The sequence below is a fragment of the Corvus hawaiiensis genome, chromosome 2 (genome assembly GCF_020740725.1).
Source record: "Corvus hawaiiensis isolate bCorHaw1 chromosome 2, bCorHaw1.pri.cur, whole genome shotgun sequence".
Classification (NCBI taxonomy): Eukaryota; Metazoa; Chordata; class Aves; order Passeriformes; family Corvidae; genus Corvus; species Corvus hawaiiensis.
Window position 1 is genome coordinate 5,553,846 of NC_063214.1, and position 235,193 is coordinate 5,789,038.

The 235,193-nt window shown below is 46.8% G+C and overlaps 7 protein-coding genes and 2 long non-coding RNA genes across 24 annotated transcripts; 5 read left to right on the top strand and 4 right to left on the bottom strand.

The window, feature by feature from the left end:
- Positions 1-7,653: 7,653 nt before the first annotated feature.
- On the top strand, positions 7,654-31,500 carry LOC125321409 (T-lymphocyte activation antigen CD80-like). Of its 3 annotated transcripts, none has more exons than XM_048294208.1 (7): positions 7,654-7,739; positions 7,883-7,987; positions 20,468-20,791; positions 22,194-22,475; positions 24,464-24,589; positions 27,420-27,546; positions 28,997-31,500. In XM_048294208.1, the coding sequence occupies exons 2-6, from the start codon at positions 7,900-7,902 to the stop codon at positions 27,524-27,526; spliced, it is 927 nt and encodes a 308-aa protein (XP_048150165.1). In that variant the 5' UTR covers positions 7,654-7,739; positions 7,883-7,899; the 3' UTR covers positions 27,527-27,546; positions 28,997-31,500. The 3 variants fall into 3 exon arrangements, with proteins under 3 accessions (XP_048150165.1, XP_048150166.1, XP_048150164.1); XM_048294209.1 differs by having other exon boundaries at positions 27,420-27,543; positions 28,989-31,500; XM_048294207.1 differs by having other exon boundaries at positions 27,420-27,543.
- A 1,642-nt stretch (positions 31,501-33,142) lies between these two features.
- Positions 33,143-40,393, bottom strand: TIMMDC1 (translocase of inner mitochondrial membrane domain containing 1). Of its 2 annotated transcripts, XM_048294211.1 has the most exons (7): positions 40,271-40,393; positions 39,975-40,140; positions 38,571-38,659; positions 36,402-36,469; positions 35,452-35,530; positions 34,335-34,445; positions 33,143-33,945 (listed from the first exon to the last, which is right to left on the bottom strand). In XM_048294211.1, the coding sequence occupies exons 1-7, from the start codon at positions 40,363-40,365 to the stop codon at positions 33,846-33,848; spliced, it is 708 nt and encodes a 235-aa protein (XP_048150168.1). In that variant the 5' UTR covers positions 40,366-40,393; the 3' UTR covers positions 33,143-33,845. The 2 variants fall into 2 exon arrangements, with proteins under 2 accessions (XP_048150168.1, XP_048150167.1); XM_048294210.1 differs by lacking the exon at positions 40,271-40,393 and having other exon boundaries at positions 39,975-40,245.
- Positions 40,394-41,050: 657 nt separating this feature from the next.
- Positions 41,051-55,235, bottom strand: POGLUT1 (protein O-glucosyltransferase 1). 2 transcript variants are annotated; one of them, XR_007201581.1, is made up of 12 exons: positions 55,130-55,235; positions 54,842-54,932; positions 52,896-53,039; positions 52,344-52,479; positions 49,581-49,702; positions 47,974-48,033; positions 46,892-46,991; positions 46,038-46,096; positions 44,051-44,218; positions 43,480-43,536; positions 41,893-42,856; positions 41,051-41,738 (listed from the first exon to the last, which is right to left on the bottom strand). XR_007201581.1 is itself a non-coding variant. In XM_048294580.1 (11 exons), exons 1-11 carry the CDS (start codon positions 55,206-55,208, stop codon positions 42,700-42,702), a joined length of 1,173 nt encoding a protein of 390 aa, XP_048150537.1. In that variant the 5' UTR covers positions 55,209-55,235; the 3' UTR covers positions 41,051-42,699. The 2 variants fall into 2 exon arrangements, 1 of the variants encoding a protein (XP_048150537.1); XM_048294580.1 differs by having other exon boundaries at positions 41,051-42,856.
- A 16-nt stretch (positions 55,236-55,251) lies between these two features.
- LOC125321547 lies at positions 55,252-82,169 on the top strand. Its single transcript, XR_007201582.1, has 3 exons — positions 55,252-55,626; positions 80,987-81,054; positions 81,548-82,169. It is a non-coding gene; the product is annotated as an uncharacterized LOC125321547 (long non-coding RNA).
- Positions 82,170-88,252: 6,083 nt separating this feature from the next.
- On the top strand, positions 88,253-146,121 carry BCL9 (BCL9 transcription coactivator). 6 transcript variants are annotated; one of them, XM_048293686.1, is made up of 10 exons: positions 88,253-88,437; positions 114,818-114,998; positions 131,400-131,482; positions 134,486-134,792; positions 136,365-136,681; positions 137,593-137,782; positions 138,249-138,348; positions 138,753-140,982; positions 142,590-142,850; positions 143,921-146,121. In XM_048293686.1, exons 4-10 carry the CDS (start codon positions 134,740-134,742, stop codon positions 145,036-145,038), a joined length of 4,269 nt encoding a protein of 1,422 aa, XP_048149643.1. In that variant the 5' UTR covers positions 88,253-88,437; positions 114,818-114,998; positions 131,400-131,482; positions 134,486-134,739; the 3' UTR covers positions 145,039-146,121. The 6 variants fall into 6 exon arrangements, with proteins under 6 accessions (XP_048149643.1, XP_048149648.1, XP_048149645.1 ...); XM_048293691.1 differs by having other exon boundaries at positions 136,368-136,681; XM_048293688.1 differs by lacking the exon at positions 114,818-114,998.
- A 5,151-nt stretch (positions 146,122-151,272) lies between these two features.
- On the bottom strand, positions 151,273-159,601 carry ACP6 (acid phosphatase 6, lysophosphatidic). 2 transcript variants are annotated; one of them, XM_048295371.1, is made up of 10 exons: positions 159,446-159,601; positions 157,426-157,554; positions 157,202-157,332; positions 156,516-156,595; positions 155,691-155,778; positions 154,133-154,265; positions 153,310-153,410; positions 151,932-152,027; positions 151,566-151,731; positions 151,273-151,451 (listed from the first exon to the last, which is right to left on the bottom strand). In XM_048295371.1, exons 1-10 carry the CDS (start codon positions 159,593-159,595, stop codon positions 151,311-151,313), a joined length of 1,215 nt encoding a protein of 404 aa, XP_048151328.1. In that variant the 5' UTR covers positions 159,596-159,601; the 3' UTR covers positions 151,273-151,310. The 2 variants fall into 2 exon arrangements, with proteins under 2 accessions (XP_048151328.1, XP_048151327.1); XM_048295370.1 differs by lacking the exon at positions 159,446-159,601 and adding an exon at positions 158,990-159,288.
- A 13,427-nt stretch (positions 159,602-173,028) lies between these two features.
- On the bottom strand, positions 173,029-191,597 carry GJA5 (gap junction protein alpha 5). 6 transcript variants are annotated; one of them, XM_048295358.1, is made up of 3 exons: positions 191,510-191,594; positions 186,251-187,820; positions 173,029-175,872 (listed from the first exon to the last, which is right to left on the bottom strand). In XM_048295358.1, the coding sequence occupies exon 3, from the start codon at positions 175,821-175,823 to the stop codon at positions 174,711-174,713; it is 1,113 nt and encodes a 370-aa protein (XP_048151315.1). In that variant the 5' UTR covers positions 175,824-175,872; positions 186,251-187,820; positions 191,510-191,594; the 3' UTR covers positions 173,029-174,710. The 6 variants fall into 6 exon arrangements, with proteins under 6 accessions (XP_048151315.1, XP_048151320.1, XP_048151319.1 ...); XM_048295363.1 differs by lacking the exon at positions 186,251-187,820 and adding an exon at positions 188,097-188,232 and having other exon boundaries at positions 191,510-191,590; XM_048295362.1 differs by lacking the exon at positions 186,251-187,820 and adding an exon at positions 188,097-188,235 and having other exon boundaries at positions 191,510-191,587.
- LOC125321924 lies at positions 185,506-195,546 on the top strand. The gene is made up of 4 exons (XR_007201766.1): positions 185,506-185,821; positions 191,297-192,720; positions 193,864-194,305; positions 195,468-195,546. It is a non-coding gene; the product is annotated as an uncharacterized LOC125321924 (long non-coding RNA).
- Positions 195,547-199,499: 3,953 nt separating this feature from the next.
- On the top strand, positions 199,500-231,953 carry GJA8 (gap junction protein alpha 8). The gene is made up of 5 exons (XM_048295520.1): positions 199,500-204,401; positions 204,876-204,969; positions 223,036-223,216; positions 227,011-228,198; positions 229,558-231,953. The coding sequence occupies exons 4-5, from the start codon at positions 227,021-227,023 to the stop codon at positions 229,640-229,642; spliced, it is 1,263 nt and encodes a 420-aa protein (XP_048151477.1). The 5' UTR covers positions 199,500-204,401; positions 204,876-204,969; positions 223,036-223,216; positions 227,011-227,020; the 3' UTR covers positions 229,643-231,953.
- The last annotated feature ends 3,240 nt before the right edge of the window (positions 231,954-235,193 follow it).

Here is a 235,193-nt window from a genome sequence, read left to right on the forward strand (position 1 = left end):
GTAGACAGTGGACTTCAGTAAGGCAGCACTTTCAGTGCTACAGGCAAAGCCATTAAGCTGGAGAGCCAGGGGATTAATGTGAGCATTGTAAGGATTTACCTAAAGAAAGGATGTCAGGATGTTGTGCCTCAAGAGAAGCAAGGTGGGTGGAAAGGGGTTATTAATGATGCTTCTCAAAGGGGTGATCTTGTTTACCCAGCAGGAAAACAAGCTGTAATCAGATTCGGTCAGATTTGAAGGGCTAAGTCACTGCAAGGATTTCTCCAGCTACAGGAAGAAAAGAACTGATGGCACCGAGGACTGGAATAGGGGAGATAGGGTAAGAATCAGCAGCACAAAGTGCAAGCTTGCATGTGCAGACAGTAGCTATAAGATGTTTTGGTCCCAGCTTTTCCTCTGCCATTTGAAAAATACGGGGTAAGGCGAGTTTCGTTGATGATGAGTTCTCACCATAGTGTAGCCAAGAAAAAGAGGAAGGTGAGCACATCTGCTGAAGAGGCCAAGCACAGCACCGGTGCTGCTGTGGCATTGCTTTGTCTCTCCTGGCAGCTTTTCATGAACACATTTAGATCTCAGGCCTCCACCCAGTCTTTGCCCTAAGTGGAAGACAAGGTACATTGATGGAGGAGCTGAATTCACCAGACAGCCTCACCTGAGCCTCACAGATAGTAAATGTGGCCTCTGAAGAAAGGCAGATCCAAGTCAAAGGCACCCATGCCCCAGCAGTCTGAGGATTTCCATAAAAAAATTGTGATATCCATTTAAAAGGGGAAATCCCATGGCTCACACTTACAGAAAGTTACTCTCTTTATGTTCAAATGGAAAAGAAACAAACTAAAGCTGGACACCACATTTAGGTTTGAGGTTCTGAGTGTTTTCAGGTTTGGTTCTTGTTTTAGGTATTGGGGGCTTTTGCTTTTGTTTGTTTTCTCCTGAACTCCCCCTCCCACCTTCAAATGTCAACCTGGCAGGTTTCTGGAATTGAGTCCTTCTGAGCTTTGCTTCCTGAAAGCCCTGGATTTGCACTTCCCATGTTGCTGTCTGATCTGTGTGTACACTACAGTGAGCTGTGTCTGCTGATGCATCAGCAAGGGCAGATACATAGCTGTCTCTAAGAAAGCAAATCTGCCAAGAAATGTTGTGTTTGGCAAGAAAACTGCTTCAACGTGAAGAGTAGCCAGTCCGTGGGTTGCCAGCACAACCTCTCTGCAGATGGAGGTTTTGGAAGTTTTCTGTACTGATCCCTCTCCTGAGCACATGCAAAATGAAACCAGCTAATGCTTCCTAACACACACATGGGCATTATTTTTCAAAGGGTTGGAAAAAGCAGGGGCCCTGGCAATGCTCTTCTGGCCATTGAATTCCTTGTTCTAACACAGAAACAAGCCAGAGCCCAATAAAGATATACAAGCACAGCCTCAGCATAAGCAAAAAAACCCTTTATTTTCTCACTGTTAGTGTAAGAAATAGATGTTTCTTTTCTTCTTTTTTTGGTGGATTTTTAATAGATCCATCTAAACCATATCTGATGTAAAAAAAAAAAAAATTAATCCCAGCAGGTTAAATTGTTTAAATGAAGCCTAACCACAGCCCAAGCAGAGGACAACAATGCTAGCAGCACTGATTACAGGTAGTGCTTTCAGCTCTGCTTTTAACAGAGCGTGTAATTCTGCTTTTTGAGCATGATTTCCACTGCACACAGTGTTGCATTATATATGCATATCTGTGTCAGAATGGTATTCACACTTACAAATATGGTACTTGTCCATATGGGAAAATTGCAGGTAGGAAGCTGCAGCATGCTCATTGGCTCTAATTAATTCCTTGATTACATGCTCCTGTGGGCACCAGGGGTGATTTACCTTGCTTCACTCTTAAAGGCAGGAGAGGTTTGAACACAATGATTTGGGGGAAATTATATATAGCATTTGGAGCTGATTTAAAGCCTATATTTTGTCAACAGCCCCTTCTCTCTTCCTTAGTCCACCACTGATGAACTGCTGCTGAGGCTGGTTCAGTAAATCAATGCAACTCACAAAGATGGCCAAGAAAAGTAAGTTTGTTTAATTTTTCTTTCTTTGCAGGATTAGCATGTTGAACCAGATTCCAAGGGGGCACTGAGGGATAAATGTTCAGGGGTGAGATTTGTCCCTGCCTCTGATCAACCGAATGGAAATAATTCTTGGGATTTTTTGTAAGCCTGCATCTTAGAAACCAAGCATCATGGGAATCAACTGTGGATTACTAAAATCAAAACAACGTTCTGATGAGCAAAACACACTTACAGTTTGTCAGTCCTCTGTTGTATTGACAGATTCCTCAAGCTGGCAGGACAAATGCCCAGCAGACCTCAGGGAGAAGGCAGCTCCAAAGTGCTGCTTCTCGAACGCCGTATTTCACACCTTGATGCGTTCCTTTTGCAGGAGCACTTTCATACCCCTGTGCCATCATCTTGGCACACAGGCTTGAACTTGCTTATGTTTGCACTGCGTCGGTTTCTCATTGCCACTGTGGTTTCGTGCTTAGGTCAGTGTGAACTTCTGTGGATCTCTGCAAAACCTCTAGGACTAAAGTCCTCAGACCTTTCCTCTGTGTGATCCACTCTGAAGCCAACTCAGAACCTTATGCTTTTTTCCCCAGTGAGTGCATGGGTAACACAGAGAAATACAGTCCTGGATAGGAAACAGCTTGAAAATCACCTTCCCCTTGGTGCAGTCGCTTGTGCCAAATAGCAGAATGCCTGATTAGGCAGGCTCTCCAGGGATCCGCCCGTCCTCAGCTGCACCCCGGCACTGCTGGCGCCCGGAGCAGGGAGCGCAGGTGCCCTGCCTGCAGGGAGAGGCAGGGCTCCAGCAGCCCTCCGAGGTGGGAGAACGGGGCAAGGAGTGTGCTGTGAATGTGCACCCTGTGCAATGCTTGCTCCGGGTTGCATTTACATTTTTCCGTGTAATAACACCAAAGGAAAAAAAGAAAAAAGCTTAAGCTGCTTGTGAAGACAGGACCAAGGCTCACATCCCCTTGTGAGCCAGCAAAGCCTGCAATGCACCCAGCACAAACAGTAATTTAAGTCACAGCACAGCCAGACGCAAAGTTTGAGCTGCCCATGTGCTGAAATAGTTGGTGTGAATATTAAAAACCAATAGAAATCATCCTGTGTCTTCTTCCCAGCCTAGTGCTGCCAGGGACTGTGACTCTCTGGCACGAGCATTGCAGGCAGCACATCCTCCTTTTGTGAGGGAAACCAGTGTGTTTGCAGCTCTGTCATCACTCACAGGGGTGGAAACCACGGGAGATTGCATCCTCCTTTATGAGCACCTCTGCTACAAGGGAAGATCTTGCAGGAACTGCCCTGGAGGAAAGGTGTGGGTGAGGGCAGCTGTGAGTGCCAGCTCACATGCACAGACCTGTCACTCTTCCTGCACTGACTGTGTGAGCACGGTGATGCCTCACTACAGCAAAGGACAGCAATCCAGTGGATTCCTTACAGTAGTTTTCTGTGAGGTAATTGAAGAAGGTTAATCCCAGATTATTAAGGAATTTCGTAAAGAAGCCCCAGTGCTTTGTGCAGTAAAAATCAAATATCCACCCACCCAGTAATCGGGTCAAAGTTACACTTGTCAAACAGTGTTGGTGCATTTTGCATTTGCTTTGCTGGGATTGGTTTCCTACATTTCCCCCCTCTCTGTTTCTGAGTTCAGAAGATTTTTTCAAGTTTATTGGTCACTCCTGATTTACCATGACACACCAGACATGCTACCTGTGCTTTCAAATGTACCATGTCACCAAAACACACATATTACTCCCTTCCCATCCCTTCCCTTCCCTTCCCACAAGACGATGCTTGTGGCCCAATCTGTGCCAAGATGAAAACTTTACTTCTTCAAATCTTGCCAGTTTTAGAATCTGAAGGTTGGGGAGAGCTAGAGGGAAAAACAAGAGGTCTCTGCAGCTATAGGAATTTTGTTATTGTTATTTTCCTTTGTAAGATGAAAAGGATTTACTGTAACCTGAAACCCGTTGGATTTTCCTCTTACTTCACAAAGTTATTTTATTTTGTTACTGATATTGCATAGGAGACAATCAATCTTTGTGTGAAAGGCCTAACTTCTCAGGATGCTGGGACCACTTTGGTAAGGCTGCTTTCTGCCCTTCTCTTACAGGAAAAGAAAAAAAGTTGTCATATAATTCCACTGAGAAACAGAGGAGTAGTACTAGCTGAATTCAGTTCATTGTCCACATACCCTGTATTCTGTGTGCTGGTACTGGAACCATCAAATGCTGACAGGATAAGAGGAAATGGCCTCAAGTGATGCCAAGGGAGGTTTAGATTGAATATCAGAAAAAATTCTTCACCAAAAGGATTATCCAGCCCTGGAACAGGCTGCCCAGGATATGAGTCTCCATCCCTAGAGGTATTTAAAAGACGTAGATGTGGTGCTTAGGGACATGGGTTAGTGGTGGACTAAACCCAGCAGTGCTGTTTTAACAGTTGGACTCAATGATCTTAAAGGTCTTTTCCAACCTAATGCTGTGATTCCATAAAAAAAAAATCCCTAAAAATTTTACTCTGCTTTACAATGGGATCATTTTTCTGACAAAGACATTTTTAGGGCACTTGCAGAACTGTTTTTTGGTGATGTACACCTCTGGCAACATATCTTGGGTAATTCCCACTAAACCTGGACATTTTGGTATTAAAAGTGTGCTTTTAGTTCAGGTTAGCACAGATTGGAAAGCCTGTTTGCCTTGAAAACAGTGAAAGGTATCCCAGTCCTGTAGGAGGGAATGTGGTTATGAATCCTCATTGGAGAGTAGGTGCTGTGTTTTGGATTCCAGTATTTACCCAGTTCTGGCCTTTCTGATATTTCTCTGAGATGTCGATTGAGAAAGAGAGGGAGGTTGGGATTTTTGTATGTTCTTACCAATCAATAAATGTTCAAAGTAGTGGCGTTTGACTGCACTGGAAGTGCATTTCTGCAGAGGTGGAAAAAATTGGTGATGTCAGTGGGTCTACAGGAGAGCGCTAGCAGCAATGTATTTGAAAAGACTTCCCTTTGAGTGCAAAGGATTTCTACCACAAGTGCTGATTACTGGAATTAATTTCCCCTACACAGCACATATGCTGCAAAATTTCACTTGTCTTTTCTGCTTTTTCCTTAATGGTTTTCTATGAAAGCAATGGAAAAATGTAGTGTGTGTGATGCTCTCACATCTTCCTCTTTTCTGCAGTAAATGTTTTTAGCAGAATTGAACCACCCTTTCTTATTAAATCTTAGCTTCTCGTTTCAAGTTGCAATACTTCTACCTATTTAAAGCTGTTTCTGGGGCACATATAGGTGAAATGCTGAAGGCCTAATCAAGTGCAGAAGAAGCTTATTTTTATGGGGATTTTCACTGTGAACTGGTGGGCTTATATTACCCACTGCAGTGCTCAAAAAAAGCAGTGTCTTCTGTACTGTGACTTCAATATGTACGAGTCCTTTAACTTTGTTAACATCCTAAAGGTGCATAATACCTCTTTCCTTGAACTGATGGATTCCAAGAATCAAGGATATGATATGTGCTTAGGGAAGCTTTAAGTGATGGAAAAATTATGACTTCTGCCTCTGATCAAAGCACAACTGCAAAGCACTTGGCTGCTCCCCTCTCTCTGTTATTGCAGTCTCCTTGCAATCAGGGAGATCTCCGAAGGAGAAGGAACCAAGAACTGTAATACCTAGGAAAAGAGAAGGAGCTCTGAGTGAGAATAGCATCCTTGAGTTCAGCTGTCTATCTAAAATTTAGGCAGCCTTAACTGGTCCAGGGTCTTCTGTGTGTGATGAGGGGTTGTGGTACTTCCTTACTACAGTCTGGCAGATGATGAGCTCAATTATTTTCCCTGGGACTGCTCATCCAAAAGCAGGGTTAAGTCCTGAGGAAGAAATGCAGACATAAATGTAACAGGCTGGAGTTTCCTTCCAGTTGTAGTATGCTAATGGCAGAAATATATATTAATAAAAGCTTGAATTTAAAATGAAAGCGATTTAAAATTATAAACTGTACAGCTGTAGCGGGGTTGCCAGTAACTCTGTAATGATAAAGACTCCTGATTAGACTACCAGGAGAAAGTTTGTTCCATCTGACTCACAGAGAGGCAGTCCTGCCCCAGAGCTGGGGCTGTGACTTGGGGAAGCAATGTATGGCTGGCTATATTAACGATACTTTCTTCTTCTCTGAGCACCATGAAGACACTTCTGTGTGAACACATGGTGCTACTGTCATCTGCATTTGCAAACCATGCTGGTAGAGAATGCATGGACAGAGTACAAATGTACAGGATTTAGATCAGAGCTCAAACCACAAAACACAGGCACTCAAAACCCTGCAATGGAGAAAGTCCCAGCCTGACTCAATAACAGACTCCTCTCAGCCATTTCATATACAATGATTTTCTCTCTGCAGAAATGTTATAACCTGTGTTGGATTTCTCTACAGAATACCATCTTTTTAATTATGTCAAAATAAAATTCTGATTTGTAATTCAACCCAGTCCATCTAATCTAGCTAATTCAAGGAACCTGTACTGAAGAAAAGCTGGAGCAATGTAGTGGCAAATCATTTCTGATAAAAAGGATGCATTTCATTTAAATCAAAGTAATTTAAACCAGCAAACCGGAAATATGCATTTAAATAGATTATTTTACTCTTGATTTGTATTTGCACTTTTTTTTATCTCCTTGAAGAATACCAGGTTTTCAGTGGTGTGCAACCCTCTTGCTGGGATTATTACAGCAAAATACAACCCCTTACACTGTAACCTCTTACACTATGTCAGGGCTTGTTTTATTTTGGAGGAGGGTGTGCAGTACAAAGCTACATTACTTAGCATGCATTTACTCCCTCAGGCTCTTACTTACTAAGTGGTTTGTTTTTCTGCCCAGGATTTGCTCTGGACTGGCTTTGGTTGTTTGGGTTGGTGAGGGCTCTGCCCTTCCAGGCTTTAAAGCAGGGATGGTCCATGCCTCTCCCCTGCCCCATCCAGAGCTGGGGCTTGGGTGAGCAGTGGGTGCCTTCTGGAGCAGGCAGGACATGATGCTGGGGAGGCAACTGCTCTCTCCATTTCCACAGGGCTGGTGGATGCTCTCCAGTGACACCAGGACCATCCACATTTGGCCTTGCTGTCACATCCTGCTCCCTTGTCCAGGTGCTCAGCCACAACATCCATCACATGCAGCCTAAGCAATCCTTCTTAAATTTTCTTTGGAAAATCCATTTCTTGATGGATTCTGTCCAGCTGGGCCTGAAATGGTGGTACAGGCATTTGTTTTTATTTCAAACATAATTTTATACCGCTACTCCCGAAGTAGCATCAGGGTTTCACTTAGTTGCATTTTAACTGGCACAGCCCCCAGCACCGCCTGACACTTACATTCACAGGCAGGGCCCTTCGGCCTGAAACCCTCCTGGCTGAGGAACGCCCACAGCATCCCGAGGGATGAAGGCAGCCCCATGCCTCTTGGGGCGACGGGGGCGGCGGGCGCTGCATCCTGACCCACGCCCTGCGAGGAAGCCGTGGGCGGTGTGAGGTGACTTAGGAGGCTGAGCAGCCTCCCAGCACCAAGACTTCCCCCTGCGCCCTGCCAGGGAGAGTTTCAGCAGCCTGTGACAGCAGCCAGGCACCCATGGCCTGGCACTGAGCCCCCTGCCTCGTCCCTTGCCTCAGGGGTGGCCTCGGTGCCGCTCGACCAGGGAAACGGCAGGTACCAGGGGAGGAAGCGGGGCAGGCTGGCCTTGTGCTCGGGATTTTTGGTGGTGGCAGCAGGCAGGAAGGAGAGGGGCACGGAGCAGGGTGCTGTGACTCCTCAGGCACCGTTCCCTAAACCATATTCCCCTCTCCTCCCAGCCAGGAGCTACAGGAAGATGATGTGCCTGCCCGTCTCCCCACCGGCGCCGGCGTTGAGGACGTGGCTGAGGCTCGGGCTCTTCGTGCTGCTCTGCCTTGGGATAGGTAAGCAGGACTGCCTGGAGTGTGGCCGTGGGAAGGGGTTGGGTCCCAGCAGCAGCACCCATGTGATGGTCAGCAGGGATGGTGGCCCTCAGGACCCACCTGGTGCCTCCTGCCAGGGCTGAGCCCAGGTCAGGGTTTGGGGTGGCTGGCACTGCACTGGGGAGCCCTGAGCTCTCAGCGTTCCAGGTCCATTGCACCAGGCTGCTGGCTCCCAGAGGGGCATGGTGATCTCCCATCCCAGCCAGGGGGAGAGAAATGAGGGTGTTTTTGGTCACCTGATGTCTGTGGGGAGCATGTGGCGCAGCCCCTTGGGCTTCGGTTTCAGCGGCGGGGGTTTCTGCAGCTTCTGCAGCTTTTTGGATGGTTAGAAGTGGGTGCATGGTGGGAAAGACAGGGAAAGGTGGTAGCTTGGAGTGCTCTGCACCTCCTGGGCAGCTCAGCACAGAGCAGAGTGGGTTCTTTCTCCACCAACACAAATCCCTGTTGAAGTCCTGCCTGGGCTGTCCCCTGTCCTTTTCCGGGGACTTGCCACAAAGCTCACACAGATCGCTCCTCACTTCAAGAGGCTTGAGATGAGGCTTACATCTTCTCAGATGTGTGAAGTGTTAACCTGGAAACCACACAAAATTCACTTCTGAGCTGGAGTTGGTCGTGGATGCAAAATAAGTTGTGCTTATTGTCAATTTTAGTGTTTCATTGCAGCTAATGATACTCTAGAGCAAACCTGGGCTGAACTGAGGCTTTCGTTAAAAATCAAGTGATGCAAAATTAGGAGCTTTTCATGCTGCTGTTGTGAAACTGGGAGATATTTGATGCCGGGTTTCATTTTGAGTTTCAGTCTCAGAATTTTAAAACAAAACTTGGAGAATTTAGGAGGGAATTAATCACAGAGCTCACTTGTAAAGAAAGCAACAACCTCAAATGTCGCTCTGGGATTTCTGCTCTTCCTCTTCCCTTCAGTCCTTCCCCTCCCTCTGTGCTTGCGAAGCATTTGTCAAGCACAGATGTAATTTGCCTGTATTTGCATCAGGCAAACAATCTATCATGAGCAGAACTGTTTCTCTCTCAGTACTTTAAGAGCTTGTGGTATGTTAATAGTGTAATTACGAGCATATGGTAACTCGCCAGTCATGTAATTTCTGTGAAAAGGATTCTGGTTCCTTGGCTAAAGGATGTATAGCTGGATGTATAGTTTGATGCATGCTAATATCCACTACTAGAAATAGGAGCTTGGTAATAGAAAACTAAGTGTTCCTATATTTGTACTTTTGGGGCATAATTTTTGGATGCTTCTCATGCAAAACGTTTGTGAAAGTCCCAGTGCCTCAGAAGCAGGGGCTTGGCAGACTGATAAGAGCAGGACAGCTGATGCACTTATTTCTCTCTCTGTGTGCACTCACACACACTCTGAACCATTTCTCTCTGAAGATCAGCATTCCTACATTAGAGCTCCTTGAACATACGTGGTGCAGTACCCACAAAGGACTGCATTTTAAAAGCTTTACTGGTGCTCTTGGGTGATGTCTTCTCAAGGCTGCCCACAGGGACCACTAGGACTGAGTTCTGACCTAGTTGTGGCAAAATAGTGGAGCCCTGGGTGTCTGCCATCCCCCTGTCAGTGACCTCCCACACAGTACTGAGCGAGTCACCACAGCTGGCCTTTACAGGGTCGACCCCACGTGGGACTGCTCATGACCACATCAAGGCACAGTCAGGGCTGGCTGTCCTTGGGTTAGCCCAGGTGTCCTGATGCTGGCACACCTCACTGATGTAGCACTCCAAAAAGTCAGGTAACATTCTAGGATGGAAACAGGTGCCCTCTGTAAAGCCCATGTGAGTGAAAGAGTAACAGAGGGAATGTCAGGCTGAATTTTCACATCATAGTAGTGGAAGGCATTAATGGGGAACTTAATTAAAAGGGATGGTTTGAAGGTTGTATTTCATAGGAAATTCATCTATGTGCAAGCTACGTAGATCCATTTATTTTCCTTTGAATTGAATTTTGTTACTCTGACGTTCACCTGAGGTGCCCCACTGAAATGCCAGTGTAATTTAGAGCTGCTTCTGGGATGTCATCTGCTGCTGGAGACACTGATGTCCACGAACAACACCCTGTTATCTCAGCACAAAGTGGCAGAAGAACCTTGGTTACACAACAACCATGTTTTTTATTTATGATCTGAATGCACTGCTGGTATCCCCGTGGGCTTGGTTTTGTCCTGCCATTGCACCTTCACACCTACCTACAAACTGTAGGATGTTCTCAGTCCCGGCTTGTTATACTAGAAAAATATAGCTTGAAGTCCCTCAGTGTGACCTTTCCCTGCCCTGTGTGCAAACAAAGCATAGACACTGACTGCAGGGACCCGGCAAGCCTGGCTTTGTGTCCATGGAGTATTTTTAAATTTCCCTGGAGTCTTTTCTTCCAGCTGGGGACCACTTAGCTCTTGGTTTCTTCCCAGGGGTGAAATTTTCTGGGACGTTTTGAGGAAAATTCCCTACAGCTTTTCTAAGTTACTGGAGAGTTGGGAAGGGAGGGGGAATATCCATTTCTGTGAGCAAGCACTGGCTCACAAGTAACTCACTCTGGGAATCCCCTTCCCTAGTGTTACTCCCAACAAAGAGCTCAGAACTGGGTTTCAGAAAGGGACAACAAGGGCTGAGAAAGATTCCCTGTTTTGTGGCCACCCCTAAATATTGAAGTGTCTAGCAATGAACTTTAGGTGCTTGGTGTCTAATTTCTGTGCCAGCTCTGGTACGGGTTGTGCTGGGGCAGATTTCATGGCGGAGATGGCAGAAATTTTTCTTTACGTACCGGATTTGCCCACTCGATCACTGGATGCAAATTCAGTTTCTGACTTATTCCTCTTAGTGCCTTCAGCTGTTGTTTTAATCTCTTTTTTCAGATGAGTTTCTGTCTCCTTCTGCTCCAGACATGCCAGGGAAAAAAAGTCTTTATTTAAAAGCAAGGGCAGCGGAACTAAGGAACTCCTTTTTCTGTCTGTCAGTCTATCCAGAGTGAAACCTGCTGTAAGAGCTTGTCTGGAGAAACAGAAAACCAGCTAAAGCCTACTGCTTTTTCTTATAGACTCTTTTATTTCTTCTGTTGTTTGTTTTTTAAATGAAAGAATTCTTGAGGAAAAAAACTCACAGAAAATTAAACTTACTCAAGCTACATTTTTACACACAAAATACAGTTAAAAGCCTAATTACCAAGTTTGTTAAGGCTGTGGGTCAAATGTTCCTTTCACCCACATCATTTCCTTTTTCCAGTTAGATCACAATGAACCCAGATAGCTCCAGTGACTTCGTGTTGCTCTGACAGCAACAGCTTTTTTTGCATTTCTTGGATCACTGAGACATTTGTATCCTTTTTGCAGTGTGCACGTTGGGCATTCCTGCATTTAAGCATGCAATGTTCGAGGTGGATGCTTTTACTAATTGGGGTAGATAACCAGCAGAAATTATGCCCTCACACCTTTCCTGCTCATCGCTTAATTCTGAGTTCCAAGTGTGGTTTAATGGGGGTAATTAATCTGACATAAATGACTGATGTTATCCCTCTGCCTCTCTTGTGGTGAGTTAGTTTTGTCAGAGCCAGTTTGTTTTTACACTGATGCCGTGCACCCCGGAGCGGGACGGATGCAGGCAGGCATCACAGTTGAGGGGTACAAACAGGTCATTGCCACCAAAAGATGCAATCCTGCTCCTCTCTGGCTATGTTATCCTTCTCTTCTTTGCACATGTCTGATCCTTGGATGATCTACTTCACCTTCCAGCTTAGCAGGAAGTTTCCTTTTTTTCTTTTTTTTTTAGGCTGGTGTATTGAACCACGCTCTGGAGAGCCCTGCAAGGGGGATTGGAAGGGAAAGGGGAGCTAGATCCGCTCTACTTCTGTGGGGGAGGCATGAGATCAGTGAATTTGTTGTCTGGCTGCATCCCAAGGTTGTGCCAGGCTGGGGGAGAATTTCCACAGTCAGAGAAATTCTCATAGAAGTATAGAGTTTGTGTTGGAAGGGATCTTAAAGGTCATTTTGTTCTAACCTTCCTGCCATGGACACTTTCACTAGACCAGGTTGCTCAGAGACCTATCCCAACTGGCCTTGAACACCTTCAGGGCTGCGACATCCACAACTTCTTTGGGCAACCTGTGCCAGCACCTCACCCCCCTCACAGTAAATAATTTTCTTCCTAATATCTGATCTAAACCTTCCCTCCTTGAGCTTGAGGCCATTCTCCCTTGTCCTATTGCTACATGCCCTTGTGAAAAGTCCCTCTCCAGCCTTCCTTCAGGCTCGTTTTAAGCACTGGAAGGCTGCTCTAAGGTCTCCCTGCTACCTTCTCTTCTCCAGGCTGAAGGCTTCTCCTTCCTTTTAAACATGTGTTTCCCAGTATAAATGCTGTGCACTTGTGGATGTGGTATCTTTCCTAGGGTGGCAAGGCAGGTGTGCTGGACGCAGTGAAGTCTGTTCACTTGGCAGAAGGAGGTCAGTTTTGTTTTAAAATAGATTAACTTTATGTTTAATTGTAGCTATTCTGTCCCTTTGGAGGGGCATCACCACTGGGAGTCTCGGGAGTTCATTTGAGAATACGTAAATCTTTCCCAACTCGGAAGTGCCACAGGCTTTGCTTCTGCTTTTTCGCTGTTATGCTTTTAAAATATCATTGGTCCCAGGGGACTCTCTGACTGAAAAGAAAGTGCTGAGTGATGGCTAATGGTGACATTTCTACCTATCCTGCACTCAAAGGACATCCACCTTTTTGGCGAGCTCCAATTTCCTCCATATCACATCAAAAAAGTTGTTAGAAAAGAGGATTGAAGGAAGTCTCTCTGCACACCGCTGCTCTCGGCTTAGCAGCTACCCTCTGGTGCCGTTTTAAATGCCCTGCAGACAAGGATTTGATCCCTGTGCCGGGGGAAGTGCTTCAGAGAGAACAGAGCACGCTGTCAGACACTGGTTCCTAAAAGCAGAGAGAGCCCCTTCCCTGCGCCGCCCTGCCCTCAATCCTCCCGGATGGTGCCTCCAGCAGCACCTGCCCGAGCCTCTCATTTCACTCCCTCCACAGCTTCTGTAGCTTACAGACCCCTCCGGACTGCTCTGGTCTCGTTTCCTGAGTGTCCTCCAGTTAATTGCCATTCTCCACTGCGCTTGTATCTGGGGCTGTGTAATCTCTCCTCCAGCCAGTCCTCCAGCTGCGGGGTGACTGTCAGGGCTGTCTGCAGAGCATCCGTGAGTCGGTGCCTGAGCACAGACCAGTTTTTCTAACAAGGTAATGGCTGGCAGCCCTGCAGCGCTGTTAGCTGCGCTGGTGAGTGTTGCTATGGCTGTGGGCAAGAACTTCAGCAGCAAAAAAAAAAAAATATATATATATAAATTTGTAATTTTTCGACTTTGAAGTGGGCTTATGTGAGAGGTATCATGCTTGGTTTTCCTAATTACTGGGCACTTTCACCTTTTATCAGTCTCAAGAGAGGGCTGGCTGCTTGGGGAGCATGTGGGACAGAGATTTAGTAAGCACTGAAGAAAACTACAGCCTTAAGCAGTGGGGAGGACCTCAATTTCAGAAACTGTGCTGTGAGGACAGCAGCATGCATGGCAGTGGTATTGGAGGAATTAGGAAAATTATCTGAGAACATCTTCAGCTGGGAGATAAATATAGAGGAAGTACAAAGTGAGCCTGTCAGCAAGAGACAGTCTGCAGGGGAAAAAATTAACAAATTTATTTTTGTCTGACTTTGTGACAAATCTCCCCCACAAGCCCATCTTACACAAATGCCACATCTAGTTTCTGCCCCCAAACTGGGAAATCGAAAGAGTGCTGAGCAAGATACAGGAATTTAATCTCTAAAGGAACTAAAATATGCAAATCTTCTCCGGACATCCAGATTTAGTCCTCCCTCCCCCTTTTTTTATTCTAGCAGGGTCACATTCCACAGGCTGGGAATGGAGAAAGGGAGAAGGTTCAGAAGGACTCTTCCTTTTGCTCCTTTCTCCAAGTCAAAGACGTCCCCACGGCTGTATGTCCCTGCTGGTTTGCAGCACGGGAGATAAGGGAGGTCTCCATCCTCTCCTCCCTGAGCAGCTCCCATGTGGAGCACTCTGCAGCGGGGGAAAAGATTTAAACACGGTCTAGTCCCCATCCACAAATACCTCTGGTTCCATATCCAGCTCCTTGCTTGGATCTGACCTCCTGCCTGGTGCCAAGATGAGAAAATTGCAGGTGACTTTTGCAGAGTTGCGATTTAACTCATGTAACAAACTCAGCAGACTGAACATAACCCGGGCAGCGGACTTGTCCCAGGGTGACTCAGAAAGCAGGAGATCCTTATCTCCACAAGTATCGAAACTTGATCTGGAGCAAGAGGTGCCAGCTAGTTGGAGCTGCCCCAGCGCTGCAGCGAGCCCATCTACCAAAGTATTTCAGATTCCCGTTTGTCTTCTCAGATGCTAATTGCAGATCGTGCTCTGCACGGTGGTTTTCACAGCCACTTCATGGCTTCAAGGATTTCTTCACTAAAGGTGAACATGTGCAAACACACACAAAATAAATCAGCATTAAAATGGAATGAAGGCTGCTGATGGAGTGGGACACCAAAACACCCTGGGAGTGTTATAATAATTGCCAAATCAACAGTATAGAGCTGGGCAAACCAAGGTGACTTTTGTTTAGGAGGGATGTGGCAGCATGAAGATGGGTAGCACTTAGAACCATGTAAGGGGTGCCATGCCCTTGCTATGCTGCCCCAAGCTGGGCACCCCGAGGTTACAGCACAGAAGCAAGCAGGGATGAACTTTTAGAGAAACCTGTTCAGACCATTTCCCTACCTCAGACCTGCCCTGACATCATCATACACTAGGATTAATCCTGTCACAGGGAACTGAGTGGAATCACTGCTGAATGAAGTGCATTGCTGGTTTTATTTGGGACACCTTCTTTTCTGCTCCCCTCTCTAACCACATTTGGGATGAAGAAGGGAACTTGGCCTGCACAAAACATCTGGGTCTGCGGCTGCTTTGCTTTCCCAACGAAGCCTAGAGAAGCAGCAGGCCCATGGTTTGAGATCTAAGGTTGAGCTTGGGGTTGCGTAAGGGGAAAGGGCCACTCCTCCTTTTTAGGTCTGCCAAGACCTCTCTGCATGCCTGAACTTGCTGTGAAAAAGGAGCCTCAGAGGCTTGTCAGGCCTGGGTTAATCTTGAAGTAAAGAAATTCAGCCAAATTAAATTTAATAAAGAAATAGATTTTATTCCACGGCACTTTATTTATAACAATCTGCAATCACAGACTCTGTGAAAACAACAGCCAGCAGGGCCTTATAGCACCCACTTTTCTCTCTTTCATGCCATCTTTCTTAGTGCACAGGGTCTTACAGCGAAACACAGAGAAAGGCAGAGGTTTTATGTTCTTCTGAACCAATGTCTCCACACAGAGGTTATCTGGGCATCTAACAGAATCTTTCTGTCATCAGTGTATTCACAGGAGTCACTGATTTAAATACAAAGCATGTCATGTATTCCCATGTAGCACAGGATGTCTGCTGAATTTTGACTCCATGGAAAGCCTGGGGAGAATCTCATTCCTCATTGGTAAAATCACCTGTTATAAAGAAAAGATCAAGGAGGAGTGTCTAGTCTTTGAAAGATTCAGCTTTTCAAAATGTCTTGATTTTTCTGATGGTCTGTTTTGCTTGGAAATCCCTGTAAAATACTGCATTGCCCCCAAAGGATAAATCATGCGAATTTGGGGTGTGTGCTATTCACAGAGAGGTCTGAGCTGCAGAATTACCTGCAGAGTAGGAATCCCAGGTGCATAGTCCTAGGCAGAGTCAGTGATGTCATTAATTGATGAGTAGAGATACCAGCTGCTGTTGCAAAGATAAATAGGGAACCAGAAGGAAAAAAAGCAAAGCAAGGCTCAGAAGGGCAGAGAAATGGGGAACACAGGGGAAAGAGAATGGCTTTGGAACTTCTGTTCACCAGGATTTATCAGGAGGTTTCCAACAGTTTGATGCTGCTTCTCCAGAGCATTGCTGGGTCTTTAGCTGCCTTTTATTGTCAAATGTCTCTGCAAGACTTCAGTGCCAGAGGAAATCTGCTCTCAGGTGCTGTCTGACCGCATGTGCGGTCAGGATAACAAAGCTCTCTGTGGCTGGGGAATTTCTGAGTCAAGGCTTGGGCAAAGAGTGCAGGAAACAGGGATACAGGCTCAACAGCTCTCCTGACTCTTGGAGCAAAAACAGTTCTCCTCTATACTCACCTTTCTGTTCCAGTTAGCCCTGTATGGGGAATCTGCAGCACAGGCATGGTTTGAATGAAGCAAGCTTTTCTGCCCAGGGAAGAGAAAGTCAGCCCTTCCAGCAGTTCAGCATTGCCACATGCCATGGGCTTCCAGTGGCAGAGTGATGTGTGTGCGCAGCAAGAGAGTGAGTGGGCTTCAGAGGGGTAGGAAGAGGAGGGATCTTTTTCTAGAAAAGTCATTAAAGATTATTTCCATGTTGAATACCTTCCCCACAGCCTGGCTGCAGAGAGCATTCAGCACAGAGATGGCACAGAACTGGGTTTTCATTTTTGCTTTGCAGTTCGCCTCTAAAGTGAAAGGGGACTTTTGTAGGGCTGAATGACTCTTCATGGACTTTGGTTCCTTCAGGCTTGCAGCATTCAGGTTGCAGTTTCAAGGGTGCAGAGCCTTTTAAGGGTAGACATGACATCAGCAGGAGTTTCCAGCCCCTGCACATGTACTCCTGAGAAGGTTTTTGTTCTTCTTTTGGTTGCAAAGGAGACTCTGAGGGGCAAGTAGGGAGAACCTCATGTAACTCATGATGTGATGTCACCCTGACATTTACTGTACGCCTACTCTTCCTCTATTGCTGCAAAGGAAAATAGAAAATGGTCTTTATCAATCCCAAAGTTTGACTGGATGTTTGTCTGGCTGCTCTTCTGAGTCTCTCCAACAATAGTAAGAGCTGCACTGTGAGAGCAAGCAAAGATGTGGTCAAAGATAAAAACACACATATATACAAATGCACACAGAGGTGCAGGAGAAAGAACTTCAAAAATCACAGCCTGAAGTGGGCTGCTTTTAAGGTGAACAGAAGGAAATGCTTTCTCACACAGCAGGTAATCAGACTGCACAAGTTGCCAGAGGATGTTGTGAAAGCCAAAAATATATGTGCATTCCTAAAAGGGCATTCCTTAAAGGGCAAGAACTCTTCCTGCAGGGTAGGTCTAGCAGTAGCATTTAAAAAGCTGATGTCAAGAAATCCCTGAATTTCAGGCTGCCAAAGGTTGGCAAGACAAGGCAGTTTTTCTCCTGTGTGGAAGAATTCGTTTTTCTCTCATTTTGCTACCGGTTGATGGCTGACAGGGGTCAGTGTGCTGAGCAGCTCCTGGTCTGCCCCAGTTTGGTTTCTCAGGATCTGCAATGCATTAGAAGGGGAAGTACAGGTAGTGGAGGGAAAAAATTGAAACTTTCCCTTTGGAAGACCAGTGGAGTGGAGGGAAACCAGTTAAATAAGAAGTTGCTCTTTTAATTACATATTCTATTTTACTTAATTAATATTAAAACATTCCGTAGTGTCACCAGGACCTCCACGGTATTTTTTGGTGTGTTTCCTACAGAATTAATGTAGTGTGTAAGTGGGACAGGGGTGGGTGTGCAGCAGGGGAGGGGAGTGAAATTTATTTCACAGAATCACAGAATTGTTTAGGTTGGAAAAGACCTTTATGATCATTGAGTCCAACCTTTAACTCAGCCCTGCCAAGTCCACCAACAAACCATGTCCCTAAGTGCCACATCTACATGTCTGTTAAATGTTCTGTCCCAGGCTTTGTGTCTGGGCTTTACTCCAGCAAGCAGCCCCAAGATCCAGCTGTGGCGGGGCACTGGCTGAGCCTCTGCTTGTCTCCCTCCAGCACTGGCAGCTGTAGGATTGTGATCGAGTCACCGGGCTGTGCCACAGGGGTCGTGCTGTGACAGCGGCCCCAGGGTCTGTGAGTCACCCCAGGGTCTGTGAGTCGCTGCTAAGCAAATGAGGCCTGGCAGGCAACCAGCTTGCGGCTGCCTTGGACACCGGCTGAATGGGAATGTCGCAGCCTGAGTGCTGCACTTTGCCTCTGGATAGCGTGGCTGCAGTTAGGCTGCGACTATCACGAGGCAGACGGCATCAGCCAGACTTCGCTGGGGGGGTGGCAGTTCTTAGGCTCAGCTTTGTGCGTTGCTCAGCTCACATTTCAGGCGGAGGCTTTGCACGTTGGCTCTCCCCTGCACCGATGGGTGATGCTGTGTTGTCCCCATCAGTGACACACCACCTGTCAGGATCTCCTGCTTCCTCTCTCAGGCATGTTTACTGAGATGTGTTCTGCAGAGAAAGAAGATGGAATCTGAATCTTTTCTGTCCTGAAGACAGCTATTTCTGTGGGGAAACACGAAAGGTGGAAAGGATTTTAGGTGTGAGAAATAAGAGCAGGCTTCAGAAAATAAAGCAAAAGGATTCACCTTTGTCTATGAAAACTAGAAGAAGATACAGTTATGAAGCACCAAGGACATTAAAACAATGGGTAGGGTTTATAGGTTTGGCCTAGATAGATTTTGGAGTTGCAAAAAAATATGCTTATCTTAGCAAGATAGGTAAGTTTAAGCCTTATAATGGGATACTGTATATTGTTATGTCAAGGCATAACAAGCCAGTATTGTATTCAACAGCTGTACGTGCGCTGTTATGAATGGGTTAAGACAGCTGTCTGTAACTTTTAGAAGCATGCTGATTGGATAAGAAGCTTTTGTCTTTGTCTTCGTGGACAAATAGGACAGGGAGCTCCAGGAGCCTTTTATTATTTTATTCTGTTATCAGTCTCACACACCGAGTGGAGACAGAGTTGGTACAAAGCTCGTGCTGCCAAGGACATCCAACAACTTCCTGATTGCAAAGCATTTTTAAAAGCTTCTTATCCAATCAGCATGCTTCTAAAAGTTACAGACAGCTGTCTTAACCCATTCATAACAGCGCACGTACAGCTGTTGAATACAATACTGGCTTGTTATGCCTTGACATAACAATATACAGTATCCCATTATAAGGCTTAAACTTACCTATCTTGCTAAGATAAGCATATTTTTTTGCAACTCCAAAATCTATCTAGGCCAAACCTATAAACCCTACCCATTGTTTTAATGTCCTTGGTGCTTCATAACTGTATCTTCTTCTAGTTTTCATAGACAAAGGTGAATCCTAAATCCTTTTGCTTTATTTTCTGAAGCCTGCTTTTATTTCTCACTCCTAAAATCCTTTCCACCTTTTGTGTTTCCCCACAATTTCCTTGTTTTTCTGCTCTCAGTCAGTGGAGTGTAACAGATTCATATCCCACTTCCACCACTGGAGATGAGTGCTGAGGCAGCGAGGCTGAGGCAAGCAGGACAGACAGAAAGCAACCTGATCTTCTGGACTAACAAAGCTGGGTGCACATCATCCCCAGGCTTGCACTAACTCAGGTGAAAGCCCAGCCATCTGCCCTGTGGTGCAGCACAGGGCTGTGTGTTCATGCTGGGTCACCTTTCAGCAGCAGCAGGAGCTCCTTGCTAGGCTGCTCCCTCAGATGTCAGGCCCTGTGAACCTTTACCCACTGGAAAGAGGAAGGAGTGGGAAAGCAAGGCTGATTGTGGGAGCAGGGTGCTTAGAAGGGGAATTACTGCTCACATGGTCAAAGTTGTACCTAATTTCACCCTGCAAGGGTCTCAGCTTATTGTTGTTGGCACATGGCTGTACTCCAGGTATGGGACTGGCACAGTCACTGGCCAGGAGTCAGGGAACACCTGTGCTGGGTTCCAAGTCATCCCAAGGCAGGCCCATGGGCTTTCACAAAGATAAATTTGTACTAGCTAAACTAGGCAAAGCTGTTCATTTGCTAATGCTGGAAGGCTGATGATAGTGTGGCTGCAACCTTTGTTCATCATTGTAGGGTTGATTCTAGTTTCTGGGATCTTTAAAGTTTTGTTGTTTTTTTTTTTCTTTTACAAAAAGTAACTTCCAAAAATCCCCCAGCCCCCCTGAACAAAAAGTCCACTGTGACCCTGTTAGGTATGCAGGGAACCCACCAGGGAATGACACAGATTTTCCAAACACTGGGCTCTGAAAAGGGAGAACAGAAGAGATAGCAGTTTGTGGATGTGTGTTTCTATCCCTGTTTTTATAGGGGCCAGCAAAATTTCCGTTCAGACAAGCAGCTCTCCTGCCTTTGCCTTCAGCAATCCATGCAGCAATCCTTGTGTGCCCGCTGGGCCGTGATCCTGAGTAGGAGTGGGGCACGATGTTCAAGGCAATGCCCAGGGAGGGCTCCCCTCAGTGCAGAGCTGAAGCTGTAAAACAGCTCGGTGGGTGATGAGGGATGTGAGCAGTCAGAGCCAAAAGGGGTGAGCTTTAGGCAAGAGACCTGGCACAAGGCTGTACCACTGACTCCCTGACTTCTGTTTATCCCTCACCTGCAGGCCAAGCACTGGAGAAGAAAGTAGTCAAAAGCAAAGTGGGGGAAAAGGTCAGCCTGCCATGTTGTCATGAAATCCCCATCTCAGAAAGCCTACACAAGTACCGGGTCTACTGGCAGAAGAACATTACAGACGTGGTGCTGGCCTACTCAGAGGGGAATATGATCTCCAGTCACAAGCGGTACCAGAACCGGACAGAGATGGACCCCTGGAACCTCACCCTGTGGATCTCCCCCATGGAGATCCTGGACAATGGCTCTTACCAGTGTGTAGTTCAGCGCAACTCCGTTGTCGTGTGTGACGAGTCCGTCATCCTCTTTGTCACAGGTAGGTGCATTGCCTCCTGACACCTGAGGCTCTCCCGTGCCAGCTTCTGGGGGTAAAGGACACTCTTCCAAGCTTATTCATCCTGTAGCAGATAGACTTCCACCAGGAGGGCTAAAAGAGTGCTGAAAGTTGTGTTAACTGCTTCCATTCCAGCAGCCTCCCTTCTTACCTTTCTGAAGCTACCCCAGGTACAGAAATTTCTTTCCTACCACCAGCTCAACCTTCTTCCCTTGCTGCCTTCCTCTTGTGAAAGGATCCCTCCTGGGGCTCTCCCCAGGTACCACAGCTGGTGGGTGCCTGAGGCAGCCCCTGCTGTCTTTGGGGCAAAGCAAGACCCAGCCCTTGGTACCTGTCAAGCATTCAAGCCAAAAGAGGAATGGTGTGGCCATGGCAGCATCCCAGCCCTGAATCCAACCCCCTGTGGGGCCCAGGCTCTGTGGGGCTGGCTGCACCGCAGCTCAATAGCCTAAGGTTGAATTCATCATGGAGCTTTGAGGCTTTTTACATTAAAGAAACCAAGTTCCTTTGCTCAAAATGAACCCGAATCTTCTCTTAGAGGCCACAAAATGTTCCATTGACATTTTCTATTTCCACTGGTATTTTTGTGGCAGTTGATCTCAACCAAAGACAGAGGTACTGGTGACATATATAAATATATACATGCATTTGAATACCTTTAACAGCAGAGAGTTACATGAATCTTCCAGACAAGTCAGTGAAGGAGCATTCCACATCTGGAAGGAGATTTGGCAACAACAAAAAATAGACAAGCTCCTGGGGTTTGGCCATTTCCTGCTGGTCTGAGGGCATTGTGGGCATATGTGCAAGGAGACAAATTTAGTGATCTTTCTGGGAACTGGTATGAAAAAAGGGAAGTGTACTGCCAGCACCCTTTTTTAACTGTGAGGGGTGAGGAGTTAACTGCATGAAAAACATAAAACTACGGATCTCTTTTCCTGTCCACAAATACTGCAGTTTCTTTCCAGCCAGAAATCCCCTTGCTGTCTTAACAGGCCAGCTGTAATAATTGTGGCAGACTTCTGCTCCCTTTGGTGAAGTGGGATCAAGCTATGTGCAGATCAGGAAAGGGAAATGCTGGAATCAGGTTGGGATGTCTGAAGGGATTTTCCAGACTGGATGGCAGTGTCATATTGCTCAGCTGACAGTAGGCCTGGAAGGAAAGCTGTGTCTCTCCTTGCTTGCCGCTGGTCAGCCACGCAGTGTTGAGCAAGCTTCTTTCGCTAGTGACTGGTTGCTTGGTATCCTAGACCATGGGCAGCAGAAACCATGGAAGACATGGTGAATGCCCTGTGGGGGAGTCTTTGCTTTGATCGTGGGAGATCGAGGACTGCCACCCTCGCAGTGGCCTGACAGAAAGGTAACCAAATCTCTCTTGCTCCAGCTGACTTCAGCAAGCCCAACATAACAGCAGAAGTGTCCGCTGATTCCTGCGAGTCAACTGAGATGGTGATAATATGTTCTTCTCACGGAGGTTTCCCCAAGCCCAGGATCTCTGGAGCTCTCGACAACATGTCCATGGAGTGGAATGCCACCTGGGTGTCCGAGTCCAGCTTCAGCCCATACAACGTCACTGGAAAGCTGGTGCTCAATGTGACCAAGGATGTCAACATCACTTGCTCCGTTGAATACAATGGCTTTGCAAAGTCCACCAGTTTGCTTCTGAGTATGTTTTATTAATGTTTTTTGTAACAAAGCCATTTTGTTTAATCTGCTGAGTTGCCTCTGAGAATGCAGTAGATTTTCTGCAGATGTTCATGCAAGGATCACCCAATGATCCTGCCTGTTAACTACACACCAAAATATTTTAAAGGCTGGAAGACAGCCGGGGTGGGAAGGGAGAGTTACAACAGTGACTGACAAGCAGAGGCAGCTGTCTTCATGCTGCTCTACTGCAGCTGGGCTGAGAGCTGAACTGGATCCTGCTGTGATCCAGTAATGTGACACTTGGTGGATCCCAGAGGCTGGGGCTGTCACCATCCAGTGCCCCTCTGTACCAACATGGCCTTGCTGCCAGCTGTGTGACACAGGCCTGGTATTTGAATGGACTTGAGAAGCGCGTGTGCTTTAAAAGCCACAGATTGCACTTTGAAAGAATTTCCTAATTTAACAAGCGTGTTTGTCCCTGCTTCGGTGAAAGAAACTGTCAGCTGGGGTCTAGACAAAATTCTGCTTTCAAATGTAACGTAGGGTTAACTTGTAGGAAAAGAATTCCATCACTGAGCATGGCTTAGAAGTGATGGCATAATAGATAAGTCTGTGCTTTGAAAAGCTTGAGGCACAAGTGGAAACAGCACGAGGGAAGGCAGCACATGACATTCCAGATGTTTTGCAGCAGAAGGGGATTTGCAAGAAAATTCGTAAAACCAAAAGGATTTTTTTTAATGTTGTTACCAAAAAAGTATTCTGAAATGTCTCTGGGTTTGATGTTTTTACTGTAGAGGTAAGGGCACCTTCAAGGGAAGATAGAGAAGCAGTATTTTTCCTAGGGAATTGTACCTTATTCATCAAGGTATCTTATTCATCTATCTCACTAAAATCAAAGGGGCTTGTGGGGAGAGGTGCCATTCAGCTTCAGAACAAACGCCAGGAACTAGTGCTTTATGAATATTGGCTATTGCTGGATGTAGAGCATAATGTCCCTAATGAAGGGAGAATAAGATTATGAATAGCTCACTACATAGAAAAAGAGAGCAACAAAAAAAACCAGTGATCAGAGGAGGGTGCAGTCAACAGTGACAGCCACAGCAGTCACAAAGCCCCCACTTTTTGCCTTTTAGGATGTGGAACCGCTCCCATTTTGGTATGGTGTAAACGATCCTCCAAACAAACCTTTCATGAACAGTGATTTTCAGACAGAATAGAGCCTCTGGTAAATGTATAAGGCAACCCCTACAGTGTGAGGGGAGGGCTGAACAGCAGATCAGGCTCCTAGTCTTAGGAGTGGAATGATGCTTACCTGTGCCAGATGCAGATGATGGAAGAACTGAAGGTCTGTGCACATAGGTCTGGAGACCTATGGACATGCAGGAAGTCCTGTCCTGTACAAGAATGGCCCCGGTATCTACTCTAAAATCCCAGTGGTAGAATAGGATTTTCCACCATCTCCAATGGTGAAAAGCCAAAGGCTTCAGACCCACTGAAACTGAACTCTGCCACAGCACTCTGTTCCTGCCATGCAGAAAAAAATTTCTATTCTAGCCTGTTAAATGCATCATTCTCCTTCACCTGTGAATCCAAAGGGGAAAAAAAATAGATATAAATCTGATGAAAACAGTAAGGAAAGCTGCAGAGTACCTCTGAGAACAGAAGCTTTCTAGCTGTGGACTCAGACTTTTCCACCAAGCCTAGGTCATTTCCCTGAAACAGCTTGTGTGTTTTTAAATATTTCCTGTCACAGCCCTATTCTGGACAAAGACCCAGCTTTTTACATTCCATGGATGTGTTAAAAATTTCAGCCCATAGCAAATGTGGGTGGATGGAAGAAATTTAGGTGCCAGGTTTGTTTGCTTGTTTATTGAGTAGGTCCATTTTCAGGCTGAATATCTGAGTTAGAATTTGGCCAGAAGCACTGAAATTTACATACCTGCCCTTACATGAAAATGCCGGTGTCTTATTGGGCCCTTTATTTATGTTTTATTTCTCCTGTTTCAGAAAAAACAAACGACTGCTTTGTTCCTCCTGTGCCTCCACCTTATAATGTCATTACTGCTTCAATTATCATCGTTATCACCTTCATTCTGGCTATCACCCTGGCAGCAAGATACCTCCCAAGGCATGGTAAGTGCAGCTTCTTTTTCAAGAAGGTGTCTCTTAGTGCTGGTGGAGTGTCTATGTAGGATACACATTAATAGAAACTTTACTGTCACACTAGGTATTTCTGTACCTTCTTCTCATTTTTCTCATTTCCTTTTTTTTTTTTTTTTCTTCAGCATCCACTGTCACAAAATCTAAGTCTAGCTCATGATTTTCCTACATTTTGTGTTCAGGCAACACTCGAGTTCAGGTTTGAAAGTGAAGAGGTGGTGGGGAGTTTTGACAGCAGATCAAAATATTTCCACAATCAGGGGTGATGAAGAGGTTCACAAAGGTTCCTTTTTATGTATTAAGATGCTTTAAGATGCTCTAAAATGCCAAGAATCTTGGTGATCATGATAGATATGGCTGAGCACTGAGAGTTTCAAAATTGGATCTCTCTCCACACCCTGACAATCTCTCAGAAAGTCACTGAGCCAAAGTAACAAAAATACATAGTGTTAGGGCCACAGGATGGACTTCAGCATAGCAATGTCCTACTTTTATGAGAACACCAACCAGGAGAGTTAGATTGTATGGCTAAAAATGGCACAGGTAAAATGTCTGGTCCCATCCTATGAAGTCTTCAGTAACTCCAGACAAGTCTCCAAGAGTTTTTCAATGGCAAAGGGGACTTCAAATATCTCAGGGTTAGCTGGCAGTGGAGTATTTTTTTTTTTCTTCAATAAAATCCTATCTGTTGGCTGTTGCTCCTAATCATGTCTAAGCTGACCTTGCCAGAAAGTCCCTGAAGATGTGGGCAGACATTTAATAGATTTATAAAGGCAGGTAGGATTGAAAGCCAACAGCAGTAGATGCCTTATCCACACCCTGTGAGCAGCTTTGCAGAGCAGGCCTGGAGAATGACAGCACGCCTTGCAAACACCTGAGGATAAAAAACACCCAGCTGAGACCTGTCAGGTCACTGGGGACGCCATGTCATGAGACAAGAATCCCACACTGAGGGCCCTATCTTCAGGCCACTTACACCATCTGGCCGTGGTGTAAGTGACCACTTGGGAAAGCTCATTTTCTGGGCAGCAAGGACTCAGTCCACTTACAGACACCTGTACGTTTGTCATGCTCATGTCTTCTAATAGCTCTACTTCAGACAAGTTCACTCCCAAGTCAGAGGTGTGGAGGTCTCATTACTATTTTTCTTTTCCCCTCCTCATCAACCACATCCCTTCAACGTGAACCATTGAGTCAAGCTGGGCTAATTTCCTTTTAGTATTTCATCACAAAGAAAGGAAGCTTCTGGGACGCGGTGACTCTTGGTCACCCCTGTGCCCTTATGACACCAGTGCCAGTTCTCCTCCCCTGCTGTTCCCTGGGGCTGTGTCAACAGGAAAGCAACAAGCAGGCTGAAACCAAGAAAATCACAGTTGATCACAGCCTGTGCTGTTAGCTGCATGTATAATGAACTTCTAATTATAGGAGAATATGAGCTGGAATCGGAAGATTTGGCTCTCAACAAATGTAGGCTGGAAATTAAAAGGTTCCTTGCCATTAAATTAGCAAGATTCCGGAGCACTCTGAGATAGCCTTTTATATAGGAACTGAATTGCTTTTAAAGCAAGTGTAAAAAGCATACCCATGTGGTAGAATGCAATCACCTGCAAACAGCATGGCACATGGCTGCATTAACTGGAATTTCCCTTTTAGTCCCACTTCCATAATATTCACGGGGAATAGATTTGCAAGTGTCAGGTGGTGCTATTTCGTTCAGCCACTTTCCAGACTAAGCATGGAAGAAACTGTAAAAGAAACTGTAAGAAGCGTAAGAAACTGAAGCCAGAGCTTCCATCCAACTTTCCGGTTTGTGTAGTCGTCCCATTTCAGTGCTGCTGTGCATGGCCACCTGTCTGGGAAGGGAAGTATCTGCCCTAAGAGTGCTTCCTGCCGGTGCTGCTGCAGGTCACCTTTCAAGAGCTCTCGTGGCACCTCAGAATAGGTCTGAGAGTACCTCTGTTGTTCTGGGCTATGGAAAGCTGAGTCATGAGTTGCTAAGAGTGGTTTCTGAGCTCGAAAAGCCATGCTTCAAAGAGCTGAAGTGTGGGAGGGAAGAATAGAAAGGCAGAGCAAAACAAAACGGAAGTAAGAGTTCTCAGATGCTTGTGATTGTTGTGGTGAGCAAAACAATCAGGTGCTTTGTTGAGGTTCACAACCGCCTACTCGGAGGAGCTCACGGCCTATTTTGCAGTAGTTTAAGAATGAAAACACAAAGCACCACGATTAGAAGTCAAAAATAACTTAGGATTCATGTTGCATAATTTTGCGAGCGCAATTGCACAAGATTCAACTTGAACTACTAAAATTCAGTCATGGATGGTGAGATATTAAAGGGATCTGCTTGATCTGAATTCCTCTTAAAGCACTGAAAGAGTTAGTTTGTTTTAACACCGGCATTCTTTCACTCAGTAGGTAAACTGCATTTAGTGGCATGTAACTTCCATCATTATTTCCCCTTCTGACCTTACCTCAGCATGTAGCAACCTGTTTTTGTGCCAGGCTGAGGTTCTAGCTCTGTGCTAAGGAGAGCTGTTTTATCCATACGACACTATATAGATAATATTTATTTGTAACAGAGCTTTCTATGAGATCAGACTTTGACCATATTCAGATGTACTGCAGGGGTGAATCCTGCCAAGTTAGAATGGAAGTCACTAGACCTAAAGGATCTCATTTTCTTTAATTTCTTTTCTCCTTTCTTCCCTCTCTCAGTTATACTCAACTTTGTTGAAGAAGACATTTGGATTCAGCATTTTTGTGTCTTCTGAGATTCTAAATACTAACATGGGATCTTTTTTTTCAGTTTGTTCTCACTGTTGTAAGGGCCAGAATTCGGTGGAAGAGGGTGTGAAAGACTCTATGAAGGCACGCTTGAGCGATAAAGGGACAGCTGAAACATCATCTGTATGACCAGATTGCATTTGCAGGTAGTTTTCTTTACTCTTATCCTGGCAAAACAGCTTCTCAAATACCATTAGAGGCTCGTGCAATGTTAGCTCAAAACACCACAGCTATCAGGATCTGCAGTGATCCCCTGCCATTTGCCCCTGTGCTCATTTTATGGGCTTTCCAACTAAACACTGGGCAGTCTTTTAGTGCCTGTCCTGTTGGGCTAATTTTTAAGTAACTCATCGCTACCACAGGTGCCACTTGTGGCTTCACCCCCTAGAGGTTCCGGCTGATTCCCTGTGAGCCATGTGCCTGATCTGATGCCTCAACATGGGAGCATCACTGATGATAGAAATTAAGGATTGACCGAATGGTGGTAAGGGAGGGGGGAACAAAAGAACAACTCCAGCTTTCCCAGTATGATCAGCCTTGCCAGTCCACTTCTGAGATACCTCCATTCCCTTCAGCAGCTGGAGGAATGGAGAAGGAAAAGTCTCCTCCCTCAAACTTGCCCAGAAGACACTCATATTTTAAAAGGAGTTACTTTTGAAAATGGTGTGTTACAAAAGATGGGCTGGGGAAGTCTGGCTTGCCACGGTTTTATGATTACAAAGGATTATATTTGCTTTGGTTTGAAAGCTCAGCAGTTTTCGGGGCTGTGTCCTCCAAAAAGACACTTAAGTGAGGAGACTTAAGGGAAGATTAGCAGCTAACTGGTCATATTCACATCATTATCCAGGTGACTGCATTTTCCCTCTCTCACCGCAGCATGCGGAATTGCCAGGGTAATGCCTGCGGAATTGCCAGGGTAATGCCGTAGAGCAACAGCTGTGGGGTCCTAGAAGTTGCGATTTTGTCACGTTGTGCACTGCAGAAATCTAAACGTTTAATAGTTTTGAGATGGAAAGGAGGGGAAACTCTCATTCAGGCCACTCGTCTCATTTCCAAACCTGACCACCCACTCATGTTTTCCTCTGGGGAAGGCCCTGTCTGGAACAGATACTAAAGCTTTGGTTAGAATGAATTTTGGGGAGTTTTGTGAAGGGAGTGGCAGGAGTTCACCTACAGAACAAACCCATTCTCTTTTGTTAGAGAGGTTTGCCAGGATTTTCCTCTAGGTGGCTGGTGTTTCCCGACTCCAGTGCCTGGGACAGCTTCTGTGTGTGGACTGGGATGGAAACTGTGCTTCCTTAGTGGCCGACTGCCATCTCGTGATGCACCGAGCCGTGTCCTACTGCTGCTTAAACAGGAAAGCACGTTCGTTAGTCATCCTCACTCCGTTCCCAAGGTTTTTGCAGGGAGCGCTGGGCCAGGCTGCAGCTCACTGACTGCACAGTCCGCTCAGAACAGCCCCGAGTTTAGGGAACAAGAGCCCTCTTGTGGAGGGCTCTCGCAGGTGATACCTGTTCGTCGGCTCTGCAGCATTACTGGGGTACATTTAAGGTGGGAGAAAACAAAAAATCAGTGAAATCTTTTCCTTGAGTCCCTCAGGTTCTTCATGCTGTGCACTCCGCACTGCAGACTCCACTGTTTGTTGTACAACAATGCTTGCTGCATGGACCCTTTGGCTCTCTGCAAGGGGGTGCCAGCAGGAGAAAACTCTGCTCACCACAGCTGACAACACAACCTCCTGTGAATGAATGCAAACCCCCACCCATGCCACGGAAGCTGTGGGGTGGCCTTGTTACATTGGGGTCGCTGGGATTCCAACTGGGAGGACCCTCCGTGTTCCTGCAGTGGGGCAGAAGAATGGCATCAATGGCACACCAGGTCAAGACTTCAGGCACCTCTGGCTTGATGCTGCCTCTGTGAGAATCAGGGGCCTGCAGAGCCCTAGCAGGGAGCCCATGCCCACCTACCCCTTCAGTAACACGGAGCTGCCCTTTGGGAGACCCCAGATCCCAACACGTAATCTTGTCAGTTTGTGCCTCCATGTTGCGACTGGGAGCAGCTAAAACTTCTTTTCTATTCAGCCTCACACAAGTATCTGTTCTTCGTGCTGGAGGACTTTGGATTTGAACTTGACCATTACAGATACACATCCCTTCTCTCCTAAAGACGCAATGATGGGACACATATTTCATGCAAAAAGCCACCTTGGAAGTGAGTCTGTATGCCTCATGCTTATTTGCAGCGCTACGAGACTTTTTAGGGAATGATAGACTCTGACAGCACCCCTAAGAGCTGATTAATATTGCTTATCTACAGCAGTGGCACAAGTTCTCATAACCATTTTCTCCTGGAAGCACAGCCTTGCCAACCCAGGCACTGAGGTACGGCTCCTCCATGCAGTTGCTGTGTGAGGGCACACAACCTGTGCACACACATGGCCAAGCTTCCATGTGCATTCCTTCCCACCCACACCTGTAAAGCCCCACTGGAACTTGTGTGTCAGTCAGAGGTTATCTCGTGTGTATCTGCTGTCATCAAATGTAACTCGGGCCTTGCTTCATAAACATGGGTCTGCTTCTGTGTGTACATCTGCCGTGGGATACTTGTTAGGGAAAGCTCTGCAGATTTTTGGGAGTCTCTCACAGCAACGTAAGGATATTTACTTTGCACTGAACATTGCTGCTTTCTGCCAGTGTTCTCTCTACCCAGCCAGGACTAGAAGGAATTTCCCTACAGGATGCTAACATTGGACAGGACTCATCTGATCAGGGTGACATTCTTGCCTACTGTGTAGGAAAAAAATATTTCTCATTTTGAGGGGAAAGGAGGAAAATGCCCCAACCCCCAACAAGCTTCCTAAGCAACTCTGCATGCTGACCTAGCTCCACCGTGCCCTGAGTTTGGCTGTTATGTTTTCCCTTTTGCTCTGCAAGCTGTACCCATTCCCTCACTGTTCTATCCACGTTATCAGGGCATACCAAAGCATCTGAAAGCACGATGCCCTCCTCTTTGTGGGATGTGTTGTTACTTGAGCTGCTTATCTTCCTAGGGCACAGCAAAGACATATTCCATCCATTTCACTTTTTTCCTAGTTGGTACATATTGAGAAACTGCTGGAGAAAATAGGAGGATTAAAAGTGGTTTATAGAATATTGAGCTCTGAGATTAAGTAAAAAATAAGACACTGCTACCTTTCTACTCCTGCAGAGTCACACTGTTCCATCATCTTTTTACTGCTTTCCCATTGTACCAAGCATAATGGGAACTTCAGAACATTCTTACAGAGGAGTTTTTGATAGAGAAAAGGAGGAAAGCTGGGGAATAAGGAAACAATTGCACTTGTGTGTGTTCTGGTTGCAAACAGAACACAGGTGTTTCCAAAAGGCAGCCTGACCCTACTGCAGGACTTGCATGAGTGATGTGTCTCACACTCTTCAGGTTTCCTGTTCTTTCAGCCTCTGCTTGCTCCTTCCAGCACAAACCACCAGCTTCTTGCAGGCTGACCACCCTCTTTTGGCATTCACTTCCAACTTTGCTCATTTCCAACACTATCCTTCCCTATAACCACACTGCAATTCCACCTTGCCAGCCACACCACAGCTCTGCCAGTTGTACCAGCATGTTTTCCCTCTCACTATCTATACCGTGCTCTGCTTCTGCTCCTGACTAGTGATTGTGCAGCCTCACCGAGAAGGGTTTGTCTTTTGCACTGTACCAAACCTTTCTACATCACCACAGACTCCAGTAACACTTTCAGTAACTAAAGGAAACCAAAAATTTCACTGACAAGTATGTCTAGCATCGGGGGGTTTTTATATGCTTGATGGGCAGGTTATTTTGTTAGTTTTTCCTTAAGCACTAACATTCTGGATCATGTTTTCTACTGCCTTATGCTGTATTCAGTGAATTGCACACAAATGGTTTCTGTGAGACCTTCTCAGCTTCATATCTGTGTCACTGTAGCAGGTGAGCTGCTCTGTTTACCATGGGTGTTTTGTATATTATGTTTTTTCCTGGGGTTCCTCCTTTAATTGTATTAAAAAATTAATTGTAAACTCCATTTCCTTTCCTTAGTAATAAAAGATGTCTGTCTATGTGCTGGAGAGTGGTAGAACCTCTCAGTTACTCACATTAGCCCCAGCCACCATTTCTCAGCATCCAGGTAAGTGATGCAGCTGTTGACAAAGCTGCACCAGGTACAGCTGGCATCAGGCCACAGTTCTGTTTGCTGTGCTGACAGCAATGACAAAATGACACTCAGGTAACCTCACTGTCAGTTTGCCAGGGGTTAGCTGAGCAGTGTAGCTACAGATCATCCTCCTCCCTCCAAACAGGAGGCTCTCTGCAAAAGCAAAACCCAGTGTAAGGTGTTCTCACTGTACCCCTGCTACTTGGGTTACCTACTCTGAAAGTGGAAGGTTGACAACTGCAGTGCTGCACTTTTGCTGGGGGGTTGGAGGGAGTGGGGATGTGAAGAATCCCTTACAGGTGTATGTAAAAGATAAACTCTGAACCAATTCTTCCCTCCCCATTTGGGAGTCTAAGAAATAAGGAAGTGCAGGGAACCAAATTCAGCAGGGAACTGAGAAACAAATGGCTGCTAATCTTGAGTGTAGCTGGAAGTCTCTGCTTCCCCTGGCTAACAAGCAGCGCAAGAACATGTAGCAGCCCTCCCTTACACAGAGAGAAAATCCACACAACTGCTGCACCTTGGCTCTGCCTTCCCTCCCACGGAATAACATCCCTGCAACAATGGCCAGGCATGGGAAAATTAGTATTCTTTAGGCATCACATCAAATACCACCAAATAGGAATAGAGACAGAGCAATGACACAGCTAAATGTCATCAGAGCTGCTGTACAGATAAGAGTGTGGGATATTGGGTGGGGATGTAATAGCAAAGAGAAAGAAGATAAAAAAGAAGAAGATAAGGCATCGCTGTGTAAGCACAATGGCAAAAATGTGACTTAGAAAGGCCTATTTTCTTTTTTTGGGGGGGAAAAGGACACCATTACTGTCACCAACACATGCAGAGCTTAAAACAGGAAAAGGGAAAGATATATCCATACCTCTGCTTATTCAGAGCCCTCACTTACACATAGAAAAGGAAAATCAGAGCTGGTTGATGACAACCCTGAAACACACGTATTTCTTCAATGGAAAAATGAGCTACACTGGGGTGTTTAAATAATTCAATGCTCGTTTCAAGAGTCAGAAAACACAACACCTTCTTGGAAGCAAACTGTGCCAAAAATCTGCTTTGGGTGGGTGGAATACGCTCCGTGGGATCGACTGTTCATATTTCAATCAACACTAATTATCTGGAAAAGAATTCAACCAGAACAGATTCTTTTCTTACGAGAAGAACACCCGAAAATCCTGCCTGGATGTAATTCCTTTTAGTAGGAGAAAAATTTCCAACAAAGAAAGGGAACAGGAATTCTGACCTCCTGCTTTGGGGGAACAGTGATGGGCCACGTCACCCTTCTGAGTACAGACCATTTTACAGTAACTCCAGCACTACCCAGAGGTAACAGCTCTGACTTAAAAGCTCATCTCTGGAACAAAATAATAGAGCTGGCACTTTCCTGGCTCTAGCTTTGTTACTGCCTGGGTAGAGGAATGTCTGGTGGGATCTTAGAGCTCTTCTCATGGAATATCACTCAAGGATGCTTCTCTAGTACCAACACTGTACTAGCACAAGATACCAGCTGTACTGACATAAAGAGCTTATGGACACAGTCACCACTGCTAGATGGCTTTATTGGGCGTCTTAAACCACACTTCCCCCAGAGGTTATCCCCTAATTTCCAACTTTCAAATGAAATTAGAGGCTTTTTTATTGTTAAAACTGTCCACAGTGCCAAGTCTTCCACCATCACCACCAGAAGCAAGTCAGACCTCTGTTGAGGGACCCAAACCATGCCTTTTTCAGGGTATGTCTATATAATTCCCAGCTCCTCCACCCCTCCTCCACACTGACTGCAAAATACCCCAAGGAACCAAGTAAGAAGCCACTGTCAGCAAGTTCTTCAGGCACTGTCTGAAGAGCTGCTTTCACCAGGGCATAATTAACTTTTGGAATCAGGGCACCTTTAGCACACAATTCATAGGCTCCTTTACCTTGAGGATTTCTACATCGCTGGTGGTTTGGACATTTTCAGCAGTGAAATGAGTTCTAGATGAGGCTCTGGAGCCCTCACTCCCTGCCAAACCTAGATGACACTTCCTGTAAAGTCTGTATTTCCACCTTCTCAGGTGGAACAGGTTTGGCCATTCCAAGCTCTTTGTGCAGTGATATCCATCCCTGAACAATGTTTTCAGCAAAACACTTTTTCACAGGATACAACTGTGTTCACAGACGACTTCCATGATCCCTTCAGGGAAGGCTTTTACAAGCAGGATCAAAATGCTTTGTAGCTTCTTACAACAGAGATCTGGGAAAGACTCAGTAGCTCTTCAGTTCTCTTGCTCTCTCCATCTCTGGTCTTCCCTGGGCATTGTTTTCTGTTTGGCCTAAGACTTCAGTCACACTGAGCCTGGATTGCCTACAGAGAGAAGAGAGAGTGCAAAGCAATTTTATGCCTGTATCCTCCTGACAGAGACATGACTGCAGAATCCTGGCTCTTGAAAATTTCTTCTAGAACTAGTAGGTTTCAGTAATTCACATGACCAGTGTTATGGCCTTTCTTCCCCCAAGCCTCCAGCTATCCTCCTTCTTTCCTCTCTTTAATGCGGATGGAAAGAAGGCAGCAACAAAGGGAAGACTGGGAAGACTAAATGGGCAGTTCTCAAACTGGTATGTGAACAACACCAACAACCAAGAGAAGAACGGAGGTTTGGAAAGCCTACGGTGCCGTGGTTTCTTTAAATGTTTGAACACACAGACCCAGACACCCTCTAGTCCACTACTGGAAGGGGCAGAGCTGTTCCTCACCACTCTGCCAGCCTCTGTTCGTACAGCTCCCTGCGCTCACGACTCCTCTTCTCCTGCAAGGTCTCGCCAGCCAAGCCATACATTGCCATTAGGAGGCCTCCTGCAGGGATCCTGGGGGAGGAAGCAGAGAAGTCGTCAGTCACCAAGGGGACACACAACAGCAATAACTTACTGGCATCAGCAAAAGGAGCGTGCAGGGGCCAGATGTCACATTAGGGGAGCATCACGTTCCTCAACACCCACATCACACCACAGACTAAGGTATTCCTGTTCTACTGTCACAGCCTCTCTTCAGCTGTGACTCACTGGAGCCCCTGTGATAACATTTTGAATTTACTCATTGACAGGCACACAAAGGACTAAGGGGTGGAAGGATTTATGGTGCCCAGTGAAGACCCCATAGAACACCTAACCCATAATTCAGACAGTGACATCCCTGCTTAGCTCCCATCCAGCTCCTGAAGTACTTGTGTTTTCACTGGTAAAGCTCCCTAGGCTGCTTCCAAACATGCCCACAGTTGACACCATCCTGATGGTGCCAAGCAACACAAATAAAGCTATTCTCTTGTTCAGGTAGGATCCCTATATTCACTTGGGAGGATATTTACAGGTCAGCACTTTGAGAAGAAATCCCAGCCCTGCTTGAAAAGTCAGATTTCTCCTAAGCTAGAGGTTATCGTCCTGAAGGACAGGACCTTTGAGAGAGAACTATGGGTTCCTCCATACCCCTGGGAGGTTTAGGAGATTCATGACTGCAAGACACACACAAAGACATGTGTCACCTTACAGCCCAGCCATGCAGCTACTCCCTCAGTGTTTCCTAATGGCTGCTGCTCCACATTTCAGCTTTGGTGGAGCCTATGTTGTCTCCTCTAGTATGCAAACAGCAGCAAATAAGATGCCCTACTGAGAACACTGAGGTTTCACTACTGAGAGAGCAGCAAAACACATCAAGAAACAAAGAAGATAAATAAAGCAGTTTAAAAGTTGGAAGAAAAGTGATCATTATGAAATCCCAAGAGAGATACAGAAAATCTGTCAAGACAAGAGAGGAAGGGGAGCTCCTGTAGCCCCACCTATGATTCCAGGCTTGGTGTGTGCAGCAGTCACAACTCACCCAAACGCCGTTCCGAACACGATGCCACCTGCCAGGCCCTGCAGGCCCAAGTGCATTCTGAAAAGGGATCCAGTGAAGGCTAAAAAAAGAACAAACCCACTGAAACCAGAAACAGGCCCCCACAGCCACCTCACACTGACATACGGAGTTGCTTTGCTGCATTTATCTTCTCCATGAGCTGGTATCTGCTTTTAAGAGAGCAGAAACCAAGTGCCATGGCCAGTGGGATGGAACCTCACCACACAGTCACTATAGTCTCTGCACTGAAACATTGCACAAAGTTCCTTCTGCTTCAGAAAAACTGCTGAAGTTTTTCTCATAGCTAACAAGTATCTATGAAAGTAAAACCAAGCTCTCTCTGGGCTGCAGCATGATCTCCCCCCCCCTTTTTTCTGTTCAACAACAGCTAATAATAGTAGCTGCCATGTAAGGCAGAAAGGATCAGTAAAAACTGTATCCAACTGTAAGGGCAATAAAGCCTGTAAAACTGAACAAACAGATCACTTACTCAGGGCCCTGTTGCCAAAAGTGGGCATGCAAAACTTAGCATGAAAAGGGCAGCCTATAAACAGTGTGCTGAATTGTTACCAAGAGTGGAAATAAAAAATGCTTTCCTTGTTAAATAGGTGCTTAGGAGAGCAGGTTATGCACCAAGTGTTGCCTTTACCCCACACAAGCATTTATTTTTACACCCAAAATACTCCAGCAAGTATCTTGAAGATGAACTGATAACCACAAAACTCCCCAATGGTTTCAGCAGAGCATCAGTATCTCTGTTACAAATAAAGGCACGCAGCAGGCAAACAACAGAGCAAAGCCAATGGAACAAGAAGCAAAACCCAAGAGCACAGAAGCTGCTCCAGCCCAAGGGATGTGGATACCTGCTTATGCTTTTCTGCTACAACCCTTGCTTACAAAGAGAAAAGCACACAAGGTTACAGCACTCTTACCTCCTGCTGCAGCAAAATTACTGATGGTGGTTTTATCGCGGTACACTGACAGGCCCGTGCTCACCACGCTGCAAAGGTAAGGCAGAGAAGTCAGCAGTTGCACATGGAGAAAGAGAGGTAGCAAAACAGAGCCTGAAATAAAGCTGGATTTCATTAAGCCAGCCCTCAGGTTGCCTCTAACTGCCTGGCTGCCCATCTGTTCAGAGCACACACGTGCCAGCCATAACTTCTGTGACTTTACTGCAGGCAGCTACACAGACAAAGGCCAGGGAATATCAGAGTTCCTGAACTGGATCTGGGATATTCTTTCTATTTCTTTTTTTTAATCCAAGGGGTTTTTTGCCATCATTTAAAATCATAGAATCAGAATGGTTTAGGTTGAAAGTGATGTTAATGATCACCCAGTTCCAAGCTCCCACTGTGGGCAGGGGCACCTTCCACTGGACCAGGTTGCTCAGAGCTCCATTCAGCCTGGCCTTGAACACATCCAGGGATAGGGCATCCACAACTTCTCTGAACTACCTGTTCTAGTGCCTAGGAACATGTAACACAGTCAAGGATAAAAGAATTTGAGCAATGAAAAGGTCCTGTCAGTCAGTCAGTCCTGATATAGGACCTTTATCCCAGAAGCTGATCCATATGTCAGTAAAATCTTACACGGTCCCCACCACAACACCTAAGTCACACTCATGACCTACAGAGTCACCTACTCTTGTGGCATCAGATTTCCCTCTGGGTAGGTAAACCAGCTCCTCCAAAAGCATCAGCTAAGCCCCAGAACACTCTCTGTTCTCAGTTCAGCAGCCACATCCTGCCCAGCACTTCAGGGAGCCTCCTGTATGACATCAACAAGCCAACAGCAATCATCCTCTCCTTCCTAACACAGATAAACCAAAACAATTTGGGGTCTAAGTGTGAAACTTAAAGTTTTCACAACTGCAGGATGAAACTTTCAACTTGGGCTTTACAGAAACAATGCTGAGCAGCAAGTATCTTCATTCAGAACCTTTTCCAAAGGGCTGGTGAAAAAGGGGCTGATCTGACTGCAGGGGAGACACCTGGTGGAAGATGACGAGGTTACATGTCAAATCCAAAGAAATCTAGGAAAACCCAAAGAAATCAAAAGCTCCAGGAGAGAAAGCAAACAGCACGCTAACTAAGCCTAAAAACATACCAAACTAAAAACATACCATACCTAAAAAAATACCAAACTAAAAGGTGCCAAAGAAATTGAGAGAGAGCAAGGAAGAAACTCAGAAAGAAACAAAAAAATTAGGGAGACAGAAATACAAAATAATGCCAGTCAATACTGTGGGATCTTAAAAGCAGAAGGAGAATTTAAACAGAACATACCTGCAGAGAGAGTCAATGCAGGTTTAGGACAACACAAAAATTTACTAGTTTGAACAACAGGGAAGGAGATATTTCTAGTTTAAAAGGGCTTAGCTCAGAAGACCACGCTTAGTTTGATGTTCTATTGCCCTGAAACACCCAAGGAAGAAAATCAGGGAAGCAGAACACTATCTCTGCATTGGTTCTGTGTGTGTAGGAAAAATCTGAAGGCCTACAGAGGTCCATAGAACTGGTAGGTCTGATATGCAGCAACTGCTCAAGAACAAGACAATCCCTTGCAAGTGTCTGAGGACAAGAACAAAGAATTGTGAGCAACACCAGTGTATATAACCTAGGAGTAGTGACAATTGTGAATAGCACCAGCATATACAAACTAGCAGTAATGAGACATAGAAGAAAGGACAAGTATCAGTGTGGGTTAGAAAGCACTTCCAGGAACTGCCAACACTGTAACACTCCCTCAGAGAAAAATGCACAAAAAGAGATGAAGCAAAAGCAGAAAGAAGCTGTCAAGAAAGGGAAGAACAGTATTCAAGTCAGTGACAGAAGGGATTAGATGTACGAACAGGGCTTTTCCATGTTTAGGGCTTGTGTTGGTTCATTAGCAGATGTGAATTCTGGGGCAATTCTAAAAAGTTAAACCCTCTTCATGCTCATGCCTGATCAACCAGACCCACGTTAAGGCAACACCGGGAGCCTCAATCAATCACCAGAGCTGTGGGCACTGCTGGCACGGAAAGCTCTCGGCCACTGGTGCTGAAGGACAAGCACAAGCACAAGGCAGCTCTGCTCCCACTGCCATGGGGAAACACTCACTTGAATATCGTGGTGAAAGCCGTGACCCTCCAGCTCCAGCGCCAGCCGTAGCGGATGAAACTCCGGAGACCAGCACGGTGTGCAGATTGCTGAGGGGACAGAGAGGAGGTGTCACAGGTCACAGCCCCTCCTCCTGCCAGCACCACCGGCCCACTGCCAGCCAGGCCACGGGACTGATGTCCCTTGGGACTGATACCCCAGCTCTGAGGGATCAACTCAGACACCTTCAGAGGAAAAGCTGCTCCCAGCCACCAATAGGAAAACTAAGAATCAGTTCCAGTTTGGAATGTCAACTGGTCTTTCTAATCCTGCTGCTGAAAGACATCTGGGTGGACTGGGAGGGCTCTTCGAGGACAGTACAGGAAAGCAACAGAGGAGAAGGGGGAAAAACTAGAAATTACTTCATTATTATTAGTTTGTAAATATTAATAAATAATAACCATCAATAAATAATAATAAGTAAATAATAACCATCTACATTAAATGTTAAGATACCATCAAGCTCTGCAGTTTAACACTGGCACTTAAAAGTTTGAAAAGAAGAGGGTCTTTAAAATACGTGATAAACAGAAGCTTCACAAAAATTAAAAATGTTGCAGTTAATACTATGAAAGTAAATAATTTTTCTCTTCCAATGCTTGTGCTGTAGGTGCTTAGCCTGGGTTCAGATATACCAGAGAGTCACCAGAATGAAGCCAGGCAGTGGTAATTTGCAGATCACTACATCAGGGGCCAAATCTAATTGTAAGTGATGCAAAATTTACATCGGGCAGATTTTTGAAGGGGTTTTCTTCCTCATAATCCAGGTAACCAACCCTTTAATTGAATAGCAAACACCTAGAAGTTCAAATACATCTATAAAGTGTCACAAATGTTCTTTGTTGCGCTGTTGTTCTAAAAGAATTTTAAATGGTCTTAAAATGAGTCACATTAATAAGACAGAGTACAATCCCAGTTTGATACTATGAAGTCTCCTGTCAGCACACTAAAATTTAAAAGCAGAAAGCCTTTTCGAGACATATTAATCAGCCCTTTAACAGAAAGGTAAACTTTGTTACCAACTTTCTCTGTAACGAAGGACACTTTTTTCAAGCTAACCGCGTGCAATTTGGGTAACGGGGAACAGCTCACTGCCCCAGCAGCAGCTCACCGGGCAGGCTGCACGCATTTACACACTCCCAGCAAACTTTTTGCCACAAAGTACCAGAATCAGGCAAACACACGCGTCCTACAAACACGAGGCCACCCGGCCTCCTGCGGACGCCGGTGTCACCCCAAACCGCGGCTCCAAGGGCAACTTCCACAGCCGGCGCTTTCCCAAGGCCGAGGCCTCCCGGGGACGCTGCGGGCCCCGCGGGCGGGCGCTGCCCAGCGCTCCCCCCGTGCATCCCCCGGGGCCCGTACCACGGCATCGGCGTGGTTCTGGAAGAGCTCGCCGTGGCTGCTCTCGATGAAGGCCTTGCGGGCCCTGACGAAGGCGGGCAGCCCCCCGTACACCCAGCCCACCACGCCCGCCGCGAACGCCGACTTGGCGATGTTCACCGTCTCCTCTGGGTAGTGCTGCTGCTCGCTGCAAGGGAAGGGCAGCGATGGGCGCGGGGTCGGCCGGAGGAGGCACCGGCGGGACCGCCGCGACCCAGCCCCCCTGCCCGGCCCATCCCGTCCCATCCCATCCCACCCGGACCCGGTCCGGCGCTCACTCGAGCCGCCAGAGCTCGCTGAGCCGCTCCCAGCCGGTCTGCGGCAGCGGCGCGGGGCGGCCAAACCCGGCCTGAGCGCCGGAGCGCTCCGCCATGGCCGAGCCGGCGGCGGCGCTGGGCGGGCGGCAGCGCCCCCTGCGCCCCGGCGGGGCACGGCACGCAGCGGCTCGGCTCGGAATCGTTCGGAATCGCTCGGCTCGGCTCGGCTCGGCTCGGAATCGCTCGGAATCGCTCGGCTCGTGTGAGACTGAACTCTTACTGATTAATGACTCCAAACATTTCCCCATTTGTGCAGAGCCAGGTTCGCACCGCCCGAGGAAGGAGCTGAGTTTTGGGGGCTGTGATGCCCGGTTTGCACAAGACAGAGGGGTCCAGCCCCCGGGCTTTGAGGCGAGATGGTGCCTCTGATGGTGCTCATTGCCCTCCCTGGGGGAAGGTCTGCTGGGGCATTGCTGGCTCGACTGCGCTGACACAGATGCAGCCGTCGTGTATTAAAAGGCGTCATAAAACATCAAAGACCGCCGAAGCGCCCCCAGACTCATTTGTGAGGCCTTTCACCAAAGGACTGAAAGCTCCCCACCAGGGGAGGTGCCTGGGAGTTCCCATGGGACTTGGTGGCTCCCGGGAGTCTTCCCCCACTCCTGACGGACCATCACGTCGGCCAAGGGCCACCTGAGCTGCGACAATCAAGTCTCATCGCATGATCTATGGGTAGAACAGCAGGGGCTCTGCAGACCTTTTCTTGCTCTTCTGATGAAGCAACAATGCACCCAGCAAAACTTCATTTTTGTTTGTTTTATTCCAAAAAAGCACTTCATTACAAATGGTTTAAAAATATCATACAGAGCTGTTCAGTTTCTTGGGAGTGCTGTCTCTCTGTTGACTCAAAATAGAAAACCAGAAAACCCTTTCCATTCTGGCACAGTTTCCCTGGGAAACCAGGCTCTATAAATGCCCCGTTCTGTTTCCTCTGCCGGGTGGGATAACCCCAGCACTGGTCCCAAAACCAACACACTGTCCCACTAAACACATGTCCAGGCCTCTGTGAGGGCACACGTGCACTTAATGTTATTGTTCCATGCAATTTTCTTCTTCCCTGATGCACACTGACTGCAGACAGGCCTGAGCGCTGTTGCTATCATCCTCTTCCATTATCATGTGCTGCTCCCTCAGCCTTGAGGCTCTCCTGGGAGGCTCCAGTGTCCCTCCTGCCACCCCACATTCTCCTGATCACCTGTCTGGGTGCCAGAGAAGATGCTGCTCCCTCCTGGCCTCTCACCTCAAGGGCCACAGAGCATTTCAGGAATTGCAGTCCTTCTGGGCTGAGAGGCTGTGGTGGGCGTAAACACAGAGAGCACAAGCAGCCTGTGACCACCTCAAAATGGGTAATGTGAGCAGTAGCTACTACTGTGTGACTGAAGACATTCCCTCAACCAGGCTGAAGGAGATGAGAAAAGAAGTGGCACAGCTGTGGGGAAGAAAAATGAGTACTGAAGTGAGCAGATGTATTACCAGTCCCAAAAAAACCTCGAACTAAAAAAACCCAAAATAATCCTGGCAAGATTACAGAAGGGGATCAGAGCAGACTCTGCACTTTTGGAAAAAAGGAGTGCTGAATCTACCTCTGCCAATACTTTCTGTGGGTTCCTAAGGATCCAGGATGTCTGGCCAGGCAGCTGGTGAGAGATAATTAACAGGGGCTCAGTTGTGCAGGGCTGTGCAGGCACCCAGCTCATCTGTTGGAGGATGAACCACCTCTGTCTCAGTTGCCAAGCACACCACTGATGATGGTCACATCACCACCACCTGCTGCTCCCCTGTGAGGTAAGTAGGGTAACTCTGTAAGGATCATTTATCCTTTCAATGGCATGCCAAAGCCTTACCATCTACCTCTAAAACCCAACATAAACATAAACTCTAAGCTATCCAAAAAGGTTACCCCCAAATCCCAGTAACTGCTTCTGTCAGAGAACACCTAATATCCCAAGTGCTATCACCCAGCTGAGAAAACATTTGCCAAACAAAGGGGCATTTATCTGCCAGCTGAGTGCAGCTCACAGTCTGCACACCTTGCCATGACTTTTGGTAAAAAGTCCAGCAAAATGAACAGCAAGGTTTCTTATTGACTGAATGGGATTTAGGATCATTCTGAGACAGGTAGTAACTAAGGCCTAAATGCTAACACCCCTCCTCTAGGTGTGACTGACCACCCCATTAAATAGCCATAATCCAACATGCTACTTAACATTCTTGTGGTGACAGTAAAAAAAAAAGCACCACTGCCTGGAAGCAATGTCCAAGACAGTCTACTGCTGTTCTCTGTAGCTCTAGAGCACAAGATAAGTCTGAGAGAGCAACAAATAAGTTAATACTGATCTTCAGATGTCCACAGGGATCAGTTTGAGCTGAAGAGAAAAACAGAGAAGTCTCTACAGTTCTGTTTTCAGCCGTTCAGAAGCGATCTCACTGTAGCTCTTCCTCCTTTTCACTTTGTAAGTCAAGGTTTGGGAATATTCAGACAGCAGGTGCTCCCAGTAGCAGGAGACGTCCTCCATCTCCAAGTGCTCAGTGATGAACTGACGTCCCCTAGAGACACATAAGGCACAGTCAGGACTGTTTTCCAGTTCCTACAAGAGTCATTAGTTTTGGTTTGGATGTGTATCAACTTTCACTCTTCCTTGTTTCAAATGAGAAACAACACACGCTGCTCTGTACCGTCTATTTTAATTTTACAATTTTCATTCATGCTCACAGCTCTGACAGTTGCAGTGCTTGTGCTGTCCTCGAGATGGTATTTGCTATCTGGGATAATAAATATCAGATTTCACTTATCACATACAGCTAGAGCAGCACTGATGCATGCTGCTTCAGAAGCCAGCCCCTGCCAGCGTGGATAGATAATGTTCACAGTGCAGACACAGCTCCCAGGAGCCAGCTCGCCTCATACTGGGACGAAAGCTCCCAACCTCTGCCAGCTTTCCGTGGGGCTCCTGACACGGGTCACATGTGAACCAAAGAGCTAAGCACAGAATCCTGTTCTCTGCTTCCCCCTGCTTGTTATGAGTGCTCCAGCCCTCCTGCTGTTATTGCAGAAGATCAGTTATACTGCACCCTACTAATACTAGGTTGTCTTTGTTGGGCAACTCCTTCAAAAGCAGTGTAAGAAAATGTTTTGGAAGAAGACTGCCTAATAGCCAGGAAGAACATACCTCTTTGCAATTTCTTGTGCTATGGCATCATTCTCCTTTACAAACTGCAAGAGCTCCCTAAAATGAAGACACAAAAAAAAAAAAGGCTATGAAACAATTGGCTCAGTGGAGAACATCATCCCTTAGCTAAATTGTTGGGGAGGGTGAGGTTAAGAGTCTACAACTGAGTGAAGGTGCTGCTTACCTCAGAGCACAGAAGAAACTTCTCTTCTTATTGTTTCACATCAGTTCTGGACAACATGCAGAAATCTGGGCGCTAACACATTTTTGGCCCACTGATAACTCCTTCTTCCCCCTTACCTCTGCTACCCACTTGCAAATTTCAGTGTCTAGTGCCTGCTGATTTCTGAGAGTGACAGACCTACACACTCCAGTGAAACTGTACTCCCCAAGTAATATGAGCAAAGGATTCTTTGGGGGCAGTGATGAAGAGGGAAGACCATGACCTCCAAGAGTCTTTGCTTGATGCCTCAGAGAGGAGGCACTTCATGGCCTAACACAAACCATCCCACCTTCCCAAAGGCTTTCCCATGGTATGGAATGCTCCATGGAGGGGCCTCAGGCCTCACACCTGACATCAGAGAGGTCTGACCGCACCGGGATGTAGTGGACCCAAGGCTTCAGCTGGGGGTAGAAGAACTCCAACCACTCTTCTCCGACATGAAAGACGAGTGAGCCGCACAAGAAAAGGTGTTTCAAGCGGAAACTGGCTGCCACTCCCCGGAAATTAAACAGGTACCTTTAAAAGGATCAGCAAAGAGAGGGACCTCATTACACATTTTGTGTGAGGAAATGTGCTGTGCTGGTCTCCAGGCAGCAGTGAACCTTCCCTGACAGGCAGCAGCTGGGGGCCTCCCTCACACTGAGCAGCACACCAGTTGCTAAAACAGAGGAAACGCATTTATTTGAAGCTGCTCACGGGAAAGGTGAGCTGAAGTTATGGAGGTGCTAGGTGAGTTTCTGCTGTCTGTCAAAACTCAGTGAGAAAATCAAGGTGTGAGGCTTTACCTGTGATAAAGGCACCTGCCTGTGACAAACTGAAGGAGGCCTGATGGACAACTGCCAACAAGGCATGGAAGGTCACAACATGGATCCCGTGACCCTACGGGATCACCCAAAGACTCTGTCAACCACAAGGAAATTTTTCCCAATTCTCTCTTGCCTTGCAGTGAAGCTTTTCTGTTCATTGTTGTGCTTTGCCACATCTATCTCAGGTTATTTTTTCCTCTAGGATTCTGCTTTAATCTGAATGTAATTGTTCCATTTTAACTTGGGAATGCAACCCTAGGAGGTTAAATGGGCCGGCACACAACAGATGAACTCTGCAGATAACAAAGAATCCACAATTTTGTTTTCAGTATTTTCTGCCAAGTTAGTAAAGTGGGCTTGACTGTGGCAAGGGGGTATTTTTCTTAGCAAACTGTATCTCAGAGAGATGTTTGTTTGCTTACTTGTTTTCTTTTTCAAACCCACATTTCTCCTATTATATGGAAAGTTGTTTTTCCTACAGGTAAACCTCCCCAGTACATATAACTGATCTTTGAAGTCAAACATTTTGGGCTGGGGGAAGAGAGTTCTTCCTTTAATGAAGCTATTTTGGGTGAGATGAAGCTTATATATTGTATATATTTTGGGCAAGACGGGAATTACAGCTAAACTTAGCTCAGCAGTAAATGACAAGGAGTAAATCTGAAATTACTTTGCATCCATTGTATTACCTAGGAGCTCAAGGCAGGGACAAGGAGCTCATTGTATGAGGAACTCAACAAATACATGTAGAGATGTAACAAGAACATGGTCTGGAAGCAAGGAAATGCCTCTGTCCAATTCCAGACACAGCTCCCACCATCCACGACCCCAGCCAAGCCAGCCTGCTATAACACCTACGCTGAAGGGAGCAGACAAAAGTTCATGTTGACCCTACCACCCTGGGCTACAACAAAAGTGTGGGAGGGGATGTCAGCCTACACCATATGATGGGCTGGGGAGCATCAGAGTTGGGCAGTGCATGAGTAACAGAAGGGAGAAATCTGGGCTACAGTCTAGTGAAATACAAAATGAGACAAGTCAATCACATTTGCACAAAAACACAGATTCAGCCAAATGACTGAGCTCTTATATCAGCAGATTCTGGCTGGCAGAATCACAACTAGCAGAAAAAGCAAAACATCTGACACACAAGTGCATACACACTAAGAGTTTATATTGTACACAGAAACCTGTGAGAGTATTACACCAAAAAACCCTCACTAAAGTAGTTAAAGAATAAAAACCTTTGTAAATCAAAACCACATTCCCCCAAACAACATAAAAAGTGTGAATTAGTACTATGTCTGCTGAATCAGATTTCAGGTTCTCTCTTTTACTACATACACCCAGTGGCAGCACTTGTCATGCTAAGCTCCCAAGTTTTCAACTGTCTTATATCTGCCCACAAGCTTTCACATCTACTTGGAGCTGGTTGTTGAATTAGACCTTAAAATAAAATGAGACCCTACACCATGCAAGGAAAGAATAACCCACAGCCCTTGCACAGCTTTACTAATCAAAACTCTTACTTGTATTTGCAGTGATCAACCAGTGGAATTTCCTTTGCAGGAGGCTTTCCTAAGGTGTCCTTAAAACAAAGATAATTAAAAAAAAAAACCAACAACAACATAAGCTTCAAATTGTGATTTAATTTGTTTTCCTTCTTAGTTAGAAACAAAGGTGATGTGTCAAAACCTTCCATTCCCACTTCTGAGAAAACCTTCTCTGGTGGGCTGTTAGAAGGATTATAAAGAATTCCCAGCCCTTCAAACAAGAAAAAAAGCTCAGTAAATTACACACTGCCTGTAAGTGAATGCCAGCACAAACACATTAAATGATAATGTTTTGTTGGCAGCTACAGAGTGGAAAACAGCTTGGGACAATGGACTGTGTGAAGCCAAGTGTAACCAGATTAGCCAAGACTGTCTGGAGAGAGCTGGACTGTAGACTAAGCAAGAAACTAAAAAGTTATCAGCAACAGTTATCAGAAAGTTATCCACAATAGGATCAAGAAATAGAGAAAACAGAAAAAGGTTTAAAGACTGACAACACCACAGAGGCAGCTCAGAGATAGAAGGGGAAGGGTTGGCCAATTTTGTTGTTGTGGGAGAGGAGAAGATTGGCAGAGGTTCATTTTCTTATGTGTTCTGCTTTCCTTGAACAAAAAGCGTAGAAGGAAGAAGAGTGTTTGGCCTGCCAGGCTCTAGAGACTCCCTCCTTTCATCTGTCAGAGAGGTGCGGCCATCAAGGGAACTACAAACCTCCCCCACTCTAAAGGATCACCCACAACTCTCCAACAAGCTATTTCTCACTCATCAAAGCCATCTTGCAATGCCACCCTTTCTGGCCTTCACACTCAGAAGACAGACAAACACCCACACACCTTTTCAGACTTCCAAGCCTGGTTTTTAGTGTACTCAGCGTCAACAAGTTCTGGGTTTTCTCGGGACAGCAGGATGAGGGGATCTCTCTCAGGGCTTGTTCTGAAAAAGAAATGCTATCACTAATTGCCAATCCACATGACTCAACACAGCTAACAGACTACACAACTCAAGGCACTGCTTCTTTCTGAGGCTGGCCTCCCTCTGTGTCCCCAAAACATTATGAAGTGTGTCCCACAGTGTATTTCTGTCCAAGGGTATATTAACAGAAGAGTATGAGTTATGGCTACCAAAATTATTTGACTTACTATATATTTAACAGTATTATTTAAACAATTCCCAGGACAAATCCTGCTTCCTTCAGGCTTTATCCTGATGGGTGCCAAATGCTTTAACTCTCTCCTTATTCACAGGGAGTTAAGAGCTGCTCAGCATCTTCAGCAGTGATCCCTCTGACAGGACTTTAAAACAAGGTTATGACATCCCTGAGACACATTCCTCATCACTTCCGGAGCCTACCCGGTAAGCCATCAAATCCTTCTCTATTGGGGAAAGGGAAGAAACAAAGTATGGGGTTTAACATTGTTTCAAACTGTCACTGGAGAGAGGTCAAAAATAACCTTCTCTTACCCCCCACCACTCAGGTAACTTAAGGCCAGAACACTTTTCATTCAGTGTGGAGCATTTGCACAGCCCATAAAGCATTCACATTGTCAGGAAGCATGAACAGCAATATTAAATCTTTAAATTTGTATCAAGCCCCTGCGGTTCCCTTCACAGAACAAAACAAGCGGGTTCCTGAGGTGACAGTTTTAGTCATTAAGAAATAATGTGGCAAATCCATCACAACTTCTGTTTCCAATATTAGGTGATTATAATAAACTAGTTGCAAATGGCAACTCTTATGGAGAATAACTAATGGTGCAATGCTGTACAACATGTCTCACTTTCCTTACTTTTGGAAAACACACTCTGAGTTACACTTAATTAGGGATTAGGTCTTAGAGACATGGAAATTTCTACATACAGAGAGCTGCCACAGCCTATGTTGGTAGAATCTTCTGTTGCAGGAAAATATGCTCACCTGGATCCTCGGAAATATCCTTTAGAGATTTTTTTCTTCCATGGCCATTTTTCTGCAGATCTGAAAATATTTTTTATACATGGCAATAAATGATTTAATATAACCATGAAACGGCACTCTCATCAGCTTTCACAGCATGATGTCTCTTTCCATTCTTCATTTTTGATGGAAATCACTTTCTTCATTATAGCAGAAAAAACCTCTCAGCCAAGTGCAAAGAAACAGGTTTTCCTGTGAATGTTGTGTTTAAGGCAACACGATATAGGCTACTTTCCAGAACACCTTTCACTGAAAACAATGTATGACACACACAACCCCCCACCAAACCTTGAAGGGTATGAAAAGTTTACCTAAGATTTGAATCCACTGTTTGCACTGTGGCTTTAGTTTGCTGTACTTCACTGAATATGGATAGTGAAAAACCACTGGAGAGTTTCTAATCAGTCATTTCCCACTACAAAACAAAACTACCAATCAAGAAACAAAAAACCCACCTAGAGTTTTGCACTTAAAACACAGGAGTTCATTGTTTTTCATAATCACTTTCATTTTAAACCTAATCAAGTCCTTCAAAATAGCTGTTCACCTGGGTTTTTTTCTGTCAGTGCAGTCACCTGCCTCACCACCTCTCAGGGGAACTCTGCCATACTTTTCTACTGCACCTGGTGGAACATGCAGGTCCTGACCCCCAAGCTGCTCTATCTATGCAGGTCAAGCTTTGCATCTCCTTTTAACCCAGTGACACAAGTGAAAACACAAGGATGAGTAACTGCTTTGGACCTCGGTTACACTACAACACATTAAGCTTTAGCTAAGAATAGTCACGTAGATCTTCAGATTTTGAAAAGGGAAAGAGTCAACCTTGCGTTCTGATGTCAAGTCAGTTACATAGAAGTGGTTTTTGCTATTTTGTTTCTATGTTCACTCACTGTTGCACACTTGGTTTGTCACTCTCCATGGGAAGCAGCCCCTTACTCTGCTACTAAGTCAAAAGATCCTGCCAAAAGGAAGACTCCCAGCCAGAAACATCTTCTGTCTTAGCCCAGTAGTGACTCTTGATTCTTAGGAATAATTCCAGGTTTTCTTATTGCACAACGACACTCAAGTAAAAGCAGATCTAAAGAAGGCTTTCCTTTAGCCTTCCAGAAGCTTATACAAACATCCTGGATCATCCCTGCACTGAAAAAACCACAGCTCCTAGAGAAGTAGTTGAAAAGAAAGAAAAATATTTCTGTATGTCAGGGGAGATTTCTGCAGGCAAAAGATAACTGCTACTTTATTGACAAACCTGCTCTCCCCAAACCCGATAGTAATCTGGCCCTGACAGCATGAAGAAGGATGTGCATAGTTTGTCCTCTGCATTCCTTACTAAAGGGTTGCAAACAGAGGAGCTAATTATAACTTCCAGTTACATCATCCAAGGTTTCCATGGAGAATTCCCATACAGCAGTTAAGCTGTAGGTAGTTAATGTGAGGCAGCAGGACAGATCACAGGCCAACAGACCTATGGTCCTAGACATCAACACCGGCCCAGTGCTGCCCAGTGCAAGATGGATCTTTGTCTTCCATGAAACCTCCCCCCACACATAACCATTTCCAAAACATACCTTGTGAGGTCCTCTCTCATGAGGTCCCAGCGCCCTAAACCTGTTGGGTAAATCGGCCAAACAGCTGGTCCTCCTTCCCAAAATGTCCAGGCAGGATACATGATATCATTGTATTCAGATGTCTTGAGAAAAAGGAGAGTAATGCAAGAATGAGAGTAATATCTACTTTGGTGTACTGATTGAGCCCACCAGTAACAAACATGCCTCCTGGGAGCTCTGCTGGCTTTCTCCATTACGCTTCCGTAAGAGGCCACAAGAGCTTTGCAGTCACCATTTGCTGGGGTTACAGAACCACAGAATCACAGAATTAGTAGGGTTGGAAGGGACCTCTGGAGGTCATCCAGTCCAACCCCCCTGCCAAGGCAGGGTCACCTAGAGCAGGTGACGCAGAAACATGTCCAGGTGGGTTTGGAATGTCTCCTGAGAGGGAGACTCCACAGCCTCCCTGGGCAGGGTTCACATGAAGACAGCTTGATACTGAAATGCTTCAATGATTTTTAAAAGGCCTTGTCTTGCTTTGTGATGACACAGGACTTTCATGTTGAAAATAGCAAAAGAAATCCATGATGCAGCTGATTAGTAAAGAGCAAAAGACCTGAGCTCAACTCACCTTTCTATAGGCTTGTGCCTATGTGTAGCTACAAATGTTTTCTTCTGATGAGAAGTCAAGAGGCATTATTACCTCCTCAGAGATAGAGGCACTTAGAGACACTTTGACATTAAGGTTTCCAACACCTCAGTTCACTCCAGCCTTCCTAGAGATCACTTAACAATTCACTGTAATAAATATCCAGGTCATGTAAGAATTCCAGTTCCTCACTCCTGTTTGGTTGCTTAAATCCCCATATACTATCAGAGGGAAGACCAGCACTTAAGGAAGACTAAACCCTTTCATAAAACCAGACTATAGGCAACTTTCTTGCACTAGTAATAAACTTCCTACACAATTATCCATCTATCTGCCACCTGGAGATACTGCAGAGTCCAAGGCCACCAAAGTAGTCAGGAGGTTAGTGCACATGACTTATGAACAGGGGCTGAGGAATGGGTTTGTCCATGCATGGGAAGAAGAGGCTTAGGGGAATGTAAATGCCATCTCCTACTGCCTACTAGGAGAGTTCAGGTGGAGGCACACTCTTTTCTGAAGTGCAGAGCCAGACTGAGTGGCGATAGGCTTTGATTACAAGAAGAGAAATTCCAGTTAGATAGTGGGAAATATGTTTTCATTCTGACAGAGGTCAAATTCTGTCTGTGGACACGCTGTCCTCGAGGATGCTCAGACCTGGGCAGGATGCAGCCCAGAGCTGGTCCTGCTCTGAGCAAGGTGCTGGACTGGGTGACCTTCTGAGGTCCCTTCCAACTTGAGTGAGTGTCTGCTTCTTTATCTGCTCCTTCTCAGTCCTGCTACAAACAGGCACTGGTAACAAACCACATCAGCTCCACCACTGCCCCACGGTCACCTTCTGAGATGCAGAATAGGACAATCATTCAATTCCTTATGCTTTCAGCCTTAGAAAGCCCATGGGACCAGAACCCTGAAGTTTTCCTGACACTGGCTGGTGAAATGTGAGCTGTGCCTGCACCACTGGGTTTCAATTAAGAGAGGGTTGAGGTTACAGTTCAGATACTGGACAACAGTGAGTGTAGAGCTCCGTTTCTTGCGGGGTCTTGCAGGGCACCCAGGAGCAGAATGATGAACACAGATGCAAAGATTAAACTCCTGCAACCTGCTTTGGAAAATCTTGGGTTCTGCTGGCTAGAGTTAAGGTTGTGCAATGGTCAAGGGGAAAGACAGCTTGGCTTTACTACTGCATCGAGCAGCAAACACGGTTATTGGCTGTACTGAAAATCTAGAGAGAATTTTAGGATCTCCAGGGAGCAGGCAATAGTTATGGATCATATTATGGTTCAGATTGCATGAGCTGAAGACCTAGGTTCAGAGTAAGATGCTGCAAGTCAGCAGAAACAGCTGGGTTTGAACTAGAAAGACCAAATAAGGTTTTGCTTCTCTTTGCATCTTACTGTCTGCTGGACTTCAACCAAGGGCAGAATCAGGGTTAGGCTGTGAAAGTGGAGGATTTGGGCAAAGCAAGATTAGCCAAAGCTTGAGGTGTTAGAATAATTTGCTGGAAAGGATGAGACACTATGCTACAGTCAGGTTTAAGAGTCTGAGAGGTAGGAAAACATGCAGGAGGGTTCTTGAGTCTGGGAACAGAGAAACAAAGAGCAATGGTCTCCATGCATGCATGTGCCTCTGTGTGTGTGTGCACATTTGCAGGTGGAAAATGGAATCCAAGGGAAAAGGGTTCATAGAAGATGACAATATTATAGAAAAGAAAGTCAGAAACACTCATCTGTGGTACCACAAAAACAGGACTAAAATATTCACATTAAATGAGATTACTGTATGACAACGGACATGATCAAAAATCCTTAATATTACTGATAAACTACGGCTACAATTTTACCAGAGGTATTGCAGCAAATGACAGCAAGGCTGGCACATATCCCATCCAGCTGTGCATCACTCCACTGCGGCAGAGGTACACTTTTTGACCTGGAAGAGGAGCTAATGACGGGAAAAGCTGCTCTATCTAATCGATCTGCAAGTCTGTCTGCCAGAAAACTGGAAGCGAAAGGAAACAAAGGGCAAAAAGGAGCAAGCAATTTTGATGCACAGAAAACCTTCCTCAAAAATACGTTCCCAAGAGAAAGAGGGACATGCACATCTTGGAAATGCTCAGCTTTTTAAGGTGTGTGTACCTTACTGAAGGAGAAGACTGGGATAATGGGTTTCATCCACTTGGGAACCTGGGGGTAGTCTCGCACATTGATCACCATTTCCATGTCAGGGAGGCGGTGGATGATCCCCAGAATGAAGTGCTCAACCCCACTGCATCTGTGGAGAAATGACACATACCAAAAGAGCTATAAGAAGGCATCGGAACCCTGCAGTCTCTTGCAGGCCTTTCTCTGCACAGAGGCAGAAGAGATGGTGAGCCTAAGCCATACCATGATGCAAACTGGGAGCAGCCTCCAAGTCCCACTGCAGTATGGACACCAATGAAGCAACACAGCCTATTAATCTGGCCTGATCTGAGCTTTCTCTGGGATCCCACAACCAACGGACCCTTTGTACACTGAAGTGCAACAGTGACACTTTCCTACTGATACATTTAAGCCTAATAGTTTACTTTCTAGGCCCCTGCTCTGATTCAGACCTCTGAAATACCATTGGACAATGAATTCCAGCTTGGTAGCGTTGGAAGTACTCTTCTATCCCAGCTAGGGAGAGGAGATCTGCACAGCTCTTACCTTGCAGGGAACATGCAGTCCTGCTCACGGTACAGTTTGTTTTTAATTATTTGGTAGTGTGTCCCCAGCTTCCGGCTCACCACATCTGACATTGTCTCCTTGGAAATGCCACCTCGGAAAGGAGCCAGGTCCTGCTTCCAGACACTGAAACAAAACCATCAGCCATTATTATGTACCACAGGGAGGATACTGTGCATTAAATTATTGCAGTGTGCAGAGCAGGCTTCTAGCTAAACAAGCTCCATGTAGCTTCCAGGAGCTCTGCTGGGAGACTTTAAGTCACTTGGAAGTTCCTCAGAGACTTTTAGGTCCAACCTTCACACTTTTACCTACATGCTGTTTGCCTGAACACAAAGCCCAGCACAGGACAACTCCAGTTACTCTCCCACAAAGTACCTGACATACCCTGGCATGTTTTGGTAAAAGCCTTCAGCTCACTTCAGCCTTTTGCTCTGGCCCTCCACGAATGATGGGGCACACCAGGACTAAACTCCTCATACAATGTCATGCTATGTAGACATTAAAAAAGAAGGTAACAGTCTGGTTGCATGAAATACCATCACACAGCAACACTGGGTGAGTGACAGCTGGCCCAGGAGGACAGGCCTATGCAGTACATGTCCTGTGACTTCTGCACATCACAATGAGCTCCAGGAACACAGTATGGAAACACAAACCCAATAAATTTAAGACCACACAGCACGAGGATGCAATTTATATAAATTTAGTGTAAAGGTCCTCTGATCTAACTGCTTGGGAGCATGTAATAAACACTGTCTGATTGTAACAGTCAAGGAAACATCCTTTGCTTTTAGGTAGACATTGCATCAATGCTTCAGTTTAAGAAAACATTGTCAGGGTGATTCCACTGTGCGGCTGGTCAAACACTGGTACAGGTTGCCCAGATGGGCTGTGGAGTTTCTTTGACATATTAATGTTGAGATATTCAAAACCTGACTGGACGCAGTCCTGGCAACCCTATTTGAGCAGAGGGATTGGACTTGATGATTTCGAGAGGTCCCCTCCAACCTCCAGAATTCTGCTATTTCCTAATCGGGTAGAGAGCAGTAAAACTATGTCAGGAATTGCCATCGTGCGGATGATCTGACCACAACAGCATGAGCAGTCTGGCAGGGATGCAAACGGGATGAGCTTGAGAACAGGATGAGAGTTGCAGTGCCATGGCACATCCACAGCCATCCTAACTTCATGTTACTACTGACTATCATGTCCAGTGTATCATTGGAGGTCGTAACCACTTGGGAAGGTGTTTTGCCCAAAGGCGGGCAGGATCTGGTGGGGTGTATGTTTAAATATTAGGATATGTCTTTAGGCTGTATCTGGACTGGAATTTAGGAAAAAGACTGGAAGGCTCAGCTAAAAGAGACTTTCCCTCATCAATATTTCAAGAGCAATGAAGATCAAAAGCTCCAAACAGAGTGTACAAACAGTTGCTCAATATAACTCATCGGATTTTAGAAGCCAATATAGCACTCAAAACCAAAAATGAGTGAGCACATCCGATAATTTTAAATAGGAGGCTTGAAGTTGGGCATCTGTGTTTCTGCATCCGAAATCCTAATCCTAAAAGCAGAAGAATATGGTAACTCCTAAATTCCTTTTCCTCCTTTAAACAAAAATACTGCTTAAAGGTATCAACCCCCACCCCTCAATCCTACTGAGTGAGAAGGAAGAAGTGGGTTGTTTAGCCAAATGTCACCAGCTATGTGTATGATTTATTGCGTGGTCATATTTGAAATGCCAACACACTGTATGTTCAGTTGCAAAGGGTAACAAGGCGTGTGACCAGCGGTGTCCGATAGCTGCAGATGTGACACTTTTGGGCCCAAATATTCCCTAGCTAATTCCCAGTCCACCAGCGCTGCCGAAAGTATTCCCTCCTATGTCCGGAGACCGGCGCAGTCGAAAGGAAACCAGTCTCTCACCTTTGGTGGCAGCTGCAATTTTCCTTTACACACGGCTCATAGGCTTCCACAGCTTTCTTAATTTGGCCAGTTATCGCTTTCCACTTGGCATCTAAAACACACAGGAAGGAAAAGCCCAAGGATTCGATCCATCCGCCAGCAGGACAAGCGGCGGGGTGGCGAGGCGGGGAACGGGCAGCGGGTCGGGCGTGCCTTCCAGCCCGGGATCCGCCACGGGGTGCTGGCGGAGGCGCCCGCCCGGCCCCCCGGCCCCGTTCCGCGCTCCCGGCGCGCCGTCCCGCCGCTCACCTGCCGCCAGGGCGGGCTCCGGCCGGCACAGGGCGGCCGCCACGGCCCACAGCGCCAGCGCCGCCCGCCCCGCGGCCATGGCCGCCCTTGCCGCCCGGCCCAAGATGGCGGCGGCGCCCGCCCCGCGCGGCCGCGGGAGGTGCAGTTCCCGCCCGAGCGCTGAGGGGGCGGGCGGACATTGCCGTGTCGTGACACGGTCGCGGCGGGCTGCGACAGATGGGACCGTGCGGAACCAGCAGCCGCTACCCAGGGGAGCTCTGAGTGTGCACCTGGGATAGCCCCCCCGATATCCTCCTGGCTCCGCCCTCAGGAGTCCCGCCAGCCTCACGCAGGTCTGGGTGCCTGCCTGCTGGCCCTCGCTCCCTTCGGGCGTTTTCGAGGAAGAACTTCCCTGGACGCCTGGGTTCACCAAGCAGTTGGTCCAGCCTGTAAGCGACTCTGTCTCCTGTCCCGACCACTCGCTGTTGCCAAGGCCTGATTCAATTTGAACATCTAGGGTAAAGTCACAAATCTCATCATTACGGTATAAAGGTTCAGACTGATTTGTATAAATTTCTCTGCAGCTTCAGGGCTGTGGATTGCAAGGAGTCATAGAATCATGGAATGGTTTGAGTTGAAAGGGACTTTAAACATAATTTAGTTCCAGCACCCCTGCCATGGGCAGGGACACGAGACTAGGTTGCTCAGAGTTCCATCCAACCTGGCCTTGAGCACTTCCAGCAATGCGGCATCCACAGCTTTAGGCAACCTGTTCCAGTGCCTCATCACCCTCACAGTAAAGAATTTTTCACCTAATATCTCATCTAAACCCATGCTCTTTTGGCTTTAGTCCTTTCCTCCTTGTGCTGTCACCACATGCTCTTGTAAAAAGTCCCTCCCTATCTTTCTTCAGGTACTGGAAGGCCGCAATTAGGTCATCCCTCAGCAGTTACTGTTCTAGGCTGAATAGACCCAATTCTTTCAGCCTCTCCTTGTAGGAGAGCTCATCCATCCTCCTAATCATCTTGGTGGCTCTCCTTTGGACTCATTCCAACAGGTCAATGTCCTTCAAAGATTGGATGATCTTTAAAGATCCCTTTCAACTCAAGCTATTCTATGGCCCAATGAAGGAAGAGAACTGAGAATTGGTGGTTGAGCACCACCAACATAGTGTGTAGGCACTTCACTTTGCAAAATGGTTTGTATGAATGCAGTCTTTAAAGCTACCCTCCACTTAGTGTTTGGTATTTGGTTCGGGTCAACTCGGTCATATTTGGCCATTCTTTAGGAGACAAGCTTATCAGCTTGGTACTAGATGCAACACCCGTGCTGATAGGCAGCCAAATGAATGTAGGTCAGAGGGGCTGGGGTTAAGAAGATACCATCCAAACACGAATCCAGATCAGTCAATCGATGTATCTTCCCAAGGGTGAATTTGGGAAGCGCTGTCCCATCTCCACAGGGTCTGTCTATTCAAAAGTCAACACTAAACATTCATCTTTCCTTGCTTGGTGGCCTTGAATTTCAGGAAGAGGAGCTGTGGCTGCTCATTAATAGGAAGGAACCATATTTATGCCAAGTTTCTACAGAGTGAATTCTGATAAACCCCAAAAGCCTCCAACTCCACTTGTCGTAAAGACCTCTTTTGTGTGAAACTGAGTGGGTCCTGTAGGTATTTGTAGATTTGGGTGGAGAAATTATTACCAGAAAACAGACCAAAGAGGAAAAGCATGTGCTGACAAGGAGCATGAAGGTTTCCCAAGGACTGCTAAATTCCACAGACCTGTAGCTCTACTGAATTTGCAAGAGCTGAAAAATCCAGGCACCGAGTGCTCACTCTGTGCAAGGCCACAAGTGAAAACTGGGATCAACCCCTGGCTGCATGACTGGAGGGCAGCAGCTCCTGCAGGCAAAGTCTGCAGGATCATGTGTGCAGCCATTGGAATAAGTGACTTTGAGGGACTTTCTGAGCACCTGCTTGGAAGGTGCTAGTGCTAGCACAACCCTCTACTGGAGTTGTCCTTATGGGGGAATAAGTGAATCTTTGTGTATTATCTGCTATTAATAGGAACAACTTCCTAGAGTGAAAACCTTGAGTACTTCTGTCTGTCCCATCATAAACTCTTGTTGCACAGCCAAACATTTTTCTAAGCAAATCAGGAAAATTAATCCCGTCTTTTCATCTTCTCCTAGAGATCCTCTGTCTTCCTTTTGATTTCTGTATAGAGGTCTGCTTTTTTTCTTTTTCTCTACAGTCCTTCTTAGAGCTGCAGTAGTCATAGATCCAACTAGAGGCTGGTCTGAAGACTCCCCCAAAAGTGTGAACCTTAGTGTGGTAAAAACAAAAAATTGTCAAAACTGTTAAATATCTATATTTGCCTCCGCTGGTCTCCCTCAGTCTTAGCCATCTCTACATCACTAATCCACCCATTAGTTCTATCAAAGTTTTCTGTCTTCCCTCTCAGGTTCCAGACCAGATTTTCCTGCTTCTTTCCTGGCTGACTGAATAGAGACATCAGCGCACTCTTCCAACACCATTTCTGTTTGTTTCTCACAGCTCTCTGCTAGTCTCCTACACAGCCACTAGAGCTGTAGTAGTTCACTCTGTAGCAAAGGTTATTTCGGGTACTTTCTCTGAAGCAAATAGTAGGAGTGGTAGTCAGCATAAATGTTTAATAGGCCCTGAGAGCTAAGACTTTAAGATGAAGCTCCTTTTGAAGCTACATTTACAGCCTCTGCTCTCCCAGGCTTTGTATAATGAAAGCACCCCAGGCCACTGTGGTGTGGTTTTGGCATGGGCTGTAGTTCCCCCCAAGCACTTTGGATGGTTGTAAGCCTCAGAACCCCTTGACTCTCACTTCAAACACAGCCTTTGCCTCACCTTCTCTACCTTCTTAATTTCCTGTAAATCCAGAGCTCCGTGCAGGAGCATCTGGCTCTGATCTTTGATACCCTCCCTCAAACACAGCCCCTCCCTCATTTTTTTTCTCTGCCAAATCAAGCATAAACACCCACAAATTTACTTTCATCCTGTTCCATGTGCCCGGAGTGGAAAATCACTTGGCTGTAAATCTGATGTCCTTGCTTTACATATTCAACATAGGTTAGAAGAAGGGTGCTTGGGAAAGAGTTTGGTTCTCCAAGCTGCTTATAAGACTGAGTTGAAGAAAACGTACTTCCTACATGTTGAGTTTCTCTCAGAGCTGTGGTCTGGCTTTTCTTTGCTGCTATCTGCTTGAGCAGGGGTGGCATTGGGGGCTGTTCTCCTTTAATTCATCCTTCTGTGCCAAATGGAAGTCCTAGGCTTCCTGAATTCCTCAGATAACGGGGAATATTTCCTATGAAGAATGGCCATCTCAGCAGAGGGAAGAAAGAAGCTGTACAGGCTGCTGAGCTTCAAAACCTCTGCTTGACGTTATCAGGGCTTCTGGGGATGGCTCCAGTCTTTCTCATAAGAAGCCACACAGCTTCTGGAGAGTGAAGATTGTTTCCTGTTGGTGAGATCCTTGTGGAGCTCCTTCTCCCCTTGGCCCTGAGCTGTGTCCCATAACATGCAGCCCTGTGGAGGTGTTGGACTGTGGCTGTCAAGATTCAGGAAAGCTGGCCACAGCTGCAGTACATGGCTTGGGGATGTTTGGTATTGAATATTCAATTATTTTATGCGAATGAGGGGAGTTATAAAAGTGTTACAGCAACTGGAGCACTGCAGAGAAGTGTAGTGCCAGAATGGGACACTCAGTAAGGGTTGGGGTCATGAACGAAGGCTCATACTAAGTCTCTGCAGGGTCTGCAGAACCTTGGGTTGGCCTGGGCAGAACAATGCCAGGGACCCCAGAGTTTGGTTTTGATGAAACCCCATCAGAGTGTGCCAGTGAAGGAAGCCACTAACCCAGCCCTCAACCCAGCCTGAGGATTAGTCAAGGCAAAGGAAACAATGGAGCTTCCAAGAAACAGTGGGAAAGGCATCTGTAGCTCAAGCCCAAGGTTAAAGTTTAAGTAGCTGTGCATGCTGTGTGAGCAACACAAACCAACTACATCTGGTGCTTGGGAAAAGATGCAAGAACTGCAGTGGCTTCATCCCTTGAGGGATTTGTATGTGCCAGAGGATGCCTGTGCTCATGACAGTGATGACAGTGTCATAAAAATTTTTTCGTACTGGTAGCAGAGTGCAGCAGCCCCGAAGAGGAAGAAGGACACCAATTTAGTGTGTGAATCGAATATGTAAGTACACATACAAACATGGGGCCAGGAATATATCTAAGGCTTTTATTTGTACCCCTTAAAAACAGTAGAGACAAATCCATCTTTCTTGGAGGAGTTAACAACACCCAGGACTCCTGCACAGAAGGATGAACCGAGTTCTGGTTCCTCCTAAAGACACTGCACTTGTCACTAGCAGTGTCATTGCTGCAGCTACTTTGTTTCCCAAAGGCCACCATCACTGGAGAATTCCTAGATGTTTGTGACTCCAGGGATATTAAGTCACTGAAGCTGTTAAATTATCGAAGCACAGAACTGTAATTGTGAGCATCTTGTGAACTGAGGGACCAAAAGTCACCAACGCCCCCGCACAAACCAAAAACTAGAAAAGGCAAATTTGTAGCGGTGGAGCATGGGGGGGATGCTTGGAAAGTAAAAAGCCCTTTGTCTCATCAAGAGGATGTATTCAATATTTGTACCCATTTGCTTTTGCTTTTGAGTCACAGGACACCACCACCAGCTGAAATTGAGCACATTCCTATAGAAAAAGCCTTGGCATTAGGCCATGGCTGTAAAGACTTTTAAAAATCTGTTTGCGAGGCCATGTTAACTAAAACTGATCATAAATCACTTTTTGCCATTGCCAGTGGGGATCTGGCAAACACCTTCCTGCAAACAGAACGTCTCTTTCTTTAGCTACAGTTGTATAACTTGCAAATTGAATGCGAACCTGAGAAAGATTTAGTAGTTGCAGGCACACTCTCTAGAGCCTTTGACAAAAATTCTGTGGAACAAAGTCCCAGGCTAGATTATGGATATGTCAACTGGGGAAAACAAAATAGAAAAACCCAGCCTTGTTGGTTTTAAAATGAAATGCAGAATTTTATTGCTGGTGGTTTGCTGAGGACGAGACACTGCAGGATGTAATTAAGGTTCTACTAGAAAATGATTTGCACAGCTTATTCTGTCCCTGTTTCAGTTTAAAACGATTTAGATACCACTTCTCTGAGGCATGAAGAAAACTGATCCTTGAAGTGTTGCAGGAAAATAAAGACACAGAAAGCCATTTAGAGCCTGAAGGCAGCGTGAGACATCCCTGCCTCCCTCAATAGTCAGAAATACAAGCGATGTGAAATGGAGGAGTGTGTGCTGGTGGAAAACACTCGCCCTCTGGAAGGAAGTTAGGGAAGTAGGCTGGCATCAGCTTGATGTGGGAATCCTGAGCAGCCATTTTCATACTGCACAGTAGTCTTTGAGGGAAGGCACCACAGCTTTGTAATGGGGCAGGTCGCTAGTATCTGCTAGCAGTGGATTTCATATTCATAACATGTCTGTCAATGGACTGCAGGTCAGTGCAATCTTATGTGTATCCCAGCTAATCCCTGGTGCCTGAATTTACCATACCTGTGGAAAGCGACGCCAAAACTTACTCTGCCAGGAGGGAGGCAGTGTCAATCTGTTGCACTCCTGGCACGCCTCAGTTGCAGTGGATTGTCACATCTGTGCTAGCAGAAACTGATATCATAGTGAGGGTGGGTTGGTTGAGATAAGCGAACAGGAAAAGTGGAACAAGAACGTGGTGTGATTTTGTAGCCTGGGATTGGCAGTGTTTCACATGTGATAGAGATGCACAGTAGCAGAGAGACACAACTACTGAAGATGGGGTGCGCTCCATGGAGACCTCCTGATCATGTGAAGGGGGTTGTTGTGGGCAGTGCGTGCTGTGGAGATACAGATTCATGTTTCCCCAATTCCACAGGGCAGCGGGAGAGTGTAAATGGCTACCTTCCATGCTGGTGGTGTTGGCATCCAGTGTCTGTAGTCTAGAAAAGTAAGCAGCTTCCTAGTGGGCTTTTTGCTAACCATGGGATGGGTTCTCCAGAGGACACTGGCTAGAACATGGGACATATGGGACAGCAGAACATTTCTTAGGGCAACAGACCCCTTGTAAGTACTTGTGGTGTCCATTAGTTGGGTGTAGTCGAGCCTGTGTCCCTAGGGAAGCTTTGGGGATGTGTACCTTTCAGAAGCTCTTGGAGGGGGTGCTATTGTGCAGAGGCTTGTGAGAACAGCACCGATCAGAGCTCAGGCATAGATCCATGAAGAGCTCTTTGGGGTTCCTGGTTGGGAGCCATTCCTGGACAATGTGGAACATGGGGGTTCTTCCATGCTATTTCAGCCAGCAACAAAAGGCATGTTCAGGTACAATGTGCTGAGCACTGCAAGGACTTTGTTTCCTCCTAAAGCCCCAGTGCTGTCACTGCCAGTGTCATTGCTGCAGCTACTTTGCTTCCTGAAGACCATCATGGCTAGAGAATTCCTAGGTGTTTGCGACTCCACTGACATTAAGTCACTGAAGTTGTTTAATCACTGAAGCATGGAACTGTAATTGTGAGCATCTTTGTTACAACTTTTTTTTGCAGAGCTGCACAAAATTTGTGCTTTTCTCTGTCCTAGCATTGCTTGAATGTAATAGAATTTCCTTCTGCTAATAAACGGAGGCATTAAGTTTCTAATTTAGGGATGGGATAAAATGAGTTGTGCTGTGATTTCTAATCATGGGGGAACTCTTCTAATGTGCACACATTCAGTGTTTGTCGTATAAAAATGGTTCCTTAACAATGCCCGTTGCAGCTAATTTGTAACTACACAGTGTAAACATTGATTTCTAAAGTTTTTTAATAGATCCCCAAGCTACTTAATTATCACTTACTGACCCTTGTTTTCTGATGGTGATTAGTCTAGTTACCTCAAACTTTATAAGACCTGGGTCTCCAGTGGCAGTAGTATGGACAATTTCTTATTCCATATTTAATAGGATAGGATGGTCTCCAAAGCATTACTAGCTCATGTCTTCCCAGAATCAGACTTTACCTTCACAGTGATAGCCCTCTTAGCTGGGCATTTTGAATGTTCTATCTGGTTCAGCAAAAGCTTGTATGAAAGTCAGGGAGAAGCAAATTCAAACCAAAACTTCTCTGGGGTTTAAAAATTGCAGTTTAAAAAACCACAAAGCCTTACTTGTGGTAGGTTTCTTTCAGGTCTGGCACAGTCTTTGGTCTATAAACCTGTTGCATTCTTCAGCACTCATGTCTGTATCAGTTGAGGAAAGAGACCAACCTGGTTTCTGAGGACAATTTGCCATGAAGAAAATCTGTAGGCTTACTTAAACCCTATGGCAGTTTCATTGACTTGAACAGTTAGCAGAGCTGAACTTCTCCTTTACATTTAGTCTTCCACTGCACTCTGCATCCCCCTACACTATTTAAATGACATTGGCTGTAAGGTCAAGGGAAAAGCTGTTTTTGACTCCGTTGAGGTAGAAAATTGGAGAAAGGCTTTTACTGATCGGAGAGCAGAGCTCCTGGAAGAGATTTCCAAAAGCAGAATTTGGTTTTCTTGTCACCTCTTATTGTCAGAGAACTAGATCTGTCTTAAAAGCAATACTGCTTCAGAGATGCCCAGCAGTCTGAAACAAGCAGTGAAACTTTTCTTATCAAATACAATATCACTGAAAAGTTAGAAAACAGGACTGAAGGATGCATTGGGATGCCTTGTAGTCCATCCCTCTATCTGATAGCATCTATCTGATATCTGTCTGCCATTCTTGACCAACATTTGCCCTTTTCTTAAAGGCATGCAGTGGTGGGGCCTGCTCAGACTTGTAGCAGTTTTTGGCTCATTTTGGACTTGCTTCCCTTGTGAGTTCAAGTCCTGCCTTCCAATGCTGACACTGTAACTCCCATGTAGCCAGTCCTACCCCTGTCTACTACATTTGAATAGCTGATTTCTCCTAAGCAACTGTAGAATTTTACATGTCTTCTTTGAATTACATGGAGTTTTTTTCCCAGACTTTCTCAGATAATCAAACATGTTTTGAATACTAAGTCTGTTTTCCAGCATATTTGCAGCCTCTCCCAACAAGGTACTATCTGAAAGTTTAATAAGATCAGCCTCTGTTTCTTCATTCTTGTCATAAGTGAAAATATTTAATAATACAAGTTCTGGGAGAGTTCTCTACAAAAATCTTGCTTGATGCATCTTTCCTGTTTGAGGGAGAAGGAGCAGTAACTTCCCTGGATATGAAATTTCCCTCTCCTCCAACTAACAGTCAAGAACAATAATTTTCAGATTGTGAAACATTCCAAGTTTAAAATCTTTTACTAAAAAAAGTCTCCAAAGGCTGGGCAAGCACAAAATATGCCTAAGAACAGAATTTATTCATAGATTGTAGAGGATCCGTGCTCTAGCCATACAGTCCATAAACATTCAAAGGGAGATGATCTGCTCAAGGAAATTCTTTAGGGATTTATGGTATCCTGCCAGACACCTACCAAGACCAGACTCCTCCTGGCCTTAAAGCTGGAACGTTACAGAAATAGTCTCAGCAGATTGTGGAAGAGAAAAAAAAAAACCAACCCAACAACCCACAAACCTGTGGATTTAAGCCTTTTGGAATGGGCATGACCTCTATGGAACACTTGGAAATTCCTTAAAGGTTTTATTCCTTTGAGAAAACCCTCATGGTTTGGTGCTTCTGATTTTTGGGTTGCACAGTGATCTCATACTGGTGGTACAATGATCCGCACGTAGTCAAGTCCTTCTCAGACATATTCCTAAGGGTCCCTAGACATTCAAATGGCCAACAGGAGGGCTTGAATTTTTGAGGGTAATGATGGTACCTTCCAGATTTAAGCCAACCTCCAAGTGTTTGGTATCAGAAAGACAGTCTGCAGTAGGCAGATCATTGCAAATGGTTCTGCTGCAGTTCAAAGGGACCTAAACAGCTTGGAGAAATGGCCAGCAGGAGTCTCATGAAGTTCTACAAAGGGAAATGCCAAGCTCTGTCCCTGGGCAGGAATAACCCCAAGCCACCAGTACAAGCCAGGGATTAAGAGGCTGGAAAGCAGCTTTACAAAGAAGGACCTGGGGGTCCTGGTGGACATCAAGCTGAACACGAGCCAGCAGTGTGCCCTTGTGGCAAAGGTCAACACCCTAGAAAAACATCACCAGCAGGTCAAGTGAGGTGGTCCTTCTGCTCTGCTCAGCACTGAAGAGGCACATCTGGAGTGATGCTCAGTCCTGGGCTCCTCAGTACAAAACATACATGTGCTACTGGAACAGCTCCAGCAAAGGACCAGGAAAATAATCACAGGCTTGGAGCACTTCTTACATGGGGAAAGGCTGAGAGGGCTGGGGCTGTTCAGACTGGAGAAAGGTGTGATCTTATCAAGGTGCATAAATGCCTGATGGAAGGAAGACAGAGACAGACTCTTCTCCATGGTATATAGTGAAAGGACAAGAGGCAACAGGCACAAGCTGAAACACAGGAAGTTTTGTCTGGAAAACTCTTCTTTGTTTTTTTACTGTGATGATGGGTTGAATACTGGAACAGGTTTGAATACTGTCCAGAGAGGTTACCAAGTCTCTGCATATGAAGATATTAAAAATCTGACTGGATACAGGCCTAAGCAACCTGCTCTAGTTGAAGCATCTTTAATCAGGGCTGAAACAGGAAATGTTCAGAGATCCCTTCCCATCTCAATGATTTTGTGAGTCCTGGGGACACTCTTACATATTCCTCTCGAGCATCCATGTGTGGCATCATCATAAACAGGGCCCTGACTTGAGCCCCAGTTTGCACAGAAACCCAAAGAAGGGAATTCACATTTTGATGTAGGGGAATGAGAGAAAGGTGTCTGTTCTTTGTGTCTCTCACACTTAGCAGAGACACCTCTATGTGTGCCAAGTGATGCCAAATTTGCATTTTACACATAACTAACTCTGGAAAGGCAAAAGGAGGCAGGGAAAAAAGCCCTGTGTGATGTAAGTGCACACCTTTCCATTTGTACAGGGCTGGATCCATGATCAAGAAACCTCTCACTCCATTAGAGACTTCATCCTTTATTGTCACAGTTAGTGTTTTCCTATTATTATGTTTTTAATTACAGGCATAGATGGACATGTAAATCATGCCCCATCTGAACTAATGAAGAAGCAATTTCATTTTCTTTCCCATAGTGGGAGAGGACACTGATGAAGCCACAGCCCTGACATGAGGTACCATTAGTTCTAATGACCTGCTTGAAAAACATGTGATGGGGAGCTGTGCAGCTGCCACCATGGGAAGAGCTGGGAGCATTGCCGAGTGAGGAACACGAGCTTTCTCCAGAGGCAGACTCCAGTTTCTGTACAGGGAACCCACATTCTTTGTGCATTTCCACAGGGTGTAGGGAAATGGGACTGAAACAGAAGACAGAGGCTGTGTATCAAGAAACGCTTTGCTGGTGCAGCTGACGTCCTCTCCACATAGAAACAACCCAGCAGAGCCTGGAAAGCTGGGCAGTGAGCAAACAGCATACAGGATTTTGTGTATGGTACATTAACAGTGTATATTTTTCTCAGCTTCTCAGGGAGACCTTTTTCAGTTCTGTCTAGATCTTGTTTCAACATTCTTTTTCCCCAGGTTGTAGGGCCTTTGTGTGCACTGCAGTGACACTTCTGTGGATATAGTCTGTCCAGTAGGCCGTGATATGCAGTTAATGCTGCTTTCTGAAGGCATCTCTAGGATCCTGAGAAAGAAATAATTCTTCAGTGCACAAGTAGGTCAGAGGGCGTTATCTATTGCTCAAATATAAGATTCCTCTCCTACCGTGGGGGGCAGAACCTAGTGCTTCTACTTCAGGTTGTTTTGAGACAGAGCTGCTTGGGTTACCCTGGAACAAAAGAAGGCAAATATTGCAAAAGGGCCATTCTAATGTGTACCTAAAGTCTGATTGGTATTTCCATACTGCTTCTCTATATCACAGAGCAGCAGTGGTCCAGTATACTGACACACAACAATTCTGGACTGAATTTGAGGGCTGGCCTGTTACTGGAATGTCACTGGTGCTGTGTGGGGGAGAGCAGCAGGAGAGGCCATTGTATCACTGCATCTGGGTGCCGTAGAAAGCTCCTTTTGTCAACAGCTGGCCTCTGTAACCAGGTGGTTTGGACTGGAGCTGCAAAGTGCTGCCATGATGTTGGTATCAGCAAGTTCTGGCTGCAGAGGCATCAGCCCCTGAGTGCCACCTTCTGTGGAGCCGAACTGGCTTTCTCTGAGGGCATTTCCAACAGAATCCAAGATGCAGTGACAACAGCTGTCTGCCACTGTGACACACAGACAGCTCTCTGTTGCATACTCTCTCCCTGGCACAGCTGGCTGCTGAGCTCTCTCAGTCCCAGTCCTGCCATCCCCATAGGACCTCTGCAGTAAAATAAAATGGCCTGCGGGTCTGGGGTGAGGCTGCTGGAGCTTCTATTATCCCAGATCTGAGACTCCAGGAAGAAGGAAGAATTTCTCCTTCCCAGAACAGTGTTTCTAATTAGTTTTAGTTTCAGGCAAATAATTTTTGGATGAACTGGCATCCTTCAGCAGGATGATAATACTTCAATGTGCTGCTTTTGGGGCCCTGTGCGTTGTGCATTAGTCTCTCCTGCCTTGAAAGAAGAGATGTCTGTATTTACCGGTTTATCTAGACAACATTGTATCCACGTGGAGTAGCATACACTGAAACTTTAAAATGTGCCAGACTCCCTATTTTTTTTAACCTTCAAGCCAAAGGGTGTTTCTGACTTGTTCTTTACTGTGCCCTCTTTGAAAGGGGGGAATGTTGTGTTGCAGAAGTGGCAGCCTTGGGCAAGAAGTAGTGTGTTATTCGTCTCACCAGCTCTGAGGTTCAGTGCCAGCGTCACTGTACTTTACCTTGCTCTCCCCTCCTGTCCTTTTTTCCCTCCCGAGGAGCAGGGAGAAAATGCTGCCCCTGTCATTAACCTGTATCCATTCAGGGGCTCCTGCCTCGGTCTCCAGCAGAAGTGGAAGCAGCCCCTGCTGCTGGAGCATCTTCAGCTGCAACCCTGCTGAGGTGCCCCTCCTGCTGCTGAAGTGTAAATCCCCAGCAGCTCTTTTAACCACCCTTCTCATGCTACTTGAAAAATAACTTTCTCTTGTCATTAACGCTGATCTATAGCCGCATTAATGTGTGAAATCACTGGGTGTGAAAATAGTGTACTAACCACTACTTAATGTAATATTACCACAGTAATGTCTCTAAAAATATCTTGTCCACTTGATTGCTTTCATTGTGAACTAGAGATAATGTACCACTTACAGCTGATGATTAAAATTCATAAAGCTTTGGTTCTTAATTACAGCAACTTGCAATCAAAGTGAAATGTCAGATCCTGAATGTTGTTTATCTGTATACAAATTCTCAAAACCAAGAAAATATAAGGATCGTCTCCACAACAAAGCTGAGCTGCTTTGCTGTAAGTTTAAGTAAAATAAATACACATGTGAGTATATATTGAGACAGGCTGGAATCAGTGAGCATGAGATCTTTGACAAGGCAGAACTCACCTCGTATGAAATGCACATCTTTGGAAAATATGTTGATGAAGATGGAAATGTAAACTTCATAGAAAACTGTTGTGGATGGATGGAAGTAACTATTTGATATGCTGTGAATAGAAATTTTGCAAGTCAGGCTCAAGGTTAAACCAAAGATGCAGATATCTGAAAATGCGGAGATGGATTCCCACTGCCGCTGGGAATTACTACGATGGCTGGCAGGAGAGGGTAGTGTCCTTGGTTTCCAGTGTCAAAGTGACCTAACTGTAATCATGCTCTTGGTCAGCAGTGGCACTGCATGACAAAAATCACATCCTTTTGGGTGCCTTCAGCACCTCATTTCCAGAGATATGGTAATTTTTTTCAAGTTAATGCTAAGCCCTGAGGGTTTGCTGTGCTCTGAGATGTATCTTACCCTAAATTTACTAACACAAGCCCTAACTCCAAGTCAGCATAGCTCCCTCCCTTTTGACTTTTTCTTTTTTTTTTTTTTTTGTTCTGGTATGTGAGATACAGACATAGCTAAGTGTAGAAACTACAGTTCTATTCCATTTATAGTCCTACTGGCTTTCTCCATTTGTTGCATCTGTCCTGTGCCAGTCTGGAAAAATCCAAACCAGAGGGAGCCAATTTATCATCTTTTTCCAACATCATTAAAATAAAATAACATTAAAACAATAGGATCCCTTCCTTACTAAATCTGAGTAGCTCCATTTATTTCTTCTGATTCAATGTCATTCTGAAGGAGATCTGACCCATTATTTGTAAACTTCTTTAGAAAAGCTATTTTTTTCCACAGGGTACTCCCACTGTCTCCACACTGATTATCTTTTGCCAGTAGATTTAAAAAAGAAAAGAATCTTTGCATAAATGGGAAATCAAAGCTTGACAATGATATTAATTTTTTCATGGTTTCCATACCACCTCTCCCTTCAGTGTTACTCTTCCTGGTGGTTTTTGGGCATCTTTGCAGTGACACTAATGAGGAAAATATTCAGCTTTAGAGCTGCCCCAGTGTAGCCAAGTGTTACTGCCTTGGCAGTTTGTTCCAGAGGCATTTGCTGTTTGCCTACCTCTGTTCCAGCTGCACTGGCGAGCAATTTTGAAACACGAGAACCATTTCCTCCACTGGCCGCATCACGCAGCCCTGATTCACTGGGACTGGCCCTGGCACAGAGTGGTCCTGCTGGCTCTCATGGCTGGTTTGTAGCTGTCTGCTGCAGTTTACACCCCTTGCATATCTTGACCAGCATATTGAGTTTGCAGTGTGGAAGGATTTCTCTGGCTGTGTGGCTTGGTGAGCTCCTTGGTATGTGCTCTCTAACGCCAGGCTTAGCCACCAGCAATTCCTAACAGCTCCACACTTCTGCCACTGCTGCTGGAGCTGTCCTGCTCAGACAGCTTTTCTCCATGTGGATCATGCTTTAGTTGGAGTGAGTCTGTTCCTGGTTGCTCTTCTGTGCCCGCTTCATGGGTGCCATCCAGAAGACATGCCCAGCCGCAAGCAAAGAGAAGCCTCTGAGCAAGCAAAGTGAGTCACCTTCCCACCCCACTTCTACCCCTTCCCAACTTCAGGCTCTTCTTACAGGGTCCTGCTTGAAGCTTTTTTCTACTTAGTACCTGCTCCCTGTTTCCGTATGTAAGGTGTACGTGTCACAGTCCAGGCCGAAAAAGAACATTCTCATTATTTAGAAATACTGTCTCATCCTTCCTCTTGACATTCCAGACAGAAAATTTAATGCAAAGGTCCTGTTCATCTTTTATGTTGCAGATACCTTGGCCCCTCACATCTCAAGCAACAAGTTTGTAATATATTCTTTTCTGCTAAATCTGTAAAACCCATACATTCTGCTGCCAATGTCTAGTGGTTTATGTCAAGTATTTTGCAGCTGTAACCAGCATCTGTATGGATCTCTTCACTTCCAAAGCTCCTAGTCTTCTTCCAGAACCTCCACAAGCTCATTTGCAGGTATCTCAGGTATCCCTTCCTTCCTGTGGCACTGTATTCCTCTCTGTTTACTTTTCAGTCCCACTCTTGGGACTGTTCATGGTCCCTGGGAGGTTTAGGTGCTTCTCTTGGGAGCTCCAGGTGCAGTGAGGACATGAAAGGAGATGTCCTTAGCTAAACTTTGTCTATGTGGAGCACAGAGGTACAGATAAATGCCCCAATTTTCACAGTACAGTTGCAGCAGGCATGATGTGGCACAGCAGTGCAGAGATAGGTAGCCAGGAGCTGCCTGGCTTGGGGGAGGAATCCAGGATTTTCTGAGCAGTCCAAGCCCACCAAAGAACGTGTCCTCTAGAGGCAATGTCTGACAGTTATCCCACTCACACGAAACACCACATGTTGAGAAATTTAATGTGAACACAGTGGGCTAGGTTTGCATTTCACCTGTTGCCTCCTCACACTTCCCAAATGATGCAAAAAGGTCTAGGCATCAAAGGGAAGGCAGCCCCTGGCAGTCATGCTCTGTGCCACTGGAAATCCTGCAGGTTCCTGCTGCCATATGCTGCAGGTTGCTCGGGGAGGGAAGGCTCTCTTGTGCCTCTCACGTTAGCCTTTTATTCCTTATAACAAGTTCGGGACTGGTGATGACAGCTTTGCTCCTGGGGTGAGATAGTTAATTTAGATTGGGCACCTGTTGCTTCCTTGTCCTCTCTGGCTGAGGATACATCTCCTTTAAATACTGTATCCGTTAACTGCTCTGTGAGCAAGAAATCAGACTGTGCAAAGGAGGCGAAGAGGTACAACATGTAAAAAACATGTCCTCCCACTCTCCCTTTTCCCCAGGATAGGCGATGTTTGACTTCGCACTCGAGGAAGCAGCTGAGAAATCCTTCAGATGGTTAAACATTTCAAATGGTTTGGATGGCTATATGTCCTAGATTTAAAAATTTCACAGAAGTACTTGAGTTACAAAGTGGACCATGAAATGTCTATGGAGATGTTCTTACCCTCCTGCTACTGACATCAGAACAAATAATGGAGTAAGGAATGGGAGGTGAGAATTTTAGGGTAACAGGATAGTAAATGGGTGATGCTAAGTTTCAAAATTGATTTCTTATTCTTAGAAAGGAAAGACTACACTTGTCCGGTTTTGGTTTCCCTTGTTTCAGAGATTATTTAATTTCTCTGAAAATTTGTCCTTTGGATTTAATAGCATTTATATTTTGAGTGAAGTTTTTTCTCTCAGAGGGCTGTGGTTCGGGTGACCGTGGGCTGAGGCTTGGACTAACCAACAGTCTAACCAACAGGGAATCCAAAAGGGAATATTGCCAGTGCTGGTAAATTACCATTAAGAGGCAAATGTGTATTCTGGAAATAGAGCTTCTCATTCAGCAGCGTGAAGTGAGCGATTTTTCTTTCACTCTGCAGTGAATATGATGGTGGTGAATGGTCCTGGCCTGAGCACCCTGGGAATTGAGCCCTGTGTAAGCCCTCAGCAGAGAGGCAAAGGATCCTGGCTACAGGCTGCTCTTCTCATCCGGTTTCAATGATGGAAGAGGAAACAGAGTTTATACAAAACCTAGCCCAACCCCCAGAAACATCTCGCTTTGTTTATGTTCAGAGCTAAGCCTGCGACTCTCACTGTTTGGAAGAGCTATCCAGGCATTTCTCCATCTGACTGATTTCACATCTATTCCTTGATCTCATCAAGAGATCTGGCTTTTAGCTCCCGCTCATGACGTCCCACTTTTCTCTGTCTCTCTCTCTCTCTCTCTGTGTCTTGCTCTGCTCTCCAGAGTCTGAAAGATCCCTGTATAACGTGATTATGCAACCATGCAAATGGACACGGTTCTTTTCATTTACTGCAAACCCTGCTTCGTGTCTCCCGTTAGGAAAATAAAATCCTCTGTGAGAGACACGCCGTAGAAGGTAGCAGGAAGGGAGTTCTGTGTGTCTGGGTCTGAATGCTTGAAGGTGGTATTAGAGATGGAAACAGACTATTTGAAGTAAACCAGTGTGCCACCATCTCTCCACAGGAACCAGCATCAGTTAATAGACTCAGACAGCTCTCCTCTGAATCCTTTCCCCCTAGGAAATGGCAGATATTCGCCTTCCTGGTTGTTTTCCTCAGCTGGAGGTCTCCCCCCCCGCTCCCGCCCAAGCCGAGCTGCAGGAGTTGCGCGGTGCGGCTCTCCCCGAAGGCCAATTTGCACCCTCCCACTGTAAACAGGCAGCTGCTTCTCCGCTTTGCGCCCAGGCGGGAGGGCCTCGGGGGGCACTTAAACACTCCCCGCTGCCGCTGCTGCTGCTGCTGCGCCCGGCGCTCGGCCAAGGGCTCCCAGCACCCGGCCGAGGCTGACGGAGGACGAGAAACGTGGGAGTCCCTTACACACGGAGGAAAGGAAAAAACGCCCAAAGCTTGTATTACTTGGTTAAGATTCAAGACACCTCGGCCACCCCATGTTATCCTTGTAAGTGAAGATGTCGCTCTCCACCGCGATAGGAGTAGGACCTGTTCAGTTCTGGTGGCCTTTCTCATCACAGTGCCCCAGTCCCTTTGCCAGGGTTTCGTGACCCTTATCCCACGGGATGATCCCATGGGTCGTCCTTGGATCACATGTGCTAAGAGCAAAGCACTTCGGGCAGGCTGAGGTCTGCCACTGCTGTGGGCTGCAAGCTTGCGTCCGTCTTCCTCCCGCAGCATCTTCCTCACTGCCTGACGGTGGTGAGGGGATGCATCAGCTCTCTCCGAGTCTCCTCAAAAGCTGTTTCTCCATCTCACTGCCCCTTGAGGAGGGTCTCATCTATCCAGAAAGCCCCTCTTATGGAGGAGACAGGGCTCCCTCGGAGACTGGGACAGCAGTTTGCAGCTACAGCGTTCTGACAAGCGGAGGGAGGGAGGGAGGGACGGAGGAAGGAAGGGAGCTCCATGATGCCGCGGCAGGGCTGCAGGAGCGGGGCCGCCAGACTCGGAGAAGGCACAGAGCAGGGGTCCCCCGGCAGGGCGGGGCGGGGGGCTCGGAGGGACCCCCGGGACGGGGAGGACTCGGAGGGACGCCGGGATGGGGGCGCTCGGCGGTGCCGCCCTGCAGGGGGAGCCCCGCCCGCAGCTCCTCGCCCGGCCCGCAGGGGGCGATGGAGGGCCGGGGCTGCCCGCGGGACCCGAGCGCGCGTCCCGTCCCTTCCCTTCCCTTCCCTTCCCTTCCCTTCCCTTCCCTTCCCTTCCCTTCCCTTCCCTTCCCTTCCCTTCCCTTCCCTTCCCTTCCCTTCCCTTCCCTTCCCTTCCCTTCCCTTCCCTTCCCTCCTCCTGCCTTTTTCCGCCTTTCCCCCTTTATTTGCCTGCCAGTTTCCCCCCCGTTTTCTTTTTTTTCCCTTTCCTTCGGGGATGTCTGCCGTTGTTGCTGTCTCTCCCCTCGAGTTGCAGGCGTCTCTCGATGCCCTGCTCTCCCTCTGGTCCTGCTTCCTCTGTCAGCTCTGTGTAGCCTGGCGTGTTTCTCTGTTCCTCTACCCGCCACGCAGCCCTCCCCCTGTGCAGCTCTCTCCATGAAATGGAGCTGAACAATTGCACCGGAGCAGCTTTCTCTGTTCCTGCCATGTGTCCGTGTGCCGAGGCACCATTGGTCTTGTGGTATTTTGGATGCATTCGTGCTGGAAATACTAGGACAATAACAAAACGGTGGGTTTCTGCCTGTGCCTTTTTGGAGCATAATGTCATTTGAAATCCAGCGTGAATGAGATGTGATGGATGGCTGTACTGATATTTTGAGCCGGTTTAGTTCAGAGTCATCTGAGATACCCAGGCTGGATAAAGGAGAGCATGGCCCTAAACATTACCTGCCATCCAAGCACTGAAAGGACAAACCAAGTCGCTGAAATGATATTATGCTTTCTCTTTCTCTCTTTTTTTTTATTTTTTTTTTCCCCTCTTGGAGATAAATATGGTTCTGCAAAGAACATCTAGTAATTGCCCAATTCCTTAAATATGACAAGATGATGCCTGAAATGACAGTCTCTGCCACCAGTGCACACTGCCCCATTCACCTGAATGTGATATTCGCTGAGGCTGCCTCAGTAGCACCAGACTGTCTCCCCTTGTCCCCTGATCTTCCCCCTTAAAATCCCTCCTGGAGCACCTCATAGGTCCAACCCCTCTCACACACAGGGGGAGGCACAGCCTTGGTCCCTTCTTCTGTTAAAAAAGGAGCTTTGAGGCTGGGAGCTGTGCTGCCCTGTAATTAATGTACACTCAGCCTCAAATATGCAGTGACAACAACTTAAATGTCAACATTCCTAGTTAATCCCTTGCTAACAAAATGTGCCTGGAAAGAGATGGTTCTGCATAATCTCCACTGAACAAGATCTTATTTTAGCAGTACAAGCACTTGGGAGATTTCCCCAGTTTGACCAATGAGACCAAAAGATTGGCTTTGATAATCGCAGCTGTAAATGATGCGTTTGATCCTCTCAAGGAAGGAAAGGGCTGCATGTGGCAGAGCATACAAACCCTCCTCTGCCCAAGCCCTCCTCCAGAGCAGAGGCAGGCTGGCCTTCCTGGGTGGTGTCTGTATGACAAGGGATGTGATTTCTGTTCTCTGATGTTCGCTGCTCTCCCCTCTGTTCAGGGAGATGTCCACAGCCTCTTCCTGAGTCACGTTTTCCAGGCTGAACAGCCAGCAGTGTTAAAAAGGAAGTTACAGGGAAAATTATATTTTAATACATAAAATGTTCCTTGTAAGAGCATTGAAGCAGGGACCACGACCACAGACATGGTGTTTGGATTCCTCTCTCTGTGTGCTGAGACCAGCCTCACGTTTATCCTGGGGAGCCCAGGCAGACCCTGAGAGTGTTGGTGTTGTCTCCCTGTGGCTATTTTAAGCCTTCAGTGTAGGTGAAAGGCAGAGCACCCAAAGTGAGGAGATGAACCTCCTTATTGTTCAAAGCAGTTCAATGTTTTCAGCACCCTGGCTCCCCACAGGCAGGATTCCTGCACTTTCCAGTCTGGGATCCTCAGAGAAAGACCAGTAGGTTCCTCCCCAGCAGGCTGTGGAATTAGGGGGCACTGACACAGGATGTCTTGCCTGGGGTGGATTGGTGCCTGAGCTCTAGGCCTAGCCCAGAAACACAGTAGGAAAGGTGGTGGGCCGTTCTTCTGGGCATCACTCCAGTTTAACACTCAGTCCTTTCATCCCCAGGTTATTTGTGCCTGTGGTGTGCAAGCACATGTAGGGGAATTTACCATTCTGCCTGTGCTTTTCAGTCACTGGGTTCCTGCATGCCAGTGTCACCTCACGCTCAGCGATAAAATGATATCCACTTCTTCCCTTTGCATTTTATGGGGGTTTTTCCCCTCTTTCACTGTTTGTCTCTTCCTTTCTGAAGGATGTCTGAGGGGTGCTCTCCCCACCATTATTTCAGTCTCTCATTTCAGCCTGTGTTCATGCTCTCTGCCTCACACTGCCTCTCTTTTGTTCTCTTTTGTTCTTCCACCACCACCTGTCACCAAAGCCTCTTCCTTCCCTACTTTGTTATCTTCTAGAGACCTATCCATTCCCTCTTGCTCCATTCCTAATCAATCCCCTCCATTATTTTCTAAAATACCTTCTTTTGTCTCCCTCTTTTCCACTGCCTGGCACTTGCCCGTGCCTTTGCCACCCCTCCCCTGCTCCACACCAAGGAAACACCACTCACCAAAGTCGCAGTTCCTCTGTGCGTGCTGTACACCGCAACTGTGCAGCAGCACTGCCTTTCACAGCCCTGCTCGTGCTCACTTGGTGCTCTGTGTGGACAGGCTGTGCACCCACTGCCATCCCTGTGCTGGCAAGCTCGGCTCAGGACTGGAGGATTGTCCCTGGGAAGGCTGCTCTTTTCCTCCAGCATCTCCTCCCTTGGCACTTGGAGACAGGCTACAGTACTGCCTGGAGCTTTGAGCTGGCCCAGCACAGCTGTGCTTATGGGTGGAGCCACCCTCTTTTCTGAGTGCTCCCCCTGGCACCTCTCTTTCCCTCAAAGGAATCTTTCCCCAAGGTTGTGTTTGCCCTGGTGTTCCTTATCGATCCTCCACAGGGGCTCTGGGGGCTGCAATTGTCCCTCTGCACTGCCCCTGCTCGCAGCTGCCTCCCTCTGCCTTGACTGCTCCTCACCTCTGGGGGCCCTGAGCACTGCTAGGGCTGCCACACTGCTGGTCCCCCTCATCCTGGTGGGATGGAAACGCAAGGGCCTTGTTCAGCTTCAGCCAGTGTAGCAAGATGTGGCTTCTGGGCTAGGATGGGCTCCCTAACTATTGAGTAATGAGTCTAAGGTGTTTGAATCCCAGTAACTGTTAGAGATGGCTTTGTGTAGCCCTGAGCCACCCTCTTTACCATCTTGCTGAAACAAGTGTGCAGCACATGGATTCTGGAGATAATTGGACATTTTTGAAGCCTCCATTCTTCTGCAGAACTTGTAGTGCTTCCATCTTTCCCTGTCCTTGCCTTATTCCTGTCTCTTCCCATTTACTGTGACTGTTTTCTATTTTTACTCTTGACAAAGGGTTGTGGGCTTAGAGGCTGCTCTTGTAGCTGTAGATGTAAAATGCCTGCTGTGTGGTGTTTGTCATGAAAGAACCGCTCCTGGAAATTAACTAATTCACAGACCTAACTCATTAACTCTGCAGCCGCACAGAGCTGTGGAGGAGCGTCTGTGTGGTTTCACTGCCGAGGGCACTGGGCTGGGGGAGAGGGGTAGAAGGGAGGTGGAGAGACCCATGTCTGTGATCCCAGCTCTTCTCCCAGCCCGTGCCATGGTTAGCAAGTCATTTCCCACCTCTCTCCCCCTTTCCCATGCCCTTGATCTCTTCTCCAGGTCAGCTGCTCAGGGCAGGAGCTGTTTCTCATTACGCCCGTTCGGTGCCTTGTCAGGGAGGCCTTGACCTTGGTGGGGGCACTAATCGCTCCTGTTGTAGAAACAATAAGTACTGGAGAGACAAAGAGTTATGGAGTCAGATAGCTCCAGATGTCAGTTCATTCCCGTCTGGATGTCCTCCTTTTACTACCTCTGCCTCCAGGAGGACGGCTGTCTGGCTTTGGGAAATGCAGGTTGATTCCTCCATGGTGGCATCGCATTCCACCTCTTCTCCTTCCCTCAGGCCCAAACCCCGTCCCTGCTGGAGCTGGTGGCAATATTCCTGGCAGAAATACATTGGAAGTAGACCAGGCTCTTACACCCTAAGCAGCACAGTTTTAACATCAACCCCCATGTTTGGAGTACACTGAGAGCCAGATGAGGTCACTCAGACTATTTCAAGGCTAGGTGTTTGATAGGAGAGGTTTCCCTCTGTGCATTGTCCCACCGAGTCCACACTGCCTGCCCTGGCTCACTCCTCCCTCCATGCATGTCACTGGCGCTCCCTGGGGAGCTCTGCTGGGCATCTCTGCACCTATGGATGGGACAAGTCCTCTGCCCAGGGGCCTGCTCAGAGACTGCCAGGAGCTTCCCTGACTCACAGGAGGGTCACCCCTCCTTCTGCCAACCGCCTGCCCCCAAGCAGGCAGCAGTGTAACCATGGCTTCTCCTTGTTGGGATGGTGGTTAGGATTGGGGCTTGCTGAGTAATGCATGGCTCGGTGGGTTTCTGAGGCTTGGGGCTGGCAGAATGTGTACTCTAGAAAAACCCCATCACACTGAGTCCCAGTGGGTTGAGGTGGTGACAGCTGGTGCTGTTTGGGATCAGGGATCATGCCTGATGTTGTGGCTGCACGCGCTCCCAGCTGACACTCAGGGCTGAGCACTGCTGGGAGCGCATCCAGTGTGCGCCGAGGCAGAGGCACTCAGGCTGGGGACCTGGAATGAGGAAAGGAAGCAGAATAATTGTTGGATGAGGAAGGAGATATATTCAGCTCCTCTGTTTAAGCATGCCACAGGATTGCTGGGCTCTACTTGCCAAATGTGAGCTCTGTCTACCAGGGACAAGAGAGCAGGAGCTTTTCTGGCATTTGATGAAAACTCGAGGAGAAGGCTCAGAGCCAGGCAGTGCCCACTGAGAGGAGTATGATGATGGCTGCTGGACTGGGATTATGGGGGTGTGTGTACTGAGACATACCTGGCACTGGGGCAGGTGACAAAGCACACCGGAGAGCACCTTGGGACAAACTCTGGATTTCCCAGTCAGAGGCAGATCCCCTGATGTCACTCATTCCTCCTTTTGCTCCCCTGGATACTGCAAACATCTTCACACAGTGAAAGGTGGTGCAGGGGTGTCCTGCCAGTGAAGACCCAAGTCACTGTGCCCGTGCAGCACCAGGGAGCCCTGCAGACTTCAAAGCTCTGGCCTTGATCCCATGAAGTCATGGTACCTTTTTGGAGCTGTGCACAAAGTAATAAGGGCAAGGCTTGTTGCAGAAGGCACACTGCTGAACTGAGGGAGCAGGACTAGTACTGGACCCAAGCCAGCTCATGTCCCACGAGCTCTGCTATGCCTGCATGCTCTGGTGCAGATTTAGCAGCAGCAGAACTCTGTGCTCTGTACTGCATAGGTGTCAGGGTCACCAAGGTGGCAAACACTGTGGGACCATGCAGACTGGCTCTGCAGGGCAGTGGAGCAGGAGGTGACCTGCCAGATGCGTGAGGTGCAGCTTTCATAAGTGCAGCCTTGCTGCCAGGTGTCATCCCTGTAACTGTAGAGATGTCTCCAACTGTGATTCCCAAGTACCTTCTGATCTGCCCCTGCTTTGGCAACCCTGCCTTGCTTTATAAGGATCACTCTGGTTATTGCCATAGTTGGTCACTGTAAACCTGTAGAGAACCCAAAGACAAATGAAAGTTACTGCAGTGTTGAAAGTCTCTTCTTTGTAACCTCATCCTGCAAGAATTTAGGGTTTTGACAGAGCAGATGGTCAGATGTCAACTGTGAGGGCAGAGCCAGAGCTGAGGAGATGTAAGGATTAACCTGGCAAAACCACGATCTGTGGTTCAAGACTTGTGTTTTCTAGTTCTGCCAGGCTACCAAGGCTGGAGGTGATGTCTGACTCCCATACTTGGCTGGCACATGACTTGGAGGCTGCTCTCTTCTGCACACCGGGTCTTCCAGAGGTCTGGAGAACCAGCCACGCACTGGTCCTTCCCGTGCCCAGTCAGGCAAGCTCTTTCTTTTGACCAGTGCTCAGAACTGTGCATTATGCCAGTCTGAGCTTGCCCCACAGCACCTCTGCAGTCACCCAGATGGTTTGGATACAGCTCATGCTCAGTCTGGAGCAGGTAGTTCAGGAGAACAACAGCAGAGAGCCTTTACTGCAGCAGAGAGTTTTTTCCAGCAACTGCAGCTGTTAATTTCCCTGATAACAGCAACAGTTACTTGGGCAGGAAAAAGTCAGCAATCAAACACCAATTAGCAGGAAAACCAGCACATGTAACTTTTTTGGACTTCAGCAAAGCTCTCAATACTGTTTCTCACAGAACCCCTCTGGACAAAGCATCCGGCACACAGAGTACCTGTGTTACACAGAGGGTGAGCATCTGGCTCACAGGTCGGGCACAAAGAGTTATGGTGAATGGGGGGGACATCAGGCTGGTTCCATCCTAGTCCCAGTGATCTTCAACATTGTCATTAACAACCTGAACACAGGACTGGCAGGAATACTAAGTAAATTCACTGACAAGACTTAATTGGGCGGAGCTGTTGATTCCCTGGGGGGCAGACAGGGCCTGCAGAGAAACCTGGACAAATTAGAGGTGGGTGATCACCAACTGGATGAAGACTTACAAGAGCAAGTGCTGGACTGTGCACCTGGGACAGGGCAACCCTGGCTGTGTGTATAGCCTGGGGAATGCGAGGCTGGACAGCAGTGCCATGGAAAGGGCCCTGGGGGTCCTGGTTGATGGCGAATTGGATATGAGTCAGCAGTGCCCTGGCAGCCAGGAAGGACATCCCTGTCCTGGGGGCACCAGGCCCAGCACTGCCAGCTGGGCAAGGGAGGGATTGTCCCACTCTGCTCTGGGCTGGGGCAGCCTCATCTCCAGTCCTGGGGGCAGCTTTGGGTGTCACAATGTAAAAAAGACTTGAAGCTATTAGAGAGTGTCCAAAGGAGGCCACGAGGATGGTGAAGGGTCTGGAGGGGAAGCCTTATGGCAAATGGCTGAGGTCACTTGGTCTGTTCAGAGGTCTGGAGAAGAGGAGGCTGAGAGGAGACCCCACTCTTGTCTTCAACATCCTCATGAGGGGAAGCAGAGGGGCAGGTACCGATCTCTTCACTCAGTTACCAGTGACAGGACCCAAGGGAATGACATGAAGATGAGTCAGGGGAGGTTTAAGTTGGATATCAGGAAAATGTTTTTCACCCGGAGGGTGACTGGGCACTGAACAGGCTCCCCAGGGAAGGGGTCACAGCAGCAACCTGACAGAGTTCAAGAAGTGTTTGGACAATGCTCTCAGGCACATGGTGTGACTCTTGGGGTGTCCTGCCTAGGGCCAGGAGTTGGATTTGATGAGCCTGAGGGGTGCCTTTCAACCCAGCATTTTCTGTGATTCTTTGATTCTATGATTCGATGAAGTTTTGATTCCCCCACTGTCCCCACTCATGGTACCCAGCCTCTCTGCCCTCTGACTCTGGGTCCTATCTGAATGCCCCATCTTTGCTAGGTTTCTTTGGACCAACACACACAGGTACTACCCTTCCCCTGCCTCATCTCAGTCCCTGATCTGTTTTGCTGGCTTGACGTGTGCCCTTGAGCTTGCTCTGCAGCACTGTAGCTTCTTGGGGGCTTCTGTGTGAAAGGTGGGGCTGGGGATCACTGGGACAAGCCAGAGAGGACAGGAGGGATCCTTCTACAGCATCAAGCATTCACTCACAGGTGACTTTGGAGCACCCTGCCCCAGCTCTGAGAGTGACTGCCTTAGCACTTGAGCATGACTGCCACAAAAGTAGTCTCTGCTCACCAGGTGTAATCGAGGTTCATCCACATGAACCAAAGCAAAAAGCTACTGCTGTGCAGGAAGAGCACCTGGCATGCTGCAAGAACCCAGGCACCACACCTGACACCCCTGGGTTGCCCCTGCCTGGCAGAGACGGGCTCAGGCACTGTGTCCATGCTGGGTGCAGGCAGGGGAAGGCTGTGTCCCCGGAGCCGAGGGCCGGGAGCTGGAGCACTGTCAGCTCCAGCCCTGGCTCCACCGGCAGCTACAGGGGTGGGTGGGTGTGTGTGCAGCTGCAGCATTGGGCAAGAGATGCTAATGGGAAACAGAAACAATTCAAAGTGCCTGGTGGTGGGAGAAACACTAACAGCATTATGGCTTGGAGCTTGTTACAGTCCCGCTAGTGAAACAACTGCCGGTGAAATTACGGTTTTTTTCCTTTCCTTTTTTTCATTAGGACACAGAAGTTTTCCAGCTCGTTATACCAGGGCCAGCAGTATTCTTCAGCGTCAACAAGGGGCTTGGGTGAGCCAACTTTTTTTCTGCTAAGGAAGAAGAGCAGTACGTTGTATCCCTTTCCAATGTGCTAGTGAGCACTTCATGTCTCCTGAAGCCGTGGGCCGGCAGAGGTGCAGGGGTGTCCCTGGCAGGGCAGCAGAGGCTCTCAGGGATGCAATGTCCCCCTTTCCCAGCAGATGCCTGCAAGGCAAGCACATTGCAAATGTCTCCCTTTGGAGAGAGAGGCTGTGAGGGCTGGGGCGAGTTTTTTCCTTTGGGAGGTGGCAGAGCACATTCTGGATAATCATTTCATGCTGCTTGGGAGTGGTGCATAGTTTGGTTTCTCTTTGGTTGTGTTAATTGTGTGGTAAGGTGCCTAGAGCCTTCTATTGGCATCTTTATTTATTTAAATACAAATGAAGAAGGCATTAAATCAATTGTTCTTTTTTCTTCCCTCCCTCTTGCCTTATCATTGTTTCTATCACGTACTCTTAGCTGTACTGGGCTTTTGCTTTTTCAGCTGAATCAGTGAGATCATTAAGTGAGAGTCCCGGGCTGAATTTCCTGCAGACTCTGGGAGGCTGCCCTGAGGAAGCACACCTTATATCCCTGGCTTTCCCCTACTCCTATTTTGTCTACATGACAAGGCACTTCCTAACTTTACTGGCCAAGGCTTCAGTCTGTGACCCCTTGCACACCTAAACCTCCTGCAATGCAAAACTAAAGAAAAAAGCTGCACATTATGGCAATGATTGAGACCAGAATACATTTCTCTTACTCCTTCAGATACTCTGCCTTTCATCTGGATGGGCCAAATTACATGACTTGGTGGTTGACCCCTTTACTGTTTTAACCTCTAGCTCCTATAGCTAGGGGCAGAACCCAGTATTCCTGGACTTGATAATTCTCCTGCTATTTAGCAAGTAGTTTGTAATCAAATGGTAAACTATGAGTTGAGGCCCTCTCTTCTCGCCAAACTTCATAAAATTTAATTACTCCCGGAGTTCAAGTGGTGGCATGTTTTGTGAGAGATGTGGAGGCCTAGTATGCAGCTTTCAGATAGACATTGTAATTGAGCTTCTGATTTTTTCCCCTCCTTTTTTTGTTCCCAACAATTAATTAAATTCGCACATTGAAACCTTGCTGGAAAATTATTATGTATGTCAACAATCTGCTCACTGTGGTCTGCCAGAGATCAAAATACCTGTGTGCTGATTTGAGGGCATCTGTTATGAGTATGGACCAGTGAAATCAGAGGTGTGGGGTCCTGAGGTGTCTGCACCTCTCATTATGTGGCAGGAGCAGGGTGAAGGCAGCCTCGGTCCTTCCCAGAGATCTGACTCAGTCTGCACCACGCAGAGGTCAGAGCAAGGGATGCTCTTCATTAGGAACTGAGCTCCCTCTGCTTGGAGTCTTGTTTGCTTTTAAACTTTGACTCTTCTTTGTCTCTGGTCGAATCTACTGCAGAGGGATGCTGGCCTCATTGCTCGCCCTAAATTCTGTTGTACTTACCTCATTACTCTCCTAATGACAAGCTGACAAATGCCTTTGCTTGATTTACTGGCAGTGTTACAGGTGTGTGGAACACTTGTCAGTACCTTGCTACTACATGCCTAATTTTTCAAACGGCTGGGTGTGCTAGCTTCCTTTGCAAGCTGTCCCTGCACACTTCCCTGGTAGAATTCCCCTGCCATGGCTTTATCACATACCTGCACCCAAAGCTTCCAGAGCTATGCCCTAAGATTTCACAGAAACAAAGAATGGTTTGGGTTGGAAGGGACCTTAAAGATCATCCAGTTCCAAACCCTCCCGCCGTGGGTAGGGACAACTTCCACTAGACCAGATTGCTCAGAGTCCCATGCAACCTGGCCTTGAACACTTCCAGGGATGGGGCATCCACAATTGCTTTGGACAATCTGTTCCGGTGCCTCACCAGCCTCACTCCACACGTCCAAGAAAACAACTCAGACCCTACCTGCAGGTTTTGATGTAACTGGCCTTCTGGTAAGAAGTGAACAGTGAAATGGCATAGTGCAGCAGCCCTCCAGCTGTTTGTGGGTATTTATGGGTGTGCTGGATCAAGGATGGTCCTGCACCCACCCTGGGACAGGCAGCAGGGCAGTGGTGTCCCTGCTCAAACCCTTGTCAGGAGGTCCCGACTGCCGCAGCCCAAGGGCTCAGGTTTGCACCCCACCTTTTAACTCTCGTCTCTTGGTCGTTTAAACCAGGCAAGGACATTTTCACTGATCAAACCCCAGGAAACAGAGCCAGCCACCACCCACACGAGCACATCACTGAGATTAAACGGGGGTTTCAGAGTGAGGGAGCGCGGCAGGTGAGAGGGCTCCAGGCATCGCACAGCGATGGAGCGACAACTGCTCGGGAAGGGAAGAGCACCAACATTTCGCACACACATCTCTCCACCAGTTGGGCAGAGCTCTCCTGCTCTTCTCCTGGCTGTGTTGCTAGGAGAGGAGCGCTCTGCCCTCCTCATGGCTATGAATAGCTCTCGCTTGTTTATCCAGCCCAGCTCCGCCTGCTGGTTACAACCACAGCCGGCACCACCTCACGGCATGACACCACCGGGAAACAATGCACTGCCAGGGAACAGCCCCCTCCGGCTCAGGACGGTCCGGATACCTCTGCTGCACCGCTCCGCAGCCACCCTTCTCCTCCTCTTACCACACTCCTCTGCCCCCAGCAGAACGGGCTAAACCCGGCCGAGCGGTGCAGTGTCACCCCCAGAGAGCAGCGCTGAGAGCCAGGACCTGAAAATCAGGGCATCAGCTCAGAAACCTGGCTTGAAAACACACACACACAATCACTTTAGGGTCCTTTCCTGCAATTCCAATGTCAGAGCCTTTCGCGAGCTACAAAAGTTACTTTTAGTGAAGGCTGGTCTTCTTGCATAAGCCCATGAATTGAAGACCAGGGACTTCAAGAAAAGTAACAGATGGCTTGAAAATTGGCAATAATGGGATTCCTGAGATTTTCTTGACTGTATTTTGTCTGAGGTCTGACCAGGAATGAAAGAGCTCTAGCAGTGGAATTAGATGGTCTGTATTGACAAGGGGAAATACTGATGGGGTTGAGCAAAAGGCTCCTCGGAGCACTGCAAAACGTGACCATTTCAGGATATTTACTCCACGGGACAGAGGGACAGGCAGCAAATACAACCAGTCTACACATTAAGAGACAGGATATGTGTGCTCAGGCAGCCACAGAGGGCTGTGCAAGTTCAGGGTAGCAAAGCACACACAAAACTGCAGCTTTTGGAACAGCCTGGGCAGTCAATGAGAAGAAAAGTGCTGGGCAAGGCAGAGCAGCCTAGATCAGAAGGGATAGGGATGGTTGCTGCACAGGTACAGGTGAACCACTCCTTCTTTTCCAGCATCGTGAGCTTCCAAGTGTGCCTATTTCCCTGGACATCTCGTCTTTCTCCACCTGGGAATTTGGTTGGGATGAAATCTCAATTTTGCATATGCTTATCCAGAATTTCCACATGCCCATCAGGCCTTTCAGATAGTTGGGCCGCTGAACATCCAGAAATTCAGGATAAGTTGACTGCACACTTGGGAGCTGAACTGTATAGCATTCACACACTATGTCTAATGAATCCAAAAATTGTCAGACCTGCTGTGCATATGCTGTGCAGATGATCTGCATATGTACAGTTTACCCAGTGTGCTCTGAAGATGTCTGGTCTCCCCTGTACTCACAGAACATCTACACAGTGCAGGTGTATGCATTCCCACTTGGAAAAGAGGACTAACATAGGGGGTTTTTTACACATGCTTGATGTATTTGTAGAAGAGGGAACAGCTGAAGGCTTTGGCGCAGCAGGCAAGGAAATTTAGGTATATTTCCTGTGTATGGGGGCCAGACTCTCCTATCCCATGCTGCTTGTTTTACAGAAGTCACCTATGCAGGACTGGGATTGGGGTCCTGTTGTTTAAGACATTGTACATGCACAAAGTGAAAGGGTGTTATTTTTCCTGCTGTCCCCTAAATCTTCCACCGTGATCTAAACTAATACAAGTGCAAGAAAGGGGCATCACAATTCTTACTTGAGAGATGAGCCAAATAAAAGGAAGCTCCTAGTCTCCTAAAGCAGGACCCAGGTGGAATTTAGACACCTGAGTGCGAAATATGATCCTGCAAATTCTTGTTTAGGTCATGTCTTGTGCTGGGGGTGCCCAGACCCCTCAGGCCCACCAGATTTGACAATGATATCCCACGGCTTCAGCGTCTCTCTGCTCCTCACCTACCTGGGAAAGCCTCACACCTAACAAGGCTAAGCACAACAGCAGCAGTAGGAGAGGCCAGACATGAAATTCCTCTTTGCTTAGGGGAGCATAACTCCAGGATGGGCTTTCTCTGAGCCCCCAGAGAGGGTAACCCTTCTTTTTAGGGTGCAGTGTCCAAAGGGGTTAAAGCCCCCACGGAGGACTTATGGAGGACCCAGCCTGCGCTTCCTCCTCTCCTGCAGGGCGTGCCTGTCTGCATCTCCCATGGATGTGCTCCAGCTCCCAAGGTGCTGGCTGTTTTGGAGAGAGAGGGCATGCTCACCTCTTCTGCCACAGGCATTATGATTTTCTTAAAAGCGTTGTGGCTTCCCTGGGCACACACACACCCGGGAGAGGAAGCATCTGCAGGAATGAGCAGCCTGGCTGTTTGAGGTTTTGGCAGAGAGGAGGGGGAAGCCCATGCTCCAGTCCACCCTTGGGTGACCACTTCTGACTTTTTACCTCATGTCCCTTTAACATAAAATTCATAAGCAGGAGCTGGGCAAAGGGACCCACGTTTTCCCTCGTACATGGAGTGCCACGAGATCAATGAGATTAAACATGTGCTTACATGCTGTCCTGAATTGGGGCCATGAGGAGAGCAATGGGAAAGTAAACAGAAGGGAAACGTTATGGAAATGAAGGAAGAGGTAAAATCCACTCTGCCAAGAGCAGCAGCTCTCAGCAGTTACAAGAAGATATGGCCTCAACCAGAGCTGATTAGGCATTAGGAAGTCCAGAGACTGGAAAGGAAGACCAAGTCATCTTCATGAAGGTTGAGAAGTGACTGAAAAGAGTGAGATTTGGAGCAGAGGAGAAAGGCTATCCACTGGGCACAGCCGTTCCCAGAGAAGGTAAGCTTAGCTTAAGTTGTTTCACCCCATTAGCAGAATGTGGATACTTGAAATTCAACCTGTGACAATACAGGGAGGCTTTTCTCCCCTTAAAGACGCGAAAACCTGGAGCTGAATGTCAGGCTCTGCAGAACCCTGTGCACCAGTGGGCACAGCTGCTGCCCTGTCTCATGTTGTAGACGCTGTGGGAGATGAAGCTGGACATGATGACTGCTCTGTCCATAATCTGGCTCTGCTTCCAAGAGGCTGAGTGTGGCAGTCATCCTCTCTGGAGCACCTGTAGTGCCAGCTCCCAGCGCCTGCTGAGGCGAGAGTGCTTGAGCAGCCTGTTTGGGGGGTTCACTGACACCGTGGCCAAAGCTTTGGTGCGAGTGCGCCTTATCAGCTCTCAAGTGCCTGACTGCAAGTGGTTGATTTGATTTTCCTGCAGGTGAAATTCCAGACTACGTTCTTCCACCTTTCTATATTCTTCACATAGCCTTCAAAACTTTCAGCCAGATCTCTTGGAGCTATCCTGCTCTTCCAGCTGGGAAATTTGTAGGTGTGTCTCTGATTTTCCAGCCTTCTCTCCTGCCTTTGCTCTTCCCCTTCTTCTTTCTTCCCAGTCAACCTTAGTTGTAGTCTTCCTTCTCCACTTGACCTCTATTTCTCTTTCCTGGGAAGAGCCTCATTTGCATCTGTCCTAGTATCCAAGCTACAAATTAGACCTGGTTAAAATTTCTTTCAGCAAAACTGCGACTTGAATAAAACTTTTGAGTTTTGGGGGAATTGTAGGAGCTCTATTTTTGGGAAGTGGCTTTTCTGTTGAGCACTTGAGTTCAAAAATGTGTAGTCCCTTCTGTTACAGGTTCAGAAGATGACCTTGAGTATGTCACTTCATCTGCCCAAATGTTTTACCACTTGTTAAATTTAGATAAAAATACTTGTCTGGGTTAGTAAAATGTCTTTGAGATCATCGAACAACAAAAGCTATCCAACTGGTGATTATTATGATTATTATAATTACCTTTATTAAATGAAACCAGCTGATTCTTGTGCAACAGTCTTCTGGGCTCCACAGGCCTTTACAGCCGAGACTCGGAGAAAAAAAATCTTTTGTTATCCCTGGACAGGGATGTGTTTTTTGAGATTGAGTTTTGTGGTTTTGTTACGAAACGTATGACAGTCGGTCATGTGGTTTGCTTTCTGGGCCGACTGAACCCTGCTGAACCCGTACGCAAGGCAGCAGAGTTTAATGATTCACAGGGGCTGTGTTTTGGTTTGGCTTTTGCCGGACGGAGGCTGTGCAAACCTGCACGGCCAGGGAACCCTCTTGGTTGGAGTCACTGAAAAAACTTAGCTCAAATCTCTGCAAGCCTGGACCCAACATGGCCCCGCTGTCGGGCCAGGCCCTTTTTGGGTGTCTTGGGTTCTAAGAGCTGGCCATGCCGAGGCACACCTAGACTTTCTCATTGGACAACTGCACTCTCCCTCTGTTATGGGAGTAATGGGAGACTGCAAAAATTTTGGGGAGTCCATGAGGGCTTGTTTTTTTGTGATTTCTCCCTCGCCTTTTCCCGTTGCCTCCCGCCACCGTGTTGCTGCGGGATAAAATTGACCCCGAGGCCCTTGGCGTTGGGTCTCCGCCGTTTGGCGTGCCCGGCTATTTGCACGACCTTGGAAGGGGGGAAACGGGGCGAATTCCTGGCCGGCTCCTCGGCTGATCCTCGAGGAGCGCTGGGAGCCATGGTTCGTGGCGGCGCTGGCGAGGGTGGGACGCGGCGGACCTGTGCTCTTTACTCGGCGGGTTTAGCGCTGGCTTTCCTGCCGGAGGGAGCCTGGAATCCCCCGATCCCTCCCGGCGAGGGGGAAAGCGGGAGCCTGCCATGTTCGCGGGGACGCGGCGGGCGCCCTTCTCCCTGCCCCGCGCCTGTCACCGGAGTTGGGAGTTCGCATGGAGGAGGCCGGCGGAGGAGGAGGGAGGCGGGAGGCGGGAGGAGGAGGAGGAGGAGGAGGAGGAGGGAGGGGGCCGCCTTGTTTGTGGCTTGTCAGCAGCCGCTGGAGACAAGCCTCCATGTGTGAAAGCCGCTTGGCATGAATGCCTGGGCCGTACCAAGCGCCGCGGCGCCCGCGGGGGGAGGCGGCCCCGCCGCCCCGCCGCCCCGCGCAGACAAAAGGCCCGGCACGGCTTCCCCGTGAGTTGCCCCGATGCTGCCGTAGCGCCCGCCCGGCGCAGCGCCCGCTCCCCGCCGCCCCCGCCATGCCGCCCCGCGCCCTCGCCGCCTGAGCAGGTAAGCGCTGGCCGCGGGCGGGCGAGGGTTCGCAGCCGGCGCCGCCGCCCCCGGGGCCGCTCCCCGCCCGCCGCCGCTCCCCCGGCGCGGCTGCCGGCGGCGCGGGGCGGCTGCGTGTGCGGAGCGGGGGGCGGCCGCGTGTGCCGCCGGCAGCCCCGGGCCGCTGCCCGGCGCCCCCGCCTCGGCGGCGGAAAGTTTTGCGGCGGCCGTGGCCGCGGCGCCGTGCCTCAGTTTCCCCCCGTCTCGGTTTGCCCCCGGCGGCGAGGCGCGGGGAGGGACCGCGCCGGCCGGGGGGGATCCCGGGAGCGGGCGCGGAAGGGACAAAAAGCGCCTTCCACCTGTTGGCTTCTGTCCCGGTGGCTTTTATGAGGGTGGCGGGCCGAGGAAGGGCCGGGGGGAGAGCCCGGGGCGGCCGCCGGCCCCGCTGCCCCGCGCCGGGGAGAAGCCCCGCGGGGGAGGGTGGAAGCCGGGGTCTTTTGTCAGCCCTCCATCCCGCTGCCTCCGGAGGCAGGCAGATCGCCGCGGGGATGGGAGACGTTTTTCCCTCCTGGATGTCGGGAGATTAGATGAGATGTATTTACAGTTGCCGTTTATCAGCAAGTAAATATCGAGCTCGGCGTGAGAGCAGCAATATGAAGCCTGCTTGCTTGCTCTCTTGCCGGAGGTTTTGTAGCTGTTATCCTACTGTTGGTGAGGTGATAATGTGCAAGAGCCAAAAAAAAAAAAACAAAACCAAAAAAACAACAAACCAACCCCCCAAAAAAGGCAAAGGGGAGAGAATCCCTGCTCCTCACACCCGGGCTTATCACAGTATCGGTACTGGGTTTGGTTAAATTTGGAGGGATAATTTTTCCTTTTGCCATGAGACACAGAAAGCCTCCTGAAATGCTAGGTGCATCCTCACGAGGTCTTTTAAGTTTGTCGTGTGCCATCATTCAGGTTTCATTGATTCTAGTTGTTTTGTTAAAAAATAACCTACAAGAATCTGAGCTGCACAAATGTTCGTCATCCTAATGTCCTGACACAACCTATGCGAGGCAGGAGCTGGAAGAGGGGGAGAGAGTGAGGATATGTGCTTTCCCAGTCAAGGCTGGGAGGAGAGCATCATGTGTTGAAGAATATGAGCAAGAATGGGAGATGGGGGAGGGAGTCTAAATTGTCCTGAGACCCTATTCAATCCAGCAAGGAAGATGGAGGATCTTGCTGCTGCAAAAAAATGTACGGCAGAAATCTCAGCCAGCTTCTCTCTGACTTGTTACCTCCCTTCAAAAAAATAAATAAATAAGCAGAAAAAGAATCAAAGCAAAACCCTGTGATTTGCTGTAACGTTTTCCATGATACCTTTATCCCACATGCCTTACAGTCAGTCCAGTGATGGAGGTATGTGAGAAGCAGGGAGAGAGACTCTGAGGTTTATCGCCACAGGAGGGGGAGAAGTATCAGATCATGTTTGAAAGGAGACTTGTCAGGCAATGAGGTAGGGAGGAAAAATGCCTGTTCTAGGCAGCTGGACCTGGGGAGAAGAAGGAGGCGGCTCCAGCACCTACGGTTCTGAAGCTGGGTGGAAAATCTGTGGAGAGGGGATGTAGACAGATGGGGGAGCGGGCAGGAAGGATGTCTAAGGAAGACCTTGGACCGTCTCCTTGGAGGGCTTTAAAAAGAGGGGAGATTTTGAACTGAATCAGGGCACGAGCAAGGCTAAAGCACAGCTAAGCTAAGTGTGATGTAGCAGGACTTCTCAGTATGGAAGAACACAGAGGTTGAGTTTTCTGACTTGGTGGAGTTTGGGGCATTTGGTAAGGGGAAGAGATTTTTGTAGCCGGGGTGATTGTGACTTGTGCAAGGATTGCAGCTGAGAGGATTGAGGAGAGAGCATGTGGCTTGCCTTTTGCATAGGTGGCTTCTCTGGTAGAGGGGCCTTCTGTTAAAATGTCTGTAAATTTCTGTTAATTTTGCTGGACTCTGTCAATAGCAAGGAGAAAATCAACTGTCCCTTGTGAAAGTAAGTGTGGGGATGAAATAAAGCTTTACCACTTTATTGATGTTTCCATGCACCCAGCACCTCCACACACATGGAAACAGCAAGTTTGTGCAAACACACCTGCTTGTGTCGCACATCCTTCCTCTTGAGGGCCAACACGCTCACGTTGTGAGCATGGTTCCTGCGCAGACATGGCCCAGCTCTTGTGTTTTCCTCAGTTTACAGAATAGCTTATTCCATCAGCCTGGTAGCAGTAGTATTTGACAGCTGACTTTGTGTTAGCACAAACTGCATGTGAGGTGGCTGAGGCTTGAAACCAGTATGTGACATGTTTTAGCTTTTCCACTCATGGCAGCATTCCCATGATGGAGCAGGGACACACCACAGGCATCTCACATGCACAAATAAAGTGTTACACACATGCAGATGCAGAGGACAGGTCTCAGGTCAAATGTACTCCAAGTCACTCTCTTTGAGAAGAAGCTGAAGCAGCACCAGCTCGTTGCAGGCAGAGCTCACACGCTGCTCCCACACACACAGATCACACGCATGCACGCTACACCTCTCCTCTCCAGGATCACCTGTTTGAATTCCAGCTGGGCTGGCAGCACAGGGAAGTTTTGCACCCTCCTGGATGGGGATTTGATGGCCTTTCTTTTCCAGCTTGGCACTGGACGGGCTTGAGCCACAAAAGCTTAACAACAGGGAACACTAATGAGCCCCTGCTTGGCATGCTGAGAAGAAAGGCCAAGGGCTGAGTGGGCATAAAAACAGTGGCATGGAGCCCCTTGGCCAGAGTCTGAGCCTTGGAATGAAGGCTGGGGAGGGAGCAGAGCCTCTGGAGTCGGGAACAAGACGGCAGCACTGCAGCAAAGGCACGAGAGGAGACCATGTTGGGGGGAGGAGAGCAGGCTGCTGTTTCCACATCATCTGAAAACTCAACCTGCTGTCAGGACAGAAGGAAGGCTTGTGCATATTTTATGTCACTTTTCTCCTTCTAGGACAAGCTGCTGATCTGATCAGCTATGCACTTTAAAATCCTTGACGCGCCAATCAGCAAGTATGACTCGAGGCCAATAACCAGCCTTGGCCTCCTGCCTCCGCTCCTTTGTGGACATCCCATGCCGCCCTTCCCCGGAGAACGTGTGCACAATTAAACCCTGCACAGCGTTCCTCAACTACAGCATGGGATGTGACGAGCTGCATGGAGATGGGGACAGAAAATGGCAACGTGTCAGGGCTGGGGGGGTGGAGGCGGGGAGGGGAGTTGGCCATTTCTTCTGCTGTTTGCTGATGTCTGGAAGGAGACTAAGTGGGTAAATTGGTTTTCCTTTGAACTGGTGGTGTGGTGTTCCAGTCAGCTGCTCTTTCTTCAGAGGTCTTCAGTGGCAGCTCAAGAGTTGGTGGGGCTGGCAGTAAACAAAATGTATTTCACTCCTTCAGCCTGAATTTTGCTGGGGGCTGTCAGACAAGAGGATTTCTCCTCAGCAGTTAGTTATTCAGTGCTGCTTCTGCCTGGCAGAGCCACTTGAGCCACTGACATTGCTTCTGCCCACTGGAGATGGGATGCACTAAGGATGCAGGCACTGAGGATGCAGGCAGCCCAGGCACTTTAGTTTTGACAACAGTCTCTCACACACAAACATGTAACTCCTGTGTCCCATAAGCCAACTCACTGCCCTGCACACCATTTTGGGACACGTGGGGAAGCAAATGTTTTTGCTATGTGATGCAGAGTTATGACCCTAACTGACTTAACATTGGCCCTGCTTTATCCTTCATTTGTCCTGCTTGAGAAATGGCCATCGGACAAAGAGGTCTCACAGAACTCGAGATCCTGGCACTGATCTGATGGGCAGCCTTAGGGAAATTGCCTTAAAGCTTGTGTGGACCTTCTTGCTGCAGTCTGTGAGATGGGGTAATGCTTGCCCACCTCCCAGGTAGGAGCGGCAGCCCAAGGGTTGTGTGTGCCTGTGCAGACACCACGGCGGGCTCACACGCCAGCCCATGGACAAAGCGTGTGGTTTTGCACCGAGCGTGACTCATGCGACGATAAATTTTGCTCGAAGTATGCGCACACTCGGTGCTCTGTTGGACAGTGAATTCTGTTTTGTCCTTCCAGCAGAAAACAGCACAAGTTGCCAGTGACATGGACTGGACATGTATTCCCATAACAACAATATTATAAACATATGGTAAACCTGGTGTAACAACTGCTGTCCGTGTCTCCACGCAGAACAAGGAGCCGGTTAACAAAAACTTGAGGCTGTCTGAGGCTGTATCTCCCCAGACTGTGATCTCATCAGCTTTCCCAAGCTAACCTCAACCTGGTCACTGCTTGGATTGTAAGCTTGGGATGGGTGGGGGGGTGAGAGCAGTTAGCAGGAATGGCTATTCGTGATTCAGACCACTTCCCTGTGACTCAGAACTGAACTATCCCTCGGTAGAGTATTTGGGGATAGTACTCTTCAGATGTTGAACATCAGTCTAGTTCTTAGAAGTTCTGCAGTACCCGGGCTTGCTTGCTTGCACAACTGGGTTTTTCCTCAGCATCTTTTGTGAAAACAAAACCCTAAAAACTACTTCTGACTATTAAAGACGCCATGGTAATTTTTGCCAAAAGAAGAAGGGGGAGTGGTCTTAGCCCTGGGCACTTTGCCAGATTCGAGCTCAGGAAATTGCAGTCTATCTAGGTAAAACTCCCCATAGTTTAAATGAAAAAAAAAAAAAAGTATTCATCTCTTACTGTCTTAAAGGGTAAGCACTGTGTTCTCTGGAGCCTTAAACAGACAGTACATTCCGGCTGGAGAGGTGGTTACAGTTGCTTGCTGGGAGAAGATTTTTTTTATGCAAAAACTGGGGCTTTTTTTGCATTTTTGGGATGCTTCTAATCGCAAAATGCTGTATACATTTTAGGTTATTGCAAAGCTTGAATGAATATGTGGCTCAACATACAAATGCAAGGAAATATGCTGGTGTGGCGTTTGCCCAGGGAGCAGGCGCAGCCAGCAAATACACATCTTTTCTGTGGCAGAAAAATAAGGACCAGTTTTTTAGTCTTGCGCCTGTGCATCTGGGGGCTGGATTTTGTATGTTTAGCAGCAACTGCTTTTGTAAGCTGCTGCTAAGGCACGTAGCTGGCTGTGTGCAATTGCAGTGATAGAATGTGAAAATGCAACTACACACAGACCTGTAATCTTGCATGCAAAATACTGCTGGTCTAGTTCTCCAGGTACCAAAAAATGGTCTGAGATTGTACTTGCCTTTCCATTTAACTGTGCTCACCTGCATTTTTCAGGTGACAGCTGTGTGTATGGAGTGCTGAATGATTATCCTTTCTATTTTTGCTCCAAGAAGAAGGAAATTAAATCTTTACTAGTGATCATGGCAGTGCACGTGTTGTGATAAGTCCAGGATGGAGGTGGCTGGGGGGTTGCAATGAAAATTCCGTAATGCTTTGAAATCCTGGGGAAATGCACGGGTGGAGAAGGAGAGCAGAGTGAGCTTCTGTTCCCCCTACAGATGAGGAGTATTGAACTGCTGAGTTTGTCAGTGCTGTCAGGATCTGGCCTTGCCTTCTGCCAAACCCAGTACTTCCAGGGCCCCCCAGAACAGAATGTGCATTTGGGCACAGGTGGATGCAGGGCTGAATATCCACGCTGGGAAGGCTGTCCTTGGATATTCCAGCCCAGGACCCCCAAAGTGTGAAACAGGTCTTCTCCTCCTCATTCAGTGATGTGTCTCAGCCCTGCCCCGGTGAGATGCAGGCAGATGGTGGGGGCGGGGGGGACACACACAGGAGAACAGCTCACTTTCTCTTGTGCTTCACTCTCCAGCTTCTCTGGTGACAGTGATAACAAAGGGCTGCTCAGCATTAGGTGATATGGATCTCTCTCAACCCACTAAACTTGAGTCCTGCAGGCTTCTTACTAGCCCTTGGGGCTTGGGTGTCATTGTACCCTCCCATCCTGGGGTGGTCTGGGACAGTACCCCTGGGGACTGAAGGCTGAAGTTTCTCCACGAGTTTTGGAAGCATGGATTTCTTCTTACTGAAGCCTGTGATTTTATTTTGAGGTTATTTCTTGCCATCCTGGGTCCTTGACTGCAATCACTTCCATTTTGCATGCTGCTCTTTGTAACTGAATCTATCGATGTATATTTAATCCACTTGGCACCGTGGCTGGTAACTAGGCACTGCTTCCCAGCCTTCTGTCACTTGTTTTCACAATTACTGCCTGAAGTTGGGGTGGCCTGTCGCTCAGCTCTTTGCCCAGTTGCTAGACTGCCTGGGAAGACCTGTGCTTGACAGTCAGGTCCACAGCTGGTACAGCTCCCATCCTTCCATCTGGATGCCAGCCAGGTGTGTAGGACTTGGGTCATAGAAGCTAAGCCTGTTGGGTTTAATTCTCCTCTCTGCCACTGATTTGCTTTGTGTGATCACAGGCAAGTCCTTTAACCTCAGATGGCCTCAGCTGGGTTATCTACTTCAGAAAGGTGTTGTAATGCTTAATTATTGCCAGCTCTTCAGAAACCCATGGTGGGAAAAAACTGCATTTTATTCAGAAATATTGCTGACCTCCCTGGCCTTTCTAAGCCACCTCGGTGGTGCTAGGAGATATTATTTTTCCAACCTCAATAATGTTTCTTCAATTTTTCATCTGTACATTCTCCCACTCTCTCAGCTGCATGTAAAAATGCCAAGCTGTCTGAAGTCATGGAAATATTTTTATAAACTTGACAGCCATGGCAAACATTCTTCCTTGGCAATAAACAAACAAGGTGCACAACCTGCCATTAACATCAATTTATAGCAGAGAGACCTTCGTCACTCATTGATGAGGGAATTCTAGACAATTCTAGTGCTAGCACGCCATAAAGTAGTGCTGTCTGAGATTAGGAAAATGTTGGATCCTTTGGGTTCCTGTGTGCAGGGAGTAACTGGGAAGCTCTGTTTGCCCAAGTGCGTGCAGGAGTTCAAGCAGGCACCAGGTATTTGGTTTATTCAAGGCTCTTACAAATGGTGTTTGGCTTGGGTGTACGTGTGCTTGGGGGCTTGGTGTTTGTTTGTCAAACAACAAAAAGCTTGTTGTCCATAGTGGCAGCTGAGACCCAAAGGTAGTACAAATTAAACTGGATAAATTTTAGACACCCAAAAAAAGAGCTGCAAACAAAAGACATCAGTGAGCACTGCAGGAGCAGAGCCCCCGTCGTGCAGCCTCCTGTGCGCCCCCCTTCCATTTTCCTTGCAGCTGGCTGTGGGCTGGTGGGGTCGGCAAGTACCGGAACCCACACTGCAACATCTTCTCCCCGTGGGCACTTCCCCACGTAAGCACTCAGACAGCGCTCGTTTTGGTGTGTTCTAGGTTAATTTACTCTGAATACATCTAAACACACATCTCCAGGGACGTTGGTGATGCTGGCAAAAAAACCCAGGTCCCCCTCTTTTTCTTACATTACTTTGGGTTATCTCTCGCTCTTCTAGCAGGCTCTCTTCCTACCATCTTTGAGTAGTGGATTCTCTGTGGTGTGCTCAGGAGAGAGAAGTCTAGACTGTTCTTCACCTGTGTCTTTGATGGAAAACTCATAGGGAGCTAAGCCTCTTTCTACCACCTCACTCATTCACTGCCTCTCTGTCTCTGTGCCGTAGTTCCTCCCTTCTTCAAATGAGGATGCCAAGTCTTCACTCTGCTTCCACAAAACCTTTGAAAACTAAGGAGAAAAACATGCAGGGCATTTGTCTTCCCTCTCCAGGAAATCATAAATCCTTCCCCTCTCCCCTCACCCCTCTCCCTTCTCCTTTCCACCTTTTTTCCTCTCTCCTCTCTTCTCTCTCCTTTTCCTCTCATTTTAAGAGTTGTTATTATTATATTCTGTCCCTTTAGGTCTCCTCTACTTCCACTGCTCTTGCAATCTGTCTCTCTCTGCTGTTTCCATATCCCCTTCTATTTGCAGCTCTCTTCCTTCTGTTCATGTCATTTTCTTCTCTCACCCTGTATCTTCTACCCTCCCCCACTATTCATGAGCCGCACACTCCTATCTCTTCCCTCTAGTTTATCCTCCAAATTCCTCCCTTATGTGTGTGTCTCCACGGTGGACCCCTTTTTGTTGTTGCCGGCTGCCTGTCCCTGTGGCCTGGCTGCCTGGAAGCTGCCAGAGGGGTGGGCTGGCCAGGCCTGAGGGAGAAGGACAGGGCATGGGATCAGCTGGACAGCCCCCTGCTGCAGCCGTGGCCAGCCAGGCAGGATGGGGGGTTGCCCTCTGAGGGAGCAAGGTGAGACTCCCTCCATGTGTGTGCCGCCGGCTCTGGATGGAACTGCCTGGAGTCTCGTTCTGAGCTGCAGCACAGTTGTCACTTTAATGTCTGAGTACTTTGTTTCTGCCTGGAAGCTTGATGAAGTCTCCAGTCTCAAATGTTGTTTCCTGACGTCACCTTACCTCCTTGGACATGACCTTGTGACTTACTCTGGTCTTGACCTATTGTCTTGTTCCCATTCCCCTGACTTCCCTCTGGCTCTAGACACTGTCCTGAAAACATGGATTGTGCTGTGTCTGGCTGTGTGTTGACATCTCTGGTTGTTGAGAGGATGACTGTCCCACTGTGCCACTTCCAGCTGAGTTCAGGACCCCATGCTGTGCCAGGGAAAGCCATGATGGAGGAGGCAGAGGATGAGCACCAAAGGTTTGGGAAGCCCTCTGCATCTTGATGGAGAGTTGCATTGAGCCCACAAGGCAGTACCCAACAGGTCAGGACAGCTGTGCTATGTTCCTGGCAGACCTGTGCTTAGTGTCCTGCTGTTGGAAGAGGACAGGATCAACAGGGTCACTGCAGTAGGGAGAACCCCTCTCCCATCTGCCTGAGAGAGCCACCTGATCCCACAAGGAGGCTGTCCCACTATCTGATGTGGGATAGAGTTTCCTCCAAGTCAGCCAGAGTGGTTGTGGTGTATTTAACCACCTCTCTTCAGGGACAGGATTTTGGCTGCAAGGATCATGTCCAGCAGCAGCAATTGAAAAGTGGTGGTTTTTTAATATCCCCTCATGGATTCTGTTTTCTTCCCACATAGGGAACATGTGGCATGGAGAAGTCCCTTTCTCAGGGCAGGGAGAGGTGGCTGCATCTAGGCTGATGGGAGAGACAGCCAAATTAGGGCTCATGAGGTGTTCATGACAGCAAGGCACAAAGAGATCAAGCAGATGGCCTTGTGCTGAAGTTCATCCAGTGTCCTACAGGACAGGGCATGGTGACTTTTTGGCCTCCAGTGGAGTTTAGCTCTATTCCTGGGTAGCACCACATTTCCCCCTGCCAGATGTCACTCAGTCCCAGGCTCATTAACGTCAGTGAGCCTCAGCTCCCCTGACCAGACAGTTCCTGACTTCTCCCTTCTGTCTCTGCAACACTCCGACCCTTCCTTAGCGAGATGATCTCCCTCATGCTCCATGCGAGGTGCTGTGCACCTTTTCCCGTTTTTCCCACAGCCGTTTTTCTCCCTCTCCATACCTGCTTCACCTGTTTTACCTGCTTTTTCTCTCCTGCTCTGCCTCTGGGCTAGGTCTCTCTCCAGACTCTGTCTAAAACCCTCTGCCTCATTTGCCTTCCCATCTGGCTTCCTTGTCTCTCTGGTCATGCCGTGAGCTGTCAGCACCCAGGGGAGGACCATTGCAAGAGCAGGGCAGAGACTGGAGGGTGTCAGGGAGAGCAGAGCAGGAAGGCGGATTCCTAAACCAGGGTCCATCATTTGCTGGTGCCTTTGGCCTCTGCCAGGTATGTGCTCTTAGCTACATGGCAGAAGTTCCCTTTTCCCAGAAGTGTGATTTTCCCATTGCTTCTACTTGACTATTGGCAAGCTCCTGAAAGGTTAATGAAGTCATTCACTGCAAAAGGAAAAAGCACATCTTCCCATGTTTTGCATAAATTAATCTTGGAGATTATGGAGCAGCCGGTGCACAGGCCACAGGATATGCAGCTATGTCCTTGAATCTTGTCACCCAAAATGCAGCTCTGGGAGTATCACATAGGTGATACTGTCCACTCCAGTCCCTGATATCAGCTTAGGCTAAAATGTAGGTAAAAAGCTGTGGCCTCCTCAGTCATCTTTATTCATGTTTCATTGTGAAACAGGGACTGGGGAGGAGGTACCCAGGAATGCCCACAAGCCCTTCCTCCCATTGCGGTGGATCCTTGTTTCCCACAGATCCTCTTTAGAAAATGCCCTGTATCAGGTTTCATTCCCCCTGGATTTTTTTTTCTGCCTGAGAAGTATGCAGAAAATCATTCAATTGGTTTTGAACCACATGAGTGGGAGCAGGAACCAACCCCAGAAGATAAGTGTTCTGACCTTTACCGCACTCAGATAACAGAAAATAATAACAAATAAATACATCTCGTTTCTAAACCTCAGACTTAGGGATATGTCCCTGCCTTATTCAACAAGAGCCTGAGCCCCTGGGAGGGCTGAGGTTACGAACCTGGTAGCTGCCTGCAGTAAGCAGCAGCCCCTTTGCTTTCCTTTAGTAAATGAAGCTGGAACCAGTCCAGATATTCAGGATGTCAGGGGACAGGGCCAACATCCCCACACTCCTGCCATCTTTCTGCTGGGACCCTGCATGTTTTCCCATAGCTAGTGTACTGGGAGAATGAGAATTTGTTTATTTCTTGCCTGTGTGTGTTTCTTTGCACATTTTGCCTCTTGTTTTCAAATACAGGGTTGACCATTTAGGGCCATACCGGGCTGGCCACCAACTAGACCTATGCATGTATGCAGACCATGGATAAGATTATGGGATTTGCTCAGGAAAAAAAGTGTTAAAACCTCCAAATCAGTGAGTGTTTAAAAAAAAGGGAACCTGTCTAGAAGGAGGACATGCTGAACTGTGGCTTGCAGTGAGCTCCCCAGGTCTGGGTCTTAGGTCACTGACTCAGACTTCCATCATCTCCGCAGATGCCCCTGGGGAGGTCCATCTGAGACAGCCTCTCTTTGCAGGCCGCTGGTGACAGTAAATATTTGTACACTGCATGCTGAAGTGCTGATATGGGGCTGGAGTCCCATTGTGCAGTGTGCTGTCCAGACCCTGGAAAGAGATAGTCCCTGTCCTGAAGGACTTACTGCAATCCCAAATTAGAACATTCTTCGTGCTTTCTGTAGTGGCTGTGACTTGATGTTCCTTCGGCAGGATGTTGCTTCCCTTCCCTCCTCTGTGACGTGGGGAGATTGTTTGCTTGGCTTCTGCCATCCAAACCACCAGCAACTGAAGAGATGCCTGTATGCAGACTGTGGGGAGGATGCTGGGAGGTTTCTGGCACTCTGTCAGTGTAAAGCACCTTATTTATTAGAGTCTAATGCCCGTTTGGGATGTACTTCTGATCTAAAGCTCCTGAATTCCTCCCTTTTAACGCTAAAGAAGCCATTCAGAGGCCCCCTGGGCCCAATGTGTGCTTCTGCTGAAGACTGCCCTATCATATATCTACCACTGTCTTGCCCAGACTTCGGGTTCAGTGGTTTTGTTTTCATTAGAAGATCTCCTCCAACTCACCTCTTCCTTCAGGGGTTCCAGCAGATACCCAAATAAATATGATATTCAGTGGGCTGTGCACGTGTTTCCACATGCTGTTGCAGTACACGGAAACGTGCATTTTCAACATGCAACCTGATACGTGCCTGGATGTTTGCATTTGTGTTGTGTGGACGCTTGCATTCGTGTCTGCCAGTGTATTTGGGCTGGAGGAGGTAGCAGCAAAGGCTCTGGCAGCTGGGAAGAAAGGAATGACAGGCTTTCTAGGGGAGGGAGGAGAGAGTTTGGTAGCTGAGATGAGGATTGGGTAACAACTGGAGGGGGAGATCAGATTTAGGATCCATGTTGCTCACTTAAGAAAATAGGAGAAGAAGCAGTACATTGTTTATTGGGGATTGTGTTATTCCTGTGCATTATTTATTAGTCTTCTGCTAATGGTACTGCATAAAGAAGTGGCACTTCTACAGAAATTTCACAGACAGCTGGAGGATCAGTTCCAGGAGGTATTGTAACCAGGTCAGGTTGGTGTAGGGAATCCTGCTGGGCTCAGTTTTGACAGGCTTTGGAAAAGAGAAGATTGTTCAGGAGGCATTTGGAGGGGAGAAGGGAGGGGGAAGTGTCTGTGACTCACCAGGGAACAATGATCGCTGTGAGGATAAAGGGGCAGGCTGGAAGAAGACCTGGAGACAATGGTGAATTCCTGGGTTCAGCGGCTTCAGGATTCCAGCCTGAAGTAGAAGAAAGCATGAGAAAATGAAGTGTTTAGAAGGAAGCTTTAGGAGTAATAAAGGCAGCTGGTGAGAGAAAGGCAGAAGTAAGGAGAAAGCAATGCTGCACCTTGAAGTGGGTCCTGTAAGGCTTGATTTTGAGGCAGGGGTTGAAAGAATGGATGTGCAGAAAGAGGTAGCCTGTGCAGTGACTGAATGAACCCTTCCTGAGTTACCTGTAGTGTCTCTTAGCACAGACATGCTGGTTTGCAGCCTCTGCAGACACAACAGGCAAAGCAGAGGTGTTGAGGTACCCAGGGACAGGAGAATGTGTAGGTTTGTGAAGTTTGGAGTGCAGACAGATGGGTGCCAGCATGGATGCCCCCAGCCAGTTCTTGGATACTGGTCCTTCCTTTCATTTGCAAGACGTCCAGTCACTTGGAGAGGTGGGACTGGTATTCTGGTAGGTGGCATTCTTCTTTCACTCAGCCATGAATCTGAAATCAGCCAATACTGGAGGAGGAAATCATGCCACTGGTGCAAACTGTCTTTGGGTGAGAAGCTAACTCATAGTCCCCAAAATACCCAGACAAAATGTAAAGGTTTTATTTTTAAGGTTTGTTTTACCCCACCACGTTCAACCATTGGGCGGGGAACACCCTCCCTACTGCTTGTGACTTGTTACCATGAGCCAAGAGCAGGTCTAAATGGAAGTTGCCTTGGTGACACTTCAACCTGAGAATCTCAGTGCTGAGCTGGTGCAGAATTTTGGGGCTGGGGGGGAGGAGGAGAAACCGCAACATAAACACAGCTTCATGGGCTGTCCTTTCTTTTTCTGCCTGCAGTATGAAGCCTACTTTGTTAGATACAGTCACACCATGAACATGGGGAGTCTTGTCTTGTAGCACAGACAGTAGCTCCATCGGCGAGAGTCAGCCCCTGCCCTCAGCCATCACAGCTGGGCTACCATTACTGGTGGTGTTGGGATGCTAGTTCTAATTTTAAGCAGGATTGATGCAAATCATTCAATGAGTACCTGCAATAGTTGGTGTGTTTGAGAGTTGTTTTGGTTTTTTTTTTCAGTTATTGTTTTAACACTGCACTGTACCCTTCGACAAACCTCCTTATTGTGTGCAGCAATCCTGGGGGTGTGGGTAGTGCTAAGTGCACTGAGAGCTGTAACAATAACGGTGTGAGAGTGGCCTGGAGGTTTGGAATTAACCAGGCCATGATGGGGCACAATTCTGTTAATCCACTATGTCAATTAGAATAGAAGGTGACTTGGGCCAACCAACTGAAATGCCTTCAGAGAGTGTTTCTCCACCTTGGGAGAATGTGTGATCATCTGAGACCGCGACTTGAGTTCTAGCAGGGATTATCCATTCGGAAAAGACAGTCCATTTTGGAAGTGAAGTGCTGGTGAGTCCAGGAATGATAAAATCACCCTTGGACTTTTTTTGTGTGTGTGTGAACTCCTAGAAGTCATCTATGTTGGTATAAATGAGATCATTTGGCCTAATTAGTTCCAAGCTTAATTAGCAGTAATTATCCCAACATGGGAGTAATACTCGAGTAGGAAGTACTGAGTCCTCGATTAGATAGATCTCTAATTGGTGTTACAATATTGTAATTAAAGCATGCTTGTACGCCTCTGCCTCTGCAAGTGATTTGTTTTATGTCTGATTAAGCAGGGAGTCCGGCAGCCTCAAGGAGGCCAGGACATCACCACTGATTGAAACAGTGTATTATTCTTTGTTATAGGAAAGAAATGATGAATCACATGTACTAGGAAACACTGTGGGCCAAATTAGTCCTTTGAGTAATTGCTACTGGAGTTAGGGAAATTACAACAGGGGTAAATTTGGCCTCAAGTGTATAAGCTCTATCTGTGTATCACACAGTTAAACAAATACTCATTTGAATGTGCAGTCTGGCAATTACACCATCAGACAAATGCAAGTGAGTTAATCTGCATTTGCGATCACTGGATTGCAGGAGTGAGTTTGGCTGCTGGGTTATTAGGTTGCACATTCTGCTCAGATTTTGTGGGAGGTGTTGCTGTACGTCCCGGGATGCAGCTGGCATCGTTTCAGATTGCCACTGCTGGCTGCAGTGTCCTCTCCTTGCCGGGGTGAGACCTGGAAGATACCGCTAGGGCCACCAGGAGCACCTGGCAACTGGAGGAGATGGACAGATAAAGAGCCCTCTTTTCTTCCAGCAGTGTTACCTTCAGTCTGGCCAATCTGATCCTCCCTAGCAGAAGAGCCTTCAGAATATCAGGTAAACATGTTTTTTGAAGAAGTTTAAAATGAAGAGAGTGAAATGGGAACTTTCTGAAATTAGTCAGCATCAAAACATGAAAGCTTCCTATGTCTTTTTAAGAAACCACCTCCTTAGGAGTTGGCAAGTGTGCTGCTTTATTACTTATCTGTTCGCTACATGAGTGGGCGACTGTACTTCCTGATTTGGTTCTCCAACATAGAGAGATCATCAGCATAGGTCTGTAGAGGACAGTAACTCCTCGCCTACAGAAAGTAACAAATAGGAATGCATGTATCCTCTGGCTGTCACAAAGGATTTCGAAGCACATTCGAGTCATATCCGAAGTAAAACATCATCTCATTTCCATTTTAAAGCTGCAGAAACTGAGGCACAGATCAGTTACTTCTCTTGCTGCAGCTCATGGAGGTGGTGTACATGGCAGCACCCGGAATGCAGTGCAGGTCTCATCACCTTCTGCTTCACTCACAAAAACATCTTTATTTTCCTGGAGGGAGAGCCCTCCCAGAAAGAAGGAGATGACTTGAGCAAGGAAATAAAGTATACAGAATTCTGTTAAAGCAATATTAGGGATAAGAATTTAAACACCCTGTACACGGGAATTCAAAGCAAGGTTTCCATAGCAGCGTTGCTTGGCCATATTGTATATACACTGTTTTGCATTGTGCTGGTGATGTCAAAGGCATATTCTAATATCTGTGTGTGCAATATGTCTGCATCAGAGTTGCTATGAAACTTAAGGGTGAATTACACCATGGAGGCATATTCTTGTGTGGTGTTGGGAGGAAATAACAGAACTAGGTTTTGCTAGGATTTTTCTCCAGAGATAATTTTTCTTAGAGAATTGCTGATTTGCCAGAATTGTTGCTATTTTCAGGAAAAGTTGACTCCAGTTTTGTGTTTCATCTTGGAAAAAAAAATGGAGAAAAATTTTAAAGCTGTCAGAATGAAGCATTTCAAGAAGGTAAAATGAAACCTTGCATTAAGTTCATTTAGTCATGGTTTCTAGGTAGAAATTTTGAAAACTGCTTTTTCGTTTTTTTTTTTTTTGTTTTTTTTTTTTTAACCTAATCAGAGGTAGAACAGTTATTTGAAATTTCTGAAAATCTTGAAGGAATAAAAGGCTTGTTCTTTCACACTACGTGAGCCAGAACTGTCCTGGGAGTGGCAGGTGACAAGGGAGTGACTGCATCACCCAGCACCGTGTGTGGCTGCCCTGTTGTGTGTTGCAATGGGAGCAGTGGGAGAGGTTTGCCACTGAGTACCTCTCTGACTACCTGGTAAAGGCACGTAGCAAAATATGCCTGCTCAAAAAACTGTTCCAATCTTTCACGAGGCTCAACTGTCTCTAAAAACCCCCAGTATCACCTGGATATCATAAGGTTAAGCCTTTGGACCGGGAGTGTTTTGGGTGGGAGCCACTGTTTCTCACATCGTTAAACCTCCATTCAGCAGATGATGGGATCTCTGAGGGGGAGCTGCCGCCTCTCCCTGCCCCACTCTGGGGATAATGGGACCTGTCCTTCTCACCTCCCTGTGCACGGACAAAGGGAGGGCCTCCCGAGTGGCACCACAGCTCTTCCCTGTGCTCATCCGGCTCTGCCCTTCGCTTCCAGTACTTCATCCAGGCTCTGAAGCTCTCTGGGGAAGCAGGAGGGACCTTGCACCCTGAGCTGGGAAGGAGTGCTTGCACTCATGGAAAAGCCCTGTGAGTTATTTTGGCATCACTCTTCCTGCTGGCAGCAATGTTTCCTCACTGCCAGCATTCCCAAATGTTGGTGTAGCCTGTATGCCAACGTCTCCTTTCTCCCTGCCCCCTCATGTTGCAATTGCTAATTTCTGTGCCTGTGCCTGAAGAGCTGTAGTTTAGACTTGCTTTCCCATGCATTGAAGCCATTCTTGTCTAGGGAAGAAACTGCAAAAGGGGTGTGGGAGAGAGGAAAAAAGAAGAGAGCTGTTTTTTTCCCTATGTGGCAGTGACGAATGCTGGGTATTAGAGAGACAAGCTGACAAACATCTGAATGAGTGGAAGAGACTTCTAACCCAAAGGGAGGAGTTGTGGTTTAGGTTAAAGCCACAAAGGAAGTGAAGGAGGTTACCACTTTCCTGTCTGTGGGCAGGAGGTTCTCCTTGTGCTCGTTTGAAGGCTTAGCTCTAGCTCATCCTTCCCTAGGAACATACTCATCTGTGTACTTCTTGAAAGGCATTCGAGCTGGCGTCTGATCTTGGGAGTGACAAACATCCCCTTTATACTCAGAAATCAGCAGGAGCTGGGAGCTAAAGATCTGGGAATCACAGTCTAATTTATGGAGCCAGATATTTTAAAGTGTCTTGTTAAGCCATGTGTCTTGTTTGGTGCTAGATCATGTAGTGTTTTTCTCTGTGCTTCTTCCTCTTGCTGATTCCACCTGGAATTTTTGTTGTAAATATCTGTATGTACCTCCAGGGCCTGTTGGCTCCCCACAGGCCTCACTCCTCTCATGTTCCTGAATGATTGGCAAATTGTGTAGCCATCCTGCCTGGATCTAGCAGTCTAGCATGCTGATACAGGATAGATTCCGAATGTCATTGGGTTCCTACCAACATGGCCTGTGATCAGGATTTTCCTTGATATTCTGTGCTTGCTTTACTTTTAATAGTGCAGAGGCTTCAGCTGTATGCAGTTGTAAAGTTTGTTGTCTCAGCTCTGCAACTCCACTCTTCATGTGTGAGAAGAGAGTGAGTGGTTAACCCTGGTGTGCTGCAGAAGGCACGCTAGGAGGGAGATGAAAGAATACAGAATTGCTCTTACCAGAGTGTGAGCCTTCTCCTGAGTCAGAGGAGCACGCAAGCCGGCTGTCTTAAGCCGAGCTATCAACTGGTGACTGCACAGTTAGAACCACTGTCAGTGACAGTGACTTTAGTATGTGCTGCCAGTGCCTTCTGATTACTGTGCACTGCTGTACATGAAAAGAGCATCTGAAAGGTGCTCTCTGAAGAGCCGTTCTGTGGTCTCTAACCTTCCATTAACAGCTCACCTCAGACCCTAACCCTGGCCTTGGGATGCAGCAGAGTTATTTCATTTACCAGGTGTGAAAATCATATTTTGCCATGTGAGGATGATTGCTCTCTCAGGTGTGTTACAGCAACTGGGGTTTCTTTTTTTGTTTGTTTGGGTTTTTTAATGCTTTGTTAAAACTACAAGATATCATTAAAGATTTATATGTGGCAAATGTGTCCTTTTTTGCAGAGTGTTTCCTCTTAGAGACCTTCACGGTATTGATTTCAAGTAGATTTTCTTCTGTTTTAAAACGTTTCCTTTGCCTATGGATTTTCAGCATTACTCACTGGAGCTGTGTGCAGTACATTCCCCAGACTATACTATCAAGCCAGAGTCCCTTACTGCTGCTCTTCAGGGACCACTTCTGAAGCTGGAAAGACCATTCATTTGCTGTGTTCACTCAGTCCTGAGTAACTGTCCAGCATTACATCCTTATTACTCCAGGATGTATGCTGTCATCTAACTAAGCCATGGGTCTGCTTTCACTGTATGCCAGAGGATCCCACACCTAATCTGGCAAGAGCCTTGGGCTGGCCCCTCCTTGGACTGAGAGATGTTTGTTTGGATGTTTCTGATGTAAAGGGAAAACAAGCTGTACTACGGGGAGATGAAGAAACCTGAGCGGTAAGCAGCTGCTATTCTAAGGTCAATTGGTTTTGGTGTCAGCATTTCATTTCTCAAACTCATCCTTGTGGCCACTAGAGTGGGGAATGGGGATTTCTTTTTGGAGAGGGCAGAGGACTCAGCAGGGAGGCTGAGATCCTAGAGGAGAGAGGTACCACTGCCCTTTCAAAGAGCGGGCTGATGACCACCAGCCATTTCTGTGCCCTAGGATGAGGCCCTGGGGTCCCTGCGCTGCTGGTGGCTGAAACAGCTCAGTGACAGCCAGCTCTTGGTGTGGTTCAGCCATCTTTTGGTGGATCATATCTGTAAGATGTTGAAAACTTGGATTCAGACCTTAAAGCATCTGGCTTATGGAATTTGGCTTTGTTTACTGTAGTGTTATAGCCTTAGGGCCACAGAAAGTGCAGCTTTATTGAAGTCATTGGAGTTGTGCTTGCTTATGGCAGCAGGGAGCTGGGGCCACATTTTTTTGGAACGTGTTGCCAGGAGCATAAACCCTTTTCTTTGGGAGATGCTTTGTAAGGATGACTCAAGTAAATGCCCGGGAAACATTGTCCTAATGGAAACAAGACGTTTAAGTGATCAGGTCTCAGAACAACTCTTATTTCTTCCCCACACCTGTGACTTTCAGAATCCACCATCCTAAGGCTCAGTCCTTCTTCCTTCCTCATTATCATCTTAGTTTTGAACGTCATATACACCACCAAGAGCAGGAACACCATGAGGGACACATCAGTCTCTGCACATGGGGGAAATAGGAACTTGGAAGAGGAAGCCAGTTGACTTGTGTGGGATCCAGGCAGGCTGAAGTTGTGTCACTGGACAAAGCAGCAGCAATCTGTTATCAGATGCTAAAGTGAAAGGTATCTGTGCTTCAGCATTTAAATGTTTACAGGAGATTCTTGCTACACTCTTTGATGCTGGATAGTCATATAAAAGCAATTACTGAAAATACAAGTGACTTCTAAGGACACTGTACACAGTATTACCTGCATTTCTTGCATGCTGGATGGACTGCTGGCATTCATTTTGTCTTGGTTTGACAGAGAGGGCAGGCAAAAGATGCAGGCAGTGTGTAGGAACAGCCCGTGTTGTAAGCAAGTCAAGGCACAGGGAGTGTCCCATCAGAGTTACCTTACCAAGGCAGGTCCCTTGTGCAGCACCGGCTCACATGTTAAATGAATGCTCTGAAATAAAAAGATATAGATGGAAAGAAGCATGCTATCCTAGGTGTCTCTCAGAACCTGCAAGGCAGCTATTGTCAGCAGATGTATTCCTGCTAGGGAATAGCCCAGCATGATTTAAAATAAGCTGGCAGATTTTGTGCTCAGATGGACTGGGAACATTCATACAGTCTGTTATTGCAGTTCGGCTGTGAGAGGCCAGCACCATTAGCGGAGAGGGACTAGCAAAATGTTTGGGCAGAAGTATGTCCAGGCGTGACATCTGTTGCTAAAGTGGTCCACCGTTTGCACCATAGAAGTGCATAAGTAAAAATGGAGAAGAACAAGAGTGAAGTGTTTATATAGCTAAGCCAAAACTCCCAAGTGCCCTCTAATAATGAAGTATCCTGGTTTTGTTGGTGTTGTCCTCCATCATCTAAGGCCTTGCAGATCTGAAAGCTGATGATTACTGTAAAAGAAAGTTAGCACCATACTAATGGTAAGCCAATGTCTAATCTAAACAGCAAGTGGGGAAATCTGCTTGTTTTCTTTGGAGGTATCTCTCTATTTTATGTAATTTTGGTACAACACCTGTAAATCAGTGACTGGTACTTTTGAAATGTATTTCTTTCATCAAAAGCTATTTGAAACAACAGGTTGCACCTATCCATTCAGTCTAAGCTCCCCTGACATTTTTAAATGACAGATAATGAAAACTGTCTTCATTATAACTCAAGTAATTTCATCAGACTGTCACCAGCAAACAATGGCAAACTAAAGACTGAACAACCCTCAACTCTACTCTCCTAGGTAGCTGTGCTAGAGTACATGGTGTCTTTTCTGCTTCTAGGAAATATAAGAGGTGATTTGTCAGCTGGGAAAGGTTCTGTGATGAGAGGCACTAGAGGTCAACAGGAACATGTTAAAATCTGTCTGGGAGCCAGTGGTCAGATGGCATAAAAATGGAGCACAAATGTGAGAATGATCGTGGATGAGAGACATGGCTTATCTAACTGAGTGCTGAATTCTGCACTGCCTTCAGTTTATGAATGGATTTAAAGCATGGTGCCAAACAGACCATATTGCAGTTGTCTAATCCTTAGGTGACAGAGGCAGGCATGATTGTAGGCAGAGCTGCATCCAAGAGGACTCATCAGAACAACCCAGTCAGCCTGGCATTATTGCTACCTGATCTATGGGAATCGGTCCAGGCCCTGGATCTGAACTGCCGCAGGGAAACCTGGTTGAAGGAGCAGCTGTTGAGGTACGGCACTGGCTTATCTTCCCCTGCCTGTCTCTCTTCAGCCAACATTGCTGCAGGCTTGCCTGGGCTGAGGATCAGTCACCCAGGTCTTTCCCCCCTTGCCCCACCCCCCACTCCCCAAATTTACAGACTTAACCAAGCTACCCCCCACAGTTAGATTAAAGGGAGAGTGAGAGCAGAAGGGGCGTTTCACAATAAAACGTAATTTCTACAAGATGGCCACAGTATGGGAGAGGCTGGCACCAGGGAGTGAATTATAGGGGGCCGGAGCAGAGAGAGGCTGTGGCAGAAAGAGGGTTGTTATTGGAGGACACAGGGAGCAAAGTGACGGAGATAGAGGGTGTAGAGAAATAGTTGGAAATGGCTGCAGTGGTGTGATTTGGAAGGAAAATCAGTCACTACTTCAGTCACCAGTGGCGATTAGTTTAGGGAGCTGAGTAGTAAATTACAGGCAGGTTAGAACTCCAAGAACATCCGTGACCCTGTGAAACGCTGGAGAGAGAAAAGTTGCAGTAACAGTGAGTAAGACTCAGATCTCATCTAACTGAGCATGAGTATCTCAAGGTGAAATAACAGAAGGAGAGGAGGCGGGAATATTGATTTCTGCCTCGCAAAACAGACAACAACGCCTACTTTTTCATAGCAAGAATTTAACCATTCGCTTTAATGGGCCAGTCTGCGGCACAGCGAGGGCTTGGTTTCTTTGTGCACAGTCCAGAGGGGAATTCATGCTGAAGTTGTTTTTATTTTTTGGTAGCCTTGAAGGAGAGACATGGGCAAAATGTTACCCTCAAATAACTCTGTGCTGACTGTAGGGGCAGCATGAGTGGAATCTGTCCATGTTGCTGGCCTTTTGTGCAGCAGGCGGGTACCCTGAGCAGCTGGATGCCGGAGGAGCAGCGCTGGAAGGCACAAAAAGCCCGTTATGCCAAGAGAGCTGTTGTATGTGTTGGCGACAGATGACTTCTTCTGTCTGTCTGAGGGCAGGCTTAGCCTCCTATTTATCCTGTGAGAAGGATGCTTCTAATGAGAGGTGCTTTCTTCATCTGCTCATGGCTTTCTCAGAAATGTTGCTTTGGGAATGAAATTTTGTTTGCTTGGTTTTACACCATGAAGGTGCACACATATGCCCCAGTGCTGTGGACAGGCAGCACAGAGAACGTGCCTGTGAGGCTGTGCAAGGGGGCTTGGTGGCTTGCACCAGGCTCAGCAGGTGGCTGAAGGGAAGCAGGAGGTGAGGTTGGGAATTTTGTGAGCTGCTGCCATGTCTGTTCTCATTGATGTCAAAGATAGTCATACACATACAAAGGGAATGTAAAGTCATGACTGAGAATCCTAAAAGTCTCAAGGGTCAGACAATTCCACAGACAAATTCTCCTGGCAGCACCACAGCACTCAGTGTGTGTTAGCAGTTCCCTGTAAAGCATGGGGACAGTGTGGTGGAAGCAGTATTCCTGGGCAATCATTGGTTCTGAAGTCTCCTCTATGCCAAAATTTCCCACCTTTGTTTGGTATGAATTCATATTTTTCATGTGTTTCATGAGCATATGCTTCCCCAGATTCTGTTTACCTGATTTCCCTTCTGAATCAGTATCTGTTCTCTCCTGCTTTTTCTTCTCCCTGTTTTTTTTTTTTTTTTTTTTAATCATGCTTACTGACTTGAGAGATGGCTTTCTAAATAGGGCAAGAGCTTCCTGCAACTGGAATGTTTAGTACATGGGATTTGTTCATCACAACAGAGTTTTTGATGTGAGATAATGTCTTCAAGTGGGGCAGATCAACTGTAAGTCTCTCTGGATGTCCAGAAGAATATTTGAACCACAGGCACTGTCCCATGTTCCAGCCCAAACCTGATTAAGGCTCAGATTGTTTGGGTGTTCATGTGAACAGGAAAACACGACATCAACTGTTTCTCTCTTTTCAGTGCAGACAGGAAAGTGAGAGCAGGGCCTTTCTTGCCCAGATGAATTTGCCATCATCTGCACACTGTTGCCTTGGGGTGATGTGCAGCCTGTGCTGGTCCGATCCATCAGCCAGTCTCCTTCCCAACTCAGCTCCGTGCCCTGTGCAGCCAGGCGGGCAGTAGTCATTGCTGTAGGTGACCTACTGGTCGTTTTTCACCAGCAGTGGGGACAGAGGTGGGGTTTGTATATGTGTGTGTTTTGGGGGCATGTGTGTGACTGTATGTGGATATTGACATTGATAAGGATAGAGAGGCATTTCCCTCCTCTGGGAGGCTGTGAAGTCCCACCCACGATGGGGTGCAGAGGGACTGTTCACCCAAAGCATGTTAAAAATGTTCTCTCGTGGTTTGCAGGACAGAGGCTCAGCAAAACTGAGGAAACTAGGGTTAATGTCTAATACTAAAAGACGCTGAACAAGAAAGAAAGCCACAACAATCTCTCCCCCTCCCCCAGGCCTGATTTCCTAATCTTTTAGGAATGATTTACAATAAATAAAAGACTTTCTGAGAGAAGGTTTTTTTTTCCAAGTTAACAATGGATGTCAAACTACCCCTCCCTGTGGTCCTTTCCCATTTCTTTCACACTGTCCAGCTTTAGACTTCATCCTGCAGGAAGATTCATGAAGGCAACTCCCCTGTGCCCATGCAGAGAGATCACGGCGGTATGCAAACCATAATCACCTGGATTCCTTACAGAAATGGGTTGTTTCCTTTCGAGAAGGCTCATTAGAGCATGCAGCAGTGTAAAACTCAAAGCTTGTAAGAAAATGGTTTCATAGAGCCTGATCTCTCTTGTCCCACAGCTCCTCTGATCATTTACACTGGAGCACAAAAGAGGGCAAAAAAACCCCAAACCTAAGGCAAACAAACAAAGCAAAACATCCTCCTAATGGTGTGTCTTCTTCATTTCCAACTGTGATGGTGTTTTACACCCGCTTTGTGCAGGTGTACACGAATGCAGGTCGGGAAGCAGTGTAGAGAGCAAAGCTCTTAAGGAGTTAGTGGAGCTTCCCTGCTGGAAGGTTATAATCGCACTGAAAGAGGGAAATCTTGCCTCGGCAGACAGGAAATATGTGATGCAATTTCAGGACAGAGTTGCTAGAGATAGAATAGCTGTAAACTGAAAAAAGAAATAAATTGTAGGGAACACTTTGCATGGCCCAAATGTGCCATAACAAAGCTAATAGAAGGGGATCCCATGACCGCAGAAGCAGTGGTGTACTGGCTACAGGGTGCATGGTGTTGGCATCCTTTACGTGCAAGGAGAAATGTGTGCCCCTGATCCTGGGTATAGGGACTGTTGGCCGATTCTCCTTACTGCTGACAGCTTTCCTTGAGGCAAGGTTTTTAAGCATTATTGACTGAAAAGGCCCAATCTGCTGTTGCATTTGAGGTGAAACTGTTTCATGTGGAACGACTGTGTGGTTGGAGAAGGCTCCACTTCAGAGAGTCGATGGTCAGGAGCAGGGTGTGACTTCAGAAGAGGGTAATGTCTCCAGCCTTCACATGCTAAGGATCCATGTCTCCACTTCATCTTCCCTCAGTCCCATCTTCAAAAGTTCCCGTTTCTCAGATATTTCCACCTCCTCCGGTTGTGCCAGTTCAGCCACTTGTGGGGATGAAATCTACATCAGAACTAGTCTGGTGTTAAGGATTTGTTCTTGTTGGTAGGGCTTTAAAAAAAAGAAAGTTGGATCGTTTAAACAGCTCACCTATGAGTGTAGCTACATAAATAGTTTAACTGGCACAAGTGAGCGGCAATAACTGAGAGAGCATGGCAGGATCCTCTAAAACTGGGTCTGCTGCAGATGGAACAGTGAAACAGAGCCACAGCCCTACACGCTCTCAATGTTATTTGCATGAGTAGCTCCATTGTGCTTCAGTGGGACTCTACTTACACATGTAAAATTAAGTGTTTGCAGGGCCAGGCCCTTAAAGAGAATAAAAGCCACGATCAGGGTGTGCCATGCTCTGAACCATGTACAGAAAGTGTCATGCAAATGTATTTTGCTGGCTGGGCTATCTTGTCTGATCTGTCTGCTCCGAAGAGCCAGAGCTCCCGTGGCAACTTTCCTTAGGCTTGGTTTGCTCTAATGGAAGAGAGCCCTGCTTTTGAATAGACAGGCTGATCTCCTGCCCTCGCTGCAGACAGGGAGTTGTGAGGAAAGCGTACACAGTGTGGTGAGAGCTGTAATGCTTCCAAGATGTTCTTGGAATTGCCAGAGTGCTCTAAAGAGCCGGGACAGTGGGCTTCTCTGGGGCAGCTTTTATGAGCTTGGCCAAGGGAGGGCAAGGCCGCAACACAGGGGGCTGTTCTCGAGGCTGGTGGTGACGGTCCCACTGTCTGGGGCTCTGCTACCTGAAATCCTGGCTTACAACCTGTCTTCGCAGCTAGGATCGTTTTGGAGCCTGTTGTCAGTTCCCATGGTAAAACCCTTCAAGGACAGCCTTGGGAATTCACTGCTGTGGTGGATTCCCAAAGGTGGTGGGTGAAGTAGCAACTTAACTCTTGAGAGTGAAGCAAAGCACCTTGATCGCTTCTCTCCGGAGCCCCAAAGAGAGGAAGGAAGAGACTTAAAGCCGTTGGAGGGGAGAGGCTTGGTGTGGTTATTTGAGACCGCTGCCTGCAGAGTTGCACAGTCATTTATAACTGTTTGAAATGTGGGGGGATGGGGTCGGGGGGATGGGAGAGGAGTCGGAGGAACCACAGCATCTGCAAACTCGTAGCATTTTGTGCTTGTTTTCCCCGGTCTGACTCCTAAAGGGACAAGACAACGAAGTACTGGGTCAGAGGAGGGGGGAGAACAAAAAGGCAGTTCACTACCTCGTATTTTTTCGCTGCTGTTGCATGTGTCGGGATTGAGGCACAGGGTGGGATTTTCAGAGGTACCTTTGGAAAACGGATGCTGAGTGCCTGGCTTCCTTAGGCTCCACAGAAAAATCCCAGCCTCTACTGCCCAGGGCAAACAACTTCCTTTTAAGCAAACCACGATGGGTTCCTGGGGTAGGTGAGAGTGGGACTGGGTCTTCTGTCGGAAGCATTGTGAAGTACATTCTCTTCCTTACACCGTGCTGGGCTGCCTGGCCAGCATGGTGGGGGATGCTTGAAGGACAGGGGGAATTGTAGGTGTTGCATTAAAAAAGACCCGCATCAATGTAAAAATGGGCAAGGTTTAAACATCAGGTAAAGGAGCGTGTGGAACCGACGGCAGCAAAGGTGGTGGTTCCAGTTCCACCGACACTTCAGCCGTAGAAGGTGCTGGCCGCGATCACTGGAAAGATGCAGGTGGGGCTGGTGCCAGTGTGTGGAAAGACTTGTCAGAGACCAGAGATTTTCACCTTCGGGTCGTGTATCCTAGGAACTTGTAGCCCCAGGGACTTGTCAGGAAAGGGTGTCAGTGGGCTGAAAGTCTGTCCAGCGGGAACCGCTTCGGGTCTCTGGTCTGCAAATCAGAACGGACTGAAACCCCACTGTTAAGAAGTATCTCCCTGAAGGAACAGTATCTATTTGGGGTAAGAGGTGATAATTAGCTACTGTTGCAGTGCTCAGGAAACTGTAAAGAGTTCTTTAACAGTGTTTGCAAGTGGGCAGGGACAAGGGGAGGAGAAGAGAGGGACAAAAGGAGAAAAAGGGATTGAGGGCTGAGCAAAGAGAGGAGGTGGTTTTATCTGCCAAGAGCAACGCCCAGCATGAATGTTGCGCTAAAAGGGTCTTCTTCCAAAGACTTGAGTTACTTAAAAGTGGGAGTTGGACAAGATGGGAGTTGGACAAAGAATGGGTCGTTTGAGGATAAAGGGGGAGGGAGGACACTGCATTTCTGTTCACTGATGTTGTATTGGCTAAACAGGTTATTCAGGCAGCGCGGATAAGCAAAACTGATCCGCTGACTTTCTCTGTTCGGCTGCATCGATGTGCCACCGGTGGTTTGGAAACCTCTTCCTCACAGCCACGAGATCGCCCATTTTAAGAACATTTTGTGGAGGTGAAGGAGAAGGATTAGTGGATGTTGAAAGCCGTCTTTTCTCAGAGTAAGTCTCAGACTGAATAGGGCGGGGGATTGCCACAAATCTTCAAAACTCTTCACTGCCAGTTTGAAACCAAACTACATTGATGTCTAATCCCCCAAATACGGAGTATTTGTCCAGGATGGGGCCCTTGGGCATTTTTAGGAGTTGATAGGTTGTGTCTGTTTGCCATTACTGCCTGGTCCCTCCCTGTTCAGTTCCAAGCTGCTGCTTATCCCGGCGCTTTCTCCCACCCGAAGAAAGCCCTCAGGTCACTCGGCGGGAGGGCAGTCGGGGTGCTCAGCCCCCGGGGAGGAGGGACGCGCTCCTCCTCCACAAGATCTCCCCCGCTCTCATCCCGCCTTCCTCAGAAACATGTGGAAGGGACATGTGCCAGCGGCCCGAGCCACTCCACGATAGTCCAGCGGCTCCCCCGGGCCGTGCCACCGGGCGGGCGGGCGGGCGATTCCCGGTGCCCGCCTCGGGCGCGTGGAATCCCTCTCGCGGCGGGGCAGCGAGGCTGAGGCGGGGGTACTATGGCACCGGCAGCGGGGTGGGCCTGGGCAGGCCGGTGCCGAGGAGGGCGGGAAGGGCACCAGCTCGGGGCCGTGCGGCGCCATCCCACATCCCGTGTACAGCATCCCACATCCCCCCGGGGGACCGCGCGCAGCCCCTCAGGGGCCCCGCGCGCCGTTTCCGTTAAGGGGGTGCCGCCGTTGGGGGGGCGGGCCCCCCGCGCGCGCCGCCTCGGGGGGAGCGCGAGGGCCCCTCCCCGGCCCCACCGGGGCCGCCTCCCCTGCGGTACCGGGCGGGCACCGGGAGCACGGGGAGCCTCTTCATCGCCTCCCGGGGAACCGGGGAAGTGAGGGCGACTCTCGGCGCCTGACTCCGCGGAAGGGAGTTTGGGGAGGGGGGGGTGGGGGGGGGCGCGGGGGAGGCGGCCCCTTTAAGAAGAGCCCGGGGCGCGCGGTCTCTTTAAAAGGGGAGGAGGGGGCGTGGCCGCCGCGGGGTGGGGGCCGGGCTATGTTAATTAAGGGGCGGGGCCGCTAGGCCGAGGGGAGCCTGTCTCTTTAAGAGCCCGGCTGGTACCACCGTGCGGCGAAGGGGGAAGGGACGCAGTCCCCTCCCTCCGGCTGAGGAGAGGAGAGGCAGGGCGGGGGGGCCGGGCGAGACCACTGCGCGGCGCGGGGATCGAGAGGCGGTCCCGCCGCCGGCCGAGTGAGTAGCGGACGGTACCATTGCCGGGGCGGGGCGCGCGCGACGGGCGGTACCATTCCTCTCTCCGCGGGTTGCGGGACGCGGCGGGAGGGGGGGTGCGGGGGGGGGGGGGGTAGAACTGGTGTGGGGAAAAGGCGGGGGGGGGGAAGCGGGCGGGGGGAGCGGGCTCGAGGGGCTGCGCTGGGCGGTACCATGTGCGCGGGGAGCGGGGGGGGAGGCGCCGGCGGACAATGGAGCCTGTGTGTGTGTGCGGGAGGGGGACGGAGCCGCCGCGCCGCCCCCGCCGGCCCCGGGCTGAGCGCGGTGAGTGCGGGGCGGGCACCGGGCACCGGCACTCGCACCGCCCGCCCCAAGTTCTGGAGTTGGGGGGGCCCCGGGGTGCCCCGAAGGGGGCGGCGAGGGGAGCTCAGGGGTTGCAGGGGGTGCCTGGGGGGCTGTGATCCGTGGAGGGATGTGTGGGGAGTAGGGGATGCTCCGGGAGCTGTGCTCCATGGAATGTGTGGGGAGCAGGGGATGCCTGGGGGATGTGCTCCATGGAGGAATGTGTTGGGAGCAGGGGATGCTCCAGGAGCTGTGCTCCATGGAGGGCTGTGTGGATAGCAGGGGATGTGCTCCACGGAGGGCTGTGTGGGGAGCCGGGGATGCTCCGGGAGCTGTGCTCCATCGAGGGATGTGTGGGGCATGGGGGATACTCTGGGAGCCGTGCTCCTTGGGATGCCTGGGGTGCTTTGGGGTGCACTGGGAGCCCTGGAGGTTGTGCTGTATGGAGCGGCACATGGAATGCTTTGCCTCGCGTTGTGGTGCACGGGATGCCCCGGGGGCTGTGATATATGGAGGAATGTATGGGATGCCATAGGGGATGTGCTGGGAGGAGGGATGTGTGGGCTGTCCTGGGTCTCAGTGTGGTGCATGGGATGCTCCAAGAGCTGTGCTTGGTGAAGGGATGTGTGGGATGCTTGGTGGTGCGGGGGATGCGCTGGGGCTCTCTGCTGTGGGAAGGCGTGTGTGGGGTACTCTGGGTTGTGCTGGGGGCACTGGGTCTGTGCTGTGTCGAGGGCTGTGGAGTGCAGCACTGTGGTGATCTGTGCTGCCCTGAGGTGTGTGGAAGTGCCTTCGGAAGTGCTGTGGAAGAGGACAGTGCTGGGTGGACTAAAGAGGTGGTTATGAGATTCCGATCTCAGTGAGGGGCTGGGACATAGGATGGGAGGAGCTGTTGGGTTGGGAGCGAAGACTGTCCTAGGAGAAAGAAGCTGGTGTGAAAGTGGGGTGGGAGCTGCATGTGTGAACTCTGGTTGAGCTGAAGTGAGGGGCTGGGGCACAGAGATCTACAGCAGGGATGCAGGGAGTGGGATACAAGGTGAAACATGAAGTGAGAGGGTGGGAGGTGGTGTATAGGATGTTAGATCACCTGGGACATGCTGTGAGGAAAGGATGGGGGGCTGTGGTGCAGGAAGTACTGAAATATGTGTGTCTGCAGGAAAAAATGTGGAGAGCTGGGTGAAGAAATGAGGATGAGGTTTGCTGGGGAGAATGATACATGGAGGGAAGCATGTGAGGAGTTGCAACTTGAGTCATTGTAAGAAAGAGATATGGGAGTGGGATTGTGGTGTGGGGAAGCATTGGGAGCCGGAATATGGGGTAGGAAGTGCTTTCAGCATGAGGGAGGTGGTGCACACGGTCATGAGGGAAATCGTAGGGCTCCAGAGCTGGGAAGCAGTGTAGATAGATCAAGGGAGCAGGAATCCAGGGAAGCTAAGCCTGTAGTATCAAACTGGTAGGTGGGATAGTTGTGCAAGAGGAGTTTGTGGGATACTAAGAGTGTGGGAGGGGATCTCGTATATAGGGATTTTGGGGAAGAACAGTATCTGACAAGGCAGTTTATTTGGAAGGATTCCTACTAGGTAGAGGAGAGGCTCTGTGTGTGTATGCATGAGAAGGAGTCTGTGCTCTGGCTGACTGCAAAGGGGGATGAGAGGCTAAATCTGTAGAAACACTGCAAATTTCATGAGGTTAAGGATTGGATGATGAGAAAAAAAATGAACAGTGGAGACCCCAAATGCTTAGGGAAATGGTGGGACAAGGTGGATGCATGCAGGCAGCAAGGCTCCACTTCTAGGGTGAGAGAGAGAACCCTGTTTTTCTGTGTTGTCCAGCTTCCTGTCCCCAAGTTCTCTGTGTAGGTGATGGGTCTAAAAAGGTCTCTGAAGATGGAGGATTTGGGATGTGGAAGGTGGATGTTACTCAGGGAGAGTAGACAAAGCATTAGGAGACAGATGGGAAGAATCTGATGTGACAGTCCATTGTGGGTTGCTATTTGGGTGTAAAATATTAAGGTGGGATGATTACATGATTAGTGGTTTAATAGTAAACTACATGAGAAATAAAAAAATTGTCACGCAGCAGAGAAAGTAAGAAAGTATGAAATGAGTGTCAGCTGGGAGCTGGTTGTGGAGTGATTCAAAGGCCACCAAGGTGAAAGGGAAGATGCTTTTATTCTTCAGATGCCAAACCTAACATGGACTCTGAAGTTGGTCTGGAAATAACCATGAACCTCACTTTTGTGAGAGGAACATCAAGTCTGGTAGCCCTTACCTGTTTAAAGTAACACCTTCTCCTTGGTCTGGGCAGGGAAGAAAGGCTTGTGCCAAGTCAAGTGTGTCTCCTTAAGCCTCCCTGTTGGTGACTGGTTGCTCTTGTGTCAAAACACAGTTGGAGGAAGCGGGGGAGACAGCTCTCTCAGTTTTTAGGGGTTCCAGTAACATTTTTATTTTCTTTGAAAGTATTTTGTCCTTGATTTCTCTATGAAAAGCCCGCACAGACATAGGATGCTCTGAAGCATCCTTAAATGTATCAAGCTTTAAAAGAATGAGGAAAAAAAAGTGATGTAGATTTTTTTTTCTTCTGTTTCATTGGATTATTTGATCAGTGATTGCTTGAGATATTACGGATACAAACGTTGGAAAGCTAGGCAAGGCATTATATGAAATCAAATAAAAGGGTATGGAATGAAAGAATTAACATACCTAAACAGCTTTATTCCCACTTCTTTTTGTTTACCTCTCTCCTGCTTCTTCCTATGAGGTCTGTAATGGCCAATTTCTGGCTGAAGTGGGGTGTTACAGGTGTGGAACTGGGGAAATTGAACAGGGGCACACACACAGAGTGGTTTTGTGTCCGTCCTACTGCAGAGGAGCTGTGCTTGCAGGAGTGCTCACGCCTGCATCCCATGGGACAGGGATCTGCTTTCTTACCTGAACTACGGGGGTTGTTTTCCTGAGGTTTTATAGCCATTTTGGACAAGCTGGCATGATGGTGTGGATTTTTTTCTTTTAACAGTGATCTCCAAAGAGATTATTTTTAATGAATGTGTCCTTTTTTTCTTACTCAGTGCATAAAAATGGCTCAGGGGCTCATATTCTTTCCCTGTCTCCCTTGCTGGCCTCTCCTCAAACAACAAAAGAAAGGCATCTTTTTTTTTTTGACTTGGAGTTAGCAACGATGTTAGTTTTGGGATTTTGGAATTTTCTCAGTGGGACGAGTGCGGTTTTGTTTTGGTTTTTTGTTTTATGGGGTTTTTTTAAAATCTGTTTTTTTTGGGTCGGGATTTTATTGTGGAGAAGGGTCTGGGGATCTTGGGTCTCACTGCACTTGTGTGAACTCTTAACACCTTAATTGAAGGGGTGGAGATGCTGAATCACTAACAAAGACGTCCTTTATCCAAAATGTTAATCAATCATTGACGTTAAATAAGTGTGAACAAAACCAAGCAAAAAAAAAACCCCACCCTAAACAAGTTTTTGTGTAAGTCCCCCTCCCATTCAGCTGCTCATCTTTGGTCAGGTTAACGTGATAAATTCTTTTGGGGACGTATTTTGTGTCTGTGCACTTGGTTTTTGCAATGTTTGGTAAATGTCTGTTTATGACTTCCCGGCATAGTTTTCCCAATACAGATTATTTAGCTCCTAGATATCTAAAGATGTTCTGGGAGAAATTGTGATTTGCTCTGGTGTGGGGGAGTAGCTGGACTATGATGGTACTGTTGTGACCATCTTTTTGTAGGCTAGGGTTTTTTTTTTCTTGTTTGTTTTGGGGAGGTATTTTGCTTTTCTCTCTTGTGATCAGTTAATTTGTTTATTGGTCAACACAATCTTCTAAGATAGGCAGGACCTGAATTTTAATGTGAAAGAAAATAAATAGGTTTCTGTTCATACAACCAGAAACTTTGTAGATCTCTTCTGTATATTATGAATACAAAGGGTGTGGACTCTTTCTTCCCTGTGATTTTCCCCTCCTTCCCCCCATCTTGCATTTCATCTTTACAGTTCATGTGCTTGGATTGTTTTCAGTTAGGGTTAGTCCACAGCCAGAGAAACTGCATTTGTCACCAAATATCCAAATATCCAAATATAGAAACCGAGGCAACTATAAGCCACAAGGCTAAAATATTCGTATACGACAGCTTTTCTGAGCAGTTTATATGTTTGATGTGGATAAGAATGGAGTACCTTTGATCCATATTTCCCCGCTATTCAAAGAGTTGCTACTCTACAGCACACTGACTTCCCATACCTGTTTCTACATATTTCTTTCTAGATGTTGTTTTTTCCTCTGAGTTCTTGACATGCTGTGTCAATTCCCTTGCCTTACAAACTGTGCCTATGGCTTAGGAATTTTGCTGGTCTTTTATAAATTCAATAGGAAAAATACCCAAACCCCAAAAAGCAACAACTTTATCCTGTGAAGCAATTACACTCAAGTGAGTATTCAAACTAATTCCTATCTTAAATGTGAGCTGTGCTACCTTGCAGGGCTTCATCTCTTCTGCTTTGTAGAAGTTTGTCAGAATTTCTTCACAGCAATGCAGGCAGCCTTCATAAAATCCTTCTAACTAGTTTGCATGGCCTTGGACTTCACAGAAATCTCTGTGCCTCACTGAGGTCTGTGGTCTGTTTACATAGATATGAAGTCCTTTAACCCAGCAAGTTTTGCCGTGGGCTTGGATTTCCTGCTTACAAGCTCTGCTGGAGTCCCTCTAGTCTTCCTGCTGGCAAAATAAAGGTGTTAACTCAGGTTTTCAGAGCAATTTGTGAATGGAAGGAGATTTCATTGCTGAATTTTTGTTCAAGCACTGCTCTGCCTATTGAATTTAAAAGAGCTTTCCCCTATGTACCCTTACTTGTCTGTTAGGGGGTTTTTTTACTGCTTTAAAAGTTTGTTTAGGAGCTTGACCTCCTTTGTAGTAGGGACTATACAAGTCCAGAGGAGCAGGAACTTTATTCGTAATTAGGAAGTCCAGATAATCTTGAAGAACTTGAACAAAAAACAATCGATCTGTTGGGAAATTTCTGAAGGGTTGCCTTTAAGACCATGCAGGCTCACAAACGCTGGTTAGCAACAATAGGTGACATTTTAATGTGCTGAATCCAAGTGAGCTGTTCCAGTGTTGACTTTGGATTTATATTTTTGAAGAAGCAGGGGTGTGCTTTGTCACTGCACCCTTACCTGCGGGCCGAGCTGCCCTCTGTTCCTATTCCTGTGAGCACTTCCTTCAGTGCTAGAGCTGGGTTTTGAGGAGTCCTTGGTGCTCATCTGTTTTGACTCTGCACCACCCCGCTGTGTGTGCTGGTGCTGCTGTTGGAGCAGCTGGATGCTGGAATGGATCAGGGAGCTGATCTGGATTAGAAGTAGCCTGGCAAAGAAATGATGATACTTAGCCTGCATCAGTTTGCCAAGTTGGTTCACTGTTTGGCCACGGGCACATCAGACAGTGTGGTGCAGGGGTGGGAGTAAATATTGGTAGCAGCAGTTCTTTGAGCTGGCATTGCTGCCAAAAGGAATGCTCATCTAACTATACCCCAAAGAGTCTGCTAAACTTGCTAAATGTTTTTTACACCTGTTTGTTACAGCTTCCCTTGCCTGAGAACAGTTCCTCCAGCTTACCTTGTTCTTTTTGCCAAAAATCATCTCTGAACATATATGCAAGGTATCAAAAGAGAAGCCCTCTTTAAGAAGCTTTAAGCAGGGCCAGCAGAAGAGTGTGGTGGTTTAGCTATGGAAGAGTTTCTGCTGCTTCAAGACTTTCCGATGATACAGAACATGTACTGTAAATTGACGATAGACTATTTAGTATGGTTGCGATTAAGCAGTGAAACTCATGCTGTGAGAATCTTGCTGAGGAGCAAGAATTCAACAAGAGTTAAAAAGCATCAGATGTCTTTAAGAATATGAAGAATATTCAATTATCGTAATCAGTGACAGTAGAAATTTTGGAAGAGGTATTAAGCCTGTGGTCTAAACCTTCTTTTTTATTCTGCTCGAGCAGTTGTGCCTCTATATTGGGAAAGAGAGGGATGGAATAGCCTGTTGTGCCTGGGTTAGCTGCAGGGTTCTCACACTCCTCTCTGGAAACTCGATTGAGAACCCCAATGTATGAGATGTGCCATAGGCTTCTAGTTGGATCCTGGTGAACCATCCTGAAATCTGGTCTGAGTTCCTAAACTATGGCTATCGTGAAGTGAACTGCTGCTTCACAACTTCTTACATTTTCTTTATTCCTACTTCTGTGGGTTGTTCTTACCTACTCTTTTGCAGAGTTGAATCTGAGCGCTCTGATTTTGATCTACTTTGACAACACTAATTGAATTTATTTTAAATACTGTTATGAAATTGCAGTTAACTATATCTGAAGAATGAATGTTATCTCTTTAGAGAGATCCCTTTTTTTCAGACAGACCTAAAAGCAGAAGTGAGATTTTCCTTGTTTGGCCTCCAAGAAGATGCTTGTGAATAGGGAAGGGAGATGGACAGTGGAACTGTAAGGTGGTTGGCCTGTTTGTTTTTTAAAGCAGAGGCAGAATCAATGAAATCCTTTTGAAGGAAGGAAAAAGGAAAGTGCCTTTTACCACTGACATGATTTCTTTCAACAAAGAAAGATGGAGCTCTGAGATTTCACTGAAAATTGGGTGCTGTAGTCTTGAAAACAATGCTGGTTTTAAGTGCTCCTTAGTGGTACAGTCGATGGCATAAAGAGTGGATGATATACACAATAATTTAGCTGCATATGGAATTGAGGGAGAGCTTGCTGTTTTCTGTATTGAGTTCAGAGCAGTTGTTGTTCAGGCACAGATAGCCACACAGCTGCCTGTTCAACTCCTAGCATTAGCAATTGCTCTGAGCTGGGTGTCTTGTTTTCATAGCTGTTTGGCCTCTTAAGAAAGCAGTGCCACTGTGTTTTTCCTTCTTTGCTTTCTGGAGGGGCTCTGTCTGCATAGTAGCAGAGCAAGAGAGCTTTAAATTACTGACCCACCTTGTCACTGGATGGTCTCCGTGTGCCTGTGGTTGTCCTCTCTGCCTTCTGAACGAAGGGTGTTTTACCTTATCAGAAGGGTGGCTGGGGCCCAAGGGCTCTTTTAAAACTGGGGTTGCTTGGATTTGGTGGCAAACTTCAGAACAGAGCTTGGCTCTTAACGTGCCTGTGATTTATCTACTCGACCGCGTTACTTACGCTCTACAAATTGCTTTAAGTCTGTGAGTCTGCCTGTGTATGTTGTGTCAAGCTATCTTTGCCACCTTTGCAGTGTGTACAGAGTTGTGAAGACCTGAACAAAAATTCTGGTTTAGTGGTTCACTGATAAAAACACTGGGTAAGATCAAGCAGTGCAGACCATTTTTCATGTTGCTCAGAGCTCTGCTTTCTGCATTTTGCTAAACTGACTTCTTCAGGTGTCTTGATATCACTGTTCCACTGCCTGTGAAATGGCAGTGTTTCATCTATGTACCAATCTGGATTTGTTTGAGGATTGATTAGAAATGTATTTGCAGTGTAATACGAAACCAAGACGTAGCCTGTTGAGGTGAGCAGCCACAGCCTCCACAGAGAGAGCTGGTACAATGGACAGTTGAGGCAGTCCTATGTATGGAGAAACTCTTTTCAGGACTTCTGCTAGTGGAATGGAAGTTTTTCTTCCACATTTTATATGTATGCATGAGAAAGGAGTAAAGAACCTCAGGTCAAAATGATTTGACAGCTTGTTAGCAAGAAAATTCTTTATTCTACCTCTTCAAAATAATAATTTTATATATATATGCATATTTACAAAAAAAAAATTTAACCTTCTTGTGGTTGGTGGATAGAAGGCTGAAACTTTCAGGCAAATAGCCACCATCCAGCAGAAATGCTTCTGAATGCTTTAGTGAAAGCCAGCTTTGATTTGACAGTTATGAGGCTTTGAAAATAGTGCTGTGTTTATACAGCACAGTAAATACTTTGAAGTGCGTTAGGCTGTGCTGTACATGCGTGGCTAACTACAGGAATATTAAATGCCTACATCTTGTGTTGAGTGAGGGAGGATCCTGCAGCAATTGGAATTGCATGCTCCTCGTACTTTTATAAGATCGTGTCAAAGCAGTAGATTTGATAATAGACCTGATTATACAATTGCTTAATTTCTTGTCAAAATAACACTTTTACATGCAGTGTTCTGAGATCTTTGAGGTGACCTCATGTTATTTATCAAATGTCAGTTTTTCATCCTAGCAGCTTTGATATAATCATGTAGCATCGTGGAGTACTGTGTACACGCAGTTTTTGCTCGCTGGAGTTCTTTGAAGTGCCTTACTCCTTAGAAGAGTCATTGCTGTGTGGAAGATCCTACATTTAATGACTGGGAAGCCAGTATGGAATCACTGCACTGTGTCACCAAGGGTCATGCTGCATCTCACGTGCCTAATGTGGTTCTAAAAGCAAAGAAATGAGAGGTTCAGTGCACCAGGAACAAGCACGCCCTGGCACACGTTTCACCCAGCAGTAAGCTGCAGGGGATGTAGTAACTCTTCAGCTCTGCTCCCGTGGGAATGGCAGCTTTCTGGTGTTGAGCTCCCCAGGTGCTTGAGAACAGCAGGAGGGCTTGTGTAAAAGAGCAAAGCAGAGGGATGGCTGGTGGTGACAGTCCTGAATAAAAACTGGTCTGGCAGACACTGCTGGAAGGTAGTGATGCTCAGGGGAGCCTTGGAAAAGTGCTCATTTGGGATGAGAGAGACCAGGGAGCTGTAAAGGTGAAGGTTAACGTGAAGGAAGGTGTATGGCTCGCCCCCAGCAATTCCGACTGGCATCCTGTGTCGTGTCCCCTTGCAGCAGAGTGGGGAATTACTGCTTGCTGTAGCGCTGGGTTTTCCTCAGAGGAGCTCTGTCCTGTATTGACCCATCCCAGGCCCACTTAGCTTATGAAAACTGACAAGATTGCAGCCCAAGGAGTTACGCCTGAGGATTGCTTCTTATCTTTCATTCTGGAAGCCTGTTGAAGGGATGCTGAAAGGGAAGGAAAAAGCACTTGGGTTTTTTTTTCTGTGCTGAACTGATAGGTGACTTGTTTCTCCCAAGCCTTTTCTTTAAGCAGTGTGGTGTTAATATTTGAAAACAAACTGCTGTCTCCTTGGTCCTGTCTCCCCATCCAGTATTTCAGCATATTTTCCCCCAGCCCCTTTCAACAGATCAGTTTCTAGGGAATGGGCTGCTGGCAAGCTCGATACAGGTGTCTTTTACCTGTGGGTGTTCATGCTGATGTCCTTACTGAAGTTTTTGAAAAAGTAAACCCAGAGAAGTAAGGGGAAAGAGATTGCCTGTGGCTTTTCCTAACTCCTGAAAAGTAAATGAAGTTTTGACAGAAGCCAAAGCTATGAAAGCAGCCCATGGAAAACTATCATTACCCACTAGACTCCTGTGTGCAATGCTGACTGCTGAGGCTATTAACTGCTAACATGATATGGAAAGCTGCAAAAGCCTGTCATGTATTAGAGAAATACTGTTAAAATGCTTCTTGAAAAATCCCTTATTGCTCGAGCATTTGATCTTTATTGGTGTTAACAATAGCTGGAACTCCATGGCAGCCGGGCTGCTGCTCAGGTAAGTGACGCTCCACGTAAGGTGCTCCAAACTCCACTTGTAAAGTACATAGACTGCTCCCAGCACTGCTAACAGAGGTGGAGCTGAAGTGATGTTGGCAGCTGCACTGGAGTGCGCCAGGGCTGAGCTGAGGTCAGTGCGATGTCATGACGGTGCGCGACGGTGTCCCCGACGTCCCGGCAGCGGCCTGGCTGACCTGCACCTGCCAATACCACTACTGCTGGTGAAGCTGAAGTGGCAGGAACACTGAGGGGAAGCATTCATAATGTTCCTGTACAGAAGCAGATAGTTGCAGCTTAGGCTTTGAGGGGTTTTTAGAAGAATTTTTCTTTTGGCTTTTTCCCCAGACTGATTTCTGGAACTGTGTCAGAATCTGCCAAGAGCTTGTTCCAGTCCCAAGTGAACCAAGTAGTTCAAGTGTTTTTTACATAATAGCAGATGGGAAATTGAAAAGCTCTCCGTGTTTGTCTGTGTATACCTTGAATTTGATCACCTGTGTCCATAAGTGTCTGTCTCCTCCATTACTTTGGGGAAGGAGTTGTACAGAGTCAGAAGCTGTCTAGGACAGCCATTCATCCCCACTGGATTAATAATTCACTGAAGTGTTGTTAGATACATTGAAAATGAAGTTTAACGGGTGTATAGTTGTCTGTTTGACAAGAAGTGTTAGTGTTATTCACAACTCCTAAAAGTTGTGCCTGTGAGAGTAGCGGGCAGCGTGTCTGTTACAAAAGACTCTTTTAGAATGATTTTTTAAAGTACCTAAAAAGACTGATTGCTTATACGGCCTTTATATCATGGCTACTGTTGGTTATCCATGTGCTTGTCAGAAGGAAGAGAATAGTTACTAGAGATACCATTTTCTCAGAAAAGGGGATAGTGACATGAGAAACTCATAAAACACTTAATTCTCTGAGCCTTTGGGTTTGTTTTGTGCTTTGTCAGTGATTGTCTTCACCGCACACTTTAAGTATGTAGAGCAAAAGGTTGGATTTTCTGTGGCCTTTGTTGTTTTGAATGGACTTCAGGAGAGATTTGTTTTTGGGGAAAGGTCTGCATGTGTGGTGATAGGGGTTGGGAGGAAGTATGGGAGGAAGGATGTTTGTACTGTCTTATTTGAGAGATGGATGGGCAGGCACAGGTAGGCTCAACAGAGCTGTGTTGTGTGACCACAGGTACTGCATTAGCATGGGTGTGATTAAATATATTCTTATAGTTTCTGGGAGGCTTATCCTGTGGCCCTAAATTCTTACATTAAATGAAGCAACTCAAAGGAACTTCCCTCCATGTAATGGCATAGAATCTTGCATGCCCTTTCCATGTCTATGTCTGTAGGTCTTCAAGGTGCTAATTTTAAGTGAGTCTGTCTTTGCTTAGCCCCTTTCTCTGTGCTTCAGGGCTGGAGGTAGTTGTGGGCAATAACCTACTCATTTAGAGTTTAACAGTGAGGTGCTTACACACCACGTGTACAGGAGAAGGTATTTTCCCTGTGGAGGTTGCAATGCTGCTTGGTGGAGATTGTGTAGCCCCCACATTCATGCCACCTAAACCTATTTTGCTACGAGTTCTCAATTATTCTGTTTATTGAGAGTAATTTCTGGCATTGAACTCTGAACAGAGAGGTAATGCTGTGCAGACTTTGGAGTAGCAGTGATTTCTCTGATGTGGGTAAGATGGAAACCTTTGGGAGACTGTGAGGACTTTGTGTATAATTTTTTATTGTCAAGACATAAACATAGGAAAGTCCATACTGTTTCAGGACAAGTTAGGACCCTCTAGAAACTGATGACTGGCTGTGACTTGCTATCTAATCAGCTTAGATGAACAAGTTATTTCTGCCTACCCTTAGGTATCCAAGTTACCTATCCGAAGATACCTGAGGTATTTTCTGCCTTTGTTTAAGAAAAAGGGCAGAGGTACCTGGCAGAAGATGGGCACAAATGTATTTCAACAAGCACAAGTCTATCCATGCCTTTGCCATCAGTCAGTGCTGCCTCCTTTGTGCCAGTGCCAGTGAACACACGGACATCTGGTGGGATGAAACAGGAAAGTTGTCTCCTGAATATTATTCGTATCTTATCTAAAGTTAGTTTTCAGCTGTGTCACAAGTGCTGGAAGGGATAGAGTTGGATATGTTTAGGCTGGTTGAAGTTGCTTTCCTGGGTCCAGCACAGAGCAGGTGTTCAGAAGATAAGGTTGCATTTTTGACAGACCTACTTGAATGCTGATGGGTTTGATCCCAGTTGTGTTACAAGCATGTGCTTTATCCATTCCTGGGAAAGGATGAGGAGGACAGCCTTTGCTAGGCGGTAGAGGCAGATTTTAAAAGTGTATTTAATAGCCCTTGGTAGGGAGCCCTATCTAGAAATTTGGACTGGTTCAAGGGATTGAAGTGTCTTGTCTCCCTATATCCTCGAGTGTCATAGGGAGATGTATGGGGTGTAGAATACTCATGTCATTTTATCTATTTGCTTTTACATTATCTTAAGAAAGTCTGACAGCTCAATAAAAGCATTGAATAATACTTCCTGTGTCCTCCTTGTTTCCCAGTCACTCTCCTTATCAATGAGGTGTGTAATCAAGTACTTTATTAAACAGCAGCTTATTAAAAAGTAACGTGCAGCTCAGCTGCAAGTGTGTGAAATAATCAAATGCTCAACAAAACTGGTAAGTGCAGCACGTGATGAAAACCAGTGGTAGCTCTTGGGTGTAGTGTAGTCACCTTTTGCCAGTGCAGCTGTTCTTCCTCTCATGTGGTTGAATGAGGGTCAGAGAAATTGGAGGTGCCCTTCCCAGTAAAATTGTGCTGAAGGAGCGCGTTGGCTGATTCATTGCCTTGCCCCACCTCTCAGGTCACACAGGGAATCCACTGGTGGATGCACTTGCAGAAGTTTGCTTCCTGGTGGCTGTCAGGATCAGCAGTTGCTCAAATACCTCCCGCTGTTCTTGGTTCCTCCTAAAGCTTCTGTTCTTTCCTGAGCAGTCTCTTCTCCATTCTCTCTTCTTCCTTACCCACTCCACTGTCACAGATACAATTCGGGGTGCAGGCTCAGCTTGCATTCAAAGTCATCATTTGTTTTCTGCAGCAGCAGGTCTCCAGCCTTTTTTCTTTTTCTATGCTGATTTTGAGCTCTCACCACCCTCAGTCCAGCACAGACTGACAGTCTCAGAAAGGCCATGGGGAAAATAGCAGTGTGCTCTTTCTTGTACGCAGAGAAAGGTTTCTTGCCTTTAATGCTTCATGTCACAGTCAGGCCACAAGTCTGGTACTTTTATCTACTTGGTATGCCTTTATTTCATCTCTCCACATTCTCCTTCTCAAAGAGGGAGAAAAGACTAAACTGAATCAGTGATAACTGCAGCTATTGCTGCTGGAATAGCCATAATGCTGTACACCTCCAAGTAATTGACCACTTGTCACCATCAAGCTTCTTCAGCTTAATGCCACAAAGTAGGAATTAGCTAGTTTGAATTTTTTTTTAACCTTCTATTTGCAGTACAGTAATACAGTGGCTGGTTTGTAGAAGTACAGATATACTTAAATACTTCAAACACTTAACTGAAAGGTAAACTATGATGTGCCTTTGCATCTTGTTAGTTACTCTGTGGTAGCTGCTTGTGTGCATTCTCTCAGCCTTTTGCTCTTAAATTCACTGTGAAACAAACTGTCTTGTGCTGACAGGGCTAAGACCGTGCAGGTGAGCAGCAGAGATGGGACACTAGGGAATGGAGTTACAGTGCAGTAACTGGGTAGCCTAAAAGATGGATGGTGCTCTTCTTGCAGTCCTGAGCTATGGTCTGCAAGGCTGCCCTTTTCTGCCAAGTTAGGATTGAATGTTGCAAGGAATAGAGCTCTGACCAATGTTTGTGATAGGTTCTCTCCATCCTGATGTGTGCTGGTATTCACATGCTTTCCTCTTGAAGGGAAAAGGTGATTTCTGTCCCTGCTTTTGTAGAGGTGTGTCAGTATTGGCACTGGCATGGCTTAGCCTGTATTGTTTCATTGGGTGGGGTGGGGGAAAGGGGAGAGGAGATATAACTGGGTAATTGGATTCAGGGATGATTATGCTGCTGTGGTGAGTTTTACTGGATGAAGCAGCTTGTTGCGATAGGTGTTTGTTTCAGCTTCTGTCTGCAGGTGTGACCTGGCTAGATAAGGATGGTCTATCACGTTGATGATTTCATTGTTTGATTTGGCTGGACTGGGTGGAGAATGTAGCTGCATTGTTTGGGACTAGCTTTGTAGCTTGGTTTTGTGAAGTGGATTGCATGGCAGCACATTGCTACATTATTAAGGTGAAGCTGCAGTAGATAATAGTTGGAGAATGTTGGAGGGAAGAGAATATGCACAGGCTTTCACAATGTGTAACTAATTGAGCCTCCAGCTCCTGTGTTTCTATTGGGAGATCTGGTCAGCAGAATGCATTGGGATTACACAGAAAAACTTTGGTAGTGATTTCAGTTTGCAGTTGTACTTTAGCTGCAAGGCTGTCCATGCTGTGTAAATAGCTGAGAGTGCTCTGAGAGACCACGCTGGCCCTGACAGTGTGAGTGTTGTCTGGATTCATACTGTTCTTGCAGCCTCTACAGTTTTCACAGCGGGTGAGGGAGAAGCTGGCAGGTCACTGCTCATTTTTATTAACCTCAAATTTACCAGTAAGCCATTCCTCAGAGCCTGCGTTTCCTTATATTGCTGAACTTTCAGGCACTTAAACTTGCTTTGGATTCCCTTCTTCCTGTAGGGTATGCAACGATGTGAAGTAGGAGCTGCCAGAGCAGTAGACAGTGCTTCCTCCTTCTAAAACCTGCCTGGTTTTCCCCTAGATGTGATTGCCTGGCTTTACCTGATACTTCATGTTTCTGTTTATACATTGTCTGGCTGTGGAGGAGGTTGGGTATATGAAGCACAAGGGTTTGGCAGGTGTTGCTGGGCACATTGTGTGGGGAAGGTGAGCCTTTGAAGAGAGATGGGTGCAGAGAAGGGAAGGTGACATGTCCGAGCTTCATGCCAGCTTCTCTAAGCACAGATGAGCTCATAGGTATCCAGTTGGCTAAACGTGGGAGTGATAAAGCAGATCTGCCCTATTTTCCCTCCATGGACAGCATGGATATTCAGAGTCTTCCATTCTGATGGTGGCTTCTTGGGTGCTGATAAATCTTTCCAGGCTGAGCAGAGAAGCTTCCCTTGTTGGTGGTTCAGAGCAAGTTTTGATTTCTCTGCTTCTGTGTTTGAATGCATGGAAGGAAGAGGTGTACAGCTTGGCTGTGAGTTCTTGTTGGTGAAACTTTTCATCTCCTTTTTCTAGGTGACTGTTTTTTGTGAGACAAGTGGTTTGCAACTCATGGCCTCCACGATGAATACTGCAGTGTCGTGACACCAAGGGTCTTGGTAAGCTACTTGCTAGAAAAGCAAGGACCTATCATATCTCCACCAATGCAGATCCATCTCTTTTGTCTCTGCAGTTGAAGTTTGAATTAATTTTAAACCATTGAAATTGTAGGCTTGCAACCAAGTGGGGTGGGGCTACATTTTCACCTGTTCTCACCTCCTCTTTTTAGCTTGCAGTGGCAGTGATGTGGTTACATGATCAACCAGATCAGGGGGCAAATCCAGCTGAATAGAAATTTCTGTTGTTTTCCTTGGGTTAGTTCCCATTCAGATCTTTCCCTGATGTGAGGAGAGGTGGTGAGAATGAGTAGCCAGCTGAACCACCCCTTTTCTCTGCAACCTTTGCGTGGCATACCTTAAACCTATCCTGAAAATACAGCCTTGGATGTAGCTTTCCAAAATGTCTTGAGAAGTGGTTTGACCATTCACCGTCACTACCTAAAATTAGATCCTACCTCTAATTTTAAAGCAATGATACAGGCTTTGCTATGGCAGGCGGACTCCAGCTGCAAAACTACATTTCTCTAGAGCTTTTCCATTATTGAACCCTAGATTCCCAGGCATACATATGTTAGAAGTGCATTGAGAAAAATCATGAGACATTCGATTTCACATTATAAAAGATGGTACATTCCCCGTGTGCAGAAATAAGAAGCTGAGGAAGTTGAGTTGCTGTTGTTCCTCCAATGAATATATTGATGTATCCTTTATAGCTCTCTCTGGTAAGAATAAATTTAAACTGAAATTGGAAAACACAGTTCCCTTGCAGAGTGCATCAGTTCTAATATATGGAAGATGTGTGTATATAGAATAATAAAAAAGTAGGGTTAAAAAATTGGAGGGTTCCCCTCCCACCCCTGGGTGAAGTACTTGAAAGTTTGGTGATGTCAGGAATACTATGTAGCCAGTGTGATTGTGATTCTTCTCTTCATGTTTTCTCATTGCACTGTGCAAGACTGGGACTCTGAGACAATTCTCATCTTGTGATAGAAGGTAACATAATGCATAAATATTCAAGTGGAAAAGCGGAGGATGAAACAACTAGAATACTTAAGTTCATCATGCAGGCATCTACGTCCTGCTGTAAGCATCAAGCTCTGCTCACTTTTATGCTGTTACTCCTTTTTTCATTCTTTTTTTTTAAACCTGGAATTCACTGTATATTCAGTCACACCTTCACCTTAAGTGAGGATGCTGAAATTTCCTGGAGTTCCGCTGACTTTTACAGATGTATCAATCTCTTGGAAAGCAGAGTTGGGTGCTGTTGATAGTGTTACAGTTTTGTTGAACAAAACAGACATAGGAGCCAAATTTTCATGTAAAGATGATACAATTTAGGTATGTGTGAAGAGGTTCTCTCTCCTCTTTAATGTATATGTATAGGACCAGCTCTAATTGCAACATGATAGGAGTAACAATAGTGATAGGGTAACTCCAACATTGTTCCCAAAATCAGTGGGATAACCAGCTAATAGCCCCAGAGAGGCATGTGGGTCCTCTGGAGTGTGTGGATCAGACTAGAGTTCATCTGATTATGCCTGATAAGAAGCCTTTAAAATGAGACATTTGTTGCAGAAACATTCCCCACATTAATAGGTTTGCACAGCACAGTGGAGGTGAGAATAGGGAGTAGGATGACTTCTCTGGCTCATGAAGGAGGTGTGTGGTAGAGAGGAGAATTTCTGGAGGTGATGCAGAACTTCACACAACTACTGCAGTGTGGATCACTATCATGTTAAAGTAGAGCAGTGCAAAGTCACTAAAATGTGTAACAGCACAACCTCACAACTGTACAAATTTGGGGAACTGGAAAACCATGGTGCTCAATACTACGAGCTGCTGATAGCTCTCCTTGGCCAGAGGTGGTCAGAGCGCCCATGTCTTTTAACCCTCTGGTGTCATCAGCACATAAGCCAATTTTTTGTTTTGAAACGCAGTTTGAACACTAGTTTCTTCATAAAATTCAAGACACTCCCATCCTAGTAAGATTTGTTTCATTTGGTATACATAGGAAGAAACTACTTCTTTGGTGCTGAGAAGGAATATTGGGAATATTTACATTTGAATAATATTTAACTAGCAATGCCTAATACATTAACAATAAATCTTGGTTAGATTCTAAATTAAGTAGATTTGCATCTGAGTAGGTGAGATGAACAGGAGAGATTTTGTTGAAACATAAACAAGACAGAAATTTGTTCCAAAATAATTTAGCCCAAAGCAGGTAAACAGTAATGTTCAATAGTTTCCGCCTCCAGAAACAGCTTTATGTGCCTTATTGCCTGCGTCATGCATATTGTTTCTTAGAAAGAAGCTGAAAAAGCTGCTGCTTTTTTTGTGCCCTTTTTTTTTAAAGCCTCAATAATCTGTGGAGTGTTGCTGAGCAAATTTAGATGGGTACTACTCCAGTGCTTTTTTGGCCTTTCTAATAGATACGATGAGTGACTAACCCCTGGTGTTTTCAGAGTAATCACACATAGCTGGTAGCTTACAGGTGGTCAGGAAGGCATTTTATTTTATTTTTCTCCCTTTGTGTAACCCTTAGCACACATCATTGAACATATGTCTAGGTATATTGGACCAAAGAGACAAAAGATTTAGGCAGAGTTTATGTCCTTAAGAAATATCAGATTACGGCCATTCACAGGGGAATTCTGGATAGCTAAGTCATGGTGGGGATTTGTAATTTTGGTTTCCTGCTCACTTGCTGTGAGGTGTCTTTAAGCTGAGCACGGATTTGGAATCAAAGTGTTCAGATACAAGGTGCTTCCCTCTTTTATTGACTCCAGAATTATTTGCTTTGGACAAAGGAAAGATGGCCTCACTGCCTGTAAACTGAACCAGGGCTGCCTCTGGTCTGAAATACACATCTCTCTGAAAGCTCTTCTCCTGTGTCTTCTTGGGGATGGGGGAAGAATTGCCATGCATTGCTTCACACCAGACACATCTGCTTGGGAAGTTCCTCACTGGTTTTCTGTTCTCTCCTCGGGGGGTGGTTTGCAGTGTGCCCTGGAGATGCGAGACTTCCCCTGGGCAGCAGGAGGCACGCGTCTAGAGAATGCTGGAGCTGCAGGAGGGAAGTGCCCAGTGCAAAAGCAGCGAGGAGCAAAGAGAAAAAAGGCAAGCAGGCAGCCAGCACTGAGAGAAGCGGGTGGCAGAAAGTGCTTCAACGCTGCCTCTGGCGGCACGCTCCCCAGAGGAACTTGACAAGAGCCCATCTGCGTGTGTGTGAGACTGTGAGCTCAGGATTTCTGTCAATGCATTCCAGTAACCCCAAAGTGAGGAACTCCCCGTCAGGCAACACACAGAGGTAAGGAGAAGAGTCTGCAGTCAGCTGCTCTCGTTGGTGCATGTTGCCATCCCTGCTCTGCTGCTGGATTAGCCCAAGGACTGGGGCTGTGTGGCTTCCTGGTCCCTCTGTGCTCCCATCGGACCCACTAAGTGCCTGAGCAGTGGCTGCACGGTGCTGATGGTCTCCATGTTTGCAAGGCTCAGGATGAGCTGAAAGCTGTAAAGCCATGGTGTGGATTCTCCATTCCTTGTGCTTTCCTCCCTTCCTCCAGGTGCCTGGATAGGCTGTAGGAGAGTAAACATGCTGTTTCTATCTTGGTTTTTTTTCCCTTCCTCCTTTTCTAATTATCTGTTTCCCGAGGGGTAGTTGGGCAGCAGAAGGTCTCTCTGTCTGTACTTTCACACAGAATGCTTTCTCCATATTATTGGCTTGAACAGCCTGGAGAACTGATCAGCTGAGCACTGAGATCCTCTGCGTCACTCACCTGCCAGTGCAGCAGGTCAGCATTTCTTCCCCCCTTATTTGGAAGGGGAAGAATAGGGAAGCAAAGCAGTGTCCAGGGACTTAGGATGGTTCTGATTGACAGCATTCTTGAGTTGGATTATTTACTCCTAGAGGTCATCTGGAGCTTAACAGTATTTCTGAGGGAATGCTTCTGAGTCAGATGTCTGTCCAAAGGAAGGAACAGCTTGTGTGAGTCCCACAGTGAGGATGCTAGCAAGTACTGCCTTTTGGAAGTGATAGTGATGATGGGAAAACACAATGCAGAAGATCTGATAACAATGGAGTAAGTGGAGGGTGAGGAGGGAAGGGGTGCCTAATATCTGTAGAACCCAGAGGAGCAAAATATTTTTAGGATACAATTTGCTGGATGGAAGAGGAATGAAAGACTCTGAGTCTCCTTTGGCAAGTTGAGGAAGCTTCACTGCCCCATTTTGCAGGAGTGTTCTTGGAGATGGTATCCTTCTCTTTCCTTATTCAGGGGCAGGTTGTAGCTGGTTTAATTGTTTTCACGGTCAGAGGTTTGTGTTTCTCTGGCAGCTCGCCCCAATGTATGACGAATGCTGCAGTAATGCTGGGTTTTCCTTGTGCTCCCTGTAGAACTGGATAGGGAGGTACAAGGGAGGGGGTGTGGGGGGGTCTGCTCTGAGCAGAGCTGCAGCATGGTGGGGTCCAGGAGAATGGTGAGGTGAACTTTATTGTGCCTTGTTTGTTTACTCTGAGCTGGTCTTGGTGTGAGGTGCTTCTCTGTGCACATAGAAACCGTTGTCTTTATTGACAGAAGCACCAGAGGTGGGTCTTCATGTGACAGCAGTTTCTGGGATCTGGCAGGTCTGTGGTTTGCCCTGGTGCCTTCTTGAGCAATGAGATCCCATCTTGGATAATAACCCTTTCAGGGCATGTTCAAAAAAGCACCTGCATGACTCTAAGCTTGCAGGCATTTTTTATTTGTCAGCAATTGTCTTAGCTTGCAAAGGTGACAGTGGTTGTTTCTGCTTCACTCCAATCTGTTCCTACAGGGCTGAATTAATCAATGGTGTGATTTGTCACTTTTTCCTTTTCTTTCTTTTATTTTTTCTCTCTCCCCAGTAGCCCCAAATCAAAGCAGGAGGTGATGGTCCGTCCCCCTACAGTGATGTCCCCGTCTGGCAACCCTCAGCTGGATTCCAAATTTTCCAACCAAGGCAAACAAGGGGGCTCCACCAGCCAATCCCAGCCCTCCCCCTGTGACCCCAAAAGTGGAGGTCACACCCCCAAAGTGCTCCCTGGCCCGGGTGGGAGTATGGGGCTGAAGAATGGGGCTGGAAATGGTGCCAAGGGGAAGGGGAAGAGAGAGAGGAGCATTTCGGCAGACTCCTTTGAACAGAGGGAAGCTGGGACTCCTAATGATGACCCGGAAATCAAAGGTATGTTTGCTAGGATTCATGTGCAAGTGCAGACAATCAGTCTGAATCCTCTGTGAGATGGAGAATTGCTATGCAAGTATTAGTGAAACATTTGTTTGTCTGGGCTTCTGTAAGTTCCAGCCAATGAAGTCTAAAGGTCTTGAAAGCAGGCGAAGAGGAGAGGTTGTCATAGCTGGCATTGGTAAATGTCTTGTTCACGCTCGGTTAGAGCCCAGACCTGACTCTGGTGGGAAAGTTCCTTTGTAACTCTTGAACTCCCCCAGAGGATTTAAAAGTACAAATGCAACCTGTTGGTCTCCTTCTGGCCTTTGGCCTTTCAGGAACTGTTCTGTTGTAACTGGGGTTTTAAACAATATTCAAGTCTGTTTTGTAAACACAGGTACATAACCCGTAGCACCCTGACTGCTAACACAAGCCAGAGAGCTGGGATTTCTGTGTTCTGTTCCTAGCTCCAACACTGGCTCCATGAGGCAGTGCAAAACCAGACTACATGTTCAGTTGTCCATCTTCGTTGTCCATTTTCTAGGTCACCTAGCTAAGGTGGCTGAGCAAAAAAAAAAAGTAAATTTTGCAGGAGTGTTTTCTTGAGGCAGACATTTGTGTTTGTTCCTACATTAAAGTGTAGCTTTTCTGCTTTTCTTTGCGGTCATTAGAGAATTGAAAGAGATCAGTTCTGGGAACTGCCATTTTCCATGGAAAGAGACAAAATGAGCTTTCTCCCAATGTTACTTGAATGACACCATGGCTTTAGAGGAAAGATGTGTGGTGTAATAGAAGAATTGCCTTTAGTGGTACTGGACGAAGAAGCAGGAAATTCCAGAGGAGGAAAAGCTCTGATCAGTTGTCTGAAATGATTTCCAAAGAGCTCCCAAGATAATGATTCCCTTCTTTTCCCCTATGTCGCTTTCCAGACTGCAATTCTGCTGATCATGTGAAGTCCCAGGAGTCTCAGCACACACCACACTCCATGACTCCTTCAAATGCTTCAGCCCCAAGGTCTTCCACACCTTCCCATGGTCTGACTGCCACTTTGGAGCCAGCAAGCGGGCAGAAGACTCCATCCAAAGTGGTTTACGTCTTTTCTACTGAGATGGCCAACAAGTAAGTAGGTAGATGCTTGAATGTCTTCTGGGAGCAGGAATTGTATTTGTGCTCATCTTTTAAGAGATTATCAAGGGCACTTTCTGCATCAAATAGCAAAAAGTCGTTACTTGTTTTAGGGATGCTGAAGAGGCTGGAGTGGAGAATATCCCTACCTTTTTTCCTCTGAGAAGTAAGTGTTTACTTCTCTGAGGTATGGGGATATTTTTTTTTTTGCAAATGCTGATAGATATTGTTTTGCAATCCATGCAATGAATAGCAGCCAGGATGGCTTAAATTGAGACATGAACCCTGAATGCTGATGAGTTTGTAGATGTAAGCATTTTCTTTTGCTACTTATCTAGAGTGAAATGTGTGGTTAAGTCTTTCTCCCTTCTTCCAGCTGAAAGATAGAAGGGAGGCCAGTTAAGAAAAATTGATTTTTAGCTTCAACTGGATGTGTGCATCTGCCTGTCTGTCTTTGCAGGGCTGCAGAAGCTGTGCTGAAGGGACAGGTGGAAACCATCGTGTCTTTTCATATCCAGAACATCTCAAACAGCAAGGCGGAACGAAACACTGTACCTTTGGTAGGGAATACCTGCATGGGGATGGGAAGGGAAAATGGTAAATGTGCCTGTGTGTGACTCCGAGAGTCGGATGGTTATTTACACTCTGAAATAAGTTTTAGGAAGTCAGGCAGTTGTTGTTCAAACTTTCTGCACATAACCTAGTCTTGCAATATTTGGGTAGTATGTTTCCAACTCATTGCTCACGCAGAGCTAGCACAGAAGAAAGGGGTCCCTGCAGTAATGCCTTGAGCAAAGTAGGTTTCTGCATTGCCAAGAGGCTGCTGTGTAATTGCTGCATGAAGGCTACCCTTGCCTGCAAAGTTTGGGCTGGTGGGGTTGAGACTGGGCATTTTGTTTGCACTGCTGCTTATGAGACATGGCTGTAAGAAGAGCAAGTGACCGAGTGTGCCTTTTTCTTGCAGAACCCCCAGATCACTGCACTTCGGACTGAACCCAAACCTCTGCCGCAGCCCCAGCCCCCCGCTGCCCAGGACCAGAACCCTCCCCAGAACGCCAAAATGCAGCCGACTCCACCTGTGTCAGCGCCAGTATCCAAACCCACTGGCCCCCCGTGTCCCATAGATCAGGACAGTCCCAGCGTGGAAAGCAAAGTGATGTCTGTGGGCAGCCCTGCCAACTCTACCCCATTGCAGACAGAAGGATTTGGGCAGAGTTCAACCCCCAATAATCGAGCAGTTAGCCCGGTTTCCCAAGGTAGCAATAGCTCTGCTGCGGACCCCAAAGGTCCTCCCCAGCAGGTGTCTGGTGGGGACCCATCCAGTTTGGGTGAGAATCCTGATGGACTGTCACAGGAGCAGCTGGAGCACCGAGAGCGCTCGTTGCAGACCCTGAGAGACATCCAGCGCATGCTCTTCCCTGATGAGAAGGAGTTTGCGGGAGGGCAAAGTGGGGGGCCACCCCCAAATGCTGGGGTGCTGGATGGTCCCCAAAAGAAACCTGAAGGGCCAATACAGGCTATGATGGCTCAATCCCAAAGTTTAGGTAAAGGGTCGGGGTCTCGGACAGATGGAGGGGCTCCATTTGGCCCTCAAGGACACAGGGACATGCCTTTTTCCCCAGATGAAATGGGGCCACCACCAATGAACTCCCAGTCAGGAGCCATAGGCCCAGACCACCTGGACCATATGACTCCTGAGCAGGTGGCTTGGCTCAAGCTGCAGCAGGAGTTTTACGAGGAGAAGAGAAGGAAGCAAGAGCAGGTGGTTGTGCAGCAGTGTTCCCTGCAGGACATGATGGTCCACCAGCACGGGCCTCGTGGGGTGGTCCGAGGTCCTCCCCCTCCCTACCAGATGACCCCTGGTGAGGGGTGGGGACCTGGGGGTCCAGAGCCCTTCCCTGAAGGCATGAACATGTCACACTCTCTGCCCCCCAGGGGCATGGCCCCTCATCCCAACGTGCCCGGGAGCCAGATGCGCCTGCCTGGTTTTGCAGGTATGATGAACCCTGACATGGAAGGCCCCAATGTCCCGAATCCCACCTCACGGCCTGGGCTTTCAGGAGTTAGTTGGCCAGATGATGTGCCAAAAATCCCAGATGGCCGAAACTTCCCTCCTGGTCAGGGTGTCTTCAGTGGCCCTGGCCGAGGGGAGCGGTTCCCCAATCCGCAGGGCCTGCCCGAAGAGCTCTATCAGCAGCAGCTGGCTGAGAAACAGATGGGCCTCCCTCCTGGTCTGAACATGGAAGGCATCAGGCCTGGCATGGAGATCAACAGAATGATGCCTTCCCAGAGACACATGGAGCCTGGGAACAACCCCATCTTCCCTCGCATGCCGGTAGAAGGACCGATGAGCCCCTCTAGGGGGGACTTCCCAAAAGGAATACCCCCACAAATGGCTTCTAGCAGGGAGCTGGAGTTTGGGATGGGCCCTGGCAGCATGAAGGGGGACATGGGCATGAATGTCAGCATGGGCTCCAACCCACCCCTGGTCCCTCAGAAGCTGAGGGAGGCAGGAGTTGGGCCGGAAGAGATGATGAAGCTGCGCCCTGGTGTCTCGGAGATGCTCTCCTCTCAGCAGAAAATGGTGCCGCTGCCGTTCGGGGAGCACCCGCAGCAGGAGTATGGCATGGGTCCCAGGCCTTTCCTTCCCATGTCTCAGGGCCCAGGAGTCGGTCTCCGGAATCTCAGAGAACAGATCGGACCTGACCAAAGGACTAACAACCGGCTCAGCCACATGCCGCCACTACCTCTCAATCCCACCAGTAACCCGAATAGCCTCAACACTGCTCCCCCTGCGCAGCGCAGCCTCGGCCGCAAGCCCTTGGATATCTCTGCAGCTGGTCAGGTGCATTCGCCAGGAATCAACCCCCTGAAGTCCCCTACGATGCGCCAGGTCCAGTCTCCCATGATGGGGTCTCCCTCGGGGAACCTCAAGTCCCCTCAGACGCCCTCCCAGCTGGCAGGAATGCTCGCGGGCCCCACTGCCGCAGCTGCTGCTGCCTCCATTAAGTCCCCGCCTGTCTTGGGGTCTGCTGCTGCTTCTCCTGTCCACCTCAAGTCTCCGTCTCTCCCCGCACCTTCTCCTGGATGGACTTCATCTCCAAAGCCTCCTTTGCAGAGCCCTGGGATTCCCCCGAACCATAAGGCGTCTCTAACCATGTCTTCTCCAGCCATGCTGGGGAACGTGGAGTCAGGTGAGTGCTGCCTCTGCTAGCCAGATTTGGCGCTTTGGTTTGTGTCGGGTCATCCAAGATGTGCAGCAAGGGGAGGGAGGAGTGCTCTCGCAGCAGGACAGGAGCTGGATGGCCCTTTCCCCATTCAAGTGGGCTGTGCCAGTGCAGGGTGAGGGCTTTTCCTCCTCCTGTTGTATTTGTGGGTTTTCACCCTGCCTCCCATGTACGGAGCTGAGGGCTGGTCACTGAAAGGATGTGGAAGGTTGATGGGAGAAATCTCTCCTTGGAAGGGTCTGTGGCTGTTCTTCCATAGCTCATGGTCCCTGTAGCTCAATGGAGAAGATCCCGTTGATGTTTTTAAAGCACTTTGATATGAAAGGTTCCTACAAAGACATGCTGAGCACTTAACCAGCCCTGTATCTAGGCATGGGTCAGGAATGGTTGGTCCTTTCTAGGTTTACACTGCAGACGGGAAGTTGTGATCCAGTTATTCAGGTTTTGAGCATTTTGGAGTGATCTAACCACCACTGTACATAACACTTGGTTGCGTGCTGAGCCGTGCTGTGCCTGGGACCTCGGGGTTCAGGTGCTGGCACACCTCTGCCCTCACCTTCCCAAAGCTCACCCGCCCTTCAGTCCAGGCTTCCACAGCTCTGGGCGACCGACCTTTCTGCCCGGGAAATTCTCCTGGCTGGGAAAGAGGAGCCCTTTGCCCACGTTGCCCTCTAGTGCTACCGCGAGTAACAGCGGGGACTGGGGACAGGGGTGTGCCTATGGGGTCGGCGGCTCAGGAAGGCACCTCAGTGCTTTAGTCTATGCCTTACGTAGTGCTTAATGAATGCTTTTACATGCGGCTCTTCCAAAGCACGGATCTTTCGGCATTGCAGGATTTTTATATTCCCTATTCTCCTTTCCTCTTTTGGTTGGGAGGGGCTGAGGAACGTGCAGTGAATTTTCAGTGAGAGTGCAGCTTTGGTTAAGCATCTTTCCTTCACATTGGTCTGGGTGGTATAAAATTCATCAGTGAAGAACAAAGGAGATTGGAGGTGCAGTTAAGTTACCTCTAATTTTGTGAGAGCAAAGGGTGACATTAAGCTAATAGGTGCAGAGAATGCTTCTTTCAGTGGAATAAGCAGCTAATATCTCTATATGAAACATGAAATGAAATATAAACAGGGAGTTTTACTTGTAGCTCCTGATGTAGCTTGTCAGAAATGTTCTCGCATGTCTCAGCATAAAATCTGCTACAGCATTACTTGTGCTGTCTGTGTCTTTTTTGATTATAGATTTTGATTTTTATGGCTACCTCTGTCTTCAGTGTATGGAAATTGAATAATAAGATTTTCAGACTAAACTGGTAATTCTTCATGTGCATTTGTGGAGGCTCAAGATAGTTCTAGTTAGAAGTGTTATCCAGTAGGATAACAGATGTTAATGAACTTGACCAATAGGCTTATTTTTCTGGTTACCTTTCATAGCCATTGACTGCACTAGTCATGTAAAGTCTTGCAATAAAAAAGATTTCTAGTTTTTGAGATTTCTAGGGGAAAAGAATTGGATTTAAGGAAAACAGTAAGAAGGAGAAAAAATTAAGCTCTCTCTTTTTCTTTTCTTTTTTTTTTCCTAAGGTGGTCCACCTCCTTCCACAGTCAGCCAGTCTGCTCCTGTGACTCTCCCTGGAAATCTTCCCTCTAGCAGTCCTTACACAATGCCTCCAGAGCCAACCCTCTCCCAGAATCCCCTCTCCATTATGATGTCCAGGATGTCCAAATTTGCCATGCCCAGCTCTACACCGCTCTATCATGATGCCATCAAAACTGTGGCCAGCTCGGACGACGACTCCCCTCCAGCACGCTCCCCAAACTTGCCACCTATGAACAGTGTACCAGGTAAGAAAATCAAAGGAAGATAAGCACAAGGTATCAGGCAATACAGTGAGGGTGATTTGATGGAAGCCTCATCCAATGAAGACAGTAAGATGGGAAAAAACTTGGAATATGTAGCCATGGGTTGTTTTTGAGGAAGCAGTTGCAATTCTCTGAAATGTAGAGATGGTAATTCTCCTCGCAACTTTGCTTTTCTGTCCAGAAAGTGTGAATTCTTCAGAAAGTGTTTAACATGGAAAACATTTGTGCATGGGAGAGATTTCCCTTCAGGTACACTGGAATTATTTGTGTGACTGAAGGCAGGTCATGGGATTAAGGGTCAGACGTACTATGTGTTATCCAAAAGAAACTTTACCTCCCCTGCCTTAAGGCAGTGCCATAGAAGCTTCACTGTTTTTAGGGGGTTTGTTTGGGGGTTTTTTTGACACTGAATCATCAAAAATGCAAAAGTGGGCTGTAGTACCTCCACCCTATCAAATTAATAGTTAAAAAAGGGGATGAGTGGATGTTTCATGAGAGTGGCAATTGGTAATGAATTCTTAATGAGTTTACCTGTAGCTTTGCTGTGTGTTTCACACAGTAATGATCAGAGGGGCTGAATATATCTGGGGGAAGCTGGCTAATTGAATAAGTTCATGATGGTAACTCATTAACCTCATTGATCGCTGCCTCTTAGTCTTGCAAGGGTTACCTGATTTATCACTGCTGAGCATTGAAAGGAGTTCCGGTCACTTCCCAGTGGACAAGTGTCCATATGCTGATAATCTGTCACAGACATGTTTGTTACTGCCAGAGACATAGTAAAAGTGTGGTTTGGACTGAGATCCTACTTATGGAGCAGGCTTTAGTCACTGCTTCATAGGGCAGTGACAAGCTTAGGGAGTCTGCTCTTCAGGTGACATCAAATTTCTGGTTAAAATAACACTTTTCAGAGCCACTGCAGATGGTTTTTTTTCTAGCACTGCTTTTTTGTGTGTGTGTGTACAGACTTGGTAACCTTGCAGAAAGCTCTCTGATAGCTTTATTGATTATTACTGCTGTTGTCTAAATGTGATTCCTTATTTCTTCCCTAGGAATGGGCATTAATTCTCAGAATCCTCGAATTTCAGGTCCAAACCCAGTGGGTCCAATGCCAACCCTTAGCCCAATGGGAATGACCCAGCCTCTTTCCCATAACAACCAGATGCCCTCTCCAAATGCTATGGGACCCAATATACCTCCTCATGGGGTCCCCGTGGGACCCGGCCTGATGTCACACAACCCAATGATGGGGCATGGTTCCCAGGAGTCTCCAATGGTACCTCAAGGACGCCTGGGCTTCCCGCAGGGGTTCCCTCCCGTACAGTCCCCTCCACAGCAGGTGCCATTTCCACACAACGGGCCCAGTGGTGGACAAGGCAACTTCCCAGCGGGAATGGGCTTCCATGGAGAAGGACCTCTGGGGCGTCCTACCAACCTGCCCCAAAGTTCGACAGATCCAGCACTTTGCAAGACTGGAGGCCCTGGCGGTCCAGACTCCTTCACTGTTCTTGGAAACAACATGCCTTCGGTTTTCACCGATCCAGAGCTGCAGGAGGTGATCCGTCCTGGAGCCACGGGAATACCTGAGTTTGACCTGTCCAGGATTATCCCATCAGAGAAGCCTAGCCAGACACTACAGTATTTCCCTCGTGGGGAGGTGCCAGGCCGCAAGCAGCCGCAGGGTCCCGGGCCTGGCTTCTCCCACATGCAGGGGATGATAGGAGAGCAGACCCCGAGGATGGGACTAACATTGCCCGGCATGGGGGGCCCTGGGCCGGTGGGAACTCCAGATATCCCTCTTGGCACGGCTCCGTCCATGCCCGGTCACAACCCGATGAGGCCGCCGGCCTTCCTGCAGCAGGGCATGATGGGGCCGCACCACCGCATGATGTCACCAGCACAGCCCGCCATGCCCGGCCAGCCCGCGCTCATGAGCAACCCCGTGGCCGCCGTGGGCATGATCCCGGGCAAGGACCGAGCCCCTGCCGGGCTGTACAGCCACCCGGGCCCTGTGGGGTCACCCGGGATGATGATGTCAATGCAGGGCATGATGGGACCCCAACAAAACATCATGATTCCCCCCCAGATGAGGCCCCGAGGTATGGCTGCTGATGTTGGCATGGGAGGATTTAGCCAAGGCCCTGGAAACCCAGGGAACATGATGTTTTAAGCTGCTACCATAAGACTGGATGTTGTGATCCTTGTCAAGATGAGATTCCACGTCCTGAGGGCTTTTTTGGGAGCTTCAGGAGTACAGTTTGGCCATGCAATAGGTGAAAAGAGACCAGAGGACGCTTTGGGAAATCTCGAATGTATGGAATTACCTGAAAAAAAAAAAAATATTCATTTTAACAGGTTGTTTTTTTTTTAAGATTTATTTTTTAAAAATTATTTTTGTGGACTTGGGTATCCCGTGACGGCACCTGCTTTGAGAATCTGTAGCTGTATTTTGAGAATTGCCATTTGTCACAAGTTGCACCATTCTCTGTATGTTTACGTCCTTTGGACTGGCTTCTCCCAGGACTCTCGGTTATTTTTGGGGTTTTTTGTGTACTGTACTATATTGTAAAAGGGATTTTAGCAGAGACTTTAGTCTTTGGGGTGAGAGGAGAATGGGATTCTAGGCTGTTTACTTTAGGTGGAGAATCCATCTTCAGAACTTCGGACTATTTTCCTTCAACTCCAATGTATAGAAAAACCAAACTACGACCTCAGAGCAGAGTATTAATGAAAAGCACAAAAAGGAACTTAAGTTCAGTGAGGGGAATCTTTTAAAAGAAATAAATAATAAGTTAAGGACATATTTTTCAAATTATGGCGTGCTGTCCAGCACCTTCTGTCTCTCCCTCCCACTCTTTATTAAATAGGCTTCTCTCTCTCTCCGTCCCCTTCTGTCTCCTCCTATGGCAGCTGCAATACATTGTGTTATTTTGGGGAGTAAATCTAGGAGAGCCTCTCCTTGCGTGGGGACTCTTCCCACTTTTAGGAAGGGGCTGGACTTGGACACTGTTACATCCTACAGTAGTCTCTCTCACTGTTTCCTATTCTCCTTTTCTTAGAAACCCCAAGTGATTTTATTAATGTGGGAGTGGAACAGACACTAAAAGTTATCCAGGATTTTTTTTTTGTGGTTATTTTTTTTTCCTCCCCAGCGTAAAACGTTCTGTGTAACCTCCATTAAATTTGGTACAAAACCACTCGCCAGGGCTGTGGTGTCAGAAAAATAAAATATATTGTTTCTTACAAAAATGAACTGTCTTCTTTATCCAGTCCAGTTGTTTCTGCGTACATCAAACAGCTGGCCAGATGACTATTTTCTCTTCCTTGTGATCATGGCCAGCCTAGAGGCCAGGTGGGGTAAACTTTGACAGCTCCTTAAAGTCTGGTCAATAGGCAGCTGTGTGCTCCTTTTGAGGCAATTCTGTTAACTTAATCCTGAACTGAGCTTGTTTTCCCTTGGAGGTCTTATTTCAGAACACCCCAGGAACGATTCTTACAGACTTCCTCAATTTGTTGAGGGTCAAGGAACAGATGAAACTTGTCTCTGTCACTTCCTCCCGGAGAGTGTTTGCAGCACACTGCAAGGTACGTGGGTTTGAGCTCCCCCCGAGCAGCAGTGTCAGTCTGCCCTGGCATTGGGATTGTGTCCCTCTCTGGGGACTTTGGATTGGGTCAGGTCTCTGACTGCCCGTGCTGAGAGCCTGAGATAGTGGGGAACAGATGAACTTTAATAACAAAGGTGAGGGAGAAATTGTCAGTGAGCAGATTTTTATCAAGACAACCCTGCTGAGTAAATTGTTGCTTTGCCACAGTTCTCATCGATTGCTTCCTAATCCCCTGTCTTTTCAAACTTGCCTTTTGAGAGGATTTCAGCAAGGAGGTTTTATGGTCTTGCCTATGAGGAGTGAAAGGCTGGATGACAAAACATGGATTGGGAGTTGAGCCCTGCTCCTGGAGAATACCAGCACGAGCCAGATGTGGATCTGCAGGCCAGGGTGTGGGCTCTGTGGCTGGCTGTTCTGTGGTCCCCCAGCACTGTATATGGAGTGTGTAATCTGTTCTTCCTTCCACTTACTGCTACTTGAAATGATTTCAATGAGGAGTTTCCTCAGAGGGCTGGCCATTAGTGTGAAAATTCATGTGGAGAATGAGTATTTTTAACATTCTTGTGTGTGAGAATTTTTTAGAGTTAACTGATCCTTAACAGGTGGAAAAAGAATTCCACTTGGTGGTTGATTTACTAAACTTTTGTTGCTGGTGTTATAAAATGACTGAAGCCATGCACCATTGGAGGCACGAAAGCCTTAGAGCCTTCTGTTGTCTGCTTCTAAATTCACCTTTGTGTTGTCATGCAAATTTACAATGATTTTGGGTGAGAATTACTCTTTTGACAAAGTGTAGGATGTCTGTTGTGGTGCTTCCCTCTGACAAGACAGGCATCGTGCCTGAAGCATGGGCTTGTCAAGATTTTAGAAAGAGCTGACAATGACACAGTAAGTGTTATTTCTGTAGAGCGGAATTACCTCTTCTTTAAGTGGTTGCACAGCTCCCTTTTGAGGACCTTGCATGGGAATTGTCACAATGCAACCTTTTTAAGTGTTGCCACTTCTGCCATCACTCCTGAAGGTTTTTACTGTGTTGAACAAAGCAAAGTTCTTGATAGACATAGAAATAAGCTGGAGGTTTTGGGGTTTTTTTTTAAACTGTCTTTCTCAGTTCCTCCTATACCTGTTGAGATTTTGAATAGCAAAGGATTTGAGGTGGCTGTGACCTATTCTAGGAAAATTAGCATAGGGGATTCACTGTTTCAAAGCCACTGAACAGCGAGAGGATACATTTTAAACGTGCTGTGTAATTAAAGTTCCTTCTGTGTCTAACTTACGATGCTGGCATTTGGTATCTTAATGAGATATTTCTACAGAAAATGCAGACGATGTGGATTCTCCTGAGTCCATGCAGGTACACTTAACTTCAGAGATTGCACCAGCAGATGGACAAGAGTTGCTAAGGTCTTAGCAACCTCCGTCGTGAAAATGACTCCGTAGATGTACATAGATTAACTTTTTTGTTTCGCTCTGATTCTACTTCTTCCCTTTTTGCTTTGCAAATGGAAAAGCTTTCAGCTGTCAGCCTTGCAGATTCACCTGAGGATCTGTAAATCAGGCTCTGTTCCCTCCTGCTTATCAATAGTAACTGTGACTCAGCTTTGGTAGTCATGGTGCAGTTGAAGATGGAAAGTGGGTTGCCATTTTTAGTTTTCTTCCCCTCCCCCCCCCCCCCCCTTTTTTTTTTTTAAGCTTTCAAATCATCCTCCTCCACCTTTGTTTGAAAGAATGAAATAGACTTTATTCATACATGCTTGGCTGCTCTTCCTCTCTAGTAACATGGGAGGAAACCGTCTGCTGTTCAAATTATCTCATCCCAGATGGCTGCGCAGCCGGAGTGTGGAGAGACTTAAAAGGTAAACCCAGCAGATGGTGAACTTCTGAAACGCAAAGTAATGTGCCTACTAAATCAAAAGTTTAAAATATTTGAAATCTGTTTGTTTTAAATTAGTAGACTTGCAATCAGGTCATCTGTGAAGTACAGTGGCAGTTTTAAGCACTGTCCAAATAAACTCAAGATTTGTACCTGTATCATGGGCTAGCTAATGTACCAAAGAAGATGACAGCAAGGAGCCAGCCTTAGGAATTTAGTGCTGACATCCTTGTGGTGTCTAATGGGTCGCATTTTGGAGGACAGACCAGCGTGTGTGGAGATCTGATCTGCACCAGTCTTGGTTGGGATTTGAATGCTGGTAGTGCTTCTGGTACAATACATATATCCTGACTCAAAGTAGATGTGGGTGGCCAAATCTTCCTGAGGGTAAGTTGAAATGCAGCATTTTTTGTCCCCCCAGAGTGTTAGGACTATTAGAAATATGGTATATGCAGGGCTTAGTTTTGTGGTGCTTGGTGTGCTCTCTGCTACGCTGGTTTTCACTCAGGTGGCAGGACAGGCTACATTTTATTGGTGGTGTCCTTCTGCACTGACAATGGTGAAGGCTTTTCTCATGCAGCTTTGCCAGGCTGCGGGCTGAAACATGTTCCCTAATGTAACACTTCTCGAAGAAAATTGATCCATGTTTGATATAGGCCTGTATTTAGTAGAGTGTACTCCACTGTGTCAATTGGTTGTAATTCATTAACCTAAAAATGGTTAATGACACAGGACCAAAAGTTATGCTGTTTTGTCTGGGATACTGAGAAATTGTTGATTTCTGAGAATTTTTATTCCACATTCTCAGAAATGTCTCAGCTCTTCCATGCTGTGTTTGCAATTCAGTAGCTCCCACTTTCCTGTGTCCTTTGGTATAAAAAATCTTCCACTGTCCAACCAATCCTCTTCTGAAATGATCATTTACACCAGTTGTGGTCAGAAATAACTTCTTCATCCTGTGGGCCACAGGTACCATGGAAGTGCTCAGTGGGATGGACCAATGTATGGCCCAACCACTTCCACACTGAGGGGAAGGGAAAGGCTAGAACAAGGCAGAGGGGGCACTACAGAAACCCTGTAAGAGACAATGAAGTAACCTGTTCCCAGCGGTGCCTTCCTCCTAGCCCCTGCCAAGAAGCTGGCCTGCTTTTCTGAGGTCTTCTGCTGTTACTGAAATGTGTAGTACTCCGCCTAGAGTGATAGGAGGATTTTAACTGTGTGAAAGCAGTGCCCTTTAACAATCTTACCTGCTCTGCAACAACTTGTGCTGCCAAGTGCTCTGGGTTGTGGCTGTGTTGCAATTTTTAACCTGGTTGCTGGTCAGTTTTGTTGGGGATGCTCCTAGTTATTATTTAAGAGTAGGTATGTGAGTTCCGCCTTTCTATGGCCAAAGCTTCCAATGCCTTTTTCCAAGCAGTCCATGCCTCACAAATAACTTGTAATTGTAGACCCAATATTTTCATCGCTGTTCCCCGAATACTTGAAACTGTGTATGAGAGCAAGCTTGATTAGAGTAGAACACACTGTTCTTAAGCAGGGGTAGGCATTGATTTTTATATACTGGCATTATGGTTTTAGGCTGTATAAAAACTTGATGGAAAATAACAATGTTTTGTTTGCTTTTTTGACAGCTTCTAATAGCAATTCTGTGAGACCTCCAGCAATGTATTTAGTACTGAAATTATTCTGTTCGCTGTGCGTGGTGTCAACATGTAATTGTGGTGGGGGCAGGCTAATGAAAGAGTGGAGGTAAATCCAGCCCATTCTTCTCAGGGAAAAGGTGCTGTAGTGCCTCCATCACATATCTGTCAATGGCTTACATTAAGTGATTTTTTCACTAAGCAAGAAGGGGTAACACAGAACCAACATTGCAGGGCCATTTTAATAAATGGTCCCCCTATTTTAAACTTTGCCTATCCCAAAAAAAGTAGGGACCGTGTTTTATTTACTGACTGAAAAGTGGAGATCTTTTTCAATGAAATAGTGAGATTGAGCTCACCCTCAGCAACTTTGCAGAGGACACGAAGTCAGGTGGTGCAATTGACACAACAGAAGGACCTGGACAGGGGGTTGGAACTATATGATCTTTAAGGTCCCTTCCAACCCAAACCATTCTATGATTCTATGACTTTGGCAGCAGTGATTCCGAGTGCTGTCTTACAGGAGAAACTGTAATCTCAGCCAGAAGCACTGCTGTTGGCTGGTGTTGTATTCCTCTTTCAGCAAGTGCAAAATAGATCACTGCTGCCCAAAGCTGAAGTCGATCGCAGCTCCCCGAACTTCCTTGTTTAAAGCACATAAAGCAGAGTTCACCAAGACTGTGTGTTCTTGTACTTGGCCCACTGTGGTTGTTCTGCATGTTCACAGCAGAATTTCCATAATTAGAGAAATGCAGGGAAGAGGTTTGGAGGCTTTCTGTCTCTTTGGAGATGTTTTCTGTGCACAAAAATGCCCTCAAGAAGATGGGGTAGCTAAATGCTATACTATTAGGGAGGCTCATCTGTCTGCAGAGAGCAACCCTCCAACATGCCAAAAGAAAAGGAAAGGCACAATGGCTTCTGCCATTACCAAACATAAAATCAATGCCAGGTTAAAGCTTTCAGGTCTGGTAGCACAGAGCGAGCTGGGCTTCATCCCACAGTCCCAGCATATGAGGAAGAGAAATGTTTTGTCTCGCATTCCTGATGCAGAGGGGCAATTTAAAATGGTATGTTCTCTCCCTTGCTGTTTTCAGCCTCTGCTTGCTTTTGTGTGGCCACCTCAGAAGTAAACTTGAGCCATTCTGTCACGTGGCTTCTTTCAGCTTGCTGCTAACAGTGTAAAGTGACACTGTGCCACCCTGTGTCTGGTAGGAAAATATCTGCTCATCTAAAACACCTTTGCAACAGAGAAGGCTAGCAAGGACATAAAGAAAAATAGTCAAAGATTGTGATAATAAACGAATTTTAATTTAAGTCCGCATAATCATGAGTTAGTTTGCTGATTCCTGTCCATTTGGGAGCACAGGTTCTTGTACTCTTCTGGACTGACTGAGTACTGTGAAAGAACTTCCAGAAATCGTTCGAGTGGACAGAGACCTGCTTTACAGCCTTTCACCACTTGCTCCTGCAAGGCAAAGAGACAAAATCACAGCTATTGTGCACTGCCAAAGCCCTTTTTTGCTGCATGGTGAAACCAAAAGCCCAAGGTTTGTAGGCGGGACTTCCCACGGGATCTCACCTCTCCACGGTAAGACACGCGCACAAACCACTCCTTGGAGCGCCGGTGCTGATACAGTTCCAGGATCACATCTGCAGCATAAGGTGGCCACTTGTGATCAAAGGTGCCCAGTGCCAGCAGGAGAGGAATAAGAGTAGAGTCATGAGAAGCATAGAGGAAGAGCTTCCTGGAAAAGAAAAGGGAAAAACAAAACCAGACCTAGAATGTCAGCTGTGTTCCTCCATGGATAGGCAGTAGCACTCATGCTTTTTCCAGCAGGTGAGCACTCCTTTTTATCCCACACAATCAGTATCTTTCTGAACCAGTTTTTCACACTGACATCAAGTTAAAATTTATAACTATCAGAGGAAGAGGTCTGTGCTGTACCGGGCCTTTTCAGCTGGATTTGAGGGATTTATTGCTGCTTTAATGTTCTTCTGCAAGGTATTGAACAGGAGGCCAATATTCATCTGAAGAACTTCTCTAGAAAAGAAGCAGAAATAAATTTAGTGGTTTAAAAAACTTTCAAATAATTACACATGAAAGCCTGAGAACCTGCTTTTCTCTTATGATTTGATAACCTGCACTGAACGTAGCTAAGAACTATTAAATGCAATTAATATGGCCAGTTTTTAGTTCAGCTGTTGTGTAGTCACCACTCTAATGTGATTGCAGACTGGGAGGGGAGAGGTGTTAACAAGCAGTCTCATGAGGTGTGGCCATGTAAATGAAAATCTAGAAACTCTTTGATTGTTCTCTGGGCTATTTTGTTTCCCCAGTATGATTTTTAAGTGCATGGGTTTCAGCTAGGGAAGAAGACTGCTGCAAAACAGCAGCTGAAGTGGCTGGGGTCTTTGGTGAGGAGGGTCAGGGTTCAAGAAAGTGATGGCTTTATTTAAAAATTAGTTTTTATCCTTTTACTGAACAAAGAGATGATCTTCATACAGTATCTGGTGGGAAGAAAGCCCCTCTACCTAATGAATACATCAGTGGAAATGGAAGATGAGTGTGACTAACTCTGCTGGGTGTTGTGGGAATGGGGTAAATGAGTCTTTCATTACCTGAGATCTCTAATCCCTAGTAAAGAAAAGACAGCCCTATACCACCACCTGAGAACTGGTGAATGTGGCAGCTGCAAACAAATCTGAAAGGAAAATGACTGCTAGGCTAGCAACTCAGCCAGCCTTTACATACAAGTGTGGAGGAGGTAATTAGCTGCACGTAGCAGCAGATTCTCTTTGCAAGTAGTTACACGTGTGCAGGACCTGGCATCACCTTTTCCGCTAGCACCAGCACTTCTCAGCCGAGCTGTGCAGGTGCCATCCCTGGGATAAACTTCCCAGGCTGGAATTTGGACTGTACTTGTGCAACTGCAAGGGCAGCCTCAGGGCTTGGGCTGGAAGTATCTCTTCTGCTTTTGCCACTGGTTCACTGAAACCCCTGTGGCAACTGAAGCCTTCACTGCCCACCTCAGCGGCTTACTGCTACTCCTGTGAGACCACCCTCTTCATGAGGATCAACAAAACAGGGGGCAAACCCACATCCTGGTCTCCTCAGTGTGCACTCCTTTTTCCTAGCTCATGGTACTGACTCCAGGCACTGAACTTTACACTGAGATGGCTGAGGCACAAACCTCATGAGTGGGCTCTGGTGGAGGACAGCAGCAGATGGGAAAGCACTTCTGTCTGCTGAAGTAAGCTGGTGTAGCACATCCACCCAGGGTAAGACAGCCCCTGAAGCCAGAGGCATGGACACAGGCAATCACCTGGAACTGTCTTCCAGAAGGAAAAGCATGGAGTCAACAGATCGGCGCTCCACTGTCTGCTGGAAGCTCTTCAGCACAGGGCAGCTTGGCAAATTGTGCACCTGGAAGGAGATGTAGCAGAGTGGTAGGGTCTGACCCTTTCTGAACCCAGCCTGAAGACACATGGATGGCTGCCCACAGAAAACAGCTGCTCATGTCACACCATTTGTACTACAGCATTGTACTGTGGCATTCATGTGAGGATTTTTAGGATGGTTTTAAACACACAGACTTGCTCTGTGTACCAAAAGGATGGCTGTATGTTCTTTGGGATGCAGTTCTATGGGGAGTGTAACACATTGAGCCATTCAGCTGACAGACACACCAGTTATCATTAGCTCCAGCAAAAAGGGGGTGCTAAGATGGGGTACAAATGTGCCCAACTTCCTTCCAGTAGCAGAAGCAGTCCGGCTCACAGGTAGCTTGCTGGAACTGGGATTAAGATGACTGTTAGGTGCTGAGTGCCAAAATAGGGAAAGCACTTTGTAATGGGTAAGCAAGGCCCAACGCCTCTCTTAGCTCTTCGTTACACTTGAAAGAAATACTGGATTACAAGGTAAGAACAAAAATACTGGAGATGAGTCTTTATCCATCATACAGCAAGGCTGACCTCATGTCTTGCTTTTTCAAAAGGCCATGCTATTTCTATAAACATTCTGGGTTGCATAGAAAGGTACTGAGTACACATTAGTATTTATGGGTATTGGCACTCTGTGACTTCCTCCATGTGTGTGGTAAGGGGATGTTTCTTTCTGAGACAGTGCAACAGAACAGCTCAGCTCACCTGCTCAGCAAAAATGTTATCGAGGAGGACTAAAAAATCCACAGATTCATCACCATCAATACCTATCCTCTTCTTAATTTTTTTCAAGTCATCAGAGATACCTGGCTGACGCATAGCATTCCGCATCCTATCCCTGTAAAGGAATTAAGAAAACCAAAAATTTTTCACACACCAGGCTTTCTGTCTTTTGTTTTTCTCATGACCCAGCCCAGTTGTCCCACATCAGTGAGGGGCAGAAGAGAAGCACTGCAGTATACTGAGGAATTCCTGATGTTGGGAGTCTGAGCTGCAGAAAGGACAGACACAGTATCCAGATCTCAAGGCTCAAGCTGGCTCTCTGCTCTAACAGAGGCAGGAGGAAAAATTAGGATGAGATGTGAACACCCCAGAAGTGGTTCCCATAAGCAAGGGCTGTGTATCAGCTAACAGATCTGGTCATACTGGAACAGTACAGGTCCATGTCTTCAGGGAGTAGCCTTTAACTGCCTCATGAAAGAAGAAAGGGTGGCAGCTTTGAACTGATTGCTATATGGTGTGGGAAAAGGGAAACACCTAGCTACTCGTTTGTAGCTTAAATCCACCTTTTGTTTTGCTAGAAGCCATTTGCATCTTCATGCTGCTTTAAATTTTATTTTTAAAAATTTAGCTGAGAATATTCATGCTGGCCACGTACTTCCTAGGTAGCCTGCAAGCTGAGGCAGTGCTTACTGCAGCTCAAAGTCTACCTTGACATGGTCACAAAAGGTGCAGTTGGTGGGCAGAGGGGGACAGGGAGCAGAAGACCCTTTTTGGACAGGTGACGTTACTCAAGGAGGCTGAATATGCTCCTTCTAGGGGGCTGTCACCTCACCACTGTCTAGACCAATCATTTGCCTGCAGAGTCGAGCATTACACAGTGAGCTTTTCCAAGTGAATTCTGACAACTCTTGAATTTTGGACAAAAATATGCTAATGTACAATCCAGCCAAACTAATATATCTGCCTCTCTTTTCCATTTTCCACCCTGTGCCCAAACCTGGCACAGGCATTTCAGAGTACTTGACTCTGCAAACAGGAGTGTTCTATGTAGGATGTTCCTTATTTTATTTCATTAGTCTTCATTAAGTGTGCCAAGGCTGAGTATATTTCACTTTCTTCTGAAAGGTATGAATGTGATGGGAATGTTGAAATAACCCCCAAACCAGAAGCTGAATATAAAAAGAAGGCCCAATATGTTCACACTTGAAAGGCTTGTTAAGGGATGTAGATGACATTAATTCTGCCCTGCAGCAATGCCACAGACTAGCTGTACATTAGCTAGTAGTGAGTGTTTGCTAGACACAGACTAAATTAAATTCGTCTTTCAAGGAAAAGTCTCTATTTTATTTTCTTCTGCTGCCACTGCCTAGTGTATAATTCCACTTACCAAGTATTTTATACAACTAGCTAACCATTTCCAGAGAACAGTAAGTGGCAGGGGAAGAAATTGGGAAATGGGAAGAAAATGTGCTGTTGTAAATTACTACTGCTGAAATGAAACAGCAGTGAAATCATACGGGGAGATATTGCTGGCAATTACCTGGTCAAGCATTTCAGGCGCTGGCAGTTGTAGTAATTGGGGTAGAGCATTTCAGAGCTTGCTTCATCAGTGACAATGACAACAGATCCTGTGGAACAAGAAGGAAGTTTCTGTGCTCAGTAGTGCATCTGTGTTTCTTTAGACTGCTTTAATCACTCCCACAGTCTTTGTGCTCAAGTCCAGTGTTATCAACTACCAATTCCCCCCAAGCTATCACCTGCAGCACAAGCCACTGTACTTGTTTCTGTGCATTTATTTTCACGGGGATGCCTGCTGTGCACCTTGTAAAGCTTCCTAGCTGTGTGTTCATTTTTCTCAGGGTTTGTATGTGCCAAAAATTAGTCTGTGTGTCATGAAGTGTAAGGAGCTCTGGCAAGTCCCTTCTACTTGTTTGTGGAACTGAATATGGAAGGAGCAGATGTGAGATCTTTAAAATGCAAGCATATTTTTGGAACATACAAGTAGTTACCAACTGCAGGACACAGGTGAAAGTTACTCCAGACACTGAACTCATACCCAAGATACTTGGGTTTCTCTGAGAAACCTTTTTCAGATGTGTGAGCTTTTTGCCTTCTTGATTCTGAAGAGGGTTAACATTAACCTCCTCAGCAGGTCTGAAAGAGCAGCGGAAAGATACACAAAGAGAGGGAACAAGTGACAAGCTGGTAAAGAATCTGCAGGACCAGGAGAAGTCGGGAAGGGGCTCAAGTGCAAAGAACCAGGGAAGAAGTAACAACTAGGAGCCGGAGAGAGTTAGGATCTGGAAGCTGGGTGCATCTAGGGAAGACTGAGCAAGGACAGGCACTATTCCGAAGTCTCCCCAACCTTCTTTCTGCTGTTGGTACAGCCCAGCTAGCAGGCACCGTGTGGACTCCAGATTCCGGAAAATATTAGTGGAACGGATGCTGAAAGAGAGAAGGCAGTTTGTGAGGTAGCACTTTCTCCTTCATGTTACCATGGCTGCAGCTGGGGAGGTCTTGCTGGAGCTGAGGGTTCTGCTTCCATCCACTGTGGCTTTGGAAAGCTGTGGTGGGACTCATCTTTTGTCACTATAGATATCTAAGGTAGACACCTGTAATCTGAACTGCTCATCAGAGATAGTGGAGATAACAAACTGGCACTTCTCTGGTGTGATTTTTTCTCTGAAGCCAGATGCTCTCAGCATTATTGATGTGAGCAGCAGGGGTTGCTTCATCTCACTGAACTTCAGCTGTTTACAGTGAGTTAAAGTGTGCTCCAGAAACGCCTGTTTCTCTTTGCTCACCACAGAAGTGCATAGCAGCACTGCCAATGGCTCAGTCTAGGTGAGATGAATCTGTCCCTGGCATCGCTCTCAGAACTGCCGGGCAATTGGATGCTTTGTTTCACGAGTGAGTTCTAGTGCCAGGCTGAGCAAAGATGAAGGCCCAGAAGCCAGGCAGAAGGGTATGCTAGTCAGTTTCCCTAGCACAAGGCTACTTGTGACAGGGCAGGAAGAAAGGGAAGGTCCAGGAGGGACCTGAGAGACTCACAAGACCTCAGCAGGCTTAAATGTTGGTGAAAGAAACTTGGCTTCTTCTACAAAGCTTCTCCTCAGCCTTTCCCCCAGGGCGAATGTCTGCTCCATCCCCACTGTAGTCAGCTGTCCTGCGACTACACCACCCTGAGAGCAAAGAAAAGGAGAGGGCTCCAGTGGACCATGGAAATAAAAAAGTCTACAGAGGAATGAGGAACCCACCAGGAAATACAGCCTCACCTTGAACACAGTCTTTTTGTATTCCTCATCCAAGCGTGAGTGGGGTTGGGGTCCTCCATTTAGGTCTGTCACCACGTAATCAAACTTAGTCTTAGCAGGTACATCTAAAAGAGTGGGATGCCATTCCACCTGTTTCAAAACAAACAAACAAACAGTGTTTCAGCAGAAAACTTTCAAGGGCATTAAACCAAGGACTTTTAAGAGCATTAAACTAAAGCTGGAGTATTACACCATGCTGCCTTGCCAACAACACAACACGAAGACAAAGAGATCTCTTCACACAGCTCATAGAGAAATGAGAACAGTGCTGCTCCCTGGTTTTGCAGATCTGATGTGCAGGAAATGCAGTACTTGCTTTCCTCCCCTTACAGAAGAAGAATCTGTAGGAAATCACAATTGCTACTCTTTGTTACACACCGAAAAGCTGCTGTAGGAAACTACCTTAGCTAACCCCTGCTGGCTCCCCAGGCCCCCTCGGTTGAGCTGGGGAGCCAGATCACACACGGTAACAGCGAGGCAGGAGCCATATGTTAGCTGAGCACCAGCTGCGAGGTGCTGAGCAAAGTCTTGGCCTTGGTGCAAAGTCCATGGGCACAGCAGCCCCAGGATGCCCATCCCTGCATCCTACCCCTGAGGGCTCCCTGCAGTTGCAGCAATTGTTCCCTCTGCTGTCACCTGTCCCACTATTGTGCTATTGCCGTTCTACTTTACAGAATCACAGAATTAGTTAGGTTAGAAAAGACCTCTGAGATCATGGAGTCCAGCCTGTGACTGAACACCACCGTGTCACCCAGACCACAGTGCCATGCCCAGTCTTTCCTTAAACACCTCCGAGCAGCCCATTCCAATGTCTAATCACCCCTTTTGTAAAGAAGTTCCTCTGAATGTCCAACCTCAACCTCCCGTGGCACAAATTAAAGGATGTATCCTCTCATCCTGTCACTTGTTCCCTGGGAGAAAACCCTGACCCCCACCTGGCTACAAGCCCCTTTCAAGAAGTTGTAGACGAGTGATAAGGTCACCCCTGAGCCTTTTTTCCAGACGAAACGCCCCCAGCTCCCTCAGTGGCTTCTCCTAACACTTGTGCTCCAGATCCTTCCCCAGGTCCGTGACCTTTCTCTGGGCTCACTCCACCCCTCAATGCCCTTCCTGAATTGAGGGACCCAGAACTGGACAGGGATGATCCCTGCCCTGGTCCTGCTGGCCACATTATTGCTGATCCAGGCCAGGATGCCACTGGCGTCCTTGGCCACCCGGGCTCACACTGGCTCACATTCAGTCGCTGTCGACCAGCACCCCCAGGCCTTTTTCCACTGGGCAGCTTTCCAGCAGCCACTACTACCCAAGCCCGTAGGCGGCATGGGGTGCAAGCTCCCAAATTCCCTCGCTTTCCCCTCGGGAATTACTCTCGGTATCGCCTCGGGAAGGAGCATAAACGCCAAACCATCAGGCTGCCGGCAGCAAGGCAGGAGCACAGTCTGCTCTGCCGCCGGCTCGGGGTCGGGGCACAGCCCCGCAGCGCCCCTGCCCCGTCCCGTCCCGTCCCGTCCCGTCCCGTGCTCACCGGAGCTACCCCGGGCAGCGGCCGCAGCGGGGTGCGCGCCCCGTGCCGGTACACGACCTGCACCAGCCTCAGCTCCAGCTCCCGGTGCCGCCCGCCCTCGCCGTCATCCCGCCCGGCCGCGGCCGCCCGTCGCCGCTGCGTCCAGGCGGCCAGGCCGCCCAGCAGCCACAGCCGAGCCCCCCAGCCCATGGCGGCCCCGGCGGCCCGGCTGCACCGCGGGGAGCGGCGGGAAGCGCCGGGAAGCGCAGGCCCGGACTGGAGCCCCCGCCGGAGCCGGGCAGCGGCGGGGCCCGAGCCCGGACTGCGGCTCCCGGCGGGCGCCGCGCAGGGAACCGGGCGGTGCTGGGCGGGACCGGCGGTGCCCCCGCCCTGATGGGGGCACGGCCGTCACCCGGGCCCGGCGGCGCTCCTGTGCCTCTGCTCGCCAGCTTTAGCCCTTTTCCCTGGGCGACTCACCGGGCACCAGTGTGCGCAATAACCCCGTGTAGCGTTCCAGGCTTGGGGAAGAGTGGCTGGAAGGCGGCCCACTGGAAAAGGACGGGGGCGCTGGTCACCGCGGATGAACTGAGCCGGGTGTGCCTGGGTGGCCAGGGAGGCCAGTGGCATCCTGGCCTGGAGCAGCAATAATGTGGCCAGCAGGGGCAGGGCAGGGATTGTCCCCCTGTGCTCGGCACTGATGAGGCCACACCTCGAATGCGGTGTCCAGTTTTGGGCCCCTAAGTTCAAGAAAGGCACTGAGGTGCTGGAGCGAGTCCAGAGAAGGGAAGGGTCTGGATGAGAAGGGTCCGATGAGAAGCCAGTGAGGGAGCTGGGGGTGCTCAGCCTGGAGAACAGGAGGCTCAGGGGGGACCTCATCGCCCTTTACAACTCCCTGAAAGGAGCCAGGTGAGGTTTGGCCTCATCTCCCAGGGAACCACTGACAGGACAAGGGGACACGGCCTCAAGTTGTGCCGGGGATGTTCAGGTGGGACATTTAGAGGGATTTCTTCACAGAAAGGCCGATTAGATATTGGAATGAGCTGCCATCCCCGTCATGAGTCACCGTCCCCGGAGGTGTTCAGGGAGCAGGGCAAGGGTGAAGGAGAAAGAGGGCAGAGAGGATGGTGACCTGCACAAAGGCCAGAGGGAGGAGCCGCTGCAGGTGGTGAGAGGTTGGCACAGACACCAGGACGTGCAGAGGGGGGATTTTGGTGATCTCCTCGTGTCTCTCAAAGCGCTGCAGTTCTGAAAGGGTTACCTCAGTTTTCTGAGCTTAGAGTATGGGAAACACAGAGGCACAACAAGAGCAGGGAGAGAAGGGGAAAAAATATTTTTGAAGCCAAGAAAATAACAAATGAAGAAATCATAACAGATGAAGAAATCAAGCCTAAATCTTGTGTTGCAAGAGAGTAAGGGGTCAAGAATGCTGAGGGGAGAGGGAGGGAAGGTGGAAGAGAGATGGAGGTGATGTGATAGAAGTGAGCAGGGAGAGAGGCTCACAGTGAATTGATTTGTATTTCCATTCAAATGTTACCTTGGAAGAAAACCCTGGTTCCTGTGAAGTTGTGAAGACTGGGACTGCAGGGTCCCTCCTGGGTGGCCCTGGCTGCTGCCAAGCAGCATTGCTGGTGAGATGTATTTTAGAATACACCATGCCACAGCAGGTGCATGCAATTAGAGGAGAGATCTCCAAAATAGCAGGCGGCTGTCAATTTTTAAGCAAATGGTGTTGCCCTATTTTTTTTCTTCGTCCAACTGTGTAGAAATTTATTCTAAGATGCGCCATCTTTACAGAAACATTTTCAAAGGACCTGTTATTTTTACCCTTCTGTTGCTTTTTGTGACCAGACGAGGAGCAGAAGGCTAATCCAATGGCCACCAGGGGTAAGTTTTTTTCCACTGAAGGAAAGTAATGAGCTCTAATGAGCAAGCATGTTTCAGGAAACTTTCCACTCTGAAAGCAGAGGGCAAATTTCCTCCTGGTTGGAATTGAACCAAATTGCAATGATTGCTGTCTTTGCGAAATATTACCATTGCTATCATTTGCCTTTTACAGGGCTTCAAAAATGTGTCACACCTCAGAACACTCTGGCTTGATAAGTTTGCATTTACATCCTCCTTTTTTTGAAGAGGAAACTGAGTCATGGTGAGCTTTGTAGTTTGACCAAGTCACACAGTTGTTGTGTGGCTGATACATTGATAAGGTGTGAGGCCAATTTTAACAATTAGATTTTTTTGTTCCGCAACGTGGATTGAAATTAAATAGTGCTTTAAAAATACCCACAAAAGAAAAAATTTAACCTAATGAGTTTGTGTGTTTTATTGTTTTTTTGGACTAAGTGAACACCTTGTCCCTGAGGAAAGGTAAAGGATGGCCAGGTTGGATGGGGCTTTGAGCAACCTGTTCTAGTTGAAGGTGTCCCTGCCTAGTGGGGGCGTTTGGAACTGGATGATCTTCAAGGCCCGTTTCCAGCCCAAACCATTCTATGATTCTATCATTCTGTGAAAGGGCTATAGCTCTTTGTGGTGTAAATCAGAGATTTACCTTAAATTGTTTGTATGGTAGAGGCACAAATAACATTTGGATGCCCCTGAGGGAGGTGGGTTTATTTCTCTCTGATTGGTAGGGGTCAGAAAATAGACACGTTGCCTTGACTTCTTTGGTTCCTTTCCCAAGCGCTTTTTGCTCAGCAAGGAGAATGAACTGGAAATGTTCTCCCACAGCTCTTCACCACACAGGCTGCAGCTGGGCTGGGAGCCTGGCTGCTGGAGAAGGGTGGCTTAACCAGCCTGGTGTGACTGCCCAAAGTGGGCAAAAGCAGCTCTTGCCAAGCATGCTATCTCTGTGTCCCATCCTTGTTTTGGGGCAGCTCCACCTCTGGGTGGAGTCCTGCTGCTCTGCTGTAGCACAAAGTGTTTTCCTGCCCTTCCAAATACTTCTTCCACCCCAAAATGTTCCCATGACTGTCTCTCTGAGGGCAATGAAGGTGCTTTCACTCTGGTCCCTTGAAGTGATCACAGCTGCTGAAATCTCAAATGCAACACGGCAGGAGTTTGTGCAGGATTCATGTTTGGAATCACAGGCTGCTGCATCCTGCAGCCAAAAGAACTTTCTCCATTCCCAGCTGTGGAGATAATGATGATGTTTCTGTGTCCTGCAAGGACTGGTGACCACAATGGCTATTATAAACCAGTCAGTCTGGGCATGGAAGCTGTATTGCCTTCACAAAGGGCTGAACTTTATTTATAAATGGTTTGAGTGTGCCGTGCTGCTTCCTGTGGAGCCGTATCACTCTTGTCTCCTCCAGTCTGTCTGTTGTGGTGAACCTTGTAGCCAGCTGCTTTGTGAGCAAGGCGCCTGGGGAAATGGAAGGAATGTTTCCACTCCTAAAGTCTGTGATCCTTTGGGGAGGAATTGGCAAAAATAAGCCCCTAAATTCCACCGCAGACCAAGCCCTCCCTGCAAGACACCATTCACGGTACAGTGTGCAGATCTTACGTATCTCGTCTCATTTTCTGCATGCTTTCACATCAGTGCTTTACCTTCCAGCAGTGAAATGATGTGTGTTGATACTTGCAGGTCATAATTTAATTTCTGAATTCCTGCAGGTTATGTGGGAGAGTCCCAGAAGTCGGAGTTGTCGTATTTAGGGCTGGCATCATGAGGACATTTTTAGAGATTTCCTTCTATGTATTTTAGAAATACATAGAGAGCAGGTAATCACATAGTTGGTAGTTTCCTGCCTCTTTTACCTAGGAAGATGTGGCCTTCCCTCCCTTTTCTTTGTCATTTCCAGGCTCGGGCATTTGGTCATTGTTGGTGTGGCAGTGGGAGAGCTGGAAGCCAGCCGTGTGCTGGCGACGGACCGACTGTGCCAAGGTTCATTCCCCACCCCGTAACCCAGCACAGAAGATGCATTCCCTGCCTTCTGTTTTTCTTTTGTTCCAACTTTGTCATCCTAAACTGGATGGTGCCTGCAGCCATCTGCTGCATTTGGTAGTCTGCGGCATCACGCCGACTCAATTATGCGCCGCTCTGGGAGAACAGCAGGCCAGTTTTCTCTTCAGCTTTGAAAGAGTGGTTTTGCCTTGCACAGGAAAGCTGAGGCAAGCAGGAGCCCCCAGAAGCAAGCTGGATAAGCTGTTCCCAGCCGTGTCAGGTGGAGTCTCCGTGCCTGTGCAGTCCAGGTGTGGTGGGAGAGCTGCCAGTCTGTCACCGTGCCCGAGATGCTGTGTCCTGGGACTCGGTGCTCTGATGCCGTGGCAGATGTGCTCCCCTGTGGCAGCACTTAACCATTTGGCACTTTTAAGCTTTATCACCTCATTTACTTTTTGTGAATATACATTAAACCAAGGGTATTTCTATTAAACCAAATGTTTTGGGATGATATGAAATGAAAAAGGAGATGGTGCAAGTGTAAATTACATTTGCTTTTTTTCAAAACAGCCATGAGAGAAGGGCTGCAAAGAGATGATGTTGAGCCTTACACTGGATTCCTGCAAAGTTGTTTTGTTATGCTTTCATACTCAGAGAGAAGTGACCAAGCAGGAGGATTTATGTGTGTGATTCAGCCTGTGACATCAGTCTTCTTCCTGTGGTGGGCAGAGGAGACGTAACTGAAATCTGGGGTGAAATGTTTATTTTTTTTTTTATTTTTTTTTTTCTGCAGGTTTAGGATAAATTTTGAGACTCCAGGACTGCTTCATGTTTTCTTCTTTGCCTTCCCAACAGGTAGTGGACCTGGTGGGTTTCAACATGCAGCCATCCACATTTGCTGTTTGAATCCTTCTGGGCTGTCCATAGTGCCCTGATCCTTTTTCCCCTTCAGTAAATTCTCCTCTTCATTACATGAGGATAGGGGCCAGATCAAGTGGTGGGGAGCTAGAAAACAAGGACTTGTGCTATTTACATGTAAGACATTTCTGGCCCCACCAGCTGTTCCATGTGTGTTATTTTCAGAAGGGAAATAATCCACAGGAGGTCAGGAGGGTGGAATTGCGTGAATATGTTGGGTGAAGGAAATCAAGATGCTTGGAAGTACCCAGGCCTTGTCATGACAGAGTGTTCGGATCCCAGATGATTCTGGCTGGGAGAACTCAAGGAGAATTCTCAGAGTGCTTCTTGCATGGCTAGGAAAGGCTGCTCAGATGGGCGTTTGTTTGCTGTTTTCTACAGTCATCTGTGTTTACACTGCTGGCAGGACCACCTGTTCTTTTTTTGAACAATAATAATGTGTGTGTGTGTGTGTATATATTGCTGCATTTCTGCACTTATTTTTAGCCCTTTCCAAAAACCCCTGACAGGTTTGAAAGATGCTCTGGATTGTGAGTGGTGCCTGGTGGCATTGCTCACATTGATGGTTGTCAGAATTTCCATGCTAGATCTCTGCTTTGAGAGGTTTATAACTCATCCTTCTATTATTGGTCCTGCAGCTCTCATACCCTGGAAAAAAGAAAAATAAAGTAAAATAATAAAAACAAGGAACTTTTAAAAAACTACATTTTCCCTACAGGTTTGTGGAAATCAGACTTGTTGGCCTAAACAAGAGTTTTTCAGGGCAGACATTGAGTCTCGTCACTTTATTTTTCAGCACCTGATTGCAAATATGTGGCAGGTCTCTTTGACGTGTTTCATGTGGTCAAATGGAGAAGCTGTTTTTACATCAGGCTGGTACAGGCACTGGATGGTGTAAAATGTCAGGGAGCCAACACCAATTAGCTCCCCACCACCAGCTCTGAGGAAGTATAAAACCAGCTGAACGATGGTTGGGCAGTCTCCACATCTGGGCTGACACCAGTTGCAGAATCACAGGGTGAATGCTCCTCATGTCAAGAACTAGCAGAGAGATGAGACATACCATGGATTTTTTACATTCATAAACAAAGGACATGCATTTTGCTATTACATGCAATCAGCAAGGGAAATCCAGTACAAAGCAGCAGCTGATAATTTTGAGGAATACATAGTTATCCCTTATTAACTTTATGGTCCGTATTTTGGTAGTGTCTCCCATCCATTCAGCTCACAGCAGGTTGCAGTTGTTAATCTGCACCATTCCCTGGTGAAGTCCTACACAGATCCTGATGATTGCTGGTGCCCAGGTGTTGGGAGGATATTTAATGGAGTGCCCTGGTGCTGCTGGGAACCCATGGCAAAACAGGCAACAGCACACAGGAGCCTGACTCATGCAGCAGCGCTGGAAGGAGTGAGCTGCATCTCTGCTGGGAGTTCTCCCAGGTTTTGAAAGCTGTTGGAATGTCGGCTGCAAAGAGTGCATTTGTATGCAGGCAGTAGGTGCTAATTCACACCGAGAAGGTAATGAACTTGAAACTGGGTCCTGACGCACAGTGAGGGGCGTGGAGGAAGCACTGGGAGCTTGAGCTGAATCAAAGTCAGGGTAATGTCTCATGCAGCATTCAGAAGGCTGTTCAAACTCAGATTGTCTTTTGGCAGATGGGAATAACACTTATTCCCTGTCTCTCCAGGAAGGCTGGGAGGTAGCAAACGTACATGCAGAAGGCTTTGTATATGCAAGAGCTCAACTGTTTTTCACACTATATTAGTAGCTGTTTGAATGACAGATATGACCTTTCCTTCAGGTCTTTTCTGACAGCTCTGGACCCTTATGGTTATGAAAACACTGCTATTACAAAATGGAAATAGTTGGGTTGCTTTTGTGCACGTTGCCTGGGTACACACACAGCGCTGCTCAAGACACAGAGTTTTAAACTCTTTTATCCTGATTTGTCTTCCCCTGCAACTGATTTTTCTGAAGACACAAAGGTTTTTTTTATTCTGGTTCCCCTTTACATCCATTACCTATCTCAGGTCATGGCATTCCTGTAGGCTCTCAGCACCTCCTTAGTGGGAGGCAGGGGCCACTATATTTTTTCAGATGGGCATTTCAGGCAGGCAAAGCCACAGATGCCTTGCCTATTGTCAGACATAAAACTTCTTGGATTGGGAACCTGAGGGCACTCTCCAAATTTCCAGGCTGGTGCCTGAGCTGCTTGTCCAGGCTCAGTGTTATCTTTTGCTGCTGTTCTGATCCCATCTGGCTGTCAGCTGTACCAGCCAGTGCTCCGTGGGTATTTATGCTGCTGCCAGTTCTCATGTCTCAATTGGGAGTTATTTAATGCGGGTGACTGAGATTCCTGGAGAGGAAGAATTTGAAGTATCCCAGACAATGGTATGGCTGACATAATTTTTGTCGTAAGACTATGCTTTAGTATTAATTTTAAGGATTGTTGATACACATGAGTTTTTCTAGGGCTTCAGAGTCTGGGGTTTCAGCTATAAGAAAGGTCAGAGGCACAACAGTCTTGGTATCGGAGTTTAATATCCTTCCCTTGTAAATAAATAGAAGAAATGGGAAGAGGAACATATGATTTAAAATTTCCAGTGATGGTGAGATTTTAAGAAAGAGGCAGCATAATATTTTTCATGATGCATTTGGCATTTTTGAAGAGAGATTCCTGGTAAAGCCTGACTGCAGGTCATCAGAATCAACACCTAAGTCAGAGAAGGGAATGGGGCACGTCTCCCTTAGTAAAAATCTTTATTGCATGTTCTCTTCCTCTCAAGTACCCTAATTAGAAGTAGGGGAGCTAATGAATATTGCTAAATGGTTTGAAACAAACAGCAGCACTGTGGACAAAAAATAGTCATTATGAGCTGCATTGTATCAACCACAGTGAATTTTTCCCAGATTTGTAGGTTTTAATGCTGGGGTGACTGGTCTGACTGTTTGCTTAGTGAAGGGGAGAGGACCTTACCCAATAATTTCCAATGGGGTCAGTGGCTTCTGTTGGTACCAGTGCACACCTTTTAAAATCCTATCACAATAATTAGAAACCACCTCATCCCTAGACTGTGCTTTCCCATTGTTAATTAAAATAATAGTTCTCATTGTAAGAGTGCTTCCTGTTAGAAGAGCAGTCAGCTGTCAGAAACGTTGTTCCTTTTGCAAGAACTCGCATATCAGGATTAAAATCCTTCTCACCTTTGCCTTGGGAAGTGAAAGAGAGCAAGCTGCAGACTCCCACTGCAGGCCAGTCTGTGGTGCAGAGATGCTGGGGGTGACATGGGAGATGACACTGCATGAAAGTACAGAGCGGCCAGGCCTGTCTGTGTTTGTGTGTCTGAGATGCTGTGGATGTGTGGTGCTGTGAGGTGGATGTGCTCTGCAGCCTCACTGCTTGCTAAGAAATGCACCTGGTGTGATGGCAACCCTGATTTGGGGTGTGGAAGGAGCGCTTTGGAGTGTGCCAGGTGTGCACTAGGGCAGGAAAAGGGATAAAGCATCTCGGGTTTTTTCCTTTGATGATCTGGAGCTCTCAGGTACCTCACTGTGATGTGCTTGAGTGGTCAGAGATATCCATCAGGAATCAGTGAGGATTGTTTCGAGTTCGTTTTCATTTAATGAATGTCTTTATTGTTGATTTAGGACTGGGTACTTTAATGAACTTTTCAGAAAGTCCTCAAATTTGGCATCTCTCTGGAAATGTCAGAGATGAGTCTGGTGAAGCTAGAGATAGGGAGAGCAAAGTGTAACTATATCCTAAGAAAATACAAGGTCACAGAGGGAAAAAATAATCCAAAACTTAATTTCAGGCAAAAAGAATGGGTGAGAAAAGAGTTCTCAAGGGTTGAAAAAAATGAATTGAACGGAATGTGATAAATGAATATGAATTGGAAAAAAGTGCATTTTTCTGTGAATATGCAACAAAGATGATGGTAATTTCTGCCATGCATGTGTACCAAAATGCTTTCTTGAATCTGGGCTGAAGTGGAAGAAAAGCAAGGTGGGAAAGAAAACGTAGTTTCACTGGACTACATGATTTTGCAATGGCTAATTTTGGACACTTGTTTCTGAAAAGTCTTGCCTGTAGCCTGGCACACATCAAACTGGTTCTGTCAGAAGCACTTTTCAACCTCAAACTTTGTTCCCAGGCTGAAGAGCTGGCATGGCATTTACTCCAAAACCCAAACAAATAGCAGCAAGTTTCTGACCTCAGGCTTGCCTCTTGCTGCTAATCTGATTCCTTTTAAGGGTAGGAGCTGGTGGTTAACATGATTTCTAGTGAAACCCTGCTTGCAGCTGAATATGAGAGTGTTGGGTTTTGCTGGGGCTGTTGATAAAAATGTCATGGCCACGCCCCCATATCCAGTTTCTAGGAAAATCTTTCGATGTGTCTTTTGCATTCTTTGTGTTGTCATATGGCTGACCATCACTGACATGCCTTCTTAAGATTAGGTTCATGTCCAATGTGAGCATGAAATTTAACTCTCTCCTGGGTCCCTACCAGTTCATTTTGACCCCTAGCTTGGCCTCATCTGCTTTACCCCTTTCTGTCTAGAACAACTTTATCGTAAAGAGGAGCTCTGGCATATGGATAGTGAGTCACAAACCCCAGCTCTGAGTAATCCCTGAGCAGCTCCCTGCTGTGATCCAGCCCAAGAGGTGGAGATGTCCTCTCAAAAAATAGCAGGCATCTGCAGCAGACTTGGTCTTGCTCCTGCAAACACTGCAGTGGGGTTGTTTTTCTTGCCTGTCATGTGCCAGCCAAACACAGTTTGTAATACAGAAATGAAAAGAGGAAAAAAAAAAAAAAAGCCTAATCTTCTAATAAAATGTAGCCACCTCGAGGGAGGAGAGTGGCTTAATGTAGCAGTCCTACAGGCCTCAGTTGGGGAATAATTTTAAAGGAATATGTAAATATTGCAGCTTTTCTGTGTTTTGATTTCTGACTTGCTCTGGGGGCATACTTTTTTCCGACATACATGGAATAATCGCTTTTATTCACCCAGAGACCAGTGGGTTTGTGTTAGTAGGTTGGCTATGAAGCCAGGCATGGCAGAGGACAGGGGAGTGGGTTTTATGCTGGTGCTGCAGTGTGTTCAAAGAACCACAGAATCACAGAAAATGCTGGGTTGGAAGGGACACATCAGGATCATCAAGTCCAACTCCTGGCCCTAGGCAGGACATCCCAAGAGTCACACCATGTGCCTGAGAGCATTGTCCAAACACTTCTTGAACTCTGTCAGGCTTGGTGCTGTGACCATGTCCCTCAGGAGCCTGTTCAGTGCCCAATCACCCTCTGGGTAAAAAACATTTTCCTGATATCCAGCCTAAGCCTCCCCTGACACAGCTTCATGCTGTTGCCTCGACTCCTGTCCCTGGCCACGAGAGTGAAGAGATCAGTGTCTGCCCCTCCTCTTCCCCTCACGAGGAAGCTGTAACTGCAACGAGGTTCTCTCTCAGTCTCCTCCAGGCTGAACAAACCCAGCAACCTCAGCTGCTCCTCATAAGGTTTCCCCTTCAGACCCTTCACCATCCTCGTGGCCCTCCTTTGGACACCTTGTGCTTGGGAAGTGTAAGGGCTGGAAAGGGAAGGACAAAACTCTCTGTTCAGGTGCACAAAAGGGTGAAAAGTGTTCATGTGGAGAAGCTGCTGAACCTTCCCAGGTTCATGAGCAGCTGAGAAATCAGGGTCCTCTGCACCCCTTGTCCACATCCATCCTTCTGTGGGATTCCTGCATGGGCATTAAGGATTCAGATGCCTAGGAACCGGTGGAAGGGACCTAAAAGTACATTTGAAGTAACCACCATTTCCACCAGGCTCTCTTGGGTGTTTTCCATTACTAATCTAAATGCATTTAACTGTCCTTAAAATGTGTTTTGGTGAGCATTTATTGCATAAAGTCTCCAGTGGAGGTGTGTTGTTTGGTTTGTGATTGGCTACATAGCACTGGACTGGTTACACAATACTGCTCATGCTTCCTGAGGGCTGGAGGAACACAGAGCTGCCTCTGGGGTGGATATTGACCCACGTGAATTTAAAATTTGGTTTCCTTGGCTGACATTTACTTTCTGAGAACTCTGTTGCCCGTCAAACTCAATTGCTCAGATGTCTGTGGGAAACCAGTGGTGGTATGTGAATGTGGCCTCAGCAAATTCATTTTTAAAAATGTGAACCAATGTTCACTGAAGGAAAAATGAAGCAGTTCTGCATTATTTGGCTACAGTGAGTCTTACAAGCTCATTTGATGCTATTTCTTTTTCTGTCATCAGACTTTCATGACAAAGTTATATATGTATGGTATTACAATTCCCGAGCTCCCCAGAAAGATCTTTAATCATCTAGACCATATAAGCAACGAACACTTCAGGCAAAAGCAAAGCTATTAATTTTGCACTTCAAAGTCACAGTTTCTCCCCCTACAAAGTGTATCTTATAGAGCTGCCACTCTCCATCCTCATTCTCACCCTATCCATACTGCTGGTGCTGCCACTAACCTGAATCACTGAAATGTTCTTTATTCACGAATGTGTGCAGAACCTGCCATCAGCCCTGCAGAGGATCCCCTCCTGTCACCCTTGCTGGGAGGAGGTGCTGGATTCCCTCAGGGGCACTTAGAGCCTGGGCATCCTTCTGGCCACCCTGGCTGCGTAGTTGCCTGATACTCCCAAGGGAGCTCCCCTGGGACCAGCAGTTCCCCTTGTGCCTGTGTTAGTCCCAGGTTTCCCAGGAGGCAGCAATGCCAGCAGGGAAGCTGCTCTGCAGTGCCTGCCACTGCTGTGTGTCAGGCTCTCTGCTATGCTACGCTGACTTTTTGAGTGCTGAATTTCTGCCTTCTTTGTACGTTGGCCATTTGCTGTCCAGTCAAGCGTGGTCTCATTCCTGTGAACACACAGGGCCTTTGTTCCTTGGGGTTTGGGTCTTCCTGATTCCTTGGCCTCAGTGATGTTTCATGGAAAAGTGTGTGAAGGGAGACTGTGTAGTCTGTCATCTTCCTACCTATTCCCTTCTAACAGTCTGAAATGTTATCAGCATTGAATTTACTTGAGTATTGTCTTGCCCACATCTTCTGAAAGAGGAAGCAACTTGCTTGACCTGCGTCCTCTAGATCAGCCATTACTTTTGAGTCTCTCTCTCAAATTTCTCTTAGCCTGCTCAGCTGTCCTGCTGTGCTGTTCATGGAGAGGAACTCAGAGGCATGACCTTGTCTCAGTTCAATACTTTATTAGTTTTGGCATTCTATGTATTTTTAAATATAGGTTTTCCTTTTATAGGATTAAGTATTTCTGATTTAAAGGCTTGTTGAAACACGTTTCTCTGTCCTCCTGTCTCAGGCTCACCAGCTGATCAGCACAAGGCTGTAGATCAGAACTGACTTCTGGCTCCTTCAGCATCAGCTAGAGGAGGAAATGATTTGAGGTGTGCTAACCAAGGAGATGACTGGGGATGGTGTTTCTGTCAAATGTTGGTTCCAGCTGTTGCTGGAGAGTCTGAGCAGTCCCAGCAGCTAGAATTGGAGAAAAGAGGGGCAAGAACAGAATGAAAAGCTCTCATGTTTTCTCTTTTCTTCCTCTCAGAGCATTGTCTTTGTAATGCTGCCATTTAAAGATTGAGTGCCTATCCAAGGACTGAGTTTAATATGTAATGTTGATCCAGGCCACTGCTATAAGATTGTCTGCCCATCCATCTGGTACAAAGCAATACATACTAAATCTGTCTGAAAGGACAGGACAGCCTGAAGTAAATGTGCTCCTATCGTGGTCTGGCAGCCTGACCAGCCTTGACAGTGGATTCCAAGAATCACAAGTTTTCGGTCTGTCAGCTGGTGCAAACATCCATCCGTCCAATATCCCCCACTTGTTATACCTAGAAGACAGAACCATGGAGGCATTAAGAAATGAGTGGCAGAGGGAAATTATCTGCTTTGATACTTGCAATCTCTAGGAAGAGAGAGAGCTGGGATGGTTGTACTCCTCTGGTCTCAAAGATCACCAAAACCCCGCCTGTGAACGTGGTTGGATCATAGAGGTATGAGACAGCACAGAGGAGATCCTTGTCCTCTTCTTTCAGCTCTACCTTGCCCTCTAGCAGAGACTGTAGCTCAGAGTTTTTAAAGTTTGGTCTATTGCTTGTTTTAAACCAAGAAGAGTTTATTAAACAAGGTCTGTGTCCGTGCTCGAGTGGCTTTACTAAACATTAATGTCACTCAATAGCCAAGTGTTCCACGGGGAATGCTCCTGACTTCCCCATTGCCTGTCTCTCGCAGCAAGGTGGCACCCTAAGGGACAGGCATGCTCAGGGCTGTGCACATGCCAGTTAAAAACGCTGCAGAACCAATCCTGCCTTCCCGCTGCACTGCAGGGCTGTGGGTGCTCAGGTGGCAGCCTCACTCCTGGGCTGAAAACCCTCAAACCAAGGCTCCTTAATCTTAAGGGATCCCTGTAGTTTCTAATGCAGTTAAAGGTCCTTGTCCCTGTGTCCTCATTGAATTCTGGATTCATTCTTTATGCCCCCTTTCAGGCTCCTTGCTGGGACGCAATACTTTGCTGGTCTCTAGCTTCCCAGCCTGCAGAATCCTATGGGATGGGAAATTTTATGGAGAAAGGGAGGAAGAGCACTTCCTTCAGGGAGACAGGGGGATCCAAGGCCAGAAGGAGGGAGCCTGTGAAAGTTGTCAAGTGGGAAAACAAAGGATAAATTTCAGAGGAAAGACATAGCTGAGAGAAGAAAAGGAATTTCTTGGGGCTGGGCAAATACATCTTAAGAGATTCGAGTACCCACAGGAATGCTGCAGAGATAATTAGCAGTGATTCTCTCAAGGCCTTGTCTCTTAAAAAGACTTCAGGGCCCTGTTACTGCATGGACAAGCAATCAGATGCTTGAGGGACAGGTTTTGCTTCCCTCTTCCTGCTGAGTTGTCCTCACATCCCAGGTGGCCTCTTTGGGTACAGAGGTGTGCTGGGATATGCAAGGGGATGGAAGCTCTGCTCTCTGACCAGCTCCTCCTTCCTTGGTAATGCAGAGGCAGGCAGGAGAGCTGGGGGGGGGGTGGGGGGGGGGGGGTTCTGTCAGCCAGTCAGTCAATCGTTTCCCTATGTTTATTATTTATCCCCTTGGCCGAACCCTCCCCTCATTCCTGCCACTCTGGGCAATGGGAATTTTTGTGATCTCTGAGCAGCAGAGGCTGGCGGGCAGCGTGATCCCTGCTAGCAGCTCGTTCTCAGCCATGTGAGAGGAGAAACATCCACAAGGAGAGATGGAGTTAGAACTTTATTAGGAGAAACCTAGACACAACTGACTAAAATCTCACGTTAAGGAAAACACACAGGTCTTTTCGGGATTAAAAAATACAAATATATAAAAACTTGCAAACAAAAACATGGTTTCCCCCGTTCAGTGTGAATGTGTATTTATATGCACAGGGAGCTGTACCAAAGCTGTGTATCAGGAGCAGGGATTCACTTTCAGTGGCCTTAAGAGAGGGAATGGCTCAGTCCCCTCATCAGCTGGTCCCAGGCCATTCACTTGTGCAGTCCAGTGTTGGGAAGCTGTGGCCTGTGTCTGAAGGGGCAGTGCAGGGTAAACAACAGGGAGCAGCTTGGCTCTGTTTAGCAGATCTTTACCAGAGGGATGTCAGCTCTGCACTGAGGAAATGTGTCTTGAAGGGAAGCTGCCTGCACACCTCACCCACCAGGCTCACAGTGCACCCTTGGGCCCCTGTGGTTGCTCTGAGAGGCTACAGCAGTGGAAAGACCCAGTCCATGGGTTGCTTCTAATGCCATGTGTGCTAGGGATGGAGTGGAGAGGATGGCCTCGTGGCAGAGCAGAGACAAATAACTTGACCTGTGCTGGCTGGCAAGCTTGAGAGAGCAGGCAGGAGCTGAATGATGTGCAGGACCTGAGGAGGACTCTTTCTGCTTGCAAAAGATGCTGAAGTGTTTTGGTAGGTTGGTGTGAAGACACAGGCTGTACCTCTTCTGCAGATAAACAGAGGGTGCTTTTCTCTCAAGTGGGTAGCTGGCAGCACCCTTTCAGCAGCATTCAGGTTTCTTGAAAGATGAGTCTCAAAAAGGGGAAAACCACTTTGTTTCCACATGATACTCATAAGATATCTTTTCTCACAGGAGAGTCTATTTCTGTTAATGGATGCCTTGCTTAGGATTGATGACATGAGTATCTTGGGAAAATTCCCCAGTCTTCATCAACTGGTCATCTAAGTGATTTCCCTGGGGCCAGTCTGCTGCGCTGACTTAGGAATGAGGAAGGGATTCCAATGTTAGACACGAGGCAGCCGTGTGCTGGGGACCACGGGTGTCCTTATTTACGGGGAAGAGTTGTTATATACACAGTGTCAAAAAATTCAAGTAGGATTTATTGTGTAGGTAAACTGGTATAAAATATCTGGGCTCAGGTAGAGAAAGGGAGGGTTAGAAAGAGCCAAAATGAAGCAGATGAGAAAATCTTTCTTTCAGAAAGCCTCCTGGTGTGTTTCTGCTCCAGGCAGGTGAGAAAAGCTTCAGCTCAGTATAATTGCCAAGCTGATGTTGCAAATGTTGAATAGAGACCAGAGAAGTAGAGGTCCAGTTGGTCTGTTGAATACAGTGGCACAGTTGGATACCCACTGGGCAGCCTCAGGAGTCTGCTGGCCTGTGCTCTACCTGGCTAAGGGTGGGGAGTCTCTGATCCCTGTGGGTCCCATGATGAAAATACGGCTGAGGGCTTCATATCCTGAGATTGGTGTCTCTCTTCAGTGCCTGTGGCTGCCCCTGCCTTGAGCTGTGAGAGGTGCTGTCTGCAGTATTAACGATGAAGTTCGCTGGAAAGGATCGAGAGAGGATATTAAAACAGAGAGGTTAGGGGCAAGAGTTTGGAGTCCACTTTGCAGAAGTTTTACTGAGTGCTGGGACAGCTCCTTCTCCTCATCCGTGCTGGAGACAGGTCACACAGACAAATCATCCGACCTTGCCTTGCTGCTGGCACGGCTGGCCTTGCTGAACCGGCGTTTCTCGTTGAAGTAGTTCTCGGGGAAGGCAGGTGCTGCACATTCGCTGGCCACCTCTGGACTCTCCACGTAGCTGGACTTAATGAAGGGCCCTTCCCCAGCAGCATCCTCCTGGCCGTGGACCCTCTCGGTGGCGAAGTTGGCGGTGTTCTGCTGGGAGGCCATCTTGTTGCTGAAGGGGCTGATGAACTTCCCGTTGGGACTTGACAAGCACTGGTTAAAATCTGGCGGTGGGGTGTACATCTGTGCCCTCTCTGCCTGTGGGGCAGACTCCAGCCTGCCGGGGGCTGTGCTGGGACTGGCTTTGTAGGACCGAGAGCACCTCTCTTTGGCTTTCTTCCAGCCCAAGTGGTACAGCTCGGCCAGGCTGAGGAAGAGGGAGAGCACTGCCACAGCCAGCATGAAGACGATGAACACGTTCTTCTCCGTGGGGCGGGACACGTAGCAGTTGACGGGGTGGGGGCACGGTGCCCGCTGGCAGATGTACAGGGTCTCCAGGAAGATCCCGTACAGGATGTACTGCCCCACAATGAAGGCCACTTCCATGGCAGTTCGAATCAAAATGCTGTAGACATAGGTGTTCAGCAGGCTGCCCCTCAGTATGATTTGGCCTCCTGATTCATCCCAGCCAACCAGCTTAGCCTCCTTCTCTGCCATGGAGCACTTCTGCTGGTAGTATGTGTCACCACCGTTTTTCTTCTCCTGGGCCTCTAATTCTGCCTCCTTCATCTTCCTCTTCTCCTCCATGCGCACCGTGTGCATCGCATGGCCCATGTACACCAGGGAGGGGGTGGAGACAAAGATGATCTGGAGGACCCAAAAGCGGACGTGGGAGATGGGGAAGGCCTTGTCGTAGCAGACGTTCTCGCAGCCGGGCTGCTGGGTGTCGCACATGAAGTCAGACTGCTCATCCCCCCAGGAGGACTCTGCCGCTGTTCCCAGCACCAGCATCCGGAAGATGAAGAGCACGGTCAGCCAGACTTTCCCCACCACTGTGGAGTGTTTGTGGACCTTCTCGAGGAAGTCTCCCAGGAAAGTCCACTCCCCCATTTCTGCTCACCAGGAGGGGTGAGAAGTCTTGAGAACTGGCTGCAAGCCCCTGTTGGGAGAAAACAGAGAGTGGTTCTGAGGAGGGTTAGGAAATGCCCAGTTGCTAATGGATGGAGTGAAATGGTTTTTTTTGTTTTGTGTCAGAGGAAATGTTTTCATTTGACCTGAAATGAATGAGGTCTGGTTTGCTGAAAACTTTGTTTCACATCCACTGGAAACCTTGTGTTGTGTTTGGGACTTTTTTTTTCCTTTTTAAATTCAGCTACTGAAACAAAATGTGATCTTTTTTTACATAACACATCTACAGCCTGCTAAATGAGTTCCCAAAACCTTGAGGGTGAGCCAGATTTATTTGTGATTCAGAAAGTCCTTTCACTGTGATCTGCATATTGCATCCTCTGTGGACTTGGTAGTTAAAGCAGCATTCATCTGTCTGTAGACTGCACTCTGGGAAATCCTTAGTGGGCTGATCCCCTGGGAGGTCAGACTGGAATCTACAGCCTGGCTTGAGCAGTGGCACTGTCATATGTTGCCTTTGTGTAATACCTGCACCAACACCTGGAATGTGAAGTGCTCGCAGCTCTGGGCTTCCTTTATGAGCTCAGTGCCACCGCTCAAGTGCAGAGAAAACCTTTCTGTTGCCCACCTGCTCCCTGTCTGTAGGTTTTGCTTTGATTTTGCAGTGTTGCCAGCTTCATTTACAAGCTGCAAATGTTTAGGGGAGTGTAAAGACTTTGGTAGGCTGTGCCAGTCCTGGAAACCTAATCCACTGCTACCCTGTCGTGCCTCTCTGAGAGGGAACTCTGCAAAATCAAAATGCTGGGTCATGCTCCTCCCTCTTTTCTTAAATTCTGAGGAAAAATTCACAGTTCCGATGAAACAGACAAAGAAAAAAGCCTCCTTTGAAGTGCCTCCCAAGGACCAGTGACTCCTGGGAAGTGCTGTCGGTAGGTGGTCTGATGACAGGAAAGGTTTGCTGGACTGGGAGTAAGGTTGCAAAGCGGAGATGCAGGAGAACTTGCTTCAGTTTTGTTTCTGGCCCTGACTGACTGTTTCTGGTCAAGTCACTTAGCCTGATGGATAAAAAGAGAGCAGTGGGTTTAATCCATCTTTTGTAGGGCTCTGTGGGAGTGCTTGAGCAATCATTTGATCCAGTTATGCTCACCATACTTACCTTCCCAGGGCACTGCAAAGCTCTCCCTAGTGCATGAGTTAAGGGCTGGGTGCTATAAAGTGTGCACTATTACCTTGGAGCTAATGTCCTCCCACAGTAATTCTTTTGGAAAATAGCATTTTAATAAGTAAATGTAAAAATAATCATCATAATGAAATATTAAAAGCACTAGTCAAGGTAAATCCCAAAGCCACAGGGACCAAATTGTTAACTCTCCTTTATTGTTCCTTGTCCTGTCTTTAGGAGCCAATTATTTTTATAGTGCAAAGAACATTTGTGGAGAGTAGACACTGTTAAAAGCTGAAAATTTACTGCAGCAATATTGTGTAGATTTCCTGTGAGCAAAAGCTGGAGAACAGATACACTTGTTGAGGGAACAATATCCCCTCCTCTAGTTACGTGAGTGATATAATTTAATGTAGCAGCACACACAATAATTTATCCCATCGTTCGTTCCTGTGCTGTGTCCAGCTGCAAGGATGGATGGGACAAAGATCAAAAGTTGAATCTTTAAATTCCCGGTGCTGCTGAGGGCTGCCCTGGGAAAGGTGAGGATTGCCCGGGTATGGAGACAGGGCAGTGGCCACTTCCTACCCCACCACCTGTCAGGAGCCATGTGAGCAGGGAGAAGGGACATACAGGAAGCAAAAGATGGGCTCTGGCTCTTTCCTGCCCTGGCAGGCATGCTGCAATCATGCTGATGGAGATCCTGGTGGCTGCTTGGCATATGCAGAAGCTTTGATCTGCTGCCAGCCCAGAGCTGGAGGAGCAGTAACACAGAAACTCAGCTGGTCTTTCTGACTGCTCTCGTCTGCACTGGTGAAAACTGGTGAATGTGTGGGTCTGTCTTACCCTCCAAAATGGCTTTGGTGCAGTTACTGCATTCTGGAGAAACTAGCATATGGCTTCATTCCAGGAGCGCCAGGGGATTAAACACAGGCAGATAAATCAGTGATGGGAAATATTTACAGACTGTGGCACTGAAATCAGTGTGTTTGCTTTTTTTCCCCCAGAGTGCAGAGAAGGCAACCAGCTACCTACAGCTCAGCGTTATGTGTGTCGAACATCAATATTCTCTAGCACAGCTGAATGCGTGGAATATTCCTTACAAGGCAGCATGAACAAGGGTGGGTGTCCTCACTTTTCCAGGTGGGTTTATATTGTTTACACATGCCTTTTCTTGTTTCACCTTGCTTGGTAAATACGAACACAGTTCTCCCTGGCTCTGCCAAGGCTGAGTTTTTTCTTACTGCCATGGGGAAGTACAACCACAACCTGAGCCCCTCTTCCCACCAATTCTACTGTGTGCAGGTTGTTTGGGGATTTACAATGGCTTGTTTTCCCCAGGGAAGGCTACTAAACCTAGACACTTGCAAATTGTAAAAATTAGTATGTGCAGGACACAAAGTAAAGCAAACATAAGCGCAAGAGGAATCCAGAAATAAAAAATATGAACGGATGTGAGAAGAGCAGCGATTTACCTGTCTCACACATGCACAGAATATTTTAAGAGGCTGTAAATCAGGACGATCCAAGGCTGGCAGTCGTGAGGCTTAGGCTAGAAAATAGGGACATTTCCTCTGCCCTGCCTTGCACAGACTGTCTAAAGAAGGGACTGCCCTGAGGTGCCTCCTGACCGTCCTGCTACAGCCCTGTAGAGACCTGAGGTGGCTGCTGCAAGGGTGTTGGTGGCCACGTGGGAGCAGATTTTGGAAACCAAGAGGAGTTTCCCTCCTAGAGCAACATTTTTGGCTTAGACATTTGATACTTATTAGCAAGCTATTTTTGCAGAGCCAGACCAAGGGTCTTCTAGAGCATCTAATTCTCTGCTGCCAGCAAGAAAAGAAGGATTGTCACCTCCTGACAGCTTTTCCTGGCTATGCAGAGCTGCCCCTGACCGAGCCTTTCTCCTCATAGCTTTACTATTCTTGGGAATTTTCCATATAGTTCCTTTTCCTCATTCCCAGACTACTGTTGCCCTCACATGCTTTGACCTCTCAGCGTCTGAGCATCTGCAGCCTTTTATATTCCTAGTTTGGACTCAGTTGGACAAATCTTGTCTCACGCTGGTGTGACTGGGTAAAAACCACCTCTGGATATTTTTGTGGGGTCTCAGCATCTGATAGAAGACAGTCTTGGCAGCAGGGTCGTGCACATTCGTGAGCAGATGTGGGCTGTGCCGCCGCCCTTGCATGCTTTCGGTTGGGAGTTTTCTGCTGGATCCACACGGGAACTGGGCGCCGTCAGGAGATCCTGGCACCGGGAGACGCGCGTGTGACACAGACCAGTGCAGCTTGGCACAAGCCCAGCGGCGTGCCCAGCCCAGCCTAATCATCACCTGGAACGCCACTAAAGCTGAGGAAAGCTGAGCATCGCCCCACAGGCCAAGCATGGAGTCTGCTCAGCTCCGGGCTGCCTTGTGACTGCCAAATTCCACGATAAAAATACCCCAGCGGGGACGGCACCTGCTAGTACGCCAGGCTGGCTCGCCAGCCACGGGCTGCTCTCTGCCATTCCTTTTTTGCACTACCTTTATCTGCGGGAGGGGGAGTGTCTGTTGCCCTCTGAGCAGTTTTGCCCATCCTCTTGGTGATGCCATGTGCTCTGAAGGGCAGGCGAGCATTTCGCATCACTGCTGCTTGCTCCAGCCAGCACGCTCGTTCTGGTTGGAACTAGCCAGGGCTCCGATGAACAGCTAGGAGATCCACACCAGAGAGCCAGGAGGGCTGTTCCTGTGCAATCATCTTTATATGAGTTTATTTCCCTGGGGGTGGTTAGGAAGAAAGTTTTCCCCTCTTTAGAAGACAGGCGAGACTATCAGCAGTGGTATAAATAGCTGAGCTCAACACTTCAAGCTAGCTTTTCCCACAAGGAAGGTGACAGGAGGTCGCCATCTCTGCAGGATGTTTCTAAAATAAAGTGGAGAGTCTGATTATAACACTGTTTCTGCTCTCCCTTGCTGGGCTCACCTCTTCCCCTTGGCAGATCCCAGGGGCTCGTGGAGAGGCTCTCTGAGGAAGGCTCCTTTGTGTGAGGCAAGCACAGCTCCTAGGGAGGGGGAAAGTACTGGATTCAAAGCCGTTGTATTTTTGCCCAATCTCTGTGCGTGATTTGCTTAATCAGGTGCAAACGTGTGTCTCTGGGAATTAATGAGATTTCACAGCAAAGCAGAGGGCCCAGGATGTTTTAAGAAGCTCACAAGCCAGACACATGGCTGTGTGGGGAGGCCATGCAAGAAGTGCATCCCCTCCAGGCTACTGAAAGGGGAGGCAGCTGTCCCCTCTGGGTACTGGGCACGTGAGCAGTGACATTGCAGTGGGGCATCCAGGCCAGCTGGGCCACGCTCAGTGCCTAGGAATTGCTCATGGCTTTCCTCCCTCCAGCCGTGTTATCTCATACCAGGTCCAGGCCAGCCCGTGGCACAGCAGATAGAGATCATGGTGGGTGTGTGGGCAGAGATCTTTGCCCTGTGCTGACACTTGTTAGCCTGAAGCCAGACAGGAGTGGAGCCCACACTGCCAAACTCCCCCTCACACCTGTAGGCACTTGGGAAGGACATTTCCAGCTCTGCCCTGGAGGTTGGTTGATGCTACTTTACTGAAGGATCTCTAGCCCCTTGTTGGTAGCCTCACAGCATCTCATGCAGTGTCGATGCTGTCACCTCTGTCTTGCAAATAGTGATCACTGGGGTACAGAAGGGGCAAACTGCTTGTTTGAGGTCACTGTGTTAGAGACAGTCTGGGGACAGAGCTCAGGGGTTGTGACTTGCAAGACTGTGTCCTTTTTTCTACGCAGCACTGCCTCTTAAACTTCATGACAGCAATACAACACTGTTTCTACAGCACATCCGCTTCTACAGACCACAGCCCTACTCTCCTCTGCCCTGGGACAACACCATCTTGGTTACCTGAGAGAAAACCCTCTCCTGCTGCCCTTCTATAGCAGGTACACCTGGCAGAACCAGAAGCTTTTTGTTTTGCGTTGTTTTGTTTTGTTTTGCCTTGTGGGGACATGTGGCTTACAACATTAAATGATGAATAGAGTTAGAAATGCACTGTGCAGAGTGGGTGCAGTGCTTTGGATTACAGAGGATTTGTGATGCTAAAGCCCACCTCAGCAGGTATTTTTTGTTCAGAGTTTACTGGCATTGGCTCCTTCCTATGGATATACAATAGGGAAGCAACAACCTATGAGGCACTTTTGTCCAAACACCATCTCTCTGGCTTCATATATGCATGTATATGCTTATGATAAGTTTTTGCCTGAAACAGGCCATTTCTTTAGCCAAATTTGTAACTCTGATCTGCACATGAGCCTGGAATAAATAGTTTTGTACTTATGCTTTTAAAGAAAAAGAATTGACATGTTTGGAATAGGTTCCATTCTAGTTCCTTGGGTTGAAAGCCCTGTGCTGAGCCAATATCAGAGTGACTTTGACTCTAGGACTGAAATCTCATGTGAGAAGAACAGCTCTGTGTTAACAGCTCCTGTCCTAGAAGACAGACATCCAATGTTTCTTATCTTTCTGCTCCTCCCAAGTTCACTGCAATTTCTGGAAGGGTCATACTGGTATCCAGACCACTGCCCCTACTTGTAGTTGCAGACAGCTTGTTATTCCTTGACGAGGTGTGCATTCCCCCTCCTCTCCAAATGTGGAAAATCTCAGAGTTCACGAAAAAGAGAGTGGGTGAGAAGATAAGGGAGTTGAATGACCCGTCACCTCCTACACACACAGGCACACAACCCTGACGCACACAGAGACACAGACGGAGGGGAATCACTCAGCACCTTCAAGTGTGTACATCAGGGATGTGTTACACACACGGATGATAATAATATGTAGAATATTTTCATCTGAAGTGATGGTAGAAGCTGAAGACTCCCAGTCAGTTGAATTTTTATTAGTTGTCTGTCTAGAACATCTAATGTTATTCCTCCCTCTGTGCTTTCATATATCCAAATATTAGGGCCAAACCCTGCCTGATGTAGTCTCAGGAGACCAAGAACAGAAGAGACCTTGAACTCAGATGAGTCAAGCTGAGGGATGAATTTATCCCACTATCTTTGAAAAGCTGGCATCAAATAGTTACATGATAGTGGCATCCAGGCTCACACTTAAAAAGCAGGGAGCACCTTCTAGTTCTCTTGGGATTCTCTCTCTTTGCCTTTGAGAAATGTGGGTCCCTAGAGACCCCAACAGATGTGACAAAACTGGACTTGGGATAAACTAAATGAAGGATCGCTGTGCTCTTTTTCTAGGAAAAAACCCCCATAAATTCTTTCTCTAATGTAAATGCTGGAAACTTGATGCTGTTTCCAGTATCTTTATCTTTGCAGAGAGAAGCTGTATGAATTTGCAGATGATGGTAAATTGGGCAGCCTAAAGTGGGTGAAATACAGGTGAGGAGATAGCCAAAGAGGGCATAGGGAGCTCTGGAAAACAAGAACAAGCGGAGAAAGTTGGGGGCTGCTGTAGTAAAAGCTATTCCTGAGCTCTGCTGAGAGAAGCTGATCTCAAGCACTGCTCAGTCAGTGGAGAAGGCTGGTGTAAGATGTGCAGTGATGTCAGGCCTCACATTGGGCACAGTATAGCAGCAACAAAACCTGTCCATGTGATTTTAGGCTGGTTCGTAGCCTGCATGAGATGCAACTTGTTATAGTGTTGAAATGAAACAGACTGGAGAGGTAATGGGAGAAGGACAGAGCTCTCATTCAGACTTTTCCCATCCTTTCTTCCTTCCTCTCACTGTAGCATCTCCCTGCCTATCGGTTCCCCATGGTTTCCCTCTAGTCAAACTCCCCCAGAGAGCCTTGCCTCAGTTTTTTGGCAGTTTTGACCAGCTAACTCTAGACAGCACCCAAATTGCTAATGCTTTCAGCCTTAGAAAGGGGAAATTTTCAGCAACTATCTATTTCCCACTTATTTCTACCTTGTCAAATCTCATTTCTTCTTTCTTTCAAAAAATCAGTAGGATTCTTTTCACACTCCAGCCTCATTGCCTCAGTCTGGCTATGTGAGTGGATTATTTTTTGTACTCAGTGTATGTACCATATACATATATGCACAACCCCCTCCCCCTTTTGAAATCAACTAATACTAAACCGGCAAAGCCCAGCGGTAGGGAGTTAGGAAACGCTGGGGTGACTGTTCCCAGTAATCTTATTTCAATCTCTTTGTGCCTGTGCCTCTTAGAGTCCTTAACCACATCCTCACATTGTCACCTCATTCTTTGCACAGGATGCCTGCCTTGTTCTGTGCCAGCCTGGCGGGGGCTTTCTTTAACAGCAGCTATTCAGTGTTTTGTTTTCTCCTCATTGTTCAGTGGGTGGCCTATGCCTCATTTACTGTACATTATTCAAGTCCAGCTCAAAAGACAGAATTATTAGTTTCCTCATGGGTTTTCCTATGGCTTTCATCACAACAGTATCTGATCGCTTCACAATTATAAATCTACTTACTTTCATTACCACCCAGAGGTGAGGAGATGGTAGTAGATCAACTGTGCAGCCGAGGAACTAAGGCAGTGAGAGATTAAGATAAAAACTGTTCATTAATTTTGGAAGCTCTTTGGTGATGTTGCTAATCTGTTGGTGCTTTTTTTCCAGTGTACTTAGCACTGTGTAATGGGTATTCAAAGCAGAGCTCTGTCTGCTTTGTGCTGGAGTGGGAGAGTTTATCACTTCCACCGGTTGTACTATGTGTAGAAATCAGATATCCTAAAGACAAGAAAGGAGCATTTGTGGGGGAATGTGGCTTAAGCGATTTGCCCCATGATGACAGAGGAAATTGGAGTAAGAAGCAAGAATTAACCCCAGTCCTCTTGGATAGCTTTATCTGATTACAAACTGGAGACAGCTTTTTTCCCATCCCACTATTCCCTCCTTTCTTCACCAGACATCTGAGTGCAGCAGAAGACCCTGGAGCTTTGCAGGGGTCACCCTTGCCAGAGTGCTTCACTTTCTGAGCAACCCTGTGCCCTGACCAAGGCATCTGTCACCTTTTCTGCTTCTAAGGGAGAGGAGCTTCATATGGAAATTCTCAGCCATTCTCAAGGCATATCCGTAATGACATAAAAAATGGAGAAAAGCAGAAATGTAAGAGTAAATCCCGTAGTTCTTACATTAAATCCCCCTGACCTCTCTTCAAAGAACACTAGAGAGACTTAAAAGTGTGCATCTCTCTGCTCATTGCATGCTGGGTGGCATGAATATTTCTTTGTTTCAGGAAAGAGCTGGCATGCCAAGTGTGGTTCACAGAGATCTCTCTGTTGCTTATCAATAGCAATAAAATTGATTCATCTCCCCACCCGCCCCCCCCCCCCCCTTTAATGAATTCTTAGCCCAAAGATTGAAGTCTCTCTGTTGTCTCCTGGGAATTATTTCTAATTTTAAGCCTCTGTCCTCGTGCCTCATACAACAGCACCCAAAGTGTGGAGCAGTCTCCGAAATGTGCTCCCTAATGACATAATGTAGTGCTGAATTACTCATTCCTCCTTGCCTATTTTCAATGCTGCAAGATAAGTCAGAAGATGGGCAAATGTGTGCAGAATGTGTGAAATCTGTCTGAAGGTCAAAAAGAGAAGAGAGGCTAAGGTATGAAGTTCTGTATTTTCTGTCAGAGTTTAAATTTTTTAATGCCCATAATACTAAAAATATGGTGGTATTATATACTGTTGAGTGGAAAAAAACCAACAACCCCAAATACTTATAGTAACAGGAATACTTAACATAGTTCCCAAGCGACCAGAGCCTGATGAGTATTTTAAACCCTGAAGCCTCAGGAATTCTCCTAAAGTACTGCTCTGCTCCCAAGGAAAAGGGGAGCAAAGTTGGAAATGTGTTCTTTTCTCAGAATAGATTTTGAAAACAGCAGCAAATGCAGAATTTCTTGTCTCCTGGTACAAATCCTGAATACTGTGAGGCTTCTGAATAACTGTTTAAGCTGCTCCTAGCTGCACACACATACGCACACATATGTTACATGCATGAAGTTCTTTAGTTTTAAAGAGAGGAACACATAGCAGCAGTAGGGGAAAACTCTCATAGACACTGCTTCACCAAGGAATTTCGATGGGTTTATCATCACAGAGGAAGAGTTCAATGCTTAAGCCTCATTCAGCACAAGACTTTTTTAGTTGAGGTTTATCCAGAAAAGCCACTTATAGGATCCTCTAAAAGTTTTTATGGTACTTCAAGGACAGAGGCACTGCCTCAGTTTACCTGAGTTGTTAAAACCAGAATGCCACAAAGCTCCTTAGACATGACAAATGAGCAGCCAAACAATCCTTTAGGAAATCAGAGGAGCCACCACAGATCTGAGGTGGCAATTAGACAGCAACTTTTACACTCAGTGAGATTGCTTCTTTCCAGCTGGGTGTATAGGGGTACCATAGTCTTAAGGTGGGCTATTCTTTGAAAAAGCAGTGTTAAATTATGGAAATGTCATTGCATAATTATTCCAAGTACAAAGAGGGGGGGAAATTAGGAAGGCAAATAAAAAGAAGCAGCAGCTGCTGGTGTGGGAGAGGACATTTGTCCCTTCAGGTCTGCGTGCCTCCTTGCTGAGGCTGCCATGGGCAGTGTCAGGATGGAGGAGAAAGGCATTCCCTGGCGGCACGCACAGAACGTGTGACTGCGAGATACCAGCGAGGCACTTCTCTACACTGGAGTTACATTCCCAGGCTCCGTGTCACAGACCAGCCAGGACACCATACTCTCAAGGAGAAGAAGCTGCAATATTTTGGAAGCATCCTGCACACTGCAGAATATAGGTGGTTAATGCAGGCACTTGATAAAGTGTTTGTACCCCGAGAGCCTCTCCTAGGTAAGAGTTCCCTTCACCACGGTCCCCCGAGCAGCTTGACAGCATGCTGAAATGGGATCTGACAGAAATGGCAATTTGCACTTCATACTGTCTGAGGGAGGATGTTTGGGGCTCTTATCCTGCTTTCCTATACATTGGAATCTATTGGTATCTATGCTCATCACAGGGAAGTTACTTGTTATTTCTGTAACTGCCTGTGGCAAAACAGTTTAATTTTTAAAATGTCCCAAGCCCACCATGTTACTAGTGGGAATGTTTTGAAGAGAAAATGAAAGAAAAAGTAAAATTTAAAGTTATTTTTGGCCATCCTTCTTTTCCTGCCTCTCCAAATCCTTTTTCTCCCTCATGCTGTTTTCCCCTTGAGTGTAATAATTTGATCTACCATCAGCACTTCTGCAGTTCAATTATTTCCCCCTCATGGTTGCTTACCTGATTTCCAGTATCTTGTCTTCAGTCTCCTTTCCTTCCTTTAGCACTTTTCCTTTTGGTAGTTAAGTTGAACTCCTTGTCCTCCTCAGTCGCTTCGTTTCATTCCTTTAATATGGTTCTCTCTCTCTCTTCCTCTCTTTTTCTCCACCCCTTTTCTGTGTCACTTTCTGTCTTCCCCACTGCCTCTCTGCCTTTCCCCCTCTTCTTTCTTCACCTACTTTTCTTGTCTCTCCCACCCCCTCCAGCCTAATCTTTCTATTTTCAAACCTGGTTTCCCGTTGTTTTTCCTTTAAAGACCATGGATCTCATTCCTCCCTCTCCATTCTCAGCCTCTCCCTGTGCCACCCTCCCCATGCCGACAGGATGCATTCGCTGCTGGCTTCGCGCAGTCCCTTCCAGTCACTGCTGCCACTGTTCCTTTGCACATCTTCCCACAGAGATCATTCTACAGTCTAAGCCTTCCCCAAACCAAAAGAGACAGGCTTGCCCCACAGTTACTCCAGCCTGGCCCTGGAAAGCTTTTTCTGTGCAAGAAGAAGGACAATTCAACCAACAAAGGGCATATTTCTGACTCCTTCAAGCTTAATCTGGCAAAGCAGAGTTCATGTGGAGAAGGGTCTTCCACTTCTTCAAATCACACAGAGCTTGCTCTGCTGGCTTCGACTGGGGGCCCAGCACAGCTGCAGCCTTGTCCTAAAGGGCACCAAATGCTTCCCAGGGACTTTTTACATGCCCCTTACTGATAAATAGAGAATAATCTGCCTGTCAAGAGAGGTGCTTTTTGTCACACCACCCTACCACCACCTCCCCACACACACAGTCAGATGCTTGAGCATTTGGGGCTCTCTTAAAAATATTTGTGACATATCAAGTGTCTGAAGGTCTTGTATTTCATGTATGTGTCAAGCTGAGCCTCTGATTCCACATCAGGAATGGCCCAGCGAGGAGGCAGAATCAGAGATGCCTTCTGGCTTTGGTGAAGGTCTCAAAGAACCGGCGGCAGGAGAGCGAGATTTGTGCGGAAGACTCTGCTGACCTGAGAACTGACTTGCTGCACACAAGCTTTGGTGGTTATCCCTCTAGCAATCCTTCCCAGGCTAGATATCTCCCATCCAGAACAGTGCCTGGTGGTCTCTATGCATCAGCAAATGCACATCAGGAAACAAAAGCAGTCCAGGGACTAAAACACAGTGCTGTCAACTCTTCCAATAACTTTTCTCTCACTAATTTAATACCCCCTTTAGTCACGAGATTGAAAGCCAGTCTACAAAGCAACAGTTCTGTCCAGAGGCAACGTCTGGAAGCATGTCCTATGTGGACACTCTCACTCTGAAGTTAGGAGTGCAACTCTTTTCCAGGAGGGCTGTATCCTCACTGATGGTTAGTGCAGGATGCAGGGCATAGAGTGCACAGTAAATTCCCACAGCATCTCAGTAACCTCCTGGCATGGAGAAACCTATAGGCATTTGCTGCTTCATTTCTAACTTTATTGAAAGCCCTTCTGTGGGTTTAAGGAAAATAGAAATGTTTCTGGGGTTGTTTCTCCCTCTCCTGTGTGGCAGTTGTGTATCTGCAATGGAAATTCATGGGAAGGAGAATATTATTCCATTTTTTTTGGTCTTTCTGGAGTAATTTCCATGAAGCATTATTATGTAAAGTCATGTTGATTTTATGCCAGTGAGATTGTCAAGGAATTCATCATAGAAATGTCCAAAAAAAAGGTGTTAATAATACAGGTCTAGCTCACAGATGGCTTTGGGATAGGCTAGGGATAAGGCTTGTCAAGTGTTTTTCACATGCTGTAGAGAGACAGGTCCTGTGAGAGAGCTGTTGGAAATGCACTCACCTCCCTGCGTGGCTGACACTTTGCTGTACACTGAGGGTGATCAGGTCTGATTCTCCCTCCTCATTCCTTTGTGTTTCCTGTCCAAGTGTTGCTCCTGAGTGGCATGCAGAGGTAATCCAGCAGATACAGTCTGGTTCTGCTGAATGTACGAGGGAGGAGAGAAGGTTTCTGTCCAACACGTGCATGGTGCACAAGACGTACCTGCTATGAGCTCTTTTTGTTTTGGTGCTGGTGGTAACTGTCTGGATTTTGTTGCACAGAAGGGAAATGGTAGAAGGCAGACGGGGAGGCAAAAGACAGAAGGGTGTGTAGAGATGTTGTATGGACACTTCAGCCAGCCCCTCAATGTGTCATCCCTTCTCTACTGCACCCTCTTCAAGGGAAAACAGAGGTGTCCTGGCAGCTTCTCCAACCCCTCAGCTAGAAAAATAGCTGGTTTGACCACTCCTAAGCATGGAAAAAGAATTTTGGCTCCCCTTCCCAAGAGCCTCTTATGCAAAACTTGTCTGATTTGAGTGAGGAGAGCAAGTGGAAGAGAATGCTCTCCCAGACAGAGGGAATGAGGAGAACAGCTGACAGCTTGCCATGTGCAGCTCGCAGATCACAGCAGTTTGTGATGCTGTGCAATGGATTTTGAAGGAAAGCAGAAACAAAGCCAGGAGGAAAAGGGAAAATAAGACAACATTTACTATCTTTTGATCAAAAGTTAAGAGCTTTCTTGGATTATGATTCCTGACCCCCTAGATAAAAGAAATATAGCAGACCTTATCTACCTGGAGTTCAGTGAACCATATGATATGGTGTCCCAGAAGAAACAAATTAGTGTAGAAGATTCAGTTGAGGAAGACAGGGATTATTAAATAAATCCTCAAGTGAGTAAGAGACTGACAGAACTGATACACCGGTTCCTTAATAGGCTGAAGGGAAATTATCTGTGAGGCTGCTTAAAGATTGCTCTTAGGACTGATCTTTTTTTATAGTTCTGTTAATTACCTTGGCACGGAAAGTAGAAATACTAATGAAATCTGCTGATGAAACAAAGCTGGGAGGTATCATGAGGGCAGAGGTGGATTCCAGCACTACAAGAGCTGAAGGCTCTTTCTGACTGGAGTGATCAAGGTGAGATTAAGTGGGAGAGTGCAAAGTCGCACACTAGGAACTTGTTGCTTGAGGAGTAACAGGAATCTCCATCTCCCAGGAGAGACAGATGGAGAAAGATGGGGAAAGTTCATGGTTCAAAGGAGGGGGAACCAGCGATGCTATGTGGGGGTGAAAAAGGCAAGCAAACTTTGAGGATGTAGCAGCATTTCCAGTTGCAGTGAGTGGAAGTAATGTCATCTAAGAGGATGAGACTTCTCCAAAATAGTGTGTGCAGTGCTGCCTCCCCACATTCAAGGAGGATATTCAGCCTGGAGCAGGTGCAGAGGAAGGCAGTGGGGTGGTCAGAGAGACGGAGGGTGTCTCAGCCAACTGTGTGTTTACTTATCAGTCACAGCAGTGACTGCACAGAGATATTTGAGCAGATTTGAAAATAGATGTGGTACCAGTTTGAGCTTTTCAGCATTAATTATTTCGCACTGAACTTCATGCTAGTGCAGCAACATGAAGTAATTAAACCACGGTGTGATGTGCCTGCAGGGTGAATACTATAAGGGAGCTTAGTTACTTAGTCTGGCAGAACAAAGGTTAAGAGAGGAGAGATTTGCTGCCTATAAATACTTTTAGGAATTGGGGGCTGGGAAAGTAAAGTGCTCAGGAGAGAGCAGAGCTACATAAGCTAAAGGACAATGTGGCACAAGAATAAATAGATATAAATTGGCCATGAATGAATTTAGGTTGGAAATTAGAAGGTTTCTAAGCAACAGGGCAGGGAAGGAGGTGCTGGAACAGCATTTTAGCAGCACAAGTTAGGGTGGAAACCTAATGAGATTTAGGACAGAGTTTAGTAAGTTTAGAAAAGGCCATTTGTTTTGTACTTGCCTATTATTCAAAGGGATTGAATCTGATAAGCCAAGAGGTCCCTTTTTCATTCTATTTCCTGTACTTGCCTTATTGCCTTATCACATCTGCACCCTTGCACACAAAAGCCAGGTAAATCTGGAGCAGAGTTTGTGTGATGAGTTTTTCAGCATTGATCCCATGGATATTTAATGGAGGGATTCATTCTGTGCCTGGGATTTAAACAAGCAAAAAGAGCAAGCCAAGACAATGCATCGAGAAGTCTGCAAATATGCAGTAGTGTAGATGAGAGCTCACACAGGAAAGAGCTTCTTCACATAAAACAGATGTTCCCAGAGCATCTGGCTTTGCTGGAAGGCTGTTTCAAATGCAGGTAGATGCTCTCCTGAGATGTGCAAACTGAAAGAGATTGTCTGAAGGGAAAATGTCTTGTGCATTCCTGCCATTACCGAGGACTTTGTCCTTGGGGAGGATGTCAGGTTATACTGCACTGGGAAATTCTAGGAAAAAACACCACCCAACAGTATTTGATGTTTGAGTTCATGTCTGCTGCCTGGCCACAGCACTGCACTTATTCTGGTTCTTCATAATGTCCCATGCTGGACAGACACCTCTAGTACCTTCTCTAAAGCACCAAAGGATGGTGCCTTCCTGGTGAAACATTTTATCTCAAATCCCCATGCATGGATATGATTGAAAGAGAAGGCCAGAGAGGGAAGTTCTCTGTTATACATTAGACCTCTGGAGACAGTTTGAAGGCATCCTCCAGCAGGAGGCAAATTCCCAAGGACAGGCTGGGCCCAAGGGAAGAGGAGTAGCAAAGGCCCCCGAATGAGAACAGTTTTATAGTCACAGTTTCTTATTTAGTAAAAAATCCCAAATTATTCTATATGGATGGATGTTTTCCTCTTCCCAGCCCAGAGTACCATACCAGCACAGAGTGAGGAAAAGAGGAAACAAGAAACAGCAAGGTGTGAAATATCATTGTGTGCTAGACTCATTTGCCAGTAAAGTTTTCAGCAAGAAAAACTGGAAGAGGTTTTCATCTCACTGAGGAGAAATTGCCATCTATCCCAAAGTAAATGCTGGGTTGTCAGCTTTATGTTATTGGAAACAAAGTAGGGCCCTCTCACCCCTCCTGCTTCCACCTCTCAACTCTGCAGCATCTCTGAGTAGTTGAGAAGTGCTTTGCACATGATAATGAAATTGCAGCTCCTATAAACACCCTCCTTGCTTTACAGGTGGAGGAACCAGACCATGGAGAGCATAAAGGATTTGTCTAAAGGATCAGCAAGTCATTTTAAAGCAAGGAGTCCCCATCTATCTAGCCACCAGACATTCATCTTGTCCTGCAAACTTCCAGCTAGCTGAATTGCTGCTTGACAGAAATATGTGTGTATATGTAAATACATAGCTATGTTTCCCAAAGAAGAAAAGAAAGAACAGACCTTTACCTCTTTTTGCTGAGCCTGCACAGGTAGAGAGAGGAACAGGTAAAGTTGACTGAAGGGTGGGGTGAGCTTTAGCAGAGCCCTTTGGTCTTGCTGGAGCCCACCTCTCTGCCAGTGTTCGGCTCCCAGAAGAGATCCTGAAGTGTCTGAGGGAGGACACTCCGGGCAGGGTGAGCAAACCCCAGCCAGCTCCCAGGAGCTCAGCCTGTGGTCTGACACTGTCTCACTGGCTGGAGATCCCCTCCAGCCTGGAGGACCAGTGCTGGGGGAGACTTGCTCCTGAGCTGTTCCTGACATGCACTGGCAGCTGTCTGCCTGCTATTCTTTTAAAGGGTCTTCGTGGATCAGGATAAAATGTGATCTTACGCAGACGGCATTGTAAGCACAACTTGGCTCAGGTTCAGCTCTTCCTCTGGCTCCCAGCTACTCTATTTTTATTGAAGGAATTTGAGGCTATCAGAAAGGAAGTCAAATTGTTTTAGGAAAACAATAGAAAAGCAACTTGAAGTTTATTAGCTTCCTGCCCAGGGCCTGTGACCAACTTGTCAAACTTATTAGCATGATGGCAGAACTATTTATTTAAAAGGGCTAGCTACAGGACCCACAATTTCATTCCTTTTTGGGCCTTAGTGAAAACAAAGGAAAGCCATAAAATAATATCTGAAGGGAGCAGATGGCTAACTGGTAAATGGTGTGAGTAAGGTTGGCCTGTGAGCCATTTGTGGTGTTCACCAGAGCAATGGCTTTTGTGCGATTTGTTATCAAATGAATACCTGGGCTTGCAATCACAGGCCAGTCCCATCACCCCTAATTCCTTACTGTGGCTCAAATTTTCAAGTGGAAGCCTCACACCTAAGAAAACAAATTTGGCAGGAAAAGGTCTTCATTTAGAGCTACTGAAAGGAGCGAAACAATGCAGCAGGTCTGCAGAAGAGCCAGGAATAGAGCCCAGGTGTCCCTGACCCTGTTGACCCTGTTGCTGGAGCCCCTCGACTGCAAAAAATATTTATATCCTTCAGAAGCAGCTGCAGTCCGCTTCCCCATCCAGCTCCCCCAAAGCAGCCACACCATGAAGTCACTGAATGCATGTTGGCATGCGGCTGGTGAGAAGAATGGGCAGCCAAACCATCAGTCACGAGCACAAAGTGTCTGTGAGCCTGAGCCTTCCTGAGGAGCTGCATTGTTTGCAACGAAATGAGAAGAGAATAAAACAGGTAACTGAGAAGCATTTGCAAACTTTACCCAATGCAAAGCCATATCCCTTTTTCAGAGGGCCCTCTGCTAACTGAGTGTTTGACCAGCTTCCAGGGAGGATATAGGAAGAACTCACCTCTCCTTTCAGTGGTGCAGTCTCGAGGAACTCAGGCGCTGAGGTACTGAGCTCGCAGAGCTATGCACACAGGCTTTGCACAGCTCAATAACCACTTTTCAGATAAAAGGAAGAAGAACCTACCTCAAAAATTCTCTTCCTTCTTCTCCTCATTACCTTAAATAAAAGTGGGAATGCAAAGCTGCAGTTTTCTCTGAGGCCTGGGGCAATGATGCGTCTTGTATTCGCAAGTGATAGAAGATCTTGGTTTAGAGGTTCCTTTTAATTTATCCAGGTTAGGTGTTTCTAAAAGAGTCAAATTGTGTGCATTATCTCTGGAAGGGCCTAAGAAACTGGGTCTTAAAAACTTCGTAATTTTAATGTAAATGCAACAGTCTTCCATTTATTTGAGGTATCCTTGCAGCTTTTAGAAGGTTTCTGTAATTTCTGTCCCTCTGAGATACTGCCTTGGTAAACAAATCAGCCAAAGGAGGGCACCGAGCAATGCAGCATCCTAGCTCATTACAGTTTGTAAGTGTTTACTTAAAATTAAGTACATTCTTGAGTTGCATTGATTGCAGTGTAATTTAATAGTCTGGAAGTTAGGCACCCTACACTGCCAGCCAGGCCGGCTTTCCTGGGGGAATTCCGAGGCAGACAGCAGATAGTGGATATACTTCTCCATAGCCTCTGCAGGAAGAGATGCCACGTGCAAATCGCATGATGGTGCTCTGGCAGCGGAAAAATATTTTCCTTGCACTTATTTGTGATCTCTGTCATCTGGGCTGGCATCACTTAATCTGTGCTTTGTTCTAGTAAGTAGTGTGTCAATCCTGAATGTGAGATGTGAGAATCTTTTTGTCAGTCTCTCAGGACTGCCGGGCTCTTGGTAGCCCCTGAGGCTGAGATCCTGCAAAGACTTGGTCATGTGAGTAACTTGATATAGTTACAGCTTGGGGCCATCTGTGTGGGTAAGGCCCCTCTGTGTGCAAATATCATGGACTGGAAAATGCTGTATTTGTTGAAACTCCTGGTTTTTTTCTTCCAGGACCCAGCATGGTTTCTCAGAAACTTCTGGAATGACAATGGTTCCTACCCTGCTGGACGCATGGATGCTGGGGGACTTCTCACCCCAGAAGGCTGTGACATGCAGCCATGTGGTGCCAGTGCTGGCACTGAGTTCCTGGGATGTGCTCTCCCATCCTGGAGTTAAGGAATTGTGCTGCTGCAAGATCCCAGCTCTAAATCTTGAGGCTTTAGGAAAAGTCTGGCAAGGTGGAAAGAATCACAGGCACATGTCTCTTCCTAAAGCAAGCTGGAGGGTAGAAGGACCTCAGCCTGCTCTATACATTCTCCACAGAGGGAAGAGAAATCAGGACTTGCATCTGCTCTGAAGGAAAAAAATCTCTAGAGCTTTCCCTGGAAGTCAGCTTCAGAGGAAGAAACAGTTGAAAGGATTTGAGGGAAAAGAGACACGTGCTTGGATGATGGTGAGTGAAACTGAAAAGCAAACAGCCTGAGTTATGGGAGGCTTCTCAGATGGTACTTATTGCTCCCAGCCAGCTTTTTCTCTTTTGTGATGGTCTGAAAGAATCTCAAGGCATGACGTCCTGGGTAAAATTAAGAGCTTGATTAATTGCAGAAATACATGAGTAATGGTTCTTCCCAGCAGTTTTGTGATGTGTGTTGGCTGGATTCTGAAGCCTTCTATAGAGTAAATCACAGCAAATGGAGGGGGCAGGAGGACACTGCTTCAGGGCAGGAGGACTCAAGCAGATTAGAAGGGTGCATTTTACACTAGAAGACCAAATATCCATGCGTGTGCAAGAGCTCACAAGCCCAGCAGTGCTGTGGGGCAGGGAAAGTGCCTTTCAAAGGGCTTCCCTTTTCCAAAGTGTGCCATGAGCACTGTGAGAAAAGCAGGCAGGCCTGCTCCTTCATGCTGCACTTCTGTGTGGCTGCATGAAGGCAAATCCTCCCACAGGGATGCATCAGGCACATGGTGTCCCGAGGATTTATCAGAGGGAAGCTTGGAAAAGATTTGTACCCAGGTTTGCTTTCTGGAAGGGTGAAGGATTTGGTCAATTCAAATCTCCTTAATTGTTTTTCTGGACACCTGGGTTTCCTGGTAAAACCCTGTCTGACTTTCTACCAGCCCCCCCTGCCCAGAGAGGTGAGAGGCTGCAGAGGAAACAGGTGTATGCATGAGTCACCTGCAGCCACAAAGGCAAGGAAGTGGTGCCCTGGCTTCTCCCCACAGCCATAAAGGGAGCCCTGCTGGCTCTCCAGGTGGCCACAAGGTCATGTTTAAAGCTACAGGGAGTGGGTAGGAGGCTAGGGAGTTCTCTGAGGACTGAAGTCCTGCCCGTGGCCTAACGTAGAGGTTTCCTCACTTAGCTTCCCATTTATTTTAATTTGAATTCTCTCCTGGTGCTCATACATAGTGCAATGCCCTGCTCCACATAAATCCAGGCACTGCATTCTCACTGGGTCCTTTGCATGCTGGAGCTCCTTGTTTTTAATGCTAAGTGGAGACAAAGATGAAGTAGGACCATAGGACACCTAACAGAAAACTCCCCAAATTGCTACCTGTACTGAAATGTTTTGTTTGTGGGTTAATGTTTTTCATCTCTCTGATTTGGTGATTGACAGGTGATGTCAATATGGGCTTGCACTGTGCAGAGACTCCTGGATGAGCTCATGCAGAAACCTGGGGATAAAATCTAACCAGTAAGTGATGTCAGACAGGACTGTGTTTGTTTGCTGATATTTGTAGTTTTCCTTGAACTGGTGAAAAAATATATTTAAACTTGATTGAAACAGGCTGAAGTAGCTATAAAGTAATTGGTTTTGCTCTGAATCTTGCAGTTTTGTTTGGCTTCTTGTTGTGAAATGTTAAATTTATTTTCCTTAAAAACTACCCCTCAGGTTCAACTGGGATATGAAAAAATAGCTATCAAAATAATAAGCAATTTTTTTTCCTGGTTGGGAGTGATCAGTTTCATCTTTCTGTGTGTGAGAAACAGAGATGCCTAAGCAGTGCACATTAGTAGGATAGATGGTTTTTGCATGTGATACCCATGTGATATGGCAAAGGGGCTTCCTATAATTATCCTATGCCTGTGGAAGGAGAGCAGTAAATTGGTTCTTTCAGCCCAAGAGGAGCCCAAGACTGATTTTTCTGACAACGCTCTCAGTATTTAGGAGTGTTGTCACCAAACCAGAGACAGCACAGGATGTGGCCACTGAAAGAGTGCTTCAGAAAACGAGTGGCAGTGGTTAAAAGCCACACAAGATTGCTCACAAGAAGCAGAGAATAGGGAAATGGGAATCCTTGATGTTGTCCGCTATTCCCACACTCTTCCCCCACTTTCCTCTCAGGCCAGATTTGTGAAGAACCATGTTTGTCCCTCAGGGAAAGTAACAATTTAACACAGCAGGGAAGGAAGAGGTTTTGCGATGTGCTGCATGAAATGATGCAGGTATCGCTCGACCAGCATCTGGTGAAACGTTCCTAAATAGCCTCATCTTCCTGTATCAGCATTTCCAACATCAATAACTTTATTGGTAATAATCACTAAGGTCTGGGATTTCTTGGAGGAGGATGGATGGCTGCATTTGGGGAGAGAATCTAAAGGGCTTTGAAGTATCCTGATAGAAAAATGCTGAGGCAACACCACAATTATTGAGCTGAGAAATCTGCAACGATTTGCAGTTCCCAAATTGTTTGGAAAACATGAGAAATGCTGCCTTGAGAGTAGCTGCTGATGCCTTAATGCCATCAGATTCCTAAGAGCTGGAGAACTCTCGATGTACCACAATCTAGGGTGAATCTAAACCTGACTTAAATGTTTCTCCTGGAGCTCTTGTGGCTGTCTGTGCTGGCCCCATGAGATGCTTTCTCTAGCACTCCCTACAGCCCTATCCCAAATACTTTTGAGAGAAGTTCTTCTCCCATTTCTATCTGGTAGGTCTGAACAAAACCAAGCCAGTCTTCCAGTCAAATTCTTTCTAATCCAGGTCACACAACTTTACCTTCCACCTGACCAATCCTTTCCATTTCTTTCTCCTCTCAGAACTCTGATCACTCTTGCATTAAAAAAGATATTTTGATAAACCACTTCATATAGTTAAAAAGAATTATTCTCCACCCTGAAAAGTGGACCCATGTGAAAACTCCATCACAGGAATGGCACAAAATTATCTTTCAGCTACCAAAGTGATGTGAACTAGAAGCCCGCAGCTGTGTGAGCAAATAGACGAGGCTTAGAGGAATCCATGCAGAGCTGAGTGGTGATCTGTGGACTGGTATCTGGCCTGCTTTGTGCAGGCAATCTGCTCTGTGCTGACCTGCATGGGAGCTCACATTTTGTTTCCAAGCACAACAAAGCTGTGAGATGGTTCAGATATGAAAAAAAAGAAGATGGAGATGAAGAAACTTAATGTGATGCCAACATTAATATTATCTGGCCTTGGCAATGGTCGGAGTGCTCCAAAGATGGAAATTTCTGGGCCTTCTGCTTCCTTTAGCCTTCTGCTCTTACCTCCTGTCCAAGTGGCTGAACCCAGCCGGTGATGGTCAGAAATGCCCTGCAGCATTTCCAGTTGTTGGAGCAGAACTCTGGTGACTATGGTGACATAGTCAGTGTGGGTGATACACAGAAATTCATTCTGGACTGGGTTGTGAGGTGCAGTGAAGGAGAATGGAGACACAGCAGAGAAGACCCATCACTTCTGTACCTCAAGTCATCTTAAAGCTGTCAGAGTTCTGGACCTGTTTGAGGCTTCTTGTATTACACAGAGCAGCCTCCAAGCAGCTCTGTCTGAAAACAGTTTGTCCTCTGAGCTGTACCCCTCCTCAGCTTTGCCACCATCCAGGTTAGACTCCTAGTCTGTCTGGTAATAAAGATGGACTGCTGGAAGAACTGGTGTCAAAAAGGAAGGCTGGTCTCAGCTGATAAAATGAAATAGCAAGAAGTTCAAGTCTCTTGATGTCCCTTCCCACCTGAATTTTGCTGTGATTATAAATTATTGGGAGCAGATGGTCTGCAGCAGGTCGAGGTCAATGCAGCATCTTCTATACAGGTAAATCTTATCAATGTACAGAATTTATTCAGCATTGCAAGAAAAGTAGTAAACTGAGAAATTATTTATGTTATTTTTCAAAAAATCCTTATATCAGGCTGTTAAGGGGGCCAAGTGGCCTTGGTTTGAGAAGGAAGCTTTGTTACAGATCACGAATAAGTAAAAAGAAGGAAATTAATGAAGTAGTTTGCCAGTCTAACACAGAAAAAAATAATAAAGGAACATATCCCGAAGCATATTGTAGCACAGATGCTGTTTAAAATATATGGTAGTGACCCTGAAAAGAGACAAGAACATGACCAAAATCATCACTAGTACAAATATATCTACCTACCTGTGTATGTATCTGGTAAGTGATGTTATACATGGGCATGTATGTCCCATGGCATCAATAACATTCCTAATTTGGGGGGTTAAATTGCTCATTGAGAAGGTTTCTTCTATGTTTTAACACACATTTTATTTACTTTTCTAGGTGCAGATCTGTCAGAGTGGCTTTTTTTTGTTTTGGTTGCTTGGGTTTTCCTGGTTAGGAGTAAGTGTATCCACTTTTTTTCATGGCCGGCTTTTCTCAGTAAGAAGGAGTCCTGAAAAATGGATACAGGCATTCTGATTTGTTTGCTTTCCCTGGAACATTGTTCTGTGATTGAGACTCCTTTGGCAGAGGATGCTTTGTCCCCAAGTTTCACAGAGACTATTCTTGCCTCCGAGTTCCTGTTCCATTTAGGGAACAATTATTGAAGTGCCTCATAGATTGACATCTTTCTTTTCATGTGCCAGGGGATTTCTGAGGCTGTCCTGAAGAGCCATCTCTCCTGCTCTGAGACACCATGGCACGAGTCCTGTGGGGGCTGTAGCCTGGACTCCTGTGATGGAGTAATCTAAAATGGTCAGGAGTTGAAGCAGTGTGGTAGCAGCTGAAACTCCTGGAGGAATATGAGCTGCTGCACTGGCAGAGGAAGTGTAATGATCTTCAAGTACTCCAGGCCACTGGGTGACCTTAACTCCTCTCAGAAAAGGTTTTAGGAAGCATTCCTGTGAGCAGCTCCATGACAAGAGAGGCCAGATTTCCCAGACATGGGGCTTGTTGCTGGAGGTGAAAGGCGATGTCTTAATATTGATGAGAGACTGCTTTGCTCATCTTGAGAACAAATGACATGGCACAGCTCATGTCCATTTGGCTCTCCTCTGCCTCCCTTCCTCCCTCAGACCCCAAGCAGGGTGCTTTTGTCCATGCTGTCTTGTGGGAACTGTTATCCATCCTGAATCATCCTGGGAGAGCATCACTGGCCTGTGAATAAATTGTCAGGGAGCATGCTGACTGTTCAACAGTACTGATGATAGTGGGATCAGACTGGAACCTGTGCCTTGGTCCTATTAGTTTGTGAGTTTTAGATGGTCCTTCACTGTCTGAGAGAACACTGGGTTTGGAAGAGGAAGGTCACAAAGTAAACAATGAAAGTATGACCACACCACTGAGCTCAGGGAGAAAGGGAAAATTAAATCCCCTAAATTGCAACCTGCTGCATTTATTGGACTGCTTTTTTGGTAGTGGATAAGGTGATGGATTCCTCAACTTCTGGCTGCCCAAGTAAGTGGATAAGGACATAATCAACACCTTTGCTAAACTGATGAGCTGATGCAGTAGCTACTTGGTGTAGCTCTGGACTTACGTGCAGGTCAGTAGGGTTGATTTTTGCAGAGCCAAATGGCTCCAGCCTTTTGTGTCTGTGGTGTCTCCATGGGCACAGTGAGCCAAGCTCGGAGCCTCAGAATTCCCAGTCTGTGCGTGGCTTTCTCTGTGCCAGGCACTGAGTACAAGCTGGCAGGGAGGCAGTCAGTCCTGAGACAACACGTCCATCATCTTTGAAAAACAGTATTTGTGCACTAACGTTGCTTTTTGTAGAAGGGAAGCCAACAGCTATTAAGCATCTAAGTTTAGCTTGGTTGTCCACTCATCACAGATTGGAGGAGGAGAATCTTGGCTGATTCTTGACTGCTTTTCAACTTTGGGAAGGTGAAAAATTCGTGGAAAGAATGAAAGTGGAGCGTGAAAGCCTGCAGAAAAAAGTTAGTGCAGTCACACTATTACCAAACTGTGCATTCTTACACAGACACAGGAATCAATGCTACAGAGCATTTCTAGATGCTGGAATAAATATCTGGTGTCTACAGAGAACACGTGCTGTGTCTGGAGATCCACTCCCTAGTGCACTCTGCTCTTTCATTTGGGGTGTCTTTGAAGTGAATTCATATATTGATGTTTGTCCAGTCAGCACCTGAAGGACTTTCATTTTTTAATTTTATCTTCAGGGTAGGTGAAAATAAAGACCACCATGTGTATATATGAGGTGCTTACAGATGAGATTTTTTTGCAAATGAAGAACAAACCTACAAAGAATATAAAATCAGGAGCCAACTGTACGGCTCCATGGATGGCCAGAAATATTTTGGCTGGCTGAAAACCAGGTTCTTGGTCACTGTTTGTCCTCTGTTCAGCCAAATCAGAAGTGTCCACGTACTGAAGCGTGTTGCTTTTTAATGCACTGAGAATTACCAAGAAACTGAAGATTTTCTTTATTCCTGCCTGGAGCTACCAGGAAGCTGTGTCAGTGTCTGTCAGTTCACTTGGTAGGGACTTGTGTTGGCTTGTTGGTCGGCTGCAGGCACCCGGGTAATTGAAGTGGCAGTGATGTGTAACACCCTACAGTCCTTTGGTCTATTGAGCAAGGAGGAGACGCCCTCACCTACTGACATCATTGTGGTAGCTAGTGCAGGCTGGAGCCCATCCTGCAAAACAAACCTGCAAACAACTGGCAAAAAACCTGCTCAGGAGGAGGGATAAGGACATTGGTGGGGGGCCTGTTCTCTGTGCTGTGCCACATGAGTTACAGAACCCAGCCTGGCTTGTTTAAAAACAAGGTCTGGTAGGAACAGCCATCATGGCAGCTCCTGGAGCTCAAGGAGAAAGCTGAGAATTTTTAGCAGGCAGAGGTGTTTTCTTCCTGCACCTCTCTGAACTCACCAGAACCTGGATACAGTTCGGTGGAAATGGTGGATGGGGGATGTGCCGCATGGTGTTGGTGTGCCTCAGGACCTCAGAGATCCCAGAATAAGGTTCTTGGTTTGAATGCATTCCCTTGGCTATCAGACACAACCATCTCTGGTTCCCAGAGACCCCTCTCCTCAGCTCAGTGATAAAAGCACTTTTTAACACCAAAGCTGCTGTGTTCCCACGCCTGTTGCTGTCATGAGGGAGGCCGGTCTTGAACAATAGCAGAGGAGTAAAGAATGGCCTCGCTAATCGATATCCTGCCTAGACGCTGAGTCAGGTGGCAGCTCGGGCTTCTTTAAAATTCCTACATTGTTCCTGATTTCTCATTTGACTAGGGCAAATTTTTATCTTTAAGGAAAGAAAACACATGGGACCAAGTGTCTCTGCCTGCTCCACCGTTCCTTCCCACACCACCCCCACTCAGTTTTGCTGTCTTTGTCCGGTGGTGGCCTCCAGCAGTGAGGGATATGGATACGATTTGCTAGTTTGGACTTGGAGCTGAGTGTGATTGTGCTATGGTCAGCACAAGGTGGCTGTGGTCTGAGCAGGGCACCCTAAATCACACACATCTGCAAGGCTTTAGAGAATGCACGCTTTCACACCCACATTTCCATGTGGGCTCATATTTATGAGATTGGTCTTAAACTGGTCAGAAGACAAGACAGAGATGCAGGCACAGGTTTCCAGAAAATTTCTCCATAGATGAATGTTTGGAGCCCTGTCAGGATGCTAAGACAGTCTGTGTGTGAACAGACATTTGGAAAGTTGACAGAAGTGATCTTTGCTTAAACAAACTGCAAGATCCAGTGGCTCAAACTCTTGAACCCACCTCAGCTGCACTAAAAACTTTTTCCAGAAGGAGAAGGGGGCCGGCGAAGCTTTTTGAAATCGCTGAATCTCTCAGGGATTTTCAGGATCCTCTTTGGGGGTTTCATCCTGCTCCTGTCATCCCAGAGCATCACCCCAGGGCTCCTCTCGCCAGCCTGGACTGGGACAGGGGGAACTGTGGCTCTGCTCCTTCACCTGCACCAAAGGCTGCAGAGGAGAAAGCTCAGAGACCTTCAGGGTTTTCCTCAGGGCTGGGGGGTCCCTAGGACATCTTTGTGGCTCTTTGGCCCTGCTTGCTTCCTGCTGAAAGGCCTCAGCAGAGGGGGAGAGCGTGGTCCTGGCTGTGCCGCTGGGCAGGAACTGTTAGAGCTGCAAAGGGAACTGGTAAGGGTTACATTTGCGCGTGTAGATATGAGATAAGAGCTGACCTACCCTTCACCCCAAACTGAACTCTCTGAAGCTCAAACAAGGTAAGCAAGTGCTTGTGAAAATGCTGGGGGAAGCCTGCCAGACTGGTGAACTTGCTGCTCCTGTCTGGGGCTGGGAGCAGACCTTCAGTCACTATCCATGGGGTCCGTGAGGAGCTTGCTAGGGTCTCGCCTAAAATGCCTGAAGACTGATGGCACAGAGGAATCAGGAGCTAAGGATGCCTGTCAGGAGCCAGAGAGAGGGGTGTGGGTGGAGGGAGAAGTAGAAATTACAGACAATGGAGAAATAATTTCAAATTAAGCTGAAATAGCATCTACAAGATATTTGAGCAAGGCCTTTCCTGCATGTAGTCCCTGATTGTTGCTTACAGATATCCTTACAGCAATTCACATTACAGATACAGTCACAGCCTCTTCCCCTGTGCAAATATAAACAGGTCAGCATCCACATGTAAGTGTGTGACAGAGTTCCCATATAGGAAATGTGTTTCTTCTGGGAAAGAAACATCTCCCTTTAGTGATATCCCTGAGTGTTTAAGTCTCCTGTGAGCCTTGGATGTGTTTTTCACAGCACGGGAAGTGGTGCTTGCCAACACAAGCATGGTATGGCATGGGGAGGGCTGGTCTGGCCCAGCACCAAGCTCTCACCCCTAAACCCTACGTGCCTGCTGTCCCCAGAGTGAGCAGGGGGATCTGCCTGTGCTGCTGCTGCCTGTGAGGTGCATTGGTGAGATGTGTTTTTGTATTGGATCTCAGGGAGTAGGGAGAGGCTCTTTTTGCCCATGGTGTCTTTATGAAAACTAGGAAACAGAAAGCATGGGTATCTCAGGAGGTTTTTTCCAGCAAGCACACACCAAGAAAAAGTGACTCTCTCTTCTCTCTATGAATGTAAATTCAGGGTGCCAGAGGATCACACAGTTGGGCTGGTTAAACACTCAGTGCAGCTCAGCCTTGCTCAGGTGGGGACTCCCTGGAGGTGAACTGAACATTTCAGACCTGGGTGTGTGTGCTGAGGCTGCTCATCAGGGCTTCATTGGCACCAGCTGGGAAAGGGAGCAGCTAAGCCAAGCACACCTGGTTCATGGTAATATAAGGGAGTCCTTTAGCTCATTGCAGAGGTTGTGGGTGTTTGCTGTGGGTCAGAGCCTGGTGGCAGTGCTGTGGTGAGTTGGTTGCTCTCTAGAGCAGTGTTGCTTGAGCTACTGGGCCTCAGCTGTGGTAGCCCAGGCAGTGGGGGCATCCTTGGTACATGTGTGGGTCCAAATTCCCAAATTTCAGGTTGTTTTGAAACACTCTGATCAGTCTGTGGCCAGTTAGGCTGTCTCTGCTGTTGCCATATGGAGTTAATGGTCATCATGGCAAGGATGGATGCAGGATGTTTTTGCTCTAACAACATTTATTGCCCTGTGATACGGTTAAGCCTCCTCTTCTTGTGTGGGACTCAGCTCAGGGGCTGCACAACAGAAATAAATTTCTTATGCTCTTCTTCACCTTCCCCTGAAAATCTGGTGGAAAAAGACTTAAGTCCTAATCAAGCTGTTAGTCACATCAGGTTTCCCAGGCCTTGGGGCTTGCCTAAGCAGGGGGCTAATCTCTGTGGGGTGTATGCCAGGCATGCTGCTGGGGGCTCTGCTCCAGGCATGTGTGAGTGCTTGCCTGGGAAAGCAAGTCACTCCAGGCAGCAGATCTTCCCTCTCGGGGAGGGAATGGTGGGCAGGCATGAAGCAACCAGGGTACAGGTCCATCAGCGTGTTTGAGCAATGAAAAATCTCTTAAATGCTCACTAAGGAACCTGTGGGCGTTTTGTAAGAAAAAATTTGTTCCCTGCAGGGCTGGTGCTGTGACAGCTTCCAGTGGAGATGAGATGGATGGATGGATGGACAGGAGGCTGTGTACCGAGAGGAGAGGGTGAAAGGTGCCTCCTTCCAAGGCAGCAGCTGGTGAGAAGGAGCCTGGGCTGCTCAGTGTCACCACACACGAGGCCCGTGGGGAAGCGTGAGCCCGGCTTCAGTCCTTGTCAGTGGCACCTCGTTGACTTTTAGCGCTTCCTTATCGCGTCTGCGCTCACCTCGCGCGGCGCTGATAAAATGCCATGGCCGGGGCGATCTGCTGAGCAGCCCTGCAGAAACCTTGCAGAGCATGGGAGCCTGAACTGCCAGCGACCAGCCCGGGGCTCCAGGGCAGAGCAAGGTAACAAAGGAACATCCTAACCTGGGACAAGGCGAGGGCGGGATGACCTCCAAGGTGTATCCGAGGGGACTGGCACGGCAGCACGTGAATCTTAGGTTAGAATTTGGGTTTGCAGAAGTTGGGCTCGCTGTGACTTTCCCATACCCAGCAGAGCTGGAAGCGTAAGCCATGTGAAGTGATTGCAGGGTGTTAGCTCTCAGAGCTATAAACAATAGAGTAGGGAAAGAATGCCCAGGGTTTTTTTTTTTGTTTGTTTGTTTGTTTTTTTAGTCTTTTTTTTTCCTTCTTTCCCAGTAATAACATTTTTCTCTCGGGGCATTAAGCACCTAAGTAGTTCTGGTAGAAACTTTAATTATCACTAAAAAAGGGTATTATTTTCCAAAATGTTATTGCTACCTTACCTCTGGGGTAGGCCTATCTTTGGGCCCGCAGCAACTTTTAAAGGTAGTTTTAATTAATTTTTTTTTTTTACAGGTGAGCAACTTGCAGGAATACACATGGGAGAGTTCTCTTGATGGGTTTGAACTAAGGGGCCCTGAGTATAAAACCCTGAGCATCTACTGATCAGGTATGTAATTTCTGAAACCTGTAACTGGTGTACAGTATCTTGCCACTGCAGGAGAACAATGAAACCTGGCTGGCTGGAAAGAAGAATTTTCCTCTGAGTGTGAAATTTAGATGTTTAAGAATGCTTTATTTTTCTTTTCCTTTATTTTATTTTTTTCAATTTATTTTAAAAGGGCCTTAAAGTTAGTGTCCTTCTTCTTGAATTGGAGAGAAAAATTCATGATGTCAGAGTTCCTTGCTGGAGAAAAATTTCTAAAGTTTTTACCACAGAAGCTGGGGTCAGAGTCCTTCACTTTTTTTCATGACTGAAGTTTTGACTTCACCTTTACTGGTCCAAATATTCTAAATGATTAAAAGTGAAACAAACTTTCCTTTAGAGGAAGGAATTATCATTAACAACAGAAACTTGCAGTGAAATCAATGAAAGGTTTCAATTTGACTTGCTGTTCTACTGTTACATCCTATTCAGAAAATAGGCTTAAGCAGCTCCCAGCATATTTTTTTTCTTCTTTGGCTACAGCTCTACTCTGTGCTATGTTATTCATTGAATGCTATTATCCCAGGTCTCTTATATAGCACTACTCTTGGAATCATCCCTGTAACCACTTCCACATGCTGCAGACTAGCAGAATGGAAGAAGCTCCTTTCCATATTCCCTGTATTCATGGGAACTTTGCCAAGTTCTTGTTCTCCAATACTTGCTGAGATACCTCAAAGTTTATTTTCCAAATCATAGTCCCAAAGCTTTTCTCACAGGAAGATCTAGTGTTGCCCCAGTCACCTTTAGGAGTCTCTTATTTTTTCTCCCACCAACTTTGATCTTTTCCGTGCTTTTGAACTATTCTTCTCTTCTGCCTTCTTCTGTTTCTGCCCAACATCTTGTACTAATGTCTCCTTGTTTCAGTGTCTCACCATTTCTCCAGTCTTCTATCATCCCCCGCCAACATCTGGAACTCTGTGTGGGAAACCTGGGCCTTTTCCCAAGACCACCATGCTTCATCACCCCCAGAACTTTTGCTCTTCTCCCTGACAGTGACATTCAGATTCCCACACCTTTTACTGTTTCTAAGCTCTGTCTTGCATATGAACCCATAAAATCTCACCATTTTTTTCCTCTGAAACCTGACTTTTTGTCTACACTGGCTGTTTGAAAAGCTCCTTTATGCCTCTTTTCCAAGCTTTCAAAATTTATTATAGTGAACTTCAACACTGTTGGTCTTTTTGAATTTTTTGTGGACTCTGCTCATACTAGGCAGGATTGAGACCACAACACCTTGAAAACAGTGAATAAGTAATTCCCCTTGACATGAATACTGATTGTCTGCCCACCTAGGAGTTAGCAAAGGGAATACTAAGGTCTTTGTGTGCCACCTGGCACCTACTGCTAGTCCTTTGAGAGAGCAGTACTTAGATTTCCAATGCTGCTGGTGCCACCTTGCCCTCGAAGTCTCTAGTCTCTGTCAATAATATCCTTAAAGTCTGTATTTTGTAACAGCCTGAGGATGGTATCTAGTTCTTGCTTCAGTCCACTGGGATCCCTCTGCCTCTCCCTCTGTCTGGGCTAGATCTCATACAGGATTTTCTCTGAAATTTTAAACAGCTTCCTTGTCAGATCTGAGTGAATTTCATTCAGAATGTGCTCCAACCTGAAGGGTAGAGCCTTCTGTCCAAGACACGTGAGGTCAAATGGAGAAAGCGTTGAACTTCATTTTTTTCTTCTTTTTTCCCCATGTTCTAGTGAAATGTCCTAATTAGTGACCTACTGGGCCACATCACCACCACCAGCCTGACTTTTTTTTCTGGAGTGCTTTATGAAAACCCCACTGCATTTTGTACATAGACCAGGAAAGACAGCGAGGTGGAGAGTCCCATTTTCAGATGGATACACGTGCTACAGATCGGTGTGAGATATCCATGTCCTTATGAAGTCATACCCTCAGCCACTGTTTTTCCATGGATATCTGATGTGGCATCCCCTAAGGGTGCTGGTATTTTCTGGTGCTCTTCTGAGGCACCTAGTGCTAACCACCTCCAGTCTTTGTGTAGCAGTGAAGGGATGTGAGCTATCAGCTGAGCTGCTCCTGTTTGCTGCTGACCTGGTGAAACAGTTCACCATGCCAGCAAAAAAGGGAGGGGGAGAAGAAAAAGGGAAATAGAGAAAATAAAAAGCAGAGCATGAAGTTAATGAAAGTGTGGGAGTACTTCTGGTATTATAATGTTACCAGAATTAGGTTTCTTTAGCTCCTGCTGTGCTTTGCTAAAAACGAGTCTAGTTAGCAGCAGCAGATGTGAGTGTAACAGCTGTACAACTGTCAGGGGAATGAGAGAAGCTATGAGAAATCCATGAATTAAGTAGATTCTCTTGCTTTTTGTGTGGAGGTCTTAGAAGTGGCAGTTCTCAAAGTGTGTCCTACTGGCTGCTCATGTCGAGTGATTGGGATGTTGTAGAAGGTGAGAGAAGGGTGCAGCAAGCATGATGCATGGTATGCTTTCAGCCAGGAAAAGGACAGCATCTGGGGAATGGGTTATTGGAGCTGCTGGGGGATGATGGGGTAGCTGTGAGGAAAGATGTAGCTTAGGAGTAGACACTAATGTTGCAGAAATGGGGATGGGAATTTGTGCAGCCAAGAATAAATGCATTTATGGAAAAGATACTGGTGGTTATTTGGTAACCAGAAGCTTAAATGATCAAAGAGTTTAGTAAGACCTTCTGACTTTGCCTTGCCCTTCCAAAAATATATCATGGCTGTGTGGAAGGTCACCTCCCATCCCTTCTTAGATGTTAATCACCCCCTTCAGTATAGGTGGCCTATCAGATTGCATAGGCTGGGTAAACACTGGGATATATGATAGCACATTTGCTGGGCTGTAGGATCTAAAGGTAAGGCTGATATCTGGAATGCCAAGATATTTGTGAGGGGAGGCAGGATTCCTGCTCTCTTCAGCTGCTTGCCCTCCAAGTGGAAGGAGAAGGCATTTCAAATTCCTTGCAAGCTCCAGGCTGTAAACAGGCTCTTCCTGTATGAAACAATAAGGATCTAACAGTAATCAGGAGTTGTCTGCTGTTCTGAACACGTCTAATACTACTGGGATATGCCTTTGTGGGGAGTATGAAGCCCATCAGTTCAGGGGGACAGAGGTGCCCAGTGCTACTGGTGTAGAACGTCCGAGAAGATGGTATTGAACGCAGAGTCATGGGGCAAAGAAGAAATCGAGTCCCATCAAGCTGAAGCAGACAGAGACAGGGGAAGGAATCAAAACAAAAAGAAAGCAGGAAAGAGGAAGAAAATAATTAGGCAAAGGTGGGAGAACTATTAGCATTGTTTTGTACAATGGAGAAGTGGCTCAGCTGTTAAATACACTCCATAAACACTGTATTTTTTCAGCTAGCTAGGCTAAGGGCCTCTGTGGGGGCAAGTACACAAATGATGGGTCCCTAAGCCCTGCTGCTCTCTCAATGAGAGTAGAATTTATCACCTATATAACTATCCTGGATTCATCTGGGGGGAGGTGCTGTGGCTCTAGTGTGGTCTGGCTCCGCTGTATCGGATTTCTGAGTAAGCCTGAATTCCCCAAAGTAATGTGAAGGTTGATATGAGCAAGGGAATGCATTTGGTATTTTACTTTGTGGATCACAGGGCAAGTGCCACATGCAGCAGTCGTGGATGCTGTGTTTATCCTCACCCCTCTTGCTAGCTGGAAGACAGTGGTACTGCAGCTTAAGTCTCTGAAGCTGTTCTTGGCATGTAGGCTCTTTGCATTAAAAATCTCCATGGGTCTGTCACCACAGGCCACAGCCATTCCTTGGGGTGCAGAGTATGCAGGGCGTTGGTGCTTTGGGATTATTTGTAAGATATTGCTCTGTTTTGCCTGGTCCTACTCAGGAGACTGAAGTGAAGGTTACTAAAATGCAAACCACTTGGGTGATGCAGGAACAGAAGTGTCCCTTATAGCTAAACTAAAATCTTCTAGGAGGTAGGTTGTTCTCACATTCATCAGCTATGACAGTGTGGGGAAAGTGCCTGTCCTGGTAGGACCTGTTTCACCTGGACCCTTTGTTTACACTGAGCAAAGCCATTGGATTTCATACCTTTTAGTACAGTAAAATGTGAAAGTTCAGATATTCCTGTAAGCACAGACTACGTGACTGTATCCCAGATGGGAAATCTGCATTGTAAAACGCCAGATCCATGAGCCCTTTTCCTCGCTGGGATGAAATTCCTTTTTTCTTTGTGAATCTTACCAGCCAAGGGTGTTGCCTCACCTTATTCATTAGCCAGCCAGTGTTGGTGTAGTTAGGGGTTAAGCAGTCGATCTTAAAAAATCCCTTGGAAATCAAGGAATCCATATATTTGCTTATTTATAATTTGTATACTGCCCCTGAGGCAACCAGGCATGGGAATGCAATCCCATATTTGTGTATTTAACAACTGAAAAGATGATGTGAGAAGAGGTTTGAGTTTACAACAATATAAAGAAAACTGTGACTGCCTAACCTCCTGTCTCACTTCCCTTATTGCAGGCCATGCATCTTCCTGGTGCCCAGTGTTGTGGAAATCCTGTATTTCAGTGTGCATTGAGACTGGCTTTTCTGACACAGGATGGAGCTGAGAGTGTGCTTAAGCTTGTTTTTGTCCCAGCCAGAGAGGGAAAGACTTTCTTCATTAGGGGCCTGTTTGTGCTAGGCTCTACAGAGACACTTACTAAATGTTGACTTTACTTAAAGCTCTTACAATCAAATTACATGAGGTGGGCTGAGCCAGGAAGAGATGGTGCTGCTACAGTGCTTCTAGAGAGGTTTGTTGTTGCTGTTTTTTGGCAATGCAGATGTTAGGACTTTACGGGAAACCCATCAGTCCTCCACATGGGTGGAGATGTGTAGTTATAAGGAGGAGTAAACATTGGAAAGTTGGTCATTTGTGGCTGAATACTATTGAGCAAGACAGCAAGATAGTAACTGATCAGTAGGAATGACTCAAAAATCAGAGATCTGCAAAACAAAAAGCCCCAACCACAAACCAAAAAAAACCATTACTGCAATAGTCTGGATGATTCAGAAAGATGGGGCCAAGCATAACATTAGCTGCTGTTAAGTCATGTGAAAGAATAAGGAATACAGGCTGCATTTATCAGTTGGCAAGTTTGTCTCAGGAAGGAGTGGGGGCTGCTCACTGGCTGACTACAGAATTCCAGGAGGATGCTGTAGCTGGGGGAACTCATGTAGATTTCAGTAAATAAACTGAATTGTTCTAGGAAGGGTTGAGTGTGTGTGTGCCATTTAGCACTAACGCGGTCACTTCCCATGTACTCTGTTTAGTGCTTTTGTCCGTGATTCCTGGATGGAAGAGGTTTCAGGGACAATGCCTGAGGGTGTTAAGGAACTGGAAGTTTGCCTTCCAGTAAAAGAGGTTGAAGAGTGAGAGGGAAAAGGGAAAGCTGAAAGCTAACTTTTTTCAGTGTTTAGATATACTTACAAGGAGAACAAACGCTCTATAGTCTAGCAGACTGAGGGGCACTAAGATCCAAAAACAGGAATATGAGACTGAATTAAAAAGACCCCAAAAAATGATATAAGGAAAAGCACTATTTTTTAACATCACCTGTAATTAACCACCAGAAAAACTCAGGCTTTTGGAGGATCCTTCCCAGGACACTTTTAAGTTGTGCCTGGATTCTTGTCAGAAAGTGGACCCTTGTAGAGATGTGAAGGATTTCTGCCAAGTTTTCTGACGCAAGTTTATGAAGATGTGGGTCTGGATGACCATGCCACTTCTTTCTGGCATTAGTCAGATGTTGGCTCACAGCTGTTGGCAGCTCTGGGGTCGAGCACTGGGACCTCAGGGCAAGAGCAAAAGGCACCCCCTCTCAGCCCAGGCATTGCTCCTTTTCACCCTGCCCTGTGCAAACACCAGTGTTTGGTTCACCTTTTTATTGGATTATGTTGAAGTGATATTCCAAAGTAAATGAGGCTCATTGGTGTCCACTGAGGTGGTCAGTGATGAGGTACTAATTGTCATCTATCAATGTGGCTTTAATTCTCCTCTGGCCAAATCAAGGCATTCCTTTTACATACCATCATCTATGGCTCTGTCATCCATTTCAAACTTAAACCGTGAACAGTTACTATCTTGTATTTCTGAGCCAAACTAGAATGAGTTTTTCCTTCTGCTACCTCAGTGAACATCTTATAGTTTGGGTTTTTTTTTTGTGGAAAAGCTGTATTCCCATGATGCCAGGGTTTTGCTTCATTTCTTACCTTATTCTCCGCAGACTTAAACTTCGTCAGAGGCCAAGTCTGTGCCCGTGGCAGGATCAGAGGTGCAGTGTACCATTAGAAATGAGGTCTGAGACCAGGAGAAGGATGGGTGCTAATGCAGGTGGAGGTTGGGAGAGCATCAAGAGGTGCCAGCAGAGGCTCTGAGCCTTTGCACGCAGCCAGCATGGCCAGGTCCTTGCTGTAACAGTAACACAACTTCCTAGGAAACACAATGGCCACTTGTGAGCCAGCCCTACCCCAGGGCAGCAGAGGGAAGCCAGGCAGGGCAGCATGTCCCTGTGGGCAGCAGGGCTGGCTGGGTGGGGCGTGTGAGGATCTGTGGATGTGACTGCCGAGGCTGTGCGGGGTGGGAAGCTTTTCCTCTTGTGACTTCACCTGGACTGTGTGCCAACCTCGGCACACAATGTTATCACTGCAAGCCAGCACATGGCCAGGATGGCTGTGCTCACACAGGGGGCCCCAGGAGACTTTCTCCAGTCCTTACAGCTTTTGGCCTTGATGGCTCTTGCCAGAAATACGCCACGGCCCCATTCCGTGGTTTTGTTTCCAGTGGTACCAGAACTGAGTCTGCCTGTGGGTGACCTATGCCACCAAGGAGGAGATCTGGTTGTGAGGAGTAAAAGTGAAAGGTTTTGTCAGGACCTGAAGCAGGGAGTTCTACTCTACCCCCCTCTGGTAATCTGGGCTGCTCTTGGCTATTTCCTTATCTAGGGTTTATTGCTGTGCAAAACAGCTGAGTTAATGAGTCATTAAGAACATTCGGTCCCTGCTGCATGGGGACTTTGCTGCCGGGATGGAAATCGTTCCCAAAAAGCCCATTCCCCTCTCTGTAGCAAACACACAGCTGTTGAAACCCATTGGATAAATAAATGCAGTCCTTCAGGGCTCAGGCCCAGCCTATGGCAGTGGTTTCCATGGGTCAGGGATGCCAGGTCTGCCTATAACCATCTTGACTTTTGTCACTGTTAAATACCTTGCCTAAAAGGGAGCGTTGGGCCTGGATCATCAGGATCTCTTGGCAGTTTCACAGATCTCCTTTCATGGCAATCTATAGAAGCTCTATCTTCTCTCTCAGGGATGTGTTGTAGATTAAATGCTACCTCTAGAAGTCTCAGCCTGAGCCTGCCCTCTTCCCTGCACTAGGAGAAACCCTACATTGTTTATTTTGTTCTGTTGTTCCATGAATAAGACCTTTCTGCCCAGACAAGCTCAGGCATCCTTTCCTTAATCAAAGAACCTTTCCTTAATTCTTTGGCAGACTTTGGTTTACCCAGGACAGATGTTTCTAAGACATCCGTGTTTTCCATGCTTTGACATTCAAACAGTGCAACAGCACTGGACTAGTTTGCACAATAATGAGGTGGTTCCAGCCTTTGACATCTGAGATTCATCAGTGACTGGTCTTTGGCATCAGGGAGACCTGTTCATGCAAGTGTCTGTCTCCAGCTAAATTAAAATCCACTTGTAGGACAGTCACGTGGCTTTTGATAGGCATGACCGTGTAAGCACCAAATAGCCCTAAGAGAATTTGCAGGAGTCTCTGTACTTTTGGGGATCTCCTTCAAGTGCATGATCGGCGGGTGGTTGTTCAGAAGTCTTTGTAGGTTCTTCAGCAGCTCTCCAGGACTGGTGCTGGTGCTCCAGTGGAGTTGAAACGGTGCGGTACCAAACAGGAGGCTGCTGGCACCCTCCTGCTGGGTAAGAATCCTCAGGATGATGCAGCACCTCACCACTTGTGACACTGCTTTCTGGGCTACCTCACAAATCATAAATTATTTTTGGGAGGTGGACTGGAGATGAGCAGATTTGAGCCCTTTAAATTACATACCAGCAGCCCATGTGTAGATGCGCTATCTCATGCGATCAGTACAAGGTAAGAAGGCACTTCTGGGGGGTCCCTTCTCACCTTCATTCAAGCCAGCAGGTCGTCATTAAGGTAAGCTGAACCAGAAACAAGCACTCTTTTTCTAATTTGATGAATTGGGGTCATGGAGAACACATAATGGGAGCTTTTAACAGCAGAGGGCTTTCATGAAAGTTGGAGGATAAACCAGGCAGGACTGAGGTGTATCCACCTTGCCTCTATATGTCACCCCTAAGATGTGGAGTGGGAGTTCATATGCAGCTCCTCAGCTACCCTGGGCTCAGAGCCCTGCAGGAAGTCACTGCTTCCTGGGACAAAGTTCTCCACAGCAGAGCTGCTGCTGGTCTCCCTGCAGCAGTGCAGGAACTGACCTTCCCTTCCCTTCCCTGTGCTAAAGCAAACCCAGGCTGTGGTTGTCCAATCCTCTGAGCCATCAGGAGTGCTCTAGATCAGCAGTTCCCTTTTTCAGGATTCACCCCTCCCCAGAACTTGGTGACTTTTGTAAAATATTTGCTGTTTTATTCCAGCTTATTGACTAAAAATATCCTGATGCCAAACGCCCTCCAGGATCTCGGTATAAACATACTATAAAAAACCCCAATCACTTCTAGCCTTCTCAGTTGTGTTTTGGAAGTCTGATAAGTCATTTATAGTCTGTTTAATGACTCCTATCTTATTTTTATGCCAAGCAAGTTCTTTAATCATAGTGCCACATGATGGAAGGGAAACTGCCTTCCAGGATCTCAAGTATATTGTACCAGCTTTGTTCTGTTTAACAATGGTATGTGCAATTTCCTCAGAGAAAAGGAGGAACACAGTTCAATGGGGGTGAATTTTCTATAAATCCATGTTGGTTGCTCCTAGTTATATTTCCCTCCTTTTATTCCTCGTGTTCTTTTTTAGCCACTTCATTATTTAGTTCAGGTCTGAGATCCTATCACAAGTCTGTAGTTACCTGTGAGCAATAATGAGATAATAATAAAATAATTATGCCCTTCTACATAGTCTTTACAAAATGCCAGACTATGGGGTTTCTCCCTCTCCTCCAGGTCTTACCCATTGCACCAAGAAATACAGAAGATCAACATAATCAGAGGAATTATGTGTGCAGCTTATGAAAAAAATCCCAAAACTAAAGGAAGTTAGAAATTTTCGGTGTAAGGTACCCAGTCTTGCTGATTTAAAATGCCTGATTTTAGTGGGTGGTATTTAACTCCTCTGAGATACTACAAGAATAGACATGTCATTACCGAAGACTTCATCAACTACTTTCTTTTCTCTCAGCAGTAGGGTAGGAGTATTTATTGATCTCTTTTTTGTTCTCTGCATTGTTACTGAATAATCTAACTTTTCCATATGATAACAGATCAATACTATGAATAGGACTCATTCTGCTCTTAATTTAACTTCTAAAAAAATACCTCTGTCAGTCTTTTTTTTCCTGGTTCACCCCCATCATATTTTTTATAATTCCTGTCTTCTATATTCAGCTTCTCTTGCTATTTGTTACATGTGTTTTACTTACTTTACTCTCTTTAAGCCCCCTCATTTCAATTTTAAATCAGGTTGTGTTTTTTCAGTTGCACTATACTTTCTGTACTGGGGAGCTGTGTATTTTTGGTGCCCCACAAATGATTTTTAAGCAGTTGTTAGTGATTATTTATATTTTTGTATTTAAATACTTTCTTTTTGTTTATTTAGCCCAGAATTCTACTCAGGGCTGGGAAACGGGGTTTTTTAAAAAGCAACATATCTTTCAAAGCATTGCATTACCAGTTTGGACCTCCTTCTGCTTTCATATAAGAGTGCAGTGGGCTGGGGATCAGTGAACCTGCTGCCAGCCTCTCATTTCTGCCAACACCTTGCCCATCCAGGTAAGGTGAAAGACAGGTTTTGTTCATTTCGGATTTAAAGTTTGCCAAATGAGGAAGCTGTTAAGAACATTTAAAAATCCCCAAGGCTGTTTTTGAGTCAGCAGCATCAGCATGTGTTGAGCTAAGCAATAACTTAGGTTTAATTTTTCTTTGGTGAGTGCTTGAGTAACCAGGGCTTCCATATTCCAGTGTTGCTTGGTTATCCGTTGTGGACCCTAATCATCAATCCAGTTACTGGAGCACCAACTCACAAATGTTGAATACTGATAACTAGGAAACTGTGATTCAAAGTCACAAACAAGCTAGCAGGTGTTTTTATTTTTGCCCCACTTCTGTCCTCTCACTCTTTCTTAGGGCTATGCCTATTGATTTTAACGTTGTCTTACAAACCATCCCAGAATCTATTCCAATGTCTTACAGCTGTAGTCCCCTGGGCAGGCACAACCTTGATGAATACAAACTTGGAAGGAATGCCACAATTGTGTGCAGCTAGAGAGGATGTACTGGAATGGACTTGACTTCTATATTGTGTTTCTGTAAAGGAGGGCACACTTTTGAAAGGCAGAGTCAGGGCTGCAGCTGCATAAACTCAGCACTGCTCAGGGGGAATGGAAACCCACTGAACCTGCTGCCCCCTGGGCCAAAGCAAGGGGGCAAACAGAAATATTAGGGCTCATGTCCTTGCTTCAGAGCTTTGGGGACTGGAGAGACACAGGCCATTAAAAAACATGCCTGTATTTTGCTGAGGTAATAGCTGCATTCACTGGGATGGTGTTTATCAATCAGACAAGAATGGGGCCTCATATCTCAGGGCTTGTGGGAGAGTATTCAACAGTTGCTGAGCCAAGGTAGGATTTAGAAGTTTGCCACGGAAGTAGCTCCTGAAAATTCTGCCAGGTTTCACACAGGACTGGGCACCCCCAAAGAGTCTTAATGCTCCTTTTAAAAGGATCCTGATATGCTTTAAACCACATTCCTCTTAAGAATATAATACTCACTGAGCTATAACAGGGCTGGAAGGGATTGAAGTTTGCTGGAAATAATGAAGAAAAAACTCTCCAGGCCTCTCTCCAAACTGGAGAAGCCCTTTGGCTCTCCCACCTATGTTTTCTGGCAGGTCTTTACATAGATAATCCTTGACTCCCTCCATCTGACTGTTTATTAGTTTGAAGCCAAATTGTCTCAGGGAATGCTGAACACCTCTGGATGAAAGATGTTTCTATGGACAGGCTGCCTTCTTGATCAGGAAAAGAGAATGACTGGCTCAACAGCTTCCAAGTTCAGTAACCTCTCTTACTTCTTAATAAATTGCTGAGGCATGAGAGGCTTCCGTTCCTTGCTGGCATCTTTTACACTGTGCCCAAAGAAACAATCATATCAGGCTCAGGAAGACTGAAAGGGCAGGGAAACAGGAACCATCCCCACGGATGTCCTCCCCAGAGAGGCTGGGAACGTGCTCTGCTGTGGGAAATGGGAAGCTGAGGTCAGCCAAAGTGCAGAGCAGGTATGCACATCTCTTGGGACGGGAGGAACAGATAATGGCCTGCTTTGCCATCCCCATCCCTGCCCTGTGCTGCTGGTGAGCTCTCCTGGGCCACCTTTGCACCTTGTGTGCAGAGTGCACCTCCACTGTGTCATTCCACGGTGTGGAAATGAAGGCAGGGAGATAAAGGTGGAGAGTGGGTGGTGACAACACTCCTGAGAGCCCTGAGCTTACCACTCAGCAAGGCAGGCCTTGGTGGTGTGAGAAGAGCCCAGAAGAAGTGAGAAAGGAGCAGAGAATGAGCCCCCATCAAAAACTGGGAGGCAAAAAACCCCATGGACAGTGAGGTAACACAGGATGCTTCCAGACATACAGACTTGTTCCCATCTTTCAGAAGCTTTGTCCCTTCCAGCTCCTTGTGCCTGGGAATGTTAAGAGATTGTACAAAAAGTCTTGATAACACAAACATATGGAGATCCCCTCAAGAGGCTGGGAGATATTATTAGCTCCTCTTTTACTGGCAGGCCTGGAGCAATTAATTATTACCAGAAGTATTATCAGGTACTTGTCACTGCTTTCCCTGGATCCACTTCACAAAGCCCAGATTGGCTGTAAGCAACATGTTCCCTGACTGGCCTGATACCTCACAACTCCTGATAGCAGTTCCTCTGCTCCTCTCCTGAGGATCTCAGCAGTGGTGGAAGTGCCACAACCTCAAATATATGCTGAGACAAATTTGAGTCCATGGACCACCTAAATATGCAGCATGCCTGTATTTTTACATCTTCTCAGTGATGTCCTCTGGCTGATGTGCTCCACCTCTGTGACCAGGGGGTAAGTTCTAGGCAGGAGGCAGAGAAAGGGACAGCTAAGAGGAGGTTATATGGGGACCTAGGAAAGGCATTTTGTATATGATGGCTCCGTAATGCATGTTTAACAATTTGCCTACAAGCTCTGGGCCTTGTCCCAGTGCTGCTCTTCAGAAAGAGCATCTGCAGTGGCATAAGAACTTAAAATTTCTAACCCACACACTCTTGTAAAGGTCTGTGCTTCTAGAAGTAGTCTGGTCAGGTTTTAAGTGAAATTATGCTGATCCATGAAATCATGTGTCTAAAGCAGTACTCTTCTCTTCCTGGCTCTGGTTCTGCTGCAGTAGCACAACACCTACCTTTGACACGTGAGAATTCATCTTTTTTGCCTTACTTGTTCTTTGTACTTTTAGTGAATTTTTACTACTGATATACTTTTAGTGAAGTTTCTATTTTTAAACCGTGTTATTATTAAAGGAAAAATCATGCAGGTCAGCTGGTATACCTGTGAAATATTTGCTGGGAAAAGGATGCAGGTTGAGGTGAAAATAGAGATTTTACTAGTAAAAAAGGTGCTTTGTCACCAAAGTTTACACTGAGTCTGTAGGTAAAATTATAGGCATCAAAGTGATCTTCACGTCAGTTTAACCATTGTAAAAGTACTGTAGAAAACCGTATTCAGAATAGGTATTACAGCATCGCCACAACTTCCCGTGTTTGCTGTGCTTAGTTTTGTATCTGCAGAAGAAGTTTAAGAAAGAAGTGAGTGAAGAGGAAGGTCGGGGGTAGCCAGGAGAAGGCACGGCGTGTCCCTGGCGCTGTTTGTCACCCACAGCATCCCTCGGTGCCGCGGCGCCGCCGGCGCATGGATGACAACACACCGCCCGCTAGCGGCCCGGGCTGCGGGAGCCAGGCTGCTCCTCCTGCTGCTCCGCTGATGCTGCTCCAGCACTTTCCCTGGGACAAGGTGCGTGGCCCTCCGTTCTGCCGCCCTCGGATAAAATCAGCGCCTCTGGAAAAGGTCCTCGCTGAGCTGGGCGAGAAAAGAGCGCAAATTGGTTGAAATGGGGTTATGGGGAGCAAACACCTCTAAATCTGCAGCACGTTCAGAGCTGTCACTGGAGGCAAAGAACACGTTTATGACTCCCCCGAAGGTTCCCTGAGGACAGCCCTCCTCGCAGGGCAGCGTGGAATACCTGGGCCGAGCCATGGGAAGCAGCACAGCACCACCGTGCTTCACACTGCCCCAGCTAATTAGCCGTGCTCCAGAGGAGATAATGAGCTCGAGTGGAATTCCTTGCTGACATAGCCAACCTGCTCGCAGGCCTGAGCTGGTGTCCCCCAGGCCAGCATTGCACTGGGTGGTGTGGACAGCCCGCAGTGTCCAGGCTGGGTTTTCAGAACTGGTGGCAAGATGTGATTTTTTTTTTTTTTTTTTCTTTTTTTCAACTGAAAATATTTCTCTGAGATTTCTCCAGGTCTTTGGCCCTACACAAAACCATAGAGCCAAAGACCTCGGAAAGCCTTCCTTTCCCCCTGCTTGTTTTTCCGCTTATGTGGTAAGATCTTCCTTAACAGATGTTTGTTTACCTCTTCATAAAAACCTCCTGTGATTCTACAGCCTCCCCAAGCAGTGTGCTGCTGTGCTTTGCTGTTCTTACCATTGCAAAGTGTTTTTCTAGTGTTGAGCTATATCATTTTTATTGCAAATTAAGCTGATTATTTCCTCTTCTACTTTTCTGAATGTAGGGGACAACTGTTTAGTCTCTCCACCCATTGTAACAAATGTTTATGTGCTGGAAGACTGTTATCATGCCTCTCCTCCTGTTGTTCTTTTCCTAGAGAAAACAAACTCAGTTATTTTATCCATTCCTTATAAGTCATGGTTTTTTTCACCTCTCTTTTCATTTTGCTGTTCTTTTTTGGACTCTCTCCAACTTGTCTGCATCTCCTGTAAAATGTAGTGCCTGGGAGTGGACACACTGTTCCTGCTGGGAGCTCAGCAGTATCAAGTAAACACTCAAAATAATTGCTTCCGTTGCCTTATACACAAAATCCACATTAAAGCACCTCAGAATGAGATTTGCCTTCTTCTGTGGGGATCTCACTTAACAAACACACATTGGGTCCCACCCCAGCTCTCTCTGCTCGACTGGTCGCAATTTCGTTTGGAGCAGCACACTTGGTGTCTGTGCAGCCACCTTTCCTGAGCTGTATCTCGGTGCAGTCACCTCTGCAGAAGCAGCCCAGCTCTCCAGTGTCTCACATTCCTCTCAAATTCCAATCACTTCAGCCCCCTGCCTTCAGGAGGGACTGCTGACCCCCAGCCCAGCTGTCACCCTCTTAGTTTTGTCCTCTAGTCTGTTGTCCAAGACACTCAAGGAAATACTGAACAGCCCTGGAGGCAGAACTTCAGGAATGCGATTCTCCCAGCTGGAAAAGTGAAGCCCTGATAATTACCCTTGATTATGGTACTTCAACCTGTGTCCCTCTGCATGGTGACTTTGCTTGCTGCCCTGGGAGCCTGCAATCTAGATATTTTCTAAATGTTCACTGAAGTTAAGGTATTTTACACCTACCATTTCTTCCTCATCTACCAGGCCTGTTAGTCAAAGAAGGAAATTATCTTGGTTTGACATAATTTGTTCTTCAAAATTCCCTGCTCGTTGCTTCTTATCAGCTTATTGTCCTTTAGCTGCTTATAAATGGATTGTTTCATAATTGGCTCCAGTATCTCTCTAGGTATCACAGTTAGGCTGACTGGCCTGTAATTCCCCAGGTCCTCCTAGAACAGTAATTTTCAGAGAAGAACTGCATTTAACAGATATTGAAAGACATTCCACTTTTGCCCTGCTTATCTTTATTAATTGTCTAGTTTGGTTCCATCCCTTAAATTAAAAACATGTTTCCCATAAGTATTCATCCTCCACTTGAAGCTCAGAACAACCCAGCCCTATCTTCACCTCTTCTGTGTTCCTGCCCAAACCCTCCTGTTTCATACTTCCCCAATCTCCCTCTTCTTCGATGCTTTATATCTTCCTCCCTCTCTTTTCTTTATGGTTTGTTTGCAGCTCCTTAGCAAAATATATTCCCCAGCAATTCATATCCACCAATGCCTGGAGAGAGTCCTGGAAAAATCAGAGAGCCTGGCCCTAAAAATGCATGCAGTGATATTTGCCAGGCTTGGAGGGATGTGGTAAGGTCTGCTTATAGGTTTGTCCAGGGCTGGCTACACTTACATGATCTCTGAGACCGGTAGGTGGCAGAGAGATGATAAAATCTGGGAGACTGATCCTGGTGATCAGAGGATAGATCACTTTGGCTCTGGGATGGACAAGGACACGTGTTACCAGAGAGCTGGGCGAGTGTCTGGCAGAGGAGAGCGCTGGGTGAAGGTCCCAGCTTCTTGTAGGGAGGCTGAATGTGCCCAGCGTTCAGCCTCAGCCGTGAGAGAGAGGTTTGTGTGTTCAGCAGAAGAACAGGAAGCGTGTGCCACTTTCTAGCTAAGCAGATCCCGAGAAGATAACTTTGTTTGAGGGAGGGGTATCGTTATCCAGGGTTGTGCGCTATATAATTGCACAATCTGCTATCATGCATGAACAGAGCTGTTCAATAGCGTGGCCCTGCCTTGTCCTGACATCATGTCTGTGTTGGAAATCCGTTTGGAATGAAAAATCCCACATTCCCCAAGTGACCTCGTAGTCTCTGAGCAAAAGGCTGAGTTGCAGTGGAGACTTCACAGACTCAGTGGTGCCAGGGACAGAAGCTCAGTCACCAGCCTCAAAGCAGCTAAAGGTTGAGAAGTCAGCACTGAAGCAAACTTCTTTCCAAAGAAAACAGAATTTTAAAAGTGTAGGAGGATGCCCATGATTCTTTGAAGGCAAGAAAAGTCCCAAAGGCAAGGAAAAGCCACTCTGAGTTAATAGTGTTACTTCCACTAGCTGTTACTATTTTTAGCACTGGTTTTTTGGGGGTGAAAGTACTCAGCACATCTACAGGTTGCCTAATGATAGCATAAATACCGAGCCAGGTACACAGGTTGGAAGTGTTTGCCCTTCTCAGTCTGGCACTGTCAGTGCTGCAGTTCTTTTGCACACTCAGTGATTGTCACGTGCTGCATGTGAGGTCCAGTCTCCTCGACCTTTGCTTTTATGGTCTTGCTGCTTTCTTTCACAGCCACTGCTTTCATGCTACAAAGGTAGCTCTGACTTCCAGCATTACCCTGGTGCCTAAGAGAATCAAGTCTCTTTGCCCTTGTCATGCTCTGCCTTCTCTTCATGCCCATCTCAACCAACCACTTCCCTGCATAGTCCCAGTACAAGAGGAATTCTTCACTGCTCAGCTTCATCTTCATTTAGACCCTTTTCTTCAGAGGGAGGAGGCCCTAGTGAGCTGGGGAATCTGACCCAGAGCTCAGCAGTGCCTTTGTAAAAGGCCTCCAGAGGAAGGGAATATGTGGTTTTCCACAAACCAGAAATGTCCTGCAAACTGGGTGTGCCCCATGCTAAAGGCTCTGGACCGTGTGATACCAAAGAAACCTTCATTCAAATGATCAGGCTAACACAGACCCAATAATCAGACCGGAATGTAATTTCTGCATCAGCTGCATATTGCAAGCTGTTCTGCAACTTGTCAGACCATGTTTGATATTAAGATAGCGTTTGCAAAAGGCAGATAGAAGGTTAATGGCAAAGGTCTCTGACAGTAGCTGGATGTAATTTAGAGATGGACTACAGCCATGTAGTTACATACCAGATTTGGGGTTTGGCTCATTATATTAGAGAGAAGAGGCCTAGAAAGGGATGTGCACATTCAGCTAGAGCTGAGTTTTCCACAAAGACAGTTTTGGTCTGAAAAGGAACGGGCAGTTTAACATCTGAACCACCTGCCTTCTGTGATGCACTCTCTAACAGTGCTGGATGCTGGTGGTACCATTTAGTCCCTCTCTTACTGCTTCCCAGAGAGGGGTTGAGGGTGGCAGTGATGACCACTTATTACCGCTAGCCTGGTTCCTACGGTATATCACCGTGTCCCGCAGCTATAGGGAGGAGGAGGAGAAGAAGATCCAGCAGGCAGGAATTGTGCAGCAAGATTGATTTATTTAATTATTTTACAAACTCTTTTATAGACTTTTTTCTTCATAGTCTAATTGGACAAAGGACCAGCCACCCCTTGGGGGTGATTGGCCAAAATCCTAAAACATCCATTATCAAAATATTTTCTACTATACCATAAACAAGACTTTCCAAGGTTGCAGGTGGCTTGGTTGTTTACATTCCCTGCTACCTCTTCTGTGAGAGAGAAAAGTCTCTCACGGACTTAGAAAAATAACAAGAAGATCCTCACTAACAGCATTTTTGTACCTACAACCACTCACTCATATATTGATACTAGTTTATTTCAGTAGAATATAGCAAAACAAAACAACAAAGGTGTTCCTTCCTCCTCCTTCCTGTCCTTATTCCTCTCATTGATCCAACCACGCCTTTTCTTATTCACTTCGTATTCTTGGGACTTGTGAATGCTCCACATTGTGTGTCCTCTCTCCAGGAAGACTGTTCCCATGCTTTATGTAGCATTGACTGGAAAATGTACTGCTGCTGCTTTTCTGTACTGCTGTTTAGGAGAGTGATTTCTTAAGGTGTCCAGAATATGACTTTCAGTCCAACTACATGCATTGAGGGTGATTTTTCATTTGTGTCTCCAGACTGGTTCCTCTTGCAAAATGTGATTCTTTTCCATCTCTCACTTGTGCTTTAGCTCTTTTGAAATCCAGTTTGAAAAACATCATCTCTGCCTCCAGTTGTGCTTTGGACCTTGGGACTCTGCAAATCAGCCTAAAAGCTGTTTGGGAAGACAACTGCTGAGATGAGGCTCTGAGCTCACATGGACACAAATGCCCAGAAACACTGAGGAGTGGCCTGAAACTGTCGGTTTGAAGGTACAAAATTTTGTGGCCCTCGTGTTTTAATATCTCATTCAAATTACAGCTTTTCTGGAGACAGAGTGTCTCCCAATGCCATTCTGGGAAATTAAATTCGGTGTTGAGTTTGCATAAAGAGAGAGGAGAGCTGCTTGCTGCTTCATCACTTTATGAGCCTGGCATCTGTATCGTTGCTTAGCAAATCTTGCTTCCAGTAATCCTCCTTTTCTTCAGAGCTGAGCACCAAGAGCACATTCTGAGCAATGCCTCCAGAAAGACTACAAAAACCATACCTCTGAGTAAGGTTATAACCTTTGACTTATAATTAAAACTCTCAGGGCATTTAGGTGTACTTGTGGATGCATTACTGAGCCTGTGATTCCTCTTCTCTGTGGCCTCTCCAGCATTTTTGCAGGTGGCTGGGGGTAGGCGAGTGTGCCTGGGGTAACATTCCTGTGTGCTGTGCTGCTGGAATTCAGCTATGCTCCTTAACAAAATAGTTTGGTTTAGACATTTTTGGTGGATGTGCACGTGCAAGATGCATTTGGAGAAAAAACTAAGCAGAGCTAAGACACTGAAAGGTGAGGTTGTAAAGTTGGTCTTTCTCAGCTTTGATTAATATTGACTGATAATCTTGTTTTCCCATTCTGCTCCTTTTTCCCAGTAAAAGATGTTAAAGAGCAGACCAAAGTATCTGACAATGCCAAATACAAACCCAGTACTTCAGTATCTGCCTGAAAATCAGTAATGCAACTTGTCTGTCAGAGCTGGGTGTAGGGCAACGAATTAATTCAATTAATGCTGCCACTCTCAGAGATTTTGGCATTCCCTTTTCACCTGCCACACTACAACACCTAAAGACCAGTGAGTGCGGGCACACACAGAGCTGTGCTGAACCACAGTGGAATTGCAGAGCTGCTTTGGTCCCTGCTTAACTGAGCAAACTCCCATTTATGCATGTGTTAGGTTTTCACTGCCTGTCGCCTGTTCCTCTCCCCCTCTCTGCTTTTTCATGTTCAGTGGACTCTCCTCTCTGTGTCTCTGCCTCCCTCTCTATTTTTTTTCTCCCTATTGTTCCCCACGTCACTGACTGTCACTCACTTCATAAAGCCGTCTGGCTCGGAGCTTAAATATTGCAGGGCAACTAAAACCCACCATCAGAGCCAATTCAGTCATATCTGCTCAGTCGTGCGACAAGGTTGGGGCTTTTAGGGTAGGGAAGAAGAGAGACAAAAGTTCACTCTTCCCTGCAGAGTGCCAAGAGAGGAGGGGGACATATTTCTTCGGTGGAGCCTCTCACAGCGGCAAGTTGCTTGCTCAACATCCTTAACCTATTCAGCCTCTTTTGCTGGTAGCGTGCGAAGGTTCCGACGTCTGGGAGCGCAGGGTGGGGGTCTGCAGCCAGCCCGTGAGGGTTCAGAACACAAATCTGGTGACTCTGAGTGGACTTAGGCAGAGTCCTGCTCTTTCCTCGTGACAGGCAATTTCAGGGAAAAGGTGACTGCCGAAATACCTCGCTTATACCTTTTTTTGAGGCTGGAGGAGCTGACTGCTTGCAGGTGGAATCCCAGACATTTGAACTGGTTGTGCCACTCTTGTCATCCATCCACCCAGTATCGTTGCTTGCAGTTGAACCAACTGAGCAACCTCGAACCACTTCACTTGCAGAAAACAGAGGGGATGGGTATGGCAGAGTGGTGAAGAATGTGGCCAGTTGGAAGAGATCTCAGGAAGGATTTAGCCAAACGTAGCAAGATGTGTGATGGAGTTAGACAGGAAACATTCTCCCTTCTCTTGTACAGTGAGTTTTCCGTGTGATAAGGTTTATCACGTCTAGAATGTGGCTCTTGCGTGCTGCAGTGGAAATGCTCGAATGGTAGCGTAGATATCAGTGTGACTCACAGGGCTGGAGTTAACTGAGGTGCCTGGGGGATAATGAAGCTTGTACTGTGTGTAGTCATGTTTTATACAGAGTTGCACATGATTGGTAACTGTCGGGTGTACTTTGCTCTGTGAACTTGCGGAAAGAGGATGTTTAAATCAGTTTAGATAATGTATGTAAACAGCATAATCTTCTGCTAGACTTGTTAATGTAAGTGCTGACATTAACACACTTCTTTACACAACTTTAATGACTGAGAAAGTAGCAATTTTCCTTGGTGATTAAATTATATGTTTCCTGCTTATGTATGCGAGGTGTTTGTGCAAGCTGAAGGAACTGTGTTCTGTTCTTCATTTTCTAACATGGGTATCTGGGGTAAAAATGTTGTGAAGTTTGAAGGCAAGGAATATGAGTCCATCTTGTTTTAGCAAAATGCTATCATAAGCATTTTTTCTTTTTGATTGAAAATTTGTGAACCTCCCCCAAACCATAGAATTCTCACTATTTTGCGTGTTTGCCTATGTGTGACTACATACACAGAGTAATTGAAAGAGACTGGTATGCGTTGGTGTGTCATAACATATGGCATTACAAATATATCCGAGTGGTATCTGAAGGAGGAGGGAAGTTTAGATACTCAGATTTCCATGCTGTTGACTGTACCTTCCTTTTCCCAGTGCTTGTGTATGTGTCTGCATGTTGGGAACTATAGATGGAGGTAGTATCTAAGAGATGAACTTCTAGATCCCTGTGAACAGCTATTTTATGAATAATGTTCCCTGTTTCACTTGTCATGCTCTACAAGTCGGTCTTTCTGGGCCACTGAAATATTCTGCATTCCTCAGAGACTTCAGACTGCTGTGATGTGTTAAATCAACCCATACAAAACAACTTTCATCTCTATTTCCCTCATTCATAGATCTTCGCTTGCCAGAAATTACATAGTGGGAAGTTCAGGATATGCACAATGAAGCTCTGACCTATGAATAATTTCTTGTTATGCAGAAGTAATGACAGATGTAATATTTGACTTGCATTACTTAAAAACGGACGGCTTTCTGAGCTTTCCAATAGTATATCTGCGGCTGGCTTCCAGCTCTGTGTTAGACTGAGATAGTGGCACTGACATTTTAGAGACAGCAAGTAGTATTTCAGGTCCCAGTTAGAGACCTTGGTGTTTTCCCCAGGTTGGTTCCACTGTCAGTGTGGCAACTGACTTCAGAAGGCGATGCAAAGAACAGCCCCAATAGCACCAAATAATTATATTGCATGTAACATATTCTATATAGCAAAACTAACCTATATAGTAGTTACTAAGCTTATACAGCATTACTAACATAGCAGTGGTGTTGCAATTGCTGTTCTTACCTAAGAGAGTGATTGCTAAAGTAGAATTGACAGTTGCAACCTAGAGAGAATTCAGGTTTGTTTAGATGCAGGATGGGCGCAGATTCGAGATCTGTTTGACCTGTGAGGGGTTCTGCTGCAGAAGAGCTTGTGTGCTTGAAAGCTTCACCCTCTCTCCTAACCACTGCAGCTGCCTGCTGATAAATCTGTTCCACTGTACTGCTGCTGAGTGTTTGTACGTGTACAAAATCTAAGCAGACTCACAGAACTGAGCCTACAAGGCACCACAGAAGACTCTCACCTGCAAAAGGAGATAAATATATTCCCTGGCTGAAAAGTAATTGCCCATTTAGAGCCATAGAAGAAAGAATTTAGCAGGCAGCTTGCTCTGGCTTCCCAGCCCTTCTCCTGCTAATAAATCATTGTGAACAGGCAAATCAGCAAGCAAGCAATCGTCTTTCTGTTCTCAAAGCATATTAGGGAAATACTGATTGAAAGCAACAAAAGACATCAGCGTGAAAACCTGAAATCCTTAAAATTTAGCATAATTTGTGGTCTTTCTCTTTGTTTTTTCTTCCCTTAGACAGTAAGAAATGGGTGACTGGAGTTTCTTGGGGAACATTTTAGAGCAGGTGAACGAGCAATCCACTGTCATCGGGAGAGTTTGGCTCACAGTGCTCTTCATTTTCCGCATCCTGATCCTGGGCACGGCTGCCGAGCTAGTGTGGGGAGACGAGCAGTCAGACTTTGTGTGCAACACCCAGCAACCTGGTTGTGAGAACGTCTGCTACGATGAGGCCTTCCCCATCTCCCACATCCGGCTCTGGGTCCTGCAGATCATTTTCGTATCCACGCCCTCGCTAATGTACTTCGGGCATGCTGTGCACCACGTCCGCATGGAGGAGAAGAGGAAAGAGAGGGAGGAAGCTGAGAGGCGCCAGCAAGCTGAGGTTGATGAAGAGAAGCTGCCCCTGGCTCCAAATCAAAACAAAGGCAACAACCCTGATGGAACCAAGAAGTTTCGCCTGGAAGGTACTCTCCTGAGAACGTACATCTTCCACATCATTTTCAAAACCCTCTTTGAGGTGGGATTCATAGTAGGTCAGTACTTCCTGTATGGCTTCCGAATTCTCCCTCTTTACCGCTGTGGGCGGTGGCCCTGTCCCAATCTTGTGGACTGTTTTGTCTCCAGGCCCACAGAGAAGACCATCTTCATTATGTTCATGCTGGTGGTGGCTTCTGTATCCCTCTTCCTCAACCTGGTGGAGATCAGTCATTTGATCTTGAAAAGAATCCGGAGGGCTCTGAGAAGACCAGCAGAGGAGCAGCTTGGAGAGGTCCCAGAGAAGCCCCTCCATGCCATCACAGTCCCCTCCATCCCGAAGGCCAAAGGCTACGAGCTGCTGGAAGAAGAGAAGCCGGTGTCCCATTATTTCCCTCTCACGGAAGTAGGGGTTGAGCCCAGCCCCCTTCCATCAGCCTACAATGAGTTTGAGGAGAAGATTGGGATGGGACCATTGGAAGATCTCTCCAGGGCATTTGATGAGAGGTTACCATCGTATGCACAAGCAAAGGAACCGGAAGAGGAGAAGGTACGAGCAGAGGAGGAGGAACAAGAGGAGGAGAAGCCAGGGCCTCAGGAAGAACCAGGGGTGAAGAAAGCAGAAGAGGAGATGGGGAGAGATGAAGTGGAAGGGCCTTCAGCACCTGCTGAACTTGCCACTGATATGAGACCCCTGAGCAGGCTAAGCAAAGCCAGCAGCCGGGCCAGGTCAGATGATTTGACTGTATGAAGGTGCAGGACGGGGGAGCACATGAAAAGGAAAAGGTTGAAGAGAAAAGGAGAGATAGAGAAAGAATCAAAAGATGTTTTTAAGCAAAGTGCTAAAATGGCCACTTGGATATTATTTCCTTTTATGATTCTCAACTGGAAAGGTACTACCATGGTAACTGTGCCTTATTTGCCCCATATGTCCCTCTATTTCCCTGTTTCCACATGCCAGCTCACTCCTTACAGTAATATCTACACTGTACGCATAACTGATGTATTTTAAAACCTAGCATGGCAGTAATACCCAAATGTTGCCACTGTGATCGTATTTACTGAAAGCCTTGTGTTCCACATTTCTCTAGGAATGTGGGGAGGATCTGTCTTTCAGCCAGTGAGGGGAAAGACTGATCAACAACTGCATCTAGTCTTTCTCTCTCTGTTTTCTCCTATGGCTCACTGAGCAGATCTCCCCTTTGCTGTTGGCATGGAATTGCAGTTATTTAATTCACAAAGTGAATTCTATGCTTAGAATCAACACACTAAAATACTAAGCCCAAATTCCCTTCTTTATTCAGAAAATAAAGGCAAAAATGTTCCAAATTTCTCTGTGAATGCATATCTGAGTGAGGTAAAAATATTTTCCCCGGACAAAAATATTTCTTCTCTTCCAGTGACATTGACAGTGGGCAAGGTTAACAGTAGCTCTCGACTATGACTTAGGAGATGCCTAGAGATGGATTATTTGTTCCCAAGAGGGTCATCCAGCCCAAAGACTAGTTCAGAATACTGGAAAGAATAAATTCAAGTGATGTTTTTTACTTGTAGCCTTGTGACTTAAAGATCTGAAACTAGATTTAGCCAAGCAAGAGGGAAAAATCTTCTAAGAAAGGAGGGGACAGCTACAGCCCCCAGAGCATGAAACTAAATACAAGCCTTCATGGTATGATCCTGACAAGTGTTCAGTTCCTGGAGCTTCCAAGCTCCCAGGCACTCAGCAAATCTCAGGTACAGAGTCCTGAAGGCACCTGTGAACCTAAATCAGAGGTCTGGGTAACTATGTGACTTTTTAAACCTCTAAATACAAAACTGGTTGGTCAAGTTTGAAAAGACAGATATGGTAAAAGTCTTTTGACAGCCTTTGTTTTTAATTTGACAGACTGGAACCATTCAGTGGGCACTAGTATTAAATGCCAAAGTCTCGCTCAAGTAAGACAAGGTCTTTCAAAAGATGATTTAGACCTTTCGTGCCAAGAGGTCGGTACAGAACTCTCAGAGACTCAGAAAAATCTTTTTTTACAGAAGGCAGAAAAAGATGTGCTTGCAAATGTTTAGATGTCTAATATAGATTTCTAATTTTAGGACTGCAGCAGCAACTCTTGGCTGGGACAGTGCAGCAAATGCATTCAAAAGCTTCAGGTTAACAGCGATTTCCCCCCAAAACTGAGCCTCATGCCAAAAAAGTGCAGGTATGCACTCTGCTCTGCTCTGCTCTGCAAACCTCAGACCCTGCCGTCTCAGCAAATTCTTTCTGCTGGGCTGCAGCCCATCCCATTGTTCCCAGGGCAGGCTCTAATCCAGGTCAGGGAAAAAAAGGTCTTTGGCACAATGCATAAAATTCATCCCGCCATTAGCTAGAAAAGACCCCCTGTGGCCTCCCATTGTGGCAGGTCTGACTCAAAGCCCAGGGAAGGCAAATGGGTGTCTGTGAGAGCTCTGGGTGGGCTTGGGCCCTGTCCCAGCTCCAGTACAGTCAGTCCTGTCGCTCCTGATCCCACTCCTTTGGTGGAGTTCCCTGCCTGGCCATGCAGCCGCGAAGGTGGCTGGACTTCACTGCCGAGTGATGTTAAGCTGTACATATGTAGAAAGTCTGTAGGGTGCATTGGGATTCTTCAGCACCACAGAGGTGCAATGTATTTGTTTTTGGTTTTTTACACTATTCATCCTTTTGCTCCTCTTGGGCCTGTGTATTTTCCCAAAGTTTGCAGCCTGAGGTCAAAATCTTTGTTCCTTAGACAAAGGCTGTTAGGGTGTCCTTCCTTGTGAAGGAAGACTGAAGGTCCCTCCTCAGTTTTGGGAAGGAATATGATAAAGCAACACATGCAGAGAGAGAGTCTGGAGGCTACCATTTATCCACTCTCTTAACACAGAAACAGGAGAACAGTTATCACAACTGAGGAAAGAGAATGTTTTTCAGCAGGAAGAGTCCGCTGTGCCCAGTTCAAGATACTAGAACTAAAGAAAGGGCTAAGATTTAGATGAACAACACAATCACCACACTTATACTAGATGGGATCTATTTTCTTTTCTCCACAGAAAGAGATAAGAGAGTTTGAATGATTCTAAGCATCAACCAGCCCAGTTGTTGAAGGGGGTTGGAATCATACTCTCCTGCAGGTAAAAACCCCAACCTTGTAACAGGATGAGGTATCTGCATCAGAGCCTCTCACCCTTCCAGATAGCAAGGTACTGGACTGGTTGAATCACACCCACCCCTGTTGACTTCTAATTACTCGACAATTCCACTCCTTAATCCTGACATTCATACACTCATTAGACTACAGGACTACTTAAAGATGAGTGCTTGTTCATTAGGAGTACATGGTTCACAACATGGCTGTCAGGCGGGGCAGTCTTTAATCACCATATGTTAATTAAGTCCTTTTCCACTAGAGAGCCTCAGTAAAATGCACCATGTGCAGTATACTCCATGGACACTGTAGTTCTCTCACAGCTGCCACAAGAATGCTCCTTTCTTCCTCTGGGTCCCAACAGCACAAGGAGAAGCTGGCATTTTGCTCCTGCATCCACTCAACTGCTGCTTGATTTTTTTTTTTTTCTTTAAAGCCAGTTTTCAAGTACTCTGCTTGGCCAGCAGTGAATCTGTAGCCACCAAGCACGGGCCACGGCATCAGGACAGTGCTGCTCAGCAAACGGGGCTGGGAACAGTCCGGTCTTCTGGCACTCAGCCTCATCTCTGCAAGGAAATTGCTGTGGGACTTGCCACCGAGTCATTCTTCCTGCTGGTGCAATTGGGAATCATTTTCTACCTTACAATGATGATGTGAGTCCTGACTTGTGCTAGTAATGGAAAGGGAGGTCCTTGGATGGAAGGCCCTACGGATGAGCAAAGGATTATTGCTATTTCTGGATGTGATAGCACTTAAATGTGTTGTATTCCCTCTCAATGAGACAAACTTAATTGTTCATTCAAGAAATTCCTAGTGAAGTTGCATAACAGCCTCAGAGCTGTGGATTCTACTCAAAAAATAATTTAGCAAAACACAGAGATCTATATGAAGAATGGGGAAAATTATTTCCTTGGGAAGGGGGAAATCACTGGACAATTAGAGCCATACCTGGATCATTTAAAGGTGTGTTTGCCCCTGTGGCTCCCTGTGCAAATAAATTACTAACTGATCACATGGCTCTCTGCAAGGAGCATAAGATGCAAGTGTCAAAATCACCAAAGGAGGTGAAAGTAGGAGAGCTAGGTAGTCTCTTAGCTTACAATAGCATGTGGGGGTTGGTGTTCTCTAGTGTCTAGAGCAGTGGACCTAGGATAATAATCTTAGATTTATTTCCAGCTCTGCTTCTGACTTGCTGTGATAATCACTTTACCTCTCAGTGCCTGTTTTCTCCACCTGTAAAATGGGTGTAAGAATTTCCACCTACCTCACAGGGATGTTGTGAGGCTTCCTTAATTCTGTTTGTAAAGTAAGTAGGAATGATCTGATGAAAAGCACTGCTGAAATGCATGGTATCCTTGTTATTTCTTGGCAGAACTGCTAACTTGGGTAATAGATAACTCCTCGACAAGAAGGGTAGTGGTTTGGAAATGTGAATACTGCACTGCACTGCACTGACAACATTAACATGGATGTGGATTTGCCATGGGTAAAAAAGACTTTATTGATTCCCTCACCCATCTCTCCCACCTTAGCCAAGGCCATGCATGAAGCTGTGGTGACAGTGTGGTGACATGGACCCCTCTTCTCCATCCCCAGCATCCACTCTGGGGCAGCATTTATGCTTAAATAAGGCAGTTCCTGGAGCACGTGGTTCAGGTTGGTGGAGCTCTGACAGTTTTAAGGTCCTTGCAAGGCATGTGGGAGAGGGTTGTATCACACAGAATATTGCTGGGCTTCTGTTTTAAACCACTCAGCGCAACAGAGACTGACACCCACCATCTCTTAGTGCTGAAACACAGTGAGCTGCAGATTCCTCCTCCTGCAGGAGAGGAGAGATTTGGGGGATCTCTGCTCTCTGGGTCTGCATGGACATCAAATCTACTTACTGAGGGGGGAAGTCCCATCTCTCCTGCTGCTCAGTAACTCACTGACAGTGCAGTTTTACATTTAAAGAGCGGCTGTGTCACACAATGCTGAAAAAAAAGTGGCAGTTTGCTGTTTTGTATAGAAAATGGCTTTTCAGGCTGACAACCGAAAGTAATCCTAGCTTAGGCTTAGTTTTGTTTAGTAAAGACAGGAACATCCATGAGAACTACACTAAAGCCTTCCTGTAAGCCCAAGGCAGTTGTGATAAAACAGTATATGGTGCCAGATTTCCTGAGGGCCAGGGCTGGACAAATGTACCAAAATCAGGGGACTTGTCCAAGTATTGGAATAATTTTTTCCCCCAGCAGAATGACACTGCCATTCCTTGGGCTCTGTGTGTGCTGTACCTTTTAACATGGCTCAGGAAAGGCTTTTTGCCAACACCAAATGTGCTTACACAGCTGAGCAGTAACCATGGCGAGCGAATGTGTGTCGGCTTGCCAAGACATAGCCTGGCACACAATCCTTTCCTTGCCACTAGCTTGGCACCAACCTATTTCAGTAGAAGAGGCAAGACTTAGGTATCTGTCAACAATTCAAGCTTTCCTCTCAGCAGCCTGCTGTACAAAGAGACACAGGAGGTTTGTTCAGCTTGGAGAGGAGGGGGCTAAGGGCATTGGGAGCTCTAAGTTCTGTCTTCAGGTTCCTAAGGCAGAGTTCCCAGGAAGATGGAGGCAGACTCTTGACAGAGGTGCACAGCAAAAGGCCAGAGGCAACAATCACAATGAGCAGCAAAGGAAAATTTTGACTCAAAGATTCTGACAAGGAAAAAAATCGTTCAAATGGAGAGTGGTTCAGCACTAAAGCAGGTGCCCAGAGACATGGTGGGATCTTCATCCTTGGGGGATGAAGCCTGGCTGGGAAAAGCGTTAGCATCGTAATCTGACTCTGTATTGGGCTGAAGGGTTGGGCCAGGTGATGCCTTCCAGCCTGAACTCTCTATCCCATGGGATATCCCAAGTTGAAAGCTCAGTGCAGCCACTGCGTGGTGGAATGACTTGTGTAGGGAACTTCCTGCCTCACGGGGTGCCCTGGTAGAGCTGGTTTAGGCTGTCCCAAAGGCCACACCAGCTCCCCAGGCACCAGCAGAGGCTGATGCACACACAGAGTCAGCTGTTCAAGTGTTCAAGGCCAGGCTGGATGGAGCTCTGAGCAGCCTGGTTTGATAAAAGATGTCCCTGCCCATGGCAGGGGGTTGGAACTGGATGATCTTCAAGGTCCCTTCCAATCCAAACTACTCTATGATTCTGTGATTCTATGAACTGATGTTTGGTAGCTACAAAAGCTGCTTGAGGCCAGAATCGTGTTGTGTAACTGGTTTGGAAAAAGCATTACAAATAAAAAAAAAAAAAAAAAAGAAAAAAGAGAGTATGCTTGTCAACAGATAAAATCACGGAAATATAGCGGCTTAGGTGTTTCCATATTTTATCTTCAGCGTCAAGTGTGCCTTTAAATCCATCTGAAAGTGCAGAGGACTGCATTTTAACATTCTGTCAACAAAAACCTGTGTGTTTTAAAGCTTGCTGATCTGGGATGAAGCAGCACTGAATAGAAATGGTGATTACAGAGCTACTGACAGAACATTTTGAAAAAAACAAAGACTGTTGGTTTCACCTTGCTAGATCCACTGGTACAGTGAAAGCAAATCAGCCATTTATTGGTTTCCGAGGTGGAAAAGCTATATAAAAAAATGCTCAGGTAAGTTTTTCTATACATAACTTTAGTTCGCAGAAGAGTCATAGACAACCCTGTAAAGGAATCCATGAATTGCCAGTGAACATCATCATCTGAACTCATCAAAACTAAACTCCAAAGAAATGCAGAAATCAGAACGATGTGGGAATACTTCCAGCTTCAGAGTTCTTGTTTATGAAAACCTCTGGAAAGAAGAGAAAAGAAAATGGGTGGCTGGCTGCCAGCTAAGCCTATTTGTCATAAATATGCCCTGTATCACCTTCTGGAAACCTGTGTGATTTCTAAATATACTCTTGGGCCAAACCCCATGATTTAATTCAATATGCTGCACCTTCCTGCTTTACTTAAAAGGCTTGACTTTGGTTCTCCCTACAAACTGAGCATAAAATAGCCTCATTCACTTTAATATGTGGAAGAATAACTGCAACTGAGAAGCTGCCTCTGTACCCATGGAGGGCCATGGACCCTTCTTCCCACACATGAACATCAGTGACTATCTAAGGAGGAACCCCACAAAACAAATTTCCCATTTTTCTTTTCACACTTTGTCTTCTCTGAAGGAGAAGTCCTGGGGCTGAGAGGTGGGTGTGGGGCTGGGTTTTTCCTGTAGGAATTATATTGTTCCCTGTGTGTTTCTCCCAAGGCCCAGGGATCAGTAATTTACAGCTAAGCAGAGGCATGTTTCAAGCCTATTTCCAAATACATGCAAAGAAAAAAGTGTAAGACCTGTGACCAAACTCTGCCTTGTTTTTTACCCTTGTGTGGAAGTTGAGTTGCCAAGGTATAAACAAGAGCAGAATTTGGCTTTGTGTAACTTATTTTTAAAGGATTTCCTGTTACCCTTGGTCTCTAAAAGGCAACCAACAGCTAACCTTGCCCTGCAACCTACCAACACAGAACAAAACAACCACAAATCCCTCCAAACTCAGGAATCTCATCACTTTAGGAAAGAACAGTTTCTAAGTA

Excerpts from the sequence above, each read along its gene's own strand:
- POGLUT1 (XM_048294580.1), bottom strand. The coding sequence starts at position 55,208 with ATGGCCGCGGGGCGGGCGGCGCTGGCGCTGTGGGCCGTGGCGGCCGCC. Across the intron at positions 53,040-54,841 it reads AATTGCAGCTGCCACCAAAG|TGTCTGGAAGCAGGACCTGG; the intron begins GTGAGAGACTGG and ends GTTTTGTTTCAG. Across the intron at positions 42,857-43,479 it reads GCACAAGAAATTGCAAAGAG|GGGACGTCAGTTCATCACTG; the intron begins GTATGTTCTTCC and ends ATGTGTCTCTAG.
- LOC125321409 (XM_048294208.1), top strand. The coding sequence starts at position 7,900 with ATGATGTGCCTGCCCGTCTCCCCACCGGCGCCGGCGTTGAGGACGTGG. Across the intron at positions 20,792-22,193 it reads CGTCATCCTCTTTGTCACAG|CTGACTTCAGCAAGCCCAAC; the intron begins GTAGGTGCATTG and ends CTCTTGCTCCAG. Across the intron at positions 22,476-24,463 it reads GTCCACCAGTTTGCTTCTGA|AAAAAACAAACGACTGCTTT; the intron begins GTATGTTTTATT and ends CTCCTGTTTCAG.
- ACP6 (XM_048295370.1), bottom strand. The coding sequence starts at position 159,178 with ATGGGCTGGGGGGCTCGGCTGTGGCTGCTGGGCGGCCTGGCCGCCTGG. Across the intron at positions 156,596-157,201 it reads TTTAAGCCTGCTGAGGTCTT|CATCCGTTCCACTAATATTT; the intron begins GTGAGTCTCTCA and ends TCTCTCTTTCAG. Across the intron at positions 153,411-154,132 it reads ATAACATTTTTGCTGAGCAG|GTGCACAATTTGCCAAGCTG; the intron begins GTGAGCTGAGCT and ends ATCTCCTTCCAG.
- TIMMDC1 (XM_048294210.1), bottom strand. The coding sequence starts at position 40,238 with ATGGGACGGGATGGGCCGGGCAGGGGGGCTGGGTCGCGGCGGTCCCGC. Across the intron at positions 38,660-39,974 it reads AGAACCACGCCGATGCCGTG|CAATCTGCACACCGTGCTGG; the intron begins GTACGGGCCCCG and ends CTGTCCCCTCAG. Across the intron at positions 33,946-34,334 it reads GAACAGAGGCTGGCAGAGTG|GCAATCCAGGCTCAGTGTGA; the intron begins GTGAGGAACAGC and ends TTCTCTCTGTAG.
- GJA5 (XM_048295359.1), bottom strand. The coding sequence starts at position 175,823 with ATGGGGGAGTGGACTTTCCTGGGAGACTTCCTCGAGAAGGTCCACAAA.
- BCL9 (XM_048293686.1), top strand. The coding sequence starts at position 134,740 with ATGCATTCCAGTAACCCCAAAGTGAGGAACTCCCCGTCAGGCAACACA. Across the intron at positions 136,682-137,592 it reads TGATGACCCGGAAATCAAAG|ACTGCAATTCTGCTGATCAT; the intron begins GTATGTTTGCTA and ends GTCGCTTTCCAG. Across the intron at positions 137,783-138,248 it reads TCTACTGAGATGGCCAACAA|GGCTGCAGAAGCTGTGCTGA; the intron begins GTAAGTAGGTAG and ends CTGTCTTTGCAG.
- GJA8 (XM_048295520.1), top strand. The coding sequence starts at position 227,021 with ATGGGTGACTGGAGTTTCTTGGGGAACATTTTAGAGCAGGTGAACGAG. Across the intron at positions 228,199-229,557 it reads AAAGCCAGCAGCCGGGCCAG|GACTGCAGCAGCAACTCTTG; the intron begins GTCAGATGATTT and ends TTCTAATTTTAG.